Source organism: Vipera berus (genome assembly GCF_964194415.1).
Source record: "Vipera berus genome assembly, chromosome: 2".
Lineage (NCBI taxonomy): Eukaryota > Metazoa > Chordata > Lepidosauria > Squamata > Viperidae > Vipera > Vipera berus.
In genome coordinates, this window is record NC_138203.1 from 140,968,248 (window position 1) to 141,248,556 (window position 280,309).

The 280,309-nt window shown below is 42.5% G+C and overlaps 1 protein-coding gene across 4 annotated transcripts; it reads right to left on the bottom strand.

The window, feature by feature from the left end:
• Positions 1–11,085: 11,085 nt before the first annotated feature.
• On the bottom strand, positions 11,086–151,501 carry RARG (retinoic acid receptor gamma). 4 transcript variants are annotated; one of them, XM_081319917.1, is made up of 10 exons: positions 151,308–151,466; positions 150,895–150,980; positions 102,775–103,116; positions 32,050–32,198; positions 29,975–30,116; positions 20,660–20,820; positions 17,724–17,900; positions 16,946–17,150; positions 14,368–14,526; positions 11,086–13,375 (listed from the first exon to the last, which is right to left on the bottom strand). In XM_081319917.1, exons 3-10 carry the CDS (start codon positions 102,947–102,949, stop codon positions 13,194–13,196), a joined length of 1,350 nt encoding a protein of 449 aa, XP_081176043.1. In that variant the 5' UTR covers positions 102,950–103,116; positions 150,895–150,980; positions 151,308–151,466; the 3' UTR covers positions 11,086–13,193. The 4 variants fall into 4 exon arrangements, with proteins under 4 accessions (XP_081176043.1, XP_081176042.1, XP_081176044.1 ...); XM_081319916.1 differs by lacking the exon at positions 150,895–150,980 and having other exon boundaries at positions 151,308–151,501; XM_081319918.1 differs by lacking the exons at positions 102,775–103,116; positions 150,895–150,980; positions 151,308–151,466 and adding an exon at positions 61,582–62,026.
• Positions 151,502–280,309: the final 128,808 nt, after the last annotated feature.

The following is a 280,309-nucleotide window of genomic DNA, read 5'->3' on the forward strand; positions in this document are numbered from 1 at the left end:
AGTAGTCTAAACAGGAGGTCACGAGTGCATGAGTGACTGTGCGTAGGGCATCTCGGTCCAGATAGGGTCGCAACTGGCGCACCAGGCGAACCTGGGCAAAAGCCCCCCTGGTCATGGCTCCTATGTGATCTTCAAAATTGAGCCGTGAATCCAGGAGGACGCCCAAGTTGCGAGCCCTATCAACGGGGGGTAACACCTCACCCCCCATCGTTAGAGATGGAATAATCTGGTTGACCCGAGATGCCGGTATGCACAGCCACTCAGTCTTGGCAGGATTGAGACGAAGCCTGTTTCTCCCCATCCAGACCTGGACCGCTTCCAGGCAACGGGACATCACGGCGAGGGCATCGCTGGGTTGGTTCGGGGTGGAGAAAAAAAGTTGGGTATCATCAGCATACTGATGATACCCAACCCCGAAACCACGAATGATCTCGCCCAGCGGCTTCATATAGATGTTGAACCGGAGGGGCGAGAGAACTGACCCCTGAGGAACTCCACAAACGAGAAGCCTCGGGGTGGACCTCTGCCCTCTCGTCAACACCGACTGCGAGCGGCCCAGGAGATAGGAGGAGAACCACCGCAAAACAGTGCCTCCCACTCCCAACCCCCTGAGACGCCGCAATAGGATACCATGGTCAATGGTATCGAAAGCCGCTGAGAGATCTAATAGGACTAGGACAGAGGAACAACCCCTGTCCCGAGCCCGCCAGAGATCATTCACCAGCGCGACCAATGCCGTCTCCGTGCTGTGCCCAGGCCTGAAACCCAATTGGTACGGGTCCAGATAATCAGTTTCATCCAGGAACAGAGGAAGCTGATGTGCCACCACACTCTCAACAACCTTCGCCAGAAAGCGAAGGTTGGAGACCAGACGATAGTTATTTAAAACAGCCGGGTCCAGGGCAGGCTTCTTGAGGAGGGGTTTCACCACCACCTCCTTCAGGGAGGCGGGGAAGACACCCTCCTTCAAGGAAGTAGTTATTACTGCCTGGAACCAGCCTCGTGTCTCCTCCCAAGCCGCATAAACCAACCAGGAGGGGCACGGGTCCAACAAACAGGTGGAGGAGCTCAGTCTCCTCATCATCCTGTCCACATCATCAGGGGAAACAGGATCGAACTCAGTCCAGATAACATGCTCAAGACCGTCCGATTCCTCCACGTCAGACTCCGCCAAGTCAGAGTCCAAACCGGCCCGGATCTGAGCGATTTTGTCCGTCAGATGATGACTAAACTCCTCGGCCCGCCCCTGCAAGGGATCCTCCCTCACCTCCTGGTTAAGAAGGGAGCGAGTCACCCTAAACAGGGCAGCCGGGCGATTATCTGCGGACGTGATGAGGGCAGCGAAGTAATTAGCCTTCACTGTCCTCATCGCCGCAAGATAAGACCTTATAAAGGTTCTTAACTGCAATCGGTCAGATTCGGATCGGGTGGATCTCCAACAGCTCTCTAGACCCCATCTCCGACGCTTTATCTCCCGGAGCTCCACAGAAAACCATGGAGCCCAACGGGATCTGCACCGGGTCAGGGGTCGCAAGGGTACAACACAGTTGAGTGCCTCAGCGGCCGCCCTATCCCAGGCATCAACCAAGGCATCAACTGGGCTGTGAGTGAGGGCGATGGGTATAGACCCAAGCGCCATCTGGAACCGTTCCAGGTCCATTAGGCACCTGGGGCAGAACCACCTTGTTGGTTCTGCAGCCCAGCAGCAGGGGGTAGCATAACGGAAGACCAGCCACAGGAGATAATGGTCGGACCATGACAGGGGAACAATGACCGGTGAACCCCCTCCCAGATCATCCAACTACTGTCCGGACAGGAACAACAGGTCAAGAGTGTGACCCCCCACATGAGTCGGGCCCTGAATTACTTGGGTCAGGCCCATGGCTGTCATGGAAGCCATGACGTCCCGAGCTAACTTAGATGACCCTCCCAGTGAAGGCAGGTTGAAGTCACCCAGCACCATAAGCCTGGGAAACTCCACTGCCAACCCTGAGAGGGTGTCGAGCAGCTCGGGCAGGGCTGTTGCCACACAGCTGGGCGCCAGGTATGTGAGCAACAAGCCCATCTGAACCCGAGGGCCACATCTCAGGAGGAGGGACTCACTCCCGCCAGTCTCGACAATGGTGGTCTCCCGCAGACATAGTCTCCCTGATAACCACCGCCACCCCTCCGCCCCTACCCTGAGCCCGTGGCCAGTGTAGCATACGGAAACCTGGGGGGCATAACTCGGTCAGAGGGACCCCTCCCTCTGAGCCCACCCAAGTTTCCGTAATGCACGCCAGATCCGCGCATTCCTCCTCGATCAAGTCACAAACGAGGGGAGCCTTGTTAACAATGGATCTGGTGTTAAAATAAACCAGCCTAAGCTCAGGGACCTGATCACCCTCACCCCCGGGCAAGAGGGTGCTAACCGGAGGGTCGGAGCGTGCCACCGCTCGAAGACAGCGGGGGCGCGATCCCAGATGTTGATATGGCCCTCCGTGCAACCACCTGCCGCCATTCCCTATCGTCGTGGGGATTTGCAGCCCCACCCCAGCACACACAGAACCAGCAGTCTCCACCCCCAACCCTATCTCACCGGGACCCTTCATAGGCCCAGACTGAGTACCAATTAAAAATTCCCTCCCCACCCTACTGTCCCTCCCCTTCCCTAACCCTTTAAAATACCTAGCTAAAAATGTATCAGGGGCCTCTTAATATGTCTCCACCAGAGGCCCCTAGTTAAGCCCAGCCACCTCTCGGGGTCCCAACAATTGGGCCCGTCATCAAGGGAAATGTTAGAAAGGGAGGCTGGTCGTATCCAGGAGGGAAAAAAACCCCTGAGGGCGTACAAGTCCGATCTAGAATATTGTACTCGAGCCATGAAATGGAACTGTCCGTATGAGCCATTGTTCACAAATGGGGTCAGATGTTATTAAGATGATGTTAGTTAAGATGTAAAAACATTAAATCCGGAACATGTCTTCATCCAGCAATCCACCAATGCTCTCACCTGAGCCGGTCCAGACAAGAGCCCATAACTGTCCTCTCACCTAGCCATGAGATCCAGCCTGGGGTGGATAAGGGCAGCATTGCTGGGGAAGCAAAAATCTCCCCTGCTAGTCTCTCACACCAGCAGGGGGTTGATAGCCAGTCCAGGGCCGCCCTCTCACCACGGCCTGTCCCAGACTCCTTCCGGAACATCACAGGGAGGATTTAGTTACTCCTGAACTGCAATCAAGATGCAGTTTGAAACAAAAGCCGTTTGGGTAATTATCCAACCTATTCTGCTGATACAGTTAACTAAAAACTTTTATTTTGCTTAAAACAAATTGCTACGAGCCACGGTTTTATTTGACTACAGTTTGTCAAATAAGCAACAGTTGGCAGAGTTCATACAGAGTAATCCATATACCATAGTTTACATGCCATCACACAGCACACTCAAAGCAAGCAAAGTATAGTTTGGGGAATGTATGAAATTATGGTAATATCTCCTGGTTCCAAATGTGCAAATGAAGAAGAAAAACTAAGTGCCTGTAAATGTGGTAATGCAAGTTAATTAGCCTGGACATGGGAAGCACTAGACAAAACTTTCATTTTGAATAGCAAAATGGGAATTTACGGCACTTGGTATATGGCACAAATTGTGACATTCAACAAACCATAATTAAGCAAACAACAGTTTAGGGGAATGTGTGATCCCACACAAAGTGGCTTGAAAGAGTTGAATCTAGTGCTCTGGAGCTTCCACCAAAGCTTCATTGGCATTTTAGCTTCTGTTAATGTAAGATAATTTTAGGAGGCCCCAGAAGTCTTCCATCCTACTGTAACTTTTCTGAGCTTTCCCATAACTTTTTCCCATATTTTATTCTTTCCTCAGAAAAAAAGGGAATTAATCTATTTTCTAAATGGAAGATAGATCTGACACGATAATTGATTACTTATGTTCAGGTTATGATAATGCATTTTCCGATATTTTTTGCCACCTGCGTGGTGCATTCTTTTGTATATGACACAAAGACCCAATTCATTGATGATTATGAGTACACTACTTTACTCAGGAATTACGAGGTTCATAATACTTGCTTTTTAATTGCTGTGCAGATATTACAGCATCAGCAATAAAAGATTATTTCTGCTTATTAGGTAGCAATTATAAGTTCCAAGAACAGTTCAAGCTGAATTTACATTGAGAGCCTATTTGGTCTAGTGATTAAAGCACCATGCTAGAAACTAGGAGACTACGAGTTCTAGTCCTGCCTTTTCTATAAAAGCCACTGAGTGATGTAGGCAACCTTGGCTCTTTTATGACTTGTGGACTTCAACTCCCAGAATTCCTATGCTGGCTCAGGAATTCTGGGAGTTGAAGTCCACGAGTCATAAAAGAGCCAAGGTTGCCTACCCCTGGGCTAGTCCCTCTCTCTCAGTCCAACCTGCCTCATAGGGTTGTTGTGATGAAAATAAGAGGGGAAGGAGATTAGGTATGTTCACTGCTGTCAGTTACTTACAATATTGATGATGATGGGATGGGGTGGGGGAGGGGGGGATTAAAGTCAAAATGTATTGTAAAACTTTTTAAATAAAAAAAAATATTGATGATGATGTTATCTATTCAGTCATTTGACTCTTAAAGGCGTGATATAAATACATTTCTGCTGATCTGCAGTTCTTTAAATTACTCTGAATGGGATATAAGTGAAATCTGTTGTGAGGCAGCATGAAGGGGCATGCCATCTCTGGCAAATAATTATGTACACATGATCCATCAGAGGTTGAGCTGAAATACTTACGTGCGAGGAAAGGGCTTCATGAGAGTGAGAATGAACACCAAGCATACGTGACAGTACGTGATAATAGTATGTGAGTGGGAGGAAATGATTGCCTGAGGATGTGGTGGGCAAAATACAGGTCTCAGTTGTTCCCACAATCGAAATGCTGCTCCTCCTGTCATCTCTTCCCCATCTCAAACTGTGTAGTAATCAGCATCTGAAAGAAAATATCCTACAAGCACTTTCCCCTCAACCTAGGAATAAACCATACAAGAATAATAAAGCAGGTAACTCACCCATTCATGGCATCCAAACTCTGCCGCCTGGGGCAACCATTTTCATTCTAGCTAACAATAGGGCTGCTCCTGAGAAAATCTGCAAGCCACTGACGGTGTGATTTCTCTCATCACACTAAGATGAGCTGTCTTTTATGAAAGAAACCGCATGTAGCTGGGTTTATTCCACCATGCTAATGCTATATCAGCTGCTAATCTGTTAGAATGTTGTATGAATGTAGCCTACTCCACTGTTGCATTCATACACACTGGGGAGAAGCCAGAGAGATTCTGTACTTGCATTTGGACAACATATTCAATCCTAAAGCAATTTGTTTGGTTATGGTTTACCATATTGTAGACCTCCAACTGCTGTGATTAATAAACTATGGCTTTCCACTGAATAATTACGAGATCCAGGGGCAACTGAAGTTTAGTCAATGATCCATAGTTCTGCATACATGAGAACAGCTGGAACGTTTGGGTTATTTTTAAAATTACCTGGAGTTCCAATACCCTTCTAAAGGTTGCTTCTGATCTCATTCTTTAACCTGAAGAGCACCACATGCCAAGTTGTTTCCTTGTCTGAACCTAGAGAAGAAGCACACTAAGGGACTTGGACTAAGAAGGCTAACAGCTCAATATGTAGAAATATTAGTTACAGGAACAGCATATGCACACGTGCACACACAAATTAAGTTCTTCACATGGTGTCTGTCAAGAAGAAATTGGCTATGTCTGAGAGGGAAATTGGAGCTGCTCTTTTCCATCACAGAAGCCCGAGCGCCATCTGGTGGTCATTGTGCAAAGTTACAAGCAACATTTAACTTGCATTCAGCTTGGATCTTGTGTTTATTAAGGGACACAGGTAGGACAAAAGCTTATAGTCCAAGAATTTAACGGGGGTGGGGTGGGGGAGTGGGGGAGAGAGATCTTTTTTAAAAGACATAGGTAAAGGTAAGGTAAAGGTTCCCCCGCACATGCGTGCTAGTCGTTTCCAACTCTAGGGGCCGGTGCTCATCTCCGTTTCAAAGCCGAAGAGCCAGCGCTTGTTCGAGGATGTCTCCATGGTCATGTGGCCGGCATGACTAGACGCCAAAGGCACACGGAACGCTGTTACCTTCCCACCATAGTGGTCCCTATTTTTCTACTTGCATTTTTATGTGCTTTCGAACTGCTAGGTTGGCAGAAGCTGGGATGAGTAACAGGCGCTCACTCTGTTACACAGCACTCGGGATTCGACCCGCCAAACTGCCGACCATCTGATCGACAAGCTCAGCGTCCTAACCCAATGAGCCACCGCGTCCCTTAAAAGACATATGCAGGTGGAAATCGGTCAATTGGGAATGCTAGCTGAATCCAGTGTAAATCTCTTCTGTCTGTTGAAGTAACTGGCCCAATTCATCAGGAGGGCTTTAAACTAAAATCAAGGGGGAAAGGTGACCAATCTCTAGAATCTCTAGAACCCAAAACCATTCACAAATCCCAAGAAAACAAATCAAACAATGAGGTAGGCAGTGATGAGGAAAAAAGAAAAACTCAAACAACAATCAGGAGATGCAGGAAACATACCCACGGACAGTCTTAAATGCTTATATACAAATGCTCAAAGGTTGAGGAACAAACAGGGCGAGCTAGAAGCAATACTACATGAGGGGGAGGTATGACATAGTTGGCATTACAGTAACCTGGTAGGATGAAACCCATGAATGGAATGGACTGATGGATGGATAAAAATTGTTCAAAAGAAACAGGTCTACAAAAAGAGGAGGGGGAGTTGCACTATATATAAGAGAACAGTACGTATCTATAGATATGCACATGATCAAAGATAAAATCTCTCCAGAATGTATATGGGTCAATATAAAAGAGAAACAAAAGTGACTGCCATAGATGTACAGTATATTACTGGCCGCCCAACCAATCAGAAGAAACAGATGAACTTTTTGCCAACCAGTTAACAAATGTATGTAGGAAGCACACCACAGTAGTAATGGGAGACTTTCACTATCCAGATATCAACTGGGAGACAAACTCTGCAGTGAGTGGGAGATCAAACAGATTCCTAACCAACCTAGCCAACAACTTTGTCACCCAAAAGGTGGAGGTGGGAACTAGATGTAAAGCTATACTGGACTTATTAGAGAAGAAGCGATAGAGGGAATTGAAATTGCCAGAACCTTGGGTGAAAGTGACCACATCATACTGGAATTTAAATAATGCAAACACTAGCAATAGAAAACAATCCAACCAGTGTCTTAAACTTCAAAAGAGCTGGCTTTAACAAACTCACAGCCTAGGAAAGATCCCATGGATGAAAATCGTAAAGGGGAAAACAACCTAAGAGGCGTGGGAAACTCTGAAAAATGCAATCATAAAAGCCCAGACCAGCACAATACCACTGAAAAAGAAAAACAATAAATTCAAGAAGAAACCAGCATGGCTGCACAAAGATCTCTCCAGCAAAATGAAAGACAAAAAGGACAAATACAAAAAATGGAAAGAGGGGCACATAACTTAGAGCGATTATCAGCAGACAGCCAGAACATGCAAAGATGAAGTCAGGAAAGCAAAGGGTCAGAATGAACAAAGACATGCAACAAAAATCAAGGATAATTAAAAAAAGTTTCTTCCAACACATTAACAAGAAAAAAGTCAAGGAAACTGTAGGTCCACTAAAGAGAGAAAATGGCAAGGAAATAACAGGCAACAGGGAAAAAGCAGAACTGCTTAATTCATACTTTGCATCAGTCTTCACACAAAAAGAAACTAGCCCAACATACCAAACAAACCACTGCAAAGGACAAACTAAAAACAAAAAATAAAATAAACAAGAAATTGATAAGAGAAACTGGGACCTGACATATTACATCCCAGAGTTCTGAAGGAGCTGGCAGATGTTATCTCAGAACCATTACATCACAACTTTCATAAATCCTGGAGCACCGAGGAAGTACCTGAAGATTGGAAAAGGGCTGATGTGGTTCCCATCTTCAAGAAAGGGGGAAAAACGGACTCAGGAAACTACAGGCCAATCAGTTTAACATCAATACCTGAGAAGATCCTAGAAAAGATAATCGAAAAACAGATCTGCTAACAACTAGAAGCAAACAAATTTATAACTAGTAGCCAGCACAGGTTCATTAAAAACAGATCATGCCAAACCAATCTTATTTCATTCTTCAATAAAGTGACTAAACTAGTAGACCAGAGAAATGCTGTGGACGTAGTATACTTAGATTTCAGTAAGGCATTTCATAAAATAGACCACAACTTACTCCTTGGTAAGCTAGAAAAAGATGGAATAGACAACATCACCACCAGATGGATCTGTAGCTGGCTGACAAACCATACTCAACGAGTAATCCTCAATGGCACTACATCCACATGGAGAGAAGTAAGCAGTGGGGTACTACAAGGTTCCGTCTTAGGCCCAGTATTCTTCAATATCTTCATCAATGACTTAGATGAGGGAATTAAAAGGGAACTCATCAAATTTGCAGATGACACCAAACTGACAGGAGTAGCCAACACCCCAGAAGACAAACTCAGGATCCAAAAAGATCTTGACAAACTTGAACAATGGGCCCTATCCAACAAAATGAGTTTCAATGTGGAGAAAAGCAAAGATTTACATTTGGGCAGGAAAAATCAAAGATACAAGTAAAGATTGGGCAAGACCTAGCTCAAAAACAATAATTGTGAGAGGGAACTTGGAGTCCTAGTAGACGATCACTTGACTATGAGCCAGCAGTGTGCAGCAGCAAAAAAGCTAATACAATCCTGGGTTGTATAAACAGAGGCAGATAATCAAGATCATGCAAAGTATTAGTACCGCTTTATAAAACCCTAGTAAGACCACACTTGAAATATTGCAGCCAATTTTGGTCACCATATCACAAAAAAGATGTTGAGAGTTTGGTAAAAAAAATCAAGAGAAGAGCAACTAAGATGATCAAAGGCCTGGAGACTAAAATATACAAAGAATGGCTGTTGGACTTGACTACTTTAAAAAAAAGAAGAAATAGGGGAGACATGAGCCTTGGTGGAGCAGTGGGCTAATGCCTCCTTAAGACATGAGCCTTGGTGGAGCAGTGGGCTAATGCCTCCTTAAGTAACACCAGCTGCCTGCAATTAGTGCAGGTTCGCATCCCACCAGGCTCAAGGTTGACTCAGCCTTCCATCCTTCCGAGGTAGGTAAAATGAGGACCCAGATTGTTGGGGGCAATTAAGCTGACTTTGTAATAATGCCGCTTGGGGGTGTGTGTGAAAGCCCTAATAAGCAGGCATATACATAGAATGAAGGCTACTGCTAAGCTTGTAAGCCGCCCTGAGTCTTCGGAGAAGGGCGGGATATAAATGGAATTAAAATAAAATAAATAAAAATAAATGATAGCAGTATTCCAGTATTTGAGGGGCTGCCACAAAGAAGAGGGGGTCACATTATTCACCAAAGCACCAGAGGGAAGGACAAGAAACAATGGTTGGAAACTGATCAAAGGGAGAAGCAACCTGGAATTAAGGAGAAACTTCTTGACAGTGAGGACAATTAACCAGTGGAACAGCTTGCCTCCAGAAATCATGGTGGGATTCAGCCGGTTCACACCACTTCAACAGAACTGGTAGCTTATTTTCTGTTGCCCAGGCCCAGAATGGACTTCCCAAAACGGCATCCACACAGAGAACTGGTTATTCACATATTTGAATCCCACCATTGTGATCCAACAATAAATAACCATATTTAAAGCACACTTCTGCACCCAGAAGCAGCAGTGCAGAAACTGTTCAATTGGCCTGCCTGCTGCCAGGCAGTAACAGCCCCACCCCCACTCTTCCCAAAACCAAGCTCAGCTAAGCCCACCCCACCCAAAATGTATGAGTAATTGATATCCTGCCTCTGCCAGAAAAAAATCCAAAGGACCCCTCAGTCCTCCCAACCTACCAAAGCCCAGGCTGATCAGCACAGACCGTACCTTAACCAGCATCCAAAATGGCCTTCCAGGCACTTGGTTGGCCACATCAAATTCCTTCCTGGGTGTAACAGAGCTCCCAGCTGGTTAGTTTTGCCTTTTTTGAGAATGTGCCAGTGCCCAAAGCCACCCTGACTTTTTCAGAGGGAAAGCTAAACAGAATTGCGTAGTGAGAAAAAGAAAAATCTGCTGCTGAAGGAGGAAGCTAAGTAGTTTTTTGTAGCAATAAACAATGTGTAGGGCCAAAAGCCACTCCTGGTTGGACCCTGCCTGGATTTTGATGCTCAACCATACTCCTGCTTAAAACTCAGCTTGTGTGGTAGCTTGATTATATGTAAGCAGCGATCAAGGCAAGGCTGCAGAAAGTCCCCAACATGGGCAAGAAAGTCTGAGTGAGTCAAAAACCAAAGACCTCCTAGTGAGGTTACCTCATTAAAATGTGTGTGTGTGTGTGTGTGTGTGTGTGTGTGTGTGTAGTTCACCTCATCCAGCCATCTCAAAAATCTCATTGGGGAAAAGTATGAAAAGTAATGAAAGGGCTGTCCAGTCATAGCCAATCTCCCACACACAATCAAACCCAGAAAGATTTTTTTAAAAAAAAAGTTAAAGGTGCAGCTAGTCCTCAACGTATGGCCATAATTGGGACCAGAATTTCTGTTGCTAAGCAAGAGGGGTTGTGAAGAGAGTCGTGCCAGGTTTTACGGCCTTTTTTGAGCTCGCTTGACAAAGCGGCCTTTGGAAATGGTGATCATGTGACCATGGGACGCTGCATGTAGATACATGCCAGTTGCCAAGCACCCAAATTTTGATTAGATGTTGCGCTAGTTGTAAAGTCTCTATTTCAGTGTCATTGTAACTTTCAATAGTTGCTAAACGAAAGATTGTTAAGTTGAGGATTATCTGTGTTTGTGACCCAACAGCTACTAAAACGGGGTGGCGGGGCCCCTTATCAGAATCTGCCTCTGAAAGTGCCTGGCAAACAAACGCACAAGTGAGGGACTTATTTCATCAAGGTTGCAGATAGAAATGCGTGCACCCAATGAGAAAGAAAACGATTTAAAGGAGGCCTTTGACTTTCCATCACTTTATTCTGTAAAAATAGAAAAGTTTCCCCCCCACACACACAATCTGCGGCACAGCTGGGAGTGCAGGGGCCGGGGAGAGTCCTGTAAAATACCATGGAAAGCTGGTTATGTAAACATCAAAGAAGGGCCTCACCCTTCCCCCCCCCACTTTTTTTTTTCTATCCCACCCCACCACAAACAGACTCCATTTTAAGGCCCAGGGGTATTTATTTTGACAGCTTATTTTGGGGGGGGGGAAGAAACCAAGACCATTCAGCGGGAGGCTCTGTTCCTTGGTGCGCTGCAATCTGTCAACACTTGCTCTGCAGGGGGAAGGGCCAAGCTCTAACTCCCTTTACTACCCATTCCCTGGTGTAAACATAAGTCAATAAATAAAATCTCCTCAAGGGTTGCCCTGCTCATGGCAGGCAAGGGAAAGAAAGCAGCATCTTGAGCTGCAGAGGTTGCTAACTTATCCCACCCTGCAGCCTCTCCCAGAGGCAAAGCCACCCCCCCACCACCACTCTTCTTTTCTCCCCGATGAAGGCTTTCCAGAGGAAGAGAAGGAAGGGAGGTCAGGACAGAAGAGTAGCTGGTCATGGCAAAGCACTAAGCAGAGGGCAATAACTTGATATAACAACTCCTTCCTTCCTGCCCCACCCCACCCCCAACTTTGTAGTGTTTGGGTTTTTATAAATTCCTATTGCTGGGGCAGGAGAGGCTTTGCGGAGGAGACTTTTGCCCTCTAGCGATAAGGGAAGAGAGCTTTTGCCGGGCTTGCGTTTTTTTGTCCCTGGAGTTGTGAGAGAGGAGCAAAAATGGCTCCTCCTCTCAGCCTGGGGGAGGGAAATCAAGCTTCCTGGAGCTGAAGTGGTCCTCCTGCTCCGTCCAAAGTGCTGCAGAAAGAGAAGTAAAGGCAAGTTAAGGCAAGCCGTGACCACCCACCCGGCTTGCTTTTATCCTCCTAGAGAGTGACTCACTTCTCCTTGACAAGGGCAGAAGGGGGCCCTGAGAGACGGCAAACAGGTTCAAGTCTGTAACTCTGCACCCCCACACCGCCCCTTATCTTCATGATATCTTTGGTATCTAGTGTCCTTTGGGGTCTGTTTCCCAGAATTCTTAGCACCGGGGTCATAAGCATCCCAAGCAACAGATACAACCCCCAACCCACCCCAACCCTGCTATACCTCTGCCTTAGGATGGGGAGACAGAGGGAAGGAACGCTGCCCCCTCCCTAAATCCCACTATGGGATCCACTCTCTGCCCTGCGGTAATAACACATTAGCACTTTATAAAGCTAACCAAAAGGAGCCTCTCCCCACCCCCCCACCCCCAAGAATTGGCATAGCTTGCCGGAATCCATCAGAGATGGATATTAATACAGGCACACCCTAAGGCGACACCTATAGGGATGCCTACGTAGAAGTCCTGCCTTTATCTCTCCATTCCCCAACATTATTGTTCCAAGGTCCCTGGTGTGCAATGGGGAGACGAAGGGCTGTGTGTTCCTCTGTTGGTCTTCAGATTCTTGAATAAATAGCATCCCAGGCGCCTGGGTTCTTGGCTTGCAAGGCAGAAGAACTTTAGACTGGGTTGAAGGAGGAACCAAGAAACCACTCATTAGAGTCTCCGTCGGCTCTTGGGATCCCTCTTTTCTCAGAGGCCAGTTTGGGGGAGTGGAGGGGGGAAATTGCACATCTGGAGCTCATCCCATTTTGAAAAGGAGGACCTCAAAGCTGTAGCCCCTTTGGGGCTTCCCAGGTTCTGAAACATTTGGCTTGAAGCGGCTTGACTCAGCCGGACAGGCAACCTGGGGGCTTTGGCAACGCTCTGGGGTTGGGAGAAAAGGCTTCTGAATAGACATCCAAGGCCCCAAAGAAAAAGATTAAGGCAAGAGGCATCCAGCCCACGTCACCAAACACAGAGGAGAAGAGAGGAACAGGTTGTGGCTGCCTCCTAGCTCATCTTGAGGGCTGTCCTGATGCCCGACTCTGGCAGATGAACCAAAAGCAGGAAAGGCAAGCCTAAAACTGTGTCCAGGAGGAAATGGGCCATGGGGAGGCAGAGATGAGACGCAGAAGACCCTCTTCTCCCAGCCTTTCTCAGCCTAGATCCAGGCTTTCTTTTGAGGTGCTAAGGGGCCTCCTCTGGGCTTTTGGTGTCAGCTGGGCTCTCCTCAGTGTTCGGGGCTTCTGCCGAAGTTGGAGGTTGTGACAGCTCATCTTCAAACATTTCAGGATTTTCCAGCATCTCTCGGATGAGTGGTGGCATGGGACCAGGGATCTCCATCTTCAAGGTGATGGCCCGTTCAGCACCTGTTGAAGAGGAGAAGAGGGGAGTGGGTAGCACTGGACGATGGGAGTTTCCCCACGAAGCCCATCAGGTAATAAGAGAGGCTGCATTATTTTTCACCAAGAACAGTTGCCACAAGCTAGTCCTCAGCTTACAACAGTTCATCTAGTGGCCATTCAAAGTTACAATGGCACTGGGGGGAAAAGTGACTTATGACCATTTTTTCCTACTTATGACTGTAACAGCATCATCATGGATGCTCACGTGATCCAAATTCAGACGCTTGGCAACTTACTTCTATTTATGACGGCTGCAGTGCCCCGGGGTCACGTGTGATCACCTTTTGTGAACCTCTGACAAGCAAAATCAAAGGGGAAGCCAGATTCACTTAACAACCAGGTTATTAACCTAACAACTACAGCGATCTACTTAACAACTGTGGCAAGGAAGGTCGTTAAATGGGGCAAAATTCACTTAACAAATGTCTCACTTAGCAACAAACATTTTGGGCTCAATTTTGTTCGTAAGTTGAGGACTGCCTGTACTGCAAACTCAGAGCAGCTACCAATGTATCTAGCACTTCAGTTTACACATTGGCTGTCTGCACGTATATCCAAGACCCTTCATAGCCTCTGTGGAAGGAACCAAAAACTTAAGTGAAGGGGTTATATCAAAGCTGTCAAGGAAGCACTTGCAGGGGACAACTCCTCCTTTTTCCAAAGCTTTAGGAAGAGTCCTTCCATCGACCACCAATTACAGGATATGCTATGAGCAAGAGGCAGAGTCAACCAGATCAGTGGGCTTGCTCCACACTGCAGCAAGCAAAATAGTGACAGCAATTAAAAATAGTACCCATTTATATCTCTTCTACCATAAGTCTCTGGTTCCTAGAGTGAGATACAGTGTTTAGAAACTGCTTCAGGCATCTTGGGAGTGCCCCATGGCCAAAAATCCCAATATATATACAGCCAGCTCCAATGATCTTACGCTCCCAAATGAGAATGTTCTGTTTTACCTTTGGTACTGATCCCCCGCAGGTCAGTAATTTTCATTAGCATGCGGGGAAACATGTAAGGCTTGTTGGGCCGACGTCGGCGCGCGTAAATCTTCAGTGCTTCCAGCAACGGTTCCTGTAACTTATCTACCTTTTCCGGCTCTTCCAGGTCCATTCGATCTGTGGGGAAAAGAAAGACTATGATGTGTTTGTTCTGCTGAACATGCTAGGCTGGCCTTGACTGTTTCATGGAATACACGGAACACCAGTTTTCATCCCAGGATGAACATCCTTAATCCTTCTGGATTGCAGGGCAAGGGGAAAAAACAAAGCAAAACCCATAAATAACCCCCCAAAACAATTAGGTAATAGGAAGCCTAGATGGGGTTTCTGCTTGACCAATTTCCAGACAAAGACACTTCACTGTCGCCTCCTTTTTGTCATTACATGCTGTTGTTTTTTTTTTTTTGTGGGAATGGGATCCTAGTACCATGGAAGGAAGGAAGGAAGGAAGGAAGGAAGGAAGGAAGGAAGGAAGGAAGGAAGGAAGGAAGGAAGGAAGGAAGGAAGGAAGGAAGGAAGGAAGGAAGGAAGATTTTATGCTCCTAGTCCAGACATGTCAAACACACGGCCTGGGGGCCAGATCCGGCCCACGAAGTGGTTTCATGTGGTCCGTGAACCCATCCTGGAAACAGTGAGTGAACTGCCCCCACTACCTTGGCCCCAGCCCAGGCCAGCCGGGAGCCAATGTACAATTTCGTGGTGGTCATCTATGCTGAAATGCATTCAGTCTTAGCTCTACAAGGCCGGCTGGAAACAGCGAGGGACCAGCCCCTGCCATGTCGGCCCCGCCCACTGGGTTCATGCAGGGGAGGTATCACTCTTTGTGAGGAATGAAGAAATGCACCATCACCTGGAAGTGGCCAGCACATGGCCCTGGCTACTTCAGGCAGGCTAGGGGCTGGGCAGCGTTGTGCAGGTAACATCAACTCTCACGCTGCTCATGGCATCCCCTCCCCCCAGAGCCCACCAAGCCGGATATGTGAAGTAGGCGAGGGCCATGTGCTGGCCATTTCCAGGCCATGGTGCATTTCTTCATTCTTCATGAAGGATGACACTTTCCCAGCTGCGTTTCTTGCCTGTTTTTCTCTTTCCCTCATCTCAAATATTTTCCCACCACTCGAAGGAAGGAAGGAAGGAAGGAAGGAAGGAAGGAAGGAAGGAAGGAAGGAAGGAAGGAAGGAAGGAAGGAAGGAAGGAAGGTCTGAGAGAAGTCCTGCCTTAGTCCTGCCCTGCTGCCCTTTCACCATCCCCTTGCCCCCTCCTCCTGGCCTATCCTGGGGGGTCTCCCATCCTATTCCTAAGGAAGCTTTGGATACAAAGCCAGGTCTCCTCACATGGAGAGGGAGTGGGCCTCCCTCTTGACTTTGCCCTCTTACCCATCATAAGCAACCTGGCTAAGGAGAGCAAGTGCAGTAGCAGCAGCCTTGAGGAGGAGGTAAGTGCAGCTGGGCACCCCCTTGGGGAAGTGGGGCTGGACTTAGTGCCGTGGGTGCTTGAGGGCCGGGCTGGGCATTTGACCTCCACGCCATCATCCAGCCACCACCACCCCGGCATGGCCTGAGAGGAACAGTGAGGCTCTTCCAGTGGACCATGCCTTGGCACTTGCCCTGGTCCCACCCCCTTCTGCCAGAGACCCTCAGATCTGTCCCACTCCTGCCCTGGACCCCATAGGCACCCTTGACACGAACAGTGTAGAGCTGGCCATGCCCACCAAGTAGGCCACACCCACTCCAGCCGTGCCCAACCAGTAGGCCACACCCACTCCAGCCGTGCCCAACCAGTAGGCCACGCCTACCCAGGCCACACCCACCCGGCCCCCTGAGGGCAACCGCAATGCTGAAGCGGACCTCAGTGAAATTGAGTTTGACACCCCTGGACTAGTCCATGAGGAGAGAAACTGGGTGGGTGATTGCTCCAGGGGACAGAGTAGTTCTCCAACCCATTTTCGAAGGCAGACCTCTGCAGATGAATTGTAGCACTGCTCCTGAAAACATCTTACGAAAAGACTTCTTAGTAATGTCTTCCCCAGAGACTGGATTGATGGGCACTGAGGCGAAGGTAGAAGTGACTGTATAAGAAAGCACGGCACATTCGCACGCATGCCCACTCCCCACTTCTTCACTGCATCTTTCAAAACTTATCTGTTCACGATCAACTACCTTCGCCCACGACATAATTTCTAAAGCAAATTCTCTGTCATCGAAATAAATAAAACCTGACAGAAAAAATACAAAAGAACACAACTCTGTTTATGTAATCATACATACGGATTGGTTTGTCTAGGGCACGACTGTCCCACTTCCTCCTCCTCCTTTTAATTTAGAAATTATTTCATTTTAATTGCTACTAGTTTTTAGACTTTACAGTGGCCCATGCCAATGTTTTTCCTACTTCGTTCCTACAGATCTGCCTCTGCCCCTCTTCTGAAGTTCCCCCGGGGAAGTTAAGAGCATTCTTCTCCAAAGCGAAGTTTCCATTCAATCCAAGTTGATACGGAAAAGATGCAGGGATGCGGGAGCTGCACTCGAGGTATTACCTCCACAGATGAGGCAGATCGCGCTGAGCAGGCCTGTCTCGGTGTCATCCATTTCAAGGGGAAGCAATTGCCCAGCAAAGGCAAAAACCAAGTCAGTGAGAGGCCCAAAGCCAGCATTATGCATCTGGGTACGGTTCAAAGTCAGCCCATCTGAGAAGGTCATCGTGTCTTGTTCTGGAGTGTAGCGGATACAAATACGGAGCATCTGCAGAGGGGGGAGAGGACAGAAATAAAGTCACCGGATAAACACACTCTAGGGAGACCAACCTTGTTTTTTCCCCTCCTCTTGTTTATTTCTGGTACTCCTATAATATCCAATAAAGAGACTCTTTGGGCTCCATACGTGTTTTGAAACTTTTTCACTGTGCAAAATGCCGTTTCCTGAGAACATCAGCCTTTCCAATAAATGTTGGCCTTTCCTCCTACAATTATATGTTTGGAAAATGCCCAGCAAAACCTCAGTAACCAAAGCTGAGCAAAAATTCTTGACCTCAAAAAAAAAATCTGTAGAGGGGAATGAGTTTCCCATGCTTCTGCCTAGCCCTCCCAGCATTCACAGATGCATGAATTATTCAAGCATGGGTTTCAATGTGAGTTACCTAGACACACTTATACTTTGGGGGTCTCCTTGGAACCTTGGGTCTTCCAAAAAAAATCCTCTTGGTCTGTTTAAGGCCAAATATGTATACCCACCCCAAGTCCATGAAGGCCATTCCCCCCCCCCGCCCAGCTCTCACACACACACCCCTCCACCAGGTTCTGCAGCTCTGTCCCTCACCAGGATGTCCAAGCACGCTGCCTTCAGCAAAGTAATTTGGTCAGCAATGCTGAGGGTGGTAAAGCCGGGTAGGCGTTTGGCAAACTCTACTATCTTGATGATGCATTTGGTGGCCAGTTCGCTGAATTTGTCCCATAGTCCCAGATCCAGCTGAACTCGGTGATCAGCACTGGAGTTCTGGAAGAAAAAAGCCATCAGGCATTACAATTGCTTTCTCTTTTTCCACACCTCACGTTCCTCTCTGGGGACACACACAGGACAATGTTGCTCCCAAAGTCAGCATTCCTGTTCTGCCCCTCCGACTGGTCTCCTCCAGCTTAGCAGCTATAAGTAGCTTGGGAATGCAATTCCCAGGATATCCATTATGGATGAGAGTTATGGGAGTTCCAGTCCCAAGATGAAGCCAACAGGGTGAACCCTATGTTGCAAAATGCTGTTGAGATAGTGAACACTGTAGAAGCTGGTTTTAGCTTCCAAAAAGAAATTTGGGAGCAAAGATAAATTATTATTATTTTCTTAACCCTACGGGCATTTTTCTCTGTTGTCTTCCCCACTCTTTTCTCCCCTTCCATTTTCCTTTCTTCTTAAAAATAGTAACTCTAATAAAAGGGACAGTATTACCTTTGCTGCTCACTGAGCAAATCGACAAAGCAAATGACAAGCTGCGCATCCAAGCCTAACTCATGAGAAGACTTAGGAATTCCCACATATGGGATGGGGACACCATGATCCTCCTGCTGGCTGAACTGATGAGAGTTGGCATCTTAGCCATCTAGAGTAGGGGTGTCAAACTGCTGGCCCACGGGCCGGACGCGTCATCTGGAAGCCACAACCCATCCCACTGCCGGCAATGGCAAAACGTTGCACGACGTCACGTGACGTCACGAGTTTGACATGTCTGATCTAGAGGGTCACAGCTGCCCCATCGCTGGATCAGTATATTTTCACTTAATTGTAATATCTACTATTAATAGCTTGAGAGAATTGGACTACTATGTTCTGTTGTGTCCTGTATTCTCTTAACCAAGATTGATTGAAGTAAAAGTTTTATAAGTGGAAGGGAAGAAGCTTGAATTATAGATGGTTTTGCATGGAGTGGAAGGTTGGTTACTGAAAAAGCTATGAAGGAAATAAAGAATTCATAAAAAGTGGAATTTTTAGCAATTGATTCAACACTGAGCAGGGTCTAAGACAGGGCTCTGCGACGTTTCCTTTGTTGTTTAATGGATAAATGTATAAGGAATTGTGATGGACTTAAATAAGAGCTAAGTGGGAATATCACTGTGTATTTTTTTTAATGTAGATGATACCATATTTTGGTGAGACCCATAATGATTTGTCGTGAACTTTGGACAGTTTGTATGATGTTATGAGAAGTATAGATGTGAAAATCCGTCAAAGATGTCTCAAAGATGAAGGTATTTATGTGTAATTGAAAAAAATGGAGTGAATGATTGCACATTACATAGATGGCAAAAAACTAGTACAAGCAGATGAATTCATGTACCTTAATGAGGTTTTTGGTAAAGAGAAAAACATTGATGGAGAAATTGTAAGGTGCAAATACAGAGGAAAGGCGATAACATGTGATTGCTGTGAGAAATAAATGTTCTGTGGCAATGAGAATGACTACGTACAGTAATCTAACAGATATTTATTTAATGAACTTAAGAGCCAAAGGATCAATTTTGCATTTGAATTTCACTCTCAAAATAATGTATAAATACATTATTCCTGTGATTTGCTTGAATAAATGATATTTTGTGTCATTTTCATCTATTTACATTAATTGTGTAATTGCATAATTACACAAATGATTACAATTTATGCAAATGGCATGCAAACATCACTTGCGCAGGCATCACGCATTATGTAAAATGCATCAATTACATGAATTTGGATTTAACAGACATTCAGATTTAACAGACACCTTTTCCCTCTAAATGGTCTGTTCAACTGAGGTTTTATTATATATGGCTATGTTTTGCCTACTTTGTTATATGAGACTAGGCCATGTCAGGAGAAAATAAAAAGGAAGTGAGGATCTAAGCACTGTGTGTGTGTGTGTGTGTGTGTGTGTGTGTGTGTGTGTGTGTGTGTGTGTGCGTGTGTGTGTTAAAATAAGAAGCAATGCGGTCAACGATTGAATGAATGTAATATTGAATGAATGAATACAAAAGTGAGGGACCAATATGAAAGAAGTTTTTTGAGTGGCATGTAACAAAAAAAGAACAGTATGGATGGAATTGCAAAAACAAGATTATGAAGGGAGCAAAACAGTTTAAGAGGAAAAGAAAGCGAGAAAGTTGGTTGGATACAACTGATAGGATACTCCAAAAGAGAAAGTTGAGAACTTACAAAACAAAAGACTAGGTATGAAATATTGTACGGGCCTGCTTTTATTTGACTTGCTATTTCTTACTCTTTTTGTATGTGCTGCATAACATTGCTTATCCTGAAAGGAAACAGCTTAATGGGATGGGTATGCACGTACAGATTATTGATTAATCTTGGACAAATAAGAAATAGTACTTGATCTTTGGATGTGGTTTTCCTTTTGTCTTGCTACTCTGATCATTGTCCTATCTCCATGGCTGCCTTTATCAAGTTTTAAGCTAACTAGAGTTAACATTAACAGGTTTGTTCAGATTTCTGATGACAAGGCATATCGTGGTGGCGTAAGATAGAAGTAAAGCTTCCAAATTCCTCCTTGTGGCTTAGCAGAGGAAGTGGGGGGGGGGGGGGAAAGCACACAACCCAGGAGGTTTTGATTTTGTGGTTTAGCTCACCCGCATAATATGCTGTGAAACAAAACGTTAAGTGCCACAACTCCAATACAACGCTGTGGGTTCAGCCAAGGCTAGAAGTACCCAGGGTTTTCTAATGTCCCCTGCACTTTGGATTACATTCTCAAAAGAGTAGGTTGCAGTCATTACCGTGGTGTATTTGCCCAACTGGCAAAGAGATGGGAAGGTTTCCTGATGAGCTTTGCTGACCTTCTGGATGAGCTCTTCCAGTTCAGGTGTCATTTCATAGCTATCTACCACCACTTCCTCTTTCACATCCTTTTTCTTCTTATTGCGGTCATTCCTCACAGCTGAAAGACGAGAGAGAGTAAAAGTGATGGGAAAGGATATTTTTAATTGTCCATATGGAGAAACTTCCCAACAGTGAGGACAATTAACCAGTGGAACAGCTTGCCTTCAGATGCTGCGGGGGCTTCATCACTCGAGGTTTTTAAGAAGAGACTGGACAGCCACTTGTCTGAAATGATATAGGGTTAGGGTGGACTTAGGCTTGAGCAGCAGGCTGGACTAGAAGACCTCCAAGGTCCCTTCCAGCTCTATTCTGATTCTGAATTTATATCTCCAGAAAAGACCATGGTGGGGTAATGGCTGAAATGTTACCGTTGACTTAGGCAGTACAATAGAAATGGAAATGCTGGATAGCTTCTAAGACAGGGGTCCCCAATCCCTGGGCCCTGGACGGTACCAGTCTGTGGCCCACTGGGAACCCGATCGTGCAAGCAGTGGGCAAGCACGCGAAGCTTCATTTGTGCATGCACGACAACTAAGTTGTGCATGCAAAACATTCCCTCCCCTCCCTGCCAACGCTACTGCTGCTGCTGGTGCCAACAATGCTGCAGTGGGTCCGTGGAAACAGAAAGGTTTTTTGGGGGGGGGGCATTGTTCCAAGATCTTTTTTTTCCCCAGGAGAAAAAGTACTGCATACAATCCAGATCTTTCACCTCTTTGAAGGAAATGTATGTAAAAAAGGAGGAGAAAGGCAACCCAGAGCACTCCGTGGCAGCTTTTGAACTGTAATTCCCATCAGACCCAGCCAGCAGAGCCATTGGCAAGACTTCTGGGAGCCATAATCCAAAACATCTGGAGGGCACAAAGTGGCCTGTTCCTTCCATAAAATATCTTCAGAGGGTTTGCCAACATTTTTTTCCCCTCCTACAGACTGACCTTCTCTCTTAAGCCTCAACTGCTGTATTGGTTTGTTTAGGATTATCATATCGGGGCTGTAAAAATCCAGGCAACCACTGAACGGCAACAAAGGGTTAGAGACAATGAAGACAGCTGATAGTTTAAATAGCTGCTAACCTCTAAAGGAACAGGCAGACAGCTGCATTTAAATGTACTCTGCTTGTCTTTCTGATGACAGGAAAGAATAACAGCATCAAACTGGTTCCTCTGGTTGCTCAGCCTGAATCTGCTATGGTTACAAGGGAGGCAACTGTTGCTGCCCTTACAGTATTAATGGGACAACTTTCCCTTCTGACTTAGCGCAGCAGGAAAACAACCATTAATCACTTTTCCTAATGCGGGACAGAGTGGATTTGGGCAAGTGTGGGTGAATGGTCTGGAATGTTATGCTTAAGTCACCTGCTAAATCACCCAACAGGTACAGGAGGGGAGGTCTGCCTGGTTATTTCTGGGGAAAAAAAATATCCTAGACCAGTGGTGGCATGCCAGAGGTGTCACTCAGAGCCCTCTCTGTGGGCCCACGTGCCGTTGCCCGAGCCCCGCCTCCCCCTGCAGCCCCCTCCTCACCAGCAGCACCCCCGGAGGAGAGTCACCCCTGAGCGCGGCCCACATGGAGCATCGCAGCCAAGAACATGGCAGCTGGGCAGCGGGGACAAGACTGCGCCCTTGCGCCCCATCGCACGCAGATGATGCTCCGGGGTGCAGACGGAGGGCATGGCTGCCATGGCGCTGCTGGGCAATCTGCTGCAGCGGGCTGCGGAGGCGGTGGGTGGCCCTGTGGGCGGAATGGGGGACGGGGATGGGCCAGGGCGGGGAAGTTTTGGGGCACTCACTCTCTAAAAGGTTTGCCATCACTGTCCTAGACAGTGCTGAGAAACTGACCCAGAGAAGATGATGGGATGAAGCAGGAGGGAATGACTGACAAGTTAACTCCATCCTCAACGTACACAGCAAGGAAATGGCGGTGTCCAGTTCTGCTTTTCTGGCAAAGAAAACCTGGATATAACCTGGGGATGCGTTTGGAGCCGGAATGCAGGGAATAAAGCGATGCCCATCTCCTCATTCCCAATAATAAAAACGATAAAAAGTCCAACCACCAAAATCAAAAGCCTCTTCTTTGAACAAGCAGTAGAGAACCTAGAATGTGCCTGGTTGTGATGGAATCAGCAACATCAAATTGCAGAATCTGGTTTCTTCTTTCTACAGTAGTTTAAATAAACCTTCTGTCCAGAGACAGAATTAGTGCAAAGTATTGACCTTGGTTGTTGTTGTTGTTGTTTGGTTTTTTTTAAAAAAAATTACAGGTCTAGGTATCTTTCAAAAGAGCATTAAGCTCCTGTTTGTAAAGAGCCCAAAGTGCCCTGATAGGCACTTTGACGTGGGCCAATCAAGCACTTTGTGGGCAAATGCCTCTCCCAATGTCAAATTCCTTGTCTCTTTTGCAGCCCTGGCCAAAATGGCCGTTCAGGTCACTTTTCATCCACTGGATGAGGAAGGGCATGCAAAAGGAGGCTGTGGGAGGATTGCCATCCTTTGCATTGCCAACAAACACAGCAGCCTACAAGAGTGAATAGAAGCTGGGCCCATCCCTCTCCATCAGCAATTCTTTTCATTGATGAAGCATGCCAGAGCACATCCATCTCAAAAACTGTGTCAGGAGAAGATGGAAAACACTACTTTAAAAGTGGAAGGGCTGGGCTGGGAATGAGACAAAAACAACTTGATGAGGGAATGCCATAAAAAAAAAAGTCACCAGCAGATGTTCATGCCTGGGTAGGATGGTATGAGAGTAAACAGACTGAGGTATGCTCTATTCTCCTCCCAAAAGTATTATTGTACTCTATACCACCTCAGACTATTTGTCCACCAAGCAGCAGTTCTCCAGGATTTTGACCAGATAATCTTTCCCATGACCTCTCTGAGCCTTTTTTTTTTGAAACTGGAGAGCTCTGGAATTCAATCTGGGATTGTCCGCATGCAAACAGCTCTGCCCAAAAGCAGCCGTCCTTCGTGTCAGACTCCTAGTCACTTTGCCATCCTTCTAGTGTTGCTTGACCCTTGCGGATACTCTAAACAGTGCTCCTCAGGGGAGAATTTTAACAGAAGTAGCTTCCCCATTGCTGTACCTTGGAGTAGGGAGGGGAAAAATCCAGCCCTTTGTCAATTACCCCATGCCATGCTGTGCTGCCACCACGTGGCTGTTCTTGGGAAATTATAATATGTTAATTGGGTCTGCCAGTACCTCCTACCCTATGATGTATTTCTTTCTTTCTCTTTTTCAGCATAATCACGAGTTTGAGGTTTCAGATTCCACACCTCTGTCATCTCCCTAACCTCTAAGCGATGCAGTAAATTCTGCAATTCCAAAAAGATTACCGGTATTGTTCCGAGAATGATGCTCAGTCAGAAGGATCATCTAAAGGGCTGGACAGAGAGACACAGGGATGCTGGAGACATTGGGAAAGGAGGGTGGGTAGGGTTTATTTTATTTTATTTTAATTCCATTTATATCCCGCCCTTCTCCGAAGACTCAGGGCGGCTTACAAGCTTAGCAGTAGCCTTCATTCTATGTATATGCCTGCTTATTAGGGCTTTCACACACACCCCCAAGCGGCATTATTACAAAGTCAGCTTAATTGCCCCCAACAATCTGGGTCCTCATTTTACCTACCTCGGAAGGATGGAAGGCTGAGTCAACCTTGAGCCTGGTGGGATGCGAACCTGCACTGATTGCAGGCAGCTGGTGTTACTTAAAGAGGCATTAGCCCACTGCTCCACCAAGGCTCTTGTTCCGAGAATGATGCTCAGTCAGAAGGATCATCTAAAGGGCTGGACAGAGAGACACAGGGATGCTGGAGACGTTGGGAAAGGAGGGTGGGTAGGGTTGCTGTACCTCACTTCAACCAACAAACAGAGTTGTTGCTTTCTCCAGTGTGGACCAATAACCAAGTCCAGAGCTTCTCCAGTGGCAGGAGAACACTCATATTTAATGCACAAAGTTCATTAAAAATAACTGCGAGGTTCTTGATTTCTCCTCACCCTAGACCTAGCATATTCCATGTCTGCAGACTCAAGCAAAACAAATCCAACCTTAAGTAGTGTCCTACAACTAGGAGTTTCAGGACATTCTATACTTTGTGGCAAGAGGTTCCACTGTGTGATGGCAAATACTGAGTAGTGTTGTCAAGCTCAAATGGGCTGGAGACCCTCAACAAGCCTTCCCAGCTAGAAGAATGCCTGAGACTTGTTGCCCCAGATTGTTGGGGGCAACTAAGCTGACTTTGTAATAATGCTGCTTGGGGGTGTGTGTGTGAAAGCCCTAATAAGTAGGCATATACATAGAATGAAGGCTACTGCTAAGCTTGTAAGCCGCCCTGAGTCTTCGGAGAAGGGCGGGATATAAATGGAATTTAAAAAATAAATAAATAAAGATAATAACCCGCACTTTGAACTAGGCTCAGAAACAAATCGGTAACTTGTACTGCAACTACAGCACCAGTCTTACCTGACTGTATCTTCTATCAATGCCTAGCAGAAGAGCCAATTAAAACTTATGATTTGTCTTCAGTGGTAGTCCGGAAAAAATAACTTTGAGGAAGGGGCAGAAGAACCACAACCAAAACAACAATCAGATAAAAAAAAACACCAATCTGATTCCTGGACAGAAAAATAATTTCAAAAAGAGTCTCGGAGAAGATCCTCTCTAGTTCTCACAAAGATAAAGGGCGGGTGGAGATCAGTACATTTAGTCTTGCAAGATTCTGTTAACCTTTTACTCTAAAAGGTAATATTAGCATTCACAATTTTGGTTTCCTAGTCTGGCCAGCCTTGAAGAACTGACATCCTATGACCCAAATAGGTTGGAGGAAAAAACAGGAGAAAAGTGCACTATGTACATACACTGTTTTGAACTTCCATACAAAAGTCAGGATATAAATCATACAAATAAATCCAACCTGTCAGCAATCGAATCACCAGCCAACCCTGGGCAAAGCCTACCCAGATATTGTGTCTAATAGGAATCATAAGTCTAGGAGGAACCCAAATTGTGGATCCCATTTATTCTTGGCAGACAGCAACTCCAACTTACAGTATTTCATCTGAGCTTGTTTTGACCTCTCCACACACCTAACCACAATACTCAAGGTGGAATTTGACCAATGCAGAATCAAGTGGAACTGTTCTCATGATTTGGAAAACATTGCTTTTGTTGATTATGCATAGTTACTTTAACTATTGTTGAAGCCAATTACAGACCACCATCTGGATGGCTGGGTTAATACAATTTGCAATTTGCTTAAATTTGATCAACCATTTGGGAGGGATTTGCACACTACAACAACATTAAAAGAGCTGGGTTCACACAACACAAAATCTAACCAGGTTAAAATTAACCACGCTGAGGATGTTTTAGGAATATAGCGTTTAAATATCTAAGAGCTCTGGTTAAGCATGCCATGTGAACAGAACTGATGTGTATTTGCTTAGGAACTGCCTCAGGTTCCATCATGCAAAAATAGCAGAGGATACCTAAAATAAACAGTTTCAGATGATAATTTTAAATTTACCTCTCCCACACTGCTGGAGAGGAAAGAGAAAGAGAACAACAAACATGAATTAAGTGAAACCTGTAATTAGGAAACTGATAGTAATTACTAATTTGCCAGAAAACTTAGCAAGTACCTTAAATGGCACAAGAGCATTACAAAGCTTTGAGCTTTGGCATTTCCCCAAAGCTGTTCGGGGTTGTTATTAACTACTTGGAAATATTTCACCTACCTTATTATATTTTAATCAGATATGGCTTTTTAGAGAAAGAGTTGCTAACGAGGGGAGGTTTATGCTGCAACATCAATGTCACTGGTAGAGCAAGAGGCAAAGATACATAACTAACCTACTCTTCATGCTATTTTTTAAAATACACATCAAAATTATTAAAAAGCATTGTACAGGACAGTCATATGCCTCCACTTTGCACAATGCCCTAGGAATAAACCTCACGAACGAAACAGGACTTGCATCTGAGTAAAAACAGATGGGAATACTGTGTTATTAGCCACTCTTTTGGTTTGTTTCTGTGCACGGTGATGGGAACGGCAGGGATTTTAATCCACTTTCTGCAGTGACAAAGTCTGCTTCAAAAGAGCATTTATAGTCACGGTGGTCATACAGACACTTTCCTTGTCCGGGAAGGCAATAAGCAGCCATTTGTCTGGCCTCTACCCAAGGCTATCTACTGCTCTACCAATTTCAGGGTGCCAAAATGGGGAGAGTTTCTATGTTGGTCTCCCTGTTAGCTGCAGAGTCTCCAAGGAAGAAGCCTAGATCTGGTGCCCTCTGGAGAAGGTATCTGGAGATGGCCCCAAGAGGGCTTCCTCTCCATTGGCGTGCATAGGGATGTTTTGCCCTCTCTCTCTTTCTTCTCTCTCTCTTCTCAGCCAGGGTACCCTCCTTCCCCTTCTTCTGAATCCTGCCAGCGCTCCTTCCTCACCGAGAGCCCTGGGTTGCGTGTGCACTCTCCTCGGCCTGAGCCTTCTCAGGCTGCCCTTCCTGTTCACCCCTGGATAAAGCGCCAGGGATCTGGGAACAGGATACGCCAATCGGCAGGATATACACTTATAGCCGCAGTCAGCACAATGCTGGTGGGGGGGGGGCGAGAGGAGACTGCCAGCCCAGGCATACCGCTCTCTGGAGGGGGGCTTTGCATGCAGACAACACCACTCCACTGCCTTAGGGGAGCTCTCCCTTAATCTCTCCCCCCCACACACACACACAACTTCCCCCCTCCCCTCTTTTTTGTTTTTCACAGCGAGGTGTGTGTGGCGGCCACACAGTTTCGGAGAATGCATCTAGCTGGGATCCGTGTCCCTGACCGTGGTCCCAAGCCTCATCTGAGCCCTACACGGAATCCAGAGGGAAAGGGGAAAAGCCTGGGCTGGCTCAGATCCCTTCGGCCATCCGTTTCCTGTCTCTGCAGTGACAACCCATCGGGATAACATTCTTCTTCATAGTTTCCCCCACCCTTGACACCACGCTCCTCTGGCCCCATCCTCTCTCTCTCTTCTCCTCCCCCCCCCTCCGCCTCTCCCTTTAAAGTGACAGGCCCTCGGAAATAAATCGCCAGGTTTTGAGACCTAGACGTTCCTAATTAGGGGCTCTTAAAGAGGCGGTGATTAATGTGGGTCCTGGCTAAGGCCAGGGCAAAGACGTGCCTAAGCAGTTGGGAGTAAAAGCAACAGCCGCTGAGAGGCACTCTGTCTCCGAAAGGGCTGGGCCTTTTGACAGCCCTCTTAAAGGGGCAGCAGAGGACTCAGATTCGGCCTCCGAGGGATGCTGGTTTGTGTGTGGCTCCTCCAAGATTTGGGGGGATTATTTCCCCCACACCCAGTCCCTGCTCCCTATTCATTACGGAATATCGATATAGGTTGCTGCTTTCCTGGCTCCTCCTACCCCCTCCAGAAGGGAAAGTTGCCATGTCAACTATTGTTTCTGAAAATTCACATGTGTCTTTTCATTTTCCAGAATTTCTGTTCACGGGAAAATCCATTTGAAAAGCAATGCCACAGAAGAAAAATGTTATGGAGAAACCAGATACAAAAAACAGATGGCTGCCCAGGAAGAACCAAAGATCCCTGGGAAAGATTTGTGTGAATTCTCCTAGGTGCGTCTATGACCGGATCGCACCAACATGGCTCTGCTAATAAGCATAAAAATTGGGTAGCCCTATGCACTGGGCATAAAAGCAGTGCTGGCTAGCAGGACAAACTGCAGAAGAATCAGAGGCACAAAATGTTCTTTAAAATAATGTGATTTTAGGCCTTGGAATATATGGAATAAATGTGCACTTCTAATTACATCTGTATACGTGTGCACATAGATGTGGTTTGCTGTTGGACATGCGTGTGTCTTTCATATTGTGTTAAGTAGCTTATGTCCACGTCTTGAAGGAACATAAAAAAAATCTGCTTAGGCACTAAACATTTAAACGAACATTTATGAAATGTGTACAACAGGGCCGTATAAAGCAATTAAGTACGGTAAGTATAGTCCCTATACAGATAATCTTCAATTTACAACAGAATATTTAGTGACTGTTCGAAATTTCAACACCACTGATAACACTGACCTATGACCATTTTTCACACAACAACCGTTGCAGCATTCCCAGGTCACGTGATCAAAATTCAGACGCTTGGCAACTGACTCATATTTATGACGGTTGAATGTCCCGAGGGTCATGTGATCACCTTTTGCGAATTTTTGACAAGCAAAGTCAATGGGGAAGCTAGATTAACTTAACAACCCTGTTACTAATTTAACAACTGCAATGATTCACTTAACAACTATGGCAAGAAAGGTCATATAACGGGGCAAAACTCACTTAACAACTATCTCGCTTAGTAACAGAAATTTTGGGCTCAACTCTGGTCATAGGTTGAGGACTACTTTAAGATGTGTGGACCTCAACTCCCAGAATTCTCCAGCCAGCGTGCTGGCTGGAGAATTCTGGGAGTTGAAGTCCACACGTCTTAAAGTCACCAAGGTTGAGAAACTTTGCCTTGCTTTCTCTTTTCATTGTTGATCCATCCCAGGCTCCTTTGCTATCATTTATGATCTTCCAATCTGCAAGTTTCTAACCATCATCTGGGTAGTCATGGTAGGAAAATGAATGTTGGACTGGAGAAACCACTGGTCTGAGGAACAACAGCAGAGCACTTGACATACGTTTAACTTTCTATCTTGGTCTCTTCTGTGCACTATTTGATTCCAAGCACAGATATGTTCATGCTGCTTCCTTTTTAGATTCCCTTCTCAAAAGCCATTTCTTTCACAACTAGAAGCATACAGTAGTTTTAGATTTCCAGGGCTGTTGCTTGCAGTTAGCCCTGTGTCTCATTCTCAGGATTTTTCCTGCTTAGGCCTACATTATGTGCACCCCAGCAATATTTAAGAGGGGTAATCCCTTTGGCATTAGCTTTGTACCAACCTCAAGTAGTTATAAACCAGCCTTCCCCAAACTGACTTGTTCTTTCTGGTTGTGCAAATACTGGGATTTGGTCTTCTACAGCAGGGGTCTTCAAACTCGGCCCTTTTATGACTCATGGACTTCAACTCCCAGAATTCCTCAGCCAGGCACGCTGGCTGAGGAATTCTGGGAGTTGAAGTCCATAAGTCATAAAAGGGCCGAGTTTGAAGACCCCTGTACAGATATGGAAGCTACAAGGGGATCTACCATTCAAACTCTGATGGAAGACTCACCTTCTTTGGACATGCCAACCTCAAAGCACTTCTGTAGGCGACAATACTGGCAGCGGTTGCGAGTAACCTTGTTAATCTGACAGTTCTTGTCTCGGTGGCAGGTGTAGACCATGTTTTTCTGAATACTTCGGCGAAAGAAGCCCTAAAAGTTATAGAGAGCAGAGTTACAAGTGAGCAGGAGACTTGAGGTGGAAGGCTGGCATGGACGAAGTTTACAGCAATGCTCTCAGGCAAGACTCTCTCCTGATTGCCAGTTCACACAGTCCTAAATCATGGCTTGCTTTAACTAAATTCAGCTGAATGAATTGAAGATAGCAATTGACTGGGTCCTTACAATCCATTAAAATGTAAACGTTTATCAGCCATAATGACTGCATTCATGCAGAACACTCTCCCCTAATCAAACCACATTTAGGCTAAGCTTAACAGGAGCAATCAGTCACTGTTTCAATTGGGGACTCCTCTTTATAGAACTTTGTTTAGTGCAAGATAAAGGCATCCCCTGGATATTTTGAACTACAATGTCCACAATGCTTTTCATTTGGTCTGGCTTGTTAGAACTGTAAAATGTTCGTAATTCAGCAACACTTGAAAGGAACGCCTTGTTTCTTATCAACAAAGCCTTATGATCCACTATTTGATTAACTCTTGGGATCCATTATGATCTGTAACAATGTGTCCAGCTGTCTCATGGTAGACCAGATTATTAGCCCTTCTTGCACTGTCTTCTCCCACATGTATCACTTCCACAACATGTTCAGGCAGGAGAAACCTCTGATAGGGCATGTGCTACAGGGTCCTTTCATAAGAGAGCAATTTTCTCAATTCAGGTCCTTCCATATACCTCATAAAACAACTCCAGTGGTCCCAGTCAGCACGAATAAGTACTGGAGTTCATATGCAATTAATTATAGACCAAAGTTTTTGAACAGCACTGCGCTGCAGAGCACTAATGTAGAAGCTAAAAAAGCAATAATCCAGGAAGTTCAGAATCCAAGTATTTATTTAACTATGACACATAATTGGGTGAGTTTAGGTAAGCTACATTCTCTTGGATCTATCTGCAGTATTGGGATGATCATACTACACAGCCTGTTTTTGAGAAGCACTACCAAATATTACTGAAATAATATTAGAGAATATTACAGGTGCTAATTATTAGGATCCTAGAGACTATGCTTGGGCATTGATCAATGCAACCAGATCCAACAACAACAACAACAACAAAGATAAATATAATTAACCTGTTCCAGTACCAGTACTAAAGTGCCAATATGGTGTAGTGGTTAAAGCATCAGACTAGAAACAAGGAGATGGTGAATTCTAGTTCTACCTTAGGCACAAAGCCAGCTGAATGACCTTGGGCCTGTCATTCTCTCTCAGCTCTGGGAATGAGGCAAGGGGAAACCACTGAAATCTCACCAAGACAACTGCAGGGATTAGTCCAGGCAGTTGCCAGGAGTTAACACTAATCTGAAGGTACACTCCCCCCCAAAAAAAGCAAAAATAGTGCCAATACTCCAGCTAGCTGAAAACTGAAATCCAACACATCTGGGAGGACATCCAGTTTCTGCCTGGAATTATGCAGATATGTTAAGTGCTCCCTTACAATCCAGCTACTGACCTCAGAAACCCTTGGCTGGTCAGAAAATCTGGGTGGCCTTCAACAGTTCAGCTCTCTAATATTATTCAAAGGCGCTGTGGATCTCTGTACTAACAACGTAGTAGGTGGACTTTCTGCAGCAAACTACTTCAGATTCGACCAGTGGAGTGAAGGATGCAAATCGGTATACATTCGCTTGTTTTGCACATTTCGTCTTGCTTGCATAATCTGCTTCGGGTGTTGGCATGCGGCAACTTGGAATTCCCTGCTGTAGCATTCTTTGGCAGAGGAAGGAGGTCTGGGTGAAGTAGCCAACCACACCCTCCTAGCTGAACAGAGGCAGGAGTCATGATGACTGTCTGAATTCAGGATGTGTACTGTGGAGGCTATGGGGGTGGGCGCTTGGGAAATGCAACCCTCAGTCTCAGAAAGTGGAAAGCAGATTGCAGTCCAGGACCTTCCCTTCACTTACCTTGCAGCCCTCGCAGGAGCTGACCCCATAATGGTAGCCAGAGGACTTGTCATTGCAGACAAAACACGGCTTGTAGACCCGTGGGGGTGGGGGTGGAGAAGGGGAGCTGGGCACCATCTCCTCAGAACTTGTGCTCTGGGTCTCCACTGCTGTAGAGGGAAACAAGAATACATGAGAGACAGATTTAGATTTTCTGTGGTATGGGTGTGCATGTCAGAAAGAGAACATAAGTAGTGACAAAATAACTTTTAAAAATTTTTCCTAATTAGAAAAAAACAGATAAAAACCAAAACTCCCCAGTCCAAAACTTGAGGGGAACACAACAGGATAATCAAAGAGAATACGGTAATTAAACTTGGAAGAAGTTGTGTTACAGACACGCTTCTGTCTCTTCTCTTTCTTTTAGCACACAGCATGGAATTGCATCTGTTTCTGCTTGGCCAGAGGGCATGGACATGTAGGAAAAGATGAGTACAGGTAGTCCTTGACTTACAACACTTCATTTAGTGACCATTCAAAGTTACAATGGCACTGAAAAAAGTGACTTGACTGTTTTTCATAGTTACGACCTTTGCAGCATCCCCAGGATCACATGATCAAAATTCAGATGCTTGGCAACTTGGCAACTATTTATGACCATTGCTGTGTCCCAAAGTTATGAGATTCCCTTTTGCAACCTTCCATGGGGAAGCCAGATTCACTTAGCAACCGGGTTACTAACTCATAACTGGAGTGATTCACTTAACAACTGAGACAAGAAAGGTCGTAAAACTCACTTAACAAATGTCTCCCTTAGCAACATAAACCTGTGGTTGTAAGTCGAGGACTGCCTATATTAATAGGACTCTCTGACAAATGGGACGCTCTTCTAAAATCTATCTGGATGTATTGAATAATGGATGTTGGCACAAAAGTCCAACATTTACCTATAAATGTTATCAGACTTGTTCCGATTTTTGGCTAAACATTAATGGCATCTGAACTGGGAGGCGTCCTGAAGTCACAGTGGATTCTTCCATGAAAACGTCAACAAAAAGGCTCAGCTACTGCCCAAAGGCCAATCTGATGCTTGAAATAATTAGGAAGTGAACTGAAAATAGAACTATTGATAATAATAATAATGCTCCTACACAAATCTACCGAGACACCACATTTTTGAGTATTGTGTAACTTTAATCATTAAGAAGGCTTTTACAGAATTAAGGAAAAAGGTGCAAAAAGGGGGCAACCAAAATGATTAGAGGACTGCGTTAGTTCCACTTCGAGAACAAACGGCGGTAGGTGGGACTCTTCAATTTGGAATATAGGGAGGCTGGGAGACATGCTTTTAACACAGTGGTATCAAATAAAGTATGGCATAGATAACATGGGTGGAGAGAAACCTTTCTTATAAAGTTAAAATTCAGGGCCAGCACTGAAGCTAAATGAAGGAGAGGCTCAGGATCAGCAGGAAAAAAATGTACTTTTTATACATCACCTACTTCAGGGGTAGGCAACCTTGGCTCTTTTATGACTCGTGGACTTCAACTCCCAGAATTCCTGAGCCAGCATGGCTCAGCATGGAAACCTCTCCCTTTCCCCTCAGCATGGCTGGCTCAGGAATTCTGGGAGTTGAAGTCCACGAGTCATAAAAGAGCCAAAGTTGCCTACCCCTGGGCTAGTTAAACTATAGAATCTGCTGCCAGCAACCGTAGTAATAGCAGCCAATTTGGCCCATTTTAAGAGGGAATTGGACAAGATCATGGAAGATTAAGATAAATGGCTATTAAGACTGTTAGTTACTCCCGAATAGTGGGCAGGTTCATTGGTTGTTATGAAGCAATGGTGGAGTCTAAACTTGTAAGCTTCTCAAATGCATCCAAATGGCTGTTGTATAACTAATTACAAGTAGTCCTTGACTTACAACAGTTCATTTAGTGACCATTCGAAGTTACAGGGGCACTGAACGAAAGTGATTTATGTCTGTTTTTCACACAACCATTGCAGCATCCCCACGGACACATGATCAAAATTCATATACTTGGCAACTGACTCATATTTATGATGATTGCAGTGTCCTGGGGTCATGTGATCAACTTCCACGACCTTTTGACAAGCAAAGTCAATGGGGAAACCAGACTCACTTAAAAACCGTGTTACTAACTTAACAATTGCAAGTGATTCACTTAACAACAAGAAAGATCATAAAATGGGTCACTATTCATTTAACAACTTAGCAACAAAAACATTGGGCTCTATTGTCATAAGTCGAGGACTACATGTAATACCCCACAATTATATAGGAGGTTCATCTCTGCCATTCTGTCTTCAAGAACTCAAGGCAATATGTGTGTCACATGTGTGTGCTCATTCTCTGAGCCACAAACTTGCCAACTAGCTTTTAGCTTACTTCATTGTATGATACCTGTCTGCTTGGGTACTTTACACTTGGGTAGTTTACAGCGTGTAAATAGTGTGAACAGGCAGTCAATTACAGAATCCCCCACCTGAGTCTGCAAATGGCCACAGGAATTGTATTAGTCTGATTTGTAACCCAAAGTAGACCGCCCCAGCCCTCTAATTAGCCTAACATAGCTATTTTAGTAAAACAAAAGACATTTTTAAAAACCCTCAATCTGAAGAACTCACAAAAGAGATTCCCCACGGCCACATTTCAGGTTTATTATCCCCTTTGGTTTCATCTAATCATTGACAGGAAAAAGTATTGAAAAGAGTTTGCTCCCGCCTACTAAGTCATAAGCCGTAGATTTCAAACCAAATGGTTGAGTTCATACATTTACACTAAAGTAACACTGACCCAATAGTGTGATTTTATTTATTTTTTTGCTTCACGCAGAAACCCAATTCCAGTGGGGTCCAATGCTCTTCTGCAGTTCCTGCTCTTCTCTTTTCAATGTACAGATGAGGAAAGTGAAGATGAATAAATATCACCTGCTAAAGGCCACATCGAGATTGAAGTCAGTCTGGAATTTCAATATTCCTGGACCCCATTCAGCATTTTAGGACAGGAGAGCATAAATATATTTTAGGAAGAAATCAACCAATACTGGAGGGCAAATGATTTATCCAGAAGCACAAATTCTGGGATAGCAGAAGCAAAGAGCTGGTTCGCGTTCGGGTCATCATTATTAGATCGGAAAGCCTAACTCTCATTACTTCGGTATGATGAAGTTCCCTGGGATAAAACAGATGTTCAAAGATTTTTATCCCTAAAGTCCATGCCTCTTGCCCTCCTCATGACCCACGGAGCCTGGACAGAGCTCTTTCAGCCCAAACTGCATTTTTCCACCTGCATTTTCCCCCGCACCGCCCCCAACCCAGGCAAAGCATAAAACTGTTTGCAATTCTAGCTTTCAACAGAGACTGAATTTCCTGTGTCAAGGCCCTAAATGCCACATTCCAGGAGAAACAGGTTGGAATTGTTACCAGAGCCTTGTAACATAATCCCTTTCCTTGGGGGAGGGAAGAAAAGAATAAGTCTGTCCCAAAAGGGACAGGGGAGGTCTGAGGAACAGCCTGGGACCCTCCAAATCTGGATGGATGGAAGCTGAAGCCCAGTTCATTGGAAGGGTATTTGATTTGGCTGGGGGTTTTTTTGTTTTTTTTAAAATCCCAACTAATCCATTTCCTTTCAAAGTCCTGTGTTTTTTTTAAAAAAAAATGGTTTCCTGCCTTCAGGACGGTGGTGCCCTTTCCTCTATGCTAAACATGAATTAAGGGTGATATAGGACTACTGCATTTATAAAAATAAATTATACTTCCCTAATTACCAGCCTTTCATTGAACCAGTTCTCCGTTAAATATTAACTGCATCCTCCTCCTTTTCCATGCAATTTTGCATAACTCTGCAGTGCACTGGTTTTCAGCTTCTCGACTACAGGTGGTCCTCGGCGTGCAACCATAACTGAGCCCAAAATTTCTGTTGCTAAGTGAGACCTCTCATCATGAATGTGAGTCAAGTTGAGGACTCCCTGTATTTCAGTGCTTCTGTTGAAATAGACCAGTCTTCCTCAATCTTATAGGCCCCAGATATGTCAGGCTTCTGAATTTCCAAATGAGAATTCTGGGAATTGCAATCACAGTGTAACTGGAGGGCACCTGGTTGGGGAAAGATGGACAGGTGTTTGTTCATCTGGACAACCAGGCAAGGCACCTTGGTCCAGAATATTCAGGTCTATTCAGTTTTGGAAAAAAGAGTTCAAGTAGTCCTCAGCTTACAGCATTTAGTGACCTTTCTAGGTTACAACGGCACTGAAAAAAAGTGACTTATGACCATTTTTCACACTTACAACCACTGCAGCATCGCCGTGGTCATGTGATCAAAATTTAGATGCTTGACAACTGGTTCCTATTTATGATGCTGCACTTTCCTGGGGTCACGTGATCACCTTTTTTTTTGAGACCTTCTGATAGGCAAAGTCAATGGGGAAGCCAAATTCACTCAACAGCTATGCTACTAATTTAACACCTGCCATGATTCGCCGAGCAACGGTTGCAAGAAAGCTCGTAAAAGGGGGCAAAACTCACTTAACAAATGTCTCACTTAACAACAGAAATGTTGGGCTCAATTGCAAGTCGGAGGCTACCTGTACTGAATTACAGATGGCTTGTTTGAAAACCAGAGATCAGTCCTGATCGTTCACGTTAGGAAATACAAAACCAAAACATTTGCATTTTTAAAAAAGGAAAAAGAAAAAGAGCTAGGTGCTGCCAAGTGATCTGAGGAGGATAGGATTGTGTGGGGAATACCTGGTTATAAAATGAACAGATTGTTTAAAAACAGATCAGGAATGAATGGAAACCCAAATCCTCCTTGTTTGCAGTTTTAACTTCCTGCTATCAGCAATCTCGCCCAATCCTGGCTCCGGCACAAACAATATTTGCAAAAGGAAAATAGCCTTTCGCAGACACTCCACTACAATAGATAACAAGCGTAGACAAAGTCCAAGCAACAAATATATCTCTTGGGCCTTACAGTGATCCTACAATAAACAAGTCCAGGTTTTGCCAAATAACCATTCCTTGAATATTCAGCGTTCAAGATTCATTTAATAAGTGTATTTCTCTTTCAAATTCATACATGCACCGTAAACCATCCAAGTCTTGCAACCTGTGGTCAGGTAACTGCTCTTGCAAGGATTCTTCCACCTGACCTGATTTGCTGAGGATTCTTTGCAAAGATTTCTGCAGAAAACAAAAGCATGCAGCCTGGTACTGAACATGGCATTCTTCTTAAGAAAACCAATTCCTAGCTCTGATGAAGATGCTAGATAACACCCTGTGCAACCTCAGAAACTCAGAAAAGGATTAACTGATTAACAAACATCCCGGATAAGCAATCAGAGCATCAATGCTATTTACTGAAATAAAAAGAATACATTTTCATAGAAGTACAAATGGTGTTTTTTTAAAGTTCCTCACATACTATTCTTACTCAGTTTGCCCCTTTCATTTATTAAACCTTACGCTATGTAGTCCAACCAACGACCGTCCCCTCAGTTCTCATCCAGGGCTTTTAATAGCTTTTCATTTTGCTGTGATTCTTTGAGCTAGAGTTGCCAAGAAATGGACTTTCCTGAGCTGCAATTTACACATCTATGCAAGCAAAGGGAGAAATATACGTAAAAAAAAAATTTTTTTTGACCGCAGGCCTATTCTGACACAAAATGTGATATAATTTTCTTTCCACAGTGTTAATCATGGGAAAGAATAGTAGCAAAAGCAGTTAGACTTATAATGGTTTATTTTACAAAAGTAGTAAACACAGCATTTCTCATATCTCCAACTCCTCTATAAAATTTTGAACAGGTTTTTTTTTTCATACAAGGTGACTGGGCTTAATATAATGTAGTATTAAATTATAACTTATTGAATAAGCCATGATTGGCAACAAACCATAGTGGCTGAATTGATGCAACCAGCAATGCTAAATTGAAAAAAACTGCATCACGATTTACCATGCACATAAACTGATAAATGTTTTTTCTTCCCTATAATGCCAAAACAGGCCAATGAAAAAAGAGAAGAAAGCATACAAGTACACACAAATATTTCTACACAGAGTACATGCACAGGCACTGACATACTTTCTTCCATTAAGACCTTGCCACCAGTAGTACAAAATCAGATTAAGTACATGGCCCCATTGATATATCTATGGGTATATTCCAGGCTGAAAGCTTAACACAGATTACATTTTGTTGATAATGGAAAAGGGGTATACTCTAGCCTCACGGACATCTAAAATGTCAACATAAGGCTAACTTTGTACAACACTTAAAGCCACAAACAAGGGTTAATTCATAATTGCTGTGCTCATTTAAAATGCTAATTCAAAATAAAAAGCACATTATTACATTAATTACATTTTAATGTAAATTAATATAATGCATTTTAATTACATACATTAATTACAACTACAATTAGAACAAATAATCAGTGGAACGACTTGCCTCCAAAAGTTGTGAGCGCTCCAACACTGGAGGTTTTTAAGAAGAGATTGGACAACCATTTGTCTGAAATGGTATAGGGTTTCCTGCTTGAGCAGGGGGTTGGACTAGAAGACCTCAAAGGTCCCTTCCAGCTCCATTATTCTACTATTCTGTTAATTCCCATAGGATGAGAAGAGTATAATTTCTTTAGTTTGTCCACCAAAGATTCAACAAGTTTTGTGAAAATAGCTTATGTGTTAGAGTTTGACACATTCTCCTATCTTGCATAACCACTTTGATATTTCAGGGCTGTTATTTTCCAAGGATATCACATATTTTAGTACTTGTCAGCACTTGCCCTGATCAGCTTTTTGGTGATGATAGGGGACTGCACCAACCAGCTGCTTGCTGTTAGCTCCTAACAGCTGATCAAGAGTAGCAGTAGATCCTGATTAAACAACTCTTCTTTCAACCAATAAGCTTTATCTAGTCAGTTAGATAAAGATGTTCTTTCTATATTGCAGTACAAGTAACAACTAAACCACAGCATGGAATTAAACACGTGCTTATATTACAGGTATATTTTAGGCACTTAAAGCTTGCCCACCATGACTAAATACATTGCATACCGACTGCCTCATTTAGCAACCATTTACACCAGTTACAATGGTGTAAAAAAAATCAGATTTACAATCACCCCTTGCATTTGTGTCCACCATAGCATTCTGCAGCCATGTGATCACCATTTGTGCACTAGCTAACCAGCTTGAAATAAGCAGTATTAATGGAGAATGTGGAAGTAAAATTGCAAGTTGTGGTTATGTGATGGTTTGCTTAATGACAGAGATGTCTCTCTTAAGGAACAAACAGGAGGTGACATTGTAAGTCCACTGTAGTCACAATTTTTCCCCTTAGTGACTGTGGCTGGCACTTAGCAAATTGCTGATCACAATTGTGTTTGTTAAGTGAGGACTAATGTTAATAGACACTTTCTCTCCAAAACTGGCAGCAGAGCAAAGCCCACATTCAATTACAGAATATATGCAACGCATGTTGTAGGCTCCAGGTTAAATTTATGCACGCTTAACCTATAAGCTCTAAATGGCTTGGGTCCGGATTACCTAAGGGAACACCTGCTGCCGGCATCAACTTCCCATCGTCCTGTGCGCTCCCACAGGGAGGGCCTTCTTAGGGTACCGCCGGTCAAGGAATGCCGGCAGGTTATTCCCAGGGGAAGGGCATTCTCTGTGGGCGCGCCGGCCCTATGGAACCAACTTCCCACGGAGCTTAGGACTGCCCCCGACCTTCGCTCATTTCGCAGGGACTTGTAAACCTGGTTTTTTGAGCTGTCTGGCCCAGACTGAGGGGTTTTAATTATTTATTAATGGTGTTTTAGTTTAAATTCAGGGACTTAATTTAATCTTAGTTTTAATCGATTTTAACTTTGTATGTTATGTATTTTTAATTTTTCCCTGTAAACTGCCCTGAGTCCTACGGGAATAGGGCAGTATACAAGTTTAAATAATAATAATAATAATAATAATAATAATAATAATAATAATAATAATAATAATAATAATAATAATAATAATAATAATAATAATAATAATAATAATATAATCTTACCAAGCAGAAAAGAACTGCTACAAAACAAGATTGAAGTAAACGGACTCATGGTCAGTTATGTTGTATTAATTGTACAGTCTTATTTCATACCTATACTAGATTTGAGACACAATTGGTGTGTCTAGATATGCTTGCATATAGGCAATGACTTGTATGGGACTTCTTGCACATCAGTTGCACTTTCACTGTTGGGTCAATTTTCCTTTCACAAAATTTAGCATTTTCCAGTCCAGTGGATAAAGCCAAATCAAAGCAGTTCTTCATTGTATGCCACTGATCTGCTATTATCATGCCAGCTTTCTACAGCAAACAGAAGCTATGCTCACAACATATACTGAACCACAAACTAGCCAGCCCATGTTTTGAGTTTATGTTTTAATGAGTTGTATAGAACTTAGAACTGAGCAATTGAGCTAACTGAACAAACCATAGTTGCATTAATTATCGTTGTAATCAACTGCAGCCACAGCCCTAAAGTATGAAGACTTCATGTACATCTTCAAAAGCCATAGCAGAGCTACGTCTATATTTGCGAATGCACAGCTGTTGATAACATTAATGCGTTTGCTACAAGAAAACCACAAATAAAACCACTGCAAATAAAACAGCATGATAAAGCATAAGTTAGCACTCAATGCCTGATCATATTGGTGGTGATGGTATTAAGAGAGTACTTGAAAGGAGCTTAATGATTTCTCCTATCCCATACAGAATAACTTTTTAAAAACCACACCATAGGGGACAACACCACACAAACATGCCAGTCCATAATTCAGCAATGCAGCTACAGGCTGGGGAGAGTTCCAGGAACAACTGTCTTAACCCTGGTAGCCCAAAGCAAAGGATAGTCATCTTGCACAGAGGGAAGGAAAGCAACGTACTGAACTTGGCCCCCAGAGCTTTGTTGCTTCTTCCAAAAAGCCCTTTTCTTTCTTATATGTCTGCTTTTCCCCATAAGAGAACTAAGAAGCTCTCATGCAGTGACTCAGATTGTGAATGATGCTAGAAGCCTTAGTTAAGTTCATTCTCTAAGCAACTGTTTCCAAGTGATGCCTCTTCAGGGAACCTTTGGATTCAAACAGCTGGGGAAATGTCCACTCTCCTGCATCTGATAATTCTGGGTCCCGGTATTGTCCTTGGCTCCCATGTCAGAACAGCTTATGTTGGATCTGCAAAAACAATTCTCTGGATCTCGAGAATTGACTAAAATGTTGCCAAATTGCTGGAAGAATGCTGAAAAACTGGTATTTCTGCAGAAAATTCTACGCTCTACAGTAGTTCCCATCGTGCCTAACCATTGTGGATGCTAGCTAGAGCTAAGGAAAGATGGAGGCCAACTTCTGAAGGACCAGAGGGTTGCCCAGGACAAGCTTGAAGGTGGTTTATAGAACACGAAAAGTTCAAACGCCCTCAGGCTTTCATGAGACCATTCAGTTAGGATTTGTAAGGATTGTTAACTTACCTTTAAAAGAGGTTGACTCCAAGCCACTAAGCATACAAATATCTGGCTTTCATCTAGTTCATAGGCATCAATGCACTAAGAGTGGGTGATAAGAATGAAGGGGGCAGGCCGAAAAGAAGCTACTTCAGCGATAGACTTACTTTATTTTATGCTGGTTCCCCTGCCCTCTCCAGACTCAGGAGTAATTTTCTATAGACACAAAGGGCTTCTATGTTTGGCAAGGGGTACTCAATCACTTCATGCATGTGTGGTTTTGAGAACACGCCAAGGGCCTTTGCACAAAATGGCTCCCTATTCCCTAGCTGGCATGATGGGCATGGCAAGTCACATAACATCAGGAGGCAAACTTGTAGGATGTTCCTTCTACTCATTCCAACCTTCCAGAAATTGTATCAATCCCAACTTAACTTTTTGTTTTGTTTTCTGAACAGATTGACATTTTTTGCAAACAATGAACAGAGTGGCAGTTATCCACCATTTTTATTTCGTAAGAAATGTCTGTGGTACCTTCTTGTAAATAAAAAAAAAAGCTGCAGACTAGTTGTTTCCTTTCCAAATGCTCGTTTTCTTTCTTTTTCTTTTTTTAAAATAATTTATTTAAATGTGGGACCGAAAGGCAGTTAGGCCAAGAGAGAGGACCACTTAAGAAACATTTGCATTCATAGGTGCCATTATGTTAGTATGCAACAAACAAAAGGAGGTGGAGATTTTAAGAATTATCAGCAAGAATGTAATTAAACCAAACAGACTGGACCCACTGTCTAAGGACATAATCAAAATTTCAAAAGAGAAAGAAGGGGGTAGGTAGGGGATGCCTCCATCAGGTAGCCAGTAATATCTTTCTAGGGCTGAAAAGCAAGCACTTGCTTCCTCTATGAAGATTACCTTTAAGAGATCAGTTAACTTGGATGTTCAGGTAGTTTTGCAACCTTGAAGCTACTCTAAATAGCTTCTACTAGACATGAAAAAGGGCTGGTGTCTTAAAAAGGCATCAAGGCCTGACTTCTGGGAGCCTCAGCAAATTCAGGTATGCTTTCAGGTGCTTTCAGAAATGGCACTGCTTTATCGTTTAGAGGTCAGTCAGGATTCTCTAGTTATTTTCCCAGTTTTGATTTATATTCCAACACTGTCCCTCTTCTATGCAAAAATCCCTTCTGGCAGAGGAGGGGTGTGTGTCAGGTTTTCCCTCTGCTGAATTCCTGCTTAGCCCTTCTGCCTTCTACTCGCTCTCTCTCCCAACTGGAAATCCCAGCCTCCCCATGCAGTCCTCATAAGCAGCAGAGGAACAATTAAAAACTCATGGATTTCAACCCTCTGCATTATCCTCTTCTTTTAGATAAGACAACTAGAGGTAAGGGAGTTTTTTCCCTTGGCTCCAGCAGAGCATGACTGACTCCCCAGGGCCAGAGAAGATAGAGGCAGACAAAAGGGGGCCCGGCCAGGTGATTAGATCTAAGTGGAAGCCTTTATTTACCTGTAAGCAGCCCAAGAAGCCAGGGATGCATGCGGAAAAGCTGGTGAGAATTTTTTAAAAAGATGAATGAGAGAGAAGGAATGCAAGATTACTCAGAATAATCTGCAGCCTTAACTCCTCACGTTCTTTAAACTAGACATCAAAGATTCTTTTCATAGTATCACTAAGGAGATATAAAATAGGTGAAATAGGTGTACCAGTACCCAAACAGGTATGCTAGAAAGGAATAATGCAGGATGGATACAGCTACAGCACAGGAATAAAATAATGCTGTTAAGATTAGGCAGGAAAGGTAAGACGTCTGCAGTTTTTGTGGCCACAATTTCAATAAAGCACCTAAGAGGTATAGGATTGATGTCCTGCTTTATTGTCCCCTTTCTGCTTTTAGCAAAAAATGAAGATTTCGGCTTCAAGAAGATAAATGATGCCACTAGGTGAATTGAGCCCTAGGGATCAGATGAATAGTTAAATATTGGGGCAACCTGAAACTGAAGTTATTCTCTATGAAGTGTCAAAATGAGGGTTTCTATGCTGCTGATCTCTCCTTATGTGAGCAAAGCAGATCTTTAAAATAATAATAATAAAATCTATATGGGAAAAATATTGGTCTGGATTGAGTCCTATTCACAATGAAGAACCCCCATTTAAGCTGACAACGCAATCTTTTTCATTCTTTTTTAACAAAGACAGATGTCTGGAAAAAAAATAAACTGACATTCACATATATTTTTATTAAAATGGCAATCTCTGTATACAGGCAGTCCTCAACTTACAACCACTCATTTAGTGACCATCTGGAGTGACAACAGCACTGAAAAAAGTGATGTATGACTGTTTTTCACACTTATGACCATTGCAGCATCTCCACAGTCACTTGGATCAAAATTTGGGTGCTTGGCAACTGGCAGGCATTTGTGACCATTGCACTGTCCCAAGGGGTCATGTGATCACCATTCATGACCTTCCCAACCGGCTTCCAACAAGCTAAGTCAATAGGAAGCCAGATTCACTTAATGACCACATGACTCATTTAACAACTGCAATGATTCACTTATCAACTGTGGCAAAAAAGGTTATTAAAATGGAGCAAAACCCACTTAGCTGCCTTGCTTAGCAACTGAAATTTTGACCTCCATTGTGGTCCTAAGCTGAGGACTACTTGTAATTCATAGCACCTTACAGAGCCTTAAAGGCTCTTGTCCTCAAAGATCTTTGAATTAGTACTTTTTTCAGATTGGCAAACTCTTCTTTGGTAAAAGTTACTTGCCCTGAAACAGGGTTTGAAAAATCACATCGGAAGTACATTGAAACATAAACACTTTCCCAAAAGTGTTAATATGCTTCTCATAAAAGAGAACTTACAAATGCCCATAGATTATGGCTTTCATTAATTAAACATCCTACCTAAAGACATATATAATCCCCACATAGCGGATAAAAGCTAACATGTATGCAGTTGAGATGATGGTGTACAGTATTTTTATGCTAATGTATTTATTCTAATGTGTGAAGGAGATACGATGGTGTACAATATATTTTTCCCCACAACCTCTGCATGTGCCATGTTTTATCTTCGTATACAAGTGGTCCTCAACTTATAACAGTTCACTTAGTGATGGTTCGAGGTTACAATGGCACTGAAAAAAATGACATGACCAGTGGTGGGATTCAAATATGTGAACAACCGGTCCTCTGTGTGGATGCCGCTTCCGGAAATCCATTCTGGGCCTGGGCAACAAAAAGTTAGCTACCGGTTCTGCTGGAGTGGTGCAAACCAGCTGAATCGCACCACTGCTTATGACCATTTTTCACACTTATGAGCATGGTCACGTGATTTACATTTGGACGCTTGACAACTGACTCACATTTATGACGGTTGCTGTGTCCCGGCGTCACATGATTACTTTTTGCAACTTTCTGACAAGCAAAGTCAATGGGGAATGCCAGATTCACCTAATCATAGTGTTACTAATTTAACAACTGCAGTGATTCACTTAAGAACTGCGGTAAGAAAAGTTGTAACATTTGTCACTTAACAAATTTCTCACTTAGCAATATAAATTTCGGGTTCAGTTGTGTTTGTAAGTTGAGGACTACCTGTAATATTGTTTTTATGTGTCCACTTTTGGCAGGAGGCTCTCATATTAATCAAGAAGAATGGCCAATAACAGAAATATCATCGGTTTCAGCATGCAGTTCAAAAAATAAAGGACAATTGGGCTATTACCAATTAAACATCTGGTTACCTCTCCATCCCAATCAGGACTGAAGAACTGTACAATCACTGCTTCTATCTTTCTTTCCAGCTTTTTATGATTTAAGCAAATTGTACAGATATGAGAAATTGGGAAATAAAGAATAGAAACCAATTGAAGCTGATCAAATCTGCTTCTGGGGTTGATTTGAAACCAAACTGTGGAAGGGGAGCAGAAACTGTATTAAATTGTTTGCTTCTTTTCATTTTACCCAATGTAAACAGTACTAAATAACCAATTCGCCCCTTCTGAGAATGCAGTCTTGTGAGCGATGGCTAAGAAGCAAGGAATGTATCCAGCACAATATATTCCTCTGCTATCAGACTTTCTACACTGTTTGTTGGGCATTTGTAGCCCTGAATCACATAATCAAAAATTACTCAGAAATAAGAACTTCAGACAAGACTCCTTACAATATAAGACAAACTGAAGATAGATCTGTGATAGATCTGATTATGATGAGGCATGCCACCCTATCATTTCCTGTCAACACACTTGCTGGAACCATGTTCTTTGAAATATTGGTCCCAGGCATTCAGAAAACATTGGCACCTTTTAATTACAGGCTAGTGCCCCCAGCACAAAATTCTGTCAAGGCCACTAAATAAGAACACTTCACAGAACAGAATAAAAAAAAAGCATATTATCCACTTGCAGGAAAAATCAGCTGGTGTGAGTCGACCCAAATATTTTCACACACACAAAATCAAATAAACTATATCCTATCGGATCCTCTGCCTGCACTTAAGATCATCTAGTATATCACAACTATTTAAATCCATACTTGTCACAATATGCTTTGATTCGTGACCTATTTTTTTTTCTATAAACTCATTTACATCCTGTCCCCTGCAAAAAGTTCTCAGCAGGCTTTTATCCATCATGGGCCGGCCAGTTTGTGAGGCTACTGCTCCTTCACGTCTCTTCAGACAATAGACGTGCAAGAGTTCCTCGCTTGTGTTATGAAAGATTGGCTAAGAAAGAAACAGAATATTGGCCTGCAAACACAGAAATAAAGTCCAGATGAGGACACAGATGGGAAATCACAAGGAACTCCATGTTAGCGGCTTTGTGTTTTCTAAAGAAAGAGGATAAACTGTAACAATGAAATAAAATAATCAAGGATGTGGGACTTTACAAAGTACCAGAAATAATTCTGCAGACATAACAATTTCCCTGGTGTAGTTCAAATGCTGTGCTGAGGGTGGAGTGGGGAAGTTCCTAACCCTTTGCAGTTTGGTGCAATAAACTGTAACATGGAAGGCATGACAAGGAGCAATGGCATGTATCGTATTTTATTTGCATCTGGCCATTTTGTACATAGCAAAAAAGGCACGTACATGTTCCCCCTTTGTCCCTTTTGCTGCACAATTTTCCCACAGGCTGGGGAAAACAAGCTGGAGAGTCCCCCCCCTCTCCATTGGGGAGGAGAAAAGTTTTTCCCCCACCCCAACCCAGTCAGCCTGGGACAGACTGCTGATTTCTTTGAGCCTGGCACACTCTTGTTTTCCTGACCTCCCCTTTCTCATTAGACAGCTCCCAGCTTGCTGCCCAGAGCCACACACCATGAAAGAATCAGTCCGTAGCCAAAGGACGAATGCCAAGGCCACCCAACGTTCTTTCTGTGGCTGCTGGAAGAAGGCAGGCCGTCGGGCTTCAGAGGCATCATTAAATGAGATCAAGAGCATGTTCTGCAACAGGTGGAAGCAGAGGGCAGGAAATAAATTTCCAAGCAGGACGGAGCAGGGGGGCGGCCCTCTCCCGCCTCCTTGGGCAGAGGGGAAGAGCCGGCCGGGCCATAAATTCCCGTGCACTGACAGTGATCTGATGCTCCAACAGAAGGAACAAACTCAGGCACGTTCCCAGGGGGCAGGAGGCCACCGCACCTTCACTGAAACAGGACAGGCAGCATGAAATATGGCTGGCAGCCCCACAGGACTCTTGTGTCCTGCTGGCCCTTGGTATCACGGCTAAAGGCAGCAAATGCTAAGAGGCGGTTGGGTTATCAGACACGGTAGGATTTTTAATATTTCAGTAGCCAACAGAGGCATGAGGTATTACAGAGCCTTGAAGAGTTGTTGGTCAAATTTCACCTATCATTGTCAGACTGCAAAGGACAGCCATCTTTTTCAAATCCTCCCTGTGGAGATTGACAAATTGCCTCCCTTCAGGCAGTTAATTAGAGCATCCATCAGACAAAAAAAGTTTAGCATAGCTTTTCAACTGCCATGCGGCTTTCCTTTCACAGGCTTGATTTTTTTTTTTAAGTAGGAATGTGTACGGCCATAAACATTACCCTCCTCTACATCCACAGCCAAAAGTGGAATAATCAGGAGTTTCTTTCACTTCGTGTTGTATAGTTTGAGAACTCTTGTTGGATAGATAAGGAATCCAGATTCATTTTAAATGTATAGGTGCACACTACACTTGCATATGTGAGCATGTGTGATATGGGAATTAACAGATGTTTCAGTAGCTTGTAATCATTCACTACACACCCCTCAGCTTTTTCCAATGGTGTATTATTATATATTGACCCAGCTTGGCATAGTGGTTAAGACACCAGGCTAGAAACTGGAAGACCACGAGTTCTAGTCTTGCTTTAGGCACAAAGCCAGTTGGGTGACTTTAGCTCAGTCACTCTCTCTCAACCCTGGGAAGCAGGCAAGTGGCAAAACATTTCTGAAATCTTGCCAAGAAATCTGAAGAACTTGTCCAAGCAACACACAAAATCAGATATTAAAAAAACAAAACATAACCATTCTACAGCGTAAGATACAGTATACAGATGGCAGATGAACTAGAAGATGTCAGCTGGACCATCTGCTTTGATATTAAGAGATGTCAATATATAAGAAATAACATACACACACAAACACACACACAAAATTTATTCCAAATAAGCTGCCCAGATTTTTGTAGGAAGCCAACAAGGGAGCAGGAAGACAAATATTGCATTATTTTGTCCTCCAGATGTGAGACTCGGGTATACGTTCATTGAACACGGCAGTTTCATACAATATTATGTAGATTGAAAATACATATTAAGTTACTATGTCTTGGGCTGAAAGACATTAAAGGAGGATTCTGTACCACTGCAGTTTTTTTTTTCAAACCACAAATGTTTTTTCTGCACAATATACTCATTCAGTCCAAGTCAGAGGGAAATAAACAACAAAAAAAATCTCTTTACCCCAAAATAGCTTTTGCTGGATAGAAACTACAGTTGAGTCACTCCTTCTGGGATTCATTAAAACATGCAAGTTCCCTTACTCTGCACAGAGTTACTCTCTGTGTTTCCTTGCAAACTGGGTTTGGATTCTTAAACCATCTTATTTGACACATTGTTTGCAGAGGGAGAGGCCTCGATAGATACTAATGATATTCTCATAGAGATCTAGGATCTGGACACCAGTTTAACAAGATTTACTAGTGTAAAAATCCTCAAAGGTAGGCATTCTGGTCTGATGATTTATTTAAAGCATTGGTAAATGGACTTTTCACATAAGGTAGGTACACAATAATAAATACGGGCATCCAATTAAAATGAATGTCAACACATATAAAACACATTAAAATAGTTTAAAAATAGCAAGAAGGCAGCTGTAATCTATAGTGGTAAAACCTGAAAAAGGAGTTAGAGCAGACATACAAGGCATGTTTTACCTTTGCACATGGACATCCCTGGCTGAAATCACTGGAAACTGAAGCCTTCTTTTACATATTACTTTTGCACCCCTAAGTCACAGGCTCTCAGCGTTTCCAGATAGGTATGGGGAAAATACCTGTTTTGAAATCCTGGATAGCAATCATTGGTCAGAACCCTCCATACCAAGGTAGATGGGTAAAGATCTGAATTGAACAGCATCTTATTTACATGCAGCCAGGCTGCAACAGCAACTGGTAAGGCAACTGTCTTTAATCTGGTGCCCTCACAATGTCTGGAACCACAAGGAATGGCAATGCTATTTGGGAAGGATGAAAACTATAATTCACCACATCTGATGAATACTGGGTGGTGGGAGGCCATTGTAAAATCAACTTTCATGCTCACGGATAACATTTCTAATGGATATGTTAGTTCTATTTCTGTTTAACAATCCCAACAATGCATTCCTTTTATTTACTTCTGATATTATTACATTTGCTCTGTACATCAGTCTACCTCAGCCCCTCTGCTAAAGTACCTACCAGCTTCATATTTTTACCCACTAACCTGTAAACATTCATGCTGCAGCAATTTAAGTTGTCACAGGTAATCTACCATACTGTGAATGCTATATTGCACTAATGAATAGCACTCTCAATATTAGGAGGCAATTGGTTTGTGTTTGTGTGTCTGTGTGTGTGTATGTGTAGGGAAGGGATTATCTAACTTCCTCATAGCACCCTCTTGAGGAGGGGTTGGCAAAGGTAGTAACATATTGAGCAATGAATTTAATGCACAGCTCAATAACTATTTTGTAATAGACATTGTTTTATCACTTTTCACTTTGAGCTTTTAAATAGCACTATTTCCTTGACTTTGTAATTATCAGCTTTTTTAAAAAAAACATGCTTTTAACGTATTATGTAAGCACATCATTGTTACACTGTTATAATACTTGAACCTTACTGTTCAAAATTAAATAAGGAAAGAGAAAACCTTTTCTGGTCATTGTTACTTCTAACATTCCAAATCTGTATTTTGTTTCTTGACATTTCATGGGTAGTAACAGCCAGTCATGTTTAGGTTGACGAACAACACTAGCTAAATACATGTGGTTTTAAAAGAAATATTCATTATTTTGTTTCAGGCAATGACTGCTTAGCAGACTGTTGCTCTTCTGACCCCTGGTGCAAGGTCTTCACCTTGGTCTGGATGAAACACAACAGAATGAAAATAAAGAAGGGATCCACTTTCTAGGACAAAATAAAAAATCAATGGCAATTCCACTTGTAGTTGACTGGTAGTGGGAAAAGAAATACTCTAGGTGTCATCCCACTGGAAACAAGACTGAAACTAGGGTTGCTAATTTCCTCCCAATTGAAAAGATTGCAGCATTAGAAATCAAAAGGCACGTGTTGTTGTTGTGTTCTTAACAGAGTTTGACTGTTTTGGTTAAGAAGTAGTAGAAAGATATCAGGAGACTCAGGGCCTTTTTGTCATAGAACGCACCGGAACGGAGTTCTGGCACCTTTTTTCGATGGGATTTTCCAGAGTTGCATTCTTTTCATATTGTTGCCCTTCCTATCCTCGTTTTTGAAAATGCCCCGCTGGCAGTATGTTGTGAGCGGGGTCCCCTCCGGCACTGTCTGCCTCCTCTAGGAGGACCCATGAGGTGCCAGAGCACCACAGCCAGATTGTGGCTTGATTGGCTGAGTCACACCATGTGATATGGAAGCTGATGATGGCGGTGGTGGGAAACACATAAACATGGAGGCCATCTTTCACGAGAGGGTGAGCGAGCCTTTTGCCTTCCCTTACAGGAGGTGGTGTGTGTGTGAGGTTAAAAAGAGGCAAAGCGAGAGGAAAGAAAGGCGGGTGGCATGGAAGCTTGCCCAACAGCGAAACTTTGCTGTTTCATTTCCTTGGGTAGTCCAAAGGCTAGGATGTCTACGAAAATCTCTTTTTAGTCTTTTATATTTTATATTCAAACTGCAGAGGGGAAGGATAAGAATAAAGCCAATGTTTTGTGATTTGGAGGTATTATTATTAATAATAATATATATTCATTATGTATTGGTCAGATGTAAAGGTAGACCTACAGTACGAGGTTTAATCAGATCTATTTATTAAATCAGGTTTAACTTAAAGGTAAATTAAAAGTAATCTGTTCACTGACAAAGTTTCAACTTTTAATTTGTTTCAAGTCAATATCCATATTAAACTCCAAATGTAAATGTTTCCACCTTATTTGACAACTTCTTAAAAATAATTCAATCTTTTATAAGTAACCAAATTTTGTTTTATTGGGCTAATTTTATTCCACATAAAAAGCTGACATTTCCACTCATTAATCTAAATGGGTATGCCAGTGGTAAATGTCCCAAAGATTAATAAAAATGACTTCTTGTAATTTAAAGCCACACAGTGCATGGTAACATTAATAGTATTAACAAAATCCTAGTCTTTTAGATACACTAAAAATTGAAGGGTTTTTTTTTTAACTACAAAGGTAAACCTTGTAGGGTAGGCAAGATGGGTTGCATGACGTGTGTGAGTTCCAGCACCTTTTTTTTTTTTACAAAAAAAGCATTGAGGAGACTTATAAATATGAAACATTGTCTGAACTTCTGGTAAAGATTCATGAGTGAAGACTTGCATGGCTGCAATCGTGGACCTGAATTTGGAAAACTGGCTTCTGAATAATTTGTGGTATCCACTGAAAGCAGCAAACCAGGTGCCAAGATAATGTATTATAGTAGAAGACTGCTAGAAATTTCAAGAACAGAAAAGGAATTGTAAGATTTTTCTAGAAGCCATTAAAAAAATGTTCTCATTTTCATTGTTCATTCCAGACAGGATTCATACATGACTGGTTCCATAAATCACATTAAGCCATGTATTAAGGATTGTTTATTGTATAAGTTACACTACATGCAATGCCATAATTCATGGTTTACAAGCTGTGATGATGGCTGTAGTTACTTTTGCTGCTGTTATTGCAATAATTATGAAGATAATTTCAATTCACATTCGACTTTTCTGCCTCATAAATAAACTCTACTAGCTTGGTTCACATAACACATTAATCCAAAACTAAAAAAAGAATAGAAAGTGGTTTAATATGATGTATGAACACAGTCAATCTCTGCAGTGGGCTAATGCCTCCTTCAGTAACACCAGCTGCCTGCAATTAGTGCAGGTTCGAGTCCCACCAGGCTCAAGGTTGACTCAGCCTTCCATCCTTCCGAGGTAGGTAAAATGAGGACCCAGATTGTTGGGGGCAATTAAGCTGACTTTGTAATAATGCCGCTTGGGGGTGTGTGTGAAAGCCCTAATAAGCAGGCATATACATAGAATGAAGGCTACTGCTAAGCTTGTAAGCCGCCCTGAGTCTTCGGAGAAGGGCGGGATATAAATGGAATTAAAAAAAAATGATCTTCAACTAGGGTCGTTCCAGAGTATGACTGATGAGCAGGGGTAACTGGATTTGAAGAGCAAAACATCTGGAGAAGAATTGGAAAAGATGCTTTAATACCTGTTGAGGCCAAGTCCTTGAACAACTGCAGACTCCAAAATCAATGAATACTCTACACACCTGTGTGCTGGCAGCAGGCATTGGGACCCATAATTAAAGGAAGAAAGAGGAATACACATTGAAAATCCACACAGAAAAATCAGGGGAAAAATCCTCAACATTGGTAAACAGTTAGGCTGACTATCTAGGTCACTTGGCCTTGGTAATCTGGCCCAGTAAAACAACTGAAATAGGAGGAAATTTATTACTTGAAGAAAGTCCACTTAAAGAACCCCATCCCTGAATCTTATTACCTTAGTGTTAGTAAGAGTTACTTACTACCCCCGTGGTAGTTAAGAATTACGGAGCAAAAAGTTTTAGTTAACTCTCATAGCAAGGCAGACACAGGGTGAGTCTTCATCTGGAGAACCTGTATTATAAAAAAAATTCACAGCCAATAGCTTATAATTCCCTAACCCTAACCCTAACCCTCCCCTCCCCATGTTATATTTAGCCTCCTTAATTTCTCTCTGAGATTTCAGAGTCCTGAACCGCTAGATTGCACCATGAATTCCTTTCCCTCCGCCCTCATTCATGCCTGACCAGGATTCCTTATCAATAACACTGTCACTCAAACTCCCAATTCCATCTGCCCAGCTGAATGGGGAAGACAGAAGGCCTTGTTTATCAAAGTATCAGAAACCACACTCAAGCTTGCATGAACCTCCCTCAAGCTGTTGTCAGGCCAAGCTCTTATCAGGCCTGTTATTTCCTGGACTGCACCACATTTTAGTCCGAACTTAATCCTCTCCAAATAGCTTCTGTACACACCATAAGCAGCCTGAAGGAACCAAGCAGGAACAGCGAAGAAAAAAATAAACTCTCTGCCCAATCTATGTATCTCTGTTTGTTTATAAACTATTCAGCATCTCCCATGGGATGTAGGGATCAACAAATGCCTTAATGGACTTGGAAGAAAGTATGTCTACAGATAGACACTGACTAGTAAGGTCCAGAGAATGTGGGCCCCTGGAAGATTTGGCATCTCTAGAGGCAGTATCATTTCAGAAAAAGCTGTAACCACTTCAGTTGTGACTTTGAGCTCTCCAACCGTGATTACTTACTTCTTCGAGGGTACTCTGAAGAGACTGTACTTCAGATCAATAAAATGATACACAGAGCCCTCAAACTCAATGTTGAAAATCTCTGGTTTGAGTGTAATTTTGCTATGCTAGTTAGAATTTCCTCAGGCTTTTTCTATTTATGTCTTTTGATATAGCCAAATTTTGGTATGATCTTCAATGGGTTGGACTGTGGATTGTAGGCTGTAATATTGAAACCAGTTTAGACTCATTTTCTTTTGGTCTTCCACTGCTGATTTTTAATTGTTTACTCTGTTCATAGTTTTTGAATACCTGTTTTGATATTACTATAAATATGTGGATATTATTAATTTCATATGTCTGTAAAAATAATGGGTAGCAGGACAAAATCGCCAATAAGCTGTAGCTTGGGATTTGTTTTAAAAAAACACAGTTCTGCCTGGTCTGCTGTTTTATCAGTGTTTTTGACTCAAGTGAAGAGGCATTGGAGACTATAACTCTGACATTTGCAACAAAATCAAGTAAAAATAATAATAGCATGCAGATCTTGAAGTCCAAATTCAATGGAAGAAATACCATCAAGGGAATTAATACCTGGACAATTCCAGTCATTAGATAAACTGCTGGAATAGTGGAATGGACTCAAGGAGAACTAAAAGCCCTGGATAGGAAGACCAGAAAAATAAGGACAATGAACCATGCCTCTTATCTACCCAGTGACATTGACAAACTCTACTTACCAAGGAACATGGGTGGTTGCGGAATGTTGCAAGTACACCAGACAGGGGAAGAAGGAAAAAAAGCATTAGAAGAATATCTGAAGGATAGCAAAGAAGATGTACTGAAGCTAGTATACCAGGAACGTTTACTGAATACCAGAGGAAAACTGAACTAGAAGAAAGACCAAATCAAGAATAAAAAGAAACAACAATGCAAAGCATTACATGGCCAATACACAAAAAAACCCTGACAAGTAAACCAGACAATAAGGAGAACTGGCAATGGCTAAGAGCAGGAAAGTTGAAGAAAGAGACAGAAGGGCTAATTCTGGCTGTACAAGACCAAGCCTTGAGAACAAATGCATCCAAAGCCAAGATTGAGAAGACAACAACAGACAGCAAATGCCTCCTCTGCAAGAAACTAAAGAAACAGTAGACCACATAGTTAGGTGTTGAAAGAAGATTGCGCAGAGTGACTACAAACAATGGCATGACAAGTACTAACCATGATTTATTGGAATATCTGCAAGAAATATAATTTGCCTGCAAGCAAAGAACTGGTAGGACCACAAAATAGACAAAGTAATAGAAAATGAAGAAGCTAAAGTCCTCTGGCACTTTAGAATTCAAACAGACAAGCACCTGCTACATAACACTCCAGGCTTAACCATCTTTGATAAGAAAGACAAGACAGACTGGATAATGGACATAGCAGTACCTGGAGACAGAAGAGAAAAAAATGGAGGAAGTCACCAAATGCAAAAATCTGCAAGTAGAATGACTTTGACAAAAGGAAGCAAAGATAAAGTAAAGACTTGGGTGCAATGTCAAAACATTTGGAACACCATATGAACAGCATCAGCACAAATCATCATCAATCAAAAGGCAGCTTTACTTCGAACAGCTTACATCTTGTGGTATACCTTTAACACCATCAAACAACATCTACCAATTCCAGATTCTTGGGAAGGACTTGATAGCTGGATAAAAATGCTAAACTGAGCCAAAATATGTGGCTGACTGTGCAAACAACCCATAACATATACTACGCTCATACAACAGACTAGGTTTTTGGGAAGAACTGAGTGTATATGAAGGCCAGTACCAGCTAAAAAACTATGATTTCACATTTTTGTGTTTACAATAACAATAATTTATTATGCCAACTGATTCTCAACAACCTTTAATTTCCTTTTGTACACCTTGTGGCTTTGAAATGTTCAATTTTTTTTCCATTTTTCAATTTTTTTCATCTATGAAAACTAGATTGCTGAGGATTGGTTCTATTGCTACAAATACTTTTTTAATTAAAAAATAAATTTATTCTTATTTTCAAAACTTCTCTCAATACGGAGTATAAAATATACAAACAACTCTGGGATCTTGCAACAAGACCCTCTGGTATGATAACAGTGGAAATCATGATTCTCCATTTGCCTTGCTCCTTCGAAGTGATCTCATCTTATATATCATATTTGCTATCACATTTGCAAATTTGTGTGTCCTCAATTCTGCTATAATATTCCTACTTAAGAAATCTTGAAAGTGGCCTAAACTGATTTCAGTTACTGGAGTTAAGATTTTAAATTTTTATTCTTCTGCTTGTAAGCTGATGAGGTTTCCTTTTCAACTCGTGTGTTTCAGATTGCCATATGATATGTAGCTATGAGTTTATAGCATATTATAGGCTAGACATCATTAAATAGGATTTGAAAACCTCCAAGCTATTGTTCAAAAAATATCTTCACATACATAGCCAATGTTAAAAATGTATCTGGTGCTGTTTTCAGACTTATATATATGCTTATATATGTGAGGCCTATAAAGTGAGAAGAACAGCAACAAATCCACCCACATGTTTGATTCTAAATTAAGAAATTATATCAGATTAAGAAATAATGCTCAGTCTCATCTCTTAGTGGGCTCTAGTCTGCAAGGCAGAGCACTGGCAAAGGATGGGATGGGATGGGATGGGATGGGATGGGATGGGATGGGATGGGATGGGATGGGATGGGATAGGATAGGATAGGATAGGATAGGATAGGATAGGATAGGATAGGATAGGATAGGAGAGAAGAGAAGAGAAGAGAAGAGAAGAGAAGAGAAGAGAAGAGAAGAGAAGAGAAGAGAAGAGAAGAGAAGAGAAGAGAAGAGAAGAGAATAGCTTTATTGGCCAAGTGTGATTACACACAAGGAATTTGTGTCCAGTGCATAAGCTCTCAGTGTAAATGCAAAACAACAGAGTAATAATACTCATAATAACAAAGGATAATAATCATAATAAGGATAAAAGCAATATAGCCATACTACATGGTTAATATATTTATACATTAGATAGAATTGTGGAAATCAAGTGTTCAGCAGAGTGATGGCATGAGGGGAGAAAACCCGTCTTTGTGTCTAGTTGTTTTGGCATGCAATGCTCCGTAGTGGTGACACAAAGGGAGAAGTTGAAACACTTTGTTTCAACTACTAATGATTACTAATCTGTGTAGGTTCCCTTTCAAAAGATATTTGTACAGGCACATGTACTCTTTAATGGATGCTGAACATGCTTTCAGAGAGATAAAAGTAATGTAGTCCTCTTCTGGACTAAAACAAGCCAAAGATTAAGAATGGCCAGTGCCAGAGCAGTACCCTGTATTCACACCGCATCTTTGCAGTCCTGAATATGCAGCTTTGGGTAGTTATTTGGTGCCCCTATCTTATCTTGCCACTGATCCACAAATAAGGAGACAGGAAATTGAAAAAAGTCAGATTACTCAATAGTCTCTCGTGAGCATAAGTGGCAGCTGCTCAGCACTTTTAGCCCCAGACTGTGTCCAGCAACAACCCAGCCAGGGGCCATCTGCTCTCTCCAACCCAGGGTCCCTGCTCTTGCCCCTCCACAAATGCTGGCTAGCTCAGTTGGAGAAGGAGGGGTCGTTGGAGGGCTTTAAAAGACTAGATTACTGAAATTGAGGAAATTCCTACCCTCTTCTCGGTGGAGCTTCAAACAAGCCATTTATAACCAGCCGTAAAATGTTTGCAGCTGGGGTGCTATATAAGCCATTTGTCTTAGCAATGGCATTCCTGATGCTACAGAGTATGTCCCACACTTGGAAATATACGTTCCCCCAGAAATACCCACATCCGCACAGAGGACTGGCTCTCCTGTTAGGTGAGGGGAGAGAACAACAAGAGGGAAGTCCTCCTGAATTGAATAAAGATGCCTCCAAAGCAAGTTATCACCTGCAGAAGTGATAGGGTCTCAATTACAAGGGTTGATTCTAATAAAGAGTCCCTCCGGCAGACAACATGGGCATATCCTTGCAGTTTTCTTTAAATGAATATGAATTCGTTTGCTGTGGCTTTCTTCTGAAACATTTTTTTTAATTCTAGTCTACAGCCTGCAGATTTTCTGGTGGTCTCCCATCCAAGTATTATCTAGATCCAACTCTACTTAGCCTTTCAGGATCAGCCAAAGTTGGCTGGGCTTTCATCTCCTGAGGCCTTGTGTTAAAGTTTCCCTCAAGTTATTCCTGGTGATTATGTAGAACATCTATATGGTTTTCTTACTGAGAATATGGAAATGTTTTGTCACTGTCACTTTACAGGATTTTTTGATGTAATTTTCCTTAGTTGACAGTTCTGGGATTTCCGGATGGCCCATCTAGTTCTATACACAATCACACCTATATTACTTACATACTCTCCCTACAGAATAGCCCACATCCCTCCAATTCCTCTGAAGCCATTTATTTGACCCAATTTTTCTGCAATCAAATTTTAATGTTACAAGCAAAATGATCCTATAAAGTAAAGTTCAATGAAGTTACTATCCCTCATTATATATTTGATCTTGTTTTACCATTCATACTTTAATTGCAGCACAACATCAACCCAGAATGGGCATACATAATCAACACTCTTCAATATATAATAGATGCTCTGCCCAGAGGCAATTCTTATTTGCTTCTGTGTGTGTGTATGTATGTATGTGTGTATATATGTGTGTATGTATAATGTGTGTGTGTGTGTGTGTGTGTATTTGCCTGTGATAAAAGTTCATTTGTGATTGTGAACATTCACTAAAGCAGTTGCAACTTTCCCGATTGCTCCCTGAATTCCCACTTCATTGCAATACAGGGGTATCACAAATGCCAAAATTTTGTAAACTTGATAAATAAAATAAATAAAAGGCAGATGAAACATTGTGCTAGAAGTGTGTTTACAAAAACGTAAGTCCTGAGGCAGAGATGCACTGGTTTTGGTCTGTAGCTACTTCATGGGCACGGGTGTCAAACTGCCAGCTCCCCCCCTCCCCGCCCCGGGCCCAATGCGTCATGCTGAAACCACGCCCACCCCAGCAATGGGGAAAAAGTTGTGATACGTTGCAACATGACACATGACGTTGCATGTTTGACACCCCTGTTCTAGGGGGGGGAAAGTCCAAGTCACAATGCTGTTAGCAAAGACAATGTTGGTGACATCATGATGCTCTGATGCATATGTATGTGTAACTGCTATGGGAGTCATCATCAGAGGCGGTATTGTGTCAAAGAGTTTCAGCTGACCTGAAATAATTAGGAAATCTTTTTTCTACATTGTATTTGCATCACCTTGTTACCGCTATTGTTAGTTCCTCTGATCGTGTGCACTCTTTCACTCTAAAGAGGAATTATGACTCCTTGGGGGAAAGAAACCTACTCAGTCGTACAATCTGAAAAATGGTGTCAAGTCTAGGTGGGTGCCAAATCCATAAATCAGCTTTCCTCAACTTATTGTCCTCTGGATGTATTGGCACAAAGCAGACTATCCATAGCTAAAGGCTAAGGATTAGGGGAGTTGTTGTCCCAGTTTCCCTGGAGGGCAACAGCTTGAAGAGGCAGTATCTGAATGTCATATACTTCCTACAGGCCACCTGAAGTGTGAGTAAAAAGTAAAGCATTGTAACCGGCTCTCATTTATAAGGAGGCACCCCAATTAAAGTTTACCCCAAAACTATGCCCAGGAAACTTAAAGCTATTAAAAATACACTTACCCTGCTCATGCCCAGAGGCATTCCCTATTACTTAAGTCTGATTAGTTGGAAACGAAAAGGAGAATTATTATTAATATGCATTTTCAAATGATCTCAGACAGGCTTTTCTCCCATTCTATACTAATGAACTCGCTTGTTCTCCTGCCGTGTCAGTAACAGCAACAGTAACTGGAAGGGTCCTTTGAGGTCATCTAGTCCAACCCCCCCTCCTCTGCTCTCGCAGGAGACCTATACTATTTCTGACAGACAGGCTGTTCAGTCTCTTCTTAAAAGCCTCCAGCGTTGGAGGGGGTGGGGAGAGAGGTAATTTGTTTCCCTGGTTAATTGTCAGTCGGGGTTATTATTATTATTATTATTATTATCATAATAATAATAAGTTGGAAGGGACCTTGGAGGTCATCTAGTCCAACCCCCTGCTAAGGCAGGAAACCCTATACCATTTCAGACAAATGGCTGGCCAGTCTCTTCTTAAAAACTTCCAGTGTTGGAGCATTCACCACTTCTGGAGGTTAATTCACCACTGGTTAATTGTTCTAACTGTCAGGAAGTTTCTCCTTAGTTCTAGGTTGCTTCTCTCCTTGACTAGTTTCCATCCGTTGCTTCTTGTCCTGCTTTCAGGCGCTTCGGAGAATAGCTTGACTCCCTCTTCTTTGTGGTAGCCCCTGAGATATTGGAAGACTGCTATCATGTCACCCCTCACCCTTCATTAAACTAGACATAGCCAATTCCAGCAACCGTTCGCTATCATCATCTCCCCTGTCTTCCTAGGAGGAAGCGTCTTCCTGCTCCTCCAAGCTGAGATTCTCCAGGAAGTGTGTTGACTTCCAGCAGCCTGGGAAAGAGTTAAAGCGCCACATTTTCCAGCCAGCGCCCGAGCAGCCCGCGCGGGGTGGGGCCGCTCCAAATGAAACCGCTTTGAAAGCGAGCTAAGGAGCCAGCGCGAACTCCCATCAGGCGCGGGGGAGGGAGGGAGGGAGGGGAAGATGGAACCCAACACTCAAAAACTCCATCCCCAGGTATTCCCCTGCGACGCGGCTGCGAGCCCCCACCCGCTGGGCGGGCCGGCGTGCGCGCGTGTATAAATATACATCTCAGACTTTTGCTTTTCCAAGTTGTAAACACCCGCGATGGGTGCCAAGAAAAAAAAAGGAGAGGGAGGGAGGGAGAGGGAGAGGAGAGGAGAGGAGAGGAGAGCGGGCAAGGAGGGAAGCGATTTGGCAGCTGCTCAAAGAGAAAAATGGAGCGCAGGGGACACCCTTGGGTGTTTGACAGATCTCTCCGGCACCGCCGCCTCCACTTCCAGATTCTCCGGAATGTCTGAAAATAAAAGCGTCGCTTCGTCCTAATCCGCTCCCCCCCCCACACACACACACACTGCCGCCCCCCCCCCTACCGCCAGACTGACTGGCCTGCCCCACTTTGGGCAGTGGGCGCCCAGCTGCCCCTCCAAGTCTTGGGACGGGGGGACTCCAGGACACGCACCAGAACTTCAAAAAGGCAGGGAGAGCAACTTGCTGTTGGCCATGAAGGTGCTGTCCAGGACGCCCAGGTTGAACCAGCTGCCCGAGGCACCCGGGAAGATCTTGATGAGCATCTTCTCATGTAGTCTCCCTCAGATATTCCCCTAGAGTTTCTGGTTCGCTCCTCTATACATACACATGCAGGCGTACTCATATCCTTAAAAAAAAACAATGAAAGGGAACTTCAAAGTTTCCTCCTCATCTGGTGTTCATAATGAGTTTCCAAGTCAAGACAAAGAGCCACAAACTGGAGGGCTTCCCCAGTTCCCGAGAAAGTGAACTCTCTCTCTCTCAAGATCAGAAGCGAAGAAGGCGGCTGCTATAAATGTTTCCGAGATACAACCACGCACGTTCCCCTCCCATCCAAAGAGCGCGGGGTGGGAGTGGGGAAGTGGGGAGTGGGGAAGCGAGGGAATGGCTTCGTTCCTCGTATCCCTCTTCCCCAATGCCCGTAACCCCCCCCCCCTTTTGCAACTCTGGACTTCCAAAGCAGGAAACTAAAAGTTGGAAAATTCGGTTCGAATCCACCACGCAATTCCGCCTACGCAGCAAACAGCGCCCCCTAGCAGGATGCCCCTCGGATCCACTCGTGCTCAGGGCCCACGAGCGATGTAATCAACGCAGTCCTCTGCATTTACAACCCCACCCACGTCGACGCTCTTCAGAAAACGAGCCCGTTACCGCAATTCCTACCCTCACCCCACCCCAGCCCGTACTGACCAGCCCTAAGGGTCGATCGGCGACAAGTCCACCTACATTGGAGGCTGGCCGGCTGGGGCCACCCGAAGGGATCCAAGCCCAAGGAAAACGGACTGATGCTCGATTTCCGTAGCATGCAAGCGCTCCGGTTAGTGACATCGTAGAGCTGTCGCGGCGTGACGGCGAACGCCTCCATGCAGTCGTACATCTTCCCCCTCGGGAATCCGCTTCCCGTGGAAAGAAAGAGGCGAGGGAGAAGGAGGAGGATGCGGTGGCGAAAATATGGTGATGCTGCTGCTGATGCTGCTAATGGTGCGCTGGCGATCCAGGAAGAAAAGGAAATGTTCGCCGCCCTCCCGGAGAGGCCGCGGGAGGGGGAAGAGGAGGAATCCCTCGGGCTGATATCAAACGAGTCCGCTGGCACTCGCACACCACCTTCTCCACGTCCCGCGGGTAACGCGCGTCCCGCGTGAAGTTGGGAGCTGAGAAGTCCCGGCTTTCCGGTCGCTTCAGCTCGCTCGCTTGAAGAAGCTTTTCCCTTGCCGCGAAAGCGGCTAAGAGGACTCCCCGGTTGGGGGGGTGGGGCTTCGGAGCGAAAGGGGCTGGACCATGTGGGCCCGATACGCAAAATCTGACTACACACAACAGCCACATACTGGAGCGCAGCACGCCGAGGAGGACCTAGGAAACGCGCCCAAACAGTGATTTGGCAAGCACGCAACAAGGAACAATAGGCGAGCGCGCGCGCACACACGTAGACGGGGCTGTTGTTGGCTGCCGTGTGTGTGTGTGTGTGTGTGTGAGTTTGGTTTGGGTTTAACCCCCCCCCCTTTTCTGTTACTGCTTCTCTTTCCCAAGCCGCACCCACGATGGCACTCAGAAATCAGCCAGAAGAAGATTGCGAAGTTTAGCAAACGTACCAGCTGATACGCGTATTTACTCGGAAGAGAGTTCCGCGGAATTGAGGGTTGAGTAAACACGCGTGCATTCGGGAGGCAAGGCTTGATACGAGCGCCCACCGAGGGAACACCACATGTATAATCCAAGAGGAGCCGGCCCTATCATTAGTCTGAGTTCAGTAAACCTATAAAACAAACCGATTGGGGGATAAGGTGGAGAGCGGGGGATTAAGTGCGGCATGATACAGCCTGGCCTGACCTCCCAAATTAGTTCTCTATTTCCATTGTGTGCTGGAAGGTGCTGCCCTATTATGAAGGTTGAGTAACTTTGAAAGTTGATCCCAGGGAAGTTTTCGCCTTGCTACAAATAGCTACTTTTTGCATGCCTGCCTCTGCCAGCAAAATGTATTGACTGAAAAAGGGCCCACAGCTCCTGTGTTCGCAGGGGGGGAGAATGGCTGAATAGAAGCCCTAATAGTAAGCCTGCCCTGAAAGGTGAGAGGGAAAATAGGTGCCTTTCCTTTATCATCCCCTAAGAAGCTTGGCAAAAGTTGTGAGCGGAGAAGTAATACAGGAAACTGCACTGGAGCTCACACAGAATAAATGCAGTGTAGCACATCGGCAACTCAGAGTTGGGCATAGGTGGTACAGATAGTCCTCGACTTACAGCAGTTCATTTAGTGACCATTCAAAGTTACAACGGCACTGGGAAAAGTGATTTATGACCATTTTTTTCACACTTAGATCAGTGCAGCATCCCCGTGGTCACATGGATCAAAACTCAGAGGCTTGGCAACTGGTTTGTATTTATGGCAGGCGCAGTGTCCCAGGGTCATCTGTGATCACCTTCTGTGACCTCCTGACAAGCAAAGTCAATGGGGAAGCCAGATTCATTTAACAAGTGCAGTAATTCATCTAACAGCTGTGGCAAGAAAGGTCGTAAAATGAGGCAAAATGCACTTAATGACTGTCTCACTTAGCAATGGAAATGTTGGGCTCCATTTTGGTCGTAGGTCGAGGACTACCTGTAATGATCCTGGAATATCTTTGTAGGAAGGGGCTTTGGATCCATCCCATGCATAGCTGGAATCAACTTTTAAGGAGGATCATTGCAAATAACACAGAGCATTCAGCAGAGTACTTGAAATGAATGTCTATTCTGCTCATTGTGTCTTAATTCTCATCACAGAGAACCCCAGCAGATAAATTCCTCGTGGCCAAATCACAGCATAGAAAGCAGTTTCTTCTCTTCCCATGTCCACGTAGTTATGTGGAACAGGAATTTAGTTCTGAAATCGCTTAATTCTAAAATCAAGGGATGGGATTTTGGAAAGCTACCCAAATAATTAGTCTTTTGTACATATATATAAAAAAATAAACCAACTCTGAATTCAAAACATATCTTGCTGCTTTTGTATGCATAATCAGGATAGTTAAAGAGATAAATATTTCCACATTGCAAATGCATGTTTTATTGACTTAAAAAAAACATAGTGAGTACAATATCTGGGCATAGCAGAGGAATCTGAATTTAATTAATAGAACTAAAACTGTGTGATATTGATTTATGTGACTGCTACATTCCCATGTCACAGCACAGAGCAAATACATTCTTTACCACATTCAGATGTAGTCTCCCCCCCCCCCGCTTTTTTTTCTCTCTCTCTCCCAGCCAGTCTCTCAAATCGTTTTAAGAAATTTTGTAATGGTGCAGGATACATTCACACATCTATAAGCTGGCCATGTGGCAAGTGAACTAACTGGAGTAATGACTTTTTCACATACAAAATCCCTTCTGGATCTAATTTGTCCCTACAGATGGGACCAGAGCTTGATATGCAGAAATCAACAAATGAAACATTTCAAAATTATTGACTAGCATCCACCTATAGACAGATACCCCTGCCTGTCAAGGGTAACACTTTTGCCCTCAATAAAGCCATTTAGCTTTTTCCACCCTGTTTCACACATTACCTAAAAAGGTAAAGGTAAAGGTTCCCCCGCACATGCGTGCTAGTCGTTTCCAACTCTAGGGGCCGGTGCTCATCTCCGTTTCATAGCCGAAGAGCCAGCGCTTGTCCGAGGACGTCTCCGTGGTCATGTGGCCAGCATGACTAGCACGGAATGCTGTTACCTTCCCACCGTAGTGGTCCCTATTTTTCTACTTGCATTTTGATGTGCTTTCGAACTGCTAGGTGGGCAGAAGCTGGGACGAGTAACAGGCACTCACTCTGCTACGCGGCACTCGGGATTCGACCCGCCAAACTGCCAACCTTCCGATCGACAAGTTCAGCGTCCTAACCCACTGAGCCACCACGTCCCTTCACACATTACCTACAGCATGGTTATAGGGAGAGTGGTGCAATGGATAAGATAATGGACGAACTGAGGAGGCTCAGGTTCAACTCCATCCTCAGCAGTGGAAAGTCATCAGGCTAATTAATCTCTCAGCCCAATGCACCATATGTGACTCCTATGAAGAAAATGGAATACCATGTACACTGCTTCAGGATGCTGGAGGAACGGTGGGGTAATCAGATATAAAGTCTTTCAAAAAGTCTTTGATAATGTCCCTCATCCAAGATTTCTCAGTAAGACATGGAAAAGAAGGGGAGGGGGTTCTCATGTGGATACGTTGCTGGCTAAAGGATACAAAGCAAGGAGAAGGAGTAAATTGACCTTGCTCACAAAGGATGGAATTTGTGGAGCCTTCCTACAATTGGTGCATTTATATCAAGACTTGACCTGGAATTGGGCGGAATAGTCAAATTGACTGGTAACATTCAATTGTTCAGAGGGACTGCAAAAACCCCATTAGAGAAATGGGCATCAAAATGTCAGATGTCATTTGACATGAACAAGTGTAAAAGTAGTGAGCATTGGTGCCAAAAATCCTTATATCAACTACTGGGATCAGAGCTAGCAGTGATTGATGAGAAGAGATCTTGGAGAAATGGTAAACAATTGACTGAAGGTGTGGACACTGTATATGTCCATCTCTGTGGAAGAGGCCAACAGCATATTAGGGACAATGAGTAGTATTGAAAAAGGGATGCCAATATTATAAATGCTTTTACAAAAGTCAACAGAACAAGTGCATCTGGAATATTGTATGCACTTCTGTCACTATACCTCAAGAAAACTTTCAGAGGAGAACAACTAAGATGATCAAGGGGCAAGTGACTTCGCTATGAGGAAAACTTGCAACGTTTTTAGTTTTTAAAGCTTTTTAGTCTAGAAAGGGGGCAAACAAGAGGAGATGAGGTATATAAAATTATGTGTGGTATGGATAAGCTACTTTCCCTTCCCAAAATATAATACCAGAGGTCACCCAATGAAACTGCAGGAAGGAAGAAATGGGACAGGCAAAAGGAAATATTTTTGTAACCAAACTTTGGAATTTGCCACCACAAGATGTGGTACTGACTACCAGCTTGGCTGGCTTCAAAAATGAGTTGGACCAATTCAGTCATGGGGATCAATGGCTATTAGCCTTGATGACAGTGTGACACCCTCTGAAGGCCATCTGCTGGGAGATAATGGGTTTCCTTGTGCAGCTGATTGGCCACTGTGAGGACAGGCTCCAATCCAGCAGTGCATTACAAATAATAAATAAATGGTTTAGTTAGCCATCACACAATTGGATTGGTTTATAGAACATACTGAACCACAAACCATTAATTACAAACTACAATAACTGGTTTATACAAGCCAACACCAAATACCCACATGGTTTAGTGCATAATCTGTTTCTTTCTCCCCAGCACCTGCAAAAGTGGTAAAAAATATTGTTGAGCTAAATACAATTATATTTGGTATGCAGACTTTTGAAAGGCTTTTCGTCATGTAAAAGGAAGCAAATTAATTAGGTAAACTTGTTTTATGTTTGCCACTTATATTAATCATTAATAATGTGTCCTCCCAAGCTTTTTTCAGCCCTGAGTCTACAAATAGGACCCTCAATGCACAAACACTTTGCTCTGACCCTTACTTTTTCTGCAAATCTCATTCCAAATTTCATGCCAGTCTTGATCAAGTAAGTGATGTGACAGCAGAACCATACGGAATAACTTAGAAAATTTATGGACCTGGCAACTTTCTTCAGCAACAATTTTGAACAAAACTCAGTTTTGCTGTATCAAAATAAAACTCTGCAAAGATACAAATATGCAGCCCTAAATTATTTGGCAGCCATGGTAGCCAGGTAATCTTCACTGGAAAGAAATATTCTGAGGGTATTGATTGGCTGATAAAATAACGATGGGCACATACCTCCTACACTGCCTTATAAAACACTGGCACATCCTCTAGAATCTTATAATGAATGATCTAGTCACATGAATACACCTCCCCAAAAGGGAGAGAGGAAAACATAATAAAGTATATCCATCCACAGTGGTCCTGTGGCCCTTTAAGCAGAAAAATTAGAAATTGTTTTAGAATGTGAAAGATTGATAGAAGATTCTTTAAATCTTGATGAGATCAATCCCACTGAAGGTTGCAAACTACAAATGTGGAATGGGGCTGGGAGAAATTGTCCATAAGGTCAACCTGAGCCAGCTGTCAATTAATTTACTTTAGATACATTTATATAGAGATCTAAAAGGGATGCGGTGGCTCAGTGGGTTAGGACGCTGAGCTTGTCGATCAGAAGGTCGGCAGTTTGGCGGGTCGAATCCCAAGTACCGCGTAGCAGAGTGAGCGCCTGTTACTCGTCCCAGCATCTGCCAACCTAGCAGTTCGAAAGCACGTAAAAAATGCAAGTAGAAAAATAGGGACCACTAAGGTGGGAAGGTAACAGCGTTCCATGTGCCTTTGGCATCTAGTCATGCCGGCCACATGACCACGGAGACATCCTCAGACAAACGCTGGCTTTTCGGCTTTGAAATGGAGATGAGCACCGGCCCCTAGAGTTGGAAATGACTAGCACACATGTGCAGGGGAACCTTTACCTTTACTTTTATATAGAGATCTAATGATGATAACTTTATTGTCACTTTGAATGTACACCAATCGGCATACATCAAAATGAAATTTCACTGCATACAGCTCTCAATGGGTCACCACCTCTGATATATACTCCTTGTTCGAGGCCCGCTCAAATTTCACATTGTTTATTTTAGTCTCTAGGGAGTGAACAATGGCAAACAGGACAGATGGAAATGGGGCTCCATGTGGATTAGCCCTCAAATTCGCTTGTATTCTGACAACCTCACCTTCTTTCCTTTTTCTGATCCTGACTCTTCCACCTTTTCCTTAAAGAGGCCTTGCTTCTTTTCGCCCCTGGAGCACGCTGCCGCCTCCACCAACTCCTCCAAAAGCCTCTCTCTCTTCCTCTGGGCCTGCCGACAGCCTCATCCAGTTCCTTCGCTCCATAAGCTCCAGGTCCTCTCCTCCTCTGCCTCCTCTGGAAACAGCCCTGATTTGCAATACAATCCATCACTGGGCCAGCAGTCAGATCTTGCTGCTGGTAGAACAAATTCAAACAGCGCCAACGACTTTTAACGGTCTCACCAACAGTTCCAAAACAACTAGCAACTCGCCAGGCCAGCAAAGATTGTCGGTCGTATGTCTTATGTTACCTTAGTTCCACCATGTTGCTCAAACACATTAAAATCTTCCTGATCATGTGGCCTATAGCCCTTACTATCCCTCCCAAAACTATTCGCCTTCAAGAGCCAATGCAGCCGCAGCCATTCCAGGCGCCGCCATCTAGCTCTCTTGGAAAAGGCTTTGATGCTGAAACAGACAGAAAGAAAGAGAAGAAGAGGATGACCAGCAGCAAGTCCATAGTCAGTTGCAGTGTTGACAAATGCATCATTGGGAGACCTAAAGGATTAGCCTGGGAACAGATCCTCCTGGGGAAAAAATGGTCTATGTGGCTGGCACATAGACAGTCAGTCAGTCAGTCAGTCAATTCCTCTTTGGAATTTACCGACTGTGCAGTGAAATAACCCAACCACTAAATCTGAGCATAGCAAAAGCAGCTCAATTCTCCATCAGGTGCAGCTTCAGGCAATTATACGTTCTGCGTTGAGATACATGTCTTCAGCCTCTTTAGTTAATCCCCGTGGTCAGTGTGGCACTTGCTCTCACAGCTCCCAATTGGTATGGCATTCCCAGACTATGTCCCACAACAGACCCAAAGGTTCTTTTTCCAAACGGCAACTGGGCCTTCTTAGTATTTTTCTTTGAAAATGTTTCACTTCTCATCCAAGAAGCTCCTGCCAGAACAGAAGAAGTTTGCTGGATGAGAAGCTAACAAAAACAAAAAACCAAGAAAGTCCAGTTGCCTTTTGAAAAAAACACCTTTGGGAAAACCATGACCTAGATGATTGAGAATATCCAGATACCTGTCCCACAACAGTCTCTGATCCCGTCCAGTTAATTGGCTATCTGCTTTTCGATGGAGTAAATCTCTGACGTTGTTCAGAAAAATGTTTTATTTCTCCTCTCGAATGGCTGAAACGGTGAAACCTGCCCCCTCCCCAGAGGCTAGAATAAATTGGCTCATTTATGCACACACACACACACACACACACACACACACACACACACACACGGCTGCTAAGATCTTTTCACCCTCCTCTCTCTTTCTGTCTTGTTTCCACTAAATGGGCCAATATATACATGCTTGCTAGTTGTGCTGGAGAAGGCCTACATTCGTTCCTCCCTCTGTCTTGGCTGAGTTAGGCTTCTTCCCTGCCTCCCCCAGCCCCTATGCCAAAATTAAATTCCTTTGTCCCTTGCTGAGTTTGGGCAAACCAACATCAGGTTTCCCCACTAACTAAACTGGGTTAAACCCGCCCCTCCCCCCCAGATAATCTCGACTCTCTCTGTGTTGGTTGGGCTAGGCTCTGTGCCAGTGGTTAGCCAGACCAGGCCAGGCTGTTCCACCTCCCGCTCCGGCGGCCTCTCCCTTTCCTTCCAGCTCAAGGGCCGAGCAAGCGAGCGTCAGCCGAGCCAGCGGGATGAACTCCGCAAGAACCCCCTTTGGGTGCAGTAACCTCTATATGACCCAGCTCCATGGCAGCCCTTCCCTTCCCTTCCCTTCTCTGCAGGCCCTTGCTTTTTCCTTTGGCTCAGCTTTTCCACAGGCTCCTTCTATCCCGCAGCCTTCAGTTCTTCAACGATGCCCGTCTTCTGCCACCCGTCCCCTCGCCATCGCTTTGGCAACAAGTCAGTTTTGAGCCCTTCTTTTCAAACGTAACTTAAAAGCAGCCGACAACGGCTGCATTTTATTTAGCCTTTGTAGCAAAAGGCTTCAGATTTGCATGCTAGGTATTCACAGACGCAGCGGAGCAGTAACCTCAAGTATTTCTCCTCTCCTTCAGCTTTCATTCCACCTATGCTCTTACACTGAGTGTAGTCCATGAAAGGGGAGGGAGGGGGAAGTTAAAGATCTACGAAGACTTGAAACAGCACAAATCTAAAGGTTTCGGCATGCTACGCTATCAAGGCCAGAAAGAAAATCCTCTGGATTTGCCACAAAACAGACTGAGATTCTTACTATCTACCAGCAAGATTAATTGGTTGGGGCAGTGGGAAGGAACCCCTGCCCCATGTGCTTTGCCCCCTCCAACTCCTACGTCTATCTTTCCCAACTGTGTGGAATGCAGCCCACTGAATCACAATCCCCTTTCACATACAATGAAACCCTGCTCTGCACCCCATTTAGGCTTTCCCCCAAAACTAATACCGCATGCCAGCATTCACCATGGATAGTTTTAAATTGCAGATTCAATAATCTCCTCCTCCCAATATTTAAAGGGGGGGGGAATCAAAAAGCTCCCCACCCATGCAAGAATCAATCCCGGACCCTTAATAACCAAGGAAGTGCAGATACAAGGGAGACCTTAGTTTTAAAGGACACTAGTCAGTTCAATTGACTTAGTAAATAACAACTCGGGGAGCTTCTCCTGAGCACACAGGAGCATTTCCCGCCACCCCACCCTCCCTAAAAATGTCTCCAGCCTGTACTGACATAAGACTCTGCCCTGCAGCTGCTCCCCCTTTCTCTGCCTTGTGGCTTTTCGTTGCCGAGTAGAGACTCCGACCGAGGAAGGTTTCTTCCTTGCATCCCTTTGGCTGCTCTGCAGAGATCAGAAAGGTTCCAATTAGCCTGATCCGCCTGCCCACTAATTCAAACCAGAAGTTGCTTTGCACGGTCTCTGCTCTGTGGCTGAACTGTGCTGGAGTCTCTCTGCATAAAAGGCACTCCCTCCCTTGCGCCCTTCTCCCCTTCCCCGTTGCCCCCATCTTGAAACCTATCTCCAGAGGGGAAGGGAGAAGGAGGGCAGGGGGGGAAAAGTATCTTTCACCAAGGTCTGGTCTGAAATGTCTTCCTGAACTTTGCAGTGCCCTTGCTTTCTTTTTCTTCTTCTTGGTTTTACACTCCTGGGTGTGTGTGTGTGTGTTGCCCCTACCTGCAACTTTCAGTTAAAAAAAAAGAAAAAAGAAGAAGTCTTCCCAGGTTAAGGTTATCTTTTGGATCAGTCTCCTGTGTCATTTCCCCCCACATACACCCCCTCATCATCTACATAAATTAACGAAGGGAGTGGAATTATATAGCCAACCCTCAACCACAAATTAGGTAGACTGGTATCTTTTCAAGTATGGGAAGCATAAGGAAGTCGTCTGATTGCATTAGAACCATTCAAAGGCCAAAACCAAACATGCCTTATTATTATCTTACAGAGACAGAAAGGAGAGTTATATTGAAAAAGGAGATACTAAATACAAGCCTTTTTTAAAAAAAAATTTGGACAGTCTTATTGTGGACTACAATTCTTCAGATGCCTGGAATTCTGTCTTGATATGCATATGGATGAAGACATGCCCATGAAAAATAATAACAGAACAAAATGGTCAGAGAAAAAAATAAATAAACGTAACTTAATTCCATTAGAAGACCTGCGAACTCATCTTGAAACATTCAGAAATTGGATGAATCAGGAATAAGCATAATTATAAATCTGTAACAACCCAGAATCAAAAGGTCCGGGAGAAAAAGCCTTTTAGAGCAAAAGATGTTAAGATGTTTAGAAGATTGCCATTATTCTATACCCCAGAAGTGAAGATTGTGCAAATGTTGCTGTAGTGTAACTTCAAAAAGCTCCAGTCAGCTTGATTAGGGGGTGAAGAACCTTGGGAATTGTAGTTCAACCCTGAGGTCCAGATTTTTTCCCCCTTCAAAATGATAATTTGAGGGCATCAATCTTCCGGTAAATGAGTCCTGAATATATTACTGAAAGGATGAGCAGTCTACTTCATTAGATTCACAAATTGAACACATAAAGCTGACTTATCCAAAGGCCTTCGAATTCAGTGCAGCATACTGTGACTAGTTACGAATATCCATATTCTTACATAAGAATGCTTGTTCGCCCTGGTGACACCTTTTAATCCAGCCTCCCCAATCCAACACCTTCCAGATGTGTTGGATTGCAATCCCTCTATGTCCAGCCAGAATTCTGGTGGCTGTTTTCCAATAAATGTAGAGGGTGCCAGGCTGAGGAAGAGGGAGATTCAGTAGAGATACCTCAGACCAAACCAATGTCTAGATATATTTACAGCACATGCAGAAGAAGCATTATGGTGTAGACTGCCTCCTTCTAACTCTAATTATAATGGTGGGCATGCATACATTGAAATAAACGAGCGACTAAACCAAGACACTAATGCAAAAATAATGAGTAATCCTTTCCCCAAACAAGAACAAAAACATAACAAAACCCCAAACCATCATTTTAAAGGCGGACCTCTGGAGAAATATGCATATGACTTTGCCACCTAATACAATAGGAGATCTCACAGTATACATCTGGTCTTCTAGTTCATGGATCAGTTGACTGGGTGGCTATGTTTCCACAAGTACAATACAGTTTTTGGATACCATCACAAATACTCAACACACTGTCCCTCCCAGCAGATGCAACGAATGCTTGAAGATGAATCCATGCTGTGTATGAACACAGCGGAGTGACCCTGGGCTGGAAGCCAGATACTTCTAATGTAACAGTTACATTTCCAATGGCTGTGTGAATGGAAAGTCAATCAGTGTAGCTTAGATACCACATTTTTCTGAGATTGTTGGCTACCTGGCAATCTACTGCAGAGAGAGAGGGGGGGGGGGCTGAACCCTCTTCTTACTGTTGGGAATAGAGTGGGATTGGAGCAGGAATTCTTGCACTAGATACAAAGCATATCTGTGATTTGGCTGAGCAGAAAGGAAAGTGGGAATGAAAAACATCTTCTACTTTCTTCCATGAAGCCATGGAAATGGGGAGGGAAAGAAAGAATAACGTAACTTTTTTTAAAAAATGCATAATTTTTGTAATTCCTGAACCAGAAATTTGGGAGACAACCTGGGCAAAAAAGGGTCTAAAAATATAAGAACTTTTGTCTTCTACTCTAGCCAGAGAAGCGGGATTTGCTGAGGCTAGGATTTCAGGTTAAATAGGAATTCTATTTAACACAATACTAGTGACAGCCTTGTCTCTACAAGAGTGGCTGCCTGGCTCCTTGCAATTTTCTGTCTTTGTTCTAACTGGGGCTATGGTCTTCTCAAAGCAGCAGGTCCATAGTCTGGAGGCTCTCACAACTTCTACTGGGACAACAGATCAAAGCTGTGGCCAGGAGACAATTAGCTCCAGCCAGTATCTCAAAAGGACATCTTTGAAATGAGATTTGCTAGCCTGTAGTCACGTATGCTTTCATCACTCACATTTTGACTACTACTGTAAGATGCTCTACTTGGACATGACTTCAGTTTGGTGCAGGTAGTCCTCGACTTACGACCACCATTGAGCCCAAAATTTCTGTTCTTAAGTGAGACATTTGTTAAGTGAGTTTTGTCCCATTTTACAACCTTTCTTGCCCCAGTTGTTAAGTGAATCACTGCAGCTGATTTGTTGGTTACACGGTTGTTAAGTGAATCTGGCTTCCCCATTGATTTTGCTTGTCAAAAGGTTGCAAAAGGGGATCACGTGACCTTGGGACACAGCAATGGTCAAAAGTATGAGTCAGTGGCCAAGCATCTGAATTTTGATCACGTGATCATGGGGATGCTACAAAGGTTGTAAGTGTGAAAAACGGCCGTAAGGCACTTTTTTCCAGTGCCATTGTAACTTTGAATGGTCACTAAATGAACTGTTGTAAGTCGAGGACTACCTGTACTCAATATGCTAATTGGTAAAAACTAGTTCGGCAGGCCAACGCTCCTCATCTGGTCACTGCACTGCTTTTCTATAACTTTCTGAGTACAATTCAAAGTGCTGGTTATCCATCTTGGCGCAGGCCCTAGTTACTTAGGGACCGTCTACTCCAGGTAGAATTTGCCTGTTCTGTATGTCTGATTCAGAAAAATGTACTTTATGAAGGTAAAAGGGTATAGTAGAAGGAACCCAGTGCACGTCTTGCAGAATAGTCTCCACCACACCTGTTCCTGATAGCAATGGGTTCTCTTTCATTGACCTTTAGGAGCAAGATTAACATTTTTTCTCTTTTATCAGACTTTTGAATCATAATTTATTGATTGCCTTTTACCTATTGGATGTATTACTTTACTTTAATTTTTTTTCTATGATTGTTTTATGGTTTTAGTGGTGTTTAATGATCATAAGCCAACCCAGTCTTTCATTATTGAATTGGCACAGAAATAGGATAAAATAAATAAGAAGTAAATATGGCTATATTTTCTTTCACAAATGAGTTGTTATTTAGTCGCTTCCAACTCTAGTGCACTAAACCTTTCTTAGCTTCCTTTTTTTATTCCTATTCATGTCTGTCATCTGTAGAAATGCTCTGAAGAACCAACTCTTTTGACAGTCCAGAAAAGGTTATCTTTGAATTGTCTCAAGACAATACATACAGTACTTCTAAATATATTTAACCCCTTGATATAGTAATTATTTTTTTAATGGGTCTGCACATAATGCGTGTTGTTAGTGGCTTAGCAAGACATCCTGAACCCAGCCAGGGTGATCTTTAAAGGTGCTCATGTTAAAAATGAGGATTTAGCATCATGTAGTAGTGTGTACACTACCCTTCATAGTTTGAATAAGCTATAGTTCGTTGCTTTTTCAACACACCACCATTAAGCAAATGATTGCTTAGCACAACTGTGAACTGACCATTGTGTATGGCTGTGTAGGGACCCCACTCACTTAGTCAAAACCTGCAGAGGCAGCGTTATTACAGGGTCTTTCAGTATTCAACATCTAAATACCCAGCTGAGAAATACAGTCTCAAAAGTCCTGGAAAACTGACAGTTCAGTTTCTGGAATACAAAAGCCAGCACTGCTGGAAGCAAAACTCCAAAAGTTATCAGTCTGACCCATTTTAGAACATTCCCACTTATTTGCAAAAATTCTCATTATGGTTACAGTATTGGACATTACAAGGGCTGTCAAGAAACCACAACAAAGTGCTGTGCAGCATGGCTCTTTGCAAAAACAGCTGCTTTCCATGGAGCCAGCCTTTATCAGTTCAACAATTGTAGGAAACATTGGCAGTCTTGGGATTACTAGCTTTTTCTAGAGGTCATTCTCCCTTCCTCAGCTGGTAGTTTTACTGTCTGTAGGAGTAACTTTTGCTATCCGTAGCAACATGTTTCTTACATCCTATAATACCCTTTGCACCTTGGGGTGCTTGACAATCTGCAAACATTAATATGATGAGGCAAAAACATAATCAATGGGGTATATACTTTGGGGTGGAAAATACGGTAAGTGTGTATTTCTTTTGAAGCTGGTATTTCAACATTTTGGTGCTGACTCATTCCATTTGACTACATGGAAGTAGATGCCTCCACATCATGCTACAAATCTTTTGCTTTTTTTGTAACCCAGGGCTAGGCACAATTTGGTACACCTCATCCCCTTGAACTCAATAGACTATGCACATCTCACCTGGCTTAGATTCAGGGTGATACTATACTGGTAGTCCTCAATTTACAATAGTTCATTTAGTGGCCATTCAAAGTTACAACAGCAGCTGAAAAAAGTGAGCATTTTTCCCATTTAAAACTGTTGCAGCAAATTCAGACTCTTGGCAATTGACTCATATTTATGACAGTTGCAGTGTCCCGGGCTCGTGAGGTCACTTTTTGCAACCTTCTTACAAGCAAAATGAAATGGGGAAGCCAGATTTGCTTAACAACTGTGTTACTAACTTAACGGCAGTGATTCACTCAACAATTGTGGCAAGAAAGGTCGTAAAATGGGGCAAAATTCACTTAACAACTGTCTCACTTAGCAACATAAATTTTGGGCTCAATTGTGTCATAAGTCGAGGACTACCTGTAAATCAACATGCTAATTTACTTGCTCCTCTTGCTGGGATCCCGCAAAAATTAAGGTTGTGGAGTACATTTCAGACTGCTTTGGAACCTAGATTCCAAGCAATTTTTACTAATATACCGTAAGTAGTATTGTAAACTTTGCATAAAGCATCCTTTCTGCAGTTTATTTTATTTTAATCTTCCTGATCCATTCCTTCTGTATCTGTTTGTATCCTCTCACTTTTTATATCATCTCACTCTTTGCATTTCTCATAAAGCAGAGTCATTCTACTTGAGCAATATCATTTACTAGTTAAATGACTCCACTTTCTTTAGTAGCTCATTATGCCCTGCGTTTCCTGGAGTGGGAAGGGGAAAGGGTTTGAATCTTGCAGCTCCACCTCTAAATCCGACACTGTTTTCTAGCTAAAAGATTGCGTGCGCTCTGCTAAGGGAAGCCAGGAAGTTCCAGTGGTGGGAACTGGTCCTAGGCACAAACCTTCTTCAGTTCTTGTTAGAGAAGCTGATAACTGTTTCCTGTTGCAGCAATGTTGACAGTTTCCTCTGCAGGTTTGGGTAGTGGGGCACTGGGTTGTCACATCTGGGCACTGCACAGTCCACTGTTTCATCCTTCTGGTGGCAGTTGACGCATTTGTTGCTATAAGGAACTATTAATGTTTTCCTTCCTCCTTACTGAAAGAAACTGCATAAGACCAAGATCTGCCGAGAGCAGCTAGCCATCCTCAAAATATCTTACACTGAGAGCCGTACTCAAGAGGTTGGCTTGTCCCGATCTTTCTCTCAAAAGATAATATCTTTGCGTCCGTCTCCAGGTCTTTCACATTCATTTCTTTGGCCTTCCAAGCAAGAGCACAGTCCTTAGTAGCTTTCCTCTGAAGCTTTATCAACTACCTTTCTTGCTCCCAAGCTTACTAGATCCCTGAAGAAGAGACAAACAGGCAGGGATCCCTGCCAAGAATCACACTCAAACAGCCTAATACATGGCCCTGTCCCACTCAATCAGGCAAGGAAGGTACGTTATGGACCCCATTGGTGAAAGAATTTCAGATGGAAGTGTCTCTAGGAAGACAGTCTTCTCTGCCATTGCCCCAACCATACGGAATATCTTGTCCGCAGAGATGAAGCTGGCCCCAGCTCTTGTGGCCTTCCAGAAGAGCATGAAGACCTGGCTCTGCCGATTTACATGGGGATTGGAGAGTGGCATATAACCCTGGGGTTGGCTGGTGGCTTGAGGGTGGCCTTTTAGCTTGCCTTTTTAACTCTGTTCATATTTTATTCTGCATGTTTTAAATTCTGGGTTTTTTCCTTCTTTTTATGACTCCGTAATCCCTTAATTCCAGGTAGAGTTGGGGCAACTGGATGGAGCTGAGTGTTTACCGGCTAGACGCCCTACCTGATGCCTATCTGTTCTTAATTATGTCTCTTCTGTATCATTTTATGGTTGGTATCAGTAAATTACCCAGAGTCATTTGGGTAATGAGATAGGCAGTGTCTATTTATTTGACAAATAAAATAATAATGCACTAGTAGCGTTCCGTGCGCCTTTGGCGTCTAGTCATGCCAGCCACATGACCACGGAGATGTCCTCGGACAAGCGCTGGCTCTTCGGCTTTGAAATGGAGATGAGCACCGGCCCCTAGAGTCGGAAATGACTAGCACACATGTGCAGGGGAACCTTTACCTAGTATGTCTTACTGATCACATAAGCTTTTGTCCATCACCTGTATTTATGGTGAAACTACTACATTAAAAAGTGAAGGGAATGGGTACCTTTTCACCAATCACAATTATTTAAACAAGCTATGAAATCCTGTGGGAATCATAAATCTTTTGCTCAGCCCACCTCACAAGATGATATTTCATGAGTGTTTATGATACTTCATGAGTGCTGATGATACTTCATCAGTGCCCTCTGCTCCCCAATTTATTGGGGGAAAGATGAAATGTAAAAGTGACAAACAGCTCATTTGGTCCTTTCTTTTTATAATAGCCATTCACTATTTAAAAAAAAATCCTACAGGTAGTTCTCAACTTACGACCACAATGGAGTCCAAAATTTCCAATGCTAAGTAAGACATTTGTTAAGTGGGTTTTGCCCCGTTTTATGACCTTTCTTGCCTCAGTTGTTAAGTGAATCACTGTAGTTGTTAAGTTAGTAATCTGGTTTTTAAGTGAATTTGGCTTCCGCATTGACTTTCCTTGTCAGAAGGTCACAAAAGGTGATCTCATGAGTGTGGCACACAGCAGTAGTCATAAATATGAACCAGTTGCTAAGCATCTGAATTTTGATCACATGATCATGGGGATGCTGCAAAGGTCATTAACTGTGAAAAATAGTCATAAGTCATTTTTTCAGTGCTGTTGTAACTTTGAATGGTCGTTAAATGAACTGTTGTAAGTCAAGGACTACCTGTATTAGGAGGTCTTTGGATGGGATATGCCAGAAGTCTCTTTTTATGTTTAAGGGGAGGGGAAATTTGCCTCAGGCCTCACAAATGGAAGATGGTGGCCACAGTCAATTGTAAAAGAGTACATTCAAATGAACTTTCAGCTAATGAACAGGCTTTTCTTGCATTTTAACAAAGGCTGTGATCATTAGCTTCAATTCCCACAAATTGAGATGCAAACAACCTAGGTAGCTAATAATGAAACTAGACCCAGAGCAGTATGAAAGAGTGATAGCACTGTGCAGCACTAATTTGGTTTATGAAAGATACCAAGGTGAGCTTCCCATTCAAATGACCTGAATGGGAAACTCATCTTGGCCACTTCCCCCCCACCCCCCAAAATCATACTGCAAAAACACTATTGTGATGTAAGGAAGTCAAATTGCATTATGACAAAGCTCACCATCCATTGGGACTAAACAACCTGTAGGAAAGAGGAAGGACTATTTGTACCTATAAGGTATGCCCTTGGGTTTTTCACCCCAGAGAAGCCAAAGACTTACAAATCCTGGAATAGCACGTCTCAAACCGAGTGCCACGAGAGAATTGCCAGAGTACTACAAGAGGTAAATAAGTCAAGCAACTAAAAGTTCACACATGTATCTATCCACTGATGAAACTGCTTGGTGCCCTTCTATGATTTGGTGCTCTTATATTTATTTCCTTTGGGCTGGAATCCATTGGGGACTATTTTACGCACTTTTACATGGATGTGAATAGAGGATTCAACCACTCCCTATTCAAGGAGCTGGAAAAGTATTAGCCTCTCGTGGCAAGGTGCTTAGAATGGCCAAAGTAACAGGCCACTGCATGGAAGATATATTAAATATAGCTAAGACAGACCCTGATCCAGAAGGAAGGCATTCACATAGCTTTGTCTCATGTACCAATTGTGCCTGTTCCTGAATTGGGAGACTTTTCTTACAGTCACCTCATACTGCAATGCCCTATTCATGGGGCTGCCCTTGGAAACCATTCTAGATAACTGTTGTATATTATCAGGACCACGTGGAAGTAACAGACAGGATTCACAGCAACAGTTTTTATTGCGGGTAGGCAGGAACAAAGGGACAATGGAGTCTCCAGAGCCCCCTTAAATACCCAGACAGGTACATTCCCAAAACCAATCCCCACATCTGGAATTCCCGTCGAATGCTGGCCAGCCAATCCGAGCCTTGACTGGCGCCACCTGTTGGTCCTAGTGGCTTGCTGTTATTGACAGTCCCCAGCATACACAACAATAACCATAACCATAACCAGCAGTTATGGGCAGGCCCCACTGTGTCCATGTAATTCCTCTATTTAATATGCTAGCCCTATTGCTTCCTGTGGGACTGATGAGGAAAAGAGAATGAAAAGAAATGTAGATTTGTTTTAGCTGTTGATATAGTAAGTCCTTTGAGAAATAAGCACTTTTTAGGGATTGATATTCTCTAATGTAAAAGGATAGCTACTTAATACGGAATATTTGCTTGGGGCCATGATCCCACTTACCCTTCACTATGGCACCCTCTTTCCTTACAACACTTTTCAACTTGTCCACAATCTATTATTAAGAGAGGCTTAACTGTCTTTACAGGCACCAGTGTTATAAGCGTCTCTCTCCATTATTCTAAAACTACCCAACAGCAGCCTCAAGGTATCTGTGATCTTTCAGCATCCCTGTTTCAGAAGTCACACTCAACAGACCAATAGTCAAAATGTTTCAGGCTAATACATTACTTTTGAAGGTATGCTTAGGGAAGGTATGGGGGCCACTGTTGTGTGGCTTTGCACTATACTACTAGATGGCCCAGCGAATATTGTTATTGGATTTATAAAGCCATCAGAACCCAAAGACCCAGATGCTAAACAGTTAAAACATCATAAGAAATACCAATCTATCAATTGATTTATTACAGCCCTAAGGCCAGATACAGTAGCATATCTAAAAGTAGAACTGTTACCTATTTCTCTATATCTACTTAGATATAAACCAGAAAGACAGTACGTATAATAGGATATAAAAGAATTAAGAGCAGATACAACAAAACAAAACAGAATAAAAATAGCATTATAAGAAATACAGAAACAAAAACAAAGCCGAGCACTTTCTCTTGCCTACTTTGCGGAAGATTGCAATACTGTAACTAAAAAAGACAGAAGCATTTCTGAGGAAATATTGCAAAATTTGGTTTCCTTAGTGATTCCTTCAGAGAAAAAAAAAGCTTGATCAAATTTGGATTATGGACACACGAAGTAGCCAAGAGACAGTCTGGGAGTGAGACTCATCTGTTCCTGATACGCAGCTGTGATTGATGGAGCTGCTGATCAGCTGAAGAGAGGGCAGCCAAACCAGATTAACCTAAGCCAGGGGTAGGCAACCTCGGCTCTTTTATGACTCATGGACTTCAACTCCCAGAATTCCTGAGTCAGCATAGCTGAGGTTGCCTACCTGTGACCTAACCATTCACTTTGCCTATCACATGCTGCACACACATATTCAGGACAATGCCATTTCTCTGTGACTGGCATGTATATTATGTAGGTGTAATAGGGATTGGCAGTTGGGGTGACAAATTTCAGGCCAGTTCAGTTATGAACTGACTCAAGGATAGAAATATGGATAGCCCTTCAACAGAACAGCAGGGAAAAGCTCTTAGTTTCCCAGTCTTACAAACAGACACTATGAAGTATTCTATCAGGGATTTTTTCCCCTCTCTTTTTGCTAAAGGCACTCCATCCTGGAGTAGCCCCAAATGTGTTAATATTTAAGGCAGTGTACTCTGGCTCTGTCTGTCTGTCTAATTGCCCACCTCACAAAAGTTTTTAAACAGAAATGGCCATCAGCCCTTTGTTTTTCATTATAGCTGGCTGGAATCTATATTGCAAATATGAAAATGTAAAATCTCAAACATTTTTCATTGGAGAAAGAGAGAAGAAACATGGCAAGTATTAGTAATTAACCTCTCCCCGCCCCCATGCAGAAGTACTCCTGTGCTATACGAAACTTACATTGGAGGATTATCATCTTATTTTCTAGTCCTTCAGAGAAGTCCCCACTCCCCAGGCAGAAAAGCCTGATCATACCAAATTAGGATTACATAGCCGATGTGCCTGGGTTGAGCTCAAAACTGCTTGTCTGGTAGGCTAAGAAAACCTGCCCTCTAGACTAGGAAAGAGGTAGCAAACAACTTTATTTACTTAGTAGCAGGGCTTTTTTTTCTCATAGAACGCTCAGAACGGAGTTCCAGCACCTCTTTTGGATGGAACCTTGTAGGGTAGGCAAGGCGGGTTGTATGACATGTGTGAGTTCCGGCACCTTTTTCTTTTACAAAAAAAGCACTGCTTAGTAGTAATGGAAAATTATTCTTCCTAATTATTATTTCCTAAACTATTGCTCCAACGGAAGATGTATCTTTAAATATTATCAATTTATTTTAAAAAATCAGCATGAACAATGTAATCGCTTAGGCCAGAGTTTCTCAAAGTAGCACTCTCCAAATATATTAGATTAAAACTCATATCATCCACAGTCTACACTATCCCTACTTACTAAGAATGATGGAAAATTTATGCTAACTCATCTGAAGGACCCTGAATTAAGAAAATCTGCTTTAGGTTCAACCTTCTCCTATCAGATAGAAGCAAATGCTTATTTTTCTGTCAGGCCTAAACCCAAAGATGACACAAGCGAAATCTAACAGTCCAATCCTTTATTAGCTTAATGAACATTTTCTGTCCCCAAACTTCTTGAAAATGTTATTGGCTTTTGAGGAATAGCTTCTTCAGGATCACATCTACCTGTCTTATTCGGTCCGGCAGGAGAGGGATATAGTGGGTCCCAACTGCTAAAAAGTTCCCTTTGAAGAGACCCAGACAGCCTGCCTTTTCTCCTGTGACATTTTTTTTAAAATTCCATTTATATCCCGCCCTTCTCCGAAGACTCAGGGCGGCTTACAAGCTTAGCAGTAGTCCTATGAAACATCATCCCCCAATCTCGAAGTTAGCCCCGTCCCAGTTACCTTTTCAGGAGGCCTTGAAAGTGTGGCTTTTCCAGCATGGGTCCCATAAGAAGCCTGCACAATTGTTCTACATGTATTGTATGATAATAATAATAATAACAATAACAACAACTGGAGCACCACTTGAACACCATTGGAATTGACAAATTCGCCATTAGTCAATTGCAAAAGGCGGCCTTACTAAGAACTGCTTCCATCCTGTGACAATAACTGTAATGCCATCAAACATCCACATCTGCCTATCCCAGGTCCTTGGTAAGGACTCGATAGGTAGACAAAAATGCCAAATCCAGTCTGAACATCTGGCTGACCGTGCGATGATCAATAACAACAACAATTAAATAAAGTTGGAAGGGACCTTGGAGGTCTTCTAGTCCAACCCCCTGCTCAGGCAGGAAACCCTACACCATTTCAGACAAATGGCTGTCCACTCTTTTCTTAAAAACTTCCAGTTTTGGATCATTCACAGCTTCTGGAGGCAGGTTGATCCACTGATTAATTGTTCTCACTGTCAGGAAGTTTCTCCTTAGTTCCAGGTTGCTTCTCTCCTTGACTAGTTTCCATCCATTGCTTCTTGTCCTGCCTTCAGGTGCTTTGGAGAATAGCAAGAGAATGGGGGGGAGGGAGAGAGAGAGGGAGGGGGGGGAGAGAGAGAGAGAGAGATCTGAGGAGGAGGGCAGGAAGGGGGAAGTGCACTGCTTGATTCTTTCTGGAGCCAGCAGAGGAGTCGGCCACAGCCTCAGGCGCTTTCCTGCATTCCAGCTAAATTGATCCCATAAACACACTGACATATTTGAAACCCAAGAATGAGAATATAAGGGGGAGGAGCAGAGCAGGCCCTGAAGGCCCTTTTGCTTTGTCCCTGGCTCTGTTTTTATTTATTTACTTATTTATCAGACTTGTATGCCACCCATTTAGCCAAAGGCGACTCTGGGCAGCTGACATTGAATAAAGCGCAGTATAAAACATTAGCAGAACGAACAAAGATCTGAAATGGAAACATTTAATGAAAGAAAATAAAACTAAGTAGGATGGAGAGGGAGGGAGCAAAGTGCGTGCAGGGAGGAAGTGAGCTGTTCCCTGCTCTCTTAGCCACCTTCAATGTTCCCCATCCCCAATGGGGCCCCAGGCTAGTTGACATAGTTGACCAAAAGGATGAGAGCAGCTCTGACCGGGCCAGGGAGGGGGGGGGGACAAAATGTTCCAGAAGGCGGGAGCCACAGCACAAAAGGCTCTTCTTTCTAGCTGAAATTCCTTGGCTCATGGGTCTACAGCATGCCCCTTCTGCTGGCATGGGGGGGGGGGACAGACTAATGCCACTGTGCTGAGCCAGCTTCTCAGATAGCCTGGACCCATGCCATGCAGGGATTTAAAGGTGATAACCAACGCCTTGAATTGGACCCAGAAGCAAAGTGGCAGCCAGAGCAGCTCACAGAATAATGGTGTGACGTAAGCCAATCTAGAGGCCCAAATAACTGCCTGCCCAGCTGTGTTCTGCACCATCTGAAGCTTCCAGATACTCTTGAAGAGTAACCCCATGTATAGCACATTGCAGTAGTCCAACCAGGAGATGACTAGGGCTTGAGTGACTGAGCTCCTCTCCCTTTGCCAAGAGAATTAGAACCAAACAGTTCCATACAAGCAAATACAAGTGTAGTCCTTATGGTCCAGCTTAAAAACGCAATTGCAGCAGATTCTTCAAACTGAAGCAGCTCACCCTTGGTTTTCCTCCCATAATTGGGTCTCAAATGCGTGTTCTGCATTTTGGAAAAGGGAAACAGCTGTTGGGGGAAGGGTTAAGCATCCACTTGTCATCTGCTGCTTCCTTACTGTCTGCTGCCAGAGATAGAAAAGTAAATTCTGAAATGCTAAATATATTGAATGTCACCAACTGTTTTTCTTTCCAAGCTCCTTATCATCTGGGTTGCTTCAATGCTCTCCCTAAAATGAAGATGCCCATTATACCTACTACCCTAGTATTTTAGCGTTGGAGGCATAAAAATAAAATATAGTTTTAAAAATCCCAGAGATATTTCCTATCATTAACAAGGAACTGTGGCATGACTCTCTGAACGCTAATTTAGTTTGTGTTGATTATCAATGCATTTGTTTTGGTGGTATTGTTTGTTGTAGCTAAGTCACACTGTTGAATAATGTTCGGTATTATCCATCAAATCATCCAGATCCTTCCGGCAGATACTGCCATCTAACATGGCCTCCCACAATTCTCGATTTATGACTTTGATTTTTCTTATCCAAATGAAGGACTATCTGTTCCTGTTCAAATTTATCTTGTTAGTTTCTATCCATTTTCCATTTTGTCAAGAACCAGCTGAATCTTGATCCTATCTTTTGAGTGGATTGTTGTCCCTCCTATCTTTGTGTTGTCTTGCACATCTGATAACCATATCTTCTAACCCCTTGTCCAACCCATTTTTAAGTATCTTGAGCAACACAGGCCCTAGAACAGAACTCTGCAGAACATCACTCAGCCCTTCCGTCTTGAGGCTGAACGTTGCTTACATTTGAGAGGTTATGAACCAGCCCTGCATCCCTCCAAGGACAGCCTAATCCAGGCCGTCTTCACTTGTAGAATCTCATAGAAGACTTTTTTTTCCCAAATGCTTTGCTGAAGTCGAGTACTCATTTTCACAGACAGATGGGTCACTGTATCCCAAAGAGAGATCTGGCTGATGTTACCTAGTTAGAGTAATGAAATGTCTGCAAGATAACAAGCAAGCTCAGAGAGCACCAAGGACCCAGCACAGGGTATGTTTTATGGAATCTCCCCATGGTACAGAGCAGGTGGAATCTGCCAAACAATGGCTTCATTTTCGAGGCAGTCTTCAACCAGCAGCTCACAGTTGAGGAGCAATCTTCTGTTCTTATAGGCCACATTTTCCTAAGGTTAGCGACACACCATGGTGAATTAAACAACTGAAGCTTATTTCCAAGTATGGTTGCACGGGATGCTCACAGGGAAGTAACTCAAGAAGAGTGAAATGTATTTCTACATCAGCAGACACTGGGATTGCTCTGAGAATCACAATGCAGTTCATTGTTAATGATAGGAAATATCTCTGGGATTTTTAAAAACTGTATTTTTGTGCCCCCAATGCTGACCATTGGAGGTTTTTAAGAAAAACACTGGACAGACACCTATCTGAAAGGGTATAGGATCTCCTGCTTGAGGGGAGGGCTGGACTAGAAGACCTCCAAGGTCCCTTCCAGCTCTATTCTGATTAAAATACTAAATACTAGGGCACTAAGCATCTTGATTTGCAAGAGCAGGCCTGAGTACAAAGAGGGAACTGTTGTTCTCATCGTGGAACAAAAGATACAGGTAGTCCTCGACTTACAACAGTTCGTTTAGTGACTGTTCAAAGTTAGGAGGTCACTGAAAAAAGTGACTTATGACCGTTTTTCACATTTGTGACCACTGCAGCATCCCCATGGTCATGTGATCAAAATTCAGATGCTTGGCCATTGGTTCATACTTATGACCATGGCTGTGCTCCAAGATCATGTAAATCAACTCTTGGGACCTTTTGGCAAGCAAAGTCAACAGGGAAGCCAGATTCACTTAACAACTATGTTACTAACTTAACATCTGCAGTGATTCACTTAACAACTGTGGCAAGAAAGATTGTAAATTGGCGCAAAGCTCACTTAACAAATGTTTCATTTAGCAAAAGCAATTTTGGGCTCAATTGTGGTTGTAAGTCAAGGACTACCTGGATCTGGCATGGTCAGCCGAAAAAGGTTTTTGGTTTGGTTTCTCTCATTATTTTTTTTGACAGCAGCTGGATATGACTGCAGACTTATTCTAGACTGTGTAAACCAAAATAATATATATACACGGTGGCTCAGTGGGTTAGGACGCTGAGCTTGTCGATCAGAAGGTCGGCAGTTTGGTGGGTCGAATCCCGAGTGCCGTGTAACAGAGTGAGCGCCTGTTACTCGTCCCAGCTTCTGCCAACCTAGCAGTTCGAAAGCACGTAAAAATGCAAGTAGAAAAATAGGGACCACTACGGTGGGAAGGTAACAGCGTTCCGTGCGCCTTTGGCGTCTAGTCATGCCGGCCACATGACCACGGAGACGTCCTCGGACAAGCGCTGGCTCTTCGGCTTTGAAACGGAGATGAGCACCGCCCCCTAGAGTCGGAAATGACTACCACGCATGTGCGGGGGAACCTTTACCTTTACCTTATATATACACACACACACACATATATATACATATACATATACATATACATATACATATACATACATACATACATACATACATACATACATACATACATACATACATACATACATACATACATACATACATATATATATATATATATATATATATATATATATATATATATATATATATATATATATATATATATATATATTATACAAAGGTAGTAAGAATCACATAAAATTACAGTCAGGCTCCACAGAACTCCCTGCTTGGAGAATTCTTCCTTTTTCATTTCCTGCTCATCTGCTGCAGGACACAATCCTGTGGAGGAGTAGCCAGCTGGCTCCCTCAACATTTTAACACCAGTAGCTGCCTGATGTGGAGGAACCGTGTTAAGCAGGGATGGAGATAAGAGGCCTGCTGCACTCTCAGAGGCTGTTGGATTCTTGGCCTCCCCCCGTATTCGTATTCCAGCCAAGGAAACCAAGAGCAGCTCCAGAGGACAGCTGTGAAAAGGTCTTGCTTGTGCTAGAAGCCTCAGGATGATGGGCTGGAGACGGGAATGCAGGGAAGTCTGGTGGGTAGAAATATTGGGGATTGTCTAAACTACTGATTTTTTTTTAATTTTTTGTTTTGCCCAGTGCTTCTTTGTACTTTTGTACTCACACTGAGCCTGTCAACAGCAAATTTAGCTAGAAAAACCATGACCTGCATCAAAAGAAAAACCCAGGCACCTATCAACAGATGCAATTTAATGATAAATAACTTGGAACACGTGCAATCAGGTTTTATTTAGCCAAAACGTGACATAATGGTGTGACTGGCTGATTAGGATACACACTGCCCCAAATGAGATAGTGAGAAAGTGTCACAGGGTTGCCCCCACCACGGCTGAGATGGAATGCTGCCACCCATTCTTAAGCTGGCAGAAACTAAAATTGGCATGAAATTTGCTGCCTCCGTTACAAGGCTCAAATTCTGATTATATTGCCTCTGGTCCCATTCCCTATAAACCCTTGAGTTCCATCCAAGGTAATTGTGATTTGAGATTGTCTTTGGATAGTGTGCTAATAAAGGGAAAAAAACCTGCTTCAACACCAACACAACTAAGGATGACCGTAACCTTTATCTCCCTTGGGCTGGGGATTAAAAAGAAGAAAATATTCTGGGCATGGTGATGGCATGGTTAGGTTTAAGTGGGTGAGAAAATATGTTAACAATGGCTCTGTGTGTGCATATGCCTTTAAGTGGGTGTTGATTCCTGGTGACTGCCTGGACCAATCCCTGCAGTTTTCTTCACTTGCCATTGCCTTCTTCCTAGGGCTGAGGGAGAGTGATTGGCCCAAGATCACCTAGCTGGCTTTGTGTCTATGACAGGACTCGTGGTCTTCCCGTTTCTAGCCTGGTGCCTTCACTGTACCAAACAAACTAACTGTGCCATAGTTAGGTGCAAATGGAGGAAGGGATGACAATTGAAAAAGATAAATAGCAGGTATAAATTCAGATAATCCTCAATTTATGACGACAGTTGAGATCAGAATTTTCTTTGCTAAGTAATGCAGTTGTTAAGGAAGTAGCACCCGATTGTATTACCCTTCTTGCCACAGTTGTTAAGTGAATCACTGCAGTTGTTAAATGAATCCAGCTGTTCCCCCATTGGCTTTCCCCCAGCTGGGAACATCGCAAATGTAATTACATAACCCTGGGACGCTGCAACCATCCTAAAGCACATGCTGGTTGCCAAGTGCTTGAATTTTAATCACGTGACCATGGGTATGCTGCGACGGTCATAAATATGAGGACCAGTCATAAGTCACTTTTTCCAGTGCCGTTGCAACTTCGAACAATCACTAAACAAATGGTTGTAAGTCAAGGAATACCTGTACAATACACTTCTGAATTGGTTTTGCTGTATTTTTCCTTTTTCTTGCATCCCCACTCCCAACCCATTCCACGTTTCTTTGACTCCCTTAGGATGAACGCTTGCTTTCACTAATTTGTTTCTATTCTTTACTTTTGTTGCCTCCTGCCCTTCTTTGCTCCATCTCTATCCAAGGGTAACCCTTTCTATGGTTCAGGGGCAAAAATGTTTAAAACCTGCAATCTAGCTCAGTTTGGCAGCGGGAGTTCATGATGCCCGATATGCCAGCAGAGAAGGCAGGAATTAGTTTCTCTCAAACTCACAATTTTTTGCCACACTGTGGTCTGCTTATAAATGGTCTGAATGTAATTACAAAAATATAGCAGAAAGATGTAACTTCTGCAGCCCCTAAGGCCCTGGGTGCAGCTCCAAAGACTCCCCAAATTTGCTATACTTTTTATTGCGAAAGAAGGGGAGAACTATTTAACACATGCCTCAAGAGCAATTTTATTAAATACATTTAAAATCAAATGTAATCCTCATCACAGCCCCATGTATTACTTTAAAAAATACAGCCTACAGCCCATTGCTAAATGCCATCTACTATTATACTCATCGAATTTAAGGGCTTGCCAGGCCAGACCAGATTGTTTGACCAATTCTAACCTAATATTGCTGCCAGTAACTTTCCAGAATCTCATACAGAACAAAAGGGGGCGGCGGGGGGGGGGGGAACTTGCTCTTCTCTTACTTCCTGATCTCACTCTTTCAAGCAAAGATGGGAAGGACTGGAACAGGGCTCCTCTGTGTGTACAATAAGGGCTCAGTCAGTGAGCAATATCAGATTATATTGGGTGGATATTTCAATTGCCTTTTTCGAACCCAAACTCTGGTCCAAGGCAGACCACATTTGGCTCCACGGAGTATTTAAAATGCCAGTGCAAATAGTATAAGGGATTTGTGAAAACTGTTCTTTTTAAGAAAGGATGTCACATTTGGAATTGTTTTGCTATAAGAGATAAAGAAGCCTTCCACCACCACCACCTACCCAGTCTCTGGTAGCAACGTGAGAAGAGATACTAATAAAATAGCAATACATAAAGGAATTGGTACATTAGAACTCCTTTCCATCACAAAACATCCAAGAGGAAGAAATTGGCGTGAAGGAGATACAGAGACTTCGTCAGTCTTCTTCCATTCAATCTTTTAATTTAAACTCTTCTGCCAAATGTGTCTTACTACCATTCACTAGTACCCTTCACTTGGATGGTGCTTTTCAAAAAAAACTGGAGTTAAACTTACTGGTTTTAAAACCGGATGAAGTGTGAGAAGACAAGCAGAAGAAGAGGAGAAAAGGCGGAGGGAACTTAAGAAAAACGTAGTTGTTATTCTGAACCTACTGTCATTTCCTTCCCGCAGCCCCCTGTGAAGATGCCAAAACATTTCACCAATCTCCATACAAACCTCATTTCACCCCTTCCTTGTTTTGCAGCTCCCAAAGTGTCATTCAACACAATGGCTGAAATCTGCCATAACATTTTTCTGAATTGCAGTTTTCAGCCACTTGTCTTCCATGCATAAACCAGCTGGAAATGAAACCAGCCTAAGAAATCCTTCTCTAAACCTCTTCTTTTGCTTTGGCCACAGTGATGGCCCGATCTTCTGCCCAGCATATATACCATAGGCCAACTAGTGGACTATCCTGTTTCTTTATCCCTTCAGAGTGGGAAGACGAGGCAAGACAAGAATTCAGTTTTACCATTTTTTTACCCCCTCACACATGGCCTACAAGGGGAAAGTGGAAGAATTTTTCTCAAATTCCACCAGTCAGAAAAGTCAAGTGAGGGAGATGATTGGCCACTGTTCCACCAATAAACTTCACAAAAAGAAAAAGAAAAAAAGAAAAGAAAAGAAAAGAAAAGAAAAGAAAAGAAAAGAAAAGAAAAGAAAAGAAGATCCAGCTGAACTTGTAAAAATAAAATAGCTAGGGTAACAGAGACCAACAACTGAAGAGGCTGCAGTAGCCAGGTGGGATGGGGTGAGGGTTGCTTACAAGGAATTGAAAAATAGCATGCAAACCAGACATGATGGCTTGAGCCTGCACAAGACAAAAAACACTCTTTTGACTCACTGCCAGAAAACATGGGTGGAAGTTGTGTTAGCTGCTGGCTTGGGGATGAATTGAGATGATGTAGAAATAGTAGGTGTCGCATGAAGGTAACACACTAAATAAGTAGAAATAGGCGATGCATGAAACAAGGTGGAAGTGTGGATCTGCTGCAGAGTTCATTTTGAAGTAGTCAACACATGAAAACTACATCCGAACCTTAAAATGGGTTTAATAGTTTGCAAAGCAAAGAAAACCATTCCAATCTATACATCCGCCAATGGGGAAAATCTATCCTCAACTTCTCTGTATAATTGCTGGATCTACTGAGGTTCTTCAACTGTCCCCCGACAATGTCCATGGATGATCCTTGGCCACCTAGAAGTCCACCCAAATTCTAGAGCTATGTTGATCTTGCAAACCCAGCTCTGGGTGCTGCATCAGAGCAGCACTTTGAGAGAAAAGTGTGAAGCATCTGTTCCTTCTCACTATTACAAGTATTTTGTGACAGAAGGGTGAATGTAAACCTAAAGTTACATGCAGTCTAGCTCTACTCACAAAGTTTTCCCTATTGCTATATCCTAATCTTAAAATGGGTTAAAACTGATGTACTAACTCTTTTAAGAATTGGCAAGTTGGAAACTACAGCTTGAAGATTTTAATTTTTGTGATGTGATAGGAATGTGATCTAGCGGGCAGACGGAACAAAGTTTTGCAGAAGTCAAATTTAGGTACTTAGGAAAGAAAAGGAGTACCTCATCCCTCCACCTCTGTATCCCCCAAGTTTTTTTTTTCCAAGATCTGAAGCTACTTCTGGCTGCAGCATGGGAGGGAGGGGAAAAATTAGCACTCCCCAGACCTTAGTCCAGCTTCCATTGGAAACTTTCCAATGACCAAGGAAACTGAGATGTTGGAGTAAAAGTGGGAAGGAATGAGGAGAAAGAGGGGGGGGAGCAGAGAGAGAGAGAGAGAGAGAGAGAGAGAGAGAGAGAGAGAGAGAGAGGAAGTGCCAGCTCCACTTTTTTCTGCCTGAGCCCTGTTTTCTTCCTTCTAGATGAAATAATTATTTCCAGCTGCCCTGCCAGCTCATTCAGCTAGCCAAGAGGGAGTCCCAATTCATTTCAACACTGCAGGCCAAAGCAGGCCTCAACGCTTGCAATTCAGTAGGGGAGCTGCGCAGAACGGCTTTGCTACTTCAGAGATGGGAAGGGGTTACTGTGTTTACAAACGATACTGCCCCTATTCCAGGTGGGCACTTGGAATTTGCTCAGAAGTACTTCCTTTACTGTCAGCACACACTTATTCTTGCAATGGGCACCAAACCATACCCACTGGGTAAGGGGGGGGGTTCCTTCCCAGCTCCCTCTTATTAAGGTCCGTCCCCTGCATCAGTTGGCACTTCCCATATTTACAATTCCCATCATTCTTAGCAATATATAGAATGGATGGCAGCTGTAATTAAGCATATCTGGGAGATAGCAGGGTGGGGGAAGTTGTAAGAAACTGGGCAGAATATTTGGCCCATCTACCGTACTACTGATGCTGCTGATCAAAGCGCTTGCTACAAAGTGGTTTTTGTTTCCTGTCTTGCACTGCCACTCACAATGGCAAAGTTACACTTCCTTCTTCACCACCTCCAGGCTACCACCAGTGACAGGCCCTTGAAGAGAAAGAGGGTCTTGTTCTACAACACATGGAGCTGCCTACTGTAGTGCTCGGCTTACGATCATTTGTGTACTGACCGTTTGAAGTTACAACGGCACCAAAAAAAGTGACTTATGATCAGTTTTCATGCCTGCAACCATTGCAGCATACCCATGGTCAGGTGGTCAAAATTCGGATTCAATCCCTAGCTCAGTTCTCGGCTGCACAGGGCTTCCGGAAAGGCCTCTGACGGTGACATGCAGGCCCGAGCTCCATTCTCAGCTGCAGAACGAAATTGCTCCTTCAGCCGCAGAAGAAGTGGGCTGACTGGTAAGTGGAAAAGACATCCCACCCACCCCCCAAAATAAGACCTGGTGCCTCTTTTGGAGGCAATTTAAAAAAAAAAGACCTGGTCTTATTTTTGGGAAAACACGGTAAGTCTTATTCCGCTCTTGGTGGAATGGTGTGGTTTCTTAGCTAAAAGATAATGCAAGAGTAATTTGGAATACAACTGAACATTTACAACAACATAGCAACAAACAGGTTGCATTAATCCTTCTGGATACAGAACAAGCCTTTGACAACTTGAATTGGGCCTTTATGTTTAAAGTAATGCAAAAGATGGATTTTGGATTGGGCTTTATACAGGGTCTGAAGTTCATCTAAACACTCCAGCAAGTTTGAGTCATGGTGAATGGAGACTTTACAAAACCTTGTAAAACCCAGAAGGGAACAAGACAGGGGTCTCCTTTATCCTCTTTATTATTTTATTCTACTGTTGGAAGTTGAATAAAGATATTACACAGGATAACAGAGCAAAATGACTACAAACTAAAGCACATAATTACAAATTATGTGCATTCGCTGACCACTTGATATTGATTGTGCAAGAGCCACTAGAGAACATTGAACATGTTATGAGGAAGATCAAAATGTTTGGAGAAATGGCGGATTTAAGAATAAATAAAAGGCGACAATACTGACTGAACATAAAGATGGAGGATCAGAAGAAACTGGAATTTAAAACTGGTTTTAACATGGTGAAAAAGGTACAGTACTTGGGGCTGATTCTCACTGGGGAAAATTCTAAGCTTTACAGAAATAATTATAGTAAAATATGGAAGATAAAAATTGAATTTAAATAGATGGCAAAAATTAGATTTGTAATTCATGGGAAGAATTTCAGTAATTAAAATGAATGTACTACCTAGAATGTCATTTTTATCTCAGACTATACCGATATTGATTAGAGATTCTGCTTTCAAACAGTGGCAGAAAGATATACGGTATCTAAATTTATTTGGCAAAATAAAAAAAACAAGAATTAAATATAAGCTGCTACAAGATTCTAAAGACAGGAAGTCTGGGTTTGCCAGATCTTAGGTTATATTAGGATGCTTGTTGTCTGGTATGTTTAAAAGATTGGATAGCTTTAAATAAAGTCAAGGTTGATAGACCTTAAATGTTTTGATTTGAGATTTTGGTGGCAAGCCCATCTGTGATATGACAAAGTAAAAGTTATCCCTGATTTTAAAATTCATGCTATTAGGCAATCGATTGCACGTCTATGGTGGAAGTATAAAAGAAGATTATCTGATAAAGTGCCACTTTGGCTATCACCTCATGAAGCACTACATAGAACAGAATGTATGAACGAATGGACTAAAATTCACATTAAATTACAGTTTGAAAGAAAACTTTTACCAAATGATGTATCATTGGTACTTGACCCCAGATAGACTAGCAAAAATATATAAAGGGATTTCTAATAACTGCTGGAAATGTAATCAAAATCCAGGTTCATTGTATCATATGTGGTGGACTTGCAAATATGTGAAAACATACTGGATAAACAACAATGACAATGCAAAAGATATTTAAGACACAAATATTAATGAAACCTGAAGCTTTTCTCTTAGGTATGATGGACAAGACAATTAAAAAACAATTTGGGGTGCTATTCCTTTACATGGTGACGGCTGCAAGGATTGTACTTGGCAAACACCCGAAAGAAAAATAGATGCCAACTGTTGAAGAATGGATGTTGAAATTGACTGAACTAGCAGAGATGGCAAAATTAACTGCTTTGATTAGAGATAATGGACTAGACAGCTTTATAAGAGACTGGAAACCGTTTGTAGATATTCTACGTGCTAAATATAATAACACATGGCTAACAGAGAGATTTGAAGATTAGTGTAATCTTTAGCTTAACCTATTGACTTGTGGATCCTACATGTTAAATAATATTAAATTTAATTGACCACTTTTTCCTCTTTTTTGTTTACTATGATTTTCTTTTTTGTTGTTGTTAGGGTTGAATGTATGCTTTTGTTTTGTTTCATTTTGTTTGTTTTGTTTTGTATTTTATTCTCTATGATAAAACAATAATAATAGAAAAGAAGTGAGTACATCATTAAAGTGAAGAAGATCTTAGTCCAAACTCAGTGGAAGAAATACCATCAAGGCAGGAAACACCAAGGCAATTCCATTCATTAGATAGACAGCTGGCAGAGTGGGCTGGGCTCAAGCAGAATTAAAAGCTCTGGGTAGAAAGATTGGAAAAATAATGAAAATGAATCATGCCCTTCATCCATGTAGCAATGTTGATAGATTCTACTTAGTGGACGTGGAATGTTGCAAATACACCAGATGTATTTTTTGAAGACCAAAAAATGGACATTGGAAGAATGTCTGAAAGACAGTGAAGTTGATGCACTGAAGCTGGTACACAATGAAGGCTTACTGAATACCCAAGAGACCAAAGTAGATGTAAGAAAGACCAAACGAAGACTAGAAAAGAGACACTGAAGGGCAAAGGTAGTACCAATAGTAATGGGTGTCTAGGGTCCAATCTCACAAGTATCTGAGCACCATTTGAATGCTATCAGCATTGATCAAATTACCATCAGTCAGTTACAAAGGGCAGAATTCCTTGGAACAACTTACCTCCTACCATGATACTTTTAACACTATCAAACATCAACATCTGTCTATCCCAGGTCCTTGGGAAGGGCTTGATAGGTGGATAACGATGCCAAATCCAGGGTAAACATTTGGCTGACATTTTCCCTCCCCCACCCCCACCATACAGGCTGGGTTCGAGAATAAAAAAAAAGAGAGTTGGCTAGCAAATTTGGAAGAAGTTGCAGCTACCCTGATTCCTGCTATACAAGAACATACTAAAGCTATATCCCCGATCCCTGGGATGCAATCTGGAAACCAGCTTGCTGTAGCTCTCAGGGCAGTAAGGAAAAAGTCCAGGACCGGCTCAGTTAACTGGATTTGAAGTCTTAAGTTGTAATCAGGCAAGGCAGTAAGTAACCCTACGAGAATAGGAGAAAGCAACCTAAATAAAAAAAAATGTTCAAAAAGCAGGAAGGAGCTAATCAGAGAAACACTTTTGGGAAGATTGCAGCAAATACTCATGTACTTATATGAGTGCAAAGAGAACTTTTCAAAAGAACTAATCAAGTATACTGAGGAAAAAAACAATTAGCCATATGTGTTAGGCCTACATAAATGACGAAATCTATTAGCAGGCTTTGTTACAGCCTGTTTATTTGTTTTAAACCTAGAAGCTTTGAGCACAGATCTTCAGATGACACATGCTTATACAGTACAATACCAATTGTTCCGCTAATGCCCACTAGAGGGAGTACTGTAATGCTAGGTGCCATCCGGACAGGCACTAAGCATTGCATATCTAGACAACAATAATACCATAGATCTGAGAGCCATCCAAGTCAGCTTTCACCAACCTGTTGATATGCTTTTGCCAAACTAGATATGCTAAGCCACAACTCCCAGTCCTGAACACCGTGTGCCATTTCATCACACTTTCTAGGGATGGTTGTCTCTGCCTTAATATAAATGATCCTTGACCTAAAACATCTGCTAGAAATGCTAAAAAGCTATATTGAAAGAAAAATCTTCTTTTTCCCATCTGAACAAAACTACTTGAACGTTTAACTGGGCATCTTTAAACCCTTCTTTTTGTACACTACCTATTAACACACTGAGCCTCAGAAGATACGCGCATGAGCTTTGCTGACCTAATGGACAATGATCTCTAAATGTTTTCCCCTGTTTCCAGCATGCTTGTAATACGTTTGCCAGTGGCCAACATTACCCACTTCTTTTATCTTTTGTGATAACAGCTTCTCTTAAAGGCTCATTTATCTTCATAACACTACTCTGACTTGTTTGCAAACAAAGGCATTATTTAACTATACACCCACGGAGACAGGCGGGAGAACTAGAGACATGTGTTCAGACTCCCAACTAGACTCCTAACTCCTGCTCAATCATGCACAAGAAAACAGAAATATAAACAGTCACGGACACCCAACCTTTTCCCTTTTCAGGGACAAACACACATGTGTATGTATGCGTGTGCATGACTGTGTAAAATACACGTATTCTCTCTGAGGCCCCTTGTGATGTACAAAAGTTCTCCTTTCTTGTTTCTACTCCTTCTAATTTGTAAATATGGACACTTCGTTCATTTTGTAACACAGAAATTTACTGAACGTCGTTTTGAGGAATATTCCTATCATGTGAGAAACCCTCACTGAGCTTGAGGTCTTTGCAAAGTAGTATCAGATCAATGAATGCACTGTGAAACAAAGCCATCAGCGCTACATGCTTTCATCCACTGAAGCTTATTCTATAGCAGAGGTAGACAAATTTCAGGCACAATCAGGTCCAAAACAGCAACAAATCAGTGAAGCTGTATGTACAATAAAACGGTTGCTTTAAAACTGTTTTCTTTCTTCCCTTCTTGAGCTACACATTAGGATGTCATAGGCATTCAAATATAAATGTAGCTCCAAAACTGGCTAGTAAAGAAAGCCTTGACCAAAATCTACCACTAATATTTTACAGGTGAGAATCGTAAGACTAAATTAGATGAGCAATTAGCAGAAGTTTAACTATGTCAGAGTTGGGTTTTTTTTAAGTGCAACTCTCCTGCAGTTGTAAAACTGTTTGAAATTCTACTGCAGATTATTGAGAAATTTTGTAGAACGTTCCCCCAAGCTACTTTTTATTTATTTTACTGGTACCTTCATTTTTGTCTGTCTCACAGCAGTGATATTAAGATTGCAGTGCTTCGGCCCCTTGGAAAGTACAATGTGCCATCTCAGTACACTCTGAGCTCTCTTCCAAATAAGATGGTCCAGAATGCATGCATTTTGTTCGGTTGAATATTCACTTCAGATCAGAATAAATGCCAAGGCAGCATTAGCCGTGGTGGCGCAATGGTTAGAAGGCAGTATTTCAGGCTAACCCTGCCCACAGCCAGGAGTTCAATCCTGACCAGCTCAAGGCTGACTCATCCTTCCATCCTTCCAAGGTGAATAAAATGAAGACCAAGATTGTTGGGGGCAACATGCTGACTCTGTAAACCACTTAGAGTGCTCTAAAGCATTATAAAGTGGTATATAAGTCTAAGTGCTGTTGCTATTGCTTTGTAGTATTGCAAGCTAACTGTCCACTGTCAAGAGTTTGAGCCTGACCTGCTCAAGGTTGACTCAGCCTTCCATCTTTCTAAGGTCAGTAAAATGGGGATTCAGATTGTTGGGGTCAATATACTGACTCTGTAAACCACTTAGAGAGGGCTATAAAGCACTGTGAAGTGGTATGTAAGTCTATTGTTATTGCTATTGTGGAATAGATGCAGAATAAAAGGCAGAAGTTAAACCCAGAAGGCGCAAAACTGAAAAGCTACTGATTTCTGTGTCCCAAAGTTTAAATTTTAGCACACTAGCACAAGATCATACTTCCTTAAAAGACAAATGATGTGGTAGTATTTTCTGACTGTTTTGTATTTACAGCTGGCAAGGACTAAATTTTACCAGCTTCAATTTTGTGGCTTAGCACTCCTAAATGATAAGCTATCACTTTTCATCCATGCACTGAAAACTTGCACTGCAGCTTATGAAAGATGCATATTTGCACTTTTCCTGAGGATTCCCTTGTAAAGTTTTGGAAGTTTGATTAGGATGGGATGCAAAGTAAATTTTGAACCAAAATCTCCACAACAGTAATAATCAGTTTCTCAAAACCTAAAATGCTCTTATCTCATTAAAGAAAACCTCTCCTACTTTCTTAGATTAGTATAACAAGTCCTGCTGGTTTGTGGCAGCTCTTTCTACAGTCATCAAATGTTCGGGATCTTAGTGCTGTGGTGCTGTGGCTGTAGAATGCTCTCCATTTAAGAGGTTACTAAATCAGTCTTTCTCTCTCTCTAGGTCTTGGGAACAAGTCTTCTTTTAGGAAACACTTGGAATGCTACAAATAGCCTTTGAATCATGGCCAGAATTAGTGCCCTTTCGAAGTTACAACAGACTATCAGAACTTCAAATAACTTGGGGTTATTTACAATTGGGATTCGAAGTTCTGACAGCCAGTTCCCTGCTCCCCTGTGGTCACATGACCAGACTTTAGGCTCTTGACAATATGACTGCATTTACAGCAGTTTGCAGTGTCCTGAAATCGCATAATCACACTTTACAATGGTTTTGCCAAAACCCAGAATTTATTTCTGGTTTCTGGCAAAATCACACCTATAGAGTACCATTGGCTTGCTTAATGACCACGGCGGTCACTTAGCAACTGCCACACAGAAAAAAGATCACATGACCGACTCATTTTACGAACTTTACAACTCATGACCTTGATGGACAGGTTCCATTATGATCGTTAAGTCGAGGACTACCTTTAATATCCAATTTTACAATGGTTTTAAAGTGTTACCTTTTGAAAAATAAATTGGTGCTTATTTCGGAATCCATTTGATGTAAAAAAACAAAATACAGAACGGGAAGTAACTGAACAACAGCATTGTGAAAGTATATTTGAGATAGACCTAGGAGTGGGAACACATGTGAAAATTGGAATATTAGCAGAAGATAAACTTTGGAATAGCAGTGACAAATGCACTTTACCAAACTTATCTATGCCAACAAGCAGATTTGAGGGCAAAGCCTGTTTGTGCAAAATAGTTCATATGTGCCATGCTGGAAAAAGCTCATTGCAAAAAGAACATTCTTCCTCAGGGAAGTACAGTATGACTAAACCAAGCAGAAATCTGAGTCTGGCTCAAGTCACACAAACTCAGATGATGCCCCCTGGCGGAAAAACTACCGGTATATAGATACAGCTGGAGAATCTGGAAGTAGGGGTCGCAGCATGGGCTGCAGTTGGCAGAGCCGATGATGCAATGAAGATTCCAGTTTAAGAAAGACAGAAGCATCGCTGGGAAAGAAATACAGATCAAAGCTTCAACATTCCATGAATGGACCCCGCCCCGTCCCCCCAAAAATACTGCAGTGGACTCCAAGAAAAAGGGAAGAGGGGGCTATTTTAATAAAAGTTCACTCCTTCTTTCTCGGGAGCCCCATTCAGGAGAGCCCTAGGCTCACAACTACAAAGTGCATAGATATGCTGTGAACTGGAGTTATGGATGACTGACAGCCCTTCAGCGTGGGGACGCTGCTTTGGCGTGTTGAAACCTGCACACGAGAAAGCACAAAGGGTTCCCATTGCTGCACTGGCAGATGGGAAGCATGCAACTAAGCAAAGCCCAGAGGTCTGGCACAGAGCCTGGGCACACCTTGGGGTGGATAAAGGTAGAGAAGTCAGGACATGCCCCAAAGCGTGGAGAACGCAGTACAATAACCAGGAGGAGCCTGGGCCCAATTTCTTGGTATCCTAGGTCGGCACAAGCAAAGCACAGTAAACTCATGCACACACAATGAAAGGCACTTCCACTCAACAACTTTCTCTTGTAGACCCCTCAAAGAAATCAGAAGGGAGCAGTTCCCAAAGATGATGCAATCTCCAAATAGTGATTCATCCCAAAATGAAGGCTACACCACCTTATGTGGGTCTTTTCACAAAGAACTTCTTCACACGCCTACTTTCAAGTCAAGGGTATTGTGTAAACTAATAAGCTAATTACTGAATAAGCCAATTCAGTCCACCCATAATTAATTTCCTCTAAAATATCCATATAATGCAATTCTTTTCTATACCCATATACGTATACATTTCGTAGCATCTTGCTAAATAAACCTTTTCCCCTAGTGGTGTGATTCAAATATGTGAACAGCCGGTTCTGTTTGGATGCCATTTCCGGAAGTCCATTCTGGGCCTGGGCAACAAAAAATTAGCTACCGGTTCTGCCGAAGTGGTGCGAACCGGCTGAATCCCACCACTGCTTTCCCCCTTATTTTCAAGATAACCAAAGAGCCCTGTGAATGATGCCACGTGTAGCAATAATTCTTTTGAAAAATGGTCCATGAAATGTTCTGAGAGAAAAGTCCAGTGTTCAGTGGCTTTGTCTTCAAAGGCATCTGGTGCCCAGATTACAAATCAAATCTATGTACCCAAGGCTGCTATTACCGGCAAAGGGGTTTCCAGGAACAGAGGGGTGGTATTTGGCTTATTTAGCTGCCAAAAAGCGAATTTGGGACAGAAAGATTTCTGAAGACAGGCAAACTTTGGAGGCATGCTGTCGTGGGTCTGGCCTATTCACAGTGATGGTGAAAAGCTTCCATGTTTTACAAATGATTCTCTCCATCCCTTCCGGAGGTTTCATGCTCTCCACATCTACCTTTAACTTTTTCTGGGGAGGCAGGCATGCTTCTGTACAAAATGCTAAGCTTCCACCACCACCACCTTTGCTTTTTAAGTCCCCATGAACTCCACAGGTAGTCCTCGACTTACAACAGTTCATTTAGTGACCATCCAAAGTTACAACAGCACTGGGGGCGGGGAAAGCAACACGTGTCCATTTTTCACACTTATGACCGTTGCAGCAATCCCCATGGTCATGTGATTTACATTCGGATGCTTGACAACTGACTCACATTTATGACGGTTGCAGTGTCCTGGAGTCATGTGGATCTCCTTGTGTGATCCTTTCTGACAGGCAAAGTCCATGGGGGAAGCCAGATTCGTTTTAACAACTGTGTTACTAATTTATGAACTGCACTGATTCACTTAACAAGTGTGGTGAGAAAATTCGTAAAATGGAGCAAACTCACTTAGCAAATTCCTCAACAATGTAAATTTTGGGCTCAGTTGTGGTCGTAAGTTGAGGACTACTTGTATACAGCACTCAGAAGCACTAGAAACAAAGAGGAGGCTGGGAGGTTCTTTTCCCTTCCTTTTTGGACTTGTTTACTTGAACGCACCTCACAAGTATCATACAGGGACGCGGTGGCTCAGTGGGTTAGGACGCTGAGCTTGTAGATCAGAAGGTCGGCAGTTTGGCGGGTCGAATCCCAAGTGCCGCGTAAGAGTGAGCGCCTGTTACTCGTCCCAGCTTCTGCCAACCTAGCAGTTCGAAAGCACGTAAAAATGCAAGTAGAAAAATAGGGACCACGACGGTGGGAAGGTAACAGTGCTCCGTGCGCCTTTGGCGTCTAGTCATGCCGGCCACATGACCACGGAGACATCCTCGGACAAGCGCTGGCTCTTCGGCTTTGAAACGGAGATGAGCACCGGCCCCTAGGGTTGGAAACGACTAGCACGCATGTGCGGGGGAACCTTTACCTTTACTTTTACACAAGCATCATGTGATATGTTCATGAACAATACAGGATCCTAAGATATGAGCTTCTACAACTCTACCATTTGAAGTCAGTGTTGTTGCCCTACAATGCCCCAAGTATACACAGCTATAGGGTGATTCGACTGAACCAACCCAATCTGTGTTTCCATTCTGCTCCCTGATGGCTTTGGCAACACACTGATTACTGAAGAACTTGGAAGATTGTCACCAGTGCTTTTTTTGTAAAAGAAAAAGGTGCCGGAACTCACACATGTCATACAACCTGCCTTGCCTACCCTACAAGGTTCTATCCAAAAAAGGTGCCGGAACTCCGTTCTGAGCGTTCTATGAGAAAAAAAGCCCTGATTGTCACAGTGTATTGTAATGTGTGGAATAGAAGTCCATCAACTTGTAATTAGATTTTATGAACTCTGTTGTTCAGATAAAACGTGAAATCCTCGTCAGTAATTCAGCTAATATATTCAAATCTCAGGCTTATCATCTTCTTCTGCTTAACTAAAGATTTTCCAGAAGAAGATGATCCTGGTATTGTATCATGTTGTTCCTAAAGGTCACACTTCTTGTGGAAATCTCCCACAAATCAGTACAGTGATTTTGCTATACTTGTAGGAATCCCTCTTTTAGATTCTGCAGTACTGAGTCCAAACCTTCTGAACAAGAGAAAGGTGAAATGTAATGGCCCCTAATACAGTGCTGGCGTCATTAAAATATCACACACTTGAGAAAGTGAGTGGGCTGAACCAAGTTTCTGGCTGAAAACATTGATTTGCAGCAACCTTCCCTATTTTTATGCACTGAATTGCAAGACCCATCACCCCAGCAAAATGAAATGTGCTGGCTGTGGATGATCAGTGTTGTAATCCAAAATGGCTGGAAAGTGCCAGGGTCTGAGGAGATGCATTCATTCATTATACTTAAGCCAGCCTGACACTACTCACAAACATTTAGCCTATGCAGGTTAATGCCTGATTGTTTGCTATGACTGGGTATCGTGGAGAGAAACAACTTAAAAGCAGAAATAAATCCATACCCAACAACCTCTCTCACTGCATTATGTCCCACGTGGACAGCACTCAAACCAAATTTGCCCACAACCCTGGACAGGGTTTTGAGTCCTGATGGTCCTTAGGGTCTGGAACCAACACCCCAACTGCACCCAGCCCCATGCCAACTTGCCCATCACCTCTTCCTTTCAAGGGACTTACACAGTGATGCCATTTCCTTCGGCAGGTCAGTAGGATAGCTCCGGAAGTAACCTCCATTGGTCAGCACCTCGAAATGTGGGTTAGGGAAAGGGAAGGGGTATACAGCAGGGGGGAAGCCATTTACATGAGCCAGAGGAGTCCCACCAGAGCAGCCTCTCTCCTTGTTTACAGCCATGACTGAGAATAGGAAAGTCAATGCGTGAGAAAAATGAAAAACTCCTCTTAAAAAAGCTGATTGGCGCTGACAGTGCTCCAGGCAGATGGTCCCATGACTGTGGCCTTCGCAAGTATCCCGTTCAAAGGGAGAAGGCCATTCCTCTCCTGTCTCCTTCTGATGCAGTCCTGCAAAGGAATGAATTGACATTAGTACTATTCAGCTGTAGAGAAAACAGCCCACTCCCAGCACTATTTCTCCATTGCCATCCGGGATGGTCACAAGGAAGAGATGGAAATTGGGAAACACTTGCAACAAACAAACAAACAAACAAACCATGAGGTAGAGAAAGAACTCACCCCTTCTCTCCCGCTCACCCCCACCCCCACCGGTTTCTGTCTGGGTTTTTAGCCTTTTTGACCATGGTCGCCAATTTTTATTCTTAGTTTTTATTGTTTGTTTGTTTGTTTGACTTGTGAGCCACCCAGAATCGTTGGGAGGCACACAAATTTTAAAAAATAAATATGTATCAGACACCTAGGTGCCTTCATCTCATTCTTAACCGCTAGGGGCCAGAGAAGCAGGGACAGGGGGGAAAAAAGTTTTATTGTGGAAATATAAGAAATGAGCAGAGAAAGGTGACAATGTTTGGCACCTTTCTGCAGTACACGGTAGGGCTTGACAGAGCGAGGATAATTTAGTCAAAGGGAGGGAACCCCACAGACCTACAGAACTAAATAAACAGAATGCAGCCAGCAAAACTATTGATGGAGAAGAAAAACTGCACCAGCTCCCCTCCCTCAGGAAATCAATATTTCTAAATAGCGTCTACCCAGCCTTCCCCATCTTGGTGAACAATATCTTGGGGAGACTGTAACTCCCCAAGATATTAGTCATACTGGTTGAGGATGGTAATTGTTGTAATTAACACATTTGAAAGGAACCAGGTTGCAGAAGCCTGGCCTATTTTGGAAAAGCTCTGCAGATTTTCATACAGAAACTTTTCTAGCAGGAAGTAGAGATGGACTCTTGATCTTTGTATATGAAAACCTCGGGTCTACCATAGAAGTGCGGAGAATGCTCCTCAATCAAACTTTTCTCCACGCTTTCTAATACAGAAAAGTGAATATTTCAAAGGTGGTTTTCCAAAAGGCAACTGGACTTCCTTGGGTTTTTCTTTGAAAACATTTCACTTCTCATCCAAGAAACCTCTTTAATTCTAACTGACTGGTGGGGAATGGAAGGATTTACGTATAATGCTTCCAAAGGAAAATAAATAAATAAGACAGTCTAGTTGCCTTTTGGAAAAGCACCTTTGGGACAACCATGACCTGGAAGATTGAGAATCTCCATAGACACAAAGGGGAATACCATACTTTAGAGCACGGGTGTCAAATTCACCGTGTCATGTGATGTGTCACAACATTTTTGCATTGCCAGAGCTGGGGTGGGCGCGGCCTCTGTATGATGCAACCAGCAGTTTGATACCCCTGCTTTATAGTATTGTGTAATTGTGGAGGAAAAACCTGTCTCTTGTTATTGAAACTGAACAGGCCATCTTTTAGAGCATAGGTGAATTGTGGACTTCAACTCCCAGAATTCCTGAGCCTGGCTGGATGGCTCAGGAATTCTGGGAGTTGGACTCCACAACTCATAAAAGGGCCATCATCCCCCACCCATTTTAGAGAATCTAACTCATGGACACTCGTGTGATCCTCCCTTTCGTAGACCCTAGTGCAATACTGTGATTTTCTCAGAGGTGTTATCTTGCCAGTTCAGTTCAGTTTGCAGGAACTGGTTTGTTTGTGATGGAAGGTGGTTTGGCAGGAAGACTGGAAGTTCCAGTGGAGATCAGAGATGGCCTGGCCATTCTTGAGAATAGTGGGAAGATGATGGGAACATCCTGAAAATTTCAGAGAGGTAGGTAAGGTGGTGTCAGCAGCAGGATTAGGAAAATGGAGGGGGGTGTGTGTGTGTGTATGTCTGAGTTGGCTATTGCTTAAACACTAGTCATCTCCTCTGCCTGCCTACTGTAACATGAAGATGTTTTAAATAATGAAAAGCAATGGCACTATTATCTATTTTATAGTGATTTTCTCACATATACCACTTAAAATGCCAAAGTGCAACGACACACACAAGAAGGCAAATTAGACTATCCTGCTAAGAGTTTTTTCACTTTACAGGTAGTCCTTGACTTATGACCACAATTGAGCCCAACATTTATGTTGCTAAGTGAGACATTTTTTAAAGTGAGTTTTGTTCCATTTTACAACCTTTCTTGCCACAGTTGTTAAGTGAAACACTGCAGTTATTAAGCTGGTTACATGGTTCTTAAACTGGCTTCCCCCATTGACTTTGCTTGTCAAAAGGTCACAAAAGGTAATCACATGACCCTGGGACACTGCAATCCTCATAAATATGATTCGGTTGCCAAGCCTCTGAATTTTGACCATGTGGCCATGGGGATGCTGCAACAGTCATAAGCGTGGAAAACATTAGTCACTTTTTTCAATGCCACTGTGACTTCAGTCACTAAAAGAATTGTTGTAAGTTGAGGAATACCTGTATATAGTTCTCTTAAGCAGGCATTTTCTTCCTTCACAGGCTGAATAAAGCTGCAAGATGCAGATGACTGTATCTGACTGAACTTTTAAGTAGAATCCAACCCTTCTGATGTGAAAATGGGGGTGGGGGAGGCTCTTTCCTCCCTAGAAATGAATAGCTTCAGGGATTTTAAAGTTTTGAAAATCCCTTCCCAAGAGATTTTGAGAACAGACCAATTAGAAGAAGCCCTATCAAGGCAAAAGAAAGAAATAGGCATTATATGCCTAGAAAAACTAGAAAGGTTTGTAGCAGGAATGGATCCTAAGTTGTGGCTGAGGGGCACACTTCATATTTGGAAATAGTCAAGGACATGATGAATTTAAAAGAGTGAAATAGTGATCTTCACAAGACATGAACTACACAGAGGCAGGACCAAGAAAATTTTCTTCTCCATGGCCTTTGGGAAGCAGGTTGGTTTTTTAAAAAAAATTATGCCAAGCCTTTTTTAGGATTTAAGTTACACATTTTATGGCAAGAAATTACCACACTGATTTTTGATAAGTATATATAAAGAGGCTCTAGGAATATCTATTTAAAATACCCTGATCTCTGGTAGCTCACTCTAGTATTACCAAGGGGGGGGAGAGAGAGATCTGTCTTGCTTCTTATTTGTAATCAGCAGTGTGAGACACAATGAGCTTTAGCAGAGTAAACTCTTGATGCTACTTATCTCCACTCCAGTCAAAGTTTTATTGGCTTAATTTTTGCCTGGGGAAAATGCTCTTAAGGGCATAGGCAAAAGGCCAGGTTTTTTTTTAAAGTAAACAGTTTTTAGAAAGTACTACGGTAGGGAAAGAAGTTAGACACACAAATACTGTGATTAATTTCCAAAATAAGAATTGTTGGTGCTGAAGCTTATCCACCCTGCCCCCCTCCTCATCCTGGTTTTGAGAGTACACTCCCAAATCCAAGAAACTGGTGAAAACTGGTTAGCATTGTTCTGTGATAAGGCAAAAAAGCACTCAGTACATGAGCGAGGGCACTCTGCTTCCTGTTTTTCAAGATCAGAATTGCCTGCTAGAAAAGGAACATGCAAAAATTATCCTGCAGAGATTGGGTGACTTTGTCATCAAGGGAGTAAATAAGCATATAGTATTTTTGAGGGGTAAAACACAAGTCAACCTCAAGATTTTTCCTCCAGAAAAAGAATCAAATCATCCACACTATCACCTCCACAGAGGTACAACCTCTTCTTCAAATGGAGATAGGCATATTCCAGTTTTCTTTGGTTTAATACCACCCCACCATATAGAGATCCCCTCAGTGACCAGATTTATATACCGGCAATATTAGTTCTTTGTTTTAAAAGTCTTCCTTCACAAGACGACAGAATGTCTCTTTTCATTCGGAGCCAGACGCATTCTCAGATTTAGCCCCAATCCACAGATGAACCGCTGGGTCTGTTTGCTGCCTGATTCTGCAGCAGAAAGCAGAGACTGTTTTCTCTCTCTCTCTCTCTCTCTCTCTCTCTCTCTCTCTCTCTCTCTCTCTCTCTCTCTCTCTCTCTGTGTGTGTGTGTGTGTGTGTGTGTGTGTGTGTTGGCTCTTGAACCACTTCCAAAAACAGGCGAAGGGGTTTTTTTTGTTTTTGCTGATGTTGTTCTTTCTTCTTCTTCTTCTTCGGGTGCTTTTTACCATATGATTTAAATCAAGAGTCATTTCAGGTTCCCAGATAAATGAAGCTTATGTTCTTGCTGCCAGCCCTTGGCTGGGGCTGTACCACCCTGGGGGTAGAAAGTGAGCTCACATCTTCCACATGGAACCCAACACCACAGGCCTAATTTACAACAGTCCAAGCAGCGCCTTTTTCCTGCCGATTCGGAGGAGGCGCTGCTTTTCCGAACCTACCCCCTGCCACCCCTCAGCCCATCACTCACTCTTCACCTTCCTTTCCCCCCCCCCCCACCCGCTTCTTATACTCCCGGCCTCTGAATGGGCTTGCAAGCGCAACAGCGCACGCATACGCGCACCTCCTCTCCCAGCTGCTCCGACCCTTTGTGCCCCTGCTCCGTCTTTGCATCCTCCTCCTCCCTTCCCCACCCCCCTCCCGTCAGCCCCGTCTTTCATTTTTCTTCTCCCAAATGGATGGCGTTCCACCCAAGAGTGAGGCCAATGTGAGGGGGTTTAGGCAGCGCAACACCAGAGGCAAGGCGTACTTCGCCTCGATCATCTTTCTCTCCTCTGTTGCCGTGGGACGGGGGTGGGGGCGGGGGCGCAGAGAAATACCCTACCGCAGGGGTCTTCAAACTTGGCCCTTTTATGACTTGTGGACTTCAACTCCCAGAATTCCTCAGCCAGCATACGCTGGCTGAGGAATTCTGGGAGTTGAAGTCCACAAGTCATAAAAGGGCCAAGTTTGAAGACCCCTGCCCTACCGCCATGTAACTTCGGCGCCGTGGGCTTTCCTCACAGCCAGCGTCCCCTCATTCTGTCATCTAGCCCAGACCCCCCACCACCACCACCTCTTGCCCATCGCTCAGACTCGTTTCTGGCTCGAGCCCTTTTTCGCTGCCCCAGCCAAAGCTGCCCACGAGGACCGGGGGATGGGATTGGGGGCGGGGGGGAGGGGGAGGGCACCGCTTGCGCTCGGCCCCTTTAAAACTGCAAAGGCTCGGCTTGACTCCGCACCATCCACCCCCGCCCGCCCCCAGTCCCCGCTGCCGTGGGTTCTGCCAAGTGCCCTGAGCGGCTAAAGCCACGAGATTTCGAGCGAGCAGCTTAACTTAAAGGCTTCATTTCCGTAAACTTTTCCATATGTGAGGGCCTCTCTTGAAGCTCGCGTTCCAAAAATAAACGCGCCGTCAGGCTGAGGTGTCCAAGCGCGCGGAAACCGGGGAAGAAACCCACTGAGAGAAAACAGCACCAGCTCCTTTGCCAGCAAGCTTTGGGGCACAGTCGCCTCCTGGCGCGGGGGGGAAAGTGGGGGCGGCGGAGAGAAAAAGAGGCTTAGAGAGAAGGGCATGTTTTCTAGTGGCAGCAACGTCAAGGAAACCAAGGCAAGGCTCTTTGCCTGTCTCTCCTCTCCGTACCGAGTTCAGCTTCATTCCAGGCGTGCACTGGACTCCCTTGCCGTTAGCGGGAGCCCAGCCTTTTAACTGCCCCAACCGTGGAGGGGAACGTGAGGGTCACCCGGGAGTCACTCTAAGGGGGGTTCTTTCTTTTTTTTTTGGGAGGGGGGAAGAGATCCCGCCCAGAGGCGCTGAAATCCATATATTCTCCGGGTTCCTGAATTTCTCCTAGCCCTTACTGACAAAGAAGCACGTATTTCTGTTGTGTGGAGATGGGGCACGTTTCTAAGAAATCAGTTCTGTTTAAAAGCTTAAAGAATATATATTAAAAATACATAGGGAACAGCTGATATAATAGCTCGGAGCCCCGTGGAGCCATCTCAGTGAAAGACTTTTTGTATTACTGAGTTCTCCGCGGCTCGGTCTCACACTCACATAAGGAGACAGCTAGTCTCTCTCTGTCTGTGAAGAGCTTACAGTTATTTCAAAAGAAGAGAGAAATCAAGAGGCCAGGTTCAACTTAAGCAGGGCAGCAGCCTGTACTCTAGCATTCATTTCACACTAACCTCAAAATGACACCCTGCACTAACACATTTGTCTAAATAGCCTTTGTTTTTTTGGTAAAATACCAATTCCTCTCCTCGTTCCCCCTTCCCAGCACCTTTCTTGTTCTTCTTTCATATGAACCAAATTTCAATTTCCTTCACGTTTCCCCCCAACATATGCTTTCTGCAGAAAACCCAAATAACCGCATCTTAAAAGGAGAAGAAAAAGTGTGGAAACAAACACAAAACACATAGTGAATACCTAGCTTTACTGCTAGGGTAGAGGAAAGCTGAGGTTGTGTGGAGAAAAGCCCCCCCCACACACACAAAAAAGCTGGAGATAGTTTTTATATAAAGATATGCCTATTGTGACATTTGTACAACCAGAAGACTTAAAAGGGATTTTTTTTTGCAAGGTCAACCTAGTTAGTTAGAAGATAAAAGGCAGTTCCAGCATAGAATCCCATATTCTGGGCATGAAGGAAGTCAGAAATGGATTTACCGATGATGCCTAAACTAAAAGAGTGGTTCTTAGAAGCTATAATTCAAGGGGAGGGAATCAAAGAAAAATATTCAAGATTCATGGCCATCTTTATGCTTCTTGAAGCTCTCTTCGATGGCAATTTAAAAGATGAAGTTCACATTTTCTTATCGTAAGTGCCTGCATCAGCATGATTTATGCCTTCTGCTAATACCACTTTCCCCAAGCTGTGGAAGCTTTCCTCAATATGTGTTGAGCTACTCCTCCCATTGTTTCTAGCCAGTACAGCTGAAAAGGCTATCAGACTAGGGAAGAGGAATGAACTCTGCTGCATTCAGTACTGTATAGCAAAAAAAATTAATAAAACCTGTCGTAAATGGATCCCTGAGAATCAGTTTTATAGACACCTCTGCTTCACAAACAAAATTAACATGTCTGTGCATTGTTCAATGATCTGTGACTGCCAAACTTCCCAGAGGCTGCTTGCCATAACCCGTCTTCCAACAAGATTTCCAAAGTGCTTTCAAACTGTTTTGGATAAAATCTTCCCGGAGGGAAAATGACCCAGTTTCATTCTCCGCTGCGGGTTATTTGAGTCTCTCAAGAAGTTGCAAATATGGTGTGGCTGAAGAGCTACTTTACAAACCTACACTAGTTTAAGACACATTTCCCTCATAGTATCACAGTTTCTGAAGAGGATGTAGCAAGAGAGAGGTTGGCTAACGATCCGTACAACAGTTTTTCAGCACCATCACAAATAAAAATTCCATGCTATTATATGCTTCAAGTATCAATAGTCCCAAATGCGCAGAGGCCAAAACATAGATAACCTCTTTTTCTAATTAACTAAGTAGAATTTTTTTTTTGGGGGGGGGAGTTCCATGAAACCTGAGTGGATAGTTCCACAGTTTCCCTGTGAGATGCCAAGTTGACTTTAAAAAATGCAAGTGTTTTTAGATGATCCAGTCATTGTTTATGAGGAGCTTAGAGGCAGAGTAGCAAAATATGCTTTAAACATGGGGTTTCTAATCCTACCAAGCAGAGCAGGTTGAATCTAATATGTTCAAATAAAATTATCTTGTAGCTTTGAATCTTGTTATCAGCTTTCTCCAGACATTTTGGTCTCACAATTTTTTTTGATAATTAATAGTGGCTTCCTCAACCTGTGCCTTTTCAGAAGCGCCAGAATACAGCACCATCATTTCTATCCAGCAGGTATTGGACTTCATGTCCTGTCCTAGCAGACCAGAAAACTCTTTGACTTGACACTTTGAACCCCACTTGCAACATCTTTTTTCCGCCCTTGCTAGTACCTTTATCTCATCACTATGTGTGAAGCAGATTTAAGTGACTGTTAATATAGTTTTTCTCCTTATTCCAACACAGTCCAAGGGCAGTCCTAAAGTGCATAATATCTTTTAAACTTTATCACCATAATGCCTTGGAGGGACATCATATGACCACAGGATCTGGCAACAAACACAATCGATGCATAATAGGGATTGGCAATGGAGATAGCAAATTTCACGCCAATGCAGTTTTCAACAGTTAACCCAAGAGCGGAAAGGTCCATGTTTCAAATTAAAACTAAACACTGGAATTTCCTCTCTTACTCCTTCTGTGTTTACCATGCCCACCAGTATGTCTATCTTCTGCTCCACAGTCCAAACTGTTGTCCCAAAGTTTATTTATTTATTAAATGTATATGCATGTGGCAACTCTGCTGTCCATTCTCCATACACTGTGGTTGATCCCAAAAAACTGCTATTACTACACCAGATTGGCTAACTAGAATACCTCAGTATAATAATTCACATATGCTCATTTAATCTGGTTGCTCCTAATTTTTAGTTGCTGCATGCCGGTATTACAGCTTCAAGAAAGTGAGGCACTTTCGTGCAAAAATGAGTCCTTCTGTAGTTATAATAACAATAATCCATAGCTACAATCTGATCTCTCCAAAGCATTCTGGCAGTCACAATTACTAAGGGAACATCGAGTATGCACATAATATTCCTAACTTCCATTTAAAAAATAGTTCCTAAATTTTCCTTTGCCGTCAATAATGTCTCTGGAGTGGTCAGAATCTGAGAGGTGAGGAAAAAAATAAGTTGTATCAAGAAGTGAGGAAAGAAATAGAAGTGGGAGATTGGATCTGAATTTCGACAGAAGCTCTGATGGCTTTTAAAGCGTTCCAATCAGGAAAAAAACTCTCTCTCTCTCTCTCCTTTTCTCTATCTGTCTATCTATCTCTGTGTGTGTTTATGTGTATGCAGTGGTGGGATTCAGCCAGTGGTGGGATTCAAATATGTGAACAACCGGTTCTCTGTGTGGATGCTGCTTCCGAAACTCCATTCTGGGCCTGGGCAGCAAAAGATTAGCTACCGGTTCTGCCAACGTGGTGCATACTGGCTGAAACCCGCCACTGGATTCAGCCAGTTCACACCACTTCGGCAGAACCGGTAGTTAATTTTTTGTTGCCCGGGCCCAGAACGGACCTCCAGAAGTGGCATCCACACAGAGAACCGGTTGTTCACATATTTGAATCCCACCACTGTGTGTCTGTATCCATTTTACTTAAAGAAATGGAGTGAGTAGTCTAGAGGAGAAGGAAATAACACAATGACAGGAATGTGTGAAAGATTGAGTTAGTATATAGTGGGCAGTGGTTACAGTAAAAGGTATTTATAAGAAATATACAAATATTATCAAAGAAGTAACTACTCATGGCCAAGGCACTGAAATCTTCTGGCACTAAACTGCCATGGTTTGTATTTTCCATACACTTCAGTGCCCATAATAGAATGAGTTCTCTATGTCCTTTTTAAATTTCATTTTCCCCTCCAAAACACAGATCTGGCAAAAGACTTTCAAGGGGAAAAGTAACCATTTGCTCTCTTTCTTGGATGCTAAAAGAAGAGAATTTATTTTAAAAAAAGATTTCAGCTTGTCCATTTAAGAACTGAGCCATGGTATATTGCCAACCAGAAAAGCTCAGCCAGGTTCCTCAAATCATAATATTAGGACAACAGAAATTCTTTAACTATAATTTCTGGACCATCAGGTTATAGAGAGGTCATGCCTGGGAGCATTATTTTTCTAACTTTGCGATAAGAAATTATCTTGGCAGCTACGTTATTTATAATGGAAGATCAGCTATTGAACATAGCTATCTGAACTGAAGTTGCTGTTTGTCAATTGTTTTGCAATTCTCCTTTTTCATCTTACTTCCTATAATAAACTTCATCTCAGTTACTTCAGTAATATAGAATAGGAATGGAACTAGAAAATATTCCTGCCTTGATCATCAAATCAATGCTGTATGTAGTTTTTCCTGCTCAAAACCTTAGAATTCTAAGCCTCCTGTACTACATAAAAATTAACATAATAATTTCAAGATCCTGACTTCTATGCACATAGACTGTACTGCATTGACCCCCAATACAGTTCAGAGCCCAAACTGTACTCATAATGTATGAGAGGAGGGATCTAATATTTTAACATTAGTGTCATTGTGTTGGCAGCGGGGTACAAATTGACAAATAAATACACAATACTTAAATATTGCTTCTCTTTGTTTAATGCCAGCTACGTGTAGAATAAGGGACGCAGTGGCTCAGTGGGTTAGGACGCTGAGCTTGTCGATCGGAAGGTCGGCAGGTTGGCGGGTCGAATCCCGAGTGCCGCGTAACAGAGTGAGCGCCTGTTACTCGTCCCAGCTTCTGCCAACCTAGCAGTTCGAAAGCACGTAAAAATGCAAGTAGAAAAATAGGGACCACTACGGTGGGAAGGTAACAGCGTTCCGTGCGCCTTTGGCGTCTAGTCATGCCGGCCACATGACCACGGAGACGTCTTCGGACAAGCGCTGGCTCTTCGGCTTTGAAACGGAGATGAGCACCGGCCCCTAGAGTTGGAAACGACTAGCACGCATGTGCGGGGGAACCTTTACCTTTACCTTTACATGTAGAATGGGCTGCTCAAAGAACAAGTAAAGATGACAGGTCACAACTTGTCATTTACTCCAACTACAGAAAGATAAGCCAGGAACAAGCTATGGTTTACACCATCCTTTGTAGCATTTGGGAAAGTTAGTTTCTCACTTTGATTAAACACTAGAAATCTCTTGTGTGCTTTTTGCTAAAAATGGGGGGGGGAATGAACTGGTGATTTATGGATTTGCTGATTAAATAAGTTTGAATATATGGAGAATGGAATTATGATGTAACTTTAAGAGAAGGGAGGGAGGAGAAATATGTTTGTAACCACTATAAAGATCGGAAATCACATCTTTTCTTTTTTATATATTTGTCCTATTTTTCATGGTTTTCTTTTTTCCTTATATCAATTCATCATTACTTCTGTGAAAATCTTTGATAAAAATATTTCTAAAAAGGGGAACATTTAGTTTCTCATCTCTTCCTGTGAAGGATGAGGAAAAGGAAGGAAGGAGTGTATGAGATCGTGAACAGTGTTTTGTTATTAGAGTTAAATGCAATGCTGAGAGATTATTTTTAATAGTTCTTTTCAATTCCTTTTTGCAGGAAGATATCATAAACAAAGTAGCTTCAAAAAATAAGGCACTGATGCATTCACAAATTAAGTAAAGAAACAAACCATGGTCAGTTGAACACAATGACTAGCTTCATTGTAATACACTCAACCAAAATAAAAGAATATAGGACTTCAAAACAGCCTTTTTATTGTGTACAAGAGGTTGTTTTGCCAGGTGTATATGTAACAATACCTGAAACTATTTTTGTTTTCACAATTTCAGAAGATGGAAAATCCCTGTCTCCTCCCCCCCACCTCCAGTCTTGGAATCAATTGTAAATAATCTTTAAATGTTGGGGAAAGGAGGAATGAAATTTTCCCAAATGTGAATTATAATATACATATGGAAACTTTTATTAGTGTTGAAGATTTTTTCTATGATCCAAATAGCAGGCTATTACGTGGATCGGCAAAAAGAAAATAGCAAAAGCAATAGCGCTTAGACTTATTTACCACTCCATAGTGCTTTATGGCACTGTCTGAGAGGTTTACAGTGTCAGACTGTTGCCTCCAACAATCTGGGTCCTCATTGTACCAACTTCAGAAGGATGGACGGCTGAGTCAACATTGAGCCAGTCAGGATCGAACTCCAGGCTGCGGGCAGAGTTTGCCTGCAATACTGCTTTCTAATCACTGTGCCACCATGGCTCCTAATAAGTTGACACTTATTCATAAGCTATTTTCAATAAACAACAAAGACTTAAATAATATTTTACACTCTTTATCCTGTTATCTGCACAATAATGATGTGAATATTATTATTATTGTCTAGGTAGGACCAAAAAGCCAGGGTTCTTTGAAAGACTAGTGGTGACCTCTCATCAAAAATCTCACAATTTACTATTGCAGCAATTTGTATGTGTGTATATTACCACTGATCCTCTTGAACACTCTACCCTAAAACATTTTCTTCTTGTTGTTCCTCCTATGATAGCTAAAAGGTCAAAACTAGGCATAGGACTCCCGAACAAGAGAAAATAGAATATCTCTATCTGTGGGAATTTTAGTTACTGTTTATGCTAAATGAGCTTCTCTCCAAGGACACTGATATTGACCACAGTTGCAGATTTGTAATCAGGTCTCCAGATGCTGAATTGTAACACATAGACTTCCCATTTTGCATGGTGTGCAGGGAATTTTGGGAGTTGTAAACAACACATCTGGAGAACAGCAGGTTGAGAAGGCTACATTACAGTGCATATACACTGCGAACTACTTTTAGCATTTTGCTGTGAAATGCATTATTGAAATCTCTCTCTCTCTCTCTCTCTCTCTCTCACACACACACACACACACACACACACACACACACAGTCATTTGCATGTAGGCAGTCATCTTGTTTTTAAGCCACCAGCTCACAAGTGAATCCTGGAGGGTAACTTACTATAGGTATGGCTAGTTTAGAGCCAACTGGGTCTCCATCCTATCCCAAATGGGACTAAGTCTACAAGCTTGAGCAAAAGACAAGCCCCAAAGAGATTCATGGGAAAGAGCACCCTTCCCCCACTGGCAATGCCACATTCCTGAGCCCAGCACCACCAGCCATTAACCCTTTCCATGCCCAAAATCACTCTCTCCCATCAACAATGCAATATGCAAAGGGGGCAAAATTGACAGAAAGCAATTAAGAAAAAATGAAGTCCATACACAAAGAAAATAGGATTAAAGGCCCCTGGGGTTTATATACCATCTCTCTGTGCGCAAGGGAATCATTTGCAATAGGAAACCCAGTTTGCACTGACCTGAGTGTCCAAATGAAGAGATATACATACATTCAGGCCTGAAGCCAGGTTTTTTCCCCCTTCCATTCTCTTAGACTGCCTTGACAAGTTTGTTCCCTATATTTTGTTTGACAAGGTGTTCAGAAGTGGTTTGTTATTACCTCCTTTGCAGGGTTAAGAGTGAGCGACCAGCCTGAGTCACCCAGCTGGCTTTGTGCCTCAGGCAGGACTAAAACTCACAGTCTCCTGGTTTCTAGCACGATGCTTTAACTACTACACTGATCGGGTTAATGAACAGTCTCTTCATTGTTGGATGAGCATAATTTGTGTCACACTCATTTCTACCCAGTGGTGGGATTCAAATATGTGAACAAACCAGTTCTCTGTGTGGATGCCGCTTCCAGAAGTCCATTCTGGGCCTGGGCAACAAAAAATTAGCTACTGGTTCTGCCGACGTGGTGCAAAGTGGCTGAATCCCACCACTGTTACTACCCCCAGATTAAAGTTACTGAAAGCAAAAACAAATGAAAGTGTTCCTGAGTCCTCACAGAAAAAATGTTTAAGGTCTGGAATCATGCAGCCAATTTTGTGCTAAGTAAGACTACTAAGGATAGTCTTTATATTATATCATGATTGGACAACCCAGTAGGTCACTCACTAGATCGGAATGAAAATCAGCCCCCAGCTGATGAAGGTGGACAATAGCATTCATCAGATGGTAAACCAGTTGAATAATTTTAAGTAGGGATTAAGATGTGTATTTCTCAGACATTTGATATGGTTCTTGTACTATACTTTTTCTCCTTAAAACACGTACACCAATGCACATACAGACACAATAGAAGCAGATGAAATAATAAGCTGGGCTTCATCAGTTCTACTCCAAGCTATAAAAATTACTATTGAAGTTTAAGAACTGGTACCTGAACTTGTTTTACTCTTCCTTATTCATTACTTTTCTTTGTTTTTTTCTTTTGTGTCACATCTTTTAGATTGTACACCTGTGAATATTTTCCACGACTGTATAAAAAAATACCATAGGAACACTTCTGACTAAACAGTGGGCTAATAAACACTGTTTACAATAAATAACCAAATAAAATGTTTTAGTTATGAGAATTACCAAAGAACAGATTTTAAATAAAGCCGTTTTATGCAGCATAATCCAAAACTTCCCACTAATTAATAGGAATTATTTCTTCCTTATAAGTCGTACTGCAGGCATCAGTAGACCATAGATTACATTTTTTAAAATGCCAAAAAATAAATATCAGAAAATACTTATGTTTCTCCTTGGGAACTCTACTCTCACTTCAAAAGCTGTTTCCAATGTGTCCAAATTTATTTCTAAGAATAGTTTTCACTAGTAATGCTAAAAAAGAGATAGAATTTATATTTCCCTCCCCTGCTCTTTGTGTCAAGAGGATAATGTTGTCAGTAAGAAATAAAATAGAGGGATGAAATAATTTGCTCTCCAATGAAAAACTGAGCTATATTCTTCAGAAGGTGAGCGCCACAAGTGTTGATCTCATGTCATTTTTCTCTCAGTTCTCTCATCCCAACAGATGGCATTCAAGGCCACCCAAGACATTTTAGCAATTGAGCCAGAAAACCAAAGGCACACTCTCACACCCACATACACGTACACATAACACATCCTTTCCCAAAACAGCAACGAATAAAATAATCTACATATCCTTATTAAGCTGCCTTTTACCAAGTGAGGCTGTTATGACAGTATGTTTTTTTTTTCTACTGATAAGGCCATTTTCCCCCTAAATTACCTTGCCAGTTGCTGTTATTACTTTCGTAGAGCAGCTTATCTGATATATTTTTTGAATGGGTCATAGCAAAACAATACAGAATTTTCTGCATTATGGGAAATAAGCATTCTACCACAGGATCAAGATCCTCCCACTCATCATTGTGGTGACAAAGAAGGATCTTCAAAGTCTTTTTGTCTATGTTATCTCTCCAACCCATTTAACATATCAAAGTATGTTTTGAAATTCCAGATCATTATACTCATCCCTTCAGGACATCCCTTTTTAGAACAAAGCCTTTAAAACCCAAATGAACATCATGATCTGCTATCAAATTTGCTAGCTGCAAAGGCCAAATGACTTTGGGTCTTAACAGGACTTAATCTCTTCCCCAGGGCCGATAGAGTTACCCACCTGAAAGAGGAGATGTCAGGAGGAAGTATGTCTTACTTTATAGAGGGCATGTCAACATTTGAAGATGCCTGTTAAGGACTATTCTATTCTAAATTGGTCAAGAACCATTAAAAAAGCCAACAAAGACCTTGAAGTACTCCATCAATGCAAATGGCATCTAAAGTTCATTACAGATTACAAGCTAATAAATTCATATAAAAGTTTAATAAAAGTAAAGTAAAGTAAGATACAAGGAACACATAGATTATTTGGTCACTATTTCCCCCACCTATGGTGGGATATTCTATATTTCTATATAAATTAATATTACTACTTCTCAGCATGTGTGTGTATATATATATATATATAGAGAGAGAGAGAGAGGGACGCGGTGGCTCAGTGGGTTAGGACGCTGAGCTTGTCGATCGGAAGGTCGGCAGTTTGGCGGGTCGAATCCCGAGTGCCGCGTAACAGAGTGAGCGCCTGTTACTCGTCCCAGCTTCTGCCAACCTAGCAGTTCGAAAGCACGTAAAAATGCAAGTAGAAAAATAGGGACCACTCCGGTGGGAAGGTAACAGCGTTCCGTGCGCCTTTGGCGTCTAGTCATGCCGGCCACATGACCACGGAGATGTCCTCGGACAAGCGCTGGCTCTTCGGCTTTGAAACGGAGATGAGCACCGGCCCCTAGAGTCGGAAACGACTAGCACGCATGTGTGGGGGAACCTTTACCTTTACCTTTTTACACATATACATATATATATATATATATATATATATATATATATATATATATATATATATATATATATATATATATATATATATATTTGTTTTCGTAGATTCTCGCGGGTGTCTGTATGTATAGGTCTAGAGTCTCGGGTTTCTTCCCGCGTTCCTTTCATCTTCAGAAAGTTGTGGCCACAACTTTCTGAAGATGAAAGGAACGCGGGAAGAAACCCGAGACTCTAGACCTACATATATATATATATATATATATATAGTGCTGGAGAAGACTCCTGCGAGTTCCTTGGACTGCAAGGCGATCAAACCGGTCAGTCCTAGAGGAGATCAACCCTGACTGCTCTTTAGAAGGCCAGATCCTGAAGCTAAAACTCAAATCCTTTGGCCACCTAATGAGAAGGAAGGACTCACTGGAGAAGAGCCTAATGCTGGGAAAAATTGAGGGCAATAGAAGAAGGGGACGACAGAGAATGAGGTGGCTGGATGGAGTCATTGAAGCAGTAGGCGTGAGCTTAGATGGACTCCAGAAGATGGTAGAGGACAGGAAGGCCTGGAGGAACATCGTCCATAGGGTCGCGATGGGTCGGACACGACTTCGCAACTAACAACAACAACATATATATATATGGCAGAAGATTTCTGGATCATCAAGGCCTACTTGGAGACTAGTGTGAACATAGGACAACTGTTGCCATTTTCAGCCAAAAAGTCCTTTCTACTTAGAGGGCCTTTGGAGTAGAAGAATGTTATATTTGAATGGAACATAGCAATACGTTCCAATGGTCAGCGGAACCCTTCCAAAATTTCTTCAAATGTAGGTAAGCGATACTGAGAAAGAAATAGGAGAAAGTGAACTGCTAAGATAATTCAGAAAAAAGAACAATGCAATTGGAAAAGAATAAGCATCTCTCTGGTTTGCATCCAGAGTTAATCATACAATGGTTATGTTTATTCAGTAACCTAACGGGGTCTTTTAAAAGTCCAATATGTTAAGTGAACTCAGAAACCCAGTCAATTCCACATCAGGATACAGCTTGAAATATTCTCAAAGTACTCATGATAACTATTGATTACCGGTACTTGTTCCAATAGAGTCAGACCCAGTAATACACATCCCAAAGAAGTTAACTCTTAGTTCTGGTCATAGAAACTGGCGGGGTGGCATATACATTTAATAAGTAAATAGATATCACACACACACACACACACACACACACACATACACAAATGCACACACACACATCAATTTTGAGGTATGTATTTGAAATGGAAATGGGTGAAATTCAAGCCTCCCTATATTACATATCAAATGGGTAGCAACTCCAGTTGAGTAGAAGAAGATTTTAAAATAATTTTTAATATCTTTGAAACAAAAGAAAAATGTTGCATTTTTAACCAAATTATTGCAGCACAGAGAGAGAGAAGGAGGAAAACCTAAAACAACATTAAAGTCTGTGAGTCCCCAGTAGTCACAAATTAGAACCTCTGTGGAAGAGGTTACAAGCCTAACCCAAATATATTGTGGGGGTCAGAAGGAAGGCTGAGAAGGCATCTGCAAACCCCGCACATCCTGGTCATAACCTGTTTCAACTCTTTCCCTCGGGGAAGTGTTATAGGGCAGGGCTCTTCAAACGTGGCCCTTTTATAACTTGTGGACTTCAACTCCCAGAGTTCCTCAGCCAGTGTGCCTGGCCGAGGAATTCTGGGAGTTGAAGTCCACAAGTCATAAAAGGGCCACTTTGAAGACCCCTGTTATAGGGCAAAGTATGCCAAGACAATTAGACACAGGGACAGTTTTTCCATTGTGCCACCACTCTGCTAAACATCGAATTCTTGCAGTTCTGTCTAATGTCTATGTATATTAACCCATGTAGTATGGCTGTAGTATTTATCCTTCTTATGATCCTCTTTACTTCCCCCTTTTACTGGTGTTATTCTTTGTTGCTTTGCATGTACAGTGAGTGCTTCCATCCCAGAGAAAAATTCCCTGTGTATCTAACCACACTTGGGCAAATAAAATATTCATCTCTTGTGTAACTCACCAGACTCCACGGCCATTTCCTCATCATACCTCACATTTTACCTAAAGCAGCATTTAGGGCATATGGTATCTGCCCTTACCATTTAAACTACTCCTATTCTGTGATCATGCTGACTTAACCCTAAATAAGCTTAAGAAAATCCTATCCAGACTGAGACATTAAAGCAATCCTTTACAAGACATCTATTCCAGGCAATCAGGTTGCTGCTGAAAATTCAGTCCTCTGAACTTAAAAACTTGAACTAATCCTCCAACATTTCTACCTTAAAAATGCTTCGTAAATCAAACAAAAAAAGTTTGCACATGTATATGCACACTTAAGTTTTGTTCTTGGTTTTTTTTTCTGCAGACAAGCTCCAACACTTCTTGAAAGTTTCACTAAGAAAGCATGTCTAATTATATTTGCATGAATTCATATAAGAGAAAGGCTCTAAGTCCATAGACAGCAGAAATCAGGCCTTTATTTCCAATTTGATCTCAAGAATTACAATGGAACATTACAAGAAGACATTGCCAGAAAATATCCAGTTACGTCCTGCACCACACACAGTGATGACCTACATGAATATGATCTCCAGTTATTATCATGTTTGCCTTCCAAACATCCCCTGAGATGTAAGTCAACATTAGACACAGGACACAGCCAGAAGGCCACATTAAAGTGCTTTCCTCCAATCCATGAGCCGGCAGAAAAGTATGTATTACATTGTACTCATTGTTAATCCCTGTTCTGCCTTGAGTAATCAACCCAGCATTTTAATACAGCCTTACAATTTTAATGTAAGACAAATTAAGGGCTGGTAAATTCCCCTAGCTTATTTTCCCATCTATCAAGCATTAGTGGGGAAAATCAGCCACTAACTACTTTTCTTAACCTCAAGTAGGACAAAGGTGATCAAGTATAGGAGGGGATTAGAATAGTTGGTTGAAGAACTAGTCAAACTGAAAGATCAATACGATATAGACAGGGAAGAGGGCTGTGGGTTAAAGTGAGAAGGAGCAATCAATAATAAGTGAGGTCAATCCTTAACTAGTAGACCTTGAAGAAGCAAAATAGAAAAAGCTTTTGAACGCTGACATTGGAGACTTCTGAAAATATCCCGGACAGCTAACAAAATAAACAAATGGATCATCGAACAAATCAAGGCAGAGTTCTCATTTGAAGCATAAATGACCAGGCTCAATTTATTCTACTTCGGTGGCATCAGTGTGAAAGGTGGAAGAAAAGAAGAGGATGACAATCAAGATGGATAGACTTAATGGTACTACATCCATATGAATAAGTAAGCAAGCAGTGGGGTACCACAAGGCTCCATGTTAGGCCCAGTACTCTTCAATATCTTCATAAATGGTTTAGATGAGGGAATAGAAGGGGAACTCATCAAATCTGTAGATGACATTAAGCTGGCAAGAGTAGCCAACACCCCAGAAGACAGGCTCAGGATCCAAGAAGATCTTGACAGACTTGAACAATGGGCCCTATCCAACAAAATGAAATTTAATGTGGAGAAGAGCACATTTACATTTAGGCAGGAAAAGTCAAAGGTATAAGTACAGATTAGGTGAGATCTGGCCCAAGAACAGTAACTGTGAGAGAGATAGTGGTGGGATTCAGCCAGTTCACACCACTTCGGCAGAACCAATAGCTACTTTTTTGTTGCCCAGGCCCAGAATGGACTTCCGGAAGAGTCCTAGTGGATGATGACTTGAATATGAGCCAGCAGTTGCAGCAGTCGCCAAAAAACCTAATACAATCCTCAGTTGTATAACAGAGGCATAGAATCAAGATCACGCAAAGTATTAGTATCGCTTTATAAAACCATAGTAAGACCACGCCTGGAATACTGCAACCAATTTTGGTCACCTACTACAAAAAAGTTGTTGAGACTTTGGAAAAAGTTCAAAGAGCAACTAAGATGATCAAAGGCCTGGAGACTAAAACATAGGAAGAACGGCTGCAGGATTTGGGTTTGGCTAGTCTAAAGAAAAGAAGAAATAGGTGTGACATGAAAGAAAAATGACGTGAAAGAAAAATAAGTCCAAAATATCTGTATTACATCCAGAAATGCCAACGTTGCAATTTGTATGCACCTGGCGAAGTTTGGGGCAACTTACAATATTTTTAAAACCATAAGATTAAAACATAAAAGCAGGGCTTTTTTTCTCATAGAACGCTCAGAATGGCATTCCGGTACCCTTTTTTGCACAAAAAGAAAAAAGCTTTTGCACAAGCTATGCTACTCCCTCTATTGGCTTTCAAAAGCCTATTGGCTTTTGAAAGCCAATAGGAATTGCTGCTGAGTGTGCCAAAAGACCTGGCCGGCAAATGTTGCGCCGGCAAGTTGTCTGCAGCGAAGGCGATTTGGCAGGAACTTTGCATCCCTCCCTGCTGCCCAACTACACTATCTCAACTAGGTAAGTAAAAGAGGACAAGGAGTAGGAGGTGGGTTCTGCGGAGTCCATGTGCACTCCTTCCTTGTGCTCCCCTGGGTCAGCCAGGCTGGTGGCCTACCTGGTGCTGGACCTGTGCCACCGTCGCCTCGCCCTGCATGCCTAAGTGGCCGCCTTGCATCGCCTGGCCCGCACCGCCTCCGCTGCCCGCCCCGCCATATAGAGCAGGCCCCGCTGCTCCCACAGCACCAGCCGCGCCAGCTCCAGCCCTGGGGGGCAGCCCGACACCAACACCCCTCACACCCGTGACCACAACAATGCTCCCCCCACCCACCCCCCGCCTCCTGCAGCCGCCAAGATGAGAGTTCCGGCACCTTTTTTTTTTTTTTTTTAGAAAAAAAGCACTAGTTCTACATATTACAACAGCAGCAAGAATTACTTTCGCGCAATACTGGAAAAATGAAGGAATACCACCAGAGGAAGAAGTAATTAAAAAAATACTGGAATGTGCTGAGATGGACAGACTAACTATGAGATGAAAGATAAAGAAGAAACAGAATACTACCAAAGGTGGAAATTATGCTACAAATGGCTAGAGGAGAGAACCAAAGAGTAGGATTTGATTATGTATTAGTGCTTTTGAACCCAGACTGCACGCTGGTTGAAAAATTATATAAATTACTAACAAAGAATTAAGGGAGACTGAAATGCATTTCAAACTTATTAGTTTTCATCAGTCAGCCATACCCTTCTGAGATTCTCAGAAGGGTATGGCTGACTGATGAAAACTAATAAGTTTGAAATGCATTTCAGTCTCCCTTAATTCTTTGTTAGTAATTTACATAAATATATGAGCTGTCCGGTGTGACTACTGCCTGTTCGATGGCCTTCAAGATAGGCTGAAACAGGAAATAAAGATTTGCCCCATGTTTGGGGCCTAGCAAGGTAATCTAAATAGTTAACAAGTATTTCACACACACACACACACACACACACACACACACACACACACACATATATATATATATATATATATATATATGTATGTATATGTATATATATATGTATATATATATATATATATATATATATATATATATATATATATATATATATATATATATATATATATATATATATATATATATATATATATATATATATATATATATATATATATATATATATATATATATATATATATATGTATATATATATATATTAAAGGTAAAGGTTCCCCCGCACATGCGTGCTAGTCGTTTCCGACTCTAGGGGCCGGTGCTCATCTCCGTTTCAAAGCCGAAGAGCCAGCGCTTGTCCGAGGACATCTCCGTGGTCATGTGGCCGGCATGACTAGACACCAAAGGTGCACGGAACGCTGTTACCTTCCCACCAGAGTGGTCCCTATTTTTCTACTTGCATTTTTACGTGCTTTCGAACTGCTAGGTTGGCAGAAGCTGGGACGAGTAACAGGCGCTCACTCTGTTACGCGGCACTCGGGATTCGACCCGCCAAACTGCCGACCTTCCGATCGACAAGCTCAGCGATATATATACAGTAATAGTACAGATGGAAGGATGGGTGGATAGATAGACATAGTGTTGCAAAAGAAGGGGAGTGAGAGTTAATAGCATTCATCCATGCAAAAAAAAAATATTAGTATTCAAATAGACTTCTGGTTTGTTTTGTTTTTCCAGTAGAGAAGCACCCAGAGGGCCTAAATGGAGATAATGTAAATTGTGCCTCTACTGTTGCTATTTCCTTAATTTCAAAGGCTCCAAAACTGACTGCACCACCAGAGGACCACAGAGGGCGAGGGTTTAACTCTTCATTTTATAATTGCTATCAGTACCATAAGATGGCAAAGCCACTTTCCGGTCTACAAAGAAAAAGATACTAGGTCTGCCTCTTTTTTTTTCTTCTAGGAGTGGAAAAGTGGAGTGGAAGCAACCCCAAATGGAAGGGTTAAGCACTCTTTCTGTGCTGAAAAATTAAACAAACATCAGGAGACAGTTCACCTCCCAGCTAGTTTGGCCCTCAAGGGGAAAAAATAAAGCCATTTGATACCTTTTTTTTGGTTAACCCTGTACCTTTAGACTGATGCAATTTCTTCACAGTTTATTTCCCCCTTGCTTTTGGAGTGTGAGGTAGTGTCTTCATATACTGCTGGGTACGTATGCAACGATTCCAAATATAAATTGCTACTGAGTTCACTAAATGGCCCCAGGCAAATTCACCACCAGCTTAGTTAACCTACACCCAGTATTATTACAGAGGCAACGTGAGATAAGATTGTAGCTTAACCTGTCCTAATCTCTAAATAAAATAAAATGCTGGATGATCGCACCATTTCAGAAAGATAGAAAGTGGAAATGATTTAGAAAAAACAACAGCACTTCATTTATACAGTAAAGACAGCTCAATTATTCTGGTATCTATCAGGCAGGTGATGCAAGCAATCCCCAACAAAACAGGAACATGGAAAGAAACAAGAGAATCACATAGTCAGGGCTTTTTTTCTCATAGAACGCTCAGAACGGAGTTCCGGCACCTTTTTTGGATGGAATCTTGTAGGGTAGGCAAGGCGGGTTGTATGACACGTGTGAGTTCCGGCACCTTTTTCTTTTACAAAAAAAGCACTGACACATAGTGAACAATACAGATTGAAACCTTGAAATGTACAAACTGGATTCAGGCATAAAGTATTTCCACACCTGAGAATTTTTTTATTATTATTTTTTTATTATTGGTTTCTTTCATGGTGTGTTAATCCTGCTTTGTTTCCTCTCGCAGTGAGACTTTATTTGTAGGGAGGTTTCACTTTCTAAATAATGACAAGCTTAGTCATTTATATTTGGAAAAAATATAACACCTCTCTACCTGGTATGATTGCTGGGCAAAATGTAACATCAGAGAAACCTACTGGATGTTTCAAAATACACCATTCAGCAATGCCCTTATTAGGACCAATGAAATATGATTACATTATTGGCCAGTTTAGAGGTTTCCAAATCTTTTCATTTGGCAACAAGAGGGAGGGAAAGAAGACTAACTTGATATTGAAGTCAGAGTCTGCATCATATATATGAAAAAAAGCATAGTTGACCCAATTTTACACTTACGGTTAAATAGGAACAAAAACAACAAAGTATAAATTTAAATAGAATACAAACAATAACAAAAGAATGATTGAGAACACAAGAAAGTGCAGGAGTCATGGAATTTGGAACATTTAAGGATGTCAATGAAAGTTCTTACTGGATGTCAGTTTACTTAGCTCATCTTGATAGAAAAGATAAAAATCTGGCTTACAGAGGTAATTAAGTACCATTCATTTACTGTTACTGACCATAGGCTGGGTGTATATTCATGGAAAATGATATAGGATCAGAGCCTATGGGATGTTTGATGTACGGGTCTGTCTATCAGGATAAGACCCTTGTCAAAACATGAGCTTCCATGAACTGCCTATAGGATAGTGACCATCTTGGAGAGCTGGAGGCATGAACAGCTTCTGAAGCTATATATCTTTCAGAGAAAACCCAGTTGCTCTGAATGAAAAATGTGCTTACACAGTAATCTTAGTTGAACTCACAAAAAGTTTTTTTTAAAAAAAATACTAGCACCCTCCAGTATAGTACCCCCTTTTATTCTTACAATACAGATGACTATTGATAATAATAATGGGCAGTGGATATGCCATTTACCTATTTTGTACAAGTGCACAGACAAGTTATCAGCCCTCAGCATGCCTGCTCACATTTAGCAGCCCGCCCAGAGGTCTGAATAGTGAAGAGGAATGAGAACAAAGGAAAGAGCAAAGACTGAACTGGGGGCAAGATGGCTGCCTTCTATCACGATCCATCAGTGAATGGATTTAATGTGAGATTTTCCTTGCAATAAAATATTTTAATTGTGGGGATCCTACACTGCAAGCATGGAAACAGTGGGAAAGCAACAACACAGTGCAAGAGTAGACTTCTATCTGAACATGATCTCTGCCATCAGTGTGAGCAAGCACTGGAGGAATTGTTGCTATTTCTTGTTTTATGGCTAGTTGTTTTACTTGGTCTGCACTAAAATATTCTCACTTATGACTGCTTTTGTCCAAACCAACATAGCAAATGAGGTAGAAGTGTAGCAACATTGTCCCAAAGATACTTTTCCCAAAGGACAACTGGACTTCCTTGGTGTTTTCTTTGAAAACGTTTCACTGCTCATCCAAGGAGCTTCTTCTGAAGATCTGAAGAAGCTTCTTGGATGAGAAGCAAAAAAATTTCAGAGAAAACTCCAAGAAAGCCCAGTTGTCTTTTACAAAAAGCAACTTTGGGACAACCATGACTTAAAGAATTGAGATTCCCAGAAACAAGCAACAACTGACAACTCTGATGTCCCACTATGCACTAGTCAGTTTGGGGGAAGGTGGACTGATGCTGTGTTCAACATCCAGCCCAACCTTCCCAAAGCTGGCACTCTCCAGATATCCTGGTGTTTCCCAACTTTGAAAACTTCCAATTTCCACTATATGTAGATTACAACATCCAGAATTCTCCAGCCAGCATGTCCATTGTTGAGGATTCTGTGAGCTGAAATCATCAGACTAATCCTGAAATTTTCTAGCCAGGAGTTGGCTATGCTAGCCATGCTGGTTGGCAATACTGGGCGTTGTAGCATAACAAATTTAGAGGGCATCAGACTGGCCACAGTTTATCTAATTTAGTGAGGAACTCTAGAGGAATCACTTTTTCCTCACTATGACATTTCATTTGATGCAATGAAAAAAATATTCAAATGTGTATATTGGTGTAATCCTTGCTTTTTTCCTAGGAAATTCTGCAACTATAAATCTGTGGGAAGACAGCTGGGAGATTTTAGAAATGCCACCCAATTACTATGCTCAATAATGTTTGGGAGGAAGCTGTTAATGTTGTTAAAATTGATTCAAATAGCATGGATGTAGCTCAAAATGCCCTTCTCTTTCCAACAGTTTCTGATTAATGACAGTATCGGTACTACATGATCTACATATATGATGTAGAGTTCCATCCAAATTCAGCTGGATTTAGAAAGAAATTAAATCAAAGTCAGGAAGTACACTTCAAATATTATGAATGCCTATACTGCAAGACACCAGGGACCATCTCAGTTCTCTCTCCAATAATCTGAAAAAGGGTCAGTTTCCTAATTGAAGTAATTTTATTTTGTGATGCCTTATAATTTCTTGTACCTAGTCCTTGTTATGCTGGTCTTTGATGATAGCAAAAGTCTGATTATATTTCAGTAGTTCAAGTGCGCAGATGCAGAGGAAAACCTAACTTCCATGGCTTTTACAGTCTTTTTTTAAAAAAATAAAATATAGATAGAGCTACCTGTCTTCTAAAGGGACGCGGTGGCTCAGTGGGTTAGGACACTGAGTTTGTCGATCAGAAGGTCGGCAGTTTGGCGGGTCGAATCCCGAGTGCCGCATAACAGAGTGAGCGCCTGTTACTCGTCCCAGCTTCTGCCAACCTAGCAGTTCAAAAGCACGTAAAAATGCAAGTAGAAAAATAGGGACCACTACGGTGGGAAGGTAACAGCGTTCCGTGCACCTTTGGCGTCTAGTCATGCCGGCCACATGACCACGGAGACGTCCTCGGACAAGCGCTGGCTCTTCGGCTTTGAAACGGAGATGAGCACTGGCCCCTAGAGTTGGAAACGACTGGCACACATGTGCAGGGGAACATTTACCTTTACCTTTTTACCTGTCTTCTGCCAAAATGATAAGGAGCAACTAATGGAATTCCCAGAGCTATATGAGTAGTTATGAATCAGCTTTCCCCTGATCTGTTCTGCATCTGCACATATCACTGTATGTTTCATCTATTTAATGAATTTACCAGGGAGTACAATTCAGACGCTTGAGAAAGTTGGGTGTTGGTCAACTCCATAGGTCACTAGACAGAGATCTTCTTCCTCTCTCAAGGCAGAGGAAACACTGATAAAAGCATATACTTCCACATCTCATTATCAGCATTCACCACAATTCACTCAGCAAGAGTGGGGGAGTCAAGAAAATAATTTTGAGAAAAGGCATATTGAAAACTCTCTAAGGACCTTGGCAACAGAGGTCTGAGGCTCATTTGGCATCTGAAATGTGCCTGCAAAATGCCAAGCTTAGAGCTTTTGAGTCTGAAGATGTCTCAGCAATTTTTGGAGTTACAGAAGGAACAGTTTTCTTCTTTCTGCTGTTCTCACTTAAGTTTTCTCCATCCATCTTGCTACAGCCCTGTCCTTCTTACCTTTTAATTCTTAAATTCTGAAGAGTCACATACAAAGCAGACTACACAAATGGATCAGAGGCATTCATTCTTTCACATCTTTTCATTATCCCACCTTTAAGTAGCTGAAGGCCCACAGCTCATATGCACCAAGTATTTCTATATACTTAGTCTTTCGTGGAAGCTACCAACATATTACCAGCTGCCTACAAATGGGATCTGCCCTATGCTTCTATTCTGGAACCACAGAAGTTTTAAAATGGCATCTCCACACTGCTGATTCAATATGCACCCTTCCTTTTTACATAATACAAGCCACCTTGCTCCCTGATCTGCAAGCCCTAACAGATCAATGTGGAAAATTATGAATCTGCCATCCATGTCAACATAAAAGTCCCAATCCTACATAAATTATGGGCCTATCACTCATGTTATCATGGGCCTATTGAGAAGAATCTAAGAGGAAGGCAGGGCAGCAGCTCACACTTTCCTGACCTGATGGGTGATCGTGGTTTTTAATTAGCATATAGAACTCCCTCTGAACTTTTCATGCTCTGAGGATTCATGACCTGGCCATGAGTTCCAGATCCAAAACTTCCTGAGTCCTAGGAGCTTATGGATGCTGCTTGGAGTTAGGACTAAAGAAGGACATCTGGAGTCTGCTGAGCTATTTTCACAGCCTCTCTACCCCACAGCTGCCATCTTTCAGACCACATTTTATAGAGCTTTCACATTTGAGAGACTTTATTTGAGAAGGGGGAAAAATAAGTTTGAGGAGTGGGGTGGGTGGGTGAATTTAGCTTTAGCACTCCTTCCCCTTGGCCTCCTGGCTCAAACTTGCAAACAAAGCCCCCATTTACTGCCTGAACATCACACTTATGTTTAAGGTATTTCCACCAGAAAGAAGGCAGGCGGGGGATCCCAAACCTTTTTCCATGACTGAATTAGTGTTTTCTCTCTCTCTCTCTCTCTCTCTCCCTCCCTCCCTCCCTCCCTCCCTCCCTCCCTCCCTCCCTCCCTCCCTCCCTCCCTCTCTCTCTCTCTCTCTCTCTCTCTCTCTCTCTCTCTCTCTCTCTCTCTCTCTCGCTTTCCAAGCAGGAAAGTCTGAGCAAGACTTGTCCTCTCTTCTACACATCCCTCGCATTAGGAAGGGAGAGTAAATTTCAGCATAGGCATCTGAGTTTACCAAATTGCTTCCTCCTCTCCTCTCCTTTTCTATCCAAGGCTGTCACAGGAGACAAGCAAACACCCCCAGCTGCTCTGAAGAAGAGTGAGGTGCGATGAATGGCAAGCCAAGAGAAGAAGCCAAAGGTACATGTGGAAAACAGGAGCACAATTCAAATTAGCACCCAGAGACTCCGGACTAGCGCATGAAGGAATAGTGGGGCCAATTCTTTTGGACAGAGGTTTTTGGTATATTTGGAAAACTATTATTCTCAGATTTCTGAGTTCCATAACCTGCATTTTTTTTTCGGCATCACAACCAACCTTTATTTAAATCAACAGCTTCACTTCCATTTTCAAAACTCTGGTTCCCCTTCTGCTCAGGTCTGGGAACCCCAGTCCTGCCCACAGGATTAATGGTTGGTTCTACAGCTCAAGCCCTCTCCTCTCCTCTCCTCTCCTCTCCTCTCCTCTCCTCTCCTCTCCTCTCACAATTCCATTTTGCATACCAATTAAAACTCCTTCTATAGCTAGATATTCTTCTCATGGTTAATCATGCTCTGATCACCTCTTGCTTAGGCCAGTATTCCTTAAAGTGTGGTTCTAGGACCCCTGAAGGGCCCCCTCAAACCCCCTTAGCGGTCCACAAAATCAAAATTATTTGCCAGCCTATGTTAAAAAATAATACAATAATGAAATCACATCAAAAAAATTAGTGATAGCAGCAGTGAATGTGTAAATTTAAATTTTTAATGTAAACATATCAATAAATACAATCCATACAAACAAAAACTCTTTGGGGGGGGGTTCTCTATAATTTTTTAAAGTAGGAAAGTTCCCAAACAAAAGAACATTTAAGAAACACTTGGCTTATTATCCTATTGCAACAGACTCTACCTGAGGCTGTCTTTGAAGAGCATTCAGAAGCTAGAGCTGGTCCAGAATGCAGTGGCTGGAGTAATCATAGGCATATCTCAAACCGTTCATATAAAACCATTACTTGACGAGCTCTACTGTTGTCAATTTACTTCCAATGCAATTGAAGGTGCTGGTTGTCACCTTTGTCACCACACGACTCTGGGTTGTCTACTCCCAATTGCCTAGTCCCAAATTCAAAACTGACTAGTCCCAACTGTATCTCCCTCTCCAAAAGCTCTGCGACAAAAAGCTCTCCCTCTCTATCCCATCCCTCTGAGGATATCACCAACAGGGAACATAGAAGCAAGCTCTCGGATGCTCTTCGTGTAGTAAAATCCCTCCGGAAATGTAAATTCCTTTTAGAAAGTCCATTAAAACGTAGCTATTCCAGCCAGCCTTGGGTGGGGCATGTGGGGTGTAAGATCTCTTAAAGATGTTCCCTCTTGCACCAGAATATACTTAATATAATTAATATCAATAGTTCCAATATATGTGCCTACGCTTTTTTATTACTCTAACTTGTTATCTTCTTTTTAACTTGATTTATAGAGGTCACACAGAGTCATCATCAGCAATTTGAGTAGCATACAAGCCAGTAAGATCAACAAAACAAAATGCTGTGCTGCACTATGCTCAGGCTGTCTGAAAGTCTGAAGTCTGAAAAAAGACACTCTGTGTGTGCTCAGGAAGTCTGAAAAAGACACTCCATATGTGCTCAGAGACATTCTTATGTCATGTGGCAAGGACTAATTTGTAGTATTGAAAACAAGCTCAAAGAGTAAAATGTACTTCCAATTATCCATTTTGCTGCCTTCTTTTCTACTTATCACACTGGTCTTTTCTCAGATCTTCAGAGCTAGCCCAGTGATATGAGAAGATAATTACTTTCTACGGCTACATCCAAAGTATTAAGCATTAAAGATTAGGGTGATAAGGATCAATTTAAAAAAAAACCTCCCAGGTTTCCTAACATTCAATAGAAATTTTGAGAAAGTGGGTAACACCTACTAGAGTTGATGCAGAATTATCCTCCCCGTTTTTCTTGCAATATAAATTGCTCTCCAATCTTTATGGGAAGTCATGCCGATTCCCATATATCCGTGGTGGCAAACCTATGGCACGCGTGCCACAGGTGGCACGCAAAGCCCTCTCTGTGGGCACGCATGCCGTCGCCCCAGTCCTAGGCCTTCAGCTAGGTTTTATAAAACCTTTTTGCTTTAGGCCTCCGCCGCCGTGTGCAAAAAACAAAAAAAGGTTCAAGCAATCAATCAATTTCAACTTCTCACAGGGAAAAAAATATCTCACAAAGTTGGAACTGATAGATTGAACTTTTTAGTCCCACCCAGTCTGCCGTTACCACCAAAGCCATGCCCACCCAATGGGCCACACCCACCCAATGGGCCACGCCCACCCAATGGGCCACACCCAGCCAATGGGCCACACCCACCCGGCACCCAACAATACATAAGTGGGTTTTGGGTTGCAGTTTGGGCATTTGGTCTCTAAAAGGTTTGCCATCAGTGCCATATATATCATAGTGGGAAATCTGGTCCACCCACATCCAAGAATATCTGCAATCAGGACCGATATTGATGTCAACACCCTGGACTGAGCAATTTGTCTCTTCCTTCAATGTTGCCTGGAATGTATATAGGAGGACCTATTTCCCTCATTAGAAAGTACCAGCTGCACAATCTTTGAACTATCCATCATCAGGAATCAATGTGTGATATTCAAAAGGACAATTCACAGATCCCACTCACAAAAAGTAAGACAAGGAACAGAAACTGCAATCTGTGAACAACTCTACTTCTTTCGAATGCATACAAATATCTTCATATGTTAGGTGTACCACTAGCACCAAGTGGCTTCTCATGAAGGACATTAACTATGCAAATGAAAATTACTAGACCCGTAGCCTCTCTTGTTCTTGCTCCTTATTTTATAAGACAAAATCTGATATAATTTGGCCCAAGCCATGAAACGTTTAGATATTTAGCTGGGGGTAAGGAAGGAAAAGGAGAAACAGCTTAAAAACATCAGCGTAACTGTGGACTAGAATAGATAATGTTTACATCTCATAACTTATTAAATGTAGATTTGGGGGGGGGGGGAAGTAATTATGATTAGGGAGAAAGCAATAGGCATTTCAATTTCATTTCTTCCACATCAGAGTTCCATAATGAAAATCAACTACCAATATTGCTTCTGCCTAGTTAGGAAAATGCATATATTCACCTCAGCCTACCCACCTACCCATTTTTTTCCAAAACTATGGATATCTATCTTCATTCTTACCACCTATGAGAAAGTCCTTCTGATGGGCTCTCACTCTTACAGGTATCTGCCCTGTGAATTTGGCCCTCTGAGTTGAAGATCAGGTTGACATCTTCTCTCCCTCTAATGCATGAAGGAAGGTCAGTTTGAAGTCAGCTTTTGCTAGAGATGGAACAGATGCTCTACTTGTCGCAGGTGAAGCATCACAAGGGCAAAAATCATGGAAATGTAGAATCCCAAACTATACTTCCATCAGCATTTTCTTCACAACAGGCAGAAAGCCAGAACACAGACCAAAAAGACCAGTAAGCTCCAAATTTCTATCAGGTCAAATGAGGGTTTTCAAAGAGTGGCTTGGCCTGGCATGAACAGGGGCAGGCTCACCCAGTATATGTGGGTGAGCACCATTCCCTTTCCCTTTGGCATGCATCCAAAAGAAGGCACACAAGCAGGAGTTGTCAGTTTTAGAGGCAGAAGGGCGGTGCTTACACTTCGTGTTTTTGTCAAGTGCATTTCCATGGTCCAGTTCACCAACTTGACTGGCTTTCCTCCTCCTCCTCCTCCCCCTCCTCCTCCTCCTCCATCACCACCACCACCTGTCCTTTCCTGAAATGTTATCCTGGCCAAGAGTCCTGCATAAAATCTCACTCCTTCCTGGAATCTCACCTGCATCACTCAGAAACACACAACTCCCTCAGGAGTTCTGTTGGATCCAGTCCAGAAATGTCAAACATCACCCTTGTTTTTGGAGGAATAACAATGCAGCATTCACATAATCCTATCAAGAGGTGGTGTTCTTACAGGCCCGCAGGTGTTGTGGGGAGAGGTGAGGCAGGGCTGGGACACCAAGGAGAGGTGAGAGTTGGTGTGGGAACCAAGCAATGTTACATAGATGTGGGCGGCAAGGGGACAGAGGTGGGGCCAAACTTGGGTTCTAGGACTGGTTCTAGGACTGCTTTGGCTGCATTAAATAGGACGGGGGGGGGGGAGAGATATGAAAATGCTCTCTCTCTCTCTCTCTCTCTCTCTCTCTCTCTCTCTCTCTCTCTCTCTCAACCTTTATCTACTTTTATCTCTAAGTAATAAAGGTCAAGATAAAGATTTCCCCTGTCTAGTTGTGTCTGACTCTAGGGAGCAATGCTCATCTTTGTTTTTTAACCGAGGGAGCCAATGTTGTCTGAAGACACTTTCTATGGTCCTGTGGCTAGCATGACTATACACTGAGGCACACAGAACACTGTTACCTTCTCATTGAAGTGGTACCTATTTATCTACTTGCATTTGCATGCTTTCAAACTGCTAGGCGGGCAGAAGTTGGGACAAGTAACGGGAGCTGACAAGCTCAGTGCCTTAGTGGCTGAGCCATCATGCCCCCATTCTCTAAGCAAAAATCAATTTAATAACTTTCTACATTTTCCTTTTAGCTCAGACTTAGTGTAGGAGATGACCAGACTGAGCCCCAGGGAGGGGTCAAACATATCATCACTCTCAAGTCCCTTCATGCCCACAAGAGATCTAAGTCTAGCCCCCACCCCCACCCCGAATTCCATTGACACTTATCTACTGCCTATTTGCTTTGACTATTAGTAATTCAGGTTGTTGTAGAGAACTTAAACCTTTATAATCATTTGAACTGCTTGGGCTTCCTGATTTTCCCACACTTGACATTTAGTTTACTGACAGTTTTGTCCCCTAAATACTCAGATGTGTTTTATACATTAGTCATTATACAATAGTCTCTCCCACTTTATTATTCACTGGCTATATTCCATCTCAACTCCCATTATCCTATTAGCCATGCTGGTTGGGGAATTCTGGGAGTTGCAGTTCATTGCATCAGGATACCAAGTTTGGGAAAGCTGTTTTATAGAGGGATTGTTATTGTTAAAGTAATAAAGGAAATACTTCTGTGAGCAAAGTTAGTTGCAAAAGTTTAAAAAAAAATCCCATTCAATTGTATTTGATTCTCAGAGACTACCCGGAGAGGACTCTGCAGTTTTCTTGCCCTGTGGAAATAACATCAAGAGTCTGGATGAAGATGATCACTACAAATATCTGGACATCATTCAACTGAGAGCACACTGAAATCAAGAAAAAGTTTGGAAGTGAATACATCTTGAGAGTGAAGAAGATCTTAAAGCCCAAACTCAATGGAGGAAATACTATCAGGGCAATTAACACCTGAGCAATTCCAGTAATTTGATACACTGCTGGAATAATGGACGGGACTCAAGCAGAATTGAAAGCCCTGGAAGTCCAAAAAAATAATGACAATGAATCATGCGCTTCCTTCCATGCAGTGATGTTGATAGATTCTATTTACCAAAGAAAATATGTGGGTGAGGGATGTTGTAATAGTTCCAGACAGTTGAAATGTTGCAGTACAGTCAAAAAGAATATCAGAAATGGAAAGAATCACAACATACAAAGACATGCAAATACAGTGATTATGGCAAAACAAAGCAAAAATGGTCCCACCAATAATTGGTGCCCTGGGTGCAATTCCAAGACATATGGACACTTGAACACCATTGGCATTGACAAAATCAGAATCAGTCAATAGCAAATGCAACTTTATTTGGAACAGCTTATATCCTGTGGTGGTACCTTTAACACCATCAAACAACATCTGCTATCCCAGGGCCTTGGGAAGACTCAATAGCTGGATATAAATGTTAAATCCAGTCTAAACATCTGGATGACTCTGCGCTGAACCATGTAATTTATTAAATTTATATGAAAGCTGATTTCCAGAGACTCTGAGCGGTTTACAAATTGTTAATATTTCATCTCTGCTTCAAAGATATGCTATACCTACAGCCATGCACTTGATAAATGTCTGTGATACCAAAGGAGGGATAATATAAAGAAATACTGATATTGGACACACTCAAGAATAAATCAGGAAGGACAAGGACAATATTTTGGGGGGTGACAGTATGAAAGCTTGCATCCATAATGTCTAGAGATGGATATCAGTGATTATCCTGGACATAATAATAGAGGGATGTTTGTCAAAATCAAAACTTTCAAGGGGTGATATAATCTTATGAAAATACCATCAATAACAACAGCAACCTCAGCCACAATAATAAAAATGATAATGATGGAGACTTGAAGATAGAAAAATCTTCCAGAAAGGACCAAGCACCATTAAGGAGCCTAAGCAATGCAGCCAAACCTATTGTAGCATGACCACTTCAACAATATTCTCTGAAGCATAGTCAGCAATACATCAACACATTGAACTATTGCTTTGAAAGATGGCACCAGTCAGTGAGAAAGACAGTGACTAAATGCTCTTTAAGAGAAAAGCTAAAAAATAAATAAAAATAAATCCCAGGGCTATTTCATTTCACAAGGGTATGGCTGGCAGCCATTTGCACACCATTTGGTATACGAAATTCTAACTTTGAGACAGAATATCAACACCTCCCAAATGAATTCAAACTAAGTCCCTCTTTATCGAGGTGCATTGATAATATCCTAGCCTAGCTAATTTCCTCAGGGAGGCTTCTACTGATATGTAATGAGGAATCAGATCTTTGAAGAAGAAGGTTCAGTTCCCTCTTGTACACAATGTGAATCTTCCATATGCCAAAAATTAATAATAATCAAATAATAGATGCTCAGGTATCTCAGCAGCCCTTTCCTCTTTGAAGGAGCACAGGCAAAACTGACAGAGATGTTAGAACAGAGGCATCCGATTATATAAGATCAGGCTGGTTATCAAGGGATAGTTGCTGCATTAGTGGGCTGCAATGAATGGAGATGGACAGCCTCCAAAGAAAAGAACAGTCGTTAATCCGTGATTGCTGAGCCTGCAGAAGGAGAAAAAAAATAAATACTCAGGCCTAAGATTCTGAATCATAAGCAAAATTCTCTGAATCCAATCCTGGCATTTAGTACTGAATGATAGGTGTGACTTTTGTGGTACAGAAGACAACACCAGGGCACATACAGCAGTACAGAATGATGGGTGTGACCTTTGTGGTACAGAAGACAACACCAGGACACATACAGCAGTACAGAATGATGGGTGTGACCTTTGTGGTACAGAAGACAACACCAGGACACATATACTAGTAACTGCTTATGAAGTATACTGCAGTTGTTGAGCCTGCATGATCTAGCAGAGAACTGGAAATTATATATATTGTTTATGGAGACATTTTATATAGAGAAGAGGAATGGTTGCAAACATGATCAAAAGGAAGAACCTGAGCAGAAGGGATCTTACTGTGGATAGTAAGTATAGAGGCACACTGCGTACAGTGGCCAATGGTACCTAGAATGACCTGATCCAGATGAGTCTGAGGTTGTCAATGTTGCAGAATGTCTTTATCTTTACTGCACTTCGAAACCATGAAGGCAGAACCTTTGGAAGCAACAGAATTTGTTGAGGATCAAATACTGAGACCACGAATCTTGCCTGTGAAAAACGGTGGGAAGAAGAGTAGATGTTGAATAAATTTGATCCATAGTGCTCCAACTCTGTGACAGTCAGTACCAGAAAGAGAAAGAGAGGTGGAACCAAGCTGTCATAAGTATCCAACAACAGTGAAAGTTTGGCAGTAAAAGGCTGTTTGAAGGGAGATGCAAAAAGCTAGCTGCACCTAACTTAATTACTTCAGTTTTCCTGATATTGAAACAGGAGGTGAAAATAATGTTCCCTGGATTAATGGCACAAGTGTCTTGGGTAAGATATTTTGGTCCGCAAATCACAATCAGATTGTGGGGATTTTAATCACAGGTTTCCATTTGGAATATGTTGAAAAAAGGACAAAATTAGTGTTTATCCCCTTGCCCAAATCGGGTGACTTCCAGCTGCGGGCACTGCTTTCAGAATCTGCCTCCACAAAGACGTGCAACAACAGTACAATCCCGCAGCATAAACCTCTGGCAACAGAACTATAAATCAGTGTGACACTTTCCAAGACAGGCGAGAAACTTAGCATGGCAGCTTCTAGGAGGACTTTCAGTCTCACAGTAAGAACATTTTGGGAGGAATGGCTACAAAATCTTAGGCCTCAAGAGGCAGATGGCTCTTGAAAGAGATGTCAGCAAGAAAGGGACCAGGTTATCTTGCTATTTTGTTTGTTTGCTAAAGAAAAAGAGAAAGGGAGCAGGGGAAGAAACACCACACAAACATGGCGGACAAAGAACAAGAACAACAAAAAATGCTTCTGATAAAATCACCAAGATGGCAGGGGAAAAAAAAAGAACTGAGATGATTTTGGCAGTCTATAAAATTTGGAATTTTTCCCAACAGAGGTCAGCTATAGGATATCCCTGAACTCTGGTTGCATCAGACACTCACCGTGAAGTGCAATTATAGTTATCTCAGCATAGATCAGTGAAGACATATTAGCCCATGAGATGTAGAGATGCAATCAACAATTTAACATTACTTACAATCCTCTGAGAGACCCAGCAACTTTGTATGTTCAATTTTTTTTAGATTTGGAATACCAGTGACAGATAAGTTCATGAAGCTTTTACATTGTAAGCTATGGCATTATGTGGTTGGTTGTTTTAGCTTAGCACAATACATGAATCCAGTTGCTCTACCTTGCAAACCATTGCTCCCTTGTTGGACAAATCCAGGGGTAGGCAACCTTGGCTCTTTTATTTATTTATTTATTTCTAAATTTTTATACCGCCCTTCTCCCGAAGGACTCAGGGCGGTGTACAGGGCAATAAATATTAAAAAACAAAGTACAAAAGTTAAAAAGCAATTAAATAATTTATGCCCGATGTATACAAAAGTTAAAAGTTAAAAGCCATATTAAAAACCCAACCCCAAACCCATCAGACCAGGCCGGATTGCTCAAATAAATAGGTTTACAGATCCCGCCGGAAGGAGCGAAGGTCGGGGGCCATCCGGAGCTCAACCGGCAAGCGGTTCCACAGGTCTGGCGTGCCCACAGAGAACGCCCTCCCCCTGGGGGCCACCAGTCGACATTCTCTGATCGGAGGCACCCTGAGGAGGCCCTCTCTGTGGGAGCGCACTGGACGGAGGGAAGTTGACGCCAGCCGCAGGTGCTGCCGTAGGTAATCCGGACCCATGCCATGTAGGGCTTTGTGACTCATGGACTTCAACTCCCAGAATTCCTGAGCCAGGAATTCTGGGAGTTGAAGTCCACGAGTCATAAAAGAGCCAAGGTTGCCTAAAAGGTAAAGGTAAAGGTTCCCCCGCACATGTGTGCTAGTCGTTTCCGACTCTAGGGGCCGGTGCTCATCTCCGTTTCAAAGCCGAAGAGCCAGCGCTTGTCCGAGGACGTCTCCGTGGTCATGTGGCCGGCATGACTAGACGCCAAAGGCGCACGGAACGCTGTTACCTTCCCACCGTAGTGGTCCCTATTTTTCTACTTGCATTTTTTACGTGCTTTAGAACTGCTAGGTTGGCAGAAGCTGGGACGAGTAACAGGCGCTCACTCTGCTACGCGGCACTCGGGATTCGACCCGCCAAACTGTCGACCTTCTGATCGACAAGCTCAGCGTCCTAACCCACTGAGCCACCGCGTCCCTTGTCTAGACAAATCCCTGGACAAATCCAACCATTTGTGGTGCATTTAAAAAGCTAAGATGAGGCAACGTCTTAGCACAATGTCTTAATCCAATCACGGTATGAAACTGCTTGTTTTATTTGGTGACACTTGTCACCATCTTGATGAAGTGAGATCTAATTTTTTTAAAAGAATTCTCAGCATATTCCTCAGTTGCAGGATGAAGTAGTTAGCCTTCCCACCACTTTGCAAGTAAAATGACGGGCATAAAATGACTGCCAACTCCATGCCAGCTGAGCCATCCAACTTCCCTAACACTTTAATCCATTGGGGGGGGTTTTGTTTTGTTTTGGTTTTAAAAAAGCACCCAACCAGCATGTACTGTATGTGTCTCTAATGAAATTATTGCTTCTTTCTAAAAAAAAAATAGCTTCAAAAAATTATAGTGCAACACTGCTCTGGGAACTGAGGGGGAAGATATCTCAGTGACACAATGGGAACCAACCAATCAGCATTGTACAAAGACAGCTTCTCTTTCAAACTTGCTGAACTAGTTTTTCCCAGGTTCAGCCCTGAAGAGGAATGGTAGATTTGGATTGCGCATTCTAAAAATGTTATGACGGGCCACCTTCATCCAAAGTCAAAAACCCTGAATACAGTTGCCAGGTCCCAGATGTCTCACCCTCCATTTTCCTGTGCAAAAGGAAAACACCAGCCTCCTTGGGAATAGGTCTTATCACCCTGGTAGTATCCAGACTAAGTGCCTAAAAGTTTAAAGGCTGTGACAGGGAAGACTTTTGGAGAGGGAGAAAAAGGAAAGAGGAGGAGGAGGAGGAGGAGGAGGAAGAGGAGGAAGAAGAAGAAAAGCAGAAGCTGATGAGGGAGATAAGGCGGAAGATATTACAACTTTGGCAGGCTGGACTTCTCTATCCCAACTTGTAAATGTCTCCCAAGTCTTGAAAGAAGCTTGGCCTTGAAACAGTTCATTTCCCCAATGGAGAACTGAGCCATTTCTTCAGACAGGAGTGGCAGCTAGCAACTGTCAGGAAGAATTGCTTTGGCTGCCCTTCCTCAGCTGAAGCTGGCATGTCAGATATGGTGTTTGGGAAGGGGAAAACCAAAGGGCAGAAAACTGTGCTGCCAAGAAGGCTTATCTCTTTTAACTGCACGTTATATTTTCACAGACTGAAGTGTTTCTTTGAGACCCTATCCTAAAGACATTAAAGGTGCCAGCAATGGGGTGGGCTACTCAGGGATCCGTGAGCAAGGCCCCAAGGGAAATTAGGAAAAGAAGGACATCAGATCCACTGGAGACGAAAAATACTTGAAGCTTTTGATAAGGTCCTGCAAATTCTTCATACTTTTCTGAAATAACACTTGAATGAATATAAATAGATTTATGGGAAAGTCTTTAAAAGTTAAAAGATGTTAATGTTGAATTGCATACCAAAGCGCTGGAATCTGATGGTCTATGAGGAATTATGATTATGCCCTGCAGAAGATGTGGCAAAAAGAATAATATTGAGAAACTGGAGAAGTGAAATTATTCCAAGTATTAAGGTTTGGTTTTTGAAAATGTGTAATTTACCCTTCTTGGAAAAGTCAATATTTTCTACTAATCAAAAGATGAAACAAGAGTATGTTCGACTTTAGAATAGATGTTATTGTATTTTACAATAACATTTTGATTATAATATAGAATGATGTGATTTCTTGTGATCCACTAGCTATCTATAAGTTTAACATGTAAGAGAGATTTTTTTTTTGCTTTTTAAAATATTTTTTTCTTTTTAATTGTCTTCATTTTTATGGATTGTTTCATATAATTTTGTTATTGTTATATGGCTTGGTACTTTGCTTATATTATTCTTTAAAATAATATTTTTTTTGAAAAAGTTGTTACTTAGAAATTAGGCCTCCTCAAAGTTTGGGGGAAAAATGAACAGTCCTTTTGTCAATCCCAGGCACGCCATAAGAATAAAAGGAAACAAAGAACCGCCCATCATCCTAAGATTTGTTTGGAGGAAGGATTCAAGCAGATTCTTAAAAGGATACAAAAAAATAATAATTTTTGGAGACAGGTTCTAAATGGGACAGGTGGCTCCCAATGTTTGTTTGCCCACTGAAAAGTCCCTCGTGACTCTATAGCAGGGGTGTCAAACTCAATTTCATTGAGGGCCGCATCAGCATTGCGATTGCCCTCAGGAGGGCTGGTGGGTATGGCCAGGATGGGCGTGGCCTACTGGGTGGGCGTGGCTAGAGTGCGTATGGCCTACTGGGTGGGCGTGGCCAGCTCTACATCGTTCGCATCAAGGGTGCCTATGGGGGCCTGGGCAGGAGTGGGATAGATCTGAGGGTCTCTGGCAGGAGGAGGGTCTCTGGGCCAGGGCCAAGGTAGTGGGGGCCGTTCCCTCACTGTTTCCAGGATGTCTTCGCGGGCCGCATGAAACCACTTCGTGGACTGGATCTGGCCCCCGGGCCTTGTGTTTGACATGTCTGCTCTATAGGATTCTGCCCCTCTGACTTGTTATAAGGATCAGGACTCCCTACCAGTTGCTTAAGGAAATTTGGGAACGGAAGCCAAACTTTTTTTTTTGAACAATGTCAATGACATTCCACAAGTGAGGCACGTACTAGAGAACATGAGGCTTTGGAAAACCTTCAACAGATTCAAGTCCAGCAAAAATTACAACAGGATCAGCATACCAAGCTTCATGACCAGATATTGTCCCGAAGGCACTTTTTCAAGAGGCAACTGGACTTTCTTGGGGTTTTTTTTTTCTTTTCGCTTCTCATCCAATAAGCTTCGTCAGTTCTGACTGGATGGTGGGGAATGGAAGGATTTATATTCCTTGAAGACAGCTGGTCATTTGCATTATTTTAGGGAGTCGTTGAAGCCCCTTGGAGGTTTATCTATGCCCTCAGATTCACTTGAGTAGGGATACGACATCATATATCTCCTGTCTACAACACAATTCTTTCAGCAGTTCCAAGAAGGCTCCACACCCATTTGCACTACTCAAGTGACCAGATACTGATACTTTTCATTAATAAATGCATTCAGTCAGCAAACTCCATCTCAGATCTAATGATTATAACATTAGTCTACTGTAATTTTTAAACTTTTTTCTTGCTCATCAGCTGTTCTTGTTGTTTTGTTAGTACTTGCCAGAAAAAAAAATAATGAAAAATCTCACATTTATCCACCCTTTTTTGCTGTTTTCATTAATACTAATAAAGCTATTACTCCAGTATGGATTTTGATTACTTTCTCTAAAGTCCAAAACAGAAATAATTTTTAACATGCCCAGTTTGTCCCAATTTGTAACATCTTGCATAGTTTTTCCCCTGTCTATACCAACACACTATCCACCACATTTCCAAGTGATGTCTTTGGCTTTGCCACATAAACTATGGCTATTTCATCCAAGCTCAGCCAAGATCCTTTGTGAAAACAGTAGTTGCATTGTGTGGGTGCAGATAGCAGCTCTGCCCTTCCAGGCCTTAGCCCAGGGCTATGTTAGGTTAATATCAAATTAAAAAACAGTGAACCCGACTACTATAGTCATTTGTTGTCCTACAACATTTTCTTTCCTTGCCTGAAGAGTCCAATGTTGTTGGGATCCATCATATTGTATCATTTGCCATTTAGTCTAAGAATGGCAGTCAAGTTGAATTAATAACACTTCCTCTGTCACTATTTCTGGCTTGTGGCTGGTTGCCTGCTCTCATAATCTTACTAGATGTCTGCAGTATAGCTTGGCTTTTTTCCATAGGTCAGATTGAATAATGACTCTACGAGAAGTTCCTTGTTAAACTTAGCTGATCTCAAAACGTTAAGCAGGGTCAGATCTGGTTAGTCCTTTGATGAGAGGTTGTTAGGAAATCCTAGGTTCTTAACTAAAGTGAGAAGTTAAAAAAAATTGCAGAAAAAGTTGCAATCTTCTGATGATCAAACCAATCAAACAAAGAAAAATCCTTTTCCTATATTTGTCAGGAAAGGTGCATGGACACATCCATGAAGTCATTGGGAATTGAGCTCAATTTGAAGATTAGGTAAAGGTAAAGGTTCCCCCGCACATGCGTGCTAGTCGTTTCCGACTCTAGGGGCTGGTGCTCATCTCCGTTTCAAAGCTGAAGAGCCAGCGCTTGTCCGAGGACGTATCCGTGGTCGTGTGGCCGGCATGACTAGACGCCAAAGGCGCACAGAACGCTGTTACCTTTCCACCGTAGTGGTCCCTATTTTTCTACTTGCATTTTTACGTGCTTTCGAACTGCTAGGTTGGCAGAAGCTGGGATGAGTAACAGGCGCTCACTCTGTTACGCGGCACTCGGGATTCGACCCGCCAAACTGCCGACCTTCTGATCGACAAGCTCAGCGTCCTAACCCACTGAGCCACACCCCGTCCCTTAATTTGAAGATTACATTTTACTAAAAAGACTTCACGATACCAATTGAGAGAGCAGTAACTTACAACATATCTTCCCACATCTTAAGAAAAATCCAGGTCCTAGTTTTTCCTTTGCCCTAACATAGCGATCTTCCTTTTCTCTGAATCATTCTACTTTTCCACCAATGATGTTCTTTATGTCTGTCTGACTACTTCTCTCTTCTTTCATTTGGATTTATGTCTCCTGTCATAGTCTGTTCTAATTCACTCAATGGGATCCTCTTGAATTTCTATAATTACTAAATAGCACAGCCACTTCTAAGTGCTTGGGAACCATAGGTGTTGATATTCAGCACATGTTAAATGCCACAAGATGAGATAGGATAACCTATTATATTGGTGCTCTCACTATATACTACAGTAGGCTTCCATCCGGACCTACACATTTCCCAAACACACTGGGGATAAGGCCATTGTCCAATACATCTTAAGACTGTCATGCTGAAGAATGCTGCCTTCCAAGTATCACTTCAATTGGCCTTGGCTCTGTTATTCCAATCTGTTCAAACTCATTTTAAGAATATATTCCAACATGATTTGATTTCTCCAGTCTAAAATATATACATCCTCAGGATACTTTGGATAGCTTTGAAACCCACAACTTTTAGAGACTCAGTCAAAATGCCATAGACTTTTGAATAACGTGATCCTACCCATTCAACTAAATCTCAATTATTTACTTTGTTAATGGGACAAGAGCTGCAACAGATTTACACATAAAAAGGTGGGAGATGAATCATTTGTGTCCCTGGTGCTTGCAGGCAACACCTGTCACGTTTTCTCCACAATAGCAGGAGAAAGGGCATGGCAAATCAACATAAACAACCCTGCCATATTATTTTCTAGAAACAAGCTAGCTTCTGGGAAACTCCTTCTTCCCACTCAAATCCCATACCTTTAACATTTCCTACAGTAGTCTGGATAGCAAGTTTCATCATTCTCTGACAGCATTATTGGGACGATAGGAACTGCAGTCCACAGTCCTCATTGCTGTCCCATAAAAATATTTTGAAAAGTAAAAAAACACAGTGCAACCTCTTAACTAATTCAGACGTCTTGATCTAACCTGATGCTCTCAGGATATCTTAGATTTGCTTCCCCACCGTTAAAACAGAATTTCAGGTGTTAATCCAATGGTTGGGGGGGGGGGACATTTCAGATTAAGGAAGTTTGACCTAGAGGATTGATTGCCAGCCCTTTGAGGTGGATAAGAGGAGATTCCAGAATTGCCTTTTATTGTAGCAAGGTATAATAAGAGACTACTAAAAGCCTGTCAGAGTTTCTCTGTCCCATGTAATCAAACAACAAAACAAAATCAATTCTGAGTTTCTTTCTTATGCTTTCACAGTTCTCTACCTTGCCATTGCCAGATCCAGACTTGCCAATGTTTTTTTTTTAATTGCTAAGAATCATTGTTACCTTGCTATTCGATGCAGTATCAGTGGGAAGAAGAGAAGAGTACATTCACGTTTATTTTGGTCAGGAACCAATTCTTTAAGTAGTTGTTTTTTTCTGTCAAAAAAAGTTATGCAAGAAAAGGGAGCAAAGAAGTAATAGCAATACACACAACTGTCTATGCGAAGTTAACCTAATTAGTCATGCAGAATTATGTGAATGGATTGTACTTCCATCCCTTGTTTACCTTGTTCAGAGTCCAAAGTGAAGCCCAGCTGAGGCAATCTCATGGGAGAGAGCTAGACATAGTGAATGTCCTACCTTCAGACCATTCTCAATTTTTTATTCAAGCCTTCATAGGTTACTGCTCATATATTTCTATTCTCCATACTACTGAAGACTAGAAACTTGGATTTTCTTTTCAGCTATACATATTTGGCATTGCCCAAATGGCAATTCTTTGCCAGTATAGCAGGTTTTTCTGTCTCACTAGATATAGAAAATCCTAGTCTAATGATGGTCATGATAAGATTTAGAAGAAAACATATCCCATGGGAATCAGGAATTGACATCATCTTACATTAGCTAGCTCTCCTATTAGTAATTAACCCACAACTGTTTTTTCTGTCATCAGCTTAATGACTTTGGTAGGTTAGACTACAAATTACATAATTAGTACTTAGTCTACTTATAGACCCTGTTGGCTTGCTATGACAGGACTATAATCTAACATATCTGAAGGGTATTAGATTGGAGAAAGGTATCCTCTAATTTGGAATATAAGAATCTCAAAATAAGCCCATGGCAAGTATAATGTCCACTTTAGGAAATAGAAGACTTGTGGTCCTCTTGCACATCACATCCTACTATCTGCCCAGAGTACCTGTGCTTGTTGTGCAGGAAATTTCAGCTGAGCTCCACATGGCCAAGAGGCACAAATCAAGCAACACATTTCACCGCCACATTATTTTTGATTCCCTCCCCACAATGTATTCTTAGATTCTTAAGTTGCTTAGCAAATACATGTTTTGGAAACCCCTGGATCTCCTAGAAAGTTGTATATAGCCTCTTAATAAGGCCAGTAATGACAAAGGTTTCTTGAGTGACACATTGCCCACACTTATTGACCATTCCCTGCTATGAACAAGATGCAGTGTTGCTTGTATTCTGTCTCAAAGGCCTTGCTGAAGTCCTTTCTAAGCTGAAAGGGAACTCTAGAACCCTTTCCTAGATCCTCTGTAAATGGGAAGAAAAGAAATATTGAAGTATTCTTGGAAGGGAGCATCTTCAGCAGCATTCACTGTATTCTTCAAAAATGATTGGCCATCATAAATTTGGATCACATTTTAGAAGTGTTACATTTAAAGCCTTTCCTGGTCACTGAGTCAAAATTCTACTCACCCTTCCCTGAATCAGCAGAAAACTACACTGGCAAGAAATCTACTGTTCCCACTGCTGCCTCTTATCTAGCCTATCCGTCCTCTGATCTCACTCATTCAAAGGTAATAGCAAAACCTAAAAAATTTCACATACTTGCAGGCTGCCATTTGAACTATGCCAAGAATGAAAGTCTTACTTCTACCTTAGTACAGCTAAGGCTGACTTATGCTTGTCCATTCGTGGACCGGAAATGAGATGAAGGCAATCTCAGGAGGACATGGCAAAAAAGAGATGCGGTCTGGGCACATTTGTGCTACGATTAGTGGGTTAAGATTAGCAAGTGGGCAAAGGCTCTAAGGCAGAAAACATGAAACGGAGAATAGGTGGGAGTTTTTCAGAATAGCTATATTAGAAGAAAGATGATATTTTGCCACCATATGTTTTTATACATTCTGTTTATACAATAATGGCCATTTCAGTGGACACGACATAGTCTGTGCAATAGAGATGAGATAAAAGGAACACTCTCCTTGCTCTAAGAATTTATAATATTGTATAAATGTGGATCTATGCACATCTTCTAACAATAGGTTAAGCTAAACGGCACGTTCCATTCATAGTGAGGGACCAGACAAGACAGTCAACTCAATCAACTACGTAAGAAGAAAAAAAAGTGCCCAACAAGCTTTGGAGGTAAAGGACAATGTTGAAAGAAGAAAGGAAAGGAATAAAGCTTTGCAAAGTATGTAACAAATAGAAAAAAAGATAAGCAGAAGGCTAGAGACAACTTTTAAGTGAAAATTTAAAAAATCATACAATTGGAAAAGGTTTTAAGTTTATCTTGTCTAACTCGATGTTCATGCAAGACTCGATAAGATTGTCTCATACATATCTGGGAGCAACGTAAAGCAATGTAAAGCCCAATATTTTTTCAATTTCTTGACTATCCTTGAAGGGGAAAATGGAAAAACAAACACAACTATAGCAATTAGCAAGGAAATATCTAAGAAGCCAGATTGGACAAGAATGCCAGTATTTTATTGTAACTCAAATGGATATCTGGGTTCTAAGCCTAAACCATTATTAACCACGCTCAGATGATGGTTGCTGTCCAGTCCATATCTTTTAGTCTTAGCCTCATTATTAAAAAGATGACGTGGGCAGAAGTACTGTACATGTTATCCTGAACTAAATGACAAAGACCCAAAATAGAGCTTGGAGCAGATCAAAGCAGAAGGCTACTCAGTCTGCAAAGGTTCCTGGCCCACCACTGGGACATGAATACCTCTTTCAATCTACTATGGCCCAATGTTAAAAAAGAGTTTTTATTGCACCTCCCCACTTGGTTCGCCTGGATACAGATTTTATCCATCATGGCTTTATTTATAAGCCTGCCTTTAATTTCATCCTTACAACAGTTTATTTTTGGCCAAATGCTGCTGCTAATGAGAAACATAAAGGGTGCATTCCATGGAACCAAAAGTAACAGTAAACAGGACCCCAAAGGATTTTCTGGTAGAAAAAATATGTCTCACTGTTGGTCCTTGTCTGCCATGTGAGAAATAGCCTGAGACAGGAGTGTTCTAATGGCCCATCCAAAAGCAATTTTAGTAGGCTACGCAGAAATACCATGTTCCCATTTTTTTTATTCTGCACTAATCAGAGGAGAACAGAAACAAGTCCTACTTTGTAATTAGACAGGCAGCAAATGAAGAAGGCAAGAAAAATCAATTTTCACCCACAGAAAATGTTCATATGCTACAATTTTCACTCCACCCAATTTGGAAAATCTGTGCATCATTTTACTTCATTATTATTCTGACTAATAAGTCTGATAACCTCTATATATCTCAGCCTCATATCCTTTATTGTCACCCCACCTTTCCCTATAGGACAACTGAAGATGCTCAGATGCATAACAAAGGGGACAGAAAGAGAATTGAAAATATAACTGGACTTGGGGAGCAATCCTCAAATTTTCCTTTAGGGGGTGCTCACTTAAAAGATCCAGACTTTAACAACCAGTCTGGTTCCATTTTCCAACCAAAACCTTAACATTAATATGTTAATATATACAAAACAGTCCAACAGAGACATAATGGAGACTTTTTAGATCTGCATTTAATTGGCTCCTAGCATAGACATACTGGCCTCATTATTTTTGGAATCCTATACACCATCATATCTTTTATTGAGGTCCAGACATCTGGACCTGAAAATTGGTTCTGTTGCTAGGCAGGCATCTACAGAAGATTGCCAAGGAAACAGATTTGTTGCCTACTCAACAGAACAAATCCAGGCATATATGCTACTAGCCACCACATCAAGCACGCTTATTGTACTATCAATAGTATACACAAGTGTTACTTATATAAGCAACAAGGAGGCACTACATGCAGAAGAGGAGAAATCAGAGAGCAGCAAGATGACAATAAAAGATGGATGGATAAATGGATGAGTTAATTATGTATGCAAGTCCTTCTCTTACATGAAGAATAACATGGAGCAATATTGACTTGATAGCAAGTCAAATGTAAAAGGACAGCTGAAAAGGTCTGTGCCAAGATAGAACTACAGGAAAGTTTGCTTTGTTCTTTTCTGATACCTAGCAGAACCAAAGAAACAATCCAACAATAAAATCAGGACAATTCTTTTGCTATTTTAGTAATGTATGTCAAGATGGCACCATGGTTTAATTGACCAATTCAAGGATTTGGAGAGCTTTCGGAGGAGAGGAAACGTCCATATAATGGTCCAGACATCTGGAGAACAGGCCCCAAACTGCCCCACCTAATCCACAGCCACCCACCACTACAACACTTTTTCCCGGAGCGCTTTCCCATAAAAAACGTACAGATGCCGGGCACTCTTTTCTTAGAGGCAGTATGGGCTACCACACCCCTTCTCCTTCCGCAAACATTCACAAAGTAATCCCTTGCTGCCTGCCCCCCTCAACTTTGAAAAAACTTTGTTCAGGTATTCAAGAGGGAAGAGAAATGGTCCTAGGGGGGAGGGAAAGAGGGAGAGAGGGAGAGGGAGAGATAGAGAGACGCTTCCTTCTGTAATCACAAATTGCCTGCTTAATTGCCCACCGGCATTTCTGAATACTCTCAGTGAGAGATGTGCCGGTGACTGAAAGCAGCCAAGATTTCAACACCTTTTCAGCCCCAGTGCAAATCAGTATTCAGGGGAGATATCACTACACCGAATGGGAAGGGGATTTGAAGTGGGGGGCGGGGGGGGGGCCGGAAAGGAAGGCAACAGGGTTGTCAAAGCTTATCAAACTGGAGTTCACCCACATGTCCTCTGTCCAAACAAACCCTCACCCACCCACCCAACACCACCACGCATATCTAGATATAATTATCCTTACCCCAACTTTGTCACTCACACACATTCTCAGAGCCAGAGTTCCTGCCATTCATAAGGTAGCCACAAACGAACGAAGGAACGTAGTCTCTACAGTGTGTGTGTGTGTGTTAGAGAGAGAGAGAGAGAGAGAGAGAGAGAGAGAGAGAGAGAGAGAGAGCGTTTAGAGCCATCTCAGACATAATTTTTCCTTTCTCTCTCTCTCTCTCTCTCTCTCCCTCCCTCCCTCCCTCCCCCCTCTCTTTCATTCAAGACGACCTTCCCCCTTCCACAGGATCCCCACCGTGCCGCACTCAAGTAAAACTCCGAAGAGCCCTCGGAAACTCACAAGAAAGCGGACCAGCCCAGAAATCCAAGCGCCAAATCAGGGATCTGACCTCCCACCTCAGCTCAAGGCCCAGCCAACTGCCCACTCACCTGTCTGGCCGGGCAGGCTACATGCGGGGTGGGGCGGGGTGGGGACCCCGAGAGAGAGACACCTGGAGCCCCGGGAACTTTCCACGTCCCGTCTCTCCCCGCTGCTCCCGGGCGAGTAGGAGCCTCCCTCGCGCCGAGAATGGCTCGCTCGCTCGCTCTTTTTTAACGTTCACTAAGAAATCATTATACTCGGCTATTCATAACCCCAGCAGATCATGTGACACAGCCCTGAAAATATACAGCACATTTTTTCAAAAACCACAGAATGACTTCAGGCGAAGACACGGAAAATATTTTCTCTCTTCTCCTCCTCTCGCTGCCGCCGCCGCCGCCGCCGCTCCCCCTGCGCCCAGGCGTCTGTCAGATTGTCAGAAAGGGCTGCTCCCGTGTCCCACAACCAGGGGCTTCCTCCAGCAAGCCAGGATGTGCCCGGAGCCTGCCCGTCACTCACAGAGACCCAAAGGCGGGCAAAGGTCTCTCTGTGTGTACTAGTGCTCGGGGTTTTGCCTAAGGAAGCCCAAACCGTTTGCACCAGCCCTTCGGTTAACTCTCTGCCCACCACCCTCTGACGGCTTACCTTTCCACTACACGCAACGTTTTGTGAGTGCATTTGTGAGTCACAATTTCGTGTCGGGGAAGTTCATCAGAGTGCCTCTGGTTTTCAATAGGGTGCCAGCAAGTCCTATTTCAAAAAGTAGCCAGTGGAACCAGAGCAAAAACTAAATGCCATTACTTTTAAGTAAACAGAGTTAAATACAATTGCTCCAGTTCAGTAAATCCCGCCCCCCCCCCACTTCTGTCGTATTAGAAAGTAACCTGTGGTACCAACTTTGGGAAGTCTTTGGGATTGGAGGAAAACACCACAGTTTTCAGACTGAAGCTTGGAGATCTGAGATGGCACATCTTTGCTCCAAGTAAAGAGCGGTTAAGAGCAGAGAAATCTTCCCTGTGAATTGGCTTACCACCTGCTCTTAATCTCTTCCTTCTCTACCCCCACCATTGCTTAGCCTTATGTAATTGGTAAACTGCCAAGGAAGTTTCACAGGGCACTATCAGTCCACATGGCTTGAAAGGAATCAGTGATCTCAGATAATAAGATTGACCCCGCTCAGGATAGTTCTTCAACCTGGTGCCCTCCAGACATTGGCAAGGAATTCTCGGCACTGTAGCATTAACACTTTGGGAGAATCCTAAAAAGTCTCCTTTTGGTGACTTCTCCTGAACTTTGACAAATAAGTCAATACAGGTAGCCCTCAACCTACGACCACAACTGAGCCCAAAATTTCTGTTGCTAAGTGAGACATTTGTTAAGTGAGCCGTGCCCCGTTTTACAGCCCCTCTTGCCACAGTTGTTAAGTGAATCACTGCAGTTGTTCAGTTAGTAACATGGTTGTTAAGTGAGTCTGGCTTCCCCATTGACTTTGCTTTGTCAGAAGGTCAGAAAAGGTGATCACGTGACCCCGGGGACACTGCAACCATCATAAATACAAGTCAGTGGCCAAGCGTCTGAATTTTGATCACGGGGTTGCTACAACGGTGTGAAAAAAGGTCACAAACTTTTTCAGTGCTGTCGTAACTTTGAAAGGTCACTAAATGAACTGTTGTAAATCGAGGACTTCCTGTATGGAAATACTAGAGAACCACTTCATATTGACTCACGATCCCTGTAGCTCACTATTGTCTGTGTAAATGGGCAGCAGACTTCCCCAGTTTAAGACCAAAACTTTTCTGGTCCTGCCTGGAAATGCCAGGAGCTAAACCTCTCCCACTGATTCCATAAGAATTTTCAAGACTGCTTTTTTATATATAAAAAAAAGAAAGCCACATGTTGCCTTCTGGGATGGTGATTATATATATTGTATCCTCTACCTTGGACATGATTAAGTATTTACACTAAGTAGACCACCTGCTAGCAGGAACTGGTGGCCACTAAATCCTCATGGTAGCAGAACATCCAGATTCAACCATAGTTTCATTCCATACAGCATTAACCTTGTGAACTCTCAGGCTTCCTCCTTCCGTTCAAGATGGACAGTATTTAATATTTTATTGTTATGTATATGTAGGGTTGTGGGTCTATACATATGTTGTATGTAGTATTTTAGGTGTGTATCATGTATGTGTTTCACCTTGAGAGCGGGCAACTAAATGTCATTTTTGATGTGTGCCGTTGTGCCCACAGTAAAAATGACAATAAAGATTATCTTATCTTATCTTATCATCTTATCTTATCTTATCTTATCTTATCTTATCTTATCTTATCTTATCTTATCTTATTATCTTATCTTATCATCTTATCTTATCTTATGCCATGCTTGTACCAACCACTGGCTCTGGGAAAGCAAGGGCTGTGTGATTTGGCAACTTTGAACATGCTAGCTAAAGTACGGAAAGCCACCTCATTATGAAAAACTACCCCACCGACCCAGGGGGGAAAACACACACACACACAAATGATTCTTTTCTTGAATTCTAAATCTAGAGAGCTTGATGGGACAGACTGAAGGAGAATATGTGTAGGAAGAGATTCCTGTCATACCTACCCCCCCCGCCCCCATTGCTAACTCATGTTTACCAGAAAGTAAGACATGCACCTAGCAGCAAGACAAGGGTATCGCTCTTTTTAACAATTGCATCTCCTCATTTCCATAGAGAGGGATGAAGAAATTCAGGTCTCCAGACCCTTGACTTGCTGTAGCAGAATACTCAGCCCCACAGTCTGGGTTGGGGGCCCGTGAAGTAGAGCGCCCAGCCCCTCTTTTGCTGAGTTCCAGGGTGGAACAGGGGAGGCAGCCGCTTCCAACCCAGTTTGATGGAGAGGCTTGAGCAGTCCTGTCTAAACTAGTTGCCCCCACCTCCGATAAATGCTGCAGGCTTATCAGGCAAGACGGCCTGTTCCAACAAGACAGCTCTCCTGTCCTGTTCAGTTTTCTTCCCCCCCCCCACACACACACTTGTCTGTTCTTTGTATTGCTGCTCACATTCTGGGAGTCTCTCCCCTCTTTCGTTTTCTATGGATTATGATGCAGCTCTTGCATGCAAGTAGTCCTGGGCTTACGACCACAATTGAGCCCAGGATTTCTGCTGTTAAGTGAGACACCTGTTAAGTGAGTTTTGCCCCATTTTACAACCTTTCTTGCCTCCGTCGTTAGGTGAATCAGTGCAGTTGATAAGCTAGCAATCTGGTTAAGTGAACACGGCTTCTTCATTGACTTTGCTGGTCAGAAGGTCGCAAAAGGGGATCACATGACCTTGGGACACAGCAATGATCATAAATATGAACCAGGTGCTAAGCATGTACATTTCGATCACCTGATGCTGCAAAGGTCGTAAGTGTGGAAAACGGTCATAAGTCACTTTTTTCAGTGCTGTTGTAACTTTGAACGGTCACTAAATGAACTGTTGTAAGTCGAGGACTACCTGTACTAGCTTGGCTACTGATGGATCTTGGCTACTGATAGCTCCAACAAGGGGAAGCCGAACCGGGACAGTCTATAATCCTCTGTTCTTATTCCCAATAGTGCCTCCTTTGAAGTGGGACCTCAGAGTGTCAGAATTCCTCTCTTCCCATGCCAGGCCCTATTCAATCACCAGCTATACTGTACTTGCAGTTTACTTTTAATAGACCACTTGTGCCATAAGTATTGGTGCCTTTTCTAGTTTGGCCCTCATAGAAAAGGACAAAGATACTCTGAAAACCATGAAAAAAGAAAAAAAAACATCCAAGTTCAGTCCCAAAAAGATTCATTCATGCTAGGATAACAATTAAAACTGCACTCATACTTTGTACTAAGGCATGATTTATTCACACACCATGTGGAAAATAAGCCAAGATTACAGTCAAAGTGATAATAGTTTAATTTATTCCTGCTGTGTTTTCCCTTCTTTTTCACAGGTCCTATCTCATGCTTTTGTGGCTGGACTCCAGACTGATTTATGCCTTAATTGAATAAAACAAACCAGCCAGGAATAAACCAGAGATTGCAAATGATCACATCCCTATGTATGTGCATATAATGCTAAATGAAAATGGTCATTAGTAAGTCAGCAAGAAACCAGGATTTTTAGATTGTGATGTACCATCCATTCAAACTATAATTTATTTCCTGGTTCCATTCTTTCATCTACACATCACACTAACAGCCAAAACCAACAACCACAATTTGACTGAATGTAATATGTGAAGTAACTACCCTGCCCAACTTCATAATTACAGTTCTCAAGAGCTACATCTTTCATAGTCTAGTCATTGGGGAATATTACTGCTGATGGGGACAAAATTCACAAGACCACTAAGGATAGCACTATATCCAGTTTGCGATGCAGTGGCAGATGCCAACATTTAAAAATAACATCTGCCTGCCTTTCTAAACAAATATGTTACACCTGGGGATATCTAATGCCATTATTAACACCATATCACTACAGATATAAACCACATATCCTACAAACTACATCACACCATTCTCAGTGGTGGTTTAGAGTTAGGCTGCTTATTAATGGGGTAAGGAGTAGCTCAGCTCTGCCATGAAGAAAGCAGGCTTTACATGCAAAAGGTCCTAGGCTCACTTCTTCACTTTTCATTTAAAAGATAAATGGCATTGAAAATTTATTTTTTTATTTTTATTTTTATTTTAATTCCATTTATATCCCACCCTTCTCCGAAGACTCAGGGCGGCTTACAAGCTTAGCAGTAGCCTTCATTCTATGTATATGCCTGCTTATTAGGGCTTTCACACACACACACCCCAAGCGGCATTATTACAAAGTCAGCTTAATTGCCCCCAACAATCTTGGTCTTCATTTTACCTACCTCGGAAGGATGGAAGGCTGAGTCAACCTTGAGCCTGGTGGGATGCGAACCTGCACTAATTGCAGGCAGCTGGTGTTACTTAAGGAGGCATTAGCCCACTGCTCCACCAAGGCTAACTAGTAATTGCTACTAGCCACTCAAGTATGCAATCTTGGCCAAAGGGCAATGGCTTAAATAAATATCTCATATACCATAAGGAATTTTTCATACTACTTTGGAGAGAAAAAAATTTCTTGGGGTACTAAGACATCACTAGAGTGACTAGACAGCTCAATAATGGAAAGACCTTCAGAAATGATTGAGCCATCAGCATGTAGTCAGAGACGTCAATGCCAAGCACTGCCCTAGCGGAGGCTTATGAGGAAATGAGATGCAGTACATTTGGTGACCCTTTGCTCCCCACTGATCCTACCAAGCACCAAGGGAAAGAAGAATGTAGAATTAGATAAGCCTTTGATATGATCCAGTTAAGGCTTTCTTATGTTCTTATGACAAGCAAGGGCAAGACAGCTAAAAAGCATGGAGATCAATGTCAGTAAAGCAATCGTGTGAGTTCTGCCAAAATGGCAACCGACAATTCACATCTCTGTTACTAAGCCATGGTAGAGGGAAGCATCCTTAACAATGAGACAGCCAGCCTTTTCTTGAAGCACAAATGGTTATTGGCATCTTATTGGCATTATGGGATGTCCCAGAAGGAAGAATTGAGTCTGGATGGTACACTTTATTCTTCCACTTGACTCCAACATGAGAGATTCAAATGACCCAGCCATGACCACACCAGGAACATGAAACTCGGGACTGTGACAAGACTCCTTTGAGTTTGTGGAGTCCTTGTTGCTCTCTGAGCTTGGTTGTTTTCTTGAAGATGTTTTATTGCTTAACTAGGTAAAGTGCTAGAACGTGGGTGTCAAACTCACCACGTCACATGATGTGTCACGATGTATCGCGACTCTTTTTGCATTGCCGGCAATGGGGTGGGCGCGGTTTCGGTATGATGAAACCGGCCTGTGGGCCAGCAGTTTGATACCCCTGTGCTAGAAGCTTCTAGTTTAGTAATGAGCAGGGCTTTTTTCGTCATAGAACACTCAGAACGGAGTTCCGGCACCTATTTTGGATGGAACCTTGTAGGGTAGGCAAGGTGGGTTGTATGACATGTGTGAGTTCCGGCACCTTTTTCTTTTACAAAAAAAGCACTGGTAATGAGACATCTGTATGAAAACAACCAAGCTCAGAGAGCAACAAGGATATCACAGTTCAACCCCAAGCTATTGTGTAGTGGGTCCGACACAAGGAAGAGACGCCAGCCGGTGTGTGAGTTCAGCTCTTTATTGAAGGGGGTAGTGAACTGGGGAATGAGGGCTACCTGGCCTCCTTATATACCTGGCCAGGTAAGCTAACAGCCAATGGGGTCGGCCCTAGGTTTCCCGCCGAAACTGGGTTTCCCGCCGAAACCGTCCAGGCCAACGCCCCCTGGTGGCTGTTGCTATGCAGGTGCCTGCATACATAACACAAGCTACAATTGTTCTCCTCTATCCTTCAAGTTTTGTTCTCAAAACAAAAAATAGATTTAGCTTTAGCAAACAATGGAGCGTTCCTTCTCTCTGTTACATTCAGATGCTATGGAATGTTGTTCCTTTCCTTAGCTTAGAAAATGCATTGGAGAAGGTGCCACCTAATTTATTACTTCTGAAAGAAATATTTTATCCAATCCAAGCAGATCATCACCTTTCTATTGATTAGCCATACCCCAGAAACGCCTACATTTTCTCTGAATATTCAGTAGCAGATATCTAATAAAAGAAGAGAATTTTGTGCCACAGTCCTTTCCACCATCGGAAGCTATTCTGAAGCACAGGTTATGTTAGCACACTTTTAGGTGCATGGAAATGAACATACAAGCATTTAGCATTTTCTGTATGGCAGTAGGTATACTATATACAGCTGTCAAGTGACAGTTGTATTATGTTGATGTTGGTACACAAAACTCCACAGACATTACTGTATGCTTTACACAATATATACAAATTCTTTATTTCTCCAACATTATTCCTCTGCATGGCTTTGTATTTGATTGCTAGGAACACATAAATGACCAGTGTATCTGATGAACATAGTTTTACAAAACTGATGTTATGTCATCAATTAAATTGCCCATCAGACTAAACTAGAGGAGTACATGGTAAAGGAATACCATTTATTTTTCTCTTACTTCTGTCCTGGCAATTTGCACCCACAGGATTTGCCACTAACCTTGATGTATTGTTGCTTACCCATCAACTTAAGCTGAATCTTGAACAATTTCTACCACTAAAACACACACACACACACAAACACAACAGCAAGCTCCTAGACCTTGTGAGTTCACCCTGAAAAGGTGCCAGCAGTTTAATGCACAACTTTTTTTTATATCATACCCTTTTGATAAGAAGCACAGATAAGCATCCAATTTTTATCTCAATCCCCATTTCTGACTCAATAGAAGCTGAATACTAAAAAAAAATACCATCTAAAATATCTTCCAGCTAAGCAGAAATGTTCATCTGGTATCTCACATCTATGCTTTACACTGCAGCACATCCCTGTCAGAAGGGCAAATAAAAATGTTTGTATATGTAGAAAATACGCAGGAAGCTTTAAAGCACCCACAAAATGGTATTTCAATACATGCTTGTCTAATTGCTTGCTGGTATTGTACCTATAGAAAACAGCCTCTCCGGTGGTCCATTTAAGGATTAATTCTAAGCCTGGAATTTTATGTAGAATCCATCTCCTTGTCACATGTTAAGTACTTTCAAGTACAGACTTTAGATGTTCTGTGTATAAAAGCACTTTCTTCTGCAAAATAAAGAGGAGGAGAATATATGGAGTATCTTCTCATCCAGAAAGGGGGGAGGTGGAGTTAGCCTATATTTCATGGGATCATAGAGGAGCCAACAATCAGAAAGGGAACAAATCTAATCACAGGAAGGATGGGCAATGTTTTCAGCCTTGAGGGCACTTTGTCTTGCCAGGTCAGATGCTGGGGACCACACACACAGAGAGAGAGAGAGAGAGGGGGGGGAGGGAGAAGCACACATATATGCACACACACACACACACACACACACACACACACACACCTCTTTTGTATACCCACACACGGAGGAAAGATTGTCTACACAGCAGCCACCCACAGGATTAGACAATCCAATTCAAAGTAGTGTGCCAAAGGCAAAAGGCAGGAGCAAACAAGGTATTGTACCTCTGCCAAGTACATGCAAACCTTTAAAAATTGCTGCTGACTCCTGAAGAAAACTAGGGCAGATGGATATACCTCTGGATCTTTTCTGCCTCCAAGTAACTGCCAATGTGGGGCTTCCTCCTAACCTCCTCCAATTCTGCGGTCTTCATTTCAATAGGACACGAGCACTGAGGCCCAAGTGAATTACAATTAATTCATACATATACATATACACATACACACACACACGCACACGCACATATTGATTCACACTTGTGGTTGTTTTAAGAGACGTGATGTGACAGCTTTGTACTCAAGTGTTCCTCCCTTCCACTCCAGTTCACTGGTTGCAATTAGATATGCAGAAACAATGACATGACTGATGAAATGCCATCATGCTTTTCAGCACAATCTCAGATTTATCTTCACAGTAACATATACATTGGTCGGAGATGTTGCCACACTGCAACTCACAGAACGTGTATAGAGGTAGTCTTCAACTTACGACAATTGGGACAAGAACCTCCGTGCTAAACAAGGCGATTGTTATACTCAATTACAGATCCTTTTTGGCTCGGGTCATTAAGTAAATAACATGGTTGTTAAGTGAACCTGGCTTCCCCACCCCCCTAAAAAATGACTTTGCTTGTCAGAAGCCAGCTGGGAAAGTTGCAAATGGCAATGATAAATACATGCCAGTTGCTGACACCCATAATTTGCCCATGAGACTATGAGGATGCAGAGACAGTTGTAAATGTGGAGGACTAGTTATAACTCACTTTTTTCAGCACTGTTGCGACTTTGAATGGTCACTAAATGAAAGGTCAAGGACTACCTGTATAAGACCTTGTCCAGTCTGCTTCCATTTCTTCCCCTCCTGGAATAAAGAATATTTGCACTACTTCAGACCAGAAAAGAGTAAACAAAAGAGTCAAGGGGAGGAATAGATGATAAAAAGTTATGTCTGGCTCTCTTGCCTCCTACTTGATTGATACCTAAATGCTTATTGTGTTGCAACCTGACATTCTTAAAGATGTGAGCTGCATTTGTTTAAATCCATTCCCTCTTACATTTGTGACTCTCGTCTTCTTTTCATTTCTTCTCCTGCTATCAACATTTTGACATGCCATTTCACAAAGCAGGAGCCTATTTTCCTTGCGTTGCTCAACAATTCTATCCTACAGGCATGTGTCTAAAAACAAGGAGGAAAGAAAAAAATCTGAATTTTTTTCTTTCTTGCATGAAAAAGGAGTGTTATAAAGAGTCTCATATTCCAGTTACAGTTATGAACTTAAGAGGAAAAAAGCAAAGCTGATTGGTCTTTCAGTTTATTATTGTTAAGTACCAGTGAGTAACACAAATCTTTCAGTGATTAACACAGCATCTCATTTGACTTTACTTGCTCCAGACTAGGATCAACTTTCAGGTCCTCTGGCACCAAGCAGCTAGCCTAGCTCAGATTTACAGGCAGTGGCTGATAAGTAGACTTTTCCAATCAGGCACATCTCCAGATATTTTGTATTACAACTTCCATCGCCTACAAGCATTATGTCAGTGCTGGCAGTGGATGAGGGCTGTAGTGTAAGGCCTCTTCAAGGCTTCTTCAGTTTGGGGAAGAAAGATACAGAAATGCAAATGCAAAACAAAACGTAAAGCACCTGGATCTAAAACAGCTACATTGGTAATTCCAGAACAGTTTGCCTTCAATCTGTTCAGTTGCCTGTCTCCTGGGACCGAGGGGCCAGCTCTTACTACAGAAGCTCAAAGATGCAGAGAAACCACCGAGAAGCCAGAGAAAAGGCACCATCTGTTCAGCTTCAGGCCTGCCTGGTCTCTGCAGAGCTGGGCACCGCTCTTCAGCAAGAGGGATAAATCGTTGTGGGACACTGAGAGAGCTGGAGCTGCTGATGTTTTCGCAGTGGAAGCATGCCAGCAAAATCTTTAGGCACTGCATCCCTGATCCTCCCTCCTCCTTCAACCAGCCAAGGGAAGTGTGGGGCCGGGTTGAACTCAGCTGGCGTCACCGATGTCTAATCCATTCAAGATGGGAGGCACAGCACAAAAGCAGGACAAGCAGTCGCTCGGAGAGAATCACACCCAATCAAATACATGCTCAGCACATGCGTGGTATGGAATTACACACAGAGAAGCACACACAAACACAACCCCACAAAACATATCACCCCGATACATTACACATGACTCTCTTTACTGTTTTCTTAGGGCCATGCGGAGATCTTCATATACAGAGTAAACAGCAGTACAAGGAGACAATACGTTAGAACTGCTTTTTTCAACCTCATGTCCAGCACAATCAATAAAAAGAAAATCTCACCATCCCTGACCATTGTTCATGTTGGCTGAGACTGATGGGTATCAATATTAAAACTGAGCACCAATGTGAAAAATTGCTAGGTTAGGCTACTGGGCTAGGTCTTGGGAGAGTTGAGAGATACCCTAGGCTCAATTTTTCGAAAAGCAACAAATTATCTGATTTAATTTCTACCATTTCTATTGGGATGAATAGCATCAAAAGCATAGAAGCAAGGTCAATAAATAAGTTGGCAATCCTTAAAATAACAGCCCTTTGTATGTAACGTTACACCCAAACTGGGTAAATACTATCCACATCACCAGAAGCTTCTACTTTTAGAAGTTTACGAAGACACTGACCACACTCTCAGTCACCAGGAATATGGGAAAACCACACCAAAAGTGAACTTCAAAATAAAAACATGGATGATTCCAATAGGGTGGGTGGGGAGGATAAGCAGGGCCAGACTTGATCCTTTGAGAGACACACCAATTTGGGCCAAAAAAGTGGACAAAATTTAAGCTTAGTGGAAATTAGCTAAGTACCATTTGCAAACACTTCTCGGGTATGGATCTTGCTTGCTTTGGCATAAAAAATTTAATAAATATTCATTAAATTTCTCATTTGCACTAAAAATTACAATGTGGAAATTGGCATTGGGTTTCAGAAGAGCTTGGAGGCATGGCCTATATAAGGTTTTAAGGGCCACATGCAGCATTTGAGTCTTCATTGCACAATTCAATTGGGCAGCCCTTCAAAGCTTTCTCCCATCCCTCTGTCTCCTCCCCCCATGTTCATGAGTGCTCTTTAAAGCCACCTTCTCCTGTAGCCTTGGCCCTGACCCTTTTGCTCCCACCGATACATTTTAGGCTCCTTGCTCTCCCCAGTGACTTTTCCATTGTTGGCTTTTTAGATCAGAGGCCATAGACCAGATATCTGTTCTCTTACACTTTCTAAAACACCCTCTCAACTGTTTAGTTCTGATAGACGAGGACTCAGAGTGTTTTTGCAATGAACGAGTTTATTGAATACACATAAGTCAACTGTCAACTGTTACATGTGGCAACCTTTTATAGTGGAACTGTTTGAACTGTAACCAATCAGCGGCATTTATTTTCCCGCTTCTTGCTATTTGCAGCCAATGAATGCACCAGAATCTCCCGCTCAAACCTAGCTATGGTGCAGTCTGCAAATTCCCTTGTTTGCAACTATTTACATACACAACACCCCTTACCCCCCAGTTGTTGTTTATTTATGAACAAAATCCTTCAAGTATTTTGGTGGTCTATGGATTCTAGAAGGGTATCTATTGCCCTGGCTGCTAGGGACACCCTTACCAGATTGCCTGCTTGGCTGATTGTCTCTGTTGGACCTGGGCTCTTGGCTAACTGACTCTGCTGCTTCCCTATTGCTGTTTTGTGGATTTGATTGTATTAGAAGATCAGCTGTCACTGGCCTACTCCGCAGGGGTAATTCCCAATCGTACTGACTAGATTGTTGTTGTTGGTTACCAGGGGCTGAGTTGTTATGCAATTCTGCTCCCCCGCTATCTAGCGTGTTGTTGTCACTGAACCAGGATGTACTGTTCCCCCCAGATATGCTTTGATTCCCCTCTTCTGGTACGCAACCACTAGTTCTCTTCCTCAACTGGTCTATGTGTCTCTTGCTGATCCTATTCCCTTCCCCCTCAATGCTATACGACAGGGGACCTAAAATTTCAGTAACCACCCCTGGAATCCATTTGTCCCCATGTGCATAGTTCCTGGCCCAGATTAAATCCCCCACTTTAAATGTTCTATTAGGCATGTCTAGTTCAGCACTTGGTAGAAGTCTATCAGGGTGTAATCTGTCCAATTTGGTGGTTAGTCTCCTTCCCCACCTCATTTCAGCTGGACTTTTTCCGGTAGCAGTACAAGGGGTCGTGTGTTGGGTCAGCAAGAATTCGGCCAGTCTTTGGTGCCAGTCACCTCGGATGATTCTTTTTAAAGCGTCTTTCGTGGTCCTCACATTCCGTTCAGCCAAGCCGTTGGTGGATGGGTGGAAGGGTGCTGATGTCTTGTGTTTAATCGAGTTGGCCTTGAGGAAATCCTGGAATTCAACAGAGGTGAATTGTGGCCCGTTATCTGACACTATTACATCAGGTAACCCATGAGTGGCAAAGAGGCCCCTTAATACCTGTATTGTTCTACCTGAAGTCACTGAACTGACTGGTACTACCTCTAGCCATCTAGAGAAGCTGTCTACAACCACCAGAAATGTTAACCCTTGGAACGGTCCAGCAAAGTCAATATGAATCCTGGACCAGGGATTCCTAGCTAACTCCCACTTATGCGTACGAATGTGTTGTTGTTCTGGCCTAGAGCGTTGGCACAGATGGCAATTGGCAACACATTCCTCAATGTCGTTGTCCAGTCCTGGCCACCACAAGTGGCTCCTAGCCAACGCCTTCATACAGTACGTACTATTCCTGGGTGTCCGGCATGTAATTCTAATAAGATAGCTGACCTGTGGATTTCAGGAATAACCACACGGTTTCCCCACAGTAAACATCCCCAGTGAACTGACAGTTCGTCTTTTCTCCTGAAATATGGAATGTACTTGGCATCCGGATTGGCGTTTGGCCACCCACTCAGGACCCAGGCCATTATTCTCTTTAAAGTTGGGTCAGTGTTTGTTGCCACAGCTATATCTTTAGCTGTTAAAGGCCAGTCAGGGATGTCCTGTAGGGACATTATTTGTCCCACAGGGGCAGGGTCATCCTCAGTGATGTTCAAAGGCAGCCTGCTAAGAGTGTCAGCATGTCCCATGTCCTTGCCCGGTCTGTATTGGAGAGAAAATGAATATGCTGAGAGGAAAATGGACCACCTCAGCATTCGGGGTGACATGATTTGGGGAGTCTGTTTATCCGTGGTAAACAGTCCCAACAGGGGTTTGTGGTCAGTCAGTATGGTAAAGTTCCTACCGTAAAGGTAGTCATGGAACTTTTTTACTCCTGCCACAATTGCCAATGCTTCCCTGTCAATTTGCGCATAATTCCTCTCGGCTTTGGTTAATGTCCGGGAGTAATATGCGATTGGTCTTTGTATCCCTTGGTTGTCTAAATGGCTGATCACAGCCCCCACACCATAAGGTGAAGCATCACACGCTAGGTAAATAGGTTTATTTTCTATAAAGTGAGTTACAGTTGATTGGCTGGAAAGAATGTCTTTTAACGTTTGGAAACTAACTCTGTGTTTATTCTGCCACTGCCAAGGAGCCTTTTTATCTAAAAGTCTGTGGAGGGGTTCTGCAATGGCAGCCTTGTGAGGAACAAACGTATGGTAAAAATTTACTAAGCCAAGGAAGGCTTGTAGTTCAGCCTTGTTCCTTGGCTCAGGAGCCCATTTAATTGCCTTAATTTTGTCAGGGGTAGGATGAATTCCATTCTTGTCTATCCTGAATCCCAAAAAATCAGTGGACTTAACCCCAATGGAACATTTTTCCTTTTTTAATTTCAATCCAGCCCTCCTAAATCTGCCCAATACCTGTTCCAGCCGCTCTACTAACATTTCCTCATTTTTTCCAGCTATCAGGACATCATCAAAGTAAGGGCATACACCAGGTATGCCCTTTAAGGTCCTCTCCATCACTTCTTGGAAGATGCCTGGAGCAGCTGCAATACCAAATTGCAGTCTGTGGACCCGGAACGCCCCCTTGTGGGTAACAATCGTCTGTGCTTCTGCAGCCTCTTCAGAAACAGTCAATTGTAAGTACGCATGCGCCAAGTCTAACTTGGCAAACATGGCGCCGTCCTGGATCGTCGCGAGGACCTGCTTCACCGTCGGGACCGGGTAAGCATGCTTTTTCATTCCAATGTTCAGGGTGGCCTTGTAGTCAGCGCAGATTCTCACATCCCCATTGGGTTTGAGGGGTGTGACAATCGGCGTTTCCCACAGACCACCCTCAACAGGTTCTAATACTCCTTGGCCTACAAGCCTGTCGAGCTCGGCCTCGATTTTTTCCTTCAGGGCGAAAGGCACCCTTCGGGCCTTAAGCCTGATAGGTTTCACTGAGGGGTCTAGATTAAATTTAATCGGGGGCCCTTTGTATTTACCGAGAGACCCATCGAATACGTCTGCAAATTCATTGCAGACTGATTCGAGGGTCTTATTTTTAATTTTAATTACTGAATTTATTCCCCCGACCCAAATGCCCAGGGCCGGGAACCAGTTAAGGCCAATTAGTCTAGTCCTATGCCCCTCAGTAACTATTAAATCTAAGACCCCCTTAAATCCCTTAAATTTAACTCTAAGGCTAATCTTCCCTTTTATTTTTATTGGGCTTTTTTGAAAGTCTGTTAGTTGAATTTTTGTTGAACTAAGTGGAATTTTCCTTCCACTTATTTGTTCAATCCTCTCAAGGGTTTCGCTGGAAATTATTGACACTGAAGCCCCTGAGTCTATTTCCATTCTGCAAGGAACCCCTTGCAGATGAACTATGATTTTTAATTTTCCGTCTGGAAAATTGCTGTTTTTCCCATTCTTCCTGCGATTGACGCGCGCCACCTCCCCTAGATTTGGAATTTTAACCCGGGGTCTAGGGGTCTCTTTGCCACTAAAGTAAGGGGTTACCTTACCTTCGGGCCACACATCGACTTTGTGAAGGCGGTTGTCGCGAGCACGGCTCCTACAGATGGCCTGGATGTGGCCCGTCTTCCCGCACGCCCTGCACTTCGCAGTGCGGAATCGGCAAGATGCGCGGGGATGGTTGCCTCCGCAGCTGCCACACCGGGTTTGGTTGTCATTGTCCCGCGGTCTGGATGCGGTGTCCCTCCATGGTCGTTGTGCCCCGGTCACCTGTCTTTGCGGCGTTGCGGTTTGTTGTCGGCGGTTAGGTTCAGGCCCCTCACTTCTGGGTGGTCTTGGCGCCAATTTCCCGAATCGCCTGGAGACTTCGGCGATGTCCTCTTCCCACTGCTGGTCCACCTCCACGCAGTCCACATAGCCCTCTTGGTTGATCTCGGACGACGCTGCCATGCTACTGCGGGGGGGGTCGCGATACCCGGTAGACTCATACGTTAAGAGTTCATCGATCACCTCCTGCAAATCGCCGGTGGGTTTGGCGATTATTCTGTTTTGTAGCTGCTCATCACGCAAGCCCAGTACGACTCGGTCCCGAATTCTTATTTCTAAGTTATCGTATTTACATCGTACTGCGGCTTCCCTGACGGCAGCGACAAATTTTTGAATGGATTCACCCGGTCTCTGGTTTCTTTTCTCGAAAATGCGCCGCCAGAAGAGTTCGGATCTCCTGGGTGTAAAATGGACCTTTAGCTTGGCTAGGAGGTCAGCATATGGCACGCTTGAGACCGGCTGCGGTTGACACAGTCCGACAGCGATTCGGTAAACCGGTGTGCCACAAATTGTCAATAATGCTGCTGCCTTTTTTCGGTCATCTGTGATCCCGTTCACTAGCAGGAACCCTTCCACTTGACCGATGTATTCTTCCCAATCCTCGGGGAAATTTGGGTCGAATTCCTTCAAAGACCCTATTTGCGCCATTCGAGAAATTTTCTATTTCGCCGCGGCCGCTCGGTTGACTGTGACTCGCCTTCGAATTTGCCGCCTTTGCGCAACAATTCGCCATTCCTCTGGTCTTCTGTCTATCCCACCTTCGTCGCCAATTGTTTAGTTCTGATAGACGAGGACTCAGAGTGTTTTTGCAATGAACGAGTTTATTGAATACACATAAGTCAACTGTCAACTGTTACATGTGGCAACCTTTTATAGTGGAACTGTTTGAACTGTAACCAATCAGCGGCATTTATTTTCCCGCTTCTTGCTATTTGCAGCCAATGAATGCACCAGAATCTCCCGCTCAAACCTAGCTATGGTGCAGTCTGCAAATTCCCTTGTTTGCAACTATTTACATACACAACATCAACGATGACTCTGTTCTTACAGATGGACTGAAATGAACAGGCAGCCACCCACAGTCACACCTGCAGCCCCCACCCTTTCCCAGGGTGACCCCAGATGCCATTCTTCACACTGCTCACTTGTGAAAAATCCTTCAACAATGGGGCCCAGGGCAGGCTGAGGAGCCACCCATTCCCACTAGGGGAGAAGGCAGCTCTCAGACAAGGCTCTTTACAGCAGTTGCTCTGCCTGAACTCAGCCCCACCTGAACAGTCCCCAAGAGCATGTTCTGGGTGGGGCCAGGTAGTGCAACCAGAAGAGGAGAGAAAAGTTACACAACGAAGGACACAACCAGGAGGGACCCTGCGTGGGCATCAATTATCATACAATGTATTGGCAAGTACAAAAAACAAGTTAAATTACTCCAAAATTCAAGGAGTGCTGCAAGCCAGAATGCCACAGATTGTGGGAAGGAAACACATTGGCCAACTTTGCATACTGCAATTGCTCTGGTTTAACACAATGTGTGAACCTCCCCACCAACGTTATATGAGAATCAATCCCTTAGGGCTTCTCAAATAAAAGTTTTGTTGAACTTCTCAAAGTTTCTCTAAGCGTCTCAAACTTTAAAAGAAAACCTGGCCTTAGCATTCTGTGCATAGAGAGAAGCAGGGATGTATAACTTTCAGATATCCTTTTTTTAAAATGCAGCAGCTATTGCATAAGGGGGGTCTCGATACTGGTATTCTTCGACTTAGATCCATAATTGAGGCTAAAATTTCTGTTACTAAGCAAGACAGTTGCTAAGTGTCTGCCCCATTTTACAACTTTTCTTGCCACATTTGTTGAGCAAATCACTGCAGTTGTTTTTAAGTGACTCTGGCTTCCCCATTGACGTGGCTTGTCAGAAGATTGCATGATCACACAACCCCGGCACACTGCAACCCGTCACAAATACATGCCTGTTGCCAAGCGTCCAAATTTTGGGACGCTGCGATGGTCATAAGTGTGAAAAACGGTTGCACGCCACTTTTTCAGTGCCGTTGTAGCTTTGAACAGTCACTAAGCGAATTGGTTTGTAAATCGAGAGCTGACTATAGCAAGTTTCTTAAAGATGCTCAAACCTTCTGAAATTGCCATTCCTGGAAGGCGGGAACTCTTTCCCCAACTGAAGGAAATGCTAAATAAAAGACTAAATGGATATGAGACTTCAGTCAGGTTCCTAACTCAGTTCTTCCACTATCTCCACAAGTCAAGTCACCCCGTTAGCCATCCCCAAACGTCTGCCTCTCCCGCTAGGCTAGCGTGCTAAAGATGGAAAAGCAAAATTCTGTTTTAACAATCAACTTATATACATAGCTCCTATCCTTTAAGTACACGTGTGGACCTTTGAGTTAGATACACAGCACATCTCTCCCCACATGCTGGGCAACCAAACATTCTTCCTCCAACGCACACAGAGTCCCTGGTTCGATATGCTCACACCCTGCTCTGCTTGGCAGCATAAGCTGTGCCAAGCTGGTGCTTCCCCCTCCCCCTCCCCTCCCCTATTCTCGCTTCCCACTCCACAATCACTGTGCAATATTTTCATTTTGTACTGATACAGGCAAGGTTCCCGGGGATGGAAAGCATCTCATCCTCTCAAGGAAAACAGAAGGAATCCAATATACTGACCATGCACAGCTTATTTTAAGCTAAAGTGCAGGCTCAGGTTTTTGTCTCCTGCACCTGAACTCAAGTCGAAGAGGCATGAAATCAACAAGAAAGCATCCCTGAGAACATACAAAGTCCTTTTCTTTCATTAACAAGGGACCGTAGCTCATCTCCATGCATCTGACTGCGGTTCAAGGCTGCCAAGAAATATAATTTAGGGACCTTCACAATAAAATGCTCTGGGGCAACAGCATTGCTTTTAATAAAGGAAAATGTAATTTCATGTAGGCCTTGCTTTGTTCTATTCTGAGTATGTAGGGGTCTTTTCTTAGAAGCAATTCACCCCTATTTTTCCTCTCCGAAAAGGATGGAAAACAAGTGTTCAGCTGACCCTATATTATTTATAATAATATAGCTACAAAAATAATTTGAACATCTCCAGACTGCAATATCACTCCTACTGCATGGCAACTGTATTCTTTACGTAGACAGGATTGTAGAAAAAGCCTAATTCTATCAGAAGAGAGAGAAAATATAAAGGAAATGGAGGAGGAAGAGAACTTGCTTTTTATGAAAATGAGCAGCCAAAGAGAAAATTACGTTAATAACTAGAACCAGTTCATTAAACCTCCCCCCTCCCCAAAAAACTTTAATTTCCTTCCTGAAGTTTTCCTTCTATTTGTTTCTATCTGTACAGGTCCAGAATGCTCCAACTGTGTTTAATCCCAACTAGAGAGTCATAGCATCAGACTTGATTTTGCACAGAGCTACCAGAATACACATCTGGAAGAAGGAGGTTTTAGAACAATAGTCTTCAAGGCCTAACAATCTCCTTAGGTTCTGTACCTTGCCATTTCTTTTTCAGCTCTTTTTTTATATATAAAGGACAGATTGCTGTGGAGTCTGGGCAATCTCTTCTCCATTCCCTCCCTTCTGCCATTCTCTCTCTCTCTCCTCCTCTCAAGCAAAAGGTTAAGGGCAAGCCACAGCGATACAAAGGGAGCCCACATGAACCCACCAGGACAACGACGAACATCATGGACTGCTTTTCCACCAGGCAGCCGTGCCGGAGGGAATTACGCTGCTTGAACAAAAAGGGCATTCATTGTTTACATCATCAGCCTGGCAGCAGGACGCCTGACAGGCATCTGATCCCTACCCCAAATTCTCTTGACCTGCATAATGTGATCGAAGGAACCTCACAGCTCAGGTATTAGGGGCCCAAGAACCATCATGGTTATGAAGGCTCGATCTCTTGCTCCCTCTCATCAAATGATTTTTCCACCACGCACAGCTCCATCTCACAAGCTTTCCTTTTGCTTTTTTTTTAAAGACCTCTGATTCATGGAGGGTAGAAGTGGCAAAACATGAGCTTCTCTGTCCTCTCTGAACTGCCTGGTAATTAACAATAAATGCAAAAGAACATGAGAAAATCCATTCAAGAAAGAGCCAATGAACTGTAGTTTATCACACGCTAAGATGCATGCTTTTCCTTCTTTTAAGCGGGCTGTCCTGATGTGGGGGACCACAATCAATATTGTCTCTGGCCAGTTTGGCCACATTGCTGCCAAAAACTAGAGTATCTAGGACAGTGTTTGCCAACTTTAGCAACTGTAAGATGTCTGGACTTCAGATCCCAGAATTCCCCAGCCAGCATTCTGAGCGATGAAGTCCAGACATCTTACAGTTGCTACGGTTGGGAAATACTCATCTAGGATAAATCCAGCTTCAGCTTATGGCCTTGATAAACTGTGCATGTTCTTTGACTCTGTCTCCCTGATATACCATTAAGACATGATCATCCTCATCCTCGTTGTTAATTTGTTATTATTTAAACTATGCTAGCTGATTCTCAATAACTTTGAGCAGCTCAAAGTTACACTGAGAGCTTATGCATTGAAGACAAATTCCTTGTGTGTCCAATCATGCTTGGCCAATAAAGAATCCTATTCTATTCTTCTATTCTCAAAACAGTCTATAGAGAAATCAAAATAAAATCAATAAAATGTAAACATTAAAGATAAAAGAGGGCAGGTGCGAAAGATCCGATGGAATGGAATGATGGATCTTCATTCTCTCTCAAAAAAGGCCTGTGTGAAAAACCAGTTTTTCACAATCTCTCCTAAACTACAACAGAAGGAGGGTGGTGAGAATCCAGGTCTCAGGGGAAAACGTGTTTCGGAGAGTAGGTGCTGCTACAGAGAAAGTGAACTTTTGGGGTCCTAATAGATGGTGCTACTTAACTGAAAGAGCTAGGAGCATGCAAATGTTGCAGCATATAATTGACCAGGTAACAGAATTAACAGAGTTGGAGGGGACCTTGGAGGTCTTCTAGTCCAACCCCCTGCTCAAGCAGGAGACCCTATACCATTCCAGACAAGTAGTTTTCCAGTCTCTTCTTAAAAGCCTCCAGTGATGAAGCACCCACAGCTCCTGAAGGCAACCATTCCACTGGTTACTTGTTCTCACTGTTAGGGAGTTTCTCCTTAATTCCAGGTTGCTTCTCTCTTTCATTAGCTTCTGTCCATTGCTTATCCTGCTTTCTGGTGTTTTGGAAAATATATGATGTTAAGGGACACAAGTAGTCCCCTCAGGAAACAGGGCCTATGATATGTAGGGCCATATAGGTAACAAGCAGCACTTTAATTCTATCCAGAAACAAACTTGTAACCTGTGCAGCACGTTAAGCAGTTATCACATGGGCATACAGAGATATGCCCATTATATTCTGGAGTATGTATTCTGGAATTTCTGAGTGGTCATCAAAGGGAACCCCATAGAGTGGGTACTGCAGTTATCAAGCTGCTCGGTGACTGTGTGTCTGAAGGGGCCCCCCAATCTTTCTCTAAAATGCATTCAACCCAGCGTGCTTGGCTGCAATCCATGTAATTCCCAGCCAGTTCCTGCCAGTGGCCGTACTGGCTGAAATTCCAAGAGTCATATTCCAAACACATCTGGAAGGCACCAAATTGAGAAAGGCTGCAGCCAATCACAGAGCTCAGCCTCTTGGAGGGAGGGAGGGTGATTTTGATAATGAGCCATTTATTCTAGTTTTCAGAAAAAAAACCATGATGAAAAGAATTCAGTGGGCCACAAAAATGGCTGACAAGCTAAAGAAAATAGATGGTAAGAGATGCCAGGCTGTTCAATATGCCAAAGAAAAGATTCTATGCTGCTATGTAAAAAGCGTATATAAAAAGCACTCTGTATATCATCTGAAAAGCGACAGGCTATATTATCTGGGCTAAGATCCAATAGATTAAAAAGTGGAGAAAAAGGAGGACCTACAATTGATTACACCAGCGAGGGAACATTGGGACAACTTTTTCACTTTCTCTTGCTTGCTCTTCTCTCTGCAACCCATAATTTATGGGACGTTTGCACTCAGACTCTAACACACACACCCCTTGACTGCAATTGCTTTGAGATTTTCCTCACTGACAAGAAATTGCCCTCCACCAATCCTCAAGCCAGCAGAAATTATACTAGCATAAAATCTGCTGCCCAACTAGCAATCCCTATCCTGCCTCAGTGTTGAGTCTGCAAAGGATGCTCTCCTTATTACGATGAAGAGGGTGCATTAAGAACAGGGACTGGTAGAATTCTCTGCCTTTGTCTCCCCCTTCCTCTCATCCCCACATGTTACCATGGAAGGAAACTATCCATTAATGGATACTGATAGGGTTCAAGAGGAAGCAATCTTTGACAGTTAGCAAGATCAGTAGATTTAGCATTCCTTCAACATTCATCTGGTTTTGCAGAAGTGCTTTGTATAGGCACATTCAAAGGGGTCTGTAAACTGATACAGATAGTAGCTGGACTCCTTTGGGATGCTATTCCAAAATAACACTCAATCCATGTTCAAAAGGAGCTAAGTACAAACTAAGGGCTATTCCAAGACAGTCCTGAATCTGTGTTCAATCAGCTGAGACTTCTAGCTCAATGTTCAAAAGCAACATGAACATCTGGCAGAGATGAGCCATCTGTCTCTACTTCATCATTCAATTCAATCATGCCAGTCAGCTGCTATTAAGGCTCATCCTGTGCCTCGGAGCCTACTGTGAGGATGGCTTTGGCTAGTTACTGTCTTCAGTCCAACCTACCCCATAAAGCTATTGTGGGCAAATTAAGAGGGATATGGATGCAATGTCAAGCTCCTAAATGAAAGACATGATGGAAATCTAAGAAATAAACAAATTAATTGACCAGAAGGAGCTGGACTGAGCCAAAACTCAGGAGTCACCCAATGCAACAATCTTGGCAAAACTGTGTCAAGATTTTAAAGAATCACTGAAGTCTGTCGCTGGCAGGGTATATTTGTGCCGCTGTTAGGGGCAAAGAGAGGAATGGCCGAAGGAGAAGGTTTAACTACCATTTGCCAAATAGGACAACTACAGAACATCAGAAGAGCAGAATAACAGGAGATGCCAGGAACTGAACATCCAGACAGGTTTTCTCCTGTCCAAGCACTTTAGTGAGAATAGCTGCATGCCCACACATACCACAACCCGGATCCTGTCATCACTCTGTGAGTAGCTTTCCTGTCAAAGGGCCAGGGTCTAGCGGCTACCCTTTCCAGCTGCAGGATCCAGCCTGGAGACTCCCAGAAGTGGCAAGAAGCATCCTTGGTTATCTTTTGACACAGCAGGACCCTGCTTTACAGATTCAATTTCAGAAAGGCTAGAAAACAAGAATCATTTGTTCCATTTTCTCCCCTCCCCGCCCCCCCCAATTATACAGACACTTTCTCATAGAAGTGTGTAAGTAATAATTTACTACCTTACTCACAACATTTTTATTCTTCTAGAAGTGCAGACTTGGGAAGGTGATGTATGCCAACGGCCCCAATTATAACATATTCTGCTTGCTCTGGTGGAATCTATTCATTCAGACAGGCACCGTTATTCTCTCCATCTCCTCTATTGGATCCCTTTCCAAAATATTGACCGTTTCACTCTTCTTTCATGTGCAGTTGCTATACTGAAGAAGCTTTCAGACAAGCCATTGATCAAGCAATCAACTGGTTCCCTTCCTAGAATTTTATAGAGAATTCAGACAACGATGCTCCCAGAGAAAGGCTCTTATTGCTACCAAACAATAGAAACTATGCAGTTATCCTGCCTATTTTCCTCCATTGCGGTAATGGATTTTCAGTAGAAAGTGTACCATATATGAGTTTCTTTTCAGTTAGAGCCCCAATGTAATCACGTTGATGTAAAAACTAGTGGTTTACAAACACTTCTCAGTATAAACTCACAGGATCAGGACTGGGGAAGATATGTAATATCTTGTTACATATGCCTTCAGAAATCATGGGTGCTCCATCACTGGAGGATTTTAAGAAGAAACTAGACCAGGGGTATCAAACTCGCAATGTCACGTGACGTGTCGCAACGTATCGTGACTTTTTTCCCATTGCCGGCAATGGGGTGGGCGCGGTTTTGCTATGATGCATCCGGCTGGCAGGCCAGCAGTTTGACACCCCGGGACTAGACAGTCACTTGTCTGAAATGGTATAGGTTCTGCTCAAGCAGGGGGATGGACTAGAACAGGGCTTTTCAACCTTATCACAGATTGTACCATTTTTAGGACATGACAATATTTGAGTACCACCAGTGCTTAGCAAGTTGTCAAAAACTTGATGACTAAAAAAAGGGGGGATTTGGGGTTTTACTGATTAGATTCATTTGTTGTTATAGAAATGGCTACTTTATAATATTATGGAAAAGTAAAAAGTTGAGGTTCAGTGTTAATGCTTCCTTCTACTGCAACAGAGGAAGTCTGTTCTTTTTCCCTTCTCCCCCTCACTTTTCTCCCCTTTTTCCTCCCCACTGTGTCCTACTATTTGCTTTTGTATTTTTGTATTTTATTCTATAATCTAATAAAATATTACAAACTGTAGGGGGGGAAAGGAAAAAAACACCAGTTTTAATTTCTTTGGTGGCTGTTCCTTTGCTGAACCACTTTCCCTTTGCACTGACAAATGTATGATGAATTCATCCATGTTTATTAATATGCACCACTACCAGCTAGCTCAGGGGGTCTTCAAACTTGGCACTTTTAAGACTGTGGACTTCAACTCCCAGAATTCCTCAGCCATGATGGCTGGATGAGGAATTCTGGGAGTTGAAGTCCACAGGTCTTAAAGTTGCTAAGTTTATAAGCCCCTGAGCTAGCTGGTCAGTCCTTCTTAGCTGTCCTTCCACAGTGTAATAAAAATGCACACACACACCCCCAAAAAATCCCTTCCTTGTACCCTTAAAGACACAGGAATCAAGTGCAAAGCAAGAGAGGCTCACAAAATAAACACATAAACTCCATTTTGTTTTGGTTTTTTAAGCTGCCTCAGGGGTGTCATGTGTCACACTGTTGCAACCCAGACTGAAAGGCTCTGGCAATTGCAAAAAGCTTTAGCTTTAAAATTAAACCTGTTTATCTTCAAAGAAAACTTTCTAAAAGCCATAGACAGACTCAAGGGGGTAAAACATTTGTTTAAAGGAATTAAACCTACAGAAGTCAACACTTTGGACTCATTCCTAGCTTAAACTACAGACTAAAATATTCCAATAACCAAAGCACACAAAGAAGCCTCTGAATTACAAAACACTGTAAAAACTGTACAAAAATCCTTATGGTAACCCAATCAAGCTGCCAGATGATCCAGAACTAAATAAGCCTACCTCCTTTCCAACATGCCAGCTTTTCATTTCATCAGCGCTGTTTGCATTCTCCTGACTGGAGAAAACAAACAGGGGACCTTTTCTTCCAGCAACAGCTGCTTCTTCTTCTCTGTCCCTGTTTCCTCCCTGCCGGCTGACATCCTTCTCTTTCCCTTTCCTGCCCAAGCCACCCCTTTTTCTTCAATTCACCTCCAGTTCTGTGCTGCTTCCGGAAGCACCAATCAGCTGGAGCCAATCAGCTGGAGCCCTGCCAGCTCCCGGGGCTTCTGCCAAGCCCAGACAGTCCTGCAGCTGCAGCTGCCTCTCCCTCAGGCTTGGCTCACTTCAGCTCATTCCCCTCCCCTGCTACACTTGGCTAGCAGTCACGTACCACTTGCTAAGTGGCAAAGTACCAAAGGTGGTACGCATACCACCTGTTGAAAAGCCCTGGACTAGAAGACCTCCAAGGTTCCTTCCAGCTCTATTCTATTCTAATATGTCAGTGAAAACTGTAAACATTTATCCCTGGCATTTTGACTTACCTAATTTATATAGCCATCCATCTAACAAGCAGGTGACCTTGGGAGGCACACAACAAAACTAAGACAATACACTGCTGTATGTTACATTCATCCTTTACAATAATTTCAACATCTACTACTTTGTTCCGTTTTAGGTATAGATTGAAACTTATTTAAAAGCAATTATACGATACGATACGATACGATACGATACGATACGATATGATACAATAATCTTTATTGTCATTGTCCCATACAGAACAACAAAATTGAAAAATCCACATCAACCCCACAAAACCCAACAAAAACAACAAAATACATATCAACATACCACCCACCCCACATATACACATTTAACCCCTAGAAACACTCTAACACTCTAAAAACTAAATACAGAAGTTCTCTCAGAAACTGCATTCTGCTGCATTCAAAGCCAAAACCGCTTTTGGATAAAAACTATTTCTCAAGCGGCTGGTCCTGGTCTTTATGACCCTATACCTCCTTCTAGAAGGCAAAAGCTGAAAGAGATCATTTCCGGGGTGTGTGCAATCCTGCACAATCTCCACAGCTTTCTTATAACACCTGGAGGCATAGATTTGATCTAAAGTAGGAAGAGTACACCCAATTATTCTCTCCACAGTCTTTACGACCCTGGACAGCATTGTTTTTTCCCTGACTGTACAACTCCCAAACCACACACACAGACCATAGGTTAACACGCTCTCTATGGTACAGTGGTAGAATGCCAACAACAGGTCCTTTGAGAGATTATGCTTCCTGAGAATTCTCAAGAAGTATAACCTCTGCTGTGCTCTCTTCATCACAACTTTGGTGTTTGCTCCCCATGTCAGATCATCTCTTAACTCCATTCCCAGAAATCGAAACACCGAGACCTGTTCCACACAATTCCCTTCAATAATAAGTGGATGAATGTTCGATTTGCATTTCCTAAAGTCCACAATAATCTCTTTTGGTTTTTTTTAAATTGAGGAATAAATTATTTTCCCTACACCACTCCGTCAGCAACTCAACCTCCTTCCTATTAGCTGACTCCCCTTCCCCAGCAGTAATCAGACCAACCATCGTTGTGTCATCTGCAAACTTAATGATCTTATTGCTGAGGTAATAGGGAACACAGTCATATGTGTAGAGCGTGTACAAAAGCGGGCTCAACACACACCCCTGTGGCGTCCCCGTATTTATACTGAGATCCGCAGAGACGTGAGAACCCATCCTGACCCGTTGGGAACGATCTGATAGAAAATCTAATATCTACCTGCATAAGCATGGCGGGAGCCCCAGATCTAATAATTTGGGCACCAGTCTATGCGGAAGAATAGTATTAAATGCAGAACTAAAATCTACAAATAGCAATCTCGCATAGTTCCCTTGTTTCTCCAAATGAGTCAGGACACCATGTAAGGCCATGGCCACCACATCCTCCGTGGATCTCTTTCCCTTATATGCAAATTGACAAGAGTCAAATCCAACAGGCAAACAAGCCATAATATGATTTCGCACCAATTTTTCAAAGCTTTTCATTATAACAGGTGTAAGCGCCACAGGACGGAAATCGTTCAAACTATCTATATTAGATTTTTTTGGCAGAGGTATAACAGTAGAGGATTTCAGACAAGGTAGAACAGTGGCTTGGGCCAGAGACTGATTAAAAATCTTCATAAAGATTTCTGCCAGTTGTTCCGAGCAGACTCTCAGCACCCTACCAGCCATTCCATTAGGGCCCATGGCCTTTCTCATATTTATCTCCTTTAATATTCGCCTCACTTCTCCCTCTTCCACTCTAACAATGTTTCCTTTAGGAAGTAACAACGATAACTCTGGCAGCAATGCTGGAGCCACTGCTGGCGTCACCTCAAATCGGGCAAAGAAGATCAGCCTTGCCATCCCCCCAAAAATTGATAAATGATAACCAGGGAGGCGCGGGGGGCCTCTCAGATACAGAATTCCCTTCCTAAATTACTGGGCACCTATTAACTCACTGCAGACATGGCCACTGGTTTTGAATCTATTTGAAAATTTGAAAATGAGTTTTGAATCTGCTCTACATAGCCAGACAACAGTCAGTTCATCGAAACTAACAACCAAGTACAGGATTTCATAGTAAAAACCATCAGGTGAAACACTCCATTGAAAAAGATGAGGTACATATAGACTTCCAGTTTGTGTCACAGCAAAACAGAATGCAGGAAGGCAAGGCTCTGCCTTTTGTGCCTGATTTCGCCCTGCTGGGGGCCCTAAAAAAGGCCTAAAATCACCCCAAAGAGGTGATGAAGAGGAGAGGTGCCTTGTCGACCACGGAAAGATAGCAGTCTTTCCATTCAATCCATGGAAAGCCCTCCAAACCAGCAGGGGAATGACCGGCTACATTCCTGTGGCTGGCCATTAGCTGCTAACAATCGAAGAAGAAAAAAGCACTACTTCATACATAAAGGTAAAGGTTCCCCCGCACATGTGTGCTAGTCGATTCCGACTCTAGGGGCCGGTGCTCATCTCCGTTTCAAAGCCGAAGAGCCAGCGCTTGTCCAAAGACGTCTCTGTGGTCATGTGGCCGTCATGACTAGACGCCAAAGGCGCACGGAACACTGTTACCTTCCCACCGTAGTGGTCCCTATTTTTCTACTTGCATTTTTACGTGCTTTCGAACTGCTAGGTTGGCAGAAGCTGGGACGAGTAACAGGCGCTCACTCTGTTATGCGGCACTTGGGATTCGACCCGCCAAACTGCCGACCTTCTGATCGACAAGCTCAGTGTCCTAACCCACTGAGCCACCGCGTCCCTACTTAATACATAGTAAACAGCATATCTGAAACTGGGTGAGAATATTGATCCTTTCTTTACTATTTTACAACTGAATTTCCTGGGAAAGGCTCCCAAGAAGTGAAAAACCTCTGAATGTAAACAGAAGCATTTTAATTTTACGGGGGACAGAAATATACAATATTGAAGTGGAAGTAATATAAAGCTACAATTTTTATAAATTTGAAAACTGAGATAACTGTTAAAAAAACATTGAGGCAAAATATGAGAAATCAATCCTTTAAGAGTGGAAAATGGACTTTGACTGACATCTAGTAGTGGATTTGTGTATAGCACTATAATTTGCTTTGCTTGGTGATTCCTACCCTGAGATAACAGCTGGCAATAAAGGAAAATATTTTGGCATACTTATTATCCTGACCTTCTTGGATTATAAATACCTACTGAGCTTGGACTTTTAACTTCAAGAGCTAGTGAAAGAGAAAGAAAAATTCGACTTTGGACTATGTCAGGCTGGGAGAGAGCTGTTTTCAGAGAGGTTGATTATTTGGAACACTTCGATTACAAGCTTGCCTGACTGACAATTTTTCGGATACTTGAGACAAGGGATTACTATAAACTATCGCTTTCAGAACTGAATCTATACTTTGGAACTTATTGGATTATAAAGGATACATATAAAGACCAGTAAACTAATCTCCAGGAATGATGCCTCAAGAAAAAACAAACACCTTTCAGAAAGAAATATATTCTATGATACAACTAAGCCATCAAACAATTGTTGAATGCAAAGAGGATATAAAAAGAAATCATAATGAGACTAAAAACAATTTAGACAATATAAACGAGCAAATCTCCAAACTAAATCTACAACTGGAAAGATCCCAGATAACAACCACAAAGTATAACAAATTATCCAGAAATCAGAAGACGAAACAGAGGAAATGGATTTAGAGATGGAAGAGATAAAAGAACTGCAAGACTTAGCTATAACAACAAAAATGCAAAAGACCTTTTACCCCGTAAGTTTACAAAATATATCTGATGGCAAAGAAAAAGATTTTTAAAAGGGGAATATAGAGCTGTTAAGGGAAATGTCACAGGAAATATAACAGGAAATGAAAAGAGAAATGGAGGAAGAAAGGAATTGGGAGTTGTTTAAAGAATATAATTCAACGGAATTCCCAATCCAAAATACCCCTACCCAAACTGTTTTCCTCATGCCAAGCAATTTTCACAAAAATAGAAGGAAAATTCCTAGGCAAGCTAATTGCCCTGGCTTAGAAAGCAACTTGGCAAGGAAAGAAAGCAAGAGTCAGATTTAAAAATCAGAAGATTTGACCTTCTAGAGGGGGCATTATATGTTTAAATACTTGTTAGAATAAGATTAAAAGAAGGGAAGACTTTTAGATATACAGTAATTAGACTTTTACAATGAAAGATATGATTTAGAATTAAGATACTATTTCTTCTTTTTTTGATATGGGAAATATGAAGATAAGAGGATTGATTTGAATAAAACTTTCAGCTATATAAATATAATTAATATTGAGAAAATCATAATTGATAAGGATAGTTCAAATACTGATGGGATATCAAACTTTAACAAGAGTACGAAAAACAGGATATTGATTAATGAATTGGCATTATTGATTTATGAACTAATATTGTTATTTGTATGATATTAGTAAAATGTTATGAAGATGCTTATATCTTTGTATACATTAACAATACCAAAAATTGTAATGGTGTAAATGAAGGGAAAATGGAAGAAGCAGGGAGAAGGAAGGAGGATCAGGGGAAAAATACTGGATTGTGTAGTATTGAAAAAGTCAGTGTTAAATATTTGAAACCAAACAAACATGGTGTTTACTAAGCAATAAAGACTGTAATTTTTAAAAATTAATAAAACTTTTATAAAAAAGAAAAGAAAAGAAAAAGATGAGATACTGACAGTCTTGTTCATAGTCTGCACAGAGAAAATGGTCCCAAGCTATTCAGGCATTAAGAATAGAATGACCAGGACTTGTAAATCAGCCTGTGGATTGGATTCAGACAAGAGGAATGTTTTCCTTAATCGGTCCTGCTTTAATGAGTCGTACAAATAATTCAATGAGTGGTGCTAGTTCTTAACATATAGTCACAATGAAGGCTGCTCATTACAGTCATGTCATAGTGGCCATAAAGGGAATCACGAGGGTTGTGAAGCAAAGTCATGGTTTGCTATGAGCATGGTTTTGCAAGAAGTGCCAGTTTGCAGCAAAACCATTATAAAATGTGACCACAAGAGACTGCAAATGGCAGTAAATCTGACCATGTTGCCAAGTGCCTGAAGTTCAGTCATGTGACTATGGAAGGTGACTGATCATAAGTCAAGGACCACCCTGTAGGATGTATGTTTAATGTCACTGTCTTAAAGTTAGAGAAGGCAGCGCTGAGTCACTGAGCACCCACTATGAATCCCGCACTTCCATCAGTTCTTTTCCTCAAATATCGGAGCTCATATTTTCCTTTTAAAAAAGAAAAAGTGGAATCTAAGTTTCTCAACAAGAAATCTGAAGTTTCCAAATGAGAGACTTTTTTCTACTGCTATGGAACCATGACTTGCATAGAATGATGGCATAAGTACAATCTTTCTCCTAGGCATCAGATAGCTCCTTGTATTTGCTAGCAAGAATTTCTCCTCTTACCACAGTGTTTTTTAAAAAAAAAATCAGTCTACTTCCTCAAAAACATTTGATGCCAGTGGAACAATAGACAATAGAGGCTATCTTTTAGGGTCATTGTAAAGTCGCGTGCTTCACATAGAGATGGACACAGAGCTGGGGTAAAGATGAGTTTATTCTGAACAGAACGAACTGGGGAAACAGGGGAGCCTGGCGTCTATTTGTACCTGCCCAGGTGGATGGCATCCAATCAGTTCAAACCTGGGCTTCCTGCCAGTGCAGGTGACAATGGGTGTAGATCCTGGCTTCCCACCAGGCTGACCATGCCTGGGGCTGTCAACAGGTTAACTCATTAGGCTTACCCTGAGTGAGTAGTTATCGCCCAGAGCTGTCCAACCCCTCTGCTGATCTGCACCATCAGCCTCCTGCTGTGCTGTCCTTTGTGTATGCTGGGAGGCATACACTGCAGTCATTAAGTCTACTACAGAAACTAATCAGTAGCGGGGATGGCTGGCTACTCTGCACTCTTCTGAGTCTAAGTACACAGTGATCGCTACATGCTTCAATCTGGTTTTCTTCTGAGTATTGGTGGAATCTGGGAACTCAACATGCACCAGGCAGAGCCCTAATAACCATTCTAAAGCTTAAGGCTCTTCACATCCATGTTTTGTTTACATCTAAAAAGATAAACTTCACAGCTGACCTTTCAGGCACTGCTAGTAACTCAGGTCCATTTTTAAAAAAAGATTCAAAGAACTTTTCTAGGCTGCTTCCAAGAAAATTTGGGACAGCCCAACAGTAAAAATAGTAAAACTTTCCAACAGCCAATACAGAGATTTGCTCACAAGTGAAACATCTGTCTCTCCAAATGGTTCTCAAAGCCCTATGATTCACACAGAGGAATAGTTTCCCCAGCACACATAAACACACACACTCACATATTCCTTCAATGACCAGATCACTTGTGATGAGGCTTCAACGCGGCTTGATTGAACTCAGGTTGACTATGACAACTTGTTGCAATTAACACTAAAAACTTGAAACCCTTCATAACACCTCATTCGCTTCTAGAGGAAGGAAAATGAATCAACCGTGCTGGCCCTTCTGCAGATGGAGTTATCGCTCTGCTCTGAAAACAATCTGGGGCTTTTCTCTTCTACATTATCCCTCACACCATACTGTAAGGACTGTGTCTCTTAACTAACATGTTTTATTTATCTTGTCCCTGATGAGAAAAAGCACATTTCTCCATTTCTGTAAAATCTTGGAATCTTAATGATACTACTCAGTTTTTCTTAAATGTCCACTTTCTATATTTCCATTTTCACCAGTGGAATGAAAAGAAGAAATAGAATGAAAAGAAGAAAGTGATGAAGGTCAGCAAAGCGACCTTTTTTTTTCTCTGTGTGAGGCTCTACCCATATAAAACAAATATTCTTTTTAGTATATTACTGTCTGCCTTTGACAAGATTGTGGCCCATCTCATTTGGCCAGGATCTGGGTCCACGTCCTGGAACTCAGGATTTCCTCTGAAGAAAGCTTTTTCCTTCCAGCAAAGCTCAGCTCTCCACTGCAAGGCAAGAGTTTCTTTCCCTTACATAGGAATACTAGTTGCATGATAGTTATGGGGTCTCAGAAATAAGGTGAGCACTAAGAGGGAATTGGCCAAGAGCTTTTTAAAGAATGGCAGGGGAAGGGGGAATGGTCATCTGCAGAAGCTGGTTTCTAGGGACAGCTCCCTTTTCAGCTCTAAATGGCAGGCGACCGGGTGGGTAGAGCCAGACACATTTGTAAGAGGACATATTTTTCTGATGAGGCCTGCAAGGCCCAAAATACCCAACACTCTCTCCCTGTTAAATGAATTTGAAGGAGAAATTCATTTCTTCTGTGAAACCAAAGAGTGGGTTAGATCTGGAGGCAGATGGGAAGGCAAAGATATTAGATTTTGAAAAGGAAAGTTTGAGCAGGCAAAATGGGGGAACCTGTTGGATTTGCCAAGATGCAACCTAGAGATTTCACAGTAAAACAGGAGACTTGGCACTGCCCCTTTATACCTTCCCATCTTATCTTTGTATTTTTCCTCCGAGTCGATAATCAACTTCGTCCATTGCTTGTTATACAAATACTGTAGGGCTTCTGAATGCGCAATGCATAAAGTGGTAAGATAGCAAGCAATGATACCATGGTTTGCTTTAATCGTGGTTTGTTGAACAAGCTATTATGGTTGTATCAAGACAACATATGAAACCATGAGGTTTCATGGTTTACAAATGTCAGTAGCTAGACATGATGCTTCTGTGCCCTGGTTACAATCCACATGTCAACCTTTATGGTTGGGAGCCTCCTGGGCGCCATATTTTTAATTTTTCCCAAGTCCTGAGGGCCGCAGTTGACATGGCAAGTAGCAATTTCTGTCATGTGAGCAAAACTGGAAACTTCAATCTTTTTAGTGGGGGAGAGATTAAAGAACCAAATAAATGTTCTTAGCCCTGCCATTTAATTTAGCAGGGGTGAAAAAACACAAAAACAGGAAGTCTCCCCGCTGAAAATTAGTGGGTTTGCCACCCAATGTCAGGAATATAATGTGGTGTTCAGGAGTCAGAAAAACGCAGGCAATTCGTGGATTGTGAGTTTCCCAAGACAGGTGGTTCTGCTACTATACTACAGGACGTATACAACAAAATTGTCCACTTTTTAAGCAGCCCGCAGTGGGTATATTTTAATCCTAACTCAGAAGCTCAGCAAATAGTGTTGAGAGTAAGAGAGGCCCATTGCTTCTTTGGCCTGCTTGTAGCTTCCTGGAGGCACACTGCTGATAGTCGTGAGAAACTGCTAACAGGTCTAGATATGTTTTAAGATTTGATTCAGCCAGGCTTGTCTTATTTTCTGAGAATACTACATGTTGAAGCATTCCTGAAAGATAAAAATGTGCAATCTGGCAGGTAGGTCGAAGGCCTAGACCAGGAGTAGGCAACCTTGCCTCTTTTATGACTCGTGGACTTCAACTCCCAGAATTCCTGAGCCAGCCATACTGGCTCAGGAATTCTGGGAGTTGAAGTCCATGAGTCATAAATGAGCCAAGGTTGCCTCCTAGACAAATAGAATCTGATCCAAAGCTCAGTGTTATTTATAAAATATGTGTAGGTAATCACTAGAATCAAGATCACCATGCAAAGTATGAGCAGTTTTTTTGTCAAACCGTATTCCAACTCTAATTTGATTCTATATTTTCTTACTGCCAATTATTGAATGAGGGCTCAGGGATACTTTACAGATATAAAAAGGTATGAAATGCCAATCCACCCAAATAATGCACAATTAAGGAACATTTCCCCTTTCCATGAAATATATTTCCTCTTATAGCAATTTTTCAGGGGGCAATGGACAGTGCGGAAAAGGATCTACTCAACTCTCCTACAGTCAGTCTGAATTAGCTTTGTAACATTATACAGGTAGTCCTCGACTTATGATCACAACTGACCCCAGAATTTATGTTGCTAAGTGAGAAATTCATTGAGTTTTGACTCATTTTTATGACTTTTCTTGCCACATTTGCTAAGCAAATCACTGCAGTTGTTAAATTGGTAACACGACTGTTAAGTGAATCTGCCTTTCCGATTGACTTTGCTTGTCAGAAGGTCGCAAAAGATGATCACATGATTCTGGGATACTGCAACCATCATAAATATGAACTAGTTGCCAAGCCTCTAAGTGTAAATCACGTGACCATGGGGATGCTGCAACGGTCATAAGTGTGAAGAACGGTTGTAAGTCACTTTTTCCAAAGCCATTGTAACTCCGAACAGTCACTAAATGAACTGTTGTAAGTGAGGACTACCTCTAGTACAATCTCAGATGGTATAATATCACAAAATAAATCAATTAAACACCAGAATGGAAAATATTACTTTCCCTCTGACTTGACTTTGTGACCTCACCAAATAGCTAGTTCTGTAACATTAGGACATCTTCACATTTACAGCAAGACCCCTGACTGGATGGAATTGCGGTTATATGGTAGAAGAACGGAAGAGCAGAATTATCTGGGGGCAAGAGATGAGAAGGGATCTGTGGATTAAAATTAACAGAGAACAAAGGCATACAATTTTGGGCAGGGCAAGGATCACCACCCACACATGTGAACACCCCTTCAAAGTTCATACAACGAACAGTCACTGGGAGAATATTTTTAACCACACTACCCCAGACACACTCCTGCTCCTGTTGCGAAGATTACCTTCACCTGCCAACTAGTTTAAACATGTGTCTGCCTGCCTGTATGAACAATTTAACATGTCTGGCTTGCTACATATTGAAAAGAATCTCTCTCCTACCACATGGCCTGTACCCAGTTCAGAGAGGAGGCCCGTGGATGAGTCAGGAAACAAAGCTTGTGGTGTTGGTGCCCTGATCAGGGAAACATCTGTCCACATCTGCTGTGCAGATACTCCAAGAGAACACTGCATCTTGGATGCAGGTGTTACGGACCATGCAGCTTGCAGGGACATTATGCACCCCCAAGACTCACAAACACTTTTTTTTAATTAAACGTGGATTATTATTATTATTATTTACAAAAACTTGTCCTTTATTTCTGAGTCAAGTCTTCTTAAGGAGGGAGGAAAAAGGAAAGCTCACTTTCTCTGGATTTTTGCTTTTCAGAAGGCAATTTTGCTCTGGCTGGTAAACTGCTGGGAGAGGCTCCTAATTATAAACAGGTTTAACTGGCAAGAGCTAACTCAGCACAGCCCAGGGTGTGGTTGCAAGGAACAAGCTGCAAAATGAAGCATTTACCCAAAAAAAGAAAGAAAGATGAAATTGCAAGTGAGCAGGGAAGGGGAGGTGGCGGGAAGAGGGAGTAGTGGGGAAGAAAAACATCGCAGCCTTGAAACTTAGCTTTTCAACTCTTTCTTTTTGTGGCTTCAGCTGTAAGAGAAAACAGACACATACTCTCCCTATTAAAAACCTGGCAGTGGATTCCCCAGGGGGGAGACTTTCCACAAGTGAATTGCATAGGAATGTGGGTTAGAAAAGAAAAAAAAGTCTGCCAAACTGTGGATCCTGGCAAGAGAAAAGCAGCAGTAGCCACCGAAGAGACTGGATAGATGTTTGGCTTTGAAGCGCCATCTGAATCCAGCCCGAATAGTTCATTGTGAAACCACTACAGTATATAGTGTGTTCCTCGCAATGCGTTTTGCAGATCAGACCTCAGCACATGGCACACATGGCTCTGGAAAAGGTTGCAGGACTGGAGTTGGAGGAAAATCAATCACAGAGGCAGGGCTGTTGGGCAGCCAAACACCTACCTGGGGTCCAGAACTGCCAAGAGCATCTTGGGCAGCCTGATACATCAACCCAAGTTTTGCATTCCTATTAAAAATGAGAGTAGTTGCACTCATAAAGGAAGACAACGGCATTCCTCTGTGCTCAGCCAATGGCTTTAGGTGGCCTTTCTGCAGAGTAAACCTTCACAAAAGAGGCATTAATTCTGACTTGCTCAATCTGCTTGGTTCTTCCCCTTCTTGCCGCTGAACTCAATAACAAGGTGCCCCAGCACTCCAGTGTTCTCTCCCAAGCCACCCCAGAAATGTTCCTGCTTAAAGCAACAGACTCCCGCCTTAATGAGAGAGGGTAGAAAATATCTGCTGCTTTGCCCCCTTTTCTAAACAGCAGATCTCTTTCTGGAAAGAGGACTTCCCCCCCTCCCCCGCCACCCTTTCCTCTTATTATAGGCCATGATCCAGTTCAACATTTGGCCTCTCGGTTGGTATCCTGCTCCCCATTTTCGCATACTGAACTGTAGGAAGTTTAGCTATACAGTACATAAACTCATCCATGTCTTCCAATTCACTTGGTTGCATTGCCTTCCCCACAACCCTCAACACAAGCGCAACAACCCATTGCAGCACAGACCAGAAAAGACTTAACTAAATGTATAGCTAAGAAATTCAGGAAGGGAGAGAGAGAGAGAGAGAAATATTTCCAAATGCCTTAAGATTTCTTTTCAAGTTTCAAAATTTTCCTTCTATAAAAATACCACCATTCCCTTCCCAAAAATGAGGAATAAAGGAAGGCAACAGAGGGCAAAGGCAAATTTAGGCAGTATTACCTAGAATCATAGAATCATAGTACTGAAAAGGACCCTGGAGGTCTTCTAGTCCAACCCTCTGCTTAAGGCAGGACTCCTTATATCATCCCGGACAAATGGTTGTCCAATCTTTTCTTGAAAATCTCCAGGAGGCAAGCTGTTCCATTGATTAATTTTTCTTACTCTCAGGAAGTACTTCCTTATTTCCAGGTTGAATCTCCTTCTGATGAGCTTCCACTCATTACTTTTTGTCCTGTCCTCCGGTGCTTTGGAGTATAGATCAATATCCTCTTCCCCATGACAGTCCTTCAAGTATTGAAAGACAGCTATCTGGTCTCCCCTAAGCTCTCTTTTCATTAGGCTAGTCCATGGCTGTCAAACTCGATCGCATCATGTGATGTATCATGACGTATCACAACGTTTTTTGCCTTTGCGGAGCTGGGGTGGGTGTGGCCTGTGTGCAACGCATCTGGCCCACGGGCCACCAGTTTGACATCCCTGGGCTAGACCCACAAGAGTTTTGCTGTTTTCAGCATGAAATTGTAGGAGAAGGAGTGGAAGAACCTGGGAGAGGAGTTAAAAGAGGGTTCAGACTAGAATCCTTAGGTAGTCATAAGTGAACTAAATCCAACCTCCCTTGAATTCTGTTGTTCCTTATCTGACTCCTAGCAGTTGCTGTTAGTTGAGAAGATTTCTGTGCATAGGCATGAGTAGCAATAAATCGGTTTAATTGACTACTAGGCTAAAATGAATCAAGACTAAAATGTGACTAAGGCAAATGCAGCAGTCTGATTTGAACATCTTTCCCACCAGCAGGTGACATCACAAAAGAGAAGGATGACAGGACGGAAAGGGAGGGGCTGTTCTCAACCACCAGGGAGGGCAGCATAATTCACCATCGAGCTGCTTAAAAACATTGCCAGACCAGGATGGAGATGACAATCTGAACAACCAAATTTATGGCAAGCAGTGTTTCTTTGACAACAGAAGGAAGGGTGGGAGCACTTGAACCCTGGAGTGGGGAAGTGGCCTTTGCGCACATGGCTATATTTGTCAGGTTCATCGGGGACACAGATACGCTTACAGAATGTTCTCCTCTGCTTTCTTGAAGGAGAGTCAGTCCTCTGTAATGACCAGAGTAACAGAGTTGGAAAGGAACCTTGGAGGTCTTCTAGTCCAACCCCCTGCTCAGTCAGAAAACCCTATACCATTTCAGACAAATGGTTGTCCAATCTCAGTGTGGTCAGTATCAATGCCAGTGTGGTCCAAAGTTAGCAGTGCCCACTCCCAAAATGCCAGACCTCCCTGCCCAAATGCAATCCAAATGGTAATTGCCTGTTCAGCTGCCAGATCTCTCACCCAAATTGGGAATTCTGAGAAATACAATCACAGTGCATCTGGTGAACATCAGATTGGAAAAAAAAACTATTGTTATGGATTTATTACATTGGAATACAATTGTTTGTGAATACAGTCATAATTATGATTAGCCCCTCTGCCTTCCAAACCAGTTAATTCCTAAAATGAGTGTCTGAGCATTCATATCTTTGAACTACTAGCTGTGGTTGACATACAAAACATAACCCTAATTCATACTTTTTGAGGTTTCTGTGAGTCCAAAGAACCTAGAAGACATGAAAGTACACTTCTAAATTCTGAAAAGCTAACAGAAATCAATGCCAAGCTGGCTGGGAATTATGGGAGTTGAAGTACAGCCCATCTAGAGGTCTCCAGGTTGCAAAAGGCAGCTGTCTAATAAACAAAATTGTGTTTCGCATGGTGGCAAACAATCCTTAAGCAACACACAAGGCTTCGGATTCCACTGAAATTGAGTTGTTTTCCAATGAATCAATCCCTGTTGGATAATTTGTTCCGCATCCCTATCAGCACAGACTTGAAATCCCATATTGATTTTAATGGAAAATGTCCCAGTAAGTGCTTAGAAATGACAGGCTTGGGGCCTGGCCGTGTGCACAAACAGTCCCATAAGGCTGAGTGTGACTAAACCCAAAAGAGTGTACAAAGGCTCTCAGATCCTTATCCAAATTTTGATCACTTGGGTGGGTTCAAAGGTGCCCCCCCCAACTCCTCATTCCAAGTTTCCTTACCCGAATTTGCCTTCCTAGTGAAAATACATGATGAACCTTTGAAAAATGTGGCCGTGAACACATTTCCCTAGCAAGTATTTTGCCCCGCCCAGCTGGCTGGAGTCCATGCCTTCTCCACCCCAACACTGGGCCCTGCCAAAAAATGCCATATTCTACAAAAAAGAGAAAAAAATATACCCTCCAGCATGTGTCATAGCTAAAAAAAAAAGGAACTCTGTAAAAAAAAATCTCTGAGAAAATACCTCCTCACAGTGGGGTGAGGAACGAGTGGCGTGAAAGCAAGTCAGTTCCACTAGGTTTTGCGGCTGGCATGTTCTTTTAAAGGTTGTTGTAAACAGAGAAGTATCATCTTTTCAGATTTAAAATAAGTTATTTTTGCCAGTGTTTTAGAGGTTTATCATCAACTTAAAAACAGGTTTCCAGAGAAGGAAATAGAATTTGAGAGAGCAAGAGAGCCACTAGCTCTTCCCCCACTTGTGCCAAATTATAAGAAAGCCTTACCTAGTTTGCTACCATTCGGGAAAATATGCTGGGTTTTCCTTCCAGCATTTCCCAGAGAAATGGAGCCTCTGCTTCCTTCCCTTGGGTTGTGTTGTTCTATTCAGACATACATTCCTGCCTTCCACCCATTTCACGTGATGCTACCTGAAAGAGATCGTTTCAGCCTCTTCTCTGCCCTTACAGCATCTACCTTTGAAAATGTAGCCCTTGCTTAAGAGATCCCTGGGACATCAGCATATTTTGTGACATCACCTTATTTGTGACATCACCTCAGCTTATTGCAAATTGATTTACATATTCACAACCCTCCACATTAATGAATGGGTGATGAGTGGAACGTTTAACAGGATTGAAGCAAGGGACAGAGTCAACGTAAGCTGTTTTGACTGGAATAGTTGGAAGATATACCAGGGGTGTTATGTATGCAGGCACCTGCATAGCAACAGCCACCAGGGGGCGTTGGCCTGGACAGTTTCGGCGGGAAACCTAGGGCCAACCCCATTGGCTGTTAGCTTACCTGGCCAGGTATATAAGGAGGCCAGGTAGCCCTCATTCCCCAGTTCACTTCCCCTTCCAATAAAGAGCTGAACTCACACACCGGCTGGCGTCTCTCTTGCATCGGACCCACTACACAATAGTGGCGACGAGGATGGGATTGCTGCCGACCAAGAGCTGAAGTCACTGGGGAAACGCTCCGCGAGCTGAAGAGAAAGGCATTTTTCCTTCTTCCCCCCACGACCGCCAGCCGAACCGGCAACGCCAAGCGCCACATCCACGACCAACTGCCGCCATGGCTAGAGCCGGACAACCCCACTAATTCGAGACCTGCCGCCCCGAAGCCTGGACCCGTTACCTGGCTCACGTTGAACTGTACATGCGGTTCAATCAGATATCGGAGGACGGTGCAAAGGCGGCCGCCCTGCTCTGCCTTGGGGGACCAGCGCTGCTGGAAGTCGCCGTGAACCTGTTCCCCCAGGAGGCCATCAACACCGTCGCGTACCGAGACCTCGTGGCCAGGCTCAACGCACATTTCAGGGCCCGGCGCTCCAAGGTGGCCGCACGGTCACAATTCGAGAAAAGGGACCAGCGCCCCGATGAGACCGGCGCCGACTTCCTCGCCGCCCTGCGGGAAGCTGCCATCACTTGCAGGTTCACAAATTTGGAGGAGCGACTACGGGACCGGCTGATTTGCGGCCTACGCGACAGGCGGTTGCAGGAGCGCCTGTTCGAAAGAGAGGAGGTCTCTCTCCAGGAAGCCGAGGACGCCATCCTAGCCCACGAAGCGGCCTGCGGGGCCGTCCAAGCCTGCCAGGGAACCCGGCCCGGCAACCAGGCAACCGGCGTCCACCGGCAAGGGGCCACAGAGGAGGACGACCTGAGCATCAACCCTGACCGATTTTCAGAATTCGCCAGTCAAGGTGAAGGGGGAGGCCACCATTTCAGTGGGGTTTAAGGATCGTGAAGGGCACCTGGACGTTGTCGTGGTAGAGGGCCGCAGAGCCAGCCTGGTCGGGCTGGACTGGTTTGAGGCCCTGGGAATCTCAGTATCCGGGATCCATCAGATCCAGGGGGACTCCGTTGAGGCCGTTTGCCGGGAGTTCGCCGACGTCTTCGACGGGTCATTAGGCAAGTACACCGGGGCCTCCATATCGTTCAAGCTTAACTCGAACGTCTCCCCCGTTAGGGTCCGGCCGCGGCGAGTCCCTTTTGCGCTCAAACACAAAATCGAGCGCAAACTAGACAAGTTGGTGGCCCAGGGAATCTTAGAGCCCGTAGATGGAGGGGAATGGGAAACCCCCATCGTGACCCCCCCTCAAATCCAACGGGGAAATAAGGATCTGCGCCGACTATAAGTGCTCGGTGAACCGCGCCCTAAACCCGCACGCTTACCCGGTTCCCGCGGTCAGCCATGTTCTCGCTTCCCTCCAAGGCGGCACCATCTTTGCAAGGCTCGATCTTGCGCAGGCGTACCAGCAACTCACGGTCACTAGGGAAACAGCTGACATCCAAACCATAGTAACCCATAGGGGGGCGTTCCGGGTGAACAGGCTGCAGTTTGGAATCAGCGTTGCTCCCAGCATTTTCCAGGAGGTTATGGAAAAGACACTCAAGGGCATTCCAGGAGTCTGCCCCTATTTTGATGACATCCTGATCGCAGGAGCATCAGCAGAGGAACTGGCAGGTAGGCTTAGGGAAGTGCTGGCAAGGCTGCGCACAGCTGGCCTCAAACTCAAAAAGGAAAAATGCAGCATAGGCGTTCCTTCCACAGAATTTTTGGGGTTCAGAGTAGACGCCAGGGGAATCCACCCCACAGAATCCAAGGTGAGGGCCATCAAACTAGCACCCACACCCAAGAACAAAGCAGAGCTTCAGGCATTCCTGGGTCTGCTGAATTTCTACCATACATTCCTCCCACACAAGGCAGCCATCGCTGAACCGCTCCACAGGCTGCTAGACAAACAGGCAACATGGGCCTGGACGGCCACCCATGATCAGAGCTTCAAGGCCCTGAAGGCATTGCTGTCGGACAAGTCCACAGTAACCCATTTCATCGAGTCCAAGCCCATTTGTATCGCCTGCGATGCATCCCCTTATGGTGTGGGCGCTGTCCTAAGCCACCTTGAGCCCAACGGGGCACAAGTCCCCATAGCATACTATTCTAGGACACTGTCTGGAGCAGAAAGAAACTACACCCAAATAGACAAAGAAGCCCTGGCAATCGTGGCAGGAATCAAGAAATTCCACGATTACTTATATGGCAGGGAGTTCACTGTCTTCACGGACCACAAACCACTCCTGGGCCTGTTCACCACAGACAGGCAAACCCCCCAGATTCTGTCCCCCAGGATGCTCCGCTGGTCCATCTTCCTTGCAGCATACAATTGCAAGCTGGTGCACAAGCCAGGGAAGGAGATGGGCCATGCAGACGGTCTAAGTAGGCTCCCCTTAGACACACACGACCCAGACCCAGCACCAGCCACACAGATCCTAGCCCTGCAGGAACTACCCGAGTGCCCAGTTCTTGCCAAGGACATTGCCAGCCACACAGCCACAGACAACATCATGGGCAGGGTGCACTCATGGGTTTGCACAGGGTGGCAGGACAAATCCCCAGGACCAGAGTTTCAGGCCTATTTCATTAGACGCGATGAAATCTCCACACACAAGGGGTGCCTCCTTTGGGGTAGCAGGGTCATCATTCCACCCGCACTACGCGCCAGGGTATTGGACTCCTTACACGAAGGGCACCCGGGGGTGGTCAGGATGAAGGCACTGGCTAGGAGCTACCTCTGGTGGCCCGGGTTGGACAAGGAGGTTGAGGATCAGGTCAAGGCCTGTTATACGTGCCAGAGATCCAGGCCAGAAGTGCCACATGCACCAGTACACCGGTGGGAGGCCACACACATGCCATGGTCCCGCATTCACATTGACTATGCGGGGCCATTCCAGGGTCAACTATTTTTAGTAGTGGTGGACAGTCACTCCAAGTGGTTAGAGGTAGTCCCTGTCCCCAACATGACCTCGGGGAGGACAATCCAGGTGCTCAGAGCTCTCTTTGCCACACACGGCCTCCCCGACGTAATTGTGTCTGATAATGAGCCTCAGTTTACTGCTGCTGATTTCCAGGCGTTCTTGAAGGCGAACTGGATTAGGCACGCCACCTCCGCACCTTTCCATCCATCTACCAACGGGCAGGCCGAACGGATGGTAAGGACGACCAAAGATGCACTCCGGCGCATCATCAGCGGGGACTGGCACCACAGACTGGCCAAATTTTTACTAGCCCAACACACAACACCATGCGTGGCTACCGGCAAGAGCCCAGCAGAACTGCGATGGGGACGGCGCCTCATCACCAAGCTGGACTGCCTACACCCAGACCGGGTAGCAGCCGAAACCGGAAGGGCAACATCACCATCATCACCATCACCACCAGCATCACTACCATCACCATTGCCATCATCACCCACACACAGGGTCCTCAACCTGGGGGACCTGGTCTGGGCAAGGAACTATGGGGCTGGACATCCTTGGGTTCCGGGGACAGTGGTCGGGAAAACAGGACCCCTTTCGTACATTGTAGGGGTGGAGGGGGACAGACGCATAAGGCAACACATCGATCAGCTCAGAGGAAGAGTCCCTGAGCACGTCACACACGCCCCTGAGCGCGTCACACACGTCCCTGAACTCAACGCACACGATCAACAGGAGGACCACACTCCAGGAGGGGTCAACCCAGCTGAGGACGTCACAGGGCAGGGACCAGAGGAGGAGGACTTCCTGATGCCGGCTCCTTGCAGCCCTGCACAAAGGCCTCAGGAACCCACGGTCCAAGCCCAGGGGCCAAGCACACCCAGACGATCCACCCGTCCACACAGGACACCAGCCTACCTGTCGGACTATGTGTGCAAGTCACCCTCACACAAGGACACCACTGTTTTTTTATATATATACTCATAGTTATAGTAGTTGCATGTTGTTGTTGTTATGTGGGTCTTCTCTAAGGGGGGAGGGGTGTTATGTATGCAGGCACCTGCATAGCAACAGCCACCAGGGGGCGTTGGCCTGGACAGTTTCGGCGGGAAACCTAGGGCCAACCCCATTGGCTGTTAGCTTACCTGGCCAGGTATATAAGGAGGCCAGGTAGCCCTCATTCCCCAGTTCACTTCCCCTTCCAATAAAGAGCTGAACTCACACACCGGCTGGCGTCTCTCTTGCGTCGGACCCACTACACAATAAGGGGTAGGCAACTTCGGCTCTTTTATGACTTGTGGACTTTAATTCCCAGAATTCCTGAGCTAGCATGGCTCAGCTTGGAAACCTCTCCCTTTTCCCTCAGCATGGCTGGCTTAGGAATTCTGGGAGTTGAAGTCCACGAGTCATAAGAGAGCCAGGGTTGCCTATCCCTGACCTAGAACATCTGGACAGCATCAGGTTAAAGAAAGCTGAAAAAGGCGTATATGTAATATTCAACTTACAATCACAACAGAGCATAGAATTTTGATTATAAGCCATTGCGATTATAAGATGAGGCACTATGTGACTGGACTGTGTTACAACCATTTTACGGCAGTCATGAAGTGAGTATAAATCTTAAGTTGTCATAAGTAATTAAGAAAACCACATGGTTGTTAAATGAACCATTAAGCAAATCCAGCCTGCCAACTTTTTCTGCTAGAAAAAAAGTTAAAAGTCACAAATCATGGTGCCATGATCATAGGACAGTGGGACTGGTCATAAATGCGAGCTGGTTGCTAAGCATCTAAAATGTGATTGCTTGACTGTAGAGGGGGGTTGTGAAAGTCATAACTTAGATGACTGGTTGAAAGTAACTGGAGGGGTGGGGATGTGCAGGATAAAAAAAACCCTCAACTTTTTACATTATCTATAATTATTACATACCAGTAACTACATCACTTTAAATCTTTAAACTAAATTCTAAATTTCTTTTTTTCTATTTCAAGCATAAAAACCAGAAGTAATATCCCAATAGAAACAAGACCAAATTCTCCTTGTTTAAAACAGTTTATATCACCATCTTAACCAAATTCATTTTTTCCTGTTGTGGGAAATGATATACTGTATATTTCTATTTACACTTACCCATCTTTCTAAACTGTCATCATATATCTTAACAAAAATCACTATAGCCTTTCAAATTCTTTAACCTTAAAGGGAAAACTCTTATTTTAACACTCTAATCATTTCTTTAAAAATTTCACCTTATACTTAAAATCAACTAATTCTAATGCAACTTTTTAAACTTCCTTTTAACATATATACTTTCAAATTTACTTTCAATAATGTTTTGCGAATTTTAGGAATTACTCAAGCATTATATATAAAAAACCAAAGAAATCCAAAACCTCTTCTTCTTTCCCTTTCCCTCTTGAACATAAATGCTTTCCAAATTTAATTTCAATAATATTTTGCAAATTTTAACAGTAACCTATTCATCCCATTTTCAAATCCACTTTATAAACACAAAACAACACATTTGAAAATTGTTTTAATTACATATAACCACAAATCTATCCTAGCTCCAATTAACATTAAATTTAAGTCACTCTGTCCAGCATATCCTCATAAAATACATTATTTTTATTCTTCAGAATGTCTATTAAATAAGAATTAAAAAATGCTCCTTTTGTCAAGAAAGTCGCCAATGTGACTTTTAAAACAAATATGTCAACATTGTCAATTTCCATGTCAGTTTTGAAGTGGAGATCCTAAAAGTTGTAAGTAGCTTTTTGAAGTCTCTCATAACTTCAAGCAGTCATTAAGTGACAAGTCATACAATCAAACCTGCTTTCTAACCATATCTATTCAATGTTCCGCATATCATCCAATCCTGGAAGACAAAAAATGAACACAAGGCTCACCTGTCCAATCTGACTGTATTACTTGCAGATCAATCTGTGAAGAAATGTCTGGAGAACTACCGTCCAAAGGATTATTTATCAACAAAGAAAAGGCTCTAATGTACCTTTAGCCTCTAGATCTGTTGCATCTTTTATGAGCATAGAGGGCCGTGTTGGCGAACCTATGGCACGCGTGCCACAGGTGGCACGCAGAGCCCTCCTTGTGGGCACGCATGCTGCCGCCCCAGTCCTAGGCCTTCAGCTGGGTTTTATAAAACCTTTTTGCTTTAGGCCTCCACCGCCGTGTGCCAAAAAAAATTAAAAAATCAATTAATCAATTTTAACTTCTCGTGGGGAAAAAAATCTCACAAAGTTGGAATTGATTGAACTTTTTTAGTTGCACCCAGTCTGCCGTTACCACTGCAGCCACGCCTACCAAATGGGCCACGCCCACCCAATTGGCCACACTCACTCAATTGGCTACATCCACTCAGTGGGCCACGCCCACCCGGCACCCGACAATACATAAGTGGGTTTTGAGTTACAGTTTGGGCATTCGGTCTCTAAAAGGTTCGCCATCACTGATATAGGGTTTCAAGGAAAAGTGCCTCTGCTGACTGAGTTATGGTTTCTTTGGCTTTGCTAAGAAAATATCCTATCCTTATAAATATCTCTCTGAAAGAAATCCTAAAAACAGATATTCTATATATGTATCTGTCTATATCTCACCTGCCACAATTGCTTCTATTTGTAACATTTAAAGTTCGGATCAATTTTATTTCAGGATTTGAACATCAAAAGGATAACCGTGGTGGTGCAGTGGTTAGAAGGCAATATTGCAGGCTAGCTCTGCATTTTGCTGTCAGGAGTTCGAGTTGACTCAGCCTTCCATCCTTCCAAGGTTGCTAAAATGAGGACCCAGATTGTTGAGGACAATAAGCTGACTCTGTAAACTGCTTAGAGAGGGCTATAAAGCATTATGAAGTGATATACAAGGGTAAGTGGTAAGTGTTATAACATAAAAACTACAAAACATCACAAAACTATCTGTGAAAGCTTAAAAATGGCCTTGACTAAAACATCACAAAGAATAAGTATATTAAATTATAATGTATATATATAGAGAGAGAATGTGCACAACTGCATTAGAAGGAGACTCAAAGGATTGCACTTAGCTGCTCAATATCTAATGTAAGAACTAAAATGCAGATGGTGAAATGAAAAAGGTATCAGTTCAAATTCCCATTCACCCATACACTTTACCAAGCCATAATTGTCCCTCAAAGTACTATGAAGTTCCCAGGTCAGGATAAAAGGATAGAGAGCAGTACATTGACATGATTTGGGAATGACCTTGTTGAAATGTTCTAGAACCTTTGAAGAAGTGATGACAAGTCTAGAGAAAAGATTAGTGTTTTACAGCCTTGGAAGATAAAGCTATTAAGCCTGTCAGCTCCTTAATGGAGAGAAAAGTTTTACCAATATCATACCTGGGAAGCTGGAGTAGTGGGGCACACTGGATTAATAAGAGAAGTTAGGCTAAGGAAAAAGACTAGGTGAGACTAAGCAAGAAGCTGATAGGCCAAATGGGAAACCTCCCTAAGCTATATTGAACCCTGTGTACAGTACCAGACAGATGCATCTTTGTTAATATATGAGGAGTCCTTGGTGCTCTCTGAGCTTGGTTGTTTTATGCAGATGTTTCATTACCCAAACTAGGTAACATCATCAGTGGCTCTGATGATGTTACCTAGTTTGGGTAATGAAACCGCTGCAAGAAAACAGCCAAGCTCAGAGAGCACCAAGGATCCCTCATTACAAGCCTGAGCTACAAATATTCTTCTTTTTTGTTAATACATTTTTCATTTAATTTTGTTGACTTATAAGAACAGTTCCCCTTCTCTGTAAAGAAAGAATAAAACTGTAGAGTTTATAGGTGAGGAAATTTAACAGAGATGCTTATGGTAAATATTTATCACACTGTGAGTACAAGATACAATGGGAAATTTTATTCTTTCTAAAAAAATAAACAGTCCATGTTTAAAGTCCAGGATCACTGAGTTTCAGGCAAAAAATAGAGACATATAAGCAGTGTCTCTCATTGCCACAGATGATTGTATGTTTTTTTCTTTTAAAGCAGAGGTCCCCAACCTATGGGCTGCAGCCCACTACCGGGTCATGGCCTCTTGGCCGTCAGGCCGCATGAGGAGCTGAGCAGCGCACAAGCATGTGTGCATGCTTACACCCCCTCATGCCACCATTGCCGTGATTGTTGTGCAGGAGGTGGCAGCACCACTAGTGGGCAGCAGTGTTGCCACGAACCTTGCACATGGGGTGGCAGCGCCGCAAGTGGCAGGTGGGTGGAGGCGCGCCACAAGCGGCAGGTGGCCCGCAGCACAATCCTCACACAGAGGTGGCGGCACGATCCTCACACCAGGTGGCATCGCTACAGGCCGCGGCGTGATCCTCACATAGGGGCAGTGGCGCGATCCTCATGCCGCAGGCCGTGGTGCAAGCCTCGCGCTGGTGGTAGCATTGGCACAAGCCTGGTGGTGATGGCAGCACAAACCTCACACAGGCACCGCTATCACTGAGAGCCTCGCACACATGTTTGCAGCCCCGTTTGTGTGGTGCGCATGCTTGCAGCCTGTTTGTACATGCGTGCACGCACATGTGACCACATTCATGCCTGCTCCTCCCTCTCCCACCAGGCTACCAATCCAAAAAGGTTGGAGACCCCTGTTTTAAAGGATGGTAGCTTTACCAGCTACTACGACAAAAATTGAAACCTCACGTAGCAAAGCAGTGTATGTCTAACCGCCAGAGATTTGCATCACTGAATAGCCATCATGACTGTTTCATGGTGTTGGGCATTTTTGTTTTTGATTTTCTGCTTATGACCTGCAAATAACAATAGTAACTTGGAAAACCAGTTCCTCTGTGACCAGTGTTGAGAGAGTTGGAGCGATGAGCCAGAATAGATCAATAATGACCCTTCAGATAAAAATTACATTTCATTTAGGGAACACAAAGAGAACTAGAAGGATACACATACAAACATGCAACTTCACAGCCTTTTGATCTGCTTTTTCAGGGCTAAAGACTAGAAGTATAGAAGCTACAAGTCCAATCTTGTCTCATTTTACAATTACTGTAGTGTATCGTTAGCATTTTACAAATGTTTTTAACACAGGCATACTGAATATGTGGAAGAATACCACTTCACATAAATGGGCTTTTGGCCTCCCCACAAATTTTCATGCATTAATCATGTACTCATTAAAGATGTCAAAGAAACCTAATAACCATATGAAGAATATTAGATGGAGGTGTTAAAAAAGTAGTAAAAGGCTTGATTCTTTGCCTCTTAAAAAGACCCTCCCTCCTATTTATGTGGCCTTCCCTGTAAATTTTCGGCAAATTTGTCACCAGATAAATTTGTCACCAGATAAATCTATTTACAATATTCCTTTCTCTAAAGATGGAATAATACAAATTATTCCTGGTGGTATAAAGCTGAGAGCCCCATCCTGATGTTCCCATTCACATGTTCCACGCGTGAGCCTTTTCTTAGGTGGCTTGGGCAATCTGCACATTTAATTGCAAGCAGAAATTTACTTTGGCATAACATGCGGAATGGGTTTCCTTGGTTGATGCTCACTAGACTCAACTCTGCAGGAGTAGCAAGAGGATATTGTCCTAACTTTTGTCTCGGAACGTAGATTTTCCTCTTTTTCCCCCCTCCCATTTTCGTGAAGATTTGAGGATTTCAGATCAAGAGTTACTACTCTTCCTAGTTTTGCAGGGGCAAAATAACTCAGCCATCCCTCTTTGATTCAGCCCCTCTGTTCCACTTTGCCTCTATAGGGAAGTCTGCAGCCTCACCTGGAACTTGCCTCCCAGGGGGTGTTGAAAAATGTTATAAGACAAGCCCCAACTCCCCCAGTTGCCAAGAACAAACACATTCCCTGCTGGCCACGCCCCATGCAGCTGCTCACACAGCCCCAGCCAGATGCACTTTCAAAGGGAGAAGTCAGACCTCCCAAAGAGCAGCTGCCAGGGCTTGCATGCTCCTTCACTGATTGATGGGGGAGACATGGAAAGAAGGACGTTGTTGGAACTGGCAAGCCACGTTTTTTCACCCTTGTCAGGGCTGCCTATCCATACCAGCTGATTTCCTCCATGGACTTTTGCTCCAATATCCCCTAGCTTGTGCTCAGGGCAATTCCTTGCGATACAGGTAGTCCTCGACTTATAACTATTTGTTTAAGGATCATTCAAAGTTACAACAGCACTAAAAAAAAAGACAGTTATGACAATCCTCCCATTTATGATTGTTGCAGCATCCCTACAGTCAGGTGATCAAAATTTGGCACCCAGCATGGATTTATGATGGTTGTAGCATCTCTGGGTCATGTGATCACCACCTGCAATCTTCCCAGCTGGCTTCCAACAAGCAAATCAATGGTGGGGAAGCCGGATTTGCTTAAAAGCTGCACGATTCACTTAACAACTGTAATGATTCACTTAGCCAGTGTGACAAAAGAGGTCATAACATCAGGTGAAACGCACCTAACGACCGCCTTGCTTAGCAATGGAAATTCTGGCCCCCCAACTGTGGGTCGTAAGTCAAGGATTATCTGTACTTGCGCAATTGGTGACTTTGCACGCTGAATGCAGTCCACCAACCATTTTGCAATTTGTCAGGGATGTGATAATTCTCCAGGAAATATATCAAACTTCTGTGCACCATCAGGACTGTGTGTGGTGATGGATATTGTACCAACAATCCAGCCAGGCCAGTCTTGTAATTCTGAACAGCACTTTAATCTGGAGATGGGAGTAGTACCGTGCATTAGATTTGTTTGGCCTGATACCTAAGGAAATATTTAAGCAAACTGGAAAGTTCCAGAGAAAGGCAAAGGATTGATTAGAGGACTAGAAACTAAGTCCTATGAAGAGAGATCGAAAGAACTGGGGAAGGTAAGCTTTGGGAAGAGAGCATTGGAAAGAGAACTTCTGATAGCACCTTTCAAATATCTGAAAGGATATCTGTCAAGAGAAGGTCAGCAAGACCTGTTCTTCATCATTCCAAAGTGCAGGACACAGAATAATGGATTTAAAGCACAGGAAGCCAACTTCCAACTGAATGTACAGAACAGTATGACAATAAAACCAATTACCTAGAGAAATAGTGGACACCCCCTTCACTGGATATGTTCAAATGGAGACTAGACAATCATTAGTTGAGACGATATAGTTGGGATACATGCATAGAGAAAGTGGTTGTGCCGCAAAACGTAAGTGGCCTTGTCCTCCTCTGTGATTTTAGCATCTGTTCCCGTCTTCAGAACAAGCAGCTGTTACAGACAAAGGAGCAAGAGCCAGTAACAGGTTTCACAACTGGGCTTCCAATTGCTTGAAAAAAGTAGGTTACGTAGAGTGTCGCATACACTTCTAATAAGAAACACATGTAGCTTTCTGTAAATGAAGAGTGTACAAGCCCTCTCAGGTTCTAACTGCCTTCATGATTTAATCCCACCTTGTTCTGTTTCCTGGAATTAAGCTTCTGCTAGGCTTGACATAAGATACCCTTGCATGTGCATCCTTTATTGTTGAAGTTCACACATTGTACTGATTCATGGTTTGATTTAACAACATGTTAAGAGTAAAATAGAAGAGGCTAAGTTCACACATAATGCTAAGTGACGGTTGGTTGATTGTTTTATATTTTACTAGGCTGATGTACAGTACTACTCCAACTATGACTGACTCTGAGCAGCTATAGCAGTTTACCAACCACAATGGCTAGATTTCACACCTCATCTGAGTTCTCATCCATATGGCCTGCTTACCATTGCTTGAAGTTGCCCCACTTACTATTTTCTGAGACTACATTCTTCGCAATGGAGCATCCAGCTTATAAACAGCCCACAGCCAAGATAAGATGAAGCCAATCCAAATCATCCAGGGTGAAGTGTTTACCCACTGATCATAGTCAAATAACTCGTCCTATGGGGACACTCCAGATTACATGAAGGCATCATCTTTAGAGATCTACTAGGCTCCAACTAGACTGTTGCAGAACTGCCCTTCCCATCTGGCCACAGGGCTCTGCATGTCCATGACCATTTGTATTGTGGCTGAGAGATCAGGTGTCTCTCTTAGACAAGTATTTCATCCTTCTCCTCTTTTGTAGTTTGGGCTGGAGAATATCAACCCTGATTGTAGACCTCCCTGACATAGATATTTCTTTTAGAAAGCAGAACCTCATCCGATTTTTTTTCCTCCAGTGAGGAGTGGAGGGGAGAAATAGATATTTGCCTCCAGAAGTTGTGAATGCTCCAACACTGGAAATTTTTAAGAAGAGACTGGACAAGCATTTGTCTGAAGTGGTATGGAGTTTCCTGCCTGAGCAGGGGGTTGGACTAGAAGACCTCCAAGGTCCCTTCCAACTCTGTTATACTCTGTTATACTCTCTCCTTTGGGCACCACCATGGAAGACACCAAAGCTGGATGCATCCTCCATTGTTGAATGGAGTATGTATATCTTTGAGTCAATCAAAGTCTTAATCAGGGTCTGTATGGCCATAGTGCAGGGAAGCCCGGCTTTGTCTCAATTGCCTACTTTTCTCTGTAAAGGGCAGAAGAATTGAAAGGAAAGCAGAGCCAAAGCCCCACCAGCACTGCAGTCATGTGGAACTTGAATGGATGTGCTATAGAACAAGCCATTGCTAAGGGCAGTCAGCAAGCAGAAACCTGGAGTGAGTCGCCCAGTTTTCCTTTGCTACACTTCCATTAGCATTTGCAAAGGGAAAATTAACAGTGCTTAATTTCATCATGAGTGACTGCTTTTGTGTGCAACATCCAAAATGGCTACAATCCATCTGTGTCAGGTCTCTTGCGTAGGTGTCTCCTGCCCAAATTAGAAGTTGACTCTGTCTCCTGCTCCCCTTCCCCCTCTTCCCCTCGTGTCATTCCTTGTTCTAGGAGGGACCACAAGATGCAGAGAAGAGAAGGATGGAAAGGGTCCTGAGGCGTGATCCATTGAATTGACCATTTGTTGGATTGGATGTCAACAGCAAAACTCACAGTCTCATGGCTAGTGAAAGACGAAGGCAGCAGTTTTTGTATCTCAAGGGTAGGAGGAATGCTGGACAGATACGCCAGCCATCAAACCACATCTGAGCTTCACACACTATGAACAGAGCCAGTGACCACAATGCCAGATGAGGACATATGTTTGAAAAGCCTTTCAAAGATCAAACAGAGAACTTTCGTATCAGCTTAAATACAATGAAGCAATTAGACAGGCAATTTATGGGACGAGGTGGCTCAGTGGGTTAGGACGCTGAGCTTGTCAATCAGAAGGTCGGCAGTTTGGCGGGTCGAATCCCGAGTGCCGCGTAACAGAGTGAGCGCCTGTTACTCGTCCCAGCTTCTGCCCACCTAGCAGTTCGAAAGCACGTAAAAATGCAAGTAGGAAAATAGGGACCACTACGGTGGGAAGGTAACAGCGTTCCGTGCGCCTTTGGCGTCTAGTCATGCCGGCCACATGACCACGGAGACGTCCTCGGACAAACGCTGGCTCTTCGGCTTTGAAACGGAGATGAGCACCGGCCCCTAGAGTCGGAAACGACTAGCACGCATGTGCGGGGGAACCTTTACCTTTATATATATATATATATATATATATATATATATATATATATATATATATATATATATATATATATATATATATATATATATATATATATATATATATATATATATATATATATATATATATATATATATATATATATATATATATATATATATATATATATATATATATATATATATATATATATATATATATATATATATATATCCCTCCCTCCCCCCGCCTCTCTCTCCAGAAAAGTGATGCCCAGCAATGCTTCCTCAACCACACATTGGGTATTTTCACTACAGATAGTCCTTAACTTACAACCATAACTGAACCCAAAATTTCTGTTGCTAAGTGAGACATTTGTGAAGTGAGTTTTCCTCCATTTTTCAACTTTCCTTGCCACGGTTGTCAAGTGGACCACTGCAGTTGTTAATTTACTAACACAGTTATTAAGTGAATCTGGTTTCCCATTGACTTTGCTTGTCAGAAGGTTGCAAAAAGGGATCGCATGAGCTGGGAATGCTGCAACCATCATAAATACAAGTCCATTGCCAAGCCTCAGAATTTATTTATTTATTTATTTATTTATTTAATAACAAATTTTATTATTTAAAACTTTGGACAAGGTGTTAACTGTCTGACAATCCTTGTCATTACATCATTTTTGTGTTTTATATACATATATACACTTTATGTACATATCATTTATATACAGTTATAGAATGTTCAATCTTATCAACCACCTTATTCTAGTAATATGTGAAATCAGCATCCTGTGTGTTTCTGTTGTGACCTTCCTTTCTGATCCCACCATAAGTAAAACCTATTCCAAATTTTGTAGTAATCTGACTGGTCTTTATTTTTAATTTCCAAAGTTAACTTGTCCATTTTTGCACATGCCCAAATTTTACTTATCACTTCACCCTCTTCCGGTATTTCACTGTTTTTCCATTTCTGAGTGAACGTCATTCTCACTGCTGTGATGATATGTATTATTAAATATAACTCTTCTTTGCTATGTTTCTCTTTTGTTATGCCAAGCAGGAAAAATTCTGGTCTACATTTGACTCTCTGTCCTAATATTTCCTCTAGCCATGTCCGAATCCTTTACCAATACTTTTACGTCTTATTACAGGACCACCAAACAGGACCGCCAAGCCTCAGAATTTTGATCACATGACCAAGGGGATGCTGCAACTATTGTAAGTGTGAAAAACAGTTGCAAGTCCCTTTTTTTCAGCACCATTGTAACTTCAAACAGTCACTAAACGAACTCTTGTAAGTTGAGGACTACCTGTAGTTTGACACAATGATAGACAGGCCTTTAAAGAATAAGACTAGGAGGCTTATGGATGTCTGTAAATCTGTGTTAGCAAAGCAAAGAAACTGACCAGAGTTTCTAGGCTGGTGTACGAGTGGTCCTCGACTTAACGACCACAAATGGAACCAGAATTTCCTTTGCTAAGCAAGGCAGTGAAGTGAGTCGCACTCAATTTTACAAACACTTTTGCCACGATTAAGAGAATCACTGCAGGCATTGAGTGAATCACATGAATTGTTAAACAATCCAGCTTTCCCCGTTGGTTTTGCTTATCAGAAGCCAGTTGGGAAGGTCTGAAAGAGTGATTATGTGACCCTGGGACAGTGCAGCTGTCATAAATACATGCCAGTTGCCAAGTGCTTGAATTTTGATCACGTGACCATGGGGATGCTGCAATGGTCATAAGCGCAAGGAATGGTCTTGTCCCTTTTTTCAGTGCCTTTGCACCTTGGAATACTCACTACATAAATGATTGTAAGGCAAGGAGCAGCTGTCTAAGAGAACCCCATTCCCTGCCAATTTTGTTCTCGCTCATTGTTCTCCCTTCCCCCCCTCCCCCCAGGGTTAGACTCTGCAATTACTTTGTGGCATCAGTCCTGAATCACTTTCTCCACTCTGCCTTCAGCAGCAGAAAGAGCAAGCAGAGAGATGCAGTCATAAAGAGCTTTCCTAGAAACAAAGAAAAAAGGAAGTTGCAGAGTTTCCCTCTCTCTTTCAAGCAGGGCTTTTTTTTCTCATAGAACGCTCAGAACGGAGTTCCGGCACCTTTTTTGGATGGAACCTTGTAGGGTAGGCAAGGCGGGTTGTATGACATGTGTGAGTTCCGGCACCTTTTTCTTTTACAAAAAAAGCATTGCTTTCAAGTGTCTGACAATGGGAGCACAGCCACCTTCACTTGTTCTCCTTCTATCACCAAAGACCAGTTAAAATGATTTCAAAAAAGAAAAGAGAGGGCAATATTCCCTCTGAGTTGCCTACATGTGTAGAGTGGCTGTTGTGTGTCACCCAGTCTTTGCCAAAGACGATGCACTGATGAAGAGAAGGAGAGGTTGGCTTCTCACTCAGGAGCTAGACCGAAACCTGTAGAGTCCCAGGGGTGTCCAATCTTGGCAACTTTAAGACTTGTGGACTTCAATTCCCAGAATTCCTCAGCCAGCCATGTTGGCTGGGGAATTCTGGGAGTTGAAGTCCACGTGTCTTAAAGTTGCCAAGGTTGGACACCCCTGCTGTAGACCTTGAGTGGTAGCAGGCAAGAAAAGGAAAGCAAAAGGGAAAGAAGGGAGGATACTCACCTGGGAGACTGAAACCTACAGATAGTCCTCAACTTACGAAAATTATTATTTATTTCATAAAATTTACATGGCTGCCCACTTCACGGAAAGCAACTCTGGGCAGCATACAACAATCCAGTAAAATAGTAAAAATGTAAAACATTCATTGCCTAGAACTGTTGTTGTGTTGTTAGTTGCGAAGTCGTGTCCGACCCATCACGACCCCATGGACAACGTTCCTCCAGGCCTTCCTGTCCTCTACCATCTGCTGGAGTCCATTTAAGCTCACGCCTACTGCTTCAGTGACTCCATCCAGCCACCTCATTCTCTGTCGTCCCCTTCTTCTCTTGCCCTCAACCTTTCCCAGCATTAGGCTCTTCTCCAGTGAGTCCTTCCTTCTCATTAGGTGGCCAAAGTATTTGAGTTTCAACTTCAGGATCTGGCCTTCTAAAGAGCAGTCAGGGTTGATCTCCTCTAGGACCGACCGGTTTGATCGCCTTGCAGTCCAAGGGACTCGCAGGAGTCTTCTCCAGCACCATAGCTCAAAGGCCTCAGAACTGTTATATAATAATTATTATAAGGTATTAAAAACTATAAAAGCAGAAGTAGAACAAAAAAATAGGTGGAGGAATATTAATTAATAAGAGAACCAACTCGCCAGTTCATCCGTCCTCTGGGGTCCCCAAGCCTCCTGGCATAACCAGGTCTGACTGAAAAGGATCCAGATAATCCTTTTCGTTTAACAACTGTTCAAACTTAGGACATTACTGAAGAAAGTGACTTGCAACTGGTCTTACACTTACAAGCGACACAGCATGTAGACAACTTCTCATTTTTAAACATTTTGGAGAGCTTATAAATGTAAACTGCATTATTTTTCCTGAAATTTGCAGCCTCCTGGCCCAGGCTACCCAAACCAATCAGTTTGGTCTGGTGGTTAAGACACTGGGCTAGAAAGCAAGAGACTATGAGTTCAAGTCCCGCCTTAGCTGTGAAAACCAGCTTGGGTGACTTTGGGCCAGTCACTCTCTCAGCTCAACCCACCTCACAGGGTTGTTGCTGTGGGGAAAAGAGGAGGAGAAAAGTGTATTGGATGTCCACTACCTTAGGCTATTTGTAAAAATAATAGAGGCAAGCAATAAATTTTAAAAATGTGTTGTTCAGAAGACATCATGACTTGCTTGCCTATCTCGGTATCTTCATAGTGATTCATCTCACAACAGCTGCCACTTGGAAGACAAACTTCTCTTACAAATTCCCCAGTTCCTTTGAAACAGGCACCAGTATACAATACTTTGGAAACCTGAATTGTTTATTCTGATATGAAGAGCAGCAAAAGCAAATTTAAAGCAAGCAGGGATGTAGCAGCTCTGAATAGATTTACACAAATTGGAGTATTCATCTCACTGAGTACAGCAGTGTAATTGATTGGATATGATTGAACATAGCAGCATCTTAGTGAGGTCAAATGGATGGAAACTAACCAAACTAACCAGAGAGAATCAACCTAGAACTAAGGAGAAATTTCCTGACAGTGAGAACAGTTAATTAGTAGAAAAACCTGCCTCCAGAAGCTGTGAATGCTCCAACATTGGAGGTTTTTAAGAAGAGACTGGACAGCCATTTGTCTGAAATGGTATAGGGTTTCCTGCCTGAGCAGGGGGTTGGACTAGATGACCTCCAAGGTCCCTTCCAACTTTATTATTATTATTATTAAATGTGGGATGGATTAAATGAACTAATGAGAAAGAACTACAAAAACAGTGGTATATTGCGAGAAGAAAGCGTATTCTGTGAAGATGGTTACTTTCTAAAGAGCTATTTCTCTGGGTATATCTTAAACTATACCCTTGCTTCTCAAAGGTTAAGCTGACCTACCAGTAACTTTTCTCAGTTTGGTGAATATTGGTCTTCTAAAACATTATGGTTGAGCCGATCAGGTTATTGTTTCTGAAGTCCCTGGGAAGGTACTTACAGTAGGGAGAAGGCTGATAATCATATTTTTTCCTACAATATCTTCAGTTGAAAAGTAGAAAATTGGATTTAACTGAGCAGTTGTAACTCTGTTTCCTATGGGTTTTTAAATATATATAAAACCCCACATTTTTTCTCCTGGGAATCCTATTGTGTGAGTTGTATCTGTAGGTGTGTTTTGTGAGTAATAGATTCTGTATACATTATACAATACAAAAACATGCATATACAGTAAACATAAGAAAGATGAATCCAATTATCTCACCCATCTTTTTTTTCCTCATGACCCAAGATTAAGGAAAAGTTACTTTAAATCAAGAAGCACTATTAACCTCACCTGTCTGAAATGTGTATAGGGGTGTTTACAGCATCATGAAACACCTTGATAGTGTCTTTTAAAATGTTGTAGGTTTCCACTCTGGCCACATAAAAATACTTTTTGAAGAAGGGCACAAGCACTGCACTGGGAGCTTGAGTAAAGCCAGAGTAAAGATCTACAAACTATTTCAGGGAAAGAGGATACTTTATCTTGAAGGGTTTCTATGGAATCAAATATAGTATCAAAAATTAGCTCCAAATTAGCCCAAAATCTTATGCAGTCCATTCAATTTCCCAGATTTTCATTCCAAGAAATACAACTTTCGTGAGTTTCTGGTTTCTAATATGGGAAATTGTTAGAAATGGAGATGCCCAATGGAGAAAATGACCAACATCAAGAAATGTACACAAAAGCAAATCCTAGGTAAGGTGATTTTGAGGTACCACTATCAAATCCAGAAATCCCCTTCTACCCTAAAGGTAAGAGTTTATATGTTTTATGTCCAAAAATGAAGAAAAAGCCAGAGGTTCTAAAGTAATCGGTATGATGATCTACTCAAAGTGGGAACAATCAAATACCAAATTGTACTCAAAGAGCTGTGGTGGCGCAGTGGTTAGAATGCAGTATTGCAGTCTGACTCTGCTCATAGCCAGGAGTTCGATCCTGACTGACTCAAGGTTGACTCAGCCTTCCATCCTACCAAGATTGGTAAAATGAGGACCCAGATAGTTGGGGGCAATATGCTGACTCTGTAAACTGCTTAGAGAGGGCTGTAAAGCACTATGAAGCAGTATATAAGTCTAAGTGCTATTGCTATTGTATTCACATGCTGTATTTTTCCCAACCCTCCTTGGTTCCTTTGGATGAATGCCCACGGATCAGGTAAGAGAGAAGCAATTCCCCCTTAGTCAGGCTGATCAGTGGTGGGATTCAGCTGGTTTGCAACAGTTCGGCAGAACCGGTAGCTAGTTTTTTGTTGCCCAGGCCCAGAATGGACTTCCAGAAGCGGCATCCACACAGAGAACTGGTTGTTCACATATATGAATCCCACCACTGTGCTTGAGGCACCAGTGCATTTTGGATGTTATAATAGATGGTTCTTAATTAACTTTGTAATGCAGGTAGTCCTTGACTTATGACCACAACTGAACCCAAAATTTCCTTTGCTAAGCAAGGCAGTTGTTAAGTGACTGGTGCTCTATTTTATGACCTTTTGCCACAGTTGCTAAGTGTATCACTACTTGTGGAAGCCAGGAAGGAAGGTTACAAGTGGTGATCACACATAAATACATGCCAGTTGCCAACCACTCAAAGTTTGATCATGTGACCAGGGAGATGCTGCAATAATCGTTAAGTGTGAAAAGGGGTCCTACATCACTTTTTTCAGTGCCATTGAACTTCGAAAGGTCACTAAGTGAATGGTTGTAAATCAAGGACTGCCTGTACATACTAATCAACAAATTTGACCCTCAAGCATAGTCTGGCCTCCACTGCAAGTTATAGTCAGAAACACCATCATGCTGAAGTAGGGGTTTATAAAGTACCTTTACCCAAAGTTCAAAGTGTTTAAGGAAAGTGGTTAACCTGTTCAATCTTTCTTTGTTCTGATATTTGGAAAAGTGGTTAGTCACTTGCTAGATTATATGGATAAATTACCCTTATCTATATACGACATGCACACATTCAGGTAGTGTGGACCTCTCACTTCAGAGTGATATGGGTTGTCAGCAATAATTGACATGACATTATTCATCACAGCAACAGGCAATGCTTTCTACACATGCATGGATGAGGACACTACTTTCACTTTTATGGAAATAAATGGACATCATTTATTAAGAGACAAACAGCGTTGTATTGGACTCTCATCCAGATTAGTGAGGTTTTTCTAGGCAAGCGGCCAGTTGGAGCTAATAATTCCTTGCACTAGCCAATCAAGCACAATTTCAAAGGAAGAGAAACAATACTTTCTCTCAGGGAGGATTCTGATGTAGGAGGGCCTCCAGCCATAAAAGGTCAGTGTCAGCTTGAATATTAATGTCTTGGTTCTGTTCTACATAAGCAGAATTTTGTGAGTGATAAGGGGTGTGGAATTGTAACTTGATACCCAGGACTTTACAAATGGTCTTAGTTGCCTGACTGATGTAATGAGCACTTAAATAGCAATCTAATGAGAGAGGGGAGCTTCACCTAGGAATTAAAATGTTTAACCATTTATTTGCCACACAGTGGCCTCTGTACAGCAACATGGGAATGTTTTCATCTATCCTCAAAAAGTACAAATGTTATCAGCAAACAACAAAGCCCATCCTTCTTGGAGATTTCCATAGCATTTGTGGGATTACAGATTACTGCAAAATCTATAAAGTCTGGAAGGTGTCTTAGCCCAAGGTCAGCTGCTGGAAAGGATATCTCCTGGAGGGCCATAGGATTCATGGCACAACCTGAAAGTTTCAATTGGCAATGTATGGTTTTTTTAAAATCCCATTTATATCCCGCCCTTCTCCGAAGACTCAGGGCGGCTTACAATCTAAGAAGCACAAACCAATGTGCTTAGCAATAACCTTCATTCTATGTATATGCCTACTTATTAGGGCTTTCGCCCCCTAATAAGTAGGCATATAGCAAAATTTTTATTTTTTATTTTATTTTAATTCCATTTATATCCTGCCCTTCTCCGAAGACTCAGGGTGGCTTTACAAACTTAGCAGTAGCCTTCATTCTATGCATATGCCTGCTTATTAGGGCTTTCACACACCCCAAGCGGCATTATTACAAAGTCAGCTTATTGCCCCCAACAATCTGGGTCCTCATTTTACCTACCTCGGAAGGATGGAAGGCTGAGTCAACCTTGAGCCTGGTGGGACTCGAACCTGCACTAATTGCAGGCAGCTGGTGTTACTTAAGGGGGCATTAGCCCACTGCTCCACCAAGGCTCTTTTGAGGAGATTCCCCCCTCTTGTAGGATTCTGAGATTAGAATAACAGCAACCAGTGGGCTTTTCAGCACAGGTGAACCAGCTACTGTGCCAAAGCACCCATTTCAAATAGCAACCTCTATAATGTCCAAGCTGTGTACTTTGCACCAAATGACTGCTCTTCTTGAGGACAATAAAAACGCCTGAAGGAAGATATGAATAAAAGGAGCATGAGACATTGAGATACCAGCTGCAGTAAGAAACTGTCTTTCTTGAGAAATAATGCCACTGGAATAATAAATACCATGAGCATATTTAGAATCATTATAATTAGTCTCACGTTGCCTCTTTGCCGGGTTGCAGACATGAGCAAGAGCCATCAATCAATCAGAATAGAGCTGGAAGGGACCTTGGAGGTCTTTGAGTCCAACTCCCTGATCAAGCAGAAGACTCTATACTATTTCAGACAAGTGACTGTCCAGTCTCTTCTTTAAAAACCCCAGTGATGAAGCACCCACAACTTCTGACAGCAAACTGTTCCACAGGTTAGTTGTCCTGACTGTTAGAAGTTTTTCCTTAATTTCCTTAATCAACTGCTTCTCTCCTTGATTAGTTTCCATCCATAGTTTCTTGTCCTGCCCTCTGGTGCTTTGGAAAATAAGTTGATACCCTCCTCTTGTAGCAACCTCTCAAATACTGGAATACTGCTATCATGTCCCCCCCCCCAGTCCTTATTTTCTCTAGATTAGCCAAACCCAAACCCTGCGATTGTTCTTCATATGTTTTAATCTTCAGGCCTTTAATCATCTTAGTTGCTCTTCTTTGCACTTTTTCCAAAGTCTCAACATCTTTTTTGTAAGGTGGTGACCAAAATTGGATGCAGTATTCCAGGTGTGGCCTTACTAAGGCTTTATAAAAACAGTAGTAATACTTCACATGATTTTGATTCTATGCCTCTGTTTATACAACCAAGATTTGTATTACCTTTTTTGGCTGCTGCCACACACTACATATTTAAGTGATCATCCACTAGGACTCCAAGGTCCCTCTCACAGTTACTGTTTTTGAGCCAGGTAAATTTCATTGTTCAAATCTGTCAAGATCTTTTTGGATCCTGAGCTTGTCTTCTGGGATGTTGGCTATTCCTGCCAGTTTAGTGTCACCTGCAAATTAGATGAGTTCCCCTTCTATTCCCTCATCTAAATTATTTATGAAGATATTGAAGAGTACTGGGCCTAAAATGGAACCTTGTAGTACCTTACTGCTTACTTCCCTCCATGTAGATGTAATACCATTAAGGACTACTCGTTGAGAACAGTTTGTCAGCCAGTTACAAATCCATCTGATAGTGATGCTGTCTATCCCACATTTTCTAGTTTACCAAGAAGTAGGTTGTGGTCTACTTTGTTGAATGCCTTGCTGAAGTCTAAGTATACTATGTCCACAGCATTTCGCTGTTCTACTAATTTAGTCACTATGTCAAAGAATGAAATAAGATTGGTTTGGCATGATCTGTTTTTAAAAAACACATGCTAGTTTTTAGTTATAACTTTATTTGTTTCTAGATATTCACAGATCTGTTCTTTGATTAACTTTTCCAGTATCTTCCCAGGTACTGATGTTACGCTGATTGGCCTGTAGTTTCCTGGGTCTGTTTTTTTGTGTGTGTGTTTTTTTTTTTAAGCTGGGAACCACATCAGCTCTTTTCCAATCCTCAGGTAATTCCCTGGTGTTCCAGGATTTTTGAAAGATATAGTACAATGGTTCTGAGATATCATCTGCCACCTCCTTCAGAACTCTGGGATGTAATCCATCAGATCCCTGTGATTTATATTCGTCAAGATCAGATAGGTGTGCTCTCACCATTTTCTTGCTTATTTTAATTTTTATTTCTAGTCTGTCTTTTACAGTTAGGTTTTTGATAGGTTAGTTATATGTCTTTCTTACCATTTTTTGTACTTGTCCTTTTTATCTTTCAGTTTATCAGGGAGATCTTTGTGCAACCATGCTGGTTTCTTCTTGGATTTCTTGTTTTTCTTTTTCACTGGTGTTGTGCTGGACTGGGCTTTTATTCTCATATTTTTCAATTTCTCATGCTTCTTGAGTTGTTTTCCCCTTTAGGATTTTCATCCATGGAATTTTTCTTAGACTCTATAAGTTTGTTCAAATCAGCTCTTTTAAAGTTTAAGACACTGGGTGGATTATGTTCTGTTGCTTGTGTTTGCATTGTATTGAATTTCAATATGACGTAGTCATATTGTCTTCATAATTCCCCTCACTCTCCTGACTAGAAACAATCTATTGTATTGTCTGGCCTGAAGGCAACTATAAGTGAAGTTGGTCTACTTCCCACCAGTTCCTGTACATGTCTTGTTCTCCCTTCCTTGAAATGGACTGACTCCTGCTGGCCACCATGGGCAGCATAATTATTCTCCTGCAGGGTAGGGTGTGACAACAAATATAATTGGAACATTTAAATATATGGTATACGAAATACTTCCAGTTAAGTTCCTGACGCCCATGCTTCCTTGTTGCAAATGGTTGGGAAGAGAACATTGCAAAAGCCTGCCTACACATTATTTATTCTTTACTTCTGCACTGACAAACAACTTATACCCCTTCTCCTCTCTTTAAACAAAAAGTAACTGCCATGTTTAGTGTCTAAATTCGTATGCCAAGATTATATGGCAGAAAGTTTTATGAAATGTCTGTATAGGTAGTCAGAATAACTGAACAACAGAGTTAGAAGGGACCTTGGAGGTCTTCTAGTCCAGGGCTTTTCAACCAGTGGTACGGGTACCACCTGTGGTACATTGGCACCTGGCAGGTGGTACATGACCATCCTAGAAAAGTGGTAGTGGGGGAGGGGAATGAGCTGAACAGGTGGCAGCACTGCACAAACCTGAGCGAAAGATGGCTGGAGCTGCAGGGCTGTCAGGGCTCAGCAGAAGCAGCAGGATCAGTGCCAGGCTCCAGTACAATGGGTGAAAAGGTTGAAAAGCCCTGCTCCAAAGCACCTGAAGGCAGGAACAATGGATGAAATATAACCAAGGACAGAAGCAACCTAGAAATAAGGAGAAATTTCCTGACAGTTAGAACAATTAATCAGTGAAACAACTTGTTTCCAGAAGTTGTGGGTGCTCCAGTTCTGGAGATTGGATAACCATTTGTCTGAAATGCTATAGGATTTTCTGCTTGAGCAGGAGGTTGGATTAGAGCAGGGCTTTTCAACTTTTTCACCCATTGTACCACTTTTAGGATATGGCAACATCCGAGTACCATCAGTCGCCTAGTAAAGTATCAAAAACTTGATGACCAAAAAAAAGGAAAAAAGTGCTGAAGTACAGGTAGTCCTTGACTTACAACAGTTCGCTTAGTGACTGTTCAAACTTACAATGGCACTGAAAAAAGGGCCCCTCAAGCCACAGCCAAGCAAGACACCTGCCTGCCTGCCCGGCAGTGCTCTTCCTCCTGTTTTCATTGTTGTGAGCATTTCTGTTGAGGATTGGCAGTGGGGGTGGGGTGAGGGTGTTTAGTTTTTATTCCCCCCATCTGCTGGGTGGCTGCAGCAGGTTTTGGTCACTTCACATGACCCTGGGACACTGTGACCGTCATAAATATGAATCAGTTGCCAAACATCTGAATGTAAATCACAAGACCCTGGAGATGCTGCAACATTCCAGCTGATCGACGCTTCTTCTGAGCTCAGCAGAAGCGCCAGGATCAGTGCCCAGCTCCAGCTGGAACCTGGCGCTGATCTTGGCGCTTCCGCTGAGCCCTGACAGCCCTGCAGCTCCAGCCGTCTCTCGCTCAGGCTTATGCGGTGCTGCCACCGGTTCAGCTCATTCCCCTCCCCTGCTACCACTTTTCTAGGATGGTTGCATACCACCTGCCAGGTGCCAATGTATCACAGGTGGTACCTGTACCACTGGTTGAAAAGCCCTGCTTTGGAAAATAGCTTGACCCCCTCTTTTTTGTGGCAGCTCCTCAAATATTTTAACACCACTTTCATGTCACCCTTAATCCTTCTTTCATTAAAAGAAGGTCCTTGACATAGGACCATAACTGAGCCCAAACTTTCCACTACTGAACAAGGCAGTTGTTTACAACCTTTTTTGCCAGTTTTTAAGTGAATCATTTAGTTGTTAAGCAAATCTAACTTCCTCCATTGACTTTGCTTTTCAGAAGCCAGCTGGGAAGATTTGTAAATGGTGGTCACATGACCCTCAGAACAGTGCAACCGTCATAAACACATACTAGTTGCTAAGAGCCCAAATTTTGATCATGTGACCATGGGGATGCTGCAACGGTCATAAGCGTGAAAACCTGTCATAAGTCACTTTTTTCAGTGTCGTTATAATTTCAAAGTCATCCCCCCAGTTTGGTTTCCACCAGATGTTTTACACTACAGCTCAAAATTTTCCCATGACCAGCAGGTTTACTGGTGGAGACCGATAGAAGCTGTAATCCACAAAAGGGTCTGGGCAGAGTCTAGACAAACTTAATTTAAAACAAGAATTGTTGCATTACTTTCACCTGGGGAGGCAAAGGAGTTTGCCCCACCTTTACCACGCATTTGGATAGATGCATTTACCAGCAATTTTAACACTAATTTGTCTGCTTTCTTATGTTTCACCCTGAGCTTCAGGCAAGTCACCTTCATTTACTTATTATTAAAATGCTTCTAATTGAATCTTTATTTGACACTTTATTTAAACACACACAAGGTGTTTTTTTATTTTGGCTCAGTTGTAGATTGATGCAAACATAGATAAATATGTGTTATAACTATCATTGAACTAGCATTCCTTGAGCTGGACTCTGGGGAAGACAGTTCATTTGAAGAAGCTTCGATAAAATGACAAAATGTTCCACTGCACAAATTACATTGCCCTGTCTATACAGCTCAGCATTCTTACAGGTTGGAGCAGCTGCCGGAGAATGGAATGGGATTCATTTTTGAGTAAACAGGCATAGGATTCCCCTGTTAGAGGTTTTGCCAAGGCTAAGGAATAGGTTTGAGATTAATGCCTTGAGAAATAGATATTGGCCCCATTGACTCTAGTATTTAGATTGGTCCTATAGATAGAAAAATAACACAGAAAACTCAATGGCCCTCTACACGTTCAGCATGTGTTCCACAGCTGAAGCACAAAAACTTGATTGAGTCCTGCCACTGACTCACAATATGACCTTGGGCAATTTCCTGTTCACGCTTCCCCGTTGTGAAACAAGAACGCAGCTATATGTCAGTGTGTGAAAGAGATGCTGCAAAACAAAAGCACACCCTTGCATTTGGCATTAGTTAATCGGACAAAAATGCCAAATAAAATCCTCCTTTCACCAGTTAACGAGGGCTGGAAAGACAAGAATGTGAATCTGTAGATTAATTAAGAGATTAGAGAGTAATTTAGCCAGGTTATGTGAGCTAGGAACACGTGCCCTGAGAGACATTATCCCATTTTATACGCTAATGAATTAGCATTCCAGAAAACAAGGGAAAAGAAGGGGATTAAGGAAGGGTGGGGCCAAATTAACAAAGATCACAGCCCTCCACAACTGCCTTATCCCAGATGGTACAGCAGCCAGAACTATAGTCTTCAGCCACATTAACAACTCCAAAACAAGTAAACTATCACATAGGGTACTTTTCTCAGCCGTGTCCCTTGCCTTTAAAACTGTCTGTTTCCATTTGCCTACATTCTGGAGGGAGAGGCTAAATATTTAAAGAGGAAACTTTCCTTACAAAGCCCTGTTCTGAGGTGCATTTTGAACTTGGGGAACTTTGATATTTAAGCTTTCAGTGGAAACCATCTGGCAATACAGCAGATAGTAGCTTAGTATTGGCAGGAAAAGATACACTATCTACACAGTAGTGGAGAGAGTGTTCATATGCTAGCCTAACTCTTTCTATTTAAGATGTTCCTCTCAGATATCTGAAGAATCATATAAAGGTTCCAACTCAGGGGTCCCCAACCCCCGGTCTGTGGACCAGTACCGGGCTGCGGCATGCCAGCAACCGGTCCACACAAACAAGCAAAGCCCCATCTGCGAGATCCAGGCAGCACACAAAACCATGCACCCTCTGGTCCACGGAAAAACCTCTCTCCACAGAACCGGTCCCTGATGCCCAAAAGATTGGGGACCTCTGTTCTAACTAACCTATGCTAGCAAGTCTGGTGAATGATACAGTGGCCTACAGATTAGAAGTTAATCTACATACCAATACCAAAGAAAGGAATTTAGCAGAGAGTGTAAATTATGGTACAATATCCTTTTATTTCACATACTAACAAAATAATGCTTAGACATTGTTGCTAAGGCACATTGGATAGTTGAGAAAGTTAAAGAATACTCCAAAGAAGTCAACACATACTTCATGGATTGTACAGAATAACAAAGTTGGAAGGGACCTTGGAAATCTTCTAGTGTCCAGCCCCTTGCTTAGGCAGAAAGTCCTGTATCATTTCAGACAAATGATTGCCCCATTTCTTCTCAAAAACTTCCAGTGTTGGAGCATTCACATAATCTGGAGGTAGGTTGTTCCACTGATTAATTGTTCTCACTGTTAGGAAGTTTTTCCTTAACTCCAGGTTGCTTCTCTCTTTGATTAGTTTACATCCATTGCTTCTTGTTCTGCCTTCTGGTGCTTTGGAGAATAGCTTGACTCCCTCTTCTTTGTGGCAGCCCCTTAAATATTACAACACTGCCATCATGTCACTCCTAGTCCTTCTTTTCATTAAACGAGGATACCCAATTCCAGCTATCATTCTTTATATGTTTTAGCCTCCAGTCCCACTGCACATGAATCTCAACATCTCTTTTACATTGTGGCAACCAAATACAAAGAACCTTGTGTTGAAGGAAAACTCTTCATCATGGTTCAGTCCAAGCCGGGAATAAACAACATGGCGACTGCTTTAGAAAGAAGGTTGCAATTTATTGAAGAGGAGAGCCAGACAGAGAGATGGCTCTAGAAGAAAAGAGAGAGAGCACATGCAGGGAGTGAGTTTTTATACCCTCTGGAGCCTTTTGTTTGGAGTTGTTCCTGTGGCATGAACTTTGACCTGAGTCTGAGTGTGCCTTTCTGGTATTCTGATGGTGGTGGGTTAATCCTATTATGTCTCAAGGGTCATAACCTGCTTCCCTGGGGCTGTGGCCGATGACTCTTAGATTTTTGGTGTTGATTCTAGGGATCTTTTTTCCTAATCCCAGTTTCCTGACTACAGTCTTTCTGACAAGATTATCACATCTGCAATTCTGCAGACTTGGTTTCTATTTGTGACAGAGAGACTTTGGGGCAGGGTTGGTTTCTGCTTTTAAAATCCTTTAGGGAAATATATTCTGCCTTTTAAATATTTCCAAAAATATTTCTTTCTCTGGGCAGGGGCTGACTTCCCACACTTTATTGTCTTGAGCATGTCAACTGGTGGAATCTCCTTAGGTAAATGGGAAAACATCTCATTTTCTTCATGAAAAACCTATGCCCAAAATAGGAAGCCAGAGATGGAACATGGCAAAACATTGGCTCCAAGCTAGCAAAGGAGTCAGACAAGGCTGAATATTCTCTCCTTATTTATTCAATCTATATGTTGAATATATATCAAGGGAGTCTAGATTGGAAGATGAATGTGGTTTTAAAACTGTAGGAAGGAACCCAATAAGTTCTATTGTGCAGGTGACGCTACCATAATAGCTAAAAGTGTAAATGAATTGCAGACTCTAGTAATGAAAAACAAGAAACACTATGAAAAAATCAGTGCTTTATATTTAATCTTTATATTTAAAAGATTAAATATAAAGAAGACCAAACCTGTATCCAATGATACAGGAACTAATCTTAAAATTGACAATGTAGATATTGAAAAGGTAGAAAGCTTATGCATTTTAGTTAGTTACCATTAGTTAACTATTTAACTACTTTTTTGGATTGACAATCCAATTAAAGTAAAGGAACAAGCTATAAGAAATATACCATTAACTAGCACTTGGGAGAGCGATATTTTTTAGTAACATGAAGTAAAGGAGAGAGAGAAGTTACATAATCTATAGGGTAGCATCTTAGAATGCACAAAAAATGACACAAATATACACACTTTGAGTTCCTGGAACTCTTGACCAGATGAGGTGGTTGAAAGAAGGGGGATGGGCTAAGAAAAAAAAACAGAAAAGGAAAAATATTACATCGATTTTGTGGCCATGAAATCTGCAGTTCCCTTTTAAAGTCTCTCCCTACTTGTAGATAACTGTAGCACGAAGCTGTTCAATCCATTCCCTTTATAGCAGACATGTCAAACACAAGGCCCGGGGGCTAGATCCGGCCCGCGAAGTGGATTCATGTGGCCCGCAAAGCCATCCTGGAAACAGTGAGGGAATGGCCCCCACTGCCTTGGCCCTGGCCCAGAGACCCTCCTTCTGCCAGAGACCCTCAGATCTGTCCCACTCCTGCCCAGGCCCCCATAGGCACCCTTGATGCGAACGATGTAGAGCTGGCCACGCCCACCCAGTAGGCCATACAGCACGGAGTACAGCACGGAGACGGCATTGGTCACTCTGGTGAATGATCTCTGGAGGGCTCGGGATAGGGGATATTCCTCTGTCCTAGTCCTATTAGACCTCTCGGCGGCTTTCGATACCATCGACCATGGTATCCTGCTGCGGCGTCTCAGGGGATTGGGAGTGGGAGGCACAGTTCTTCAGTGGTTCTCCTCCTATCTCCTGGGACGCTCGCAGTCGGTGTTGGCAGGGGGGCAGAGATCGGCCCCTAGGTCTCTCGTTTGTGGAGTTCCTCAGGGGTCGGTTCTCTCGCCTCTCCTGTTCAACATCTACATGAAACCGCTGGGTGAGATCATTCGTGGTTTTGGAGTTGGGTATCATCAATATGCTGATGATACCCAACTTTTCTTTTCGACCCCAAACCACCCCAGTGATGCCCTCGCTGTGATGTCCCATTGCCTGGAGGCGGTTCGGGTCTGGATGGGGAGGAACAGACTTCAACTCAACCCTGACAAGACTGAGTGGCTGTACATTCCGGCATCCCGGGACATTCAAAATGTTCCATCTCTTTCTATGGGGGGTGAGCTCTTACCCCCCGTGGATAGGGCTCGCAACTTGGGAGTCCTCCTAGATTCACGGCTTACCCTGGAAGATCATATAGTGGCCGTGACTAGGGGGGCTTTCGCCCAGGTTCGCCTGGTGCGCCAGTTGCGGCCCTATCTGAACCGGGATGCCCTGTGTACGGTCACTCATGCGCTCGTGACCTCTCGCCTTGACTACTGTAATGCTCTCTACATGGGGCTTCCCTTGAAGACCACTCGGAGGCTCCAACTGGTACAGAATGCGGCCGCGAGAGTTGTCTTGGGAGTTTCCCGGTACTCCCATGTTACACCTTTGCTCCGCGAGCTGCATTGGTTACCAGTTGTCTTTCGGGTGAGGTTCAAGGTTTTGGTTACGATCTTTAAGTCCCTACATGGCATGGGTCCGGGATACCTCAGGGACCACCTGCTGCCGGCATCAACTCCCCTCCGCCCTGTGCGTTCCCACAGAGAGGGCCTCCTCAGGGTGCCGCCAGTCAAGGAATGCCGACTGGTGGCCCCCAGGGGGAGGGCCTTCTTTGTGGGCGCTCCGGTATTATGGAACCAACTGCCGGTGGAGCTCCGGACGGCATCAGACCTCCGAACTTTCCGTCGTGGCCTGAAGACCCACCTATTTGAAATGGCTGGGCTGGCCTGACGGGGGATTATGGGTTTTAATTTGTCGTTTTAGATTTGTATTACTGTTTTTAACTGGGCATGGGTTTAATCTTTTTTTTAATTTTTGTATTGTCTTTTTTATATATGCCCTGTGAACCGCCCTGAGTCCCTACCAAGGAGAAGGGCGGTATACAAATTAAATAAAACTCGAAACTCGAAACTCTAGCCACGCCCACCCAGTAGGCCACGCCCACCCTGGCCATACCCACCCGGCCCCCTGAGGGCAACCGCAATACTGATGCGGCCCTCAATGAAATTGAGTTTGACACCCCTGCTTTATAGCATGGCCTCCAGCCTATATATGAGCCACCTTTAAGTCATCCCTAGTTGTTCCAGTTAGGGTTTTTCCCCTAAAGTGGGCAACAAATCACAACAGTTTACTGTGGGTATAATTTGATGGGCTTCATCAAATATTTTCTCAGTAGTGTGCTCAGCTGACCTCTCAGAAGTGGACTTAGCCCAGCTCCTTCTAGCCAGTTTAGGTTGGGGGGGAACATGTCACACCCATGGCACTGTTTCCAGGCCATTCGGATTTGAGTTGTAGGAGAATCCATTTGTTTCAAATTAGCTACCACTCTGATCGCCCCTGAATCACCTGCCATGTTCCCAGCCTAGAGATCAGAGAAGAGAAAAAGGAAGAGAAGTCATTTTCCTCTCAGGGCTCAGAAGCTGAATCTTTCCCTTGGAGAGCTGGATCCACCTGGATCAGTTGCTAACTGTCCCAAACTACTGCTGCCATGTGCTGTGTAGACAATGTATAAGCCATTTTATCTCTGCCACTCCTCCGTGTAGCCTCCCTAGCCATCTCCTCTTCTTTTGGCTTGGAGACTTGGATCAGCCTGAACAGCAGCTGCCAGGTGTATGCATGTGTGTGTGTGCGCACGTGCACGTGCATGTGTTGCGTTTTCAAGCATCAGAGAGAAAAAGAGATAGGCCACTGTTTTCACCCATCAGCTGGTATCCAAACTAGGAATCAGCCTAGAGTTTTGGTAGGTCCAGGGTGACATCTCCATTTGAAAGAAGCAGTTTTGCTGCCAAGGTTAAGGTGAAATGTCTGCAGCTTGTGGGCTTCTTAAAGGAGGAAAACTACTGTTGACTAATGCCAAATAACTAAGGCCAAACTTAATTTTCCTCAGGGACGATTAAAGACAAAAAGAAGGCAATATTATGAGGACATGGCTTTGCTCGAGTCTAAAGAACCCACTCAAAATTGGTTTTAAACATTTTTACAATTGTTACATCATTAATTACAAAATGTTAATGTTTTAAGTTTGTTTTAATCCTATTTTAATTGTGCTTTTATATTTTTTTTAAAAAAATCTATTCTAGATTATTGTGATTCTTTGAATCAAATATACATTATTGCTCTCCTCCCCCCCCATTCCTTTCCTTTTGCTACCAGTTTATCATATTTCCTGGCAGTATGACTAATGTGTTTTTTTCTTCCTTTCTATATGAATTGTTCATGCTTTTAGTGCAAATGAAAGATAAGGACTTGATATCAGTTTGCTCAAAAACATGAAAATGATTTTCTATGTCTAGTTCTTTCAGTATAAATTATTGGGGGTGGGGGCAGCACGGTAGAGTTATGCCAAGAGGGAGGCTTAACTCTTTCCCTTCCCATGTCAGAATCTTAATGAAATCAACCCTCCCTCTGCCCCAAACTGTTATCAGATGCAAAATGGGTGTCTCTATTGGCATCAATGTTCCCAGTGTTAATATCACTCGAAAACAGCAGTCTAAAGTTTATCCCATTCAACCTGTATCTGAAATATTATCTTGGAAGGAAGAGTGAGTGGGCTTTAACAAAATTTACAAGCCCCAATCTAGTTCAACCAAAATCATCCCCCCAGGGGGTGGGGGGAAGAGGTAAAGTATAAAATAGCATTAAAAGGAATGTGCTGAAACAGAATTCCATTTAAGGTCCTAAACGGTTTAGGGCCTTAAAATTTTCTGGGCGCATGTCTTTCAATGTGCAACTGCTGAGACATTACGATCTGCAAGGGGGCATCTCTTCAGTACCCTATAGCTGAGGACAGTGTGTATTGTGAGAAGGCAGGAGAGCGTCTTTTTTACTGTGGCATTTCAACTCTGATGCTCGTGTTGTCTGTTTTTCAGTACCAGATAAAAAGAATGGACTTTCCACATTTGTATCTGGGACTTAATCATCAACAGCCGTTATTGTCCATGTTCTGGCTACTGCTGTTGCAACTATTTAAAGTTCTGTTGAATTTTATCTTGTCCTAATATTTTTTGTATTTGTGCAGCGTAATCCATCCTGAAATCTGTAAACTAGTAACAGGCTATAACTTAACTGTAATAACTAAATTTTAATTCAAGAGCTGGACCAAGATAAAAGGACCCAATTTAGCCCTGTCATTTTTGCTTAGGTGAGAGTCTTGCTGACTGGCTTAATTGACTCCACAATTGCTCAGCATTCAGCTTGATATTTGTATGTCTTCCCTGTCCTTCAGCTTTCCCCATTTTGGAAAATCCACTTTTGTCTTAGAAATTGAGCCATCCTCCTCTCCCTGAAATGGTGCCATTTAAGAGTCCACCACCCTCTGAAATATATAATGACGGTGTTCAACAATAGCAATTAAGATATATGTACTCCAGAATTAATCAAATTGTTAACAAATCTTGGATTGCTCATTTACATGAACTTTCTTGCATGGCACTTCTGACTGTAAGGTGAGTGATTTGCTCAAGAACTGATTCATGGGCTAGGAGGTTTCCCCACCAAATTGTTTAATCAATGTTTGCTCATCACGTGGATCAGCAAAGGAAAGTAACTCAGTCTTGATCAATGACTCTCGCTTAAGATTCGACATGACGTAGAACACCTTCTTACAAGGCTGCATTCTTGAGAAAAGAGCAAGTGTTAAACTCCAAGCCCAACTCCTAAACAGGATCAGATAATGGAGCATTTTCAGAACAGAGTTTCATTGACTTTGATTTAAGTCAAAGTCATTTGACTGGCCTTTCTCTTCTAATTTTGGGACTTAAATCTCCCCTCAGGATGATGCCAGATTGAGGAAACTACATGTACTCATCATTTCTGCATTCCTCTCCCTTTCTCAATAATCTACTAACAAGATTGCCAGGCAGATTGCTGGGAGAAATATCTTCTTAACCAGAGACTTTCGATATTACCCATTCTGGGCGCGTCCACCCACCACTTTGAACTAGGCACTGTCATTCCTAGAGTATTCACAACTCCAACCTACTGCAGGCTGGCACAAAGCAAGAGGAAGTGGTAAAGATTGGTGGTTTGCTCAAGCCTGGGAAGGCATTTACTCTGGTACTCTTGCTGGCACTAAATGACACACCAATGTTGTGGGGGTGGATGTTTAGCAAACAGTGCTTTTACAGCTGCACCTAAGCCATCCGTTGAATCTCCTCCTAAAACAGGCCTAAAGGCAGATCCTCTCAACTCATCAAGCCCAGTGTAGACCACTGGCTACCTATGATTCCCTGCTGAATGCTAGATAACCTTGTTGTTTCTATAATGACTTGTAAGCAGCAAAGAACAGGATGTTTATCAGCCACTGAGAGAGCATAGTACAGCCTAGAGCCATGGTAGTGAACCTATGGCATGCATGCCACAGGTGGCACGCAGAGCCCTCTCTGTGGGCATGCGCGTTATCAGCCCAGTCCTAGGCCTTCAGCTGGGTTTTATAAAACCTTTTCGCTTTAGGTCTCCACCACCGTGTGCAAAAAAGATCTCGCAAAGTTGGAATTTATTGATTGAACTTTTTAGTTCCACCCAGTCTGCCATTACCACTGCAACCACACCCACCCAATGGGCCATGCTGACCCAATTGGCCATGCCCACCCAGCACCCGACGAAACATAAGTGGGTTTTGGGTTGCAGTTTGGGCACTCAGTCTCTAAAAGGTTCGCCATCACTGGCCTAGAGAGTACAGGAAAGGCTGTATGTACATCAGCCCAAACAAAATGGGGCACTAATACTACCTTTACTATTGTTCACTAAAGCACCACTGGGGTGGGGAGGGGATCTTGGTCAAGAATCTGGTCTGGGGAAAGAGAGGTTTTCATTCTTTCTCTCTTCTCAGCATGTCTCTAGTCCAGATCTGCTTCCTATGGCTGCATTTAATGGCAGTAACAACACACCCACTGACATTTTTCTTGAACGATGAGCAGTAGACCAGAGCGGTTTTCCATTAAAATAAATCCTCTATCCGGAGGCATTACTATTGAAATGCACATATTTTAATAATCAGAATGCAGTGATGAATTTTTCTATGGAAAATTTGTGACAAATATTGCATCCCCAAAGTTTAGACTTCAATTTTTTTTCTTATTCTTTGTGTTACTTCCCCCCCCCCTACGTCTTTCCAGCTGAGGATGCAGACTGGCACTGTATTACAAAGCCTCTAATCCCCTTGTTTCCAATTTAGTATATTAGCTCAGAGGACTACTGTAGGTAGATTTCCATAAAATACCTGTGAGTAGAAACAGAAAAGGTAACAGGATAGGTACTTTTCCATGACAAGGAGATTTGCATCTTCTTACCTTAATTCTTCGTGAACTTTAACTACAGCATCAGAACACTTGACTCCACAGGGGCAGATAACTAACTTGGTGCCACCTCTAATCAATGACATAGGTTTCCATGGCACCTTAAAAATGTAATCCTGCCAGATTCTCATAGTACATCTTATTTATTCATTCATTCAATTAGTACGGCTACCCCTCTAGCAGAATGTAACTCTGGGTATCTAACATTGGATTAAAAGAATAAAAGCACCCCAAGCAATAAAAATAATCACATTCATAAAAATATGAAGACAATCATATTCAGATCAATGACCCTAAACGCAGGCTCACCTAGCACCCTGGCCTAATGCTCAAGAGAAGAAATAGTTGCTGCCAAGGAATGCTGAATGGAGTTTTCCTGATGGAAACAGCAGTGCATTCCAGCTGGTTATTAGAAATGCTCAACTACAATACTCTTCATTTAAATCAAAATTTGTAAAGGAGTCATATAATATCTTTATAAACAGCAAGACATGATCTGACTAAAGAAAGGAAGAAAATTGGAATGATTTTAACAGGCGTACTTCATCAAGATGACCCTAGAGCCAAAGAAAACACTAAAATAATAATAATAATTATTAATTCTTAATTAATAATTCTCACCTTTTTTATCGCAGTGAAAATTAAAAAGTCAAAAAGTCATTGTACCCCCAACAAAAATGCTGTTTACCAGGGATGCAAGTACTAATTCTCAGCATAAATAGGGGGGGGAAATGATACAATCTTTACACTTGGTTTTGGGTATGTACCAGACAATCACTATTTTTTTAATTATAGGTATTGTGTTTTAAAATATTATTAAATTTCAGATGGTGACTGTTGTGTAGCCGGTTCTTTGCAGGCATTGAGCGAGACAGAAGGTTCAAAACAGCAACATGCTTTGTTGAAGTCAAACAGAACAAAACTGAAACAGTGGCTGCTGCGCAGCTATTTATACGGTTGGCCTCTAGGCGGCAACCAATAGATTTGAAGGAGGCCATTCCCGCCCCAAATCTACCAATGAGAGCCCTGGAAACAACAAGTCTGGCTATTCGTTACACTTACACACCATTGAGCAACCGTTAATGCAGCATTTACACAGACACGTGAATCTGTACAAGCAAAAACCCCAATACATTACAGTGATTTAATAAATGGAGGAGTTCTAAAAAAAGAATGATATTTAAAACTTCACCATATGATGAACGATTGAGGGAACTAGGTGTGTCTAATCTAACAAAGAGAAGGATTAGGGGTGATAAGATAGCAGTCTTCCAGTACTTGAGGGCTGTCAAGAGAAGCATGGGGTCAACTTATTCTCCAAAGCACCTGAGGGCTCAACAAGATGATCCTTAAAGAGAGAGCCAACCTAGAACTAAGGAGAAATTTCCTGTCAGTGAGAATCAGTGGCTTATCTCTGGAAGTTGGAGGACTCCATCACTGGGGCACTGGAGGTTTTCAAGAAGAGACTGAATAGCCATTTGTCCAGAATGGTACAGGGTCTCCTGCCTGAGCAGGAGATTGGACAAGAGGACCTCCACGGTGCCTTCCAACTCTATTACTCTATAGTCTAGGTTAGTGGTGGAACTCAGCCGGTTCGCACCAGTTTGGCAGAACCGGTAGCTAATTTTTTTATTGCCCTGGCCCAGAACGGACTTCCAGAAGTGGCATCCGCACAGAGAACCGGTTGTTCACATATTTGAATCCCATCACTGGTCTAGGTTCTAATAAGATCAAGATTAAAATATGTCTTCCTTAAATTTCCTAGGAGATAGTCAGAAATATTATACAGAGGGAAAATTGTTGGGTTGGACCCAAAATATGATCCCACAGAGGACTTCTTTCATCCCCAGAAAGGTTCTGATCCTACAGAATATCTTACCAATGGAATGGGGGGGGGGGCTGTGCTGATGTCCCCCTTCCTGCAGCCTCTTATATACCTGAAAAATCTGCCTAGAAAATTAGAAAATTGTCAAAATAATACAGGAAGATAAATGGTTAAACATGCATTCCTTTCCTTCTTTCTATCTGTAAAATCATTTTGAGCAAACTCTGATCAAGGTATGCTGCCACTGGTGAAAGTATTCAGATCTCTTCCAACATATTCACTTGCTATAAACTACAATTGTTGTATTTGAGGATTGTAGAAAGTGGCCATTGGAGTTGCTGATGTACTACTCCTAGTAGCCAAAACAAGCATAGTGATTGATGAGGGATGCTGGAATATGCAGTTCAGCAATACCTGGATAGTTGCAAGTCTTCCAACACTACTATAATTCATGTAAAGAAATACTTTGAAAACAACATGAAAATATCATCCATAAGGTATTGAAGATACCAATAGTTCCATAACAGAAATTATACTTCCTTTTCTTCCAAATATGCTTTCTAATGATGTTGTTTTTAAAAATATAAGGTGTAATTTATTGGTTTCTAGGAGGATACTCTGGCATATTAGAGTTTGTTTGAATTTTTCTTTCTGATATCAGAGAACTCCAAGCACCAAAGAGGAAATCTAATATCAGATACTCCTTCCAATAATTCCCTTCAGAAACTATTAAAATCAGGTCACTTTGGAGGATTCATTAAATATTCTGGATTTTACTTTTGAAGTTCAATCAAGGATTCTTCATGCTTATTCTGGTAAACAAAAAAAAGAATCAACTGCACACCTCAGATATACTTGTGTTAACATGCCACAAGACATTGGCTGAAATTTAGGAAAATCTCTTTAGATAATAGGTTCCCAGCCTTTTCCTCTTTTCTTAGTACTCTGTTTGATCAGATACTCCATTCTTCTTTTAAATGTTTGCCATCTTTTCTTTAAAAGAAAAGCTCCCTATGATTAAGGGAGTGGTAAAACAGATTAGAAGTTGATAAAAATTATGCAATATTCTGTTCTTTCCCTCAGCTGGTTCCAATCTGAACCACAAATGTAGCATTCTGCACCCAAAATTTCTATACACCCATCAGAGGAACCTAATGCACCTAATCTAATGTGGGTGGTCAGATATGTGGGAAATTACCAGATAACTATTCAGCATCTACTAGCCTAAGATGTAGGAAAGTGCTTGTGGCTACTGCAAAGGCCAATGTTGAAAAAAAATGATACAAACAGTGACAGTAAGTGGAAACTGAAAAATGTAGCTACGCTGGAAGAAGGAAATAGCTAAATATTAAATATTTCTTTTGCTATATCAGAGTAGCTTTGCATGGAATGTTTGTTTGGCTTTGTTGCTCCACACAAAATCACATCAGGAAGACTCTGAGATCATACCATGCATCTTCTACTTCTCTCTCAAACACATTGGATGGTACCCGCACATCTGCGACAGAGATCCCTCTAATCATCTAGATGAGTTTTAGGGGTAAAATGAGGTCTATAGAGGGGTAGGAAATCTGTTTTCCTGGATCAGCCTAAACCAAACATTTATCAACAGGAAAAGCTGATACAAACTTTTTCTTCTTTTTTATAACTACACATTAGAGTAATTCTTCTACTTGCAACAATACCAGGAAGTTTTTAGAAAATTAAAGCAGACTCATGATTCAAAATAGTAATGTGGAATAATGGTCCTTGGTATGTATGGCCTAGTTTCAAAGCCTACATTTAATAACTAAACGAATTTACTAAATACTCATGAGCCTTGGTGGAGCAGTGGGCTAATGCCTACTTAAGTAACACCAGCTGCCTGCAATTAGTGCAGGTTCGCATCCCACCAGGCTCAAGGTTAACTCAGCCTTCCATCCTTCCGAGGTAGGTAAAATGAGGACCCAGATTGTTGGGGGCAATAAGCTGACTTTGTAATAATGCCGCTTGGGGTGTGTGAAAGCCCTAATAAGCAGGCATATGCATAGAATGAAGGCTACTGCTAAGTTTGTAAAGCCGCCCTGAGTCTTCGGAGAAGGGCGGGATATAAATGGAATTAAAATAAAATAAAAAATAAAAATTTTGCTTCTTAAGATCAGGTATTGATTCTGCCTGACACCACCTTATGCTGCAACGAGGAGGGGTGTTTTTTTTAAAAAAAATTATTCTCATTGCTTTGAATAAAAACTTTTATTTCTGCCACCAGTTGTATGGAGTTGGTGGGGAGGCTTCTTAGGATCACAAAATAAGGGGCTTCCGGTTCCGGTTTTCAGCACGGCCAGATGCATGAGGGAATACTCCCCACGTCCTCTGGATTTCTTCATCGGGGGACCCCTGTAAAGGGGTCGAAAGTCACCCTGGAGGGGTGACGAGTGGGGGAGAGGTCTCTCCAGCCAGCGGTAGAAGGCCAGCAGCCCTCCCGTTGGCTTGGAGCAACTCTCCCATGGCCCATCATTTCAGCCGTTTCCTGCCAAAGTCAAAATTACAACAAAGCACTTGAAAGCACTTGAAAACTGGGTGAGAATTGCCTTCTTCCTTTTTCCTAATTGTCTACTTTTTCCTGCCAAAAGCTCCTTGAATTTGCTTCCCCCAGCGAGGAGAGAGGGAAGGGAGCTTTTTTTTTTCCCCACTCTCCTTAAGGGCGGCTTTTGATCATGCCGGGAGAAAAAAGAAAACCTTGAACAGAATAATACTATTTAATTCAACTTACTTCCTTTCTATTTTTGCCAACCCAAAACTCCTATCCTTACAGAAACTGGCTATTCTGTCTATTTGATTAAAAAAAGGGAGAAAAGAAAGAAAAGAACTACTTAAAAGTTACTTAAAAGTACTCAAAACTGATAAATTTACTCTGTCTGAAAAAGATTTTAAGTATGCTGGGGACATCTTGTAGCTTTTTGGCAAATAAATCTGTTTATTTTGGAACTGCCCTTGACATTATCAGCTAAAGATAAAAACCTGAAACAGCTGGAGGTGAACTCAAGGCTTGTGGAAGTGAATACTGACTTTTGTTTAAAAATTAGCCTCCACTAAGGACTGTTTACTACTACTTCAAAATGGAGACTGATCAGCCACAAACCTCACTTGACTATAAGCTCATATTAGAAACAATCCATAAAGTTTCTGAGATGTTTATCTCCAGGCTGGAAAATTTAGGTGCCAACTCCAATTTACAAGCTGTAACCCAGACTTCAACTAAAGAATTTACAACTCAGAATATAACAAAACTGGAACAAATTACTACTGAGACAGAGGAACACAAGGTACAACAAGATATTGAAAAAACTAATACAAAAAAATTGACTCTATCCAAAGAACCAACAACTCTAAAAGTACAAGGAACTATCACTATGGCAAATAACCTTAAGGACCAACAAACAATGGGAAAACTTAATACTCAACTTTTGACTCCATCAAAAGAGCCTATAACTTTAGAAGTATACTATGTGCAAGATAGTGATGCTAACATAGAGGACATGGAAGATCAACAAGGTCAGTTTCCTGAAAGCCTGGATAGCCAAGCACTAATTACAAAACTGGATAAGACTCTCTACTTAAAGCAGATGAACCCAGACAGAAGAGGAATCCAGACCTAACTGAAGATAAAGTTTTTAGAGCAAATACAGAGACTAGAACTAACAGGGCAACAACATAATGATTACAAATGGTTTGGTTTTTGTGGATCACTGATGGCTAGATGGCCTCCTTCAATTCAAATAATATATATTGGAGAGAAGGGAGATCTATCTGGCAATTTAAAGGCCTTGGTCTGGAAACCTGATTGGTAAAAAAAGAAAGCCAGAGTTAGATTTAAAAAGTGAGTTCTTAGAAAACCATTAAAGGCTATCCTTTTAGTAATCAGTGATCTATCAGGATCTAAAATAGAAAATGTTTACGAGATAGAACTAGAATGTGTTTATGTATCTATTAGGCTTATTTTAGACATTATAATTTGTGCACTGACATAATGAAAATTTGGTTTATAGATCCCATGTTTGATGTTAAAAGATGTTTGATTATTTTATTTAAGAATTAAGAATTAGCTAAAATTTAAAACAGAATCTGGTTGTGAATAAATAGTTGTAGATTGATCAACATAGGCTGTGGTCCTGTCAGTAACGTGTGATGTATTAGGATGTGAAACAGACAATGTTTATTAGGTAGAACATAGCTACTCAGCCACTGTGTACATGTTAGATGCTATAGTTTTTGCTGTAATGAAATAAGGGAAATTTGGGTTGTGAATATTATTTGGGATGTTAAAGGCTAAATTTGAATAATATAATTAAAATCAAAATTAGGTAAAATTTAATAACAGGACATAGATATAGCTAGATCAAAACAAACATATCACAATAAATTTCATAGGCTTCAAGTTGCTAGAAATGTCTTCCTTGTTTTTTCTGCAAAAACCTAAAAAACACTTAAGTGAAATTATGGAGTTTCCAGACCACAGGCCTGCGGTTACGAGACAAAATTCTGGCTCCACTATAGCTCTGGTACAATATTGCTACCCAAATAAAAGTTCCCTTTCTCGGTGGCTGGGAATCCCAACCCACCAGTTCTTATCCTTTCTATCTCTTACCCTTCTAAAGCAATGCTACTCAAAGATGTGATTTCAAGAACCTCCCCTCCCCACTCCTGCAGGATGCGGTCTAGTAGGATTTCCCCTGCTTTTTAACTGACAGCTCGTCAGTAGATTTAACCAAAATCTTAAAAGGCTACTTCATTTCTTCCTCTCCCTCTGCTTTTTTTACTTCCTCCACCCTTGCTCAATAGAGAGGGGAAGCCCCAGGTCTCGTTTAATCAGAAGTGATAAAAGCTTGACTGAAAAGGAAAAAGCCCTTGCTTCAGTTGAGTGGGAGGTACTGTACGTTCTAGCTTCCGAAACTAAAACTCTGGCCATTCCACTGCCAGGCCATCAGTATGATATTTCTTCCCACCACAGAGAAAGTAAGAGTTATAGCTACAAGAAAGCGGGTCCTGATGCTATCCAGGATATTCCAGGCTCCTTCCAAAAAAAAAAAATTCTAAATATTTTATATACAGAGCTGTAAAGCATGCCTTCATCTATCTATCTCACTGCTCAGTAAGAAATTAATCGTTTCTGTAAATGCTGCCCAGTCAGAATGAGAGTCCAAATATAAAGTTCCTTCACCTACATTTGTCCAGAAGATGAGATTTTAATGAAGAGTTTCTTATGCTCTGCTACTGCTAGTCATCCTTTTGCACAGCTTTCAGCCTCATCTTCTTTAGGAAGGGGGGGAAATAGGAGGCAAGAGGCAATTAAGATGGTTTGCTTGGCTTTTAGCGTGAACTACTGCAATTCCTTCAATAAACCATAGTTAAACAAGGGGGCACATTAGCTCAGTGATTAAAGAGGCTGGGCTTGTCAACTGGAAAGCTGACAATTTGGCTTCAAGACCCAACGTTGTGCAACTGGATGAGCTCCTGTTACTTGCCCCAGCTCCTGCCTACCTAGCAGTTTGAAAGCATGCAAATGCAAGTAGATAAATAGGTACCACTTCAGTGGGAAGGTAACAACATTCAGTGCACCTCATCATATAGTCATGCTGGCCACATGACCACAGAAATTTATTATTTATTTTATTTTATTTTATTAATTCCATTTATATCCCGCCCTTCTCCGAAGACTCAGGGCGGCTTACAAGCTTAGCAGTAGCCTTCATTCTATGTATATGCCTGCTTATTAGGGCTTTCACACACACCCCAAGCGGCATTATTACAAAGTCAGCTTAATTGCCCCCAACAATCTGGGTCCTCATTTTACCTACCTCGGAAGGATGGAAGGCTGAGTCAACCTTGAGCCTGGTGGGACTCGAACCTGCACTAATTGCAGGCAGCTGGTGTTACTTAAGGAGGCATTAGCCCACTGCTCCACCAAGGCTCTTCAGACATGTCTTCAGACAACGCTGGCTCTCTCAGCTAAGAAACAGAGATGAGTACTGCCCCTTAGAGTCAGACACGGCAGGACAGGGGAAACTTTTACCTTTAAACAAGCCACTGCTTTCTCCAGTGTGTGAATGCAATCAGAGATGAGGATGGATGTGGGTGTGAGTGGATTTTGTGTGTACATGACAGAGAATGATCGTGTGCTATAGTTTTGTCAATGTTGGCTCTTTTGCCTGTGATGGGAGAAAAAATTATTTTCTTTGCATTTAATGCAAATTTGTTTAATATTTAATATTAATGAAATATTAATGTATAAATAAATTATTTAATTTTGCAGTTCTGAAACAGTAATGGAATCAAAACCTAGTTACGGTTTTAAATTTCCATTTCCATTTGTTAGAAATATACAAAATATAAATTTTAAGGAAGATAATTTGGTTCATTAGGAAAAAGCCCCTGCAAAAACAGGAATTTGAGGTATAACCAAAAGAAAAAAAATATTAGGAGAAACAGACATAAAAATAGCTCTGAAGTTTTTAGCCAAGGATTTTTTTTAAAAAAATAAAATAAATCTCAAACTAATTTGAAAGTAGACTCCATCGTTTGGAAAAATGAAAACTGAAGAAAAACATTTGCTTATTTGCATGCATTATCCATCTCTCCCCCCCCCCCCCGACACACACACACACAATCGTTTTTCCAAAATGGCAGGTAGCCCTTGAGGGAATAAAGATTTCTGCCACTCTTGGGCATTAGTATATTATGAAATTAAAATTTCTTTATCCACATTTCCCTCTCACTTACTTTTTTCTACTTTGCAGTTAGATGCATCATATAGGAAGCAGTTGTGATTAGTAGCATTCATGACCTGGTTTTGAATTCTAAATTAATAAGCTTGTGTTACGTGTGCCCTGCTGCCATAGAAAATTGTCATAATATCCTGGCAGAAAAGAGAGGCTACTCAAATTTGCAGTCTAAAGCCAGACCTTAAAAACTAGGTAGGTTCAAATACAGATTACAGGTAGTCCTCAACTTACAACAATTCATTTAATGACCCTTCAAAGTTACATAAATTTTGGGCTCAATTATAACTCGAGGACTGCTTGTATTCAAATGAAAGCTCAAAGAGGCAATTTTGCTTCTTGACAATAAAACTGGCCAACAAATAGCATTTAATTATATCTAAAATGTCTCTTGAGTATCTTGACCAACACAAGGAAAGAAATAATAATGTGTTAAGTGTCAGAAGAAACTACAAGCACACCAGTGAACTGAATGATAATTTTATTCTCGGAAGGATAATTGCAAGGATAACTTTAAGCATTAAGATATATAGAAATCTCTCACATATGAGAAAATGTTTGAATGAGTTGCTAGAGAGATCCAGAGATGCTTATCATGCTATCCACGTGGAGTCTGGTAAAGTGGATGTTAATATACAGAGAAATGGGGTCCTTGGTAAAGAGAACTTTTGGGTCTTTTGTGTTACACGTGGACTGGAAATGTGTTCCTCTGAATTTGCCTGCCATAGACCCCCCTTCTCTCAGTTCATACTTTGTCTTCAGAGAGGAAGGAAAATAACAGCAGTGTTTCCCTCCTCCAGAGAGATTGTGTAGGTCGCTGTTTCTTCAGGATAGGGAATGATCTCAGTGCCAGGCTGGTGGCATTGGGAGGTTAGAGACCACGAAGGATAAAGTGGGAGAAAGGCATGGTGGCAGTTGATTCTGCATGGATCAGAACACACACCACTCTTCCAGCTTTGAGTTTTAATAATATACAGTAGATAATGGCCAGAAAGAATAACCTCCCCAATCTCATCAGAGAAAGGCTTTAGCAATTTACGACACTAAAGGCTTACAACAATTTGTTTAGTGACCATTCAAAATTAAACGGCACTGAAAAAAGTGACATGACCGTTCTTCACTCTTATGACCGTTGCGGCATCCCCATGGTCATGTGATCAATATTCCAATGCCTGGCAACTGACTCATATTTATGACAGCTGCAGTGTCCTGGGATTATGTGAACACCTTTCGTGGCCTGCTGACAAAGCAAAATCAATAGGGAAACCAGGTTCACTTAACAAACATGTAACTAATAACAACTGCAGTGATTCACTTAACAAATATGGCAAGAAAGATCATAAAATGGGGCAAAACTCACTTAACAAATATCTCACTTAGCAACAAAAGTTTGAGACTCAATTGTGCTCATAAGTCGAGGACTACCTGTATTCTGGCCTTTAAAGAACTTGCAAATTTCTTTGGAAAAAACCTATAAAAAGTTCTGAAAGCTGTAAAGAAATGCTTGAATTCATCATTCTACTCTGATACCTTACCCGGGAATTCCTTTTTCCTATGCTCAAGACTCATCCAAGCAGAGGAGGAAACGATATTGAGTTCCCTTCTTCAGTTTACAAAACGGTTCCGAGAGGATGATTCAGAGCCATACAAAACCCTTTTCTGACACCCTCCTGCAGACCCCTGAGAAATGGTGTAAATCTTTTCAGACTGATCAAAAGGAAGGAGAGTGTTATGAAGTAGCTAGTTGCGAACTTCTCCATTATTAGCAAAAAGACATGGCTCTTTACCAGATCATGGGAGACAAACAGTCTCCATGTTGAATATGAATATGTATTGCTTCCAATAGGAAATAGTTCAGTTAGTGGGTTGTTGTTGTTGTTGTTTTTAATTCTGTCCCTTTCTTCCAAAAAGAGTAACTGAGAATTGTTCTTGGAAAAGTATCACTTTCAGTTTTAGGCTGAAATGTATGTTGGAAATGTGAACCACATGAAGAGACATTTTATCATGCTTGCTGGACATGTTGAAAAACTAAAACAATTGGATTCACATAGATACTTTGATGCAGAGGATTTTAAGGATTAATATTCAATTGAAGCTGTAATTTTTAATTTTGGGATCAGTGGGTAAACAGAAAAAAAAAGCCATGGAAGATCATTTCAGTATACGATCCCAGCAGTGAGATTACTACATGCACACAGATTCAACACTAACCACTATGGAGGAATGATTGATGAAGTTGAAAGATCTTGTTGAGATGGCTAAATTACCTGATTTGACTACTATAGAAAAGATGTTATCTACATCTATAGTTAACTGGAAGCCTTTTACAGACTTTTTGCATAAAAATGGGGGAAAAATGAACGTATGGTTTTGATGCTTAGTCAGGATAAATTATAGAAAGATGAGTAATGCGATGTAACCTTAGAGAAAGAACTTAAATGTATATTTGTATTTATAACTGCTGTGAAGAATATCGGAAGCCATTTCTTTATATCTTTTTTTTTCTTCAGCATTTTCCTTTTCTTGCACATTTCTTTTTTGTTTTCTTTCTTACTTTCTGTTAGTATGTCTTAGTTTTTTTCTTCTTGTTTAAAAGCTTTAATAAAAATTATATTTTTTTAAAAAAGGAAGTCTGTCCTAACTACAGGTAGTCCTCAACTTACAACAGTTCATTTAGTGATCTTTTGAAGTTACAACAGCCCGGAAAAAAGTGACATGATCATTTTTCATACTTACAACTGTTGCAGCATCCCCAGGGTCACGTGATTTACATTCGGATGCTTGACAACTGATTCACATTTATGACGGTTGCAGTGTCCCGGAATCATGTTTTTGCGATCTTCTGAAAAGCAAAATCAATGGGGAAGCCAAATTCACTTAATGCTAATAGAAGAACTGTAGTGATTCACTTAACAAATGTGGCGAGAAAAGTCATAAAATGGGGCAAACCTCACTTCACAAATTTCTCACTTAACAACATAAATTTTGGGCTCAATTGTGGTTGTAAGTTGAGGACTATCTACATAGCTTGTAAAAGCACACAATATGAAGGGATAAAAGGATGCTGACAATTTACATCACTGAATAAGAAAGAATTGACCACAGCTATGCCAGGGCATGCCACTGTAATGTGTTCGTCACTTCACCCTTCCAGGCTAGCCAACAACTAAGTTTGCCTAACCCCAATGTTAGTTTTTCTTTCTTTTTTCTTTTTTAATTTGCAGAGACTGTTTTAATATATTCAGAAATGGAAACCTTCCAACTGCATTCTGTTCCAGGATAGATTGTGCCTTATAATATTGGAACTGAATTGTGTGACACTTGCAGACAAAACTGACCATCTTGGATACTTCTTAAAAGATGCTGAATGAGTTAAAATTAGGCAACAAACCAACAGGCCAATTTTTAGATTGCAACATCTCCAGCTGTGAAGGCATTTCCTACTAGGCTTTCTCAGAAAAGGAGACAGCTGAGAGGGTTCCTCAAAATATGTAACAGTGAGTAGTCATCTTTTTGCAGAATCATACTACATAAATGCTTATAAATACTCGCATTTCTATAGATAAGGAATTGAAAAAAGGCAGAGGCGGTGGTTCACACTGTAGTAAGCAAATCAACATGTTGTTACTATTCGGAAACTGAAGCTATTGCACAACAGGCAAAAAAAATGACGCATGTAGTGCTTTTGGAAAATGTTAGATATGCTTTAGGCGTGGTCCCATCACTACAACGAGAAAGGATGAGGTGGAATACCAGCACCCATATTATGCGTCCTCAGGATAGACATTTTATTCATCTTTTTGATGCTAAGGACAATAGTATTGGGTCTGAGAATACACTATCTAGAACCATGCTGATCAAGCACATTTTAACTATGGTCACAGAGCAGGCAATTTTTATTACTCTCAACCAAATCTCCACTGAACTGATTTCAATGAAAAAAATCTTGTACTTTGCCATGTGAGTGTGCACAGTGTCTCTTAGGAACAATATATCCTTCCATGTAGGTGGAAGACCTATGTTAAGATACTACGTACATTTCATTTTTTTACCTACCGTAAACGCCAATGGTGGAGAAGTGTCCAATTTTATGAAAGTAATGTGCTAAAGAAATAGGGTTTAAAGTGTTTATTTCTTTATATTTTACACTTCTAAATCATTTGCCCTTTTACTGCCCATTTTTCTGTACTAAAGGGTCTCTTCATGTCCTCAAAACTCTTAACTCCATAGTGGAAAACCTCTTGAAAAACAATATTTCATTACTGGAAGTCAATTTTTAAACAATGTTTGCAGACTATAGTTTTAGGTGCATTTTAACTATCAAGGTAAAAGTTAATAATGAAAGACGTAATTAAAAGTGGTCTTTTCTTCTAACCATGAACTTTTATTTATTACACTGTAAATGATCTCCACTATCTTAATGACTATAATGATAAATTTTAGTAATCTGAACATTTATTTATTCTATCTATACTAATCCACACAGCTATTTAATCCAATCTATAATCTATGTCCAAAAATCCTGCAATGGATCAACTTCTTGGGGCTGGGTAAAGGAAGTAATCACTTAGTTTTACTGCTTTCACAAATCATATAAAGGGCCTTATTTTTGCTTGGTGGACTTCAGATTATCTATGGATACCTCAGGTAATGAAACACCTTCAAATGTCCCATCTTTGTACTTCTGACCACTGAAGCTGGACATACTCTTCATACTTAGAATTAAAAGTGATACTGATATACACACATATATTTGCATAGCTCTCAAAATAATGGGCAAGAGATCTCTCCCTTCTTCTAGCAGGAAGATAACCCAGTTAATATTGCCTCCTGGTGGCTCAGATTTCCTTCTGCCTAATCAATCTGAAATCAGACCAACAGGAAGACTTGTGATCTTTAGCACTCCAGCTCTACTCAGAGGATTCTTCCTTGTGTAATATTAACCGCAGCATGAATCTGTCCCAAAGACCATGTCCAACATCCAGCGCAAAGCTGAGACCAATTATAAAATTGTCTTTAGCTATCTCAATTGGTAGTGTTTTTTCTTCCCCTGACATAATTCTAGTCATGGGCACAATCGAGAACACTAATACAGCTAGTCCACAACTTACGACCACAATTGAGCCCCAAATTTATGTTGTTAAGTGAGACATTTGTTAAGTGAGTTTTGCCCCATTTTATAACTTTTCTTGTCCCAGTTGTTAAGTGAATCACTGCAGTTGATAAGTTAGTAACCCAGTTGTTAGGTGAATCTGGCTTCCCCCATTGACTTTGTTTGTCAGAAGGTCGCAAAGGGGGATCACATGATCCTGAGACACAGAAACGGTCATAAATATGAGCCACTTGCCCAGCAGCTGGATTTTGATCTCATGATCATGGGTGTAATGTATTGGGATTTGTACTTGAACTGATTCACATGTCTGTTTGAATGCTGCTTAAAGGTTGCTCCATGGTGTGTCTTGTGTAACGGTCACTGACTAAGCCAGACTTGTTGTCTCCAAGAAGATCATTGGATGATTTGGGGTGGGAATGAGTTCCTTTAAACCTATTGGCCGCCGCCTAGTGGCCAACTGTATAAGTAGCTGCGCAGCAGCCTCTGTTTCAGTTCTGTTCCTGTTTAAATAAAGCATGTTCCTGTTTGCACCCTTCCATCTCGCTTATTGCCTGCTACAAAGCGGCTACACAACACTGGCAATGAAGGTGGGATGCTGCTTCTTTGCAAGAGCCTGAAGTCACTAGGGGGTGAGACCAGCACAGCGCCTGGCAGGAACCGCGTTCTCCCCCACTCGGTCTGCTTAGCAAGCCACGCTAGAGACCACCCGCCCTGAGGACCAGTCCCAGGGCCTTCAAAGAAGCAAGCAGCATGAGGCAACATGAGACACGAGCCCCGAAGACTTCTCACAATGTCAAAGGTCAGAAAGCTCGAAGAATTCAATGTCATGCACCTGAGAAAGATAGTCATCTTACATTTCAAGAGTGGAGAACTACTCAGAGCAAACCAAGTTGCCAAAGATAGCCTGAAGGCTGCAACACTTCTTTGTGTCTGAGGGCCTGCAACATTCGACATCACGGAGAATTTAGTCGCACCGCACAATTGGAGTCCGTTACTTACGCGGACCTGAAGAAACGGCTCGGCGACCATTTCCAACTGAAGCTGTTGGTCATAGCATGGAGGCATGCTTTCAAACAGCGAGTATAACAACCTGGCGAGATGGCCACAGAATTCATCACAGCGTTGATGAATGCTAGTTCTTGGACTTGGAAGAAAGGCTTCGAGATCGTCTCATCTGTGGACTTAGGAGTAGAGAGCTCTAACAAAAACGTTTTGCGAAGGAGACTGTCTCACTCCAAGAAGCATTAAAAGAAGTTATGGTGGACGAAGCCAGGGCCGTGAAGGCATTGCGGCCTGCCAAAAGCATTCCACATGAAGAAGCCATCCACCATGAGGACACCAAACAACGAGAAGACATTGATTCCGACCACGAAGTCGACAAGATTCAATGGCACAAAGACAAAGAACAGAAACCTCTTTACAAGGCAGTTCCCTTCCTTCGATGTTTGGGATGTGGCGGCTGCCACCAACAAGCAGACTGCCGATTACAGTCAGCCACGTGTCAGGCCTGTGGAAAATCCGGCCACATCGCAGCCATCTGTAGGGGTCGCCAGAAGGACCATCAACTTATGAGGTTAGCCCTCAAGAAGGCCTGAAATTCTGCTGCTGTGAACTGAGCTCCGTTGTCCAAGACTAAGACGTCTGGCAGCCCATGTGTGGCAAAAAGCTTTCTAAGCACCTGGATGGTCCTAGCAGTAGTCATAGTAGATATAGGAATTACTTCCAACCATTTAGAGTGGTTGTCAACCACATCAAAAAGAACTGTCCCTGAAAGGGCCCAGCGAAGTCAATGTGAATCCTTGACCATGGTGTATGAGTCTCCTCCCATCGGTGGATAGGGGCCTGCGGCATCTCTGGTCTGGATTGTTGACACGTGTAACACCTGTGTACTTGGGCCTCGATAGCCTTATCTAACCCTGGCCAACAAAGGTAGCTCCGTGCCAGTGCCTTCATCCGGACTGTTTGAATGCTGCTTAAAGTTTGCTCCATGGTGTGTCTGTGTAATGGTCACTGACTAAGCCAGACTTGTTGTCTCCAAGAAGATCATTGGATGATTTTAGGTGGGAATGGGTTCCTTTAAACCTATTGGCCACTGCCTAGTGGCCAACTGTATAAGTAGCTGCACAGCAGCCTCTGTTTCAGTTCTGTTTCTGTTTATCTAAATAAGGCATGTTCCTGTTTGCACCCTTCTGTCTTGCTTATTGCCTGCTATGAACCGGCTACACAACAATGGGGATGATGCAAAGGTTGTAACTTTGTAAAGTTACAGTCATAAGTCACATTTTTCAGTGCTGTTGTAACTTTGAACAGTCACTAAATGAACTGTTGTAAGTCACGGACTATCTTTATAGGAAATCATGGGAGGTTGAAATCCACACATCTTAAAGTTGCCAAGGTTGAGAAACACTGACCTACGACATTTCATTGCTGATATGATCAGGGGGTTGATTTTTGGTCACTTGAGGCTACTGTAGGCATACACAGAAACACACACATACATCCCTAGTTACTGAGAACTGCCCTAAATGACCATTTTTTACTTGGTTTGCTGAATAAGCTGGATGATTGGCTTTCTCAGGTGTATCTGCCTGCACAATGCCTTTCTAGTGTTTTCTGAATGCTTGCTAGGTTTTATGTGGGTTCCTTGTAACCAGGGATTTAATATTCATTCAAAACAGCACTAGGTCTGTTTTAAAAAGCTGCACAGAAATTTGACATGTACAGGAAAGTTAGCTGGGATTTGCCAGGTCTGCATTGCTGGTTCTGTCACCAATTACAGATTTTCTGCTGCGACAGAAGATTTTATGTGGTCATAATTTTAGTCTGCTTATAGCTTGGATATTTTGCTATTCCCCAAGTTACTTCCGGGTCTTGCTGGCCACAACTACTTGCTGTTATCCCTTTCATTCCCTTACAGAATTGATAACACATTCTTTATCATTCATCCCTTACAATTTAACCTGAAATCTTCCTGTATGCCTGTGACCTACCAGCCAAATTATATGACATAGGTTGAGTGCTCTTTCAGAAGAGCTCTTGGCCCACGTTCAGAAATAGCCCAAATGATAGGTACTGTAGAAGAGAACTCTGAATCTGTTGCTTATTAACCAGATTTAGATTAGGTAAAGGTAAAGGTTCCCCCGCACATGCATGCTAGTTGTTTCCGACTCTAGGGGCCGGTGCTCATCTCCGTTTCAAAGCCGAAGAGCCAGCGCTTGTCCAAGGACGTCTCCATGGTCATGTGGCTGGTATGACTAGACGCCAAAGGTGCACAGAACGCTGTTACCTTCCCACCATAGTAGTCCCTATTTTTCTACTTGCATTTTTTACGTGCTTTCGAACTGCTAGGTTGGCAGAAGCTGGGACGAGTAACAGGCGCTCACTCTGTTACGCGGCACTCGGGATTCGACCCGCCAAACTGCCGACCTTCTGATCGACAAGCTCAGCATCCTAACCCACTGAGCCACCGCGTCCCTTATAGATTTAGATTAGCAGGTGACTAAACCAGCTGTTCTTAGTATACACCTATATTCCCCTATCCTTGCCCCACTACATATTAAGGGCAGCAATTGTTGGTGGTTTCTCCTGCTGACAGGTGGTGGAAGAAAAATCAAATCAGGAATCCTTGTCCCCCATCAAAAACCATAAGGATAGCATCACTGCCTGGCCTTTTGATGAGGTAGAATAGAGCTTGGCAGTGCAATTTACATGGCATAATTTCCCACCCCTGGAAGAAGACTGGAAGAAACCTCTTTAATTCAGTTGTATGACTGTGCCCACAGACACAGTGGTATAAATGTGAATTTTTCCCACTGTGCCTTATAAGAGATGTGAACTGAAAATATCAAACCTTACACAGTTTCATAGAATCAGTGTTACTTATTCTGAATTTCTTCTCAAGAAATGCATTGCAATCTTTAGGGAAATCTAATGGCAGAAAATGAAGAGGAACTAAAGAGCCTCTTGTTGCGAGTGAAGAAGGAGAGTGCAAAACTTGGGTTGAAACTAAACATTAAGAAAACCAAGATCATGGCATCTGGCCCTCTCAATTCCTGGCAAATAGATGGGGAAGAAATGGAGGTAGTGACAGATTTTATTTTCCTGGGCTCCAAGATCACTGCAGATGGGGACTGTAGCCAAGAAATTAAAAGACGCTTGCTCCTGGGGACGAAAGCCATGGCAAATCTAGACAGCACACTAAAAAGCAGAGACATCACCCTGTCAACAAAAGTGCGTATAGTCAAGGCTATGGTCTTCCCAGTTGCAATGTATGGCTGTGAAAGTTGGACCATAAGAAAGGCTGAGAGCCAAAGAATTGAGGCCTTTGAACTATGGTGCTGGAGAAGACTCCTGCGAGTCCCTTGGACTGCAAGGCGATCAAACCGGTCAGTCCTAGAGGAGATCAACCCTGACTGCTCTTTAGAAGGCCAGATCCTGAAGTTGAAACTCAAATACCTTGGCCACCTAATGAGAAGGAAGGACTCACTGGAGAAGAGCCTAATGCTGGGAAAGATTGAGGGCAATAGAAGAAGGGGACAACAGAGAATGAGGTGGCTGGATGGAGTCACTGAAGCAGGAGGCGTGAGCTTAAATGGACTCCAGAAGATGTTAGAGGACAGGAAGGCCTGGAGGAACGTTGTCCATAGGGTTGCGATGGGTCAGATAAGACTTCGCAACTAACAAAACAAAACAAAAGTTAAAGTCATGTGTCATTTTCATCGGAAATACTCTGGAACGGATCCAGTATTATTTATATTCAGATTGCATTCATTGGTATCATTGCAACACAGATACAACAAACCTAACTTTTACATATGACTAAGAAGACTCTAGATCCATCTTCTGGTTCCTTCTTTTACTAACAATAATGGCAAATGAAGGGAAATGTTGGATATTTTTAGATCATCTTCCACACCAAACGTCTAAAGTTGGAAGCCAAAAGAACAGGCTAGGGCAATTGTATGGCATAAGCTTTCATGGAACAGAGACCAAATCGTTAAATCAAGTTAGACTTGTTGTATTTTTTTCACTTTCATCTGAACCATCTTCTGTCACAGGATGCAAGTTGGCTAACCCGGCAGGCATCCATCTGTACATTTACCGGGGTACCCAAACCTTTTTGGTTGGTGCACACATTTAGAATTTTAAAAGTAAGTTGTCTGTACAGAAATGGCTATTTTAAATTACAAAATGGCTACAACAGAAGGCAGAAAGTCCTGTATGATTACAAAAGGACTGTCATAGTGAATAAATCCAGTCATGAAACAGCCTCTACTTACCCTATTTTACTTGGGGTTTTTTCTCCCTAGGTCAGCTTCCAAGGAAAGCTTTGGGACTGCAGCCAGCTTACCACAGTGCGTTTCTAAGAATATCTATAAAACTGGTGCTAAAAGCCAGTCTTAGAAATAGAAATAAGGGTAAAACTGGAGAAAGGTGTTTTGTTTTATTTATTTATTTATTTATTTTATTTTTATTACATTTATATCCCGCCCTTCTCCGAAGACTCAGGGCGACTTACAAGCTTTGCTGTATGTAAGTTTTTAATTATTTTTCCAAAACTGTGTGGGTGTATTTGTGTGTAGATGCAAGTCTATCCAGTTGGTAGACAGTGCTTTGAATGGACATCAGGGTCGCTGTCAAGGAAATTCCATTGGGGATCTCAGCATTTGATTAAATCTTCAGCAAACGTTTTGTATCGCATCCTGTCAGGAGACAGGTTTTACGAAGCCCTATAAACCATTCTAGAAATGCCAAAATGGGCATGCCAAAGCATCCGTACATCTAAACAAATCCTTTGAAATGCTGTGGGTGCTATTCTTTTCTTCCAGCGCAAGCAGGAGACACCCCTCTCCGCCTGGATGCACAGGCGGCAATACTTCCTCCCACGAGAAGGTTAAAGGGGGCAGGCTGTGTTTGTCTTTGCACGAGGTGTAACCGTGTGCCTGTGACACCAGCAGGATTTATGAGACCCCATTAAAGCTATGAAGATCGTTCTCCCTGACAGAGAAAAACAGTTGGTTAGGAAGCCCTGGGGCTCCTCCTGAGGCATACCTGGTTCCTAGCTTCTGCTTCCAACTTTTCCAGGCTTTTCAGGGCAATTTCTCAAGTGAGTTTTGAACAGGGTGATTAATGCTTCTCTGCTGAGAGCAAAAAGCTGTGTTTCCTCGGCAGGAGCATTCCCCAGCTGCACTGTTGCAAAGACTGAGCTTCCTTCCTCTGACTAGGAATGAAGATATCTTGGCCCCCACAATCCTCTCCCTTCTGTCCTGCTCTGGCAAAGGCTGCTACAGACAGGGGAAGACAGGAAATGATGCCCTGAGTTAAGATGAAATGGGGTATTATAAGGTGACAGGGCACCTTATAATATTCCACAGATGACTTGGAATATCTAGGCATCAGAAAATCTCCAAGAATTCTTCTCTAAGGTCAATAAATGACAATAGAAATAAATACAGGAGGTCCTCAACTTACAACAGTTCGTTTAATGACCATTCAAAGTTACAACAGCACTGAAAAATGTGACTTATGACTGTTTTTCACAGTTACGACCTTTACAAAATCCCCATGATCGTGTGATCAAAATTCAGATGCTTGGCAACTGGTTCATATTTATGACCATTGCTGTGTCTCAGGATAATGTGATCCCCTTTTGTGACCTTCTGACAAGCAAAGTCAATGGGGAAGCCAGATTCACTTAACAACCGGTTTACTAACCAACAGCAATGATTCACTTAACAACTATGGCAAAAAGGTCGTAAAATGGGGCAAAACTCACTTAACAAATGTCTCAGTTAACAACAGAAATGTTGGGCTCAATTGTCGTAAGTCAAGGACTACCTGTAAGTTTCCTTTTCATCCTAATTTTGTTTCCTGAGGTGACTATTTCCTGCTGCCTAATGGTAGAACTGGCACTGGTTTTCTGGCAGACTTTTTCTAGTTATGAAAATATTCAGAAGTTGCTTTGGGTTTAAAACAGGCACAAATGGATTTCATTTAGTTCAGAAAAATGGTCACTATAAGTTTTGCACACTTACAGAATCTGTTCCTCTGTAGTCTGTATCAGTCAGACTGCAACCAGAATACTGTGTTCAGTTCAGGGCATTGCATTTTAAAAGGATACTGACAAACTGAAGTCTGAACAGAGGACAGAAGTTAAGACATAAAGGCCTTGGAAGGAAGAGCATATGAGGAAGAGTTGGAGGCATGGAGAGGACAAGGGGGAGAAATTGTCTTCAAGTATCTGAAAAGCTGTAATGGAAAAGTTCAAAGTTATTCCAGAGCACAGAACAATAAGCAATGAGTTTAAATTAGAAGGAAGTAGATTGTACTTGGACATCAGGAAACAATTGCTCATAGTAAGAGCTGTTCAACAGTGGAAGATACCTTTGGGAGGTGTTTGTTTATTTAATTATTTATTTGCATCCTGCCTTCATTATTTTTACAGATAACTCAAGGTGGTGAACATTTCCAACACATCGTCCTCCTCCTATTGTCCCCACAACAACCCTGTGAGGTGGGTTGGGCTGAGAGAGAGAGTGACATGTTGGACTCCCAGTTGCTGGAAGTACTTAGAGGTTGAATGCCAAGGACTTGCACAGTACTTAACAGTATTTAAACAGAGGTTAACAATACTTAGGGACACGGTGGCTCAGTGGGTTAGGACGCTGTGCTTGTCGATCAGAAGGTTGGCAGTTTGGCGGGTTGAATCCCGAGTGCCACGTAACAGTGAGCGCCTGTTACTCGTCCCAGCTTCTGCCAACGTAGCAGTTTGAAAGCACGTAAAATTGCAAGTAGAAAAATAGGGACCACTACGGTGGGAAGGTAACAGCGTTCCGTGCGCCTTTGGCGTCTAGTCATGCCGGCCACATGACCACGGAGACGTCCTCAGACAAGCGCTGGCTCTTCAGCTTTGAAACGGAGATGAGCACCGGCCCCTAGAGTCGGAAACGACTAGCACACATGTGTGGGGGAACCTTTACCTTTACCTTTACCTAACAATACTTAAACAGCGGTTGAATGCCAAGGATGCTATAGTAGTGGACTTCTTCACTAGAGGGTTGAACTAGATGGTCTCTAATGTCACTTCCAATTTTCACATTCTATGAGTCGGTATTCTTAGTGCTGCCCTCTCCAAAGAACTTTAAGAAGGCTGCATTTTCACAATTTGCCAGCTATGTAGAGACTCTTCTGCTGTTGCAAAAATAGAACAGCCCAGCCAATAATATCATCAGCAGGTTGCTTAGTGCCACCATTATCACAAAATTGCATAGTGTTCAGATTTTCAGCCTACTCTAAGGGCAATCTGACAATTCAATGGAAATTTATGAGGTCATTCAAAAATAGCACATAAACTGGCTTTTTATTACCAACCATATCGGGGAGTAATTGAATTTGCACAACATGCTTATTCATAGTTTACTTATGCTTACTCGTAGCTAATTCAATCATGGTTTATTCAGTTTTCACCACATCCTACGCTTGCATCAAATACTGAATCATAACCTACTTTCATGGGCAAGCTAGCACAAGCTAGCCCTGTAACTTGCTAACACAGACAAGTGATACAAGCTAATTAAAAAGAGATTGGCCGCTTTGTGGCTTAATCTGTCACATAAATACAATCTCCATTTTTATTTGTAGGTACAGTTTATCATATTTATCTTATATTGAGATAACTGGGTCTACCTTGCTAGTAGATTTATACTGGCAGCAATTCTCCAGATGACCAAGACCATCACTATTTTCCTAGTTAGACTAGCCCAGAACTACACAGTAGGTGAGTCCATGCAGAATTCCATTGATGGTCCTACTATGTCAGGCTGAGGAAATCTGAGGATGGTTGATAACCCTGACCAGCTTACTCTCAAGTGGGTGTCCCGCTTAAGAAGCTCATAGCATTGGAGGAGCCAAAGTCTCAGGCCAGTCCCCTCTCTCTTTTACAGACTCATGAGGATTTCCAAACTGTGAAGTGTCCTTCCTTTGGGAAGATGCAGACAGAGTCCAAGGGAGGTGTGAATAATCTTGTAGTTGTATTGTTACAGTAAATTCCTACATTTCCCAACATTTCATTCAAAAAAATTGTTCCTTCTGTTCATTTCAATGTTTTTAGGGGAGGTGTGTATGTTAAAATTAGAATGAAGCAAAACTTTTAGGAACTCCTACACTAGCACCATTTCCACATATTTTCAGTCAACAGCTGAAAACACAATGGAAGCCCACCCGATAACCTACTAGAGGTAGTCCTTGATTTACAACCATTCGTTTAGCAACCGTTCAAAGTTATAACGGCACTCAGAAAAGTGATTTATAAATGTTTTAGTACCAGTAATCCACAAATGAATTTGAGGATTTCTCTCAAGCATTCTCTTTTTAGGGTGAATTTTCCTTTGAAGTAATTTTGACTTCTGGTGCCTCCACAGACAAGCCATATTGTTTATGTGATAGGGAATATGGAATTAGTTTGGTTTTCATTTTTTCCCCCAGTTTAGCCCAAGAGACTAATATTTTATAGTACTCTCCCACCCAAGCACCAAATAAATCCAATCCTGCTTGGTTTTCAGACTGAGCCAAAGTGAACTAGTGTTGCTATCTGTCTAGGTTTCTTTGAAATAGAGATCTAATTTGCAGCACAATTCTAACCATATTTGTTTAGAAACAAATACACTGGGAGTGTTTTTAGAAGTGTGGTTTTGTTGTGGGACACACAGCCTGTATTAAACAATTAAAAATCAAAAATCTTTTTGTGAATGTACTAAAAATCAACCAGGAATCTATTAGTCTCTGTCCAACCTTATTTTAGGACAAAATCTCTCAAACAGCCAATATTAACCCTCAAGGGTCAATGGAACTATATATTATTTTTGACTTTGTGGTTGTTGTGGTTGTTATTCGTAGTACTGTTAAGGTAGTATTTATTAAATTATTTTCATATAATAAATGGGGGCAATAATCTGAAATTTCATGAAATGACCTATAAGCTGTGCCCAGGAGGAAAGAGATTCTTTAATAATGCTATTTAGGTAGAATTTTAAAATGCTTCTTGCAATAATAAGAGTTTTTCTTTCTAACCAACTCAGCAAATCCTACATCAATTGGAACATCATAAGAAAAGCATTATCTATTTCACATAAAATCATATAAAGATAGTTTATAACCCTGCCACAGAAGAGAGATTTGGCATAAACAGGAAGATGTTGTTAAATCTCTGTAAAAAAAATTTCTTGTGACTGAGAGACTCCTCAAACAGTCATGCCTTAATTCATGTTTCCAGACAAACATTTTAAGTGGAAATTATGTTTATTTTTTGCTTTTTTTAAAACTTCAATAGGAACATTCTTTACAGCAGCCAGCAGAAGGAAGCTGTAAATTGATTTGTAGCACAAATAAAGGGTGGGAGGAAACAGAAAGGAAAGTATTTCTCTATTGTTACCCATGACATCTGATGAAATCTATGCTTTCTAAAGGATCCAAAGCAGTCTCCTCTAATCTGGAATACAATAGACAGAATCACAGGACTGCATGCTGAATGACTATCTGAAGGATGTAGTCCTAGCACTAGTTTGGTAATGAAACATCTGCAAGAAAACCACAAAGCTCAGAGAGCACCAAGGATCCCACAGTTCAATCCTGAGCTACAAATGTTCTCTTCTATCAGATGTTGTCCTATCAGATTTTCAAGGCACAAGGTTGGGAAAAGTTCATCAATATCTCAGTTCCATTCTCTGGTTTGGAGAATGCAACCAAGAGACCCGAGTTCAAATACAGGTAGTCCTCAACTGATGACCATTTGCTTAGCTGCATTTGAAATTACAATGGCACTGAAAAAAATGGTCCTGGCATTGAGGCTGTTGTAGCATCTCCATGATCATGTAAACAAAAATTTGGCCACTTGGCAACCAGCAGGTATTTATAATTATAATTACAATCAAATGATCTCTATTTGTGTCTTTCCCAGCCAACTTTGACAAGCAAAATCAATTGGAGAAGCTAGATTTGCTTAACAACTTTGTGATTCACTTAATGACTGTGGTGATATGCTTAACAACCACAGCAAATATATATATACTGTATATATATCTGAAATTGGATGTTGCAGCACACTTAACTTTTTAGCCCCTAGTGTGGGGGTAAGGAACCTGTGACACTCAAATGCCCTTGAATGTCAGTTCCAGCAGCTCCATCCAACAGAGCTAATGATGAATACTGGGAATTATAGTTTGTCACAATTGGGAGGATGACACTAATGGGTTCTGTCTCCCTGAAGTAAGTAGCAAGTCTCCACTAATTTCTATCTCTTACCGGTACTTCTATTTCCTGGGATACATAAAGCATTAATGGACCATTTCTCCAGAAGCTCCTTGCCTAATATTAAACAAATCAAGTTTCCATAACAGATTTCCTCATATCTTAAGCTTCAGATTTTAAAGAGACCAAAATAAGAGGGAAGTTCCTATTGAAATGTGTCTTCTACAGAGCAACTTGATAACTCATGTGTCCTTCAGAAAACTATATTATACTCTCTGGAAGATTTATCTGCTCTATGTTACTGTATTTAGAAACTACAGTAAAATGTGTGTATCTTTTATATTAGCTGATTGGTTTTCCTTACTGTCTTTTCCATGCACTTAATAAAGCTTCTTAATTTAAAATCTAGATCTTGAATGTGGTATAAGTTTCTGACAACCCCAGGATTTTGCTATTATATGTTAGACATTCCTCTATTCTGCAAGCTTGAACAAAAGTAGTGGCTAATGAGAAAAACAAACTGAACTAAATGACTGAGTAACTGACTGGTAGTTAACATCTCCCAAATTAAAAACCTGTAGACCTTCAAGTCTCCCTACTCAGGAGCTTACATTGAATCAAGGGGTAACATCAAAAAATAACACTAAATCGTTGCAAGTTAGCTCACTGTGTAGGCAGCTGGATGATTTTTCAGAGTCATTATCTACAAAGAGATGTACATCAAAGTCACATTTTCCCTTTTGCTTTGACAAAGATGGTCATGGATAAACAAACACTCATGCATACACAAAAGATGCCAAGCAACCTGCTGAAAATGAGATTATTTTTGACACCCAAGGAAACAAACATTGACACTTAAGCCTTTTAAAAAAAAAACCTCAGCCCTAGCTTTCAGCTTTGAAACATTCATTGGTTCCACATGATCCCAACATTAGGAATAGGCAGTGGAGGTAGGCTATATTTCCTTAGTTGAATTTTTGAACATCATGTTGAGCCTATTTTACTAGCTTTCCTTTCTGTCCCATCTTGAAATGGTAGAAAACCAAATTTGGGCAATCTCTTGGAGCGGAGGAAGCTATGGGGATGGGGGGAAAAGGACACATACTGCTGCTCACCCATCCCTGCAATGTAATATATGAAGGGGAAGTGTATTAATATAAATAAATAATATTGGTAAAATGCTTTAAGAAAAGAGCTGCCCTGATATTATTGTAGGGCACTGCTTTGTGTTGTACAGTATCAAGGACCATGATAAATTACCGTTGCTAAAATTATTATGAAAACACACTGGGAACATCTTGTCCTTGTGTCCCTATCGTGCATTTGAAATGTTCACTTTAACATGGGGAAAATGTGCAAAATACTTGTTTGGTTCCAACCATGGAACAAAAAGCAGAAGGGCGAGTCTGTTGCACATCTTTCACTTGTTTCCTGGAATGTATGAAATCTGGTACAAAGGAGGTACTCCTCTCTCTGACTTCCTTTTTCATTTGGCTATGCCAGTAGAACATTTGTCCCCAGCATCAACCTACCATACTTGCCAATTCAGATAAGAGAGAGCCATAGTGATATTGGTTATTTTTATTTTAGCCATTGTGATTGGAAACTTTGGGTAGTAGCCTATTGGGATATATGAATCTAGCAAATTCTGGGTTTGTCTAACAATAACTGTTAAGCAATCCATGGGCATGTGAATCTGGCCAGGGATTGGGTTCTTTCCAGTGGTGGGATTCAAATATGTGAACAACCGGTTGTCTATGTGGATGCCACTTCCGGAAGTCCATTCTGGGCCTGGGCAACAAAAAATTAGCTACTGGTTCTGCCGAACTGGTGCGAACTGGCTGAATCCCGCCACGGGTTCTTTCTTAAAGCCTGTTGAAGCCCATTCTTAAGTGAGGTTGGGGGGGAGGGGGGGGAGAGAGACTGGTCTGGGGCCAAAATGTTTCTTCCAGGGGAACTTGCAGATTCTTTATAGATCATATTAGGCTTGCAAGCTGATGTTATCACCACATCATATTAATTAATACACTTTGTGAACAGAGGTGCCCTCTATTCAGTGTGATTAATGGGTCATTGTATACTATAACATTGTAAACATACCGTAACCTGTTTAAGGAAAACAGTGAAGCATTTCCCATAACTTTTCCCCAAATCAAGTAGTGTTCAGAAAAGCACTTCCATAAAACTGGAGTGTGATTCTGAATTGTGGTAAGATCTGCTTGTGAGGACTGCTAGAAAGCCAGTAGAAGCTTTATTCCAGCTAATCAAGAATTCTATAGGCGGTATGAAGCCCTATGAAACCAGTTCAGAAGCTGTTCTCAAGGACAGCAAGCCAAGCTGTTGATTCTCCACATTGTTGACAATACTACCACTTGTAACCTATGTATATACACACCTACATGTACATATACATATGTAATTTTAGTAAAGGCTTTTAAAAGAAAGGTAAAATCTAATAAAAGTAATATAAAATAAGAAAAAGAAAAGAAAAAGAAATCAAAGTGCAAGAAAGAGAAAAAAATAGAAAAGAAAAAACATACAAAGAGGTATCCCAAAGGTGCTTTTTTCACAAGGCAACTGGCCTTCCTTGTTTTTCTTTGAAGACATTTTGCTTCTTATCCAAGAAGCTTCTTCAGCTCTGAGGTAGTTTCTGATCTTCTTTACAGCAGTTATAAGTACAATTATAAATTTCTCTCCTTATTCTATGATTACAACATAACTCACTTCTTTGTATAATCTTTCCTGTCATATCATCAAAACCACAAATCGACATTTCACTTTTTCTATTTCACACAAAAAGTCTACAATTTTTTACACATTCACCAAGCATCACAAAATGTCCCTTCATGTTGATCACATTCCCAACATAAATTTGAAGTGTCTTTATACATTCTAGACAATTTCTCTGGTGACATCTACCGACATTATATCATTTTATAAAAATTATCTGTGATGTACTGGGCTTTTGGTACCACACCACATGCGTTGCTGGTCTCTGGTCCTGCAATTGGTCAGCCTTGGGCGGCAAGCACGGGTTCAATCTGATTGGTTGCTACCATAGGGCTTGGCTATATATTATGGCAGGGAGCGGCCCAAGTCCTAGTACAGTTCCAGCTTGAATAAAGAATGAGTTCCTCTGTACTCAGCTGTGTGTCTTCATTCCTGCTCACCAGAGCCCACGACTTAACATTATCTATAAGGTTATAACATAGTGTAATTTCAATCCTTTCTGCCACATATTTCCCCATTGTTCCATCTGTATATTATAACCATTTTTAGCCCACTTTATTCTACATTTCTTCACTTCTTCTGTTTCAAACGTCAGCAGAAGTTTATACATTCTAGCAATTACTTGTTCCATCATTTGTAGACAATTGTATTTCATACTCAGTCTTACAATGTTCAAAATCATACATTAATTTGTCTACTTTAAATCTTTTTAATAATTGTAAACTGTTGATAACTATATCCCTCTGCCACCAGTTCTTCTCTTGATTTTATTTTACATTCCCCTTAATAAAATTCTATTAGCTCACGATAAGTTAGCCTTTTATGTTTGTCTATTATTCTTTGTCTATAACATGCTTCTTGTGCTCAGATCCATGAAGATGCTTTCAGGCACAACTTATTTATTTTTATTTATTTTATTTTAATTCCATTTATATCCCGCCCTTCTCCGAAGACTCAGGGCGGCTTATGTTTGTATCATCTAAAAATCATTTTAATTTAACATGAATCAGGAACAGCATAGATATTTAATTAAAATGCTTTCCCCACCCCTTCTCATTACCCCTTAGGAGCTAGTATTGCCACCTCTATCTCAGATGTATCCAGAAATAACAGCAATTTGGTGGTGTCCCATCCAAGCCACCTAGATTATAAAATAATAAAAATAAAAGGAAAAATGTTTTAATCAGCCTGGAAATTCTCTTGGGGCCAGACAGTACCTGTCCCAGTGTCTCCATATACTTCACATAATCATCACTGTTGACAACTTATCCTTTTTCAATACTGTATACTTTATTAGAAAATTGTCTAAGGTGCTTGATGAATCAATAAATAGTGAGATCGGATTCTTTTAAAAAATTATTCTTACAATTGCTTAGACTATTTCTCAGAAATATTTCCACCATCGAAGGCTTCTTCAAGAGCTATTACAGATAGCAAAAGTGTTCCCTGAAGGTAATTTAAAAAAATAAATAAATCTGAAGATCACTCAATCCTCCCATCCTAGTACAGCAAAAATTACAACATCTTAAGAAGGCTAAGAGATTCAGATCTCGCATAAGGCAGTATTTCTAAACTAGGTGCCCCGCAGCAATACTCGTCTTACGGTATGAAGAATGGGAATTGTGGCACCAGCAATCTAGATATATCAAATGAGGAAAATTTGCCAAAAGGCATAAGACTGTTCAGAGTACTTTAGATCAGATCTGAACTAGAGATATTTTCAAGTTGGAGTTAATCTATTCTAGTATAATGCAGATTCAACATGCCATTCCACATATTTCTGTGCAGAAGTAAATCCCGTCAAGTTCAACACTACTTCAATATATAGACACTAGGCTGAAATCTTAATGGGATTAGAATTGAATATTTTACTTTCAGTCAAAAGCCTACCCTGAGGAGATTTCTTAGTGCTCAAGATAGACTGAGTAACCCATTAATTTAGAAGCCATTTTGTCATTAGATAATTCAGCTGTATTGTAGTCATTATCATCACCCAGATCCAACAAGGCTCTGATTCTAGGCTACCATATTCTGGAATCCCTTCTAGTTGTCAACTACAGGTCAGAAATTTTCAAAATTTTGCCAGTAGCCCTGACTAAATGCTAACAAGGGTGGGGAACCCTTTTTATCCTTCACAGGATAAACTCTAAAGTCTGCCAGCGTTCAGAAGATGGATTTCTAATGAATTGGCACAGTTATTTATTCTACCTCCCACAAGGAGGCAGCAAACATTGCCCAGAGGGCAGTTCAGGACAGAGAAATTCATAGCATCTGTTTGGCTGCCTTGTCTTTTGCAATGGGCCTTGGAGGGCTCACAAATACTTGTGATGTTGAAACTTGACCACAGTTTCCCCTTTGGCCAAGTGGGTGTTGCACAGAAACCACAGAACCTGCCATTAGGGGGGAAATAACTCCTTCCTTGCTTCACTGGAAAACAGATGATAGAAGAAGTGAAGAAGTGGTCTCAATTGAGACTAGAGGCTTCAGGGGATAGGTGTAGAAATGAAAAGATGTTTGCTACTGGAAAAATTTTAAACTCATGATGACATAATATTTCACATATCTTTGGGGCTGGGGGGAAAAAGTCAAATGTCCATCAGATTTTCAATTTGGATGAAAGAATAACCTCGAGCACAGCTCACTTTGGGCTTCCTTGGTTGCTAAAAGAAAAAGTGAGCCAGGATGGTTTACCCTTCTGCTTCTCTCATCATTCCCGTTTAATCATGGAATAGGAATATCCACCCAGAAGAAGACAGCGTAGCATATCAACTGGAAACTACCCAAAATTCCCTGGTTTTGGATCTCAGCCACGAACTTACTAAACTAGGTTGTCTTAAACAAGCCATTATTTAATAATGAATAATGGCTACTGAATAATAACGACTGATCATTATGAATGAATATTATTTTTCAGCCTTCAGATGAAAGTAGATGTGCAAATGGTTAACCCATTATTTAAATCTACAGGTGGTTAACCAGGACTGCAGCTCAGGTTTAAAAATCATGCTTAAAGGCCATATACTGTTCCCAGAATCAGTTCTACTTATTTTCAGCCAAAGGAAAACCCACAAAAGGAATAATGTGAAAACCTGCTATGTCCAAAATTTCAGCAAGCTCTTGCAGTAGGCACGTAGACCAGGGGTGGGAAACATGGTTCTCCAGATGTTGATAAACTATTGTTCCCAGAAGCCCCATTCAACCTGATCATTGGTGAAAGATGTTTGAAAGCTGAAATCCAACAACATTTGAAACTTCTTTGCCTTTGCATTACTGGCCTTGATCAATAATTAATTTATCCAGCTACTGAGGTATTTTGTTATGTTCCTTAAAAAATGCATATAAAATTGGGGATTATTCTGCCTATTCTATTCCCTACAATCTGCTGTTGGCATTTCTAGTTAAAGGGCAAGGAATGTCATCTGCAATATTGGGATTGTAGATTAATCATGTACCTGTTCAACTACTCATAGTTTTTCTAAAGATATTGGTTCAGAGACGGGAGGAAAATGCTACAGTTCATCAGTGGGGAAAGGCTTTCCAGTTGTCCTCTATAAGTCAATAGCATTCCATGGCAGCTGCAAGTTGTGTAAAATCATGATGCTTCTTATATTAGAGATGAAGCCAGATAATCAGATAAGGTAAAGGTTCCCCCGCACATGCGTGCTAATCGTTTCTGACTCTAGGGGCCGGTGCTCATCTCCGTTTCAAAGCCGAAGAGCCAGCACTTGTCCGAGGACGTCTCCGTGGTCATCTGGCCGGCATGACTAGACGCCAAAGGCGCACGGAACGCTGTTACCTTCCCACCGTAGTGGTCCCTATTTTTCTACTTGCATTTTTATGTACTTTCGAACTGCTAGGTTGGCAGAAGCTGGGACGAGTAACAGGCGCTCACTCTGTTACGTGGCACTCGGGATTCGACCCGCCAAACTGCCAACCATCTGATCGATAAGCTCAGCGTCCTAACCCACTGAGCCACCCCATCAGATAAGAGGGTGGTTCTTATTGGCCATGTCAGGTGGATGTAGAGAATCCCCTGCTCTGCTGGTCCTTGGTGAGCCTCATTCTGCTCAAACTCTGGAAAAGGTTGGGAGCAGCATGTGTTAGTTCACTGTGCAATAGCATTAGATTCCTGAGTGCTTTTACTCTATATGACTTTTCTTGGTTTAGCCCAAGGTTGAAATAACAGTGGAAGGATGGGGACCACCCCAGCCCCCCCCCCCATTTGCCTCCCTAACAGAGCACGGAGGAATCTGGAAGTCAACATTTGTGGTCTACATAAAGAATGGAAAGGAATGGGACAGAAGTTCTAAATAAAAGTGACGCAGCTCCCTTTCTGGCTCCAGTCTGTTTTTTTGTTTGTATTTAACTTTTATCAGCCTGGTTAGATCAAAATGGAGAGTAGTAGAAGGGACAGAGGGAGGACCCTACAAATGGTAGTAGAAGAGTCCTGCAGCCAGACCTGCTCCACTCCTTTTGCAGTGCTTTTTCTGCTGACATGCAAACGAAGAGGGCAAAGCCAAAGAAATTAACCAACTGATTTGTTTATGACAATCAGTGTGTTCTTTCATTACATTACCTCAAATTGCATCCCATTACCTTCACAGAAAATTGTAAAGCAAAATAAGATCATAAAGCTAAAGTAAGATCATAAGCACAGTCGCAGTTTCACTAAGTGCTTTGCTCAACAACTGAGTTGCCAGTCCCAACTATGGTCACTAAATGCAGACTACTTGTAAGCTAAATAGAGGTAGTCCTTGACTTACAACCATTTGTTTAGTGACCGTTCGAAGTTACACTAGCACTGAAAAAAAGTAACTTATGACCATTTTTCATACCTATGACCACTGTAGCATCCCCATGGTCACGTGATCAAAAATCGGACGCTTGTCAACTGGTTCATATTTATGACGGTTGCAATGTCTGGCAAGCAAAGTCAATGGGCAAGTCAGATTCACTTAACAACCATGTCACTAATTTAACTACTGCAGTGATTCGTTTTACAACTGTGGGAAGAAAGGTGATAAAATGGGGCAAAACTCACTTAACAAATGTCTCACTTAACAACAGGAATTTTGTGCTCATTTGTGGTCATACGTCAAGGACTACCTGTAGATAATTAAGATTTATTCCTTTGCTGTATGTACATATTTCAACATACAACATACATTTTCTAAGCAGAGTTTCACCAGTCACCATTCTCATTCATTCCTGGGATTCTGAAAGGCCCAAGCCCTTGTTTCAGTCTTTCTCATCTCATTCCCATTGTATGTCACCTAGTAGAACTTTTTTTTTCCCCTTGCTCACATTGATTTAGGATGCTGCGTAATATTTCCCAGAACTTATCCCCAGTTCTTCCCTCATTATCATTTACTGGAGTTTAACCTGAAGCAATCACTAATGTATGGTTTCTTATTTTCATACGCCTTCACGCAACTTTGAAGACATCAATTTCATAATTTCCAACAGTTTAGCCCTATCATAATTATAACTTTACTTCTCTAAATACATTCATCAGCTCTACTCCACCTTCATTCAGGTCTATTACATCCTTCCCCTTTCTCCCAGTTTCAGAGATACATATGAGTCTACTTTTTAAATTTTCCTTAATTAATTCATGCTGTTTGTCATTTACTTTTCTTGCGTTCCAAGTCACAATCTTCCATATGCCATGATCATTGCCTTAGAGCCAATAAATGTTGTGCTCTGCAGATTGTTGTGGATTTGGTCAAGCATAATACTTGTTAGTATCATTAAGAAGTAGTTGAAGTTACTAGCTTTAGTTGCAACAGTGCCACACATAGCATTCCGTAGTAATGGTAAGGGTAGTTTTGCCCCAAGCACACTCATTGTGTTCTATGTAAGAAAGCTAGGATCTTTAGTAATTACTGCCAAACAGTTGCCCACATCCCATCAACTGGGAGATACTAGTGTACTGTCCTAGATTCTAGAGCAAGGATGGGCAATTAATTTTTCCAAGAGACCACATAAGAAACTGAGACTATTGTGTAGGGCTGCCACCACTGCCCAGCCATCCTGCCGTCCCGCCACCCCTCTCTCCCCCCACTGCCCCCCCATCCCCGACCTCAATGCTTTGCCTCCCTGATGCTAACATCCCGTTCCCTTCCCCCAACACCAGTGCCATCACCACTATGGGCCAGACAAGGACAGCCTAAAGGCCAGCAGGGGTCCATGGGCTGTAAAATGCCAAGGTCTGTTCTAGAGTTATTCAGTCTATCAGCAAAGCATATGAGATGTTCTGCTTTTTAAACTAAGTCAGTTTCTATGGGGTCAGAGAGAGGTGGGATTCCCCTAACAGATTATTCCAACCTTTCTCTTCCAGGCATTTGCCCCCCCCCCCTCAAACCTCTGGTTAGACAAAGCAGCTGGGGTTTGGGGCAAGGAGGAAAAGGGAACTGTTCTTTTTTATTATTATAATAAAATAAAATAAGCAGTGCTGGGTCCACTGCTCTGTGTCTTTCAAACAACAAATGGCTAACAGGGTTACCTGAAGATCCCAAGGGACGCTGCCACCTGCGGAAGCTTCATCTATTTGTATTTGGCAATCAGCATCATCAAAGGGCTCTGACATAATCAACATTTGATATATGGCAAGAAGGGCTTCATTTCGTGGACCTAGCCTGAGGCCTTGTACTCACCCTTTGCATCAGTGGGGAGTATTAGGGACAGGGAATGATGATAAGAGACAGATAAATTAGCCCAGCTGCCCAAAGCTTATAATCTACCCATTAAGGCTAGTGGGGTATTATTGACTTGAGCCATTTGTAAGAGAAAGGTGTCTTCCTCCAAGAATTTGTGGATGAAGAGGAAGATGGCTTGTCAGAACGTATTTTCTCTGGTTATTCGGAGGAGTAGCAGTGGAAGAGTGGCATTTCCTACACAAGCATTGGAGCTAAGGTGGAAAGGATACCCAGCAAGAGCAAAGGCCTAACAAACCAACAAACCTTACATTACAAGAGGAATAGATTATTTTTTACATCTTAGATTTTTTTTCAGCCTGGTATCTCTAGATGCATTGTTAACTTGCTGAATTTTCAAGCTGTATGATTTGCATACTGAAGCAGACCTATGTCTATTTAATTTTTTACAACGCTACTACCTCAAAAGAATTGTTCAGAAATCATTCCTGTGAGATGATCTTAGGTGGAAGGAACTGTCCTCAAGGGCAATTTGGACATTTCTACAAATGCCTTCTTTCCATTTCCAATCAGCCTTTCAACAAATCTGTCTAGTGCTTTCAGTCCTGCCATCTTTGGAACACTGAAAACATGCCGATATCACGACTGAAGCTCTCCCTTCAGCTGAATCCCACCCACCCTCCGAATTAACAAAACCTCCCTCAAATCAAATTCAGCTCCTGGTGATTGCACTGAAATATCCATGTTACTTTCTTGACAATGATATTGCTTTCTTTCAACTGAAGCTTCTAGACAACATCTTTCAATTAGCACCTCAAACTACTGTCTGACCTGGAGCAAAAAAAACAACACAAAACCTCTTTTTCCATCCCACAGGGGGAAAAATGAAATAAATTGCTAGCCCCTTCCATCCTTTTTTTTTTCTTCTCTTCAATTCTGTCCAGTTCTCAGAGACTGCCTGGACAAGTCCCTGCAGTTTTCTTGATAAGGTTTTTCAGAAATGGTTTGCCCTTGCGAGAATAAGTGACTGGCCCAAGGTCACTCATTGACCTAAGGCAGGATTAGAACTCCTATTTCCTAGTCTGATGTCTTCACCCCTAGATGAAGCTGGCTGTCTATTGCCATCTCAATACCATTCATTTGTGTTTGCAAGCAATACCTGAACATTTCTCATGAAATGAAGCTGCAGAAAAATTTCTCCTGTACAGTAATAAAAAAATCCCTTTAAAAGTTGTGAAACTTTTGCAAACAGTTTCTGCAATGCCTATATCTATAATTTTGGAGTGCTGAACTGGGGGAGAGAGGGTGGTAAGTTCTAAACAAAGGGTATGCTATTTAAACTGCAGGAATTGGAATTCTTGCAGGAGCATATTTACACAGTTAAGTGAGATTATATACATTTGATTCAGAGGTGAATCTATTCTTCAACAGGGCTCAAGTGGAAGGTCAAGGCCTATGATGTAATTTGTGCAACACTTCAACTCTCTTGAAATAGCAGGAGACAAAGTCTGAAACAAAACACATCACTGGGTAAGGCATAAAAACTACTGTTCACATCATTCTCACTGCCATGAGATCTCTCATCATAATAATTCAGTCTATACATCTTGAAGCTGATAAGCATGCCCCCAAAAGTCATATAGTAAAGGCTGTCATGTGCTTTACCACTTGAGTTTCTGTTTGAGTCTCTGTGAATACAATAAACACAGGACTGGTTTTGAATATTGCCTCCACATTGTTAAAAAAAATAGTAGGGAGAATTATTGGCGGAAAAGACATTATTTTTATTACCGTGTTGCTAGCTTCCAGGTTATGTATCCATTTTCATGAGACCCTTAGGGGTCATTTTTACATCTTTCTAATCACAGCGCAAACCTGCTCCACTAACCAGTTTTAAACAGCATAAACTCACAAAGTTAATCCTAGTCCAGGGGAAGGCAACCTTGGCTCTTTTATGACTGGTGGACTTCAACTCCCAGAATTCCTGAGCCAGCTGTGCTCAGGAATTCTGGGAGTTGAAGTCCACCAGTCATAAAAGAGCCAAGGTTGCCTACCCATGCCCTAGTCTATAGCAGAAGAAACTAAGTCTTCTTTAGCTATCCCTGATTTAAAATAGGATGTCTCCCTTCTCTAGGAGCCTTTACCGATGATGTGGTTGATAATGTGATGAGGAGTTGGGATCTGTTAGTCTCGTCTGGACCCTTTAGGCTGCTGCAGCTAGATCCAATAGCTGGCCTCTGTTGTCTATGGACTTTATGGCTTGGGTGCAGGAGAAACCAGACACTGGCCTTCCACAGAAGCCTCAGCCCACATAATGGGGCTTTCAGGACTGCTTGTATCAGGTCTTATGTGGGTTCCTCATATAGCCAGACTTAGCAGGGTTTTGAAAAAGTGCTAGACTTGTGTTTCACAATCACTCTCTTCTGTGCTGCACAGATTTATTTAAACTGAGGTGTTTCACCCCCACCCCGTTTGATGGGGGTGTCGTTTTCTCATCAGTTAAGGGCATTATAAGTTTTGTTGCTTATTTTTCAAACTAAGAGTTGTGTTCACATACTTATTGTTACAGGGGTGTGGTGTCTTTTGTACTATTTCCCTCCCTACATGAGTTACTTACACAGCCTGTTGCACGGAGCATACCATTCCCTTGCAGCACCAGGTTACGGAAAGGGTTTCCTTATTATCAATTGCTTCCTCCTGTTTCATAAGCTTGAAGGAGGGGCATGGGGTAAAATCAGTGGAAGAGAGCCTGTAATCCTCCTCACAAGCCTTCCTGGCTGCCAGGCTAATTTTGGACACTGCTTTAGCGCTATAGGAAGTCCCTGGGCCAAGAACGAGATCTGCTCCTAAATCTGTCTTTATGTCAAATTTACTGTATATGTAAGTTGCAATTCGTACTTATGAACAGAATGCCTATTACTAAAAATGGTGGATGGTGTTCTGCTTCCTCAAATTGCTGAAGCCATGAAATGTATTCATGAACTACTGAAAAGCAGCTGAATATAAAAACATGTGGTTTCAGCAGTTCATTGAAAACATTGCATGGCTTCAGCAGCTTGATGGCTTGAGGAAACAGAACACCGTGCACCATTTTAAATAAAAGAGGGTCCCTTTATAAGTATTAGTTTTCCATAAGTCAAATGTTCTTAATCTGGAGGCTGCCTGTTCTTAACCTGTATAGACTCATGTTAAGAACAGCTCAACTATCCTGGTACAGTATTGGCTAGGCACCTGGGCAATAGGAAAGGTGGTTAACTCCTCCATCTAAGGCACGGGTGTCAAACTCGTCACATCACGTGATGTGTCATGACATATCGAGACTCTTTCAGCATTGCCGCCAGTGGGGTGGGCATGGGTTTGGTATGATGAAACCGGCCCGTGGGCCTGCAGTTTTACACCCCTGATCTAAGGCATTCACACAATCTCACCCCAGCCTACATCCCCCCCCGAATGCATAAAGTATGGGGACTGATGGTTGGTTTTTCCCCAGCACAATTTACATTCAGTGAAGGGGAGTCTAAGCCAGAACAATCAATGACCTTAGCTTATTCCACATTAAGCCTGTAAGGATGGCACTTCTTGTTGGTCTTCTTCCTGAATTAGAATAGGCTCAGTTGTCAGAGCAGAACAGTTTATGGCAGCATCCTTTTCTGCAGACTCAAGGACTGAAGGGTGTAGCCAAGTGGTTGTGCCTTTGGTTTAAGCAGAAAAGAATTGTGCTGTTGTAGGAAGGGTGTTTAAAAGAAAATCTTTAGAAAGAACTATGAACTTTAATAATTATTTAATAATAGTGGAACAGTTTTTGTCTTTAACTAAGACTGAAAGAATTCTCTATCAAACACATAAGGTTTGTACATAAGGTTAATATAACCTCTTTTGTTAAGCCAAAGTCACTGGGAGCCAAAGCAAAGGAATTGGAAGCAGAAAAGTCATATTTTATGTGAGCTATCCAAAGCTTGTGAAATTGGGTGGAATACAAATTATGTAAATCAGGAACATGGAAGATGGGTGATCCTATTATTAATTTCAGATTTCATTTACAAGCATCTAAGAATTTTGAAGCTCTTTTTTCAGCACCAAGATGAGGCATTCCTTCACATTAGATATTTCTCTCAATTCTCATTCAGAACAAACAAGGGCCACTAAACCAATTCCTTTTCTCTGTACTGAAGATGCCCATATTTGGTTGGCATAGGAAAATCTTACTAAAGAAGTAGATGCATAGAGAGACCAAACAGGAAGTGGCCATCTCTAGAACCTGCCCTAGATTGTACTGGTAGCCAAACATATTTAACTATCACATCATGCAAATTCAATCCAGGCAGTGCATGTCAAGAAATGCTGCAGTCTTCGTGGCAATGGGTAACTAGTCTTCTGGGAACAGGCCAAAGTATCAGAGAATTGCAGCTCCCTCATGCCTTCTGTGCTCTTAGTTTATAAGTGACATTTGGGGATTTTAGCACTGTTTGATGCTCCAATCTTCCATGTTTGAAAAACAATGTTAGTTCAGCCCCAATTACCAGACAGTTGATATTGACAGTCTTGAAGGAACAGTGGGGAAAGCTCAATTTTAGATCTAGCAGAAAAGCCAATAATAATTCTGAAATGAGGCCTGTACCCACGGGCTGAATTTACCTGGCCATCAACCTCCCAGATGTGGCTGCCTGCCAAGAAGTCCATCCTCCTCTTCAAACACATCAAAGCCACCTTCAGAGCCCTAACTGGATTAGATCCTTCCCAGAAGCCAGCCTATTTTGCTCAGTCTCATTCTATAAACAGCTCACTTCAGACTAGCTTCATTCTTCCAAATTGAATTTATTTCAGGCACATTTGAAGCCAGTGGACCAGCTCCTGATTTCATTAGCTGGGCCCATGGCCCACAGGGTGGAAAGGCCTGTCGGCCTGATGAAGATCTATAGTCCAATATCGGCCCAGCAAGCGATAAAGGCAGGCTCCCAGCAGAGAGATTACATAGGGGACAATCTGCTCTTGGCTTCTATGCTCTGTGTGATGGATTAACATATAAATCCTCACACCATCACACATTAAGAACAGAGCTGGGCAGGGGAAGTAAAAAGTGTTATTTGGTTTAAGCCAACTTTTAAAGCCTGGAGCAGCTAGTCAAGTCACTGCAAAAGACTGTAAGATTTTCCCCAAGACTGACCTCCAAAGGAGTCATCATTATACTTGCATCTCACGCCACCTTGTTTGGGGAGCCCAGAAGAGCATTCTCATTTCTTCTTTGTAGGACTGAACAGTTTCTATCAGGTCAACCTCATCCATCTCCAGTTTCATAAACAGCCCCAAAGCTTCCTTAAGGAAGGAAAGAAGGACTCATGTTATACATCATGGGTACTCTGGTGGTTGCTGTTCATATGGAACAGCCCTAAAGCACGAAAGTAAGATATTCCATTTGGGACTTGCGGTGAGCATTTAACATTGGACGACTGCAAATCAATCAGTATTACTCTCTGATGGTTGTAGAGGATTACAGAGATGGCCTTGAAAAAGGAATTCAGCCACCATTGTGTAACAGTCAATCTACTGTAGCCCAGATAGGAAGAGGTGAGGAAAAAATTTCAAGAATGCACTGCTTGGTTTTCTTTACTATAAAAAGTATATTACACCCTATAATAATAAAATGGAGTTCCAGTAGTTCATGTGGCTTCCTAATGACTTAATGTATTTTGGCTGATCAGGACTCAATGAGCTTTTATTTGTTGTACTTCAAGAGAAAGTGACAAGTCACTAAAATTGTTTATGCTTATGATGAAGAAGAAGTAATTTCTTTACAAATTTCTTTTGTTTTTCTTTGATATATTCTTTTTTTTTCTATTCTATTTTTTTCCGTGCCTTGTGATTTTTATATTTTAATTTGGATTAATTTTTTATTGTTATAATTGTAATCTTTAATAAAAGTATTATTAAAAAAGATTTTTTTAAAAAAAATAACTTTTGAAATCTGATAGTTAGCCAGATTTTAAATTTTCACCACCTAGCACCAGCTAAACTTCTTTTCTTTTCGAAGTTGAGCTGGTGCTATTCATGCAGCTGTTCTCTCTGTGTGTTCAGAAGAGAAGCTTTCTGACTATATAAAGTACTGGGGAACATTCTTTTAAATGTAACCTTCCTCTTTGTGTATACATTACATGTCTTGGTGCAGGTAATTAAATCTAGTTTTACAACTCGATGATCCAACTAATGTAAGAGTTGTAGCCCTTTGGCCCCACTGCAGGACACTGCAACTGCACTTGTGTCCACTAGTTTCTCATTAGCCTACATTGTCCACAAAGAGGAAAGGGAAGGTCAATGCAGCATCTAAAACAGCCTGCAGAAAATGACTTTGTTTTGCCCATCAGAATAAGCTATGGCTTGTATCAATACTGGTTTTTGACTAAGCCAATAGCTGGCCAGATTCACATTAAGACGCTAAACCACAAACTACAGTTTTTAAATCATGACATAATGTGCTAAACACAAATTAAAAAAACTGGTCTCATTTGGTTTAAAATAAGCTGTGAATTATGAATCATAATTGCTAGATCATGTGTTTACTCTAAACCTCAAACAAATGAAGAACATTTTAGCTTCTTACTATATGAGAAATGTTTCTGCTTCCTTCCAGCGTTTAAGTGTTCTTACTTTTCAGAAAATTATTTTCTATGTTCCCATTATAGTACTCAATCAGAAAAGCAGAAACTTTCAAGATACTTTTAACCATATATTCTGAAAATGCTTTTGAGCCTCTCTAATTGAATTTTTGCTCAAAACTGAAGACTGCTAACACAGTACAGTTTGGGGGGGGGGGAATTATCAAATGCACATTCTATGTAAGTTAGACATTCAAATGATAGGCAGGCCAAGTGGCTTGTGGAAACAACTTTAAATACATTTGGCCTGGTGACAGGAAATGGTTTTAATCAAGCTGAAATTGATTTGAAAGTTGCTTTACGTCTGACAATGTGGGCCCATTAATTTCTGTTTGTCTCTTTATTAGCAAACAGATTGGAAAGAAAGAATTTAAAACAAAACCCTGCCAAATCTGTTTTTTTCCCCAAGTTGCATACAGTTTAAATAGCAGCCTTCCCTCTCATAAGCCCTTTTTTCCACTTCTTACAGAGAAAGGCGAGAAAAATTAATCAGTGGTCTCTGATCTTGAGGCTGAATTAAGAGAACCATGGCTTTATCCTCTCCCTAACCAATGTTGTGAATGTAGCCAGCATACTAGTGACTTAGATTTCACATCCTGATGATGAGTGGCTTCTTATCAAATACCTCAAGCCAGATATTCCGTCTGCTGGGAAAAAAGTTTCTATCCTTGTAAAACAGGGAGCGAAGGCCATGGAAAGAGAATGAATAAGAAACAAGGTTTCCATCTCTCAACAATGTCTGATGAACATAGGGAGAAATTGGAGAGGCCCAGGAACCTTGAAACAGAAGATCATTCGCTTTAGGAATGTACAGTTAAAAATACCGGTAGTTAAAACTCAGAGCCAGGAATTTATGCTAGGTTTTTGTTTTCTGTGCTGTACTCAGTCTCAGATTCTTCATCTCTCTACGTATTCTGGAATTAGGTTTTTAATCATAACTTTTCTTCACATTTCAGACTGTGCAGGTAGTCCTTGACTTACGACCACAACTGAACCTAAAATTTATGTTGCTAAGCGAGACATTTCTTAGGTGGGTTTTGCCCCATTTTATGACCTTTCATGCCACAGCTGTTAAGTGAATCACTGCAATTATTAAGTTAACAACGTGGTTGTTAAGTGAATGTGGCTTCCCCATTGACTTTGATTTCTCCATTGAAGATCACAAAATGTGGTCACATGACCCCAGGACACTGCAACTGTCATGAATATGAACAAGTTGCCAAGCATCTGAATGTTGATCACATGACCATGGGGATGCTGCAAAGGTCGTAAGTGTGAAAAACGGTTATAAGTCACTTTTTCCAATGCTGTTGCAACTATGAACAGTCACTAAACAAACTCTCATAAGTTGAGGACTGCCTGTATTCGCAAAGCTATAATTTTTTTCTTTAGCATCTTTCTGTGATCTGTAATTGCTTGAACATTGCCTATAATTATTTAAGGTATACAATTCTTTATTTGTAGCAGACCTGCACTGTCTGGTAGTTTTCCAAAGTATCGTATTTTCTTTTTGGATTCTTAAAACTAATTTGCAAGCTACTAGACTATCATCATCTGAGCATTTCCAGCACCTTCCACCCTAAATGCCTGTATTCTAATACCAAATTTTAAATGGGGGCAGATTACTTTTGTAGTAATAAAATGTGCTTTTATTTTCAGTCATATTGATATATCTCTCAAAGAACAAGGGATCTAGTAACAATCTCCCAATGTAGGTGGTGTTTGACTAACAACTAACAACTGAGCTGACTAAGTTGACTATCAACTGAGATGTGATCTCAGAACCACTGAACTATATCTTGGAGCATCTGGGAACTACCAAAGGACTGGAAAAGAGCTGATGTAGTTCCCATCTTCAAAAAAGGGGGCGGGAATAGATCCAGGAAACTTCAGACCTATCAGCCTGACCTCAATACCTGGGAAGTGTCTGGAAAAGGTAATCAAGCAACGAATCGGCAAACATCTAGAGGCAAACAAAGTCATGTCTAGTTTAACGAAGAGAAGAGTGAGGGGTGACATGATAGCAGTGTTCCAATATCTCAGGGGCTGCCACAAAGAAGAGGGAGTCACGCTACCGTATATACTTGAGTATAAGCCGACTCGAGTATAAGCCGAGACCCCCAATTTCACCCCCCAAAACTGGAAAAAGTTATTGACTCGAGTATAAGCCGATCCGCCGTTCTGCAAGCCTGAATACACAGGAATACCCTGTGTGGCCGCGGCTCGTCGGCAGGTCTCCGTTCCTCCTGCCGACCTTTGGGGAGGTTTGGGCGCCTCCCCAAACCTCCCCAAACGTCGGCAGGTCTCCGTTCCTCCTGCCGACCTTTGGGGAGGTTTGGGCGCCTCCCCAAACCTCCCCAAACCTCGGCAGGTCTCCGTTCCTCCTGCCGACCTTTGGGGAGGTTTGGGCGCCTCCCCAAACCTCCCCAAACCTCGGCAAGTCTCCGTTCCTCCTGCCGACCTTTGGGGAGGTTTGGGCGCCTCCCCAAACCTCGGCAGGTCTCCGTTCCTCCGCGCAGACCTGCCGACCTTTGGGGAGGTTTGGGCGCCTCCCCAAACGTCCCCAAACCTCGGCAGGTCTCCGTTCCTGTTTGGGGAGGTTTGGGCGCCTCCCCAAACCTCCCCAAACCTCGGCAGGTCTCCGTTCCTCCGCGCAGACCTGCCGACCTTTGGGGAGGTTTGGGCGCCTCCCCAAACGTCCCCAAACCTCGGCAGGTCTCCGTTCCTGTTTGGGGAGGTTTGGGCGCCTCCCCAAACGTCCCCAAACCTCGGCAGGTCTCCGTTCCTCCGCGCAGACCTGCCGACCTTTGGGGAGGTTTGGGCGCCTCCCCAAACGTCCCCAAACCTCGGCAGGTCTCCGTTCCTGTTTGGGGAGGTTTGGGCGCCTCCCCAAACCTCCCCAAACCTCGGCAGGTCTCCGTTCCTCCGCGCAGACCTGCCGACCTTTGGGGAGGTTTGGGCGCCTCCCCAAACCTCCCCAAACCTCGGCAGGTCTCCGTTCCTGTTTGGGGAGGTTTGGGCGCCTCCCCAAACCTCCCCAAACCTCGGCAGGTCTCCGTTCCTCCGCGCAGACCTGCCGACGTTTGGGGAGGTTTGGGGAGGCGCCCAAACCTCCCCAAAGGTCGGCAGGAGGAACGGAGACCTGCCGAGGTTTGGGGAGGCGCCCAAACCTCCCCAAAGGTCGGCAGGAGGAACGGAGACCTGGGGAGGTTTGGGGAGGCGCCCAAACCTCCCCAAAGGTCGGCAGGAGGAACGGAGACCTGCCGAGGTTTGGGGAGGCGCCCAAACCTCCCCAAAGGTCGGCAGGAGGAACGGAGACCTGCCGAGGTTTGGGGAGGCGCCCAAACCTCCCCAAAGGTCGGCAGGAGGAACGGAGACCTGCCGACGTTTGGGGAGGTTTGGGGAGGCGCCCAAACCTCCCCAAACGTCGGCAGGTCTGCGCGGAGGAACGGAGACCTGCCGAGGTTTGGGGAGGCGCCCAAACCTCCCCAAACGTCGGCAAGTCTCCGTTCCTCCGCGCCCTGCCTGCCTGCTTCTTTCCGCTGCGGAAAGAAGCAGGCAGGCAAGGCGCGGAGTTTGGGGAGGTGCGCGCGCACCTCCCCAAACCTCCCCAAACTTCGGCAGGTCTCGGACGGCGGTGGCTTGGGAGAGGTGCGGGCGATCCCGGAAGCACCAAAGCCTCGGCCGCGCACAAGTCCTCGGTAAGTTTTTTTTGTTGACTGGAGTATAAGCCGAAGTGGAATTTTTCAGCCCAAAAAGTGGGCTGAAAAATTCGGCTTATACTCAAGTATATACGGTATTCTACAAAGCACCTGAAGGGAGGACAAGAAGCAACGGATGGAAACTAGTCAAGGAGAGAAGCAACCTAGAACTAAGAAGAAACTTCCTGACAGTTAGAACAATTAACCAGTGGAACAACCTGCTTCCAGAAGCTGTGAATGCTCCAATACTGGAAGTTTTTAAGAAGAGACTGGCCAGCCATTTGTCTGAAATGGTATAGGGTTTCCCTGCCTGAGCAGGGGGTTGAACTGATGACCTCCAAGGTCCCTTCCAACTGTAATATTACTACTACTACTACTACTACTACTACTACTACAATTGTTATTGTTGTTGTTGTTGTTGCAACTGGGACCAAAATTTCCAAGTAAAGCTATTTTTAAGCTAGTTGTGCCTGATTTTACTATCTTTTCTTGCCATAGCTGTTAAACTAATTGAGGCAGTTGTTAAACATGCTATTAAGAGAATCCAGCTTCCCCTATTGAGTTTGGATGTTGGAAGTCCACAGGGAAGATTGCAAATGCTGATCACATGACCCCGGGATACTGCAATTGTTGAAATGCATGGCAGTGGCCAACACCCGAATTTTGATCATGTCACTGCGACAGTTGTAAGGGCCAGGACTTGTCACAACATTTTTCAATGCCATTGTAACTTTGAACAATCGCTAAACAAATGGCTGTAAGTTGAGGACCACCTGTAATACTTGGCCAAGAGGTAGCATCACTGAATTGTTTTCAATTTTGCATTTTCACATTATCAGAAAAGCAACACATGTTGCACAAATCTCATCTCTCATATAGTGCAATTAGGGAGTAAACAATAGGTGAAATGGGCCATGAATGATATGTGCTGGGCACAGTAACTACTAAGTCATTACTCTAAGTCAAGGGTCTTCAAACTTGGCCCTTTTATGACTGTGGACTTCAACTCCCAGAATTCCTCAGTCAGCATGCCTGGCTGAGGAACTCTGGGAGTTGAAGTCCACAAGTCATAAAAGGGCCAAGTTTGAAGACCCCCTGCTCTGAGTCATTACTCTGGTGAGACCAGCGCATGGAGACCTAGAGAGCTTCCAAGACTTCCAGTTTTCCACTACAGATAGTCTTCAACTTACGATTGTGATTGAGTCCAAATTTTCTGTTGGTAAGTGAGACAGTTGTTAACTGAATTTTGCCCTATTTTACGACCTTTCTTGCCACAGTAGTTAAGTGAATCACTGCAGTTGTTAGTAATCCAGTTGTTAAGTGAATCTGGCTTCTCCATTGACTTTGCTTGTCAGGAGGTCGCAAAAGGTGATCACATGACCTCAGGACATTGCGACCATCATAAATAGGAACCAATTGCCAAGTATGTGAATTTTGATCACGTGACCATGGGGATGCTGCAACATAAGTGTGAAAAACAGTCATAAGTCACTATTTTTAGTGTCATTGTAACTTTGAATGGTCACTGAATGAACTATTGTAACTTGAGGACTGCCTGCATGCTGGTCTCAAGGATGGTGACACCTGGCTTAGATACCTTCTGCATGTCTATGCTGCCAGAAATCAAACCACATTTGACAAGTGCTTAAGTCTTAAAAAATGGAAAAGAATTGCTTGTGTCAATCCAAATTAATCAACTAGGGACTGAAATTAAAAATCACCTTTCTTGCAACAATTTTTTTTAAAGTTTTGTGGAAGTTTTTAAGAAGAGACTGGACAGCCATTTGTCTGAAATGGTATAGGGTTTCCTGCCTGAGCAGGGCGTTGGACTAGATGACCTCCAAGGTCCCTTCCATCATCATCATCACCACCATCATCATCATTATTATTATCATCATCATCATCATCATCAATGTGGAAGGGAATAAGAAAGAAAAATCAGGTTCCAACTCACCATTTTACTATTCCTCTTGCTAATGTGACTAGGAGAGACAATGCCTAGGTTTCTAAAATCTATTTTCACTTTATTCACTAAACGGTGGTTTATGCAATTGATCCATAATCAATCCAATTGATTATGTGGGGAGTAGGAATTACTCTCTCCCCAGCAATTCCTAATTTACAATTTACATCTGCAAAATTATTTCATTTGTGATGACTATGTACAAATGTATACCCCACATGATTCATGTTGCTTTCAGGATTGTTATTTTTCTTTTAGGCTTTTCTCTCTCAGCAGTTTTAATAACTATGCATATCCATGTTGGACCATAAGAAAGTTGGATCATAAGAAAGGCTGAGCGCCACAAAGAATTGAGGCCTTTGAACTATGGTGCTGGAGAAGACTCCTGCGAGTCCCTTGGACTGCAAGGCGATCAAACCGGTCAGTCCTAGAGGAGATCAACCCTGACTGCTCTTTAGAAGGCCAGATCCTGAAGCTAAAACTCAAATACTTTGGCCACCTAATGAGAAGGAAGGACTCACTGGAGAAGAGCCTCATGCTGGGAAAGGTTGAGGGCAATAGAAGAAGGGGACGACAGAGAATGAGGTGGCTGGATGGAGTCACTGAAGCAGTTGGCGTGAGCTTAAATGGACTCCAGAAGATGGTAGAGGACAGGAAGGCCTGGAGGAACGTTGTCCATGGGGTCGCGATGGGTCAGAGACGACTTCGCAGCTAACAACAACACATATCCATTCATATATTCTTATTCATATTCATTCACACAGCCATCCAAGGTTAGTTATGATTTGGATGTGACCGTATTGCAAAGATAAGAAAGAGCAGGCAACTTGTGCTTCCTGCCCCACAAAATCTATTTTGTTTGAAATAAAACCTGTTTATTTCCAGGAAGATATATGCATATACATGCCCTATAAATGATGAAATGCTATCTATAAAGTGCTTTTCAACAAGCATCACCAAAGCAGTATATAATCAATTAGGTTAAAAGAAACAAAGCTAACCTTTCATCATCTTTATACTCCAGTGAATCTGAAGTCTATTCTCTAAAAATGAGGAGATAAGAACCATTTAAAATGTAAAGAGATACAGACAAATGCTACAACAATGGAGGCTTCAATCCTTATACCAGAAGAGACTTTATTCATTTGTCAGAAATGGGAGAGGTATACATTTTTCATGGGTCCCCACTGCAATTCCACTACTGCTGAGTTATCCTGCAGCTGCTGTTTACATTTCAAAACCTTGCATGTTAAGGTCATTTGCACATTCGACATGTCTGGTTTGTTTTTTTCAGTCAGACAGGTTATAAATTTGTATATTTTAAATTGTTCAGAATTTTTGTTTTCATAAATTACATGGCCACAGCTTCTCCGTCTGCTATTTATTAAAGGAACCCAACTTTTTTTTCAGGCTTCACATGAGGGGAGGGGGGAGGGGAGGGAAATACTGCTGCCTTAACTTATACAGTCATTAAAAGATTGAAGTTTAAAGTTGAGACCATTATTAAAGAAGCAGCACCTTGACTTCTGGCTCACACAAAAAGGCTGATGGGGGGGTGGGGGTGGGAGTCAGACTATTTTAATCCACAGCAAGGAGGTTCCAGAAGTAATAGCACAGCCTTTAAAAAAGCATCAGGAGTTCAGCAAGGAGGTTCCAGAAGTAATACCACAGCCTTTAAAAAAGCATCAGGAGTTCAGCCTGGTCCTTCCTCTCAACTTTGCTGCCCTGGGTTGATTTACCAACATTGCAACCCTGTTTTCAGGAAAAGCCCTGTTTCTAAAAGGCCAAGGAACACAGAGGCCTCCAGCTCTGGATGGCAATGCCCGGGCCTTGTGAAAAACAGCCCATGGGACAGAATTAGCTTCCTCCATCAAGCCTTAATGACTACAGTAGTCAGAAAGGAACGCTTGGAGATTTATCTGAAAGAACTAGAGATCAAATAATGGATGCCTAGCTTGTAATGAAAAGTACCTTACAAACAGAGAAAGCCTGCTAAGTTGCCAAAGATAAAATGTCCTGCTTTTTTTTCTGTCAGGGCCTTTTCTCCCTGCCTAGTTCAAGTACCCTCCACCCATCCTTGAGCCAGCAGAAAACTAACTCTGCAAACAATTTTCTTATCCCCATTTTGTTGTTTAGTCACTAAACAACATGGCCCCCCATGGACTATAGCATGCCAGCCCCCTCCCCCACCCATTCTCCACTGTCTCCCAGAATTTGCCCAAATCCATTTTTCATTGAGCCAATTACCAAGCCCAAGTGAGTCTGCTCCGGCTTGTGGCAGGGTTTCGGTGTATGGATATTGCCTGTCTTGGACCTAGTACAGTAAGTGAAGCATTTGGTGGATTCCTCCAATATTGCTCTCCTCAGCGGGAGGGAAATCATCAACCAATCACAGCAGGTCTGTAAGCAGTTTGGCTTTACAGACCTGCAAATCATAAATATGAGAATTGGATTTAAAGTTACTTTTTTATTACTGTTGCAAAAGTGGTCATTGTATGAGGCAGTCACTAAGTGAGGACAACCTATTGCTCTCTTTGACTCTATGGCTATTTGCACATTGTTGCACATTCTGGTACAATCACTGCTTTGTACAAGCCCAGTTTTGCAGTCTGTTCTTGTTTATCTGTAGCCCCAGGCTATAATCGACCACATAGCCAATCAGAGGCCATCCTGGCCTTTGCTACCTTCCAGCTGGCTGGGTGATTGGGAATCTGGCATTCCTTACATGCTTCCTGCTTCTGTAACACGGGATATTCCAGTGGAGTTTTTGAGGACAAACAGCATCTGTTATGCCAACCTGCCTGGAAACAATGCCTGTGCCCTTGCGTGTTACTGCCAACATGGCTCATATAGCTCAGGAGCCAAACGCTTAGCCGCAGCATGCTGGGAGATGACCATGATAGTTTAGTGAGTGCAGGCAAAGTTATATTACCAAGCGTGATCAAAAACTGGTGGTACAATATGTTTATCAGGCAAGCAATGATAATAAAAATCGGTAAGATGGCCTGGAAGTGCATAGTTTGGTTCATTTCCATAATTTATGTTAAGAAGTTACTTGTTTATCCAGCTCTAATAGGAGATAATGGGAAGAGCCATAGGCTATGGCAGGGGTCGGCAACCGGAAAAAGGAAAAGAGCCACTCAGAACCAGTTCCATCACACAAACAAAAAAGTGGGAGCCGCAAAAGTGCGCGCGCGTGCATCCACTCATGCGCATGCGCAAAAAACATTTTGCGCATGCGCAAAATGGGAGGCACCTGCGCGGCGACGGGTCTCCCCTTTGGAGAGGTGCGCGCCGTCCCGTTCGGAGACCTGCCGCGTTCGTCAAACATGGACGAACGCGGCAGCTGTGCAAACGGGATGGCGGCAGTTTGGAGAGTGCACGCACACCTCTCCCAAGCCACCGCCGTCCGGAGACCTGCCGCGTTCATCAAACATTGACGAACGCGGCAGCTGTGCAAACGGGATGGCGGCGGTTTGGAGAGTGCGCGCGCACCTCTCCCAAGCCGCCGCTGTCCGGAGACCTGCCGCGTTCGTCAAACATGGACGAACGCGGCAGCTGTGCAAACGGGATGGCGGCGGTTTGGAGAGTGCGCGTGCACCTCTCCCAAGCTGCCGCCGTCCGGAGACCTGCCGTGTTCATCAAACATTGACGAACGCGGCAGCTGTGCAAACGGGATGGCGGCGGTTTGGAGAGTGCACGCACACCTCTCCCAAGCCACCGCCGTCCGGACACCTGCCGCGTTCATCAAACATTGACGAACGCGGCAGCTGTGCAAACGGGATGGCGGCGGTTTGGAGAGTGCGCGCGCACCTCTCCCAAGCCGCCGCTGTCCGGAGACCTGCCGCGTTCGTCAAACATTGACGAACACAGCAGCTGTGCAAATGGGATGGCGGAGGTTTGGCGAGTGCGCGCGCACCTCTCCCAAACCGCCGCCGTCCAGAGACCTGCCGACGGACAGCGGCGGCTTGGGAGAGGTGCGCGCGCACTCGCCAAACCTCCGCCATCCCATTTGCACAGCTGCCGTGTTCGTCAATGTTTGACGAACGCAGCAGGTCTCCGGACGGGACGGCGGTAGCTTGGAGAGGTGCGCGCGCACCTCCACCCTTCGGAAAGGTGCGCATGCACCTCTCGGAACGGGCGGTGCCACTCTCCATTTGGAGAGGTGCGCGCGCGCACCACTGCCCGTTCAAAGAGGTGCGCGCGCACCGGGCAGCTGGGAGCCGCAGGAGACGGCTCAAAGAGCCGCATGGGGCTCCGGAGCCGCGGGTTGCCGACCCGTGGGCTATGGGAACTGATAAAAGGCAGATGAGCCTCAAGCATTTCAGAAAGGACCCTCCTGAGGTTCTTGGGTCTCAAAGGTGAAAGGAAGAAAAGTACATTCAGACTTGCAATATTCTGTTACTGTAAGTTTACAATGAAGTATATTTAGTTCATCTGGGCATGCTTCCTGTCTGGACATACCTGTTGTAAGGCTAACATCATCAACGTTTTGCTTTGTAAAATAATGTACAAAGAATGGGAAGTCCTGAGCTTTCAAAACAACTGACAGTAACTTCTAATGTGGCTCAGTTCTCAGTGCTTTCACCTGACCAGTTCTGACTTATTCAACAAGTCACAGCTGACTGCAATGTGCAAGTCCATCCCTGGTCTTAAGCCTAACTCAGGGGTCTTCAAACTTGGCCCTTTTATGACTTGTGGACTTCAACTCCCAGAATTCCTCAGCCAGTGTGCCTGGCTGAGGAATTCTGGGAGTTGAAGTCCACAAGTCATAAAAGGGCCAAGTTTGAATGCCCCTGGCCTAGCTGCTTGAATTCAACCTAAGCTCTCATTATTGGTTTGGCTTTGGCTTAGTGCAGGGGTAGGCAACCTCGGCTCTTTTATGACTCATGGACTTCAACTCCCAGAATTCCTGAGCTGACTCAGGAATTCTGGGAGTTAAAGTCCATGAGTCATAAAAGAGCCGAGGTTGCCTACCCCTGGCTTAGTGTAACCCGGAAACTGTGGTTTGTAAATGGTTTAGCACAAAGTTGAAACCCATCAAATTTGGACAGCAGTGATTAAAAAAAAATCCAATCACTTAGCTCACTCAAAACAAAGGGAGTATGAGTATAAAGTAAGTATAGGCATGCTGCCTTAACATGTATTATCAGCAGCAGCTCAACAATAACTTTAGTGATGAAATCCAGTAAGTGAATCAAGTTATATTCTTATTTTTTGGACACAAAAGGCTATTTTGTACCATGTATGTTTACAGCGATCAATAAACTTTCCAGCTTCTAGGAATTTGTGCCTTATGTTTTGCAGTGAGAAAAAAGAATTAATATACACCCAGAGTGGAAGTCACATAGAAACTTTTCGCTTATTTATCTTTTTTCAAGTGTTCAAGGATTTGGAGTAGTCTTAGCACTTTGAGCAGACAGGTGTGATGTATGTTTAATGGTGTTTTCAAAGGAATCCTATTAAAACGTCAGAAATATCCATGAAAACATATGGCTAGCCTCGGTAATTGCTAATACATCACTTTGCAGAAAGATACCAGTTGCAATGTTATGGCGTTTTCGGATAGATCCTGTATAAAACTCACAAGGAACCTTGCGGATCTGGCTTTTATTCAGATGTTCCTTTTGGAAGGATATTGGAAAAATAGACTCCTTGTAGTAGGCTTTACCTTAGTCACACGCCTGTTCTGTCCTTCCCTACAGTGTGCAATGAGGCCTAGAAGAGGGGAGAGAAGGTGAGTTCTGGTAACCTGATCCCAAATCAGGGGAGCGTCTCTCTCCCTCTTCTCCAACCACCTCCAAAACTTTTAACAGTTCTTGCCTTGTCCAGATCTCTTGGCTAAGTCTCAAGTCAAATAAAGTAGATGGCTGGTTACTGCAAGCTGAGGTGATGCTGGGGGCTGCAGAACCACACTAAGCAGCCCAGGAACAAGGGCCCCATTGAGGAAAGAGGCTTTATGTCCTCAGCTGGGCAAACACACAGGCTTCATGTCTGGCCAGATTGGACTTCTGGGGTTTGATGGGCAATGAGTTTGTGCAGAAATAGGAACCCAGGGCATACCTTAGAGTGTGCACTGCAATAACAGAAGGAAGAAAAACTGTTTTCTTTAACTGTAAAAGGCATGGCTCAGTTTCCAGGATGCCAATATGTAGCCCTCTCTTTCAAAGGATTCAACACAGCCTGGCCCAACTTGGATTCTTTATATGTTTTGGTCTGTGTGGCAGATCACCCCAGTAATATGTCCAGTGAAAATGGAAGCTATAGGTCAAAACATCTGAAAGAACAAAAGCTAGTCCTAAGGCAAAAGCAAATTAGGGATGTATTTTGTTAGCTCGGTGCAACTGCACAGGAAATCATTTTAAACCAGGAAAGAAAATCGAGTTCTGGGTGTTTCTGATTCTGTCCTCAACCTGAATTATGGGTTCTCTGCTGATTTTGCATGGCTATAAACTTTGTGGGGTCCTTGATGCTTTCTGAGCTTGATTGTTTGCTTCCAGACATTTTGTTACCAAACTAGGTAACATCATCAGTGCTGCAAGAAACAACCAAACTCAGAGAACACCATGGACCCCACAATTCAACCCTGAACTACAAATATTCTCTTCTATTGGCTAAATTTATTCTTTGTTCTTGTTATTTTAGAGAGGACAGCACTATTTTGTCTTTTCCACCACATTTTGTGTCCTCCATGCACTATTTCCAGGTGCGACCACACACAGTAACTTACTCCCTTATACTTTTTATTAATTTGTAATATGTGAGAGCTGGAATGAAATGGATAAAGGTTTTGTCTGATTCTCCTTGTAGTTCAAGTGATAGGAACAGAACAGAACAGAATAACAGAGTTGGAAGGAACCTTGGGATCTTCTAATCCAACCCCCTGCTCAAGCAGGAAACCGTATTCCATTTCAGACAAATACTGTAGTTGTCCTATCCCTTCTTAAAAACGTCCAGTGTTGGAGCACCTATAACCTCTGGAGGCAAGTCATTCCATTGATTAATTGTTCTAACTGTCAGGGA

What these genes read in the sequence shown, in the direction of transcription:
- RARG (XM_081319916.1), bottom strand. Translation starts at nt 102,949, where the DNA reads ATGGCTGTAAACAAGGAGAGAGGCTGCTCTGGTGGGACTCCTCTGGCT. An exon ending in CAGCGTGCTTGGACATCCTG is followed by an intron (nt 17,151 to 17,723) that starts GTGAGGGACAGA and finishes CCCCCTCTGCAG; the next exon opens with ATGCTCCGTATTTGTATCCG. An exon ending in GATCTGCCTCATCTGTGGAG is followed by an intron (nt 14,527 to 16,945) that starts GTAATACCTCGA and finishes TTTTCCCCACAG; the next exon opens with ATCGAATGGACCTGGAAGAG.